The sequence below is a fragment of the Malaya genurostris genome, chromosome 1 (assembly GCF_030247185.1).
Source record: "Malaya genurostris strain Urasoe2022 chromosome 1, Malgen_1.1, whole genome shotgun sequence".
NCBI classification, from domain to species: Eukaryota; Metazoa; Arthropoda; class Insecta; order Diptera; family Culicidae; genus Malaya; species Malaya genurostris.
The window spans coordinates 146,626,123-146,914,480 of NC_080570.1; the positions used below are offsets into that span (position 1 = coordinate 146,626,123).

Below are 288,358 nucleotides of genomic sequence, written 5' to 3' on the forward strand. Positions count from 1 at the left end.
GTATTTTGTAAGCGAAGCAACCCTTGAAATAAGGAAGCAATTGTTACCATGAAAATTTGTATTCATTCCAATCAAGACGCTCAAAGCAAACGGTCACTAGAAATGTACTTCCTTGATCGAAAAAGTTCCCGGTATCACAGCGTGTGGGGCTCTCAGTCACCCGATTAGATTTCTTAATGCTCTGTCAAATTTTCAATTTTTGCCGCTAATCATCAACTTGCTCATGTTGCATTAGCAAGTATTTTACAATTTTCACATCGTCATATTTTTCTGCTGAGTCTGCATAGTTTTGGCAGCCTCATAAATTTTTGGGTCAGTGTATGCAATTTTCAATAAATTCAAAGCTTGCAGTTCAAAAAAAATTGTGCAGGACCTGTTTGAAATTTACAGACATGAGAAGTGTATCATCAATGTACCAGAAATACAACATTACATACGCAATTCAATAAGAAAACTTGTATATGGAAATTTGGCGTGACGCCATTTATGCATGACACCTAAGTTGCAAATGACATCTTCTTTTTATTTACTTTCTCTTTCAATTATTACGGAATATTCTATAATATTCTTTGATAAATTTTTCAGTGCAGATTACAAGATGGTAAAAAACACGAAAAATTAATATATAGGTGAGGAGGTAATTAAAGGATGATTTTTTTGCTGGTATCTTTTCGGCAACACTGTTTTTGACAGACCACGCGTGAATCGTGTCTTGTGTCATTGTAAAAATTAACAACGTCAACAAGCACAATTGACGCATCTGGAGTGATGACCAGCCAAAAGCATTGCAAGAGCTACCAATGTATAAAAAGTCACTTATTGGTGTGGATTATTTTTGAAATACCGGCCGATATGTTTGAGACTGTGTGCCAAAATTGGACTTTGCGTGTGGGCCCCCTAACGCAGACTTGCGGCCAACATTTGCATGAAATCTTCTCCTAACATTAAATTATATTGATCGTTCTTACGATGCCAATAAAGATGTCATCAATTTTGCACCCTTTATATGGAGTTATATAAATTTTGGAATTTAACAGTTTCGTGTTGACATCGTATTCACCCCTATTCTGTATTTCGTTTGATTCGGATTTTTTAGAACGAATGTAAAAATTTGTATTCTGTTATACGATCGAGTTATGCTTTTATATGGAAAACTCAAACTCGATCGAGTTACAGAACGCAAAATTTCGTATTCGATCGAAACAATCTGATTCGAACGAAATACAGAATCGGGGTGATTGTTTACCAAAAGATATCCGGATCTTCTCCCATCCTTGTAACTAGAAACAAGGTATATCGGAAAAACACTTCATACTCTCCTCAGAAGCACAGTTTTGAATGAGTTTTCATAAAAAAATGCGACCGTTCAGAAATATGCAGAACATTGGTATATTTCCTGGTGTATAAATTTATTCACTTCGGTTATTAAAATTATTTTTTGAATTCTGTAAAACATAACTTCTGTTCATTCATTTTTTCAAAAGAACTAGTTCTGAGCTCAAAAAGCATTAAAGTGAAAATCTTATGGCACCTGCTTGCTTTCGTTATACTCGAACACCAGTAAAAATCAATTCCGCTGTTCAGTTTGGCCAGTATAAAACTTCACATTCGAAGAAAAAGCATTTGATTTTGTTCACCACAGAAGCGATTCAATCAATCGGTCTCTCTAATGATCAAAACCGGATCCAAAAATTTATATGATATTACAACAGCGTAATCGATAAAGAAACTGTTTGTCATATTTTGAGCTCGTTAGCCCCGCCTTATTGAATGCTGAATATAATGACACGAATATTTAATGAGAGATCTTTCATTCAGCTAACGTCAGTATTAGCTTAATTTTTACTGTGTGCAGTTCCACGGCTGGACAATATAATTACCGGGCGTTAGTCAGACACCAGCAAGCGGTTTTTTTTTGGGAAAATTTGATATTTTTTTGCACCAATCAATTTGAGATAAGCTCAACATCAGCTGAAAACAACGATTCGGTCGAGTTCTAAGACATATTAATAACTTTTACTTTTATATCTTTGTTTCAGCTTCGCCTCAGTTCAACACGAACCTCTTAGCAGACGTAAAAGTTCACTCTATTCAAGTGTCTCAATTTTTACTATAGCGCAGAAATGCAATGTCTGCTCTGACGTCTCAGACGGGACAAAGTTTGCAACGTACTGGTTTGCAGGTAGTTAATATACATTTTTGAGTTTTTGTACTTAGGTGAAAATGATTAAATTATTTTTACGTTTGTGATATTTTTATGTTTGCTTAGCGATTTATGTTGGACCAGTAGTTCCAACAGTTGAGTCTAAGAAAAAACGTAACAATAAATTTACATGGTTTATGTGCAGCCATGCATAAAGTATGAAACGTGAGTATAAATGATGGTAACCAAAACTTCTAAATGTATAACTTCAACATTGTAATTGTTAGAATACTGTTGAAAAATTCAGCATATCAAAAAAAATCAGAACAACATGAAAAAAAACACAATAGACTTTCTACCAAAGATAAACTCAAGATCGAGTAGTCTGTGATTTCTTATGTATCATTTGAATAGGACCCCTCAATGAGCTCGGTTTACTGTCAGTTTCAACAAGCTTTCGCAAACAAGTTTCGCCAAAGATAAACTCAAGATGGAATAGTCTATGATTTTTCATATACCATTCAAATAGGACCCTTCGATGAAATCGGTTCACCGTTAGTTGCAGTACAATTGTTGTTTAAAACAAAACAATTAGCGTCGAATCGCTACATGCGTCGTAACTATGACAATGTTTGTTTATATAGAATTAATCTTAAGTTGCAATATGGAAGAAATCGCGGTATTTTGCTGCATATCGAGTGGATCTTGAGACAGAAAAGCAAGAATCTATTAAAAATATTACTAAGAATCTATTTAATTTGGTAAATTCTTATCTTACGAGGCATCAAAGTGAATGGAAGTAACAAAATATTGTGTGCGGTATGTTTACATATGTTTACTTCCTTCTAAACTTGTATTGTTGCTATGGAATTTTATCGTCGTTTTCCAATGTTTATCGACGCTTATAACCGAAGGGTCAACAAAATTGCATTATTACTAGGTTCACTGGTTCACGATTACTGATCCAATATTTTTTGATGGTCTGTATGGGACATTGTAATCTTGAGTTTATCTTTGGTTTCACTATATGCGTCGTAACTATGACTATGATTGTTTATGTTTGAAACAATATCAACTTACAGTTTGAATGTTATTGAGCAATTTTGCTTCATATCCAGTGATTATTAAAATAAGAAAGTAGAAACTACCTAGAACTATTGCTAAGGGCATATTCAGTAATGTTCTAGTTCTAGATGCATAATTTTTGTCAGTTACAAAATTTAAATCTAAATTTTATAACAAGAAAAACTGGCAGCCCCAGCAGTGTTTTATTCGTGTTTCAAATATACAAAAAATAGAACGGCATCGTAAACCAGTTTTAAATTTGACAGAAGAACTGGTCAAATAGAAACTACTAGAACGGCTCGCTGGGGATACGTTTATTCCAGTTTCTGCTCTATTTTAAATCTTCCATATAGAACTTCTAGCTGCGGAATTTGATCTTAGAATTTATTTAGTTTGTTAATGCCTTATCCCACGTAGCATTATAGTCAATAGAAGCAAGAAACTATTATGTGCTGAATGTAAACATATGTTTGCTTTCTTCTTAATTCGTGTTGTTTCCATGGCATTTTGCCGGAACTAGTCGACGCTTATTACCGAAGGGTCAACAAGGTAACATTATTACTGAGCCAACTGGTTCACGATTACTGACCCTATATTTTTCAACGTATCGTATTGGACAGCACCCAAAGATTTTCTCAAGGTGGAAGAAATAAATTATTGACCTGAAAAACCAAAAACTTCGTCTTTTGTTGTATATTTCATTCGCAAGAAGTTTCGTTTTACTACCACAAATAGAAACACCAATCGATTGCAAACTTTAATCCGTTTGAATCACGGTCTGTTAAATATTTCCTGGAATTTCCGTCTAGAATACTACACTTGCTTCCAATAGATTTACGATGTCATCGAAACTGTCGGCCTGCGTACGAACGCAGATGTCAACTCGCCGATAGCCTCCACCGGTTAAGTCTTCGTGGGTATCCCGGACCTGTAGCTTTATGTTGCGTCGGAAATGAATGTTCAGCTCTGGGATGCAGATTGATCTCCCGTACGGAATGTTCAACTTCGGATCCATTCCGACCGTGACGTACGGGGCTCGGTTGTCGAGAAAATCCTGCAACGTGTACAATTTTTTGTGCAAGATATCGCTGTAGTCCCGCTTGTTGTCACTGCTGAACATGGGTCGGTAACCCGAGAGCACCACTTTCTCGTATGTCTTGTTCCCCGTGCATTGCAATTCATTCAAATCGAAATCATCTATGGGAAAAATCGAAATAGTACATTTGAACATAACTCATAAAAATTTCAATACTCACAGTTGTATTTCTTGCATTCGATTTCAGTTTCCAGTAAAATTAATGAACACAAAAGTATAACGATCAACTTGGTATGCTCCATTCTGTTTTATTCATGGAGATCGGAATCAAACTAAATCGAAAAGTGTAGCTCGATTGCATTATTGTAAAACAAAAAACAACGCGTTTTTTTTTTTGTGTCGTCGAATTTACTTTGATCAGCGGAATGAGTTTCAAAGAAACACTTGTACAGTGGGTCAAGTTTTGAACGTTTATTTCAATGCAAAATGGTCAGACAGGCGCGTATACAGGGGGCGGTTTAGGAGTAAATCCATACCACTCCTCCACCCACAACTCAAAAAATTATTAGGGCAGACCGGAGCTAGACCAAACACGGGATTAAACCGGACAGCTTACGTATCTTATAAACCAGCAATTATTTTTCGATCCATGGATTAATTTTGTAAACGCGCTTTCATACGTCATCATCATATCATACGGACACATAATTTTTGATTTGTACATCTTAATGGATTCATGAAACACACCTTAAGATTGATATCTACATTTCTTTTTTACTTTGTCTTGCTTATTATAACTATATCTACTAAAGTTTTAAGCAAAATGTTCATTATATGTAGCGAAACAATCAAAATGGACCTCAATAAAGACTTCAATCAATGTGTGAGCTCCTGAAATATTGGATTTCGGGTTGATCACTTCAGTGTTACTTGGTATGAAAACTAATGTATAGTTTTTAGCAAATCGCAGATTGGAAATTGTAGCTGTAGGTTGAAGCTACACATCGGTATAGGTGACTTCGGAAAAAACTAGTTGTAATTTTCAATATCCAAAATGTGCCCGGTTTATCCCGGTATCCCCTACATTATGAAAACTTTCCTTTGAATATTAAGTTCAAATATGAGATGGATGCTTTTCCAGAAACTCTACTCCCAACAAAATTTTCAAATTATATACACATTTCCATACCCCCTGTAAACGCCTGCTGTCCAGAGCAAAAAAAAAGCGGATGGGTAATGTCACAGACATATTCGGATTGACGTGAATACTGATAACAATGGCTCACTGAAACTGTTTTTTCTGCCTTTCTCATATAGAAAGGTTAACTTTTACACAAATGATTCAAATGAAAGGTCTTGTGTCCCCATAAAAAATTCCTGACTATTCTTCGGATCCGACTTCCCCGGAATTGTGGGGTAAGGAGTGTATCGAAAATAAGCTATCCACATACATTTGTGTTGTACGCATGTATTTGTGATGGTTTTTTTTATGCTCAGATCACAGCATGCTATGCGTTTGGCTGTCAGCTTTCGTTACTTCGTTACTTGTTTGTGCGGTTGAAATTCTGCGTTTTCAAAATATCGCGACACTTCCGGTGAAACCCTCAACTAGTGAACATGTCGTATCGTGTTAGTGCGGTGAAAATTCGAGTAGTTCGCGAGAAAGAAAGGATTTTCATCCGTACTTCGGTGACTCCACGTTGTCACATAGCGAGGGTTTCACTTGTAGTCCAGTGAAAAGAAAGTCCATTGGACTATAAACGAAAACTAACTGGCAATATAGCTAAATCGCTGTGCCATCAATCGGCGTCATCTCAAGTGAGGTGACGCCACCAGAAGTGAAGAAGAAGAAGAAGATATCGCGTATTGAAAAGGAAATGAAAATTAGGGTTCTGGACACATGACAAAGTGAGAAGGGTATTATTATGGGAAAATTGACGAGGCGGTTTGGAATTCATCATGCCAGTGTTAAAACCATCATTAATAAGTTTTGGGAACACTATTCTTTGGATGAGCTACCAGGAAGAGCTAGAAAACCCGGTTCTTCCAACCGGGGAGGATGTGAGCGATACGTACAAGTCGATTCAAGTGGAGAAATTCGGTCGAAAGGTACTGGTATGGCAAGCAATATGTATTTGTGGTTTGAAGTCAACCATGTTTTACACTACCGGAACTATAAATGCAGAAATCTATCGATTTGAGTGTCTCCAGAAGAGATTGCTGCCTTTATATAAGAGGCATAGTACACCTCCACTGTTTTGGCCGGCTTTAGCGTCGGCTCATTATGCCAAAACCACTCTCAATTGGCTTGCACAAAAGGGTATAATGTTCGTTGAGAAAAATATTAATCCACCAAATTGCCCTTTAGCTTCGACCTATCGAATGTTCCTGGGCAATCGTGAAGAAGGTCTTCAAGAAGACTGGTAAGGCAGCTGTGAACATGCAGGAGTTCAAAAAAATTTGGGCTCAAGCGTCCAAAAAATGCGATGCAACCCTCTCAGCATGCCGTTCAACTTTGTTGATTTTTGAGCGCTTGTTGAACGATATATTGCACGAAATATTCGTTCAATTTGCTGGGACGGTTTGTTGTTGTTTTTTCTCTTGCAAAAATAGTGTGAAAATTAAGTGTTACCTTTCCATAGAAAGAAAATTTGTTGTTATTCTACGTGAAGTAGAAGTATTGTGCAGGTATGTATTGTGAGTTTGAACAAATAAGTGGAAAAAACTTCAGAAATTCTGTAGTAAAACTAGTCCAACGGGGCTCCAATTCCTCATGTTAAAAATGGCTCAACAATGGACCTCTGTCTGCCGGGTTTGTTGAACGAAAAAAATGGCATTCGGTTCAACGGTCTGTTTCAAAATCGGCAAACGAAGGTCCCGTGTTGGCCTCCCGTTGAACGATTGATTGGACTTTCATTGGACCAGTGATCCAACGTATTGGACCAATGAAGGACCACCGTTGAACGTTTTTTTCTAAGTGGGAACTCTTGTTCGGAACTTGATGAAGAGCTTTCGATCAAAAGTTCGAGAATTCGTGAAGGAACAACTTAAATTTCATCCGGTTTTCAATGTGTTGAATGAGTTTAACCTCGTACCATACAGGATCAATTTTTAATTTGAATATCGTTTTATGGATAGCTTATTTTCGATACACTCTTTAATGTGCAAAAAATCGTTAAAATAAGTGCACCAACTTTTCTCGGAGACGGCCGAACCGATTTTCGCAAACTCAAATTCAAATGAAAGGTCTTGTAGCCACAAATAAACTTCTTGAATTTTGTATATACTTGGTTCCGGAATTATGGGGTAAAATCTGCGAAAAAATGAAACATAAATAAGTACTAACTTTTCTCAGAAATGGCCTGACCGATTTTTACAAATATAGATTCATGGCCTTATGGTTCCATACAAAACTTCTGAATTTCATCCGGATCCGGCTTCTTATTCCGGAATTATAGAGTAAAGTGTGTTAAAAATGTTATACCATCATTTGAAGGGGCGAAACAAAATACGAAAAAAAAGTTTCTAAACTGGCTTCAAAACTACACCATTGGATAGTTATTATCAGTATTTCTGATTCCAGATGCACCGGAAATAGTGGTGATATTTTCCCGAATGGATCTCACTCACTTTGCTTAGCGATGGTTTGACCGATTTTCAAAACCTGAAAATGAATGGTCCTGCTGTCTCTTGCGAAATACCTGCATTTTATCCGGATCCGACTTCCGGTTCCGGTATCATAGGGTGAAGTGTGTTAAAATTTGTATACCATAACTTGAAGGGCTCTCCAAATCGGCCTCAAAACTACACAGATAAAATCGACACGTTAGACTGGTATTCGACATTCGAGCTTAAAGTGGTCGACGAGTTAATCGAACCTGGACGCTTTGGACTTCGCTTAATTTGCACAAAAATGATTCGTTTCAATGTAGATACTTACTACTTACTTTAGTACTGGATCCGGTGTTTGACATTGTAGTGCTTAACAGTTTTCTTACATTGCTAAATAATCTGCACTAGTTCTGCAAACGATTCGATAAAGTCAATAAGTAGCAAGCTGGTGATGTCGAATTGATTTGACTAGAGACAACGGTGAAGCACTAATTCTTTGGTATCAGAATGCGTTTAGAAAAATGTATCAGCATTCACATTCAGACGGGAACAGTAAAAAAAAATCAACTAAGAGCATCAATCGAAACGTCTTAAACAGGAAGAACCTTCATGTTTATTTATTAAAAGTATTTTTTCATCCTATACAGTAGAAAAATTATCCTAACAGGTTTGTTTATTCATTGCCATTCGGTCTTAATTTAACTTAGGATGATCAACTGTTGCTTTCGTGGTTCGGTTTAACTTTTTTTTCTGACTGTGCTATGGTAATTCTATTGATTAAAATCTTAGAAACACATTTGCAGACCTATATTTAGACTGACTGATAACTCAAAAAATTGTAATTAAAACTAAAGTGCAACTAATAAATAATAGATAGTCAATTTGCATTTCGTTTCAGAGGTGATTTGGCATTCAATCACTGCGAAAGAAGGCACACACAGTCCCACGTATGAATGTCATTATTGCATATATTAGTCGAAACAGTAGTTGCTTGCTAAAAACAATAAGTTAATCGATAACGGTGCGAATTTGAAAGCAAAACAAAAAAAAAATAAAAGTTGTTCTATGATTTCGTAAGACTTGTAATTTCATTGTTCAAATACTGCGATTCAAGGATGCGTTCCCTTTTTCGTTTTTTTTTATTAAGTAGTTTTGGCAAGTTTGCTTATACAATTTCGAATTTTAACTTCTATGGGAAGTTCAGTCAACAAGAAGTATTTTCTAAAAAAAAATTCTCAACACTTTCATGTATAATAAGTATGTACAAGTCCATCGTGTGAAGGAAAAAAAAAACAACAGTCAATTACGTACGGGCCTATTTGTCGGTATATACAGGCGTTTTGTTCTCGTGTCCTTAAATTAGGCGACTTTCGCCGCGGTTGGATGTTTACGAAAAAAAGGTTTGATTGATATATTTGATTGGCTGGATTTTGATCAATGCCTACCAAATGGTTTTGAGGGGAATGCGTCAGTTACGGGTTTTTTTTTCTCTTCTTTTATTCAGAACGACCTACCATCGTGGAGTGATACTGTGGAATTTCCAAGATTGGTATGCATTTTGGACATCACATGGCATCAGTGCGAGAGCTCTCGTCTGCGGATGATAGCCCATGCACATTTTGTAGGTCCGGTGAAGTAAGGTCGACGTAGCTTCATCGTACTGCCAAGGTCCATCCACCGTTCCAAGTCGACAGAAAGCTATCTTGATGCCCTGTTTGTCCGCTTCGATGCATCTTTCGCCTACACCCAGTTGACCAGCGGCATTCAGTCGAATCAGCTGGTTGTGCCCTTGGCCATGGCAGTGCTGAAGCCCGATGATGGCCGGCGGTTGACGACCCAACGCATCGACACATTTCTCAGTGCCAGAATTTTTCAGCTCACCCCAGTAGAGATTTTCCGGCAGAGCTGGATATTTATCCAACACATCGTACGCCACGTTATCCATGTACCACTGGAAGCTCTTACACTGGAGCCGTTCCTTCAATGCCAGCTGATCACTGATGTCACCCATATCCAAGAATCGTGCCAAAGGTTCTCTCGTATAGAAATATTCCTTGTACTGTTCGTCGAACCACGTTTCGATCACTCGTTTATAGTTGATCGTAATCAGTGGACCTTTCTTCTTGTTCGCCAACTTGCCGAAATTGTACGGCATAAAGCCGCGATAAACGTGACCGACCCGAGAGCATGGAACCCACTCGATGCTACCACCGCACTGCCAGATTTTGAAACTAAGCTCAAAATTTTCTCCACCCCACACCAACAGGCCCGGATCGTAGGCTCCGATTTCCAGGAAAAACTTTCGATTGATAGCAAACAGACCGCCGGCATGCGTCGGGCTTTTGTAAGGTTCGCTGTCATGTTTTCGCCTTTTCTGTTCGCGCCGTGGCACCTCGTTCTCCTTGTACAGCATGCCCCATTCGAAGATACCCCTGCGTACAAAAATGAATCATTCAGTCGATTGAAGCAAAAATATTGATTGTTTTATCAGCCCACAGATATTCTAGGGCGATAAAAACAACAACTTACCGATAATGATGCCCGTCGGCATACACCGGTCGATATTCGAAACTTTTGTGGTCTATTCCATCGATAACAGGAACGGTCATAACGGTTCTGTCACGGTAGATCGGTGCCAACAGTGGAGGTAACCAGTTTGTGTTGACCTCGCAATGTGCATCGAGATAAACAATCACTTCACCGGTCGCTTCCTTGGCTCCACGCGACCGTGTCCTAATCAGCCCTTCCCGTTCAACGTTTCGAATTAGCCGAACTTTACCGTCGAACCGTTCGATGTAGGTTTCCAGTTTTTCTTTCAAGTCTTCCTTATCGGAGAAATCGTCCACCAGAATAATCTCGTGCAACACATGCTTGGGCGAACGATTCAGTACCGAGTGAACCGTTCGCATTAGAACCGAGAAGCCCTCATTGTGAAACACAATAATTACACTGGTGCTAGGTAGATCGTATGGATAATCCCAGTGTCTGCATTCCTCAAGTCGTGTGTCCCGAATAGTACGATCTAGCGAAATCGTGTCCGACACCACAATGTTCATGCCGTACTCCATTTCTGCATCGGAAGCTCGATTCTGTTGATTTTCGGGCACAATGTATGCCTTGCCACCTTCACCGGGGCCATCGCGTTGATCCACTTCCTTCGGTTCGAAATTACCCAGACCTGAGATGTGATGAGAGGAAGTAATAGATAATTTGTTGTGCTAGCGGAAATTTCGTCACACTCGTTCGAAATGTGAAAACAACCATCATGACATAGATAGGCTGCACACACAAAGATAAAATCACTTAGCATACAAAACAGTAATTGGCTCACCTTCAATCAATACCGGATAGATGTTCCTGTGGTCTAGTTGTTCCGCTTGTTGATCGCCCGATCTGTGTCCCACGAAACGGGCATTATAAACGTCTTTCATTGCCTGCTGATCAACTCCGGACCAGGTTGCAATAATATACAGTATAAACAACAGTACCACAGCGATGACGGCGATTTTGGCAATCCGCCCCCGGCGAATGTTGGTCACTCGCATTCTGCGGAAGCTAGACTGTATCACCAGTTAGTAAACATATTCCACAAAACGCTGTACACAATCGATCTTACCTATAAAACGACTTTCACGACGAAACGTTATACCGATATGCGTACGGACAGAAGATACCTGTCTACGTGTACGTCTTTTTCTGCTGGCTGGCTGGCTGAACCGGATAAGTGGAGTTTGCACGATTGTTTTTGGATGCGTTTCTCTCGCTTGCTTGTATATCTTGTGCTAGATCATTGCGCTCTCACTCTCGCAAACGCATCCGTGAAGTGACAGTTCGTTCCGCAAGTAACATGAGAAAAGCAAGGGACACTATATTAGGTTATCCCATTTGCCAAGCTTGAGTGTGTTTGTAATAATTGAGGAACAACTTAAAGGGGCTTTGCTTTATGTCGTTTTCGCTTTATATTTTATCGCACTCGAATTTGACATTTCTCTCCCCTACTTGTACAGAGATGGCATTTTACTAGACAAGTACAGAGATGGCATACACCAGGGCGTAGGTATCAATCGACGACACGACCAGGCACTCCGAAGAAAAATCACAATAAAACATGTCCGTGAGCGATTTACCGACAGTTATTACAAATACACCGACCCCCTTGTTAATTATTGAAAAATATAATTCCAGCAACACTTTCCTGGTTGCTACGAACTCGTTGTCAAAGAGCTATTCGCAATAAAAATAAACCAATACAAACTATTCTATCATTAGATTAGAAAAGTTTCTAGTTGTGTGATTCATACTCAATATCTCCTAAGCTTTTCTAAAGCAGCGAAATATTGTTTTAATCCAAACGAAGTTTAGAATAATTCTAAAAGGAGATGAATGTACATATTCAACAACCTTCTCTCTGGAAAAAAATATATATAGAGACACGTAAATTCTGATTTTGTGGCAATATTTTTGTCAACTCGCGAAATTACCGCTATTCGATCATAAGTACTACTAATAGGTGTTGAACTGGCATTTATATTGTCTCGTGTAAGGGTCGCTATTGTGCAGCGATTATGAAAATTTGCATTTATTTATCCGTTCAAACCAAAATTTCGAAGTTTTTTGTTAAAAATTAACCTGTTACGTTGGCAGTTACAGCCTTCTGAAAAGTTCAACTTGACTTGTTCTTCACTGAAAATAATTCATGTGCAAAGCATTTGAACTATTACCACTTGTAGAACACATGAAATTAATGAAAATATACACTTAACTCATAAAATGAGTTTAAAAACTGTTGATATTTAGTGGAAATCATGCTACATTTATCTGCCCATCAAAACGATAAGATATATTGTTTCCTCTAAATTATATATGAATTTCATACGAATATCACATTGTTTTTCACATAACTTTCAATTGAAACACAGTTGATCGAATCAAGTGTTCTGCCCATACATTTGTGCTGTCCTCATTTTTATTATAAAATGAAGTGTTTAACACACGTAGTTCGATTCAAGAGCAAAACACATCACATCCGAAGGATTTCTCGATATTTATACAGATTTTTAACCTTTATAACGCAATACAGGTATTACAGATACAAAATAATACAGATTATTGACGGATCGTACAGAAACGATTTTCGTTTTTAGCTTGGATAGACATGAGAAAAGGTTGTTGCGGGACCATTTTTTTTGCTCACCAAAATGAGCTTTGGTGACATTTTCCTAGTACTTAGGTTGACGAGATTCAGATTCCGATATGATACAGATAGATTATTGCACCGAATACAGGTTGTTGAAAAATGACCTGGCAATGCTGGTTTACATATTAATCGATCGTGCAAAATTTTATCAGTGTTCAGAGGGCATCGCTAAAAATTGGAAAATATTTCTACCTCTACATGTACATCGTGGAATTTGTCAGCAACATTACTAAAATAAAACAAAACGACGCGATCTCGAGTAACTAATATATTCGATTTTAAATGTAATATTTATAATAAAGAGTGAATTTGTCTGTCTGAATATGTGGTAATAGATTAGCTAAATCATGGATTTCTACGCGAGCATATGCCGGTTGTGTGAGGCCACTGATAAACTGAGTGACAAATGGTACAACCTGTTTGACACAGGGAACGAGCAATTGCTGGTGAAGATAGAAGCAATTTGTCGTCTTCAAGTAAATTTCGTCACATATTCAAACGTTCCAGCATATATTTTTTTTGTTATATTATACTGTTATTTCGTAGATTTCCCAAGAGGACACGCTGCCCAAACGTATATGCGGCCGGTGTAACACGAACCTTGAGCAGGCATACAACTTTAAGCTGCAGTGTGAGATAACACAAGCTAAACTGCAGCATGAAATTGAGTTCCTAGAGCAGAATAACTGGAATACCGGCTTGACTATGCCACCTTTTGATTACGCTCGATTTGTAAGAATAAAACAAGAAGTAGCCTCCAAACAAATCCACAACTCAGAGAACCTTTCTGAAATAACCGTTGATCGACCTGCGGAATCTGTGTATATTAAAGCGGAACTTGAAGACCTTCGGGAAACCGAAGATTTGCCGATGATACCTTCAAATGACGACGAGATTGAACTTTGCCCGTCAAAAGTTGAGCTGATAGTCGAAAATGATAATCAGGATTGTGAACGTAAGGATGCTAGCAGCTCCCTGGGTGATTCGGAGGAATCAGATTCGTCGGAAATTATTATCAACCGTAAACTGGAAACTGAGGAGGAAAACGTAGAGAATTCTCGCACGAACGTATGCGATGTGTGTGGAGAGCAGTTTGCGAAGCCTTCGCAACTGTTTGCTCATTCCAGAGAGGTTCATGGGAAAAAGCGCTTCCAGTGCAAAACATGCATGAGATGCTTTAACCGAAAAGGCCGGCTACAGGATCACGAGCTGCGTCACACAGGTATTCGTCAGTTTCAATGTGATCATTGCGATAAAACCTACATCACTCGACATGGGTTGAAAACACATATGGTAGACACTCACACTGAGAATTTGCCGTATGTCTGTGATAAATGCGGTATAGGATTCTCAAAGCCAACTAGGCTGCGGCATCACTACAGTGCGCATATAGAGTCAAGGAATTTTGTCTGCAACGTATGCTCTAAAGGTTACAAAACGCAGGGTCATCTGAATATGCATATGAATATTCATTTACCGAAGGACCAGAAAAAAGTACGAAAGCGACGTAATCGGGAGAAGGTTTGCGTTTGTCCCTTCTGTGGAAAAGTTTCTACCTCACTAGGAACTCATACCATGCATATTAGAACACATACGGGTATGGTTTGAATATGTGTGGTACAATCTTTTGTTAATCAATCTTACATTACGTTACAGGTGACCAGCGATACGAGTGCCACATCTGTTCTAAGCGATTCACTTCGTCCGGATCACACAAAAAGCATCTACGCGTTCATTCAGGCGAAAAGCCGTTCGTGTGCGAGTTTTGTCAAAAATCTTTCCGACAGAAGCATCATATGACCACTCATATTCGAGGGGTGCACACTAACGAGAAACCGTACCAGTGCAAGTACTGCCCGAAATCTTTTGCAACTAAAGGCAATATGACGTTACATGAGCGCAGTCACGTCGCATCGGAAGCTGATGTGCGGGTCGTTGTGCCCACCTCGACCACCAGTAATTCGGGAGTAGTGCGCACACAGTCAATGGATGACTTTCAAAAAAGTCCCACTCATTCTTCCTCGATGATGACAACGTCTCCATCGCCGATGTTGAATCCTGGAGTTTTGATAATCCCTAGTGGTGTTCAGACAGATCTATATTTTCAAGACCAGTAAAAACACAGGTGTATCTGCTACAGTCGGTTATCACGTGTGGTGATAACAGAACTATTTGATATTGACCGGTAGTTTAAATAAATGAATCATTCGAATAAAACACATCCCCATAACTTAATGTATGTTTATTCACACTTTAGCATAATCTGCCAGATCTGTTTTCTTCTGGGATTTCGGTATGAATCCATACCGTCGTGCAGGATCCGACCGAACTTCCGCGTGAAGTGGAAATTGTTTTTTGGCTCGCATTTTTGCTATTTTTTTCCTCAACCTGCGGCGTTTAGGATTAGAAGGAACGGTGTGCGGAAATTGTTGATTTTTTTCGTTCAATTTTTTTAAACGCTTGGTCCAGTTTCGTTCATGAGGATCTATGGCCATACGCATCATCGCTATGAAAGCTTGCTTTTGTGCTTCCGTAAGATCTTCTGGTTTCGTATCAGCAGTGATAGTTTTGACAGTATCGATATGGTGCATGTTCGAATTTTGCTGAAAAGCTTTTGCTGTCGAAATATGTTTATTTAGTACTTAAAATGGAATCCTGTACTGACGCTTACCTAGTTTTTGTTCGTGAATAGGTGTATTAGCCATTATTATGGTTTATTTTTCACTATACTACTAGTTAATGATTTAATTAGAGGTTTTACAAGTAGATCGTTTGTTTGTTTTCTTTTGTGTTATTTGATCCATTACATCAATTGCTCGCAGTTCCACTGGTGTCGAACATTAGAACTAACGTATGTATTTCTATATCAGACGTTTAGTTTCTCGTTAACGTCTGATGAGCTATTTCACATTTTCATTTCTTGGTTAATTGTTTAAAAGGGCCTAATAGCATAATGTAAACGAAGGGAACGGGTATAGCGTGATGGGTAAGTCGATGGCTTTCACGCAGCCCACCTGGATTCGATTCCCAACCCCGCACATACGGTAAGAATTTTTTTTCTGGCCCGAAGAGACCAATGATCTTAAAGTTAAAACCTCTATAATGTAACACTTTTCAAGCCATTGCTTTGCTTGAACGGTATTTTTCCATCAATAAGAAGTGTTAAATTGAAACTCGAAATTGGTTTTGATCCATTATTCTGAAAATAACAAAACTAGCGTCACTTTAATCACAATAACTCACAAACTAATGAATAGAATATCATGAAATTTTAACAGCTGTCTTTCAAAGGTTAGTATTGACTGAAAAAGGTGACTTCATTAAAACTAGCACCATCTATGTGTTAGGGATTTTTCAGCCCATGTGTTAAGGAAACACGCCTAGATTAAAGCAAAGTTATTTTGTTATGGACTTGATATTAGGTAAGTATATAAATGAAAATGTAAACTAAAGACTGTTCCAGAAAGTATGGACGCACCCAAAAACCACTGCCATTTCGCAATAGTTCAGAATCTGTCAATTTTTATGGCTGCGTCCGTGCACAGAACGCGGACTGTCAATAGCTGCCCTTACACGAGACAATATTATTGTCAATACAAGGAGTATTGACAATACTTTTGATCGTGTAGTGGAAATCTCATTGGATTAACGAAAATATTGTCAAAAAATCAAAACTGCTTATCAATCCTACAATACTTTTTCTCCAGAGAGAAAACAGTTAAATATGTACAATGACCTTTTCTCTCAATGTTACAATATTCAGTTGCAATATTTAAAGATCCAAACGCTTGATTTTTTCGAAAAACGCGGACTCAAGTTACCAAGCCAATTGGATTGACGGTATTGACAATACTTTGGATTGACAATAATATTGTCACGTGTAAGGGCCGCTAATGAGAAAGATTACAAAAATGGAAGGAGTAAGTGAAAAAGCCGTGCGAAATGCAATCAGGAAATTCGGTGAGGATAACACCTTTGAGGATAAACCGAAAACGGGTCGAAAAAAAATCCTGCTAACCCTCAGTTGGATGAACGTATACTGAAGGCATTCGAGCAAAAGAAGGAGGTTTCAGTTCGGGATGTGGCCAAAAAAGTGGGCACTTCGAAGTCAAATGTTCTTCGTGCTAAAGAACGTTTAAATCTTCGAACCTATAAGAAGCAGAAACAACCGAAACAAGAAGCATCGATCAGACCACCATAAATCTAGCTTGACCTATGGAAAATGCAGCTCGGATGCCGCCAGATCATTCTTGCGGTAATTCGGAACCTCGCTAACCTAATGCACATTTCGTTCTGGATCATAACTTTTGCATGGCAACATGAAAATGAATACTGACATGAGAGAATCTGCTGACGAAAACGGAGATTGTAGATTAGAAGGAAATTGCGAGTCTGAGAATGACAACAATGATGACAACAGCTATGGGTTTTCCTTGGGTTTCGCTGACCCGTGCTTCGAAAAGTTCGATGTAACTGAGGAAAATTGATGTGAAGAAACGTATGCTTATTAGCAGAAACAATAAAGACCGCGAACATGAATATGTATGACCAGATGGAACAAAGGTACCAGCCCGTGCAAAACGATCACCTTGCTGTTGCTCTAAACTCAAATACCAAAAGATAAGTTCAATGACGGGTTATTGAGAAATCATATTGATATGACGTTCGCATCAGTATATTTGTTTTGGAGTATATTGAGTAATACAAATTTAATCAGCCAAGGAATTTCCCAGAACAACAGCCAGCGTTATTTATTATTGAAAACTGAACTATAGTTTTGATCCTAATTGCTGTTGATTCATTGTGTTCGGTAGTTGGTCGAAACTGGAAACTGCATTCAGCTTCAAACAACCAATACTAACAACCGAAAACCGCGAAAAGAACATATATTCGTCATTCGCATAGTCATTCAATCAATTGAAAAAAATTAACTTATATTTGAATGTAGTAAAAACAAATGAACGTAAAAAATGATTAAATTAATATTTCCTATTTGTCCATATTCTCTTTGATCCAGAAATGCTTCATCACATCAACCAGCGTGATACGAGAACTGCTCGGCTTCCGGAGTAACTTCGAAATTAAATCTTTCGCACCAGCGCTCATAAACCGTGGATAGTCCACTTCCAGTCGTCGAATTCTGTCGTATGTCGCTTCTGTTGTCTCTGATTCAAACGGCGGGAAGCCGACTAAAAATTCATAGCACAGAATTCCTAGACACCACTGATCCACCGAATCGTCGTAAATTTTGCCATCCACCATTTCCGGCGGCAAGTAGTCGAGTGTTCCGCACATAGTCTTACGTCGGTTTGAATTGGTGTGAGCAGACCAACCGAAATCGGCCAGTTTAACGTTGTCGCCTTCGGTCAGAAGAATATTTTCCGGCTTCAAATCACGATGAATAACGTTGTTTGCGTGGCAGTAGTTCAGTGCATCCGCTACTTGGAATGTATATCGTGCCGATCTTCGTTCGTTGAATCTTCCGTTCGGAGATGCCTTCAAATGTTTGTACAACTCACCCTGCGATGCTAGCTCTAGTGCTAGGTAAATTCTGCGGTCGTCGTGAAACCAGGTGTACAAACGAAGTATATGAGGATGCCTTTGAAGAGGAAAAAAAACTAAAAAAATATTTTCCTGCAATTCTGCATCAACTTACTTCAATCTGGACTGAATTTCTACTTCTCGCAGAAGCTGCTTCTCTACTCTGCCCTTGACCAGTTCCGATTTGAACATCACTTTCATTGCAACCATAAACTTTGTGTGTTTCTCCCGGGCCAGATAAACTCGGCCAAACTTACCCCGTCCGAGGGCGCATCCCAGTTCGAAATCGTCTTTACTCCAAAGGTATTTTTTTCCGTACGCTGGATGCGACATCATATTCACTATTGATTGAGTCACTCCAACAACATGTTCCGAGCTTACCCCTTCGATAAGCTTGGGTAAATCATCCATAGTAAAAATTCTATCAATTGAATTCATTGTGAATTTTAGTAAAAACGTTCAACCGACAGTAAAACAAACACTACATGCACAAACCGCTTCTTTTTCGTGAACCGATTTTGACAGTTTATTTGAATTGTGGTAACTTTGCTTAGGCTAACTAGAATTAGGTCAACTCATCGTGAGTTTGGAACAAAGATAAACATGCACTGAAATAAAATCATTTCAATTTTTTTTTCGAATCGCTGGCCGAACTGAAGTTTACAATAAATTTTATCCTACATGCTGTTTAATTAGAAGTTCATTGTAGAGATGGACAATTCACTCCAGAGCTGTTCCAGTGAATCGAATCATTAAAGGAAGCTGACAGCTCACCGCTCTTTTTTAAAGAACCGCAGCTTACCAGCTCACTTCGTTGCTACCTAGTGCACTGTATTATGAAGGAAGGAACATGCTATACGAGCTGAACGGATCGTCGGCTAGGGATGTCCGATACCGAGTCGATACTTTGAGGTATCGATACTTTCTTTCAAGAATCGGGTATTTTTGGTATCGATATCGCATCAGAGCGATACCGTTAGTATCGATACTTTTGGTCTCGATACTTATAGTATCGGAACAGATTAAAGTCAATTCCCGTTACAACGGATTTTTTTTTTGTTTCAATTATAGAGGCTTCAACCTTAAGGTCATTTGCCTCTTCGGACCAGAAAAACTTTCTAAGGCTATGTGCGGGGCTAGGAATCAAACCCAGATGAGCTGCATGAAAGACATCGATTAACCCATCCTGCTATACCCGTCCCCAAAGGAACATTTTTTTCTAGGGGTTCGACGAAGCGCCAGGCTCGTGCATAGATTGGTATGACGTAGACTAACCGTCGTTTAAATTCGTTCTCGACAATCTCGCTTCGTAACCCAAGTGCACTGAAAGAGAGTGATATGAGCGAAAACCATCAACAAAATACGCACATAAAAACCATACTCTCAGAGGATTCAATCATTTAAATTTTTCATACACATTGCTCTCCCTTTCAGTGCGCCTTTTGGACGACGCGAGATTGACGAGAACGAATTTCAACAACGGCTAGTCCACGCCATACCAATACATGCGCGAGTCTGGCGCTTCCGTTCCGTCATTCCCTGGTTCCTTCGTAATAGCAATATCAATTGTTTCTATTTCTTTGCGTTTTGCCTTCGGCTCATCAGTGCTTAAAGCAGTTCAAATTGAACTGTCATCTTGCGCCTAGTAATTCAATTTAAACCGCAAGCTTAGCACTGATGAGCCGAAGAAATAGAAACAAAATATGTGCTTTTTACACAAACCAACAAAACTCCTAAATGTTCAATAGGAATTGGCTTTTATTGTAGTATCCGTGTAATGACATAAGGGTTATGACATGAAAATTTTTAAGAAAATAAGTGAAATGTGAAATCATGATGGCTCCAACACTCCAACAGTGGCTTGCGCAAATTCTGTGGAGTGGACCAAAAGTCACGAAAGGTGAAGTGCAAGAAATATGCGTATACTAGTGGAAAAACCTTTCTGTACATCATTAAATAATGCCACAGTCGACAATTTTATTTTATTTCGAAATGATTGCTGCTTAAGTATCAATTGATACTTACAGGTATCGATACTTTATTGCCTTTTGATACTTTGTATCGATACCCAAAATTTTGGTATCCCGATACCCTAGGTATCGATACTTGACCTTCCGAGTACCATCCCTATCGTCGGCTCTTGAAAAGCGAACAAGAAGAAAAGTGTACACGAGTTTTCGTTCGTTCTTAGAATCGTGCATTTATTTTTCTTTAACGGATTGAATGAGCCATTATCATATGAAATTTTACCTCTCACTCAGTAGTAGAGTTGTCACATTAAAAACTGTGTATCAACTTGAAAAATATGTGTTGCGTATTTTCGATCATAATCTGAGAAAAATCATTTTTATAATCTGCCATTTCTATGAAATATTTATAAAAATCTGTAGAAACCTATGAATTTTGATAAAATCTGTGTTCTGTGACACAGTATCTGTGCAGCAAAATAGAAAGAAAATCTGTGGTTTTACAGAAAAATCTGTGAATATGGCAACTTTGCCCAGTATGCTAAGGTACAGGGATACCACTTTTGCAGATATTCAACCATAGTGATTCATATATTTTTTCCTGTATGAAAATTTTAATAAATTTTTAACACAATTTAATCGACTATTGTCACTCCAAGTAAAGAAAATTAATTCACATTGCATTATTCTCTGGGAAAATCAATGATTCAATCTGTGGTTTTACAGAAAAATCTGTGAATATGGCAACTTTGCCCAGTAGCAAAGACATCATATTAACAAGATATCTAGCTCTCACATTTCCCGAACAAATAATTGGCAACATCCTTTTTTGCGAGCATGTCGCCCTCAGGTGAGTCCGCATCGAGTCTCATACATAGAAGTAGGGGAGAGAAATGTCAAATGCGTACGCGCCAAAATAGCAGGGCTGCGCACCCATACAATTGACATGACATGTTGAATGAGACGCCGTGCGATGGCGTTGCTGAACTGAAGATTGAGATCAGCCCGGTGGCAAGGATAGGGCGCTCCAGCAAGTGCTATCGTAGCCAACATCTGGGGCATTTGGTGGGCAATCAGAGCGCTCAGAGTCTGGTAAACAAACATTCGAGCATTTTAAATCGAGTAAAATCTTAATTTCATTATCGTAGTGATGATAATCTGATCGATAATTTGCAGGAAAGTGCGGTAAAGGGTACTGAATAAACAAGTAGTTTGTAATATCCAATTTATGTTAGCCATTCTTCTTCATTTTTTTTTGTTTTTTGCAAAATGATGCTGGCCACAGTTTCATGACGTCATAGCAGGGGGCTGATTGAGATCGCTCCAAGCTGACAGGGTCTGCCAGTAGGCTAAGGTACAGGGATACCACTTTTGCAGATATTCAACCATAGTGATTCATATATTTTTTCCTGTATGAAAATTTTAATAAATTTTTAATACAATTTAATCGACTATTGTCACTCCAAGTAAAGAAAATTAATTCACATTGCATTATTCTCTAGACAAATCAATGATTCAATCATGTATATGAAAGAAAAACGGCACACAACATGGATCTTTAGTTAAACCAGACCATGTCAGCTTATAGCGAAATCAATCTTCAGTTCCGCAACGCCATCGCACGGCATCATATTCAACATATCATGTCAATTGTATGGGTGTGCAGTGCTACTATTTCTACGTACGAGATTCGATGCGTACTCGATTGAGGGCGCCATGTTCGCAAAAAGGGTTCGTGAGATTAATCTTCAGTTCGAATTTGACATTTCTGTCCCCTACTTCTATGTACGAGATTCGATGCGGACTCGCCTGAGGGCGCAATACTCGCAACTCTCACATTTCCCGAACAGTTCTTTGGCAACATCCTTTTTGCAAGTATTGCGCCCTCAGGCGAGTCCGCATCGAATCTCGTACATAGAAGTAGGGGACAGAAATGTCAAATTCGTGCGCGCCAAAATAGCAGCACTGCGCATCCATACAATTGACATGATAGGTTGAATGTGATGCCGCGCGATGGCGTTGCTGAACTGAAGATTGATTTCGCTCCAAGCTGACAGGGTCTGGTTAAACCTAAATGAATTATTCAAAACCTGTCCTAATTCACCTAAAGGTGTAATAATGTCTTTCTCTTGCCACATTTATAGTTGTAGCATGTCCGACAACATTCTGTAAACCAAAAGCATCTGAAATAATACATTTGAACTTGATTATTAGTCACTGTTTGAACAAATGTGTGAATATGAAGAATGCGATATGTCAGTTACGTTTCTTATACGGATATATTTTCGACACCAGAAATATCTGCAATGTGATTTTCGAACTTGTTCAATGATGCAATAGTAGCTTTCAAACGAGCCTAGGATTGTTGCAGTCAGTTCAGTCATCTCTCAGAAAATTGAGTGAAGGAAAACTTTGCGTTTTGTCTTTTAGCCATTGAGCTGAGATAAAAAATGACGTTTTGTCGATTTCGGTGATTTGATTTGCACGACCGAGATCTCGGTAATCATCTCGGCATAATATATAATTGCTGATTCTTCTTTCTTTTGAATGCGCAAAATAGCGATTCAAAACCGTTTCCTTTTGAACGGTTTGGAATCAAAATTGAATTATTTTGATATCCTTATGTTGGGCTTTTCACTAAGCATAATTGAAACTACAAAACATCGATGATTAACGTTGATTCATGTTTTCAAAACCGGATCTAGAAACGGCAATGGAAAACGACGTATTCTCGGATTCTTTATTTAGATAAGAATATTCCGAGAATGAAAACGCTGTGAACTGCAAGAAGTATTTTTTTCACTCAAATGTTTAAACGCTCAACGCTTACTCTAATGTATGAATAAATGCGAGAGAACTCATGGCAATGAGTTTATTTTACTCAAATTTTGACATATTGTTCCAGTTTATTAATTTGAGTAATCGCAACTCAAACCATGAGTTATGTTCAAAGAGCGTGTGGAATCAATTTTTCAAAAGCTCAGGCTCGGGAAGACGTATCGTAGTAGGCGTGTGCGTCGAGAGTGAAAAAAATAGTTTTTGTCGGTTATTGAGAACTCGAAAAAATGTTAATTCCCAAAGGTCAAATTTCCACGTACATCGCTTTTCGTGTTTTTAGAGGTGTTCAGTGGCCTACCAAGAAAAAAATGCACCCCGGGGCAAAACCTAATTTGCTATCATACTGTTGAAATGTTCAATTTGAGTTGAAATGGTATAAAATCCCAGTGCGATTTCCTAAGCAACTCTTATTGGTCAATCAACAGAAAATATTATATCAGTATGCAATCCGCCAAGATTATCGTCACAACGTAACACAACTCAAGTTCAGCATAATATTATGGAAAAGGAAAAGAATGCACTTTACCAAATTTTCAGCATATTATTTTAATGAATTTCGAGCATGTGGATTTTTGAATAATCAGTAAGATGTTTGGACCTATCAAGCAGGAATTTACGATCACCAGATTGACGATTGACGGGGAAGGATGTCATCATAATGAATCATAATCATCATAATTATCTTCAATAACCATTGTAAAATATGAGTTTATTTGCATCGCACAAAAATTGTATTCAAAAAGTGTGTACAATATCGATTACGAGCTTCTGTCTAGCACACTGTATTATAACGTTTTTTCTTCGATTAAGGCAACTTGGTTCATAGTTTTTCTTAGTTTTCTGGATAAACGTGATTTAGTAAAAAATAACATTGTTTTTATTTAAAATACGTAATAAATCTTAGAGTACTCTTGCGTTACATTTGCCATTGTAGCATGAGAAACGTTCAAATTACGGATGATTGTTCTAGACAAGTACGGAGGGTAAAACAACAATAAATGGATGTAAACCGATGGTAGAACAAATTTGATCATACAATGAAAAAACAAAATTTAAAAAAAAATGCTAACTTTTTTGTGGATTTCCTCTGAGGATCAAATTTAAATTGAAGTCAATTCCCCGTGGTTAATTCGGTACAGTATTGTCTTTTGAACCACGCGTGTTCGGCGGATGGACTTACCCTAGCGTTGGACGACAGTAGCTGCATACTGGATCAGTTCGGTGATTAGTGGTTTAGTGTGTCTCTGGAGGGAGGGGTAGGGTTAGATTACTAGTTATATGTACTAGAGATAGACGCAATCCATCAGCTGTTTACCCACGCCACTGTAAGGAAGAAGGGCAAATCATCCACTGTAAGTAGAGAGAATAGGTGAAGCACACGGTTTTTAATCACGCAGCAACCAGTGATAGGACAGATTGGGGAAAAAAACTACGATATATACAGGCTAAGAATAAAACTAATCCCGTACCACGATCCGTAATTCTGAAAAACCAACTAGAACTAGTGATAGAAGGGTGAACAAACCAAACTCACATAAGCAGCATTAAAAACTTCACTCACCTCTTGGTGGGATGAGCCTTTTGATACGGATTTTGCAATATCTTCGGGTGGCACTCCATCACTTTGAGCAGTAAACTGTCCAGATAGTCTTCCAATTCCTTCACCTTTTGTTTTTGATAGTGAACTTCGTTTTCCAAATTGTGCGCCAATTTCATCATGTCTTCGCGAGTTTTGCCTTCGTATTTAGCCAAAATCTCCGGTGATACTTCCGTCACTAGTTTGCTCTGTCGGGCTGCCATCGGAAGAATATCACCTGTTCCGATGCTTCCATTCTCACCGCCGATAATGATTCTTTCATTATTTATATGGTGCTGCTTGAGATGATGTTGTTTGGTTCCGTTCAGCTGCTTCTTCGCACCAGCACTGGAAAGATTTTCCATTGACTCTGCCCGGTGGTCTTTAATAAAATGCTTCAACTTTCTGGTAAATGAATTACTATCCTTCTCGGGTTTCGGCGATGGTTGATTAACCGATTTGCGACTGTTGCTTATGGTGCTGCTGGTGATTGGTTGATTGTCTAGGACCAGTTTCTCATTGGCTTTGCCGATATCCTGCGAACCAGCGCGAGGAAGCGGTTTCGGTTTATCGTTAGTTGTGTCCTCCTTCTGGCTTTTGTTGCTCAGCAAAGGTGACGTAGGGGCAGTAACTGAGGTGGGTGCAGGACCGGTTGGTTCTCTAGGGACATTTTTCTGTTGCGCCTTTTCTTCTTCCTCTTCCTGTTGGACGGCAAGCATCACTCGAGAATTCTCCCAGGATCTTCGCTTCAGTGAATCAGTGCTTCCAATGTCGAGATGTTTTCCGTACAACTTCTGTTCCCACTCATCAACTTTACCCACCGTCGATTCCGGCTCGTTTTCTATTAGCAACCGTGATGGTTTCGATGGCGGAAGTGTTATCGATTTCTGCTTCCTGGTCTCGTCCGGTGTTGATGCACTGGACTGCGTAGCCGACCTTGGCAGAATGTGTCCCGCTCCTCCACTTTGCGCCCGGATATTCAAGGAACTACCCGAACTTTTGTGAGATAGATTATCGAATACAAATTCGTCCTCATCTTCACTGATTACCCCTGGATCGGCATCGCCGAATGTCTGCCTAGATTGTCTTGAGGTTAGTCCGCTCGGTGTTCCAATGCTTGAATAGCTTCCGGTAAACGAGGCATCGTCCCCGGGAACACCGTCCCCTTCCTTGTGTTTCTTCTTCCCAATTCCGCTTATGTGAACTTTAGACCCGAGCGATTTGGCAAACTTCTTCAGGCCTTTACGCTTCTCGATCGCCCCGATACTAAGCAGCGACCCGCCGACATTGGAAGCAAGGTTACTAATCGAACTTTTGCTCTTCTCCTTTTTGCTGAGATCCGTCAAAGATCCGGCTTTTACGGTGAACGCGATGCGCACCTCCAGCTCGCCACGTTCTTTCTTTTTCTCCTTTCCCGGTTTACTTTGCAGCTTAAACCACCGGGATCGTGGTCGTTCGTACACATCCATTTCGTTCAGTGGTAGGACAACCTGACCCAGAAACTCATCGATGCCGAGGGTATTATGGTGGAGAGCCGTCAGTACCAGCTCGGCCCGATTGCCCTGCGTTGGAATTTGTCTGCAAGCAGATAGAAATTCGAATATTAGTGAAAGTTGTAGGGGATTTGTGTCGCTTTGCGCGTAATTGGAATTAAAAATGGCTTTTTGGTCAATTGTTTTATCTACAAAAAGTATTCGCTACAAAGCAAAGATTCGAAGTAACTCTGCGTCAAATCTTCTTTATCACGAGAGCTTATTCTTATTTTCCAGATCGGTTTTAGAAATCGAATTCAAAGAAATCATTACTTCTACTGAGAATATTGCATCATCACACCGAAGATCATGTTTTCAATGGGACTGAGTATAACTTGGTTAAAAGTTCAAAACTTGTAATTTATCAGCCCACAACCTGGCAGACCGTGTCCGCCCATCTGCTTGAGTGAGGTTCACTTCAAGCTGGCTGTGAGCCTACTAAAGCCTGACCGTTGATATGCACTAGACCGTATAGCACACCGGCTTCCTCCACCAGCAGGCGCTGCTCTGAGTCCCACTGGTTTCAGATACATTAGGTTAGGGATAGTGGAGATAAATAGGGAAATATAGCATTTAGAAGTTTACTAACTACTACTAACTACTGTCTTTGTGGCTGAAAATAAAACGTACGGAACAATAATAATAATTACAATAATAACAATAATAATAATAATGGTAATAATAATAAAGTGACATTAAAAACAATAGTGCACTTACCCCTCTCTCCCCACCTTACCTCAGCTTAACAAAGGTCAAGTTATCACTCAGTTACCATCTTTTCGTCGTTCTCTGGAGACGCCCCAGGGTTCTTCTTCCTAAAATTTCCTTGCTCTTAGGCCTTCGATGACAGTTCCTTATTTCAACATTCTCGTTTCATTGCGCCCCCACCATGAAATGAAATAAGATAAAATAAAGTCAGGTGTTAGTAAGTCTGTTGGATCATATGATGCAAGGTAAGGATGCGCATTCAACACCAGATTGTCCAGGGAAGCCACAGTATGTACACAATGGCACGATTGCTTAAAATGTCTTCACACCTGCCCTGATCAGTTTCGCCGTCAATGCAACCTGTATAACATCAGTACCGATATCGAACCGGATCGGAAGGTTTGAAACTTCCCCAACGGTTCATAAGATGTCAATCCGCTCCTATTCCTGATCAGAGATGCCAGAACCGCAGATATGTCTGTAAATCTGCAAATTTTACAGACTTTTGAAATTGTCGCGACCTTTTTTCTAAGTTCGTTTAGTAATACATCATAGAGAAATTTCTGCAATATTTGCTAACAGCAGATTTGTTTTCAGATATACAGACTTTTGCAACGCTGTCTGAAGATATTTGAAATTTTTTTCTGGCATCTCTGATAATAATAAGTCCACTTTTTGAATTTAATTCACCTGTTCTGGACGAATGTGATATATTAATCACCCCCATTCTGCATCCCGATCGAGTCGGACCCCGTCAAACGAATGTAAAAACCTGAACTCGATCGAGCTACAGAACGCAAAACTTCACACCCGATCGAAACAATCCGACTCGAACAGAACACAGAGCCGGGGTGAATAAGCATCCCAATTGCATCAGTAATGCCTGAAACAACCCAATGGCCCATTGTCAATTTCAAGCAGTATCAGTCATGTCAACTCTGTGATAAATACAGATGATATAATAAATTCGTTTTACCGTTTTAAGCGAACGATCGATCTCGGTATGATCCGACTTGGTCAACACGAAGTGTAAATTGACTCCCACCCTCATCCGCCAAGCAGGGTACGCGCCCTGTAGTTTATCATCCTAAGCTCAGGGCAATAGGATAGTTACTATTAATAATATAAAATTTATAATTTTGTTAATAAAAGTTTACATGTTGCACACTTCCCACGTTAAGAATATTAGCAACAGTCACAAAGTGGGTTGATAATCGAGACATCTATAGTAAGATGTTAGTTCCTTATCAACAGTTGCACTCTGTCCCACCGCTTGCTAATACTCCGCACCTCCTCATTCTGCTAAAAACAGGAGTCACCAGTCATCATTTGACACCGTGTAGGCATGAGGTCGGGGCTTGTGACGACCAGAGCTAAGTCAATCAAACTGCCGATACAAACAGTAAGATATGATATTTGTCGCTCCTTCCAGGATGTCGTGCACCTTTGACCCCCAACTTGGTTAAAAGTTCAAAACTTATGAAAATCTAAGCGCATTCTCCTCAGTGTAAGCTTTTGATAATTTTAAATGATTTTTTCAGTGTGTAAAACTGAGCCCACTGTAAACTTGACCGCGATTGAATATATGAAGACAAACACGAGAAAATGTCCTAAGTGCAAATGAAAGTTTCTCTTTCGAGTATTACGGCTCAATCAGCAATCCTTCCTTCTAACACTTTACATAGGACAATAGCAAAAACCATCAACTTTCGATAGAAACTGTAGAATTTGTTGGAAATTACAGGAATTTACCGTAATAATTCAGAGAGAAAGTAAACCAAGAGAAATTGTCATTTGCACTTCGTACCTTTTTTAATGTTCATCGAGAAATGTATGTCGAACAGAGACGTCAAATTGCTCAATGGCATGCTTGCTGCGCGATTCCATCTTTACTACATTACAAAAAATTCACGTTAAAATTACATTAAAAATCACTCACGCTCTTTAAACATAACTCATGGTTTCAGTTGCGATTACTCAAATTCATAAACTGGAACAATATGTCAAAATTTGAGTATGGATTTGAGTAAACTAAACTCGTTGCCATGAGTTCTCTCGCATTTATTCTTACATTAGAGTAAGCGTTGAGTTTTTAAACATTTGAGTGAAAAAAATACTTCTTGCAGTTCAGTGCGTTTTCATTCTCGGAATATTATTATCGAAACAAAGAATGCAAGAATACGTCGTTTTCCATTGCCGTTTCTAGATCTGGTTTTGAAAACATGAATCAACGTCAATCATCGATGTTTTGTGGTTTCAATTATGCTTAGTGAAAAGTGAAAAGTGAAAAAAAAAAGCTTAGGATATCAAAATAATTCAATTTTTACTCCAAACCGTTCAAAAGGAAACGGTTTCGAATCACTATTTTGCGCATTCAAAAGAAAGAAGAATAACTTTGTATATGAAAATTTACGAAGAAAAAATTCTTTATTTTGAGAGCAAGGAACTCAAATTTTGAGTTGAACTTACTCAAACTTTGAACAAATTTTTTTTTTCTTATTTTGAGTAAAAATTACTCATATTTTGACAATTTCATTCCTTAACGCAAAAATGAGTAGATAGGTGGTAACTCAAGTTTAGAGTACGTGCACTTTTTATGAATTTGAGTGATGTGTCACTCGATTTTGAGTTATGTTCAATGAGAGTGCTGGTAAATGGTTTCAAACGGTGAATGGTTTGTTTTACACACTTGACGAAAATGAATGTTAAGCGAACATCGTCTATAACTAGTAGAGTCCTCACATACAATTTACATGAATTGACCAATCGTCAAACAATCCACGTGAATTTCCAGTAAAATGGAGAGCAGTGCATTCTTAAAGTGTAACTAGTTTGGTAATTGTGATTTTCCTTTTAATAAATCTCTCGATTTTGCAGATGTTGTCAGTTAATAGCCTTTTCAACCCACTCCCACAATCTTATCGGCGCTGCAATCGAATTTTATCAGGTTTCGGCATTTGGTGCAAAGTAACACGTGTTGCAGTTTAAAGTTGACTTGATCATAAACACGCATTGTCTTTTATCTATAAAACATGTTACTCTTACTGGATTAACATTGAATAGTTCAAAAGGGTTGTCCATTCAAAACTACGTGAAAAGTAGGCTGGAAAATATTTACATAACTACACTCAAATAAACATTCACGTTCGATTCACTTGAAAAATCACGTAAACTGGTATCAAATGTCAAATTGAATGTTTTACGTGACGAAATTGAATGTTACACGAACATCCCCTAAAATGATAATCAAACAATCTACGTGAATTTCCAGTGTGAAAAACTCGATTTTGAAAATGGCGAACAGTGGCCCTCAAAGTGTGAGTAGTGTAATATTTGCGAGAAATGTAATTTAATTACAATTTTTTACTACATCGACCGGACCATTCCAATATGAAAGTTTCCATGTGTTCGACTGGACCGAGTGCATGCGTGAGTCCGGAAGTGTGCCCGCTCCTTTCGAATGCTTCAAACAGGCCGGTGGTCCACCGAAAAACGAGTTCAGAATCGGTATGAAGCTATAGACAATGGACTCATGTAATGCGAACTCAACCTGCATCGGTAGTGTTGTGCAAGTTCTCGGATCTCGACTTCAGCTTCGGTTGGATGGCAGTGACAACAAAACGATTTCTGGAGGCTTGTCGATTCGAGATCCCACGACGTTATTAGTTGCTTTTAATTTTCAACCGTTAAAATTCTATGCTAATTTTCTGAAATAAATGTTTTATTTTTCATGGCATTTTTCATTTCCTAGATTTATATAAAAATCTGAAATCTCCCTTTCGACTTCAACCAGTATATAAAATAGTAATTCTCTGGTATCGAAATTTTATATGAACTGATAGGTAAATGTGATATGAGCAGTACATTATATTTTACCTATGAAACACGTAGCTTTTACTGGATTATGCATTAAACAGTTTTTAAATGCCAGTCCATTAAAACCTACGTGAAAAGTAGGGTGGAAAATATTCACATAACTTTTCAGGTAACTATAACATGATTATTTTTTTTTTGAGTGTATAAGTTGATTATTTTTTTGAATGTGGTAAAGATGAACCCGCTTGCACGTGCCTGACAGATTTCCCTCCAGACGCCTAGCAACACCTGCCAGTCGGTTTTGCCTGAATGCTGGCAGAATTCCGACAAAAGTCAGGTAAAAACCGCTTCCGGCAGAGCATTTCGCAGAGCGGTTATTAACGGGTCTGTTTCCGCCGAATTCTTGCTATATTCTGCATTTTTAGCACTTTTGGATTAATATTTTCCATTAGAAGCATAAATGAAGGGTAAAAACACTGCTTTTGCACTACCAGACATGGTATGCAAAGCTTCTCCTCTGGTCTCATGACTGGTTTCTACATACATGCAGGATTGACGAACATCAAATGAAGTCGAACAGAAGAAAAGAAGGAAGAGCGATCTTGTCAGACGTGATGTGGCGAGAGAATGACGCAATTTCGCCTGCAAACTTTTTGAAGCTTCTGCCAGCTGTCAGAATTTCTCACAAGCATGAAATCGCAGTATGCACACTGCTAAAAATCGACACCTGTTTAAAAAATGTTTTTTTCTGAATACATTTCAAGTTCTAGACTCAATAACATATAAAATACGCTTCATTTGTTTTCCAAAATTCTAGCGCTTGAAAGGTTTCCATTACGTATCTTAAAAATTTTACACAGTAAGTATATCCATTACATTGTCGTCAATCATCTCTCAACTTCATCCATGGAAATAAACAATAAATCAGGAGCTGACAGTGAACAACTAACACTCGTTCAAACATATCAGCAGGTATTTCATGAATAATACCACCGGATCGTAATCCACACTAAACAGTGACTTTTTTGAGATGCATTGGTAACTTTTCCAATGCGAGTCTTCGCTCCAGATGCGGCCAGATTCAACCAGAAAAGAGCTTCGTCGCCGAAAACAAACTTTTCGATAAAAAAGTAGGGAGTTCCTTCAACTTTGCCAGCGCTCATTCATGAATAATTACCAAACAACGATTCGTGATTAAATTATAGTCTAATCTGAACAAGTTTGACAATGAAATCACCCTTCAGTTTCACACAAAAATGCTGCTCTTTGTTTTACACAAACATCTTTAAATCATCCTAGGTATAAGATAAATTGGAACCGAACAAACTGTCACTAGAAAACGGACTAATATATTACTGCTTAGCATAAAATACGTACAGTTCACACTCCTCATGCCACTCGACCGCGTCTGGCGCCTTCTCCTTGACCGATGTCTGATATTTCTCTTTGCCGAGGGCGATAATAACGAAACAGTTGTTGGTGCCATGCTTGCCCTTGATCAGCAGACCTTTCGCGCGTTGCACTGCATCGATGGGACATCATTCCGCCATTTACCATCATTCAGATCGATCCAAAAAAAACCGAGAAGAGAAAGAGAAAAAAATAAGAACAAAACAGAAAAAAGTGGTTATGCAATGGTTAAACAATCAAATCTGAATGCATTTTTTTAGGTGCATTGAAATATCTTGCTGCTGCTGGCTGACGTTAAGTGCTTGTTGCAAGTCACTTAGCGTAATTAAATCCACACGAATGGAGCCGCCCCTCGGAGCGAATTTCTTCCGCTTCTATATTCCATACTTTCATCTACGGTTATTTTTTCGCACTCGAGGAAAATGAAAGTGTTTATTTTTATGATCTGTCGGAGAAATATTTTCCTGGTGCCCCTGTCTTCAAGTAGCACTTTCCAGTTCAAACAAATTTAAGATGCTTTCATTTGGCACCTTCTCCATCCGTTCGACTCTGGCTAATGTGTGAGATAAGTAAGTTTTTTTCTTTACAAACTCACATTAGTGTTCCACTTATCGCACAATTAGTGGTGGCTCTAAAATTCTTGACTTAATTAGTGTAAGGTGTGTATGTTTCAGAGCCGATAACAGACAATCAAAATTCATACGATAAAACACCGAAGGTTGTCAGTTCATCGCTCATCCTGATTCATGGCCGTAGACTGGTTGGGTCATACCTGACGGGTGACTCAAACGGAACACTCGCAACACATTACTCCCCTCCCTTCTTAGCACCATCACTATCGCCACGACGGGCTTGGGAATCGAATTATGTCACTATGCATTATCTAAGGAATTTGCGAAATGTGTTTGTCTGTCTGTATGTGCGTGTTCTAAATAGTTGTATTCGACCCAGTGCAGTGAGAAAAACACTTTTTCACGTTGACTTCAACGAGAAACACGTGAGCATAAAAAATATGCATTTGGTGAATCGTGCTTGTGAGCCGTTGTCTTTGAGCATAGCTTGCATGGATGGTGGGTATGTGTGTGTGTAGGTGGGCGTTGGATGCGCTGATGCATCATGATATAATTTTTCCAGATACTGAGTTTATGCCCATAATGCCTTTCAGTCATGTTGGGAGCGATGAACCACTAGACTTGGTAATATCAGGTCGAGTAAACTGGAATCGACTGTAGGGTTTAACACTTTTGAAAAAAAAAAAACATTTTGATTTTATTCTTATTTTCTTATAAAAAAAACATCTCAAGAATTGAACAATATAAATTTTCTCGCCTATCGGAACAAAACACTGGAAGTTGTGCACTCATACTGCGAAGAGGCAAGAGGCTCAGGCCTGCTTCGATTGACTTGAAAATTTTATTGAACATTCTTGAAATGTTTTACTGTCACAGAATACTAAGAGCGAATTCAGCAGCTTGAAGTTTTATGTGGGAGATCTATAATAGGACTGAAACTAAAACAAACGTATCCCCAGCAATCCGTTCTAGTTTTATTTACTCGAACAGTTCTACTGTCAAATTTAAAACTGGTACACGCTGCCGTTCAATGTTTTGTAGTTTTGAAACACGAGTAAATCGGTGCTGGGGCTGCCAGTTTCTCTTGTTATAATTTCCAGATTTAAATTTTAAAACTGACATAAATTATGCATCTAGAACTGGAACACTCTTGAACATGCCCTAAGCAAAAATATCATTTTTTAGATTTTTTTTTTTCAGAACTATCGTTCAACAATTTTTTTGTATAATAAAAAGCATCATTCGAACAACATTTTGTAATTTTTTCGTGGAAAAATATTGTCAGTGAAGAGGTATTTTTGAGGACGCTTCTTAAAAATCATGATTTGCGATGTCCACTGTATCTCAGCACAGACTAATCAGAAGTGAACAAATCAAAGCAGCATAGTTTCTGTTTGATTTTTTTAATTTTTGGTGGTTGGTTAAATTTAAAAATACGATTTTTCACGAAAAAATCGTCCATTTTGTATCTGTAAAACCTCCCCATAGTAACAAACAACGAAAAGGAAAACGTTGGGGTCTGTTTTTTATATGTAGAAAGTGTGTGCAAAATTTGATAAAAATTGGTGCAGTAGTTTTTGAATGACGGTGGACACGTACTTTCAAAACCTGCTTTCGAGAAAAACGCGTTTAAAGTTTAGTGTCTATAAAATCGAAGGAAACAATTTATTACTCAAGGAGCACGTAGGCTTCAGCATTCTCAAAAAGCCATATTTTTTCTATTGTATTTTGTTATAACGAAACATTTCGAGAATGCTTTGTCAAGTGTTTAAGTCAATCGAAGCAGAAATCTTGGTCCTGTACGCGCAGCTCTTATTTCTTCGTAGCATGAGATCGGCAAATATAAAGGCCCATAACTTGTTGAGTTTTATTCCGATAGACTTCAAAATTTCACAGAATATTTTTGAAATGTTTTAAATAATAAAAGATTTTTCAAAAGAGTTAGACCCTACCCGCCCCTTAAACGAAGTCTAACAAACGAAGCGAACCTGTGTTTCTGTTACTTCTGCATATGTAAGTCAAGCTAAACAGCATAAATCAGCAGCATAAAACATGTGGTAGGATTATTATTTTTATTATTATTATTACTATTATCATTATTATTAATCACTACACCACCGGCACCGTATTACTGCACTACCGGATGTGAAAATTTGAATTCATTGACATTCGTTTATTCTTTCGGTCGCACTGATCATAGAATAGCTATAATTTTTATAAACCGCATCATCGTCTTTTACCAATATTACACACCAGTAGCAGACATCCGTAACCGTTTCGTTTTCTTTCTAGCTTGTACTAAATAGAACAAAGCACGCATCGTTTGTTTTGTGTTTTCTTTTTCTTCCGGTGTGGTACATATTGTCATTCTATATGGCGATTTGAAAACTCGGACACTCATTGCCCTGTAACTGCGGAACCGGGAGTCGGATCCGGATGAAATTTCACAGTAGCTTTAAAGATTATATGAGCTTTAATTCAAATCAAGATATGTGAAAATCGGTTCAAGCATCGCAGAGAAATCGAAGCGAGTTCTATTTTCAATGTTTTTCTGCACCACTTTCAGTGCTTCCGGAACAGGAAAAGGGGGGACCAGTAGTGCCGAATTAATTTGTTATGCCCACAAACTAACAAGCTCTGCAAACTAGAAGAATTTGTCAGACAGTTTTATGGGATTTGTACCCATTTTTGACCATCGTTTGTGAAAAAATACTAAAGAAATTGGAAATTTTTCACTTATCACGCTTTAGTTCCGGAACCGGAAGTCGGATCCGGATAAAATGTTCCAGAAATTTTTAGTAAACTATAAAACCTTTAATTTGAATCTTAGTTTGTAAAAATAGATTGAGCTGTTCCAGAGAAAATTGAATGTACGCTTTTTCTCTAATTTTCACATATTACTCTGTAACTCCGGAACCGGAAGTCAGATCGAAATGAAATTCAAGAGCAGGCTTTGGGACCATAAGACCTTTTATTTGAATCTTAGTTTTTGAAAATCCGCTCAGCCATCTCCGAGAAAAGTGAGTGCATATTTTTGTCACACACACACACACACTTGCTCAGTTCGTCGAGCTGATTCTAATGGTATATAACATTCGCCCATCCGGGCCTCGGTTAGAAAAGTCGGTTTTCATAGTGATTGAGAAAGGCAAAAAATCCCCATACAAAATTTGAGCAAAATCAGGCATGGGTAAGGGGTGCTGTCCGGCGGTTAAGGTTTGAAAATTTTCGATCTTGAAAAAGCACCAATAGGGGAGTAAAACATGAAATTTCCGAAATCGAAAATTATGTTTAACGTCAAAAGTCTTAAAATTGCATGAAACTTTTGCACTTTTGGAATCATTATTTTTTTCGATTTCGAAAATTTCATACTGGTTTTGCATCATTTTGTATGACAGTTTGAAAGTTTTGACACTCATCGCCCTATAAATTTTGGAACCGGAAGTCGAATCTGGATGAAATTGCATCTTTCAAAACAATGAGAACTTTAATTTACCGTTGTTTTCGAAAGCGGAAACCAGGGGCTAATAGTCACAAGGTAGATTTATATATTCACTAACTAACAAGGTCTGCTCACTAGATGAATTAACCAGTAAGTTTTATAAAAATTTGCACCTCGTTTCGCCATCACTTGCGAAAAAATATTCATGGAAATGAAAATTGCACAACCCGTAAATTTGGTCACGAGACACTACTGACCGAATTGAGGTCATAAGAAACAACCATATTGTCTGACCCTGGTACCTAGAGATTGTCACCTTTTTCTTGCATTCCAAAACTTTCTTAGTGATGAGGAAGTTGCATCAAGAGTTGAGTCAACTGCTAGAGTTTTTCTCCAATTGGGACCCTAACATCCATGGGAGAGACACTACGAGCTACCCTTAAAATGTCAACAATGTAGTCGTCTTCGATCATGGAAAAAGATGGCTGAATCCTTTAGTCATCATAATAACTTTGCTCTACCGAAGTCAGCTGTTATTTCCATCAAGTCTTGCACCACTTTCCTAGGAACTTTTCTCGACACACAACGTCAGCCAGTTTTGAGGTCTATTTCGCTGGCAACTGTCTTCCGTGGTGAAAACATAGCGCGACTGTTGTATAGCTTAAAGAAAGGCATCAGTGATTTTTCAGATAACAAAATTTGCCGGTAGTGATGTAAATGACATTCTTCAAACCTTCAACATCAGATGTTCTACCACACGAACTATTTTTCGTGAGCGTCATTCAAAATTAATTTCCAGGAAGCTGTTTTAAGGCCTGTCTTGGCGTAGGTTTCATTATCCTGTGCTACGCAATCAAACTTCGTCGATCGTAGTACTTTGGTCGATGTGATTTGCTTATCGTTGTAAATCCGACAGGTTTGTTAGCTTGATGCACGGTCAAAGACGACAATGCCAGCTAGCTTGCGACATCTCGGACGGAGACGGAGTTAATGTTCTGCTTGGAAAACATTTAGTTACACTTTTTCGGGTTTTTCGACCTCCGACATTTGATTTTCTACCGAATCAGAATTCCTGGTTGTCAACAATCGTTCTCCGAAAACTTTTATTATATTGGTGACACTTGATTTGGCCCCATTCAATAATTTCGCCAAGTTAGCGTACGGGTAACTCGAATTTTCGCGATACACGAGCAACAATTGAAGAGCGATTTATTTCAATGTTTGATGACAAAACAAGCGTCAAGCTGAAGTTGGCCAATTTTCGAACGTAACATCCGTCAAATTTAGCTTCACACCCGTACGTCATAAATTACTAAAAGGACCAAGAAAGTCATCGATTCCGAAGGATAAATTCGATTTGAATTCATATTACAACAGAGGAAAAAAAACAATAACTCAGCTTCAATTTACATAGCATTGATTGTGCAAATGGGGCGTTTTGAACCTAATGTTATCATTTTTTTTTCATTTACCGGATCGCTACCCATGTGAGCAATTGAGATTTCTGCTGGTTGAGCTCGAATGAGCAGAATGAAAAAAAAAATATACTCAAGCGTTCCTCTGTTATTGACTGCCGTTGATAACCGTTGTTGGTTAGTGCACACTGTGTCCATCAGTAAGTCGGTATAGGGAGTTAATTGAACCGTGCACCGTCGCCAGCCAAGTCGGAGGTACGATTCGGGAAATGAAACGGAAAGACTGGGTTTGATTGGCACTGAAAATTGCACTAAATACTAGCACGTATCTTCGCTAGATGAACTCGGAACTGGAGCAGTTAATGAATTTCCGAACAATAGCTAGTAGCTAGGAAGCCACCGTTTGGTCGAACAATCGATTTAACGGGGTATTGCAGTCCGCACTGTGAAGTGTCATATCGAACCCAGAACAAAACGTACGATGACACGATGTAGGTTACATATATCTGAATCTTAGACTGAAGTAAATTCAAAAAAATAATGCTCAATACATGTCTGAATAAGTAATTTATCTTTTGTATTATCAGTACCACCTGCTTTGCAAAAATATATACGGTTATCATCAAGTTATAATAAAACGCATGGCTACCGATAATGACTCCACAAAACCGCTATGTGAAATGTTTGAATGTGAATTAAGAAACCGTCTGCCATAGCTCAGCGCAATGAAAAGAATCTCGCCGTTCACTTTTCATTGGGTCGCCAAGCACTGTCCGCACTGTTTCGGTAAATTGGTGCATTCATTTGTCAAACATTCACGAGAGCAAGGGTACTGATGTTGAAAAACAAAAATTGTTTGCAAATTCCAACTATCAGCTCCTATCAGTCCGAAATTGCTGCGTTTCAATTCTGTTTCACACCGAAAGCATTAATTCACTGTATTGATAAATCGCAATTTGTTGACTAACGATGACAGCCGCAGCAGATAGTACTTCATACGATCTCAGTCGGCTGTGAGTGTGAATTGTTTTTTTTTCCATCTCTATCCACAGACAGTTTACTGAATACAAATACGCGTTGCTTAGTGCCAGAGATCAACCTGCGGAACAATTTGCGGAATGCGTTTTGGCAAGCGGGCGGTACTCAAGGGCAACTTTGCTCAAGCACGGCGCCGGCCGTTTCTATAAAATTCCACAACGAAACACCACGCCGGAGGCAGAATAGGCTCTTTGGAAATCTAATTCTTGATTTCAAACCGATCAAACTTTTTTCTATGGTAGGTACCGTTAGTGAAAGCAGTTTCAAGTCGCCCCGTGTTTATTTCCTTTCTAACAGTGGAAATAGAACAGCACGATCATTAAAACACCAATCCTGGTCAAGATGGTTTATTACTTTTTTGCCGTTCCGTTCTCATAGTTTCATTGTAAAAAGAAATGATGCAAATTTGTTTTGTTTTTTTGAGAACCCGTTGTCGTATTATCTTCGTTTCGATTTTGCATCAAATGTTAATCACAATAGTAATATATCATATCTTGTCATTCATTTCTCGGGGATAGGAAGCAACGGAACGTAAAACATATTTAAACAACTCACAGAGAAGAAGATTTCATGGAAAAGGGTGAGGGGGTAATGTCACAGACATAACTGGAGGACGTGAATACGAATAAAACTGACATGTTTCTTTCTCACTTCCGAATATAGAAAAACGTTCGTATTAGTAAATTGTGTGGATTTTGAACCGATTCGCAAAATTTATCCAATGTTTACAGCAGTTGAGTTTTTGTTGGCATCATTTATTTGTCTACACCAGAACTAAAGATTAGGTTCAGGACTGAATTTTGGAACTGGATTTAAGAACAATTCAGAATTCAGTTGCAAAATCCCTCCCGTGGTAAATGGGCCTGACGGTATTGCAAACATCATCACATGCAATCAATTTGCGTTACAATGATATGTGTTACATTTTTAGTTTCATTATTGAATTAAATGAATAAGATATGGAACGACTTGAATAAGATGTTGATTGCATTACGCTCCAACATCCGTGGTTGGAGAGGCCGGTATGGGCTTAATTGAGCTCTGTTTTATGTTACATTTTCATACTACCGGCCCTTATTACCAGTGTGAATTGGTTTATTGGTGGTTTGTGTGCCATAGAATACAGTGGAATGAGATGTAATATTGTAAAATAGAATAAAATAATATAGACTGAACATGTGAGCAAACCACTGATAGCTGTTAAACGATGTTCATCCAGTTCATTTTGTGAGGATGTCTGATGGGTGAAATGATGAGTGAAATGTAAGAGGAAGTGCATGCAAGAAGGGTAATAAAGGCCACCGTTTCAGCTCAGGACTAACGATCGACCAATAGTAGAGATAAAAATAGGGTAACGGTACCCTCTTTATCTCACCTCCATTAGTTATCTCGTATACAAAAACCATTAGTTAGAGTGAGATTTGTTGTTTCTGTTTGATAGATTGACTTCTAGAGTGAGATAAAATTAGGAGCATTCGCTTCGAGATTTCGCGTGGCCATATCAGTATTGAAAAATTACTTTTTCTGTGGTATAACTTCACAAAACCGAAGCGAAGATTCACCGGGGCTTATTTAAGTGAGCGAAAAAAGGTCCCAAACCTTTTATCATGCCAAGCCAAGCCAAAACCAGAGATCGGTATTTATCTGTGTGAACAGTAAATTAAAGAGAGAATTCGAATTCATTAAACTTACCCATCATTGAGATTTTTCGTTATGTACAAAATCAAAAATCGATTCAAAATAAGCATTTTATTTAGAAAAAAAAAAACAGATTTTTAAGGTATGATTCGGATAAGAAGAGAAGTGTGTTCCTGACAAAATAAAAAATAACGGCGATAGATCTCCGGTTAGACTTTATTGCGATATTCAGCAAACAAACACTAGCAAATCATCAATCGAACAGAAACAGCAAACGTCACCAAAAAGCAGCCGCTGACCAAGGCAAGCAGAGAGATTTCTCTTCGGTCGTTAAAAGTGAACAATGGATAGTGAAAAACAAAAAAAAAAACGCACAGGGGTTGCGGTCGGTACCCTCAGGAAGCCAGTTGTTTCGATCCCGGTCAAACTGGATGCATAATGTCACGAGGCCATTGAATCTAGCTCATAATTGCATACACATTTTCAAACTGTTTTGCATGTTGCAAATTGTTTCCTCGGCAGACCGACAGGTACTTAATCGTGTCTACTTTCTGGAATAATGAAAGTAGGGAAGGAGTGCAAAACTTTACACGTGAGTTATTCATCACGCGCTTTCGCTTCATCAGCCAAGCATGTATCGGGCGCCGTTGCCTTTCAGGGACGATTGGCGAATTGAAATAACAAATTTCATATTGTTGGTGCCTGTTTCGTTGTTCAATTAAACTATTTTCAGGACAGAACAGCGAACATTGCATATACCTACCAGTGACTTGTATATGAGTTGGACTCCACATTCTGCTGCCAGCAGATATTTTCCTTTACAATGTAAAGCTTGTTAAATTTTGTTTGTTTAACACGTTTTTACTACGTTCGTTTCCTATTACTTCACTGACACAGCTTAGCTACTTTGTCGAAAGATTCACATCCTAGACTCTTCAGACTTTTTTTTGTCGATTTTCTATCTATGCATCGGTCAGCAGCAGACAACAGATGGGCGCAGCTATTGTCCGAAGCAAGAAAAATTTCACTGCTAGTGCTACTTGCCACGAAGGCCAACAAACCATCAATTCCACTTTTCCCGATTGGTTTTCCTATACTCCTCTTTTTCACCCGTTGTATCTGGCGATGAACAGATTCTGAGCAGAAAACTTCAATAACAATTTTTCCATTAACAAGTGCTGTGTCTGATAGAGAAACTTTTACCAGACCATCTCACGCAGTAATTCACTAAAATTATTGAGTCACACCCGACGACCGAACAGGAAGAAGCATTATCTGCATAAATAAATACCAATCACAAACTAGCAGAAAACAGAGCACTGAAACTTTTCGATACGAACGGAATCGAGTGACTAATTCGACTTTGAATAATGGACAAAAGCAAAAATGAAAGAATTTATTTACTGGGTCTTTTCTCTCGCATACAAGACGACAAGATGCACATCAGAGTTACCATATTCACAGATTTTGTTTTTTGAAAAACCAAATATTTTTTTTACCTGTTTCGCTACATAGATTCTGTGTTACAGATCACAGATTTTAATAAAATTCACAGATTCCTACAGATTTTTGTGAATATTCTATCAAAATGGCAATTAATGTTCGAAAACATGCAACACAGATTTTTGAACTTAAAATACAGATTTTAATATGGCAACTCTGGCACATACGTATAGTTTGTCACAACCACAACCACAGGAAAAGCTGTCAACTTTCTTGTTGTGAAGCACACAGCTAACACTGAGAAACAAATGCTATGTGAGAAACTATAACTTGATAGGTGTAATGTTTGCTTGCAACAAAAAGTTAACTCATGTAATCCGAAATAATTACACCTAATCGCGTACAGTTTCTCCTTATCGCTTTTTAATCTCTGCTAAACGCCTCTAAACTCGTCAATAACACGAATACTTACAGATGTCACCGCGATTGACACTATTTTGGGAGCCGCATTCACATCACAACACCTAGGACAGGACCAGACAACTGGCTTCTTTTTCCAGAAAAATATTTCTCTTCTTATTCCGGTTGCTCCCTGCTGTAAATAATAAATGCCTCGCGATCACTGTTGCCAGTAGAGATAATTGTTCATTCTGAAAACTTTCTCCCCTTATAACATGTAATTATTTATCATTTGAAAACACTTAGACAAATGTTATATCGGTCAAAAATATAGCTCTGGATTCATTTTGATCAGATGTTTGTTTTGAAGAAAACGTTTAGTTGAAACAGCTTAATAAAATTTTTCTAAAACACTCAATTTTGAGTAATTAATTTTTGCAGCTTTATTAACTAAAGTATTCAACATATTCTATTTGAGAAAAATAATAACATACAGAAGTATCCAAAGATTGGGTGCTATTCTCAACCAACATAATCAATATTCTCGTCCATATCACACTTCGTGATTTCAGGCTTTCTCTTTGTATCATCCAGTGATTGTTAAATGTACTCGTATACTTTCCGCATTGACAGAATTTAAAAACAAATTGAACTTAAATCCTATTGAAATCAATAATTTTGAAAAGATGACCCGAAAAATAAAATATCCAATATCAAGCTACATTGTTACCGACGATACTGACTTTTTCTACCACCCTGCAGTAATCTTGATTTCAACAACTTGTACCTGCTTATGTCAGTTTCAACCAATCACGAGCTGGTCCGAAATTGGTCCTAAAAGTGGATTAACAATTGTCAGGTCCTGTCCTAGCCCAACACTATTTGTGTTGCAGCATTTACTTCATGATAAATTTATGTTTTGCTTTGGGTTGAAATAATAAGTTCATTTTTGTTTTATTCTGGAAATAAAGTTTTCTTTTACACTTATGGAGATCGCGAAAGAAGTGTTCAAATGGTTAAACTTGGAATATTTCTATATTAGACAGGAGAAATTTGCTATCGTTCCGGAACATAGGGGAACGTTTCGGAAAGTCGGGGTGACTATTTGAGTAAGTGGAAGTAGAGAGCTTCTTGTTTTCAACGTATTGGCTTTCAAACGCAAAACTCAAATCAACTCCGCACCTTCTATGTTTCACTTTATGGACCAAGAAAACGATGATGTTAACAAATTATCACATAGAGCAATATAGGAATCGAGTATTAAAAGCGGAAATAATTACTAGCATAGAATTTTTTCCTTAAACAAACCTACGGAATGGGTAAAACTTTTGCATTCATTCAACTTGTGCATAAAAAGTAAACCTATAATTTCTTCAATACTTAACTATATATAGATATTGATGCTAAATGAGTTTATGTCATCAATTTTTGTAATCGAATTTAAAGGTTTTAAACAAATGGAATGGTGGAATAAACGGCCAGACCAATTATTTCAGAGCGGTGTCAACAAGTAAAGTCAATATTATCAATCTGTAGGTCATTTTGAAAGCAAAAAACTTAGACTTATTCTCAAGCGGAATATTGAAAATATTTGTTGAAATTCTAATTGATTGAAATCAATGTTTTTCCCTAATTACAACAGAATATTCTTTGATTATTCGAATAACGAACAAATAAATAAATATTCACTGGAGAATAAACATTCCTACGTATTTTGACAGCTTCATTCGAAAACATCATCGTTTGAGTTTTGAAAAATTTTTGTATACAACAATGCGAAAGGAGAAACAAGATACTGGTCAGATCGTTCCATGAAGATATTTCATACTTTTCTGATTCACAATGCCTTACTAATAACCGGACTAGACTGAACTCCGTCGATTATTCGAGGAACGTTCAGGAATCAGGAATCAGAACAAATTGGCTCAAATGGCACGTTCCCCTTGATATTTGGAGATTTGTGCCTTGCCATCAATTTGTTTTTAGCATCATTTTCCCGATATATAAGAGGGAAGGATTGAAAGGAAATGGTAAGGGTTGGACTAGGAGGATGGGAAAAATTGACGACACAAAAACACATAAAAGCAGAAGTAAATTCTGCACCCTAAGGGATGCCGAACAATCTGCTGAGGATCACATTTAGTGGAAGCAGAAGTAAATTCTGAACCTCTACGAGGTCCCGAACAGTCCGCTGTTTATAAAACCTCCAACTCCCGAGAGGATTTGAAGATCTTACAAAAGCGACACCATTCTGCACTCCCGGAAGAATGCAGAACGATTCGCAGTATGTACGAGCAGAAGTAAATTCGGCACCCCCTAAAAGATGCCAAACAATCTGCTAAACCCAATTTAAGGTAAATACAGAAGGGATTCATTCACTCCAGGAAGAACGATGAACCCTTCTGACTATAGCTCCTTACCACATTGGGTAAGAAACGAGAGAATATCCTTCAATTTTAGCTCCGCATACACAGACTCAACCATGTATGGAGAACCAAAAACCCGGATACGTAGCTGCGTCAATGCGGGACAGTTACATATCAGATGATATGAAGTACCATAATCGCATTCACACAAATCACACGAATAATACTCAGCACGTTGAATAGTAGCCATGTGATAATTGAGTTTGCAATGTCCAGTCAGAGCTCTGACCAGAATACTGCAATGATGCTTGGAGAAATGCAGTAGACACTTTGACATTTTCAGATTTAAATCTGGTAGAAATGCTTTTGTCTGAGCGCAAGTTTGCAAGCTGCGCCAGTAGCTGGCATGTTTGGATACAGCCCAAGAACGAATCTTGTGCTTTATCCAACTAGTTGAAAGTGGTAAAGCTGGTTCAGGACCAACGAAATCATTCGTTGCACCAGCTCTAGCCAACTCATCAGCCCATTCATTTCCAGTAATACCAGAATGGCCGGGTACCCATAAGAAGTAAACAGCATTTGAAATGCTGAGGTCTTCAATTTGAGTTCGACATGCGATCACTAGATTCGACCGTGAGTCATTCGAACTGAGTGCTTTTAAGGCTGCCTGACTGTCGGAACAAAAATAAATTCGCTTACCACAGATCCTCTGCTGAAGTGCCGATTGTACTCCACACAGAATCGCGTAGATTTCTGCTTGAAACACAGTACAGTATCTACCAAGTGAATGAGACTGCTCCAGCCTCATTTCACGACAGTAGACACCAGCACCAGCACGACCATTCAACAGAGAACCGTCCGTATAACAAACTATGTGTTCATCAAGTTGTCGTTCCAGACAACCAGACAACCATTCCTCACGAAGAGGATAGCTCACATGGAATGTTTTGAAAGGAAAACTGCATGTGAGAGTTAGGTCACTAGGAGCGAGTAAATACTCATCCCATGTAACCATTTGAGACCACAAGCGAGTGTGGCTGGTAGCATAATCTAATGGGTTACTGTTCCAAAGCCCTGTAACCTTAAGACGGTATGCACAAGATAATGCTTCTTGTTTTAGGAACACATGTAGTGGTTTAATGCACAGTAGCGCCTCTAGAGCAGCAGTAGGAGTTGTCGTGAATGCTCCTGTCATCGCCATTAGGACCATCCTTTGGAGATGATTTAGCTTTGACTGAACTGTCGCGACTTCTCCTTTCTGCCACCATACAAGACATCCATATGCTAAAATTGGTCTAACAATAGTTGTGTAGATCCAATTAATATATCTGGGTTTGAGTCCCCATGATTTTCCAAAAGCTCGTCTACATTGGCCGAAAGCCATGCAAGCTCTTTTAATTCTGAAGTCAATGTGAGCAGACCAATTCAGTTTTGAGTCAAGAATAACCCCGACGTATTTAACTTGTTCGACCACAGTGACCTCTGAACCAAAGAACTGCAACGGACGAGCTCCTCTGATTATCCTACGATTAGTGAAAAGCACCATTGATGTTTTGCCCGGATTTACAGATAATCCAACCTGACAACACCATTGTTCAACAGATCGCAGGGCTTGCTGCATTAAATCAAAGAGAGTGTTAATGCTTATACCGGTCATCAATATATGATAATCGTCGGCAAAACCATAAGTCGGAAATCCAAGGTTATTAAGTTTCCTTAACAAACCATCAGCGACAAGGTTCCATAAAAGTGGGGATAGTACACCACCTTGAGGACACCCACAGACACTTAGCTTTCTAATCTCTGCTTGCCGAAGCGATGAACAAAGAAGTCGATTGCTAAGCATTGCGTGTATCCAATTTGTGATACTTGAAGGTATGCCATGACCACGGGCTGCTTCCAGAATTGAATTGAAAGACACGTTATCAAAGGCACCTTCAATATCTAGGAAAACTCCCAAGCAAGATTGCTTTTGTGAGAAAGCTTTTTCAATGTTGTACACAACATCATGTAACAGGGTTGTAGTGGACTTTCCACGCTGGTAAGCATGTTGCATTCCATGTAGCGGATGCAGGCCCAAACTAACATCTCTGATATAGTGATCGACTATGCGTTCCACTGTTTTAAGAAGAAATGAGCTTAGACTGATAGGCCTGAAACTCTTCGCTTCCTCATAAGTGCCGCGGCCGCCTTTGGGAATAAATTTGACAATTATTTCCTGCCAGGCTCTTGGAATATATCCTGTCGCAAGACTAAAAGTAAGTATTTTCTTCAAAACATGTTTGAAATGTTCATACCCTTTCTGCAGTAACACTGGGAAAACTCCATCCTTTCCAGGAGACTTGTACGGAGCAAAACTCTCAACTGCCCATTTGACCGATTCAATCGTCACAACGCTTCGAGCAAGGGCCCAAGAATCGTAACTACCTGAAAAAGTCTCGGGAAGAGCTGTCGGTGATGGATCCATACATCCTGGAAAGTGAGTGTTAAAAAGATAGTGAAGTACATCACCTTCATCAGACAAGTGTTCACCATCTGAAGTTCTTAAGAAACTGACATTAAAGTCCTTAGACTTCGAAAGTAACTTATTTAATCTGCTAGCCTCGTTGAGACTAGAGACATTTGTGCAGAGGCTTTTCCAACCACTTCGCTCAGACGATCGAAGAGCATTTTTGTAAGCCCTTCGAGCCAACACGAATGCCTCCGACCCATTTCTGCGACGGTGGTTCCAAGCTCTTCTGCATAGTTTCCTTAGTCTAGCAAGTTCAGCATTCCACCAAGGAGTTCCTCTAGTAGCTCGCACAATACGAAGTGGACAAGCCTCTTCGTATGCTGCAACTATGAGTGAGTTTGTCTCGTCGACAACATTTTCCAAATCAATTGGGGTTTCAATTGTTGGTTGGTACCCGTAAAATCTAGTCGCCAAGCCCTCTTCATAGAGGTCCCAGTTTGTAGATTTGGGATTACGATATGTGATAATATCAAATTTAACGTTTGAATGATCAAAGAATATGTACTTATGATCAGACAACGAAGGTTCGAGCTCATCGGAGACGAGCCAATTCACCAACTCATGCGCAATTCTATCAGAGCAGAGAGTTACGTCCAAAACCTCCTCTCTGCCAGATCTCGCAAAAGTTGGACGGTTTCCTGCATTGACTATGTGCAGGTTTGTACTGCTCACAAATTCCATCATATCAGAGCCCCTCGAATTTATATCTGTGCTGCCCCAAATGATATGGTGAGCATTTATGTCACTGCCGATTACAAGCGGTAAATCACTTTTGCAGCAGTATGATACAACCTTTTTGAAGTCATCGCTTGGCGAAGGTTGGTTATGCGGCAAATATGCCGAACAATAGACATATTTCCTGTCTATGCCATCAGTAGTCATACCAACTGTGACAGCACAAATATCCCGAGTTGTGAGCTCCGATATGAGAGAGACATCGAGAGCACTATTTGCAAGTATGCATGCTCGAGGCATTTCACGTGGATTAGTCATTCCGGTCTTGTTAAAGGCAACAAAGACTGGGTTTAACAATTTTCCAACGTAGAAGTTTCCCTTTTGGAAATATGGTTCTTGAACCAAAGCTAAAGAAGCTTTACCTTCTTGCAGAAGTCTGGATAGATTCATAGTTGCTGTACGTTTATGCTGGAGATTGATTTGTGCTACTCTAACCATTATCAATTAAAGTAACAAACACTCCACCTCCAGCACTTACCGTACAACAACTACAAGAAACCAAATATATTGGCTTATAATCGCCTATAGCGAACCATGTAAGGATTTTTTTAAATGTTTTAATCATTAAAATCCCACGAGTTGCGAAGAAAGAAGTCGTCCACTGTGCCAGAGCTTCGCTTAACACAGTAAGGGAAAATCCCAAGATATTCCGTTCACGACTGCATTGTTTAACCTCCTGCAGCCATTCAGCCATCGGCACGGAAATACACCTTGACTTAGGAGTTCCTATTTTTGTGGCCTTTTACGACATGGAACAGGAAACCAGTGGATCAATTCTTGGTAAAAAATAATTCCGCCGGATGCCACACGGCTTACCTGTTTGGTGGACTTATACCACCGGTACAGGTGGACCGTAGCGTTATTCTTAGCCAGTTGGGAAACCGCTACCGACACTACACGGCTATCTAGGCTGCTCAGAGAGGGAAATTGACATTGATGGTCAACTTCCATGGATGGCCGAGCAGCCAGTAAAATATATAGGTTCAATAAATGGTTCCAATATAGGTTCAATAAATGGTTCCAATTTTCTTCGAGTTAAACGCTAAGTTTAAGGTGCGCGCGTAAAGTTTTTAACCATGTAGATATTTCTTGCGACCATGTACAATACAGCTTAGACTGCGAGGAGCTATCTGGGTTTTTGTTATTTTGGTTAGGGAGTAGATTAAGATATGGATGGTGATCGAGTAATATCCTGCCAGCTGTCTATTGAAAAAAAAAACACAGGGAAATAAAGACTGTCTCAGAAAGTATGGACGCACTTTGATTTCGCTGTAAATAATTCACAAGTGTTAGATATTCAGATTTTATTCGATATACTGATAATATTAGACTACAACAACAGAATATCATTCTCAACATTTGCTACTTAGCCCTTGTAGACTAGCTGGCGCACCTTCTTGCGAACGTTCCTCATTAAATTCCGTACAGACTTCTTGGCGACAAGTTTTGACACTTTTTTCCAATCTTTTTCGAACTTCCGGAGCCTTCGTTAATGCACAAAATTCCTCCATTGGTCGAAGTTGTGGGCAATTTGGTGGATTCATGTCTTTTGGGACGAAAGTGACATTTTTGGTAGTATACCATTCTACCGTTGATTTCGAGTAGTGGTAAGAAGCAAGATCTGGCCAGAAGACAACAGGATCCTTATGACTTCGAATCATGGGTAGAAGTCGTTTTTGTAAACATTCCTTGATGTATATTTCGCTGTTCATTGAAGCAGTGGTGACGAAGGGTTTCGAAATCCTACCGCAGCTACAAATTGCTTGCCAGACCATAGCTTTCTTAGCAAATTTTTCGACTTCAATCGATGTCTCGGACTGGTTTAACACTTGCCCTTCTCGCACCGTATAATATTGTGGTCCCGGCAAGGATTTGTAATCGAGTTTCACGTAGGTTTCGTCGTCCATGATTATGCAGTTCAAATTTCCAACAAGAATCATATTGTACAGCTTTCGAACTCTCGGCCTGATCGATGCTTCTTGTTTCGGACTACGTTTTGGTTGTTTCTGCTTCTTATAGGTTCGAAGATTCAAACGTTCTTTAGCACGAAGAACATTTGACTTCGAAGTGCCCACTGTTTTGGCCACATCCCGAACTGAAACCTCCTTCTTTTGCTCGAACGCCTTCAGTATACGTTTATCCAACTGAGGGTTAGCAGGACCTTTTTTTCGACCCGTTTTCGGTTTATCCTTAAAGGTGTTATCCTCACCGAACTTCCTGATTGCATTTCGCACGGCTTTTTCACTTACTCCTTCCATTTTTGCTATCTTTCTCAATGACAGTCCGCGTTCTGTGCACCATTTGTACACAATTTTCGACGTTGTTCTGCTGAAAGTCCACGCATTTCGAAACAACTAATGAAACTAATGAAAATAAACAACTGCACAAGTGGTTAGCGAAGAGTGTAAACAACAGAACGAAGCCATAAAAATTGACAGATTCTGAGCCATTGCGAAATGGTAGCGGTTTTAGGTTGCGTCCATACTTTCTGGGACAGTCTTTAATTGTATGAATTGATAGCGAACCTCTCGACAACCGGCTGTCTGGAGTTTTACGAGTTTCGGAAGAAGTTTCGTATTTTAGTAGACAGCATACACTAATACAAAACGCGATAAAATCGCAACATATGCTCGGTAGCCGGCTACCCAGAACAATAAACATATAATATCATTCGAACATTTACTAACAAACAACACCTTCCTGTGATGCATGTGGAAATGCAGAGGATTGCTCGGATTCTAGCAGCAACATGCAACGTAGCGAAAAAACAAAAAAAAGGCTCAGCGGTTTATGTTGAACCGTTAGGTGGCGTTAGCAGTTCAACATAAACTGCTGACGCACTGATGAGCTGAATGCGAAACGTAAAAATAAAAACTAGTCATGTGCACTTTAGCACAAAACGGTACACATGAAGTACCAAACCCCTAAATGACTACAATCTGTTGACGGCCAGTAGCCGTCAATTTGTTTTGCTCTTTCGGCACGTCAGGATAGACATGGCACTTCGGTGTCAATAAGTAATTTGTAAGTAGCAAATACTTTACGTCTGCTCAGCGGTTTATGTTGAACCGTTAGGTGGCGTTAGCAGTTCAACATAAACTGCTGACGCACTGATGAGCTGAATGCGAAACGTAAAAATAAAAAAAAGGCATAAAAAATGGGATTGGATTTTTCTATTTTATTCTTGCCATTTCACGAACAAGATTACATTGTATGAATGGTTGTGTGTAAGAAAACACTCAGCTGCTCTGTACTAGGTATACGTAGATGAAACAAAGATGGCACCAAAGTGTGCTTGCCTTTCCTTTAATAGTCTAACAACAGGAAGATATACTCGCTACATAGGTTCGGTTCCTGAAGCCTAACAAGCTCACAAGTTTTGCATCACCTATTTATACATCATTGATCCTAACACACATAGTTTAACAAACTAATAAATGCAATCGACTCTATCGTACTTGGAATCTACAAGCTTCCTATATCGTTGAATCGTTTCAACTTCTCCGGGAAATTATCCTTAAATAGGACCGGATCGGCCCGAAACTCCACGGTCTTCAGCGGCATGGTTCCGTAGATGTCGGCGAACCGATTAATGCAAGCCGATCGTTCCATCATATGGTTCAAGTCGGCCGACAGCATCTCATTGTTGGTGCACTCGGGGCACTTGAATTTTTTTCTTGGAGCCACCTTAATCGGAGGCTTGTTCGTAACATTCGCAACAAGAAAGTTCATCGCGATATCTTCGCAGTTCATGTGCTCATCGACCCACTCCTTGATGTTTCCGGGCATCGCATTGGTGTACATGTAACTCCAATATTTGTGATGGAAGGCCGCACCAGTCAGAACCATTGATATCTGGTTGGTCCACTCGGATTCGTAACGCCACCGGTTTGTCGTATTGTCCCAAACGTGTGTGCGCGATGGGAAGCCGACAATACGATCCGGAAACTCGCGCCACACTTCGTAGCCAAAGTCGAGTTCATCGGCTGTCAGCATTACGATATCGTCATCTATCGTGAGGATTGCTTCCGTTTCGATTTCTTCGTATGGATAAAATCGATTGGACAGTTTGTTAGCAGCCGTCTGTATTACTTTCAACGGTTTACCAATTTTTGGAAATAGAGAGGGATGAGGCGGGGATTTTTTCTGGTTGTTCCAAATTACCAATATTTTCTGCAGTGATGGAACTGTGGCTAGTTTCTGTATTAGAATGAACAAGCTTTCTATTCGATCGTACGTAAGAATTACTGCTGTGAAACCTTGAGATTTTGGTGCTAGAAGTGGCAAGAAAAGTGGGTTTTGTGTTAAATACTCAGTTTTGGCGACATTCCAGTGATTGTACGTTCGACTGAGATGTGGAAATATCCGATCGTTTAGCTGATCAAGCGTCACAAGAACTAGTTTTTCTAAGCTAGAAAAGTATCGATCGTAGAAGTATGCACCACGAGCTCGAAGCTCATGAACTCGTTCCGTTGATACCGACTTCAATGTTGGAATAATGGAATGTAGACTATTCTCATATATTCTTATTGAAACCAGATCCCAATCCAAAATTTCACTAAAAGGAAGAACGAGATTGTCAGCCATAATTACGGGAACGCAGCCGTGTGCCAAAGCGTCTAGCAGCGTTGGTTGAGACAAACGAACGCCTCTGGTGACGAGACAAAATTGGCCGCTTCCCAATACATTTGGGTATTCATATTCCATCCCTTGGGGGAAATTGCAGCGTATGTCCTTCAGATGTTTCAGCTGTTCTTCCTGACCGTTGTCCCTTTGAGAATAGTCTACATTATCATCCACTTTGGCCGTCGATGTCGGACATCGTTGAAGTAAGAGTATCTCATCGGGGTAGTCATAAGTTATTTCTTGCATGATGCGATATTGTCTTTGAAAAATATTTAATTGCGATGAGACTAGAAGAAATTTCCTTTCGGTATCTACCACAGGCTTTGGCTGGCTGTAATCTAAAATAGAGCTGTACATAGGCATGGCTATGTCAAATCCGGAACGGTAGGTCCAGGTGTCAAATCCAGAACCTAAAATCATCGCCCGATCGGTGTTCACATCTAGAACAGTATTGTAATCAGGTGGAGATCCAGCGATAAAATTGAACAAGATGTGATTTTCCCCATTTTCCCAGCTAGAAAGTGAACACATTTTAAAAAGATAACATATATTTTCTCTGCCGTTTACTTACTACGGCAAAGCGGCCAATGCTTTTCCCACTAGGTTCACATCGATTCTGTTTTGGTTTAGTGTGTCCAGTGCGGGAACAAACAGACAAGCTTCATTGGGGTTAGCGGTATAATACGGACTATCGACTATCGTTTTCAGAATTCCGTAGAATTCCTTCGTTAATTGAAAAGCTTGCTGACCCGTACCCCCATCGATGTACTCCTTAAGCGGATACACATAAATTGAAATTTTTTCCTGTGCCTCATCTGCTAGTAGCGCAGACCTTGAACCTGCAGCAGAATTTCCACTCGTTCGTTGGCCACACCTGTACACATTAAAACAATCCCAAAATGAACAGTTTGGATTCCTTGCTCGCGCTAGCTCGGCATCATGGTCCAGGACTATCTGTGGAATTTCTACCAGATCCAGAGATATTCGTTCTGTGCCCGTTTCCGACAATGAATTTCCATTAAGCCAGAAACCAAGCAGAATCAGCAGCGATACAAAAGCGATGAGATAGCGGTTGGAATCAATTTTGGCCGATATTATCTGCTTTATGGCACCATATTTCACCGGGATCGTCATTGTGCGACTGCTCTTTAATTTACATTTTTACACAATAGTTAGATATTCTTCTTGAAACTGATGCATTTCATTTTTTCAAGCTAAGCAAATTGTAAGCAAATAAAACAAATTTTTGACAATATTGGATGCTACCTACACTCTCATACCCGACACACAAGAACTGAGTAAACAAATATTGAAGAATTCAACCAACTCTTCTGCGATTGCTGCGCTGCTCGAGTGGCGAGCTTTGAACTAAGCGATGGTGATAATTTTCAGATTTTGCTTGAAGATTCGAACAAAATGCAGGGTTTTTATTTTTTTTCTTATGAATTTAATCACGCAGAGAATAATATTGTAAAAGTAACTAAATTTTGGTTTCTCGCAACGATTTATTTTATTGTAATAGTGACAAAAGAAAATCTGGCTTAATATAGTAAATATTGTTGCATGAAAAGATGTTTGATTTGAAACTACAAAACTAGATGTTTGATTTATCACTCATTTCTTTGCATGGAATGATACCCGAAACTTTCGACTTTCAAACAAAATAGTGATATCAAAGAAAATCTTTTCAATCACATCACACTAATCGAAAGAGAGAGTGATTAAAGAGAAACTGTCACTTGCTTATACACCCTTTTGAAAAATTAACCGAGAATTGAGTAGATATAACCACAGATAACAGATATACAGGCTCGAACTAAATTTTTCAATTCCTGTGTAAATTTCAAATTTGCTATACGTTGTGAACGCTACTGCCACCTACTCGACTATTCGCCGCGATCTTTCAAAACGTTCCACTACGTTCCGGAACGATAGCAAAATCCTCCCGCTTGGTTTAGAAATACAACCATTCTAACACGATTTTTCAAGGGGCAAATCACTCTAAACTCTAGACAATCTCATACTAATAAACTCATGTAATTCCAAAAAAAAAACTTCTCTAATCTCATTTAATCCCAACTAGTCTAGATAAGTTTGGGTAATTTAAAACTAATCCAACCTAGTTTTGCCTAATCTTGTTTGAAGTGTATCTGGCATTCGAGCTCCCACGCAGAGATCCCATTTATACAGATTTATCTGTATTATACAGATTTTTACATGCGCATACAGATTTAATACAGAGTACAGATTTCATACAGATTTCTCAAATCAAATACAGATTATACAGACACCACAAAAAGTAAGAAAGAAATAATGAAACTTTTCCGTCTGAGCGTGTTTGATTGCCCATATTAAAATGAAAATTTTATGGTGCAGCTGTTTAATGATGAACGCTGAAGTACATTTATATCATAATTTGAAACCAATTTGAACTGATGTTCAAGGAAGTCATGGCGTCATAAAACTTTATTGTCAGACTGAAAAGTTGTATGACCTGACTTGACGTTGCGTATTGGGCTTTTGAATTCCAAGTCATCATTTTCAAACGAAAAAAGTATATGGATTTACAATTCAATTGTGGTTGATAACAAAAACAATTAAATTTCGTCGTTGAATGTTCTTGTCAGTGCGGCAAGGACTTACGATATAAAGGAATGCTCCTTGCATCTGCCATTCTATAACAATAATCTATTGGAATAACATCTTTAAACATCATTTTATTTCCGAAATTTCCTTTCATTAGTGAATACAGATAAATACAATTTTTTTATACAAAGCAATACAGATTTCCTATGAAAATATCTGGCATCTCTGCTCCCACGTTTACAGCTTCTTATGTCAAAATAATGCTTTTCCAGATCTCGGCTGAACTTCTCTAATCCCATTATAATCCAGCGAGATCCCTGTTAAACTTTTTTACTCCCGGTAAAACTTGTTTGAGTTCAGACAAAGCTTAGAGTGATTTGCCCCTTGCGATTTTTCTAAGTGTTGAAGCAGACCCTGTCAGCTTGGAGCGAAATCAATCTTCAGTTCAGCAACGCCATCGCACGGTGTCACATCCCAGTAAATCCGAACATCGGACGCATCGTGCAAGAAAGCTTTTGATTGCGTTTCGAGCTTGCATAGTGTATCGGTAGAACAACAGAGTGAAGATATACCAAAGCAGAGAGCGGATGTCTGATTACTCAGGTGATGAGATATATCGGGGTTGGATTTCCAACCTCGAACATAGGGTCAGAGTTTTTCTGGCCCTAAGAGGCGAATGACCGAAAAGTTAAAGCCTCTATGATCGATACAAATGTTTAACAATCTTTCTCACCCTATCGGGAAGACGTCGGCTCGAAAATGTCTTGTTTGATATTCCTTCGCTCTGTTTCTCTAGCGATACATAATGTAAACATAAAGCTTTTTTAGGTCAGCGCGGTTGATGCAAATGGTGCAGAATTGTCCGATGACGGGCCGATCGAAGCGCTACAATCGGCCCTATATCGTGCTCAATCGGTCCGATAATCGGCACGATGATAGGACCGATGCGGGTCGACAACATCCACCGGGATTCAACATATCATGTCAATTGTATGGGTGCGCAGTGCTGCTATTTTGGCGCGCACGAATTTGATATTTCTCTTCCCTACTTCTGTGTACGAGATTCGCTGCGAACTCGCCTGAGGGCGCCATGCTCGCAAAAAATGTTGTTGCCAATGAATTGTTTGCGAAATGTGAGAGCTGGATATCTTGTTAATATGATGTCTTTGGTTGAAGGCAGCTTTTTCCATGTCGCATGAATCACACGATAAATCGATCGGAATAAAATAAAAACAAACCTGTCATTTTAACCAACAGCAAAACAAAAATCTAGTGTGAAGTGAATGTTGCACCCAAAATTGTGTCTGATGTGAAAGCGGCACCCAAATCGTGCTGGCACCTCGTGTCGATCGTGGTGTTCGCCATGCAGATTGAGCAAATTTAAAACACAATTCATATGTGAGCCTGTATATCTGTTTTCTGTGATATAACTCATCGTTAAGTACGTGCCTTACGTAATTATTCATACAAAAATGGAATGTAATTACTTAGTAATCATTAAAACTGATATTAATAATTCTCGTGTAAGAGCCGCTTAAAGGAAATTCAAACTCGAAATAAACTAAATTCAACAAATATTATTATTGTTTTTTTTTCAACACATCAATAAAGCTTCATAGTATTAGGACGTCATACTTCGGAAAACTCGGATGATAGCCAGAGTTACCATATTCACAGATTTTTTTGGCTATTTTGCCACACAGATTCTGTGTCACAGAACACAGATTTTATCAAAATTCACAGATTTCTACAGATTTTTTGTGAATATTTCATAAAAATGGCAGATTTTCAGAATGTTTTTCACAGATTTTAATCGAAAATATACAACACAGATGGTACTCAGATTTTTCATGTTAAAACACAGATTTAAAAATGGCACCTCTGATGATAGCGTGACTGATAATGATTGATCGAATGGAATGCGACTAAGTGTAATATTGTAACGATTTATTAGGTAACATTGATTGATTAGGTGGTGGGTAGTATTGGGAGAAGTTACTGATTTGAATGCTATCTAAAACTTTGTAGTAGATACTCAGGTAATAAAGATAAATTCTACGTAGATACCTTATGATCAAAAAAGAACCGGAATTTTCATTTCAAAATTCCCGCGCTTGTCGAATCGGTAAATTTTTATTCTCTCAACGTTGGCAACACTTTTATACACATTCTGTCAAATTTTGTCGCATATCGAACGATTAGTTTTTGTTTGGCGTCTATACAAAGAAGTTGAAAAGTTTTCGTTTGGCGATTTTTATAATGGATGAAAATTCAGAACAACGGCTCGCCTTCGAAGCGCCATTCGGTCGATTGTTGTGCGGTTTCGACGTCATATTTCTAGATCCACACCTCATCACCAGTTATGATGCATTCGATGAATGTGGGGTCACTATCTGCGTTGGAAATCATCTCTTTGGCCACATCAACACGACGCTGTTTTTGAATGAAATTCAGCTGTTTTGGCACCAGCCGAGAAGCGACGCGTTTCAAACCCAAAACATCAGTTATAATGTGTTCGGCTGATCCGTAAGAGATGCCAAACAACACAACAACACAGCAATCTCTCTAATCGGTACAGAACGATTTTGCAACACGATTTGCTTCGCCGATTCAATGTTTTCTTCAGTAACAGATGTTGTTGGGCGGCCAGGGATCTCATCATGATCCAAGCTTGTACGACCACCTTTGAAGCGTTTATACCACTCGTATGCCTGTGTTTTCTTAGACACGATTCACCAAAGGCCTTTTCTAACATTTTCAACGTTTCGGAACACTTAAATCCATTTGCAACACAAAATTTGATGCACGCACGTTGTTCTAAATTTTCATCCATTATAAAAATCGTCACACGAAAATTTTTCAACTTCTTTGTATAGACGCCAAACAAAAACTAATCGTACGATATGCTTCAAAATTGTACAGAATGTGTATAAAAGTGTTGCCAACGTTGAGAGAATAAAAGTTTACCGATTGGACAAGCGCGGGAATTTTAAAATGAAAATTCCGATTCGTTTTTGATTATAAGGTAAATCCAAAAATTATTTTTGAAATAAAACGAATATATCTCAAAAAAAAATTGAAGAAATGAAACAGAGAAAAAAACTTTTCCTTGAAAAACAGGTTATTACATAAAAGGATGCATAATTTCATATCATAATCATATACAGTGTTCAATTAAAATGATGTAATTTACTCATTATGTTTTTTCGATGTAATAATGTGTGATTTATCTGCAATATTTCTTGAAAGCATGAAAATGATCGCATTTGTAGTTCAGTATGTCTAAATTTTTTTACATCTATCAATTGTTACAGATTGTTACAATTCTTGTTTTGCTGTGTACTAATGAGATGACTATTGGAACAATAGCCCTATGTAAATGAGCATAAGTAATTGTAGGAGCATTTTTCAAAACTAACCAGACAACGTATCGTAGGACACTTTAACTATAAACGATAGACTAGTAAGTTTCACATTGTATAACTTGTTCAACACTTTATGTTTTTTGTTAATAAAACGCAACGCAGTTTTCCTTGAAGGCAGCCTTCATCCAAAGCCGAAACGTTGGGAAGTAAACAAAATTTGTTTGTATTATAAAACTGAGATGGCAATTTTTTCTGAAAAATTTCCGAAACCGGGTTTAAATAAAATGAACTTCAAACGAAACAATTCCGATTTGTTGAGCGCGGTTAGCTAGATTACTGCCATTCAAGGCATAATGCAAAAGGAGACCATTTGAAACTATCGGTAACGACTAACCAAAGTGCCATTGGTCGATTTCCTATACCCATCAACAATGAAGGAGCTGATGACTTTAGATTACCGCGATATTTTCAAAATGTGTTCAAATATTCAAAAGTCTTTTAGTAGATACCAAACAGTTGAACAGGGGTCATTGAATATGTGAATTATTATTGATATGATGGTTATGTGTATGCCAGTGATGCAACAAGACGTACATAATCAAATGAAAGGATGAATGAAATCAAACACGAGCAAAGGCAGGACGATAGAGTCCGGGACCATCAAAGGAAAAAAAGAGTGAGTATATGTTTGCCACACACACACAAATACACTTTTAACACTACAGTATCGATAAAAATTTACTTTATTGTTACCGCTTATTCTAAGAAATTGAACTTGGATTTAATTAGTACGATAAGAGTGGATTAAAGTGGATCTTATTATCTTATCCTATCGGTTTGTGCGTGATTATATTTCCAAATAAAATTTGTGATTTAGTCATTTCCATAGAAAACGTGGTGTGATTAACAACTTAGTGAGATTTCTTTTGTTTGCATAATCGTTATATTTCAATGCAATAAAAGTCTGGTGACGACCGTTTTATTGTACATTTACACAAAAAACGCTAAGTGAACGATGATCGCTGCACCAGTGAATGTGAAGTTGATATCAAGTTAAAGTTTGCAAATATGCGTCGCAAGGAAGCAGATACCATTAGGACTCAGACTAATCAGATTATAGATCAAAATACGAAACCCCAACCGAAGGATGTAGTTATCGGTGACAAGTTATTAGACAATCGGGAATTGGCTCTAGAAGATATTCTTCAGCTGGGTGAACGTCTCGCTCAAAAATATGAGTACAGTGAAAAATTAATTATTGTTTGTCCTATCGAAGAGTTACGTGAACGTTTGAAGGAGCATGAAGAAGACAACAGAGAAGAAAAGCCGTTATTTGTGATATGCAAAGAGCCTGTGGAAACACGACTATCGTTATTCTGTGTTGTTTGTTCGGAAGGAAAAATCTACTGCTTGTATAACGATTTTTCCAGCACACAAATTCCCGAAAACATCCAATCTGCTTTAAATTCAGCGTTCGGAAAAGAAATTATTTACAAGATATGTCCCAGCGAACAACAAAAACAGCCCATAAAAGATGTAGAAATTTTACTGCTGAAAGCGTTAGAAATTATGATGACCAATTTGAAACCGGATCCAAGGAAAGAATTCGTTGGAAGCTATGGAAGTCCTAGGAGATTCTATTCTAGATGGCTTCAAGCTTTATCAATTAGTCGGATTAAGGACATCAAGAATGAACTTTTCAATTTGGTAAAGGACGGTTATTATAAAACATTTGCGAGCGATATCGATGAGCTGGGCAGAGACGATCAGTTCCTTAAATCGCTCAAAAAAGCAATTGATAGTCTTCCCCAGAAGGAAGATTTCGATAATTTCAAGAAATATCAAGATGCATTAAAACATTTAGCGGAGAAGGACTCGAAGGACATCGTTGATGAAGATTACAAAAAGGTGGATGAAGCCATGAATACTGCCTTTAAAGGAATATCAAACATGACGAACAATATTGACACTAATGAACAAAGTGATCCATCGATAAATATTGAGGAATATCCACAGCAAATGAAGAAACTGGAAAAAATATTCAAACCTTTAGCAAGATCCTGTGTAGACGAAGAACTGGAGAAGAGTCTTAAGAGAATATGTAACAGATTAGAGCTAGACTACGAGAAGTTGAAGATGTTTTTTGAAAAGAATAATGATGACAAAAACGAAAGCCAAAATGAAAATGTGTCAAATTTTGATAGTGTAATCGAGAAGATTGGAGCAATCAAGAAAAACTGTATCAATACAATGGACGAAGAAAAAAAATTGCTACAGCAACTGATCTTAGAAATGGATCAAACAGTAAATACAAAAACTTTGCAGGAAGGTTATCAGAAAGTAAAAGAAAAATCTAAATTGTGGGAAGATAAAGAGGTCACACATGTCCGAGAATGGGTAGATTCCAAGAGCGGAAAATTGACCGATGGTGATTTGTACGAAGCACTAGCAGTAATGGATAGAGCAAACGAGTTGGTAACCGGCGGACATAAACTGCGTGACACGCAAATTCTATCGCTACTGATATTTTTGCAACAGGAGAAGAATAAGGGTCAACTTTGCCAGATACAAACAGGAGAAGGAAAAACTACTATCGTTTCGGTTTTGGCAGCAGTGAAAGCTTTACAAGGAGAAGTGGTAGATGTTGTCACCAGTAATCCCGTCCTGGCGTCCGATGGGGTCGAGAGCAGGAAGCTGTTTTTTGAACTGCTAAATATACGGGCTGAAACAAACAACGTGGACGAAAACTACAAAACGGGCAAAAGAACGTGTTATAACGCGAACATCGTGTATGGTAGTATAGGAAATTTCCAGTTCGATTATTTAAGAGACTCGTTTCTCGGTCACGGCACTCGAGACAACAGACTATTCCAAAACATAATCCTGGACGAAGTCGATTCGATGATTATAGATAATGCTGACCATATTGCAAAACTTTCTGGGCCATTTCCTGGAATGGATTTTTTAAAATACGTCTATACAAAAATATGGATTGGACTGAATAAGGCCATAGATGTTGTCGGCAAAGAATTCGAAAAGAATTTAAAAGTAAAAGCTAGCGAGGTGAAGCCGCTACCAAAGAAGCAGCAAAAATATATTTTAATTATAAGAAGGACCAGGTAGATTTAATCATTCCTAGAATCAGAGACCTTATTCGGGATTCGAAGCCTACAGAAATTGACATCATTCCTTCTCATATTCGCGACTATGCGAAAGGATCTTTGGACAAGTGGATTGATAGTGCTCTGTCAGCAAAATTCGACTACTGTGAGGACGAACATTATGTCATTGGAAAAAATAAAGCAGGAGAACCTGTCATTCAACCGGTCGACTACGCAAACACAGGGATAACAATGAAAAACACCATCTGGCAACACGGTTTGCATCAATTCCTCCAGCTGAAGCACAATTTCCATCTTACAGCGGAAAGTCTAACCAGTTGCTTCATTTCTAATCTCGGATACATTTACAAGTACGGCACGGATATATACGGACTCACCGGAACTCTTGGTTCGAAATCAGAACAAGATTTGTTAGCATCGATCTACAATGTGGGGTTTGCCCGAATTCCTACGTATAAGGAGAAAAAGTTTACTGAAATCGATGGGGAAATAGTGGATGATGATGATTTTAGTTATAAAATCGCAGATGAAGTACGAAAACAAAGAGCCGAGCGTAGATCTTCGTTGGTTATTTGTGAAACGATAAAGGATGCCAAAGCAGTGCTTCAAGTTTTAGAGAAAGTTCAACCACCTACTGATATAGAGAAGTTTTTTGACGAAGAAAGTGCGGACGTGACCAAGAAAGAGATCAATATTGGTAAGGTAGTAATAGCCACGAATATAGCCGGCCGGGGGACAGACTTTCGTACTACACCGGACTTGGAAGCTAGCGGTGGCCTTCACGTTTGTGTTGCCTTTTTACCGTGTAACAAACGAGTTGAGGAACAAGCATTTGGCCGAACTGCTCGTCAGGGTAATAGCGGAACAGCGAAGCTGCTGATAAAACGAAGCGAGATCGAGAAATTGGGCATTCTAAGCGATGATCTGAAAGACATAAAAAAAATTAGAGACGAAAATGAATCGGCTAGAATAAAGCATATCAAAGACGTCAAAGTAATGGAGCTGAAGTTTCAAGATAAAATCTTTCAACTCTTCTCGACCCTGTACCGTCAGCTGAAGGGCAAACATCAAGATGAACCTGAATATCAATATGTACTGGATGACAAGAATGAGTTTTGGGCTTTCTGGTTGGAAAAGCAAAATTATAATGGGTCCGACTTGATTGCAAAATCCCCGGAATTTGAGCAATTCAAATCGAAAGTGCAGGAAACAATCGAGGGAAGCATAAAGTTCAATCCCTATTACAGTATCCAACAGGCAGAACATTTCATCCTAAACGAACAACTCGAAAAAGCAGAACAGGCTTTGAAGCATGCGAAGGACATTTGTGCTAATCCAGAGATCTTAAGTGGTGTCCATATGAAATTCTTTGAAGTAACAATTGAAAAAGGTCAAGCGCTACAAAAAAAGTTTAAAGACACTATCGGTGGTGAGATCGATTTAGGTGAAGTGAGTCCTGACAAGGACTATACGCAAAATGCCAAGAAGCATTTAAAAAAGGCTATAGATGCTTTCAAGAAGGAACTTGATTGTATTGAGCAGATTTACAAGACCGAAAATTTTATGGGTATAATAGATGGCCATACAAAGGACAATTTTTTTTTAAACATCTAACATCCAAACAAGCGATCGTGGAAGACAAAAAGAAACATCTTGAATCATTAGATGGACAAATTGATGTGAATTCGGATGGCATATACTTGGCAAGTCGTGTTTCGGACTATAAACCTAACATAAAATTGAATAATACACCCAAAGAAGTAGCGGAAAATGACAACGAAGAAGAAGTGAAGAATGAAAACGGAGAAGAACCGAAAAATAATACGAAGAAGAACTACGAGAATCTAATTAAAAGCGATGAACTTAGTGAGATAACAGCAGTGTCGGCGAATTCAACGTACGTCTTAGGGCAAATGAGCAACATGGCGATTGACATAGGTTTTGGACTAAAACTAATCCAAGAGGGAGTGAAATGGTTTACCAGGTTAAGTTTTCTTCCCATGTTGAAAATGTTTGTTGTATATGCATTGGTTGGTGGGATTTGTGCAATTGTTGTTTGCATTATCTGCTCGTATACGTTAAATAAGAACGAAGTTGACACAAAAAAGAGAAAAGTTTCTATTATCACCAAGATTATCACTTACGCTATATCGCTGTTTTCTCAAGGAATCGACGCAGTAAAGAAGTTATCAGCTAAGATTCTGAATGCCGCAATAAATGCTTGTCGTTGGATTTCAGATACTCTTCGCAAGTGCCCGAAATTACTCGAAGTATGTAAAATATTGACCGAAACATTCGGTAATCTTGAAACACTATTTGAAAAAATGGCTGAAGCTGCAAGGTTTGCCCGAATGTCAATAATTGACCAAGTAAATTATTGGAATCGAATAAACAATAGTTCTCGAGATATGATCAAAACTGTATATGATGGTGCTAGCAAACTCATTCCAATACTACAAAATATCGGAAACCAGCCTGAACTAATCAGACAGTATAAAACCTACTCATCTTTGATTGCTATCAAAGATGTGAAACGAGGAATTATGAATGTGAAAAATGCAATTGTTTCTTCACATGCCAACTCGTTACTGGAAGCGTTGATATTGAATTTAAAACCTACACTCCAGAAAAAATTGCAAGAATGTGTGAAGGAGTGTATAAATGCTGAACATTTGAAGTACTGTTCGAACATTGAAACATTTATCGAGGAGCTCCAGACTAGCCAGGACTTTGGTGCAATTGTGGATATTTTAAAGGACACCATATTGTCGCTAACAAAAGGTGACAATCGGAAACTCGAATTATCGGTGTTGGGTGATCGTGAAATAGCTGACTGGACAATTGTGCGCGACCATATCAAGCAACTATGCCTTACACTCGATAAGAAGCTTCCATTGGAAACAGAACAAATGGAAGCTCAGGACGTGGAAGAATTATCGATGAAAATTATCATTAAATTGACAGATTGCTTATACGACAAAATTATCAGTGCCATCTTTAAAGCAGGGAAACGTTTAGATGAGGCAGCTAGATTATTGTTGAATAATCCGAATTCCCAAGACAATAATAATAAGTTCAATAATTCGAATCCCCAGGATAATGAGCCCGATCAGAAGAAAACAGATAGTGCATAGCATGTGAAGCAATAGTTTAAAATAAACTATTACTACAAATAATTTATTTTGGCAAAAAAAACATTATTTAAAGGGAACGGAGAGGTTAGAGCAAATAAAAATTAACCAAGCAAGTTTAGTTTCTCTTTCGGATGTTGTGGCCCGATCACAAACATTTTCCTTAATATTCCCGTAATAACCAATATTCGAAAGTGGTAGTATAGCGCTTTTCATATTGTAGTAAATGAGCTTCAAAATTATAGTAAATTAGTTAATAAATATGAACGAATCATGGGACAGCACAGAAAAAGTTTTATATCATAAAATAATAATAAACACTCCAATAATTTTTTTGAGGGCCAAATTTATACAGGTTCATGTAAAATATATGGCATTTTGTATAACATTTAATGGAGGCCATTCTAGTTTCATATACCAGTAATAAATAGATTGAATGATTACGTTGGTGGGATGTAATTCGTAAATAAATATTACTCGATGCACATTAGAAAAGGTCCGATCTGTAAGAGACGGGGTCTCTGTTCACTTTCTTTTTCAATTATGTCGGCAAAGTAAAGTCTTGGCAAAATCCTTTTGAGAAATTTTACTATTGTGTTTCAACAGACTTTGCAGCCGAATTCTGTGTCGATTTCGCTCCTGAACTAACTCAGTAGCAAATGTTGAGAACAATATTCTGTTGTTGTAGTCTAATATTATCAGTATATCGGAAAAAATGAATATCTAACACTTGTGAATTATTTACAGCGAAATTAAAATGCGTCCATACGTTCTGGGACAGTCTTTATTAACGTCGAGTGCGTGAGCAACATTCGGCTTGAAAATTAATAAATTAATCTTGATGTCGACCGAAGTTTAATGATCGACTGAATCGTGTTTAATGAATGCTTTTCCTGATGAAAAACCAATATCGTTTGCATTTGTGATTGTAAGTGAGCTGTCAGAGAGCCTGTAGGTGTTCTAGTGTTCTAGTTCTAGATGCATAATTTATATCAGTTTTTAAATTTAAATCTAGATATTATAACAAAATAAACTGGCAGCCCCAGCAGCGTTTTATCTGTGTTTCAAATATAGAAAAAATAGTACGGCAATGTATACCAGTTTTAAATTTGACAGTAGAACTGGTCGAACAAATAAAACTAAAACGGATTGCTGGGGATACGTTTGTTTCAGTTTCATTTACATTATAGACCACCCATATGAATCTTGCAGCTGCTGAATTTGCTCTAAAGATATAGCAGGATTGAATCAACATAGACATTGCCGATAACATCAACTCAACTTTGGTTGACATGTAATAAATAGTTAGTATATTGCAACAATAGAATCAGCCGAATTTTGTTTCTCATTTGACTGGACCAAATAAATATATTCTAGCTAGAAATTATCATAAATAAAATTTAGAAATCTACTATCAGTTTTGTTAATTTAGACATTCTCCATTTCTCTGCGTGTTCATGAAACTGTTTGAAGGTACACGGAAAATAAAAACTACCTATTATTTGACTTCTTTTTACTTAATATTGAGATCTTTTGATTTTTTCCTTTCATTCGCTCCTTCAATTATTGTCAGAATACAAAGAGCAAAACCACCCAACAGCGTAAGTTTCATTTAATAAGCTAAAATTAAGTAAACCGTACCAACTTGAAATTAAATGAATACGACTAAACTTTAAAGTAAATATAACTCATATTAAATATGAGTATTTTTATGCATGTGCCTTACGGAACTACCTAGATCCACTTTACCTAAAATTATAGTTTATTGAACGGAACCCCTAAATTGAGTGGAATGTACTTAAAATTATATTGTTTTGCGATTCCGTGTAGGTGTTTCATGATGAAATTTCATTTTCATTAAAATCTGAAAATATATGACTTCATAATTCGCATACGGTATTGTATTGGTATTGTTGTGTTCTTGTGATTCGCATACGGTATTGTTGTGGTTGAAAATCAACGATATCAATACGAAATTCTTATTTTGTCGGAGTGTGGAAATTTTTAAGTGCTGACATTTGAAGACAAACACGACAAGAGTTCCTAATGTCGTTTTCGTTTTTAAACTGCACTACACCGGTGCAGTGCTACACCATGGCATGAATAAACGAACAGAAATGATGAAAACATAAACAGTAACCCTTGACTACAATAAAAGATTCCATTGCACAGAGCTACACCGAACTTTTGATGAGTGCTACACCAGTGGTATCGGTGCAGAAAAAGTGTAGCACTGGAGTAGTGCAATTGATAAAAACGAACGGTTCCAGTGCAGCTTTCGCTGCACCAGTGTAGTGCAATTTAAAAACGAAAACGACATAAGTGAAAATGAGGGTTTCCCCTTGTTTACTTTCTCTTTCGATTATTATTGATCTATCGATAAACCCTAATGCCTAGAATAACGACTAAACCCATCGACTTTAGAACTGTAGTTAAGAAATTGTTAAAAACACAGGGATATGCCGTAATAATTGAAAGAGTGAGTAAACAACGAGAATCTGTCATTTGCACTTGGAACCTTTTCCAATGTTTATCGAGATTTATTCGATAAATTTCTTCAAAAAATAGAAAATCTGGCCTCCCTGCATATACTTCGTCAACGTGTTTAACAGTGTTTATTATCGGATTATCTGTAGCCAATTTGCGAAATAATTGTAAACTTTTAGGGTATAGGATGAATCAGTTGGAAAAGAAAGAACCCTTGCAAGCCATATTAATCGATGACAATTTTAACGATTGCTTTGTACCGATCACCGATCGTAAGCCGCTGGTAATATTGTTTTTCCCATATTTTACTTGCATTATTTTGAAATATTTTTTTCAGCCACTACTTCCGCTAGTGAACGTGCCTCTGTTGGATTATGCGTTGGAAGCGCTCAACCGGTCCGGTGTTGAGGAAGTGTTTCTGTTCTGTAGCAATCAGGTAGAACAAGTTCGTGTCTATGTGCAGTGGCAGCAACAGATAAACCGGTGCAGCTGGTCTATTGGTATGTCTGTTACAATCGTTAGTTCAGAAGGATGTCGCTGTTTGGGAGATGCACTGCGCGATTTCGATGCTAAGGGGCTCGTTCGAGGAAATTTTATTCTAATGGGAGTTGACACCGTTACCAATTCTAATCTAGCAGCGATACTTGAGGAACACAAACGAGTAACGAAAACTGACAAAGGTGCAGCAATGACGGTCATTTTCAAAGAAGGATTCCAACAACAGCGAACGGGCAGTGAGGTGTTGATCGCCATGGACAAAAACACAAAACGATTGCTCTTTCACCAACGTTTGAAACCACAGTACAAAGAGAGAAGCTTCAGCATTCCGTTGGACATTTTTTTACAGAACAAGGATGTTACAGTGCAGCATGGATTGCTTGATCCTCAAATCGCAATATGCAGCAGCTCTGTACTTCCTTTGTTCTCGGACAATTTCGATTTTCTAACTCGTGACGACTTCGTCCGAGGGCTGCTCATCAACGAAGAGATTCTAGCCAGCACTATATATGTGTCCCAATTGCCGCGTGAGGAGTATGCCACCAAGGTCAACAATTGGCAAAGTTACCAGATTGTCAGCCGGGATATCGCTAATCGATACGTCTATCCTCTGGTGCCGGACATGGGCGTTTGTGGAACCGAGCAACTCATTTCATTTTGTCGCAATAATATCTACCGAAACCGAGATCTTCGGTTAGCCAGAAGTAGTGTGCTGAAGAGTGACGTGGTTGTTGGTGAAGAATGTTGCATCAACGAGAAAACAGTTGTGGAATATTCTGTTCTGGGCAAAGGTTGCAAAATTGGCAAGAACTGTCGTATTTCGAACAGTTTTATACTGGAACATGTTGAAATTGGAGATAACTGCGAATTAGATCATTGCATTGTGGGAGAAATGGCAAAAATTGAATCGCATTGCAAGTTAACCAACGGTTGTATTTTGGGACCGAATGTTGTTCTGCCAAAAACAACGGTAATTTCCAAAGTCAGTGTCCAATCAACTCAGCCGGATGAAAATTGGACGGAAGGTTCGAAGCAAATCGGAGTGCAGGCATATACTCTACCAGAGTCAAGTGAAAACAAGGACGATGATCCGCTTGCAGATTCCGAAGATGATGTTGAACAGGCCAATATTATTTATCACGCCATGCGTCTTAGCAAGTTGGAACGAACCTTCAGTCCGTCTATTTACAGCAGTTCTTCAGAAGAGGGTGAGTCTCGATGTATGTCGCCAATCCAAGAGGACGCAAACATCTTCCTGTCGGAGGTGCTGGAATCATTGAAGCGTGGCTATTCGGAACAATCAAATCCGGATTATCTGATTCTGGAAATCAATTCATCTCGCTACGCTTACAACATGTCTCTGTCCGAGGTGAATTTTTATGTGGTCAAAGCAATGCTGCAGTTGCTGATGATGCAGGAAAATATTACCGCTGGTTCCATGATTACCATGCTGAAAAAATTGTTGATCTATTTCGGGCCAGTATTCAAGAACTACATCCGCGGAAAAGATGCAATGATGGATGGTCTTAAGGCACTAGAGGAATCGGCCCAACAGGAGGAACTCATAAGAGCAAAAATTGCCCAACTGGTTCACTTTCTATACGAGCAGGATTTTATTTCGGAGGAAGTGATCTTCGAATGGCATGAAGAACTGGAAGATGAAGGTGAGGGATCCGTGAAACGGAATCTCACCAAATTAATAGATTGGCTAATGCAATCCAGTGAAGAGGACGATAATGATGATGACAGTGAATAATGTAGTTATACGAAAATATATGAATGAAAGTGTGAACTGTTTTTTTTTGTGTATTCGCCATATGAAAAGTCTATAGCCAATGTATACGAGCGTGTGCTACCTAATAGCGTTTTCGTTTTCAACGGTGGCACTATACCGGGTTTTCTTCTTTGTACTGAACCCCCAATCGCCAGCAATTTTTCGTCGCTTAGTTGTCTGGAGATTGTGTTTGTATCTTGATTATTGTCCACGTTGATTTATGAAGCGTAGCCTGTAACAACTTTTTGTATTACCGAAGAGTTATCGTGGGAGCAGTCTCTGTAAGTCGTTTAATTCATTATCAAATAACTGAAACCCATGCAAAATCAGCGCCCGTGCCAAATCACTTCCAAATAATTCGATAACCACCGCCGTTGCTATAGAATGAATAGCGTTGCCTTGGTTTTATATCGAACAAGCTTTGAAATATCTAAACCTGTTCTTGTCGATGGTGTAGACATACCACGGTCAGATAATGACAGCTTTTTATCAGTGATGTCCGAGATCAGCACACGAGCTGCTCTATACCTACAGTGTGTGCCTATTAAACTCGTGTGCTGTGCTTTTCAAACCAGACCCATGAGCGTGTGCTATTTGTGTAGTCCACCTACTGACAAGAGACAATACAAGAGCGGACACTGTGTGCTTAAAAATTATATTATATTATTAAATTAAAAACAAAAACGGACACTCAACTCAGCACGTGAGCTAGCACATGAGCCAGCTCACGAGCTAGCTCCCCATTACAGCTCATGAGCCAGCATCACGAGCTGGTTCTTCGAAGCATACGACTCTCGATCTAGTAGCAACACAGCACACGAGCGTGTGCTTCTGGAACCACATAGCGACAGGCCTAGAACAACCGAAGTGAGCTCGTCTACAACATGTCCTGTAAACTATAAGCATCTACTAACTGAGAATCTATCTACGTTTTACATTTTGACTCATACAAACACACTCCTGAAATTGAAGTAGTTTTCTTGTTCACCACACTATAACTCCGGAACCGTAACTCGAATCCAAATGAAATTTAAACATATCCAGCCCACCGTAATGCTCCATAGAAATAGTAGATGCAAGCAGTCACGGTACATGACTAAAGGAAGCTGTTAACAAAATACCGGTGCTGCGGTGAAATTTGAAACCAGAGTGTCTTCAAACACATGTTCAAACCCGTTATAGTGGCACGATTTGGCTTCATGTCACTATTCTGAAACAGTACATAAGTGGTATGCGGCTTATTCTGTGCTGCAAGACATGAAACCATCAAACTGTTCTGAACTTTGTTCAATCAAAAACTTTTGGGCCACGATGAAGTTCAACTCTGGCAGACCATAAAAGACTGTACGTAGGTTGTTACTTATGTATTTAGCCTTGGCAACACTAAGTGTTGCCCGGTAGATTCCATCATTTGAGCGCTATTTGTTTTGTTTACAGTGAGCTGAAAATTTTACGTCATCAAAAAAAAATGGTATTGAATCATGAACATATTCGTGCAATGATTTATCAGGGTTTCTGTCGTAGATAATCAATACAGGAGTGCTTCAATCAACTTAGTTCGACAGTGTAGCACTATCATAACATGACACCAAAAACAAAAAAATAATGTTTCTTTATTATTCACCCCGATTCTGAATTTCGTTCGAATCGAATGCGAAATTTTGCATTCTGTATCTCGATCGAGTTCGAGTTTTTCATACAAAATCATCAGTCGATCGAATTACAGAATGCAAATTTTGACATAATTATCACTGAATCCAAGGTTTGGGAAAAAGGGTGCTCATTTATATTCAAAATTTAAAAAAGAAAAGCTCACGCCAAAAGCAGTTACTAGTGCTTCTTAAATCCTCCAAGCGGAAACAAGCAAATAGCTGACGCACAGACTAACAGACATGACACTATCAGTAAATTCTACTAAAAATAAACGCGAACTATTTACAATCGGTACAGTTTTATTTCTAATAGGAATGAGCAATGAACTCTTACTCGGCTGAATGATTTTTCAGTGCTAGATCGGATCAGTGCTAGAATTTTCGCCTGAGTTGGCTGCTCGATCAACCCAATTGACAGTAACATTATAAATGTCATTGAATATTCGCTCATTTTATGAATGTGTTAGTGGAAAAGTTAGGCGACTTAAGCCATTTCTCTACACTCCACTCCAGCTAGAGGAATGGATGATGCTGACGAAGGTAGGCCGTTTGTTAATTTCCAGCGAATTTCAACAGTTTATGCTGGAATTCTACGAGAAACTGGTTATTCACTAGTTCTGTATATCCGAAAAAATTGATTTAGATTAGTATATTCAGTTATATAATGTTTTCATTCAAAAATAAACTGGAAATCAGCACTAAAACGTGCAAAATTGGGAAAGAAGAAGATGAATTCACAATTCAGTCCGCATCTTCTCACTCAATTCCGACATATTTCCGAATCAACCGGTTGTAGGCGAAATTCATTCGGAACCGGTTGTTGCACTGGAGTTGGAATTGATTCGGAATTCATTATGATTTCCACATGAATTTCCGAATGAAAATTTCTCGCCGATTCGGAATCCATTCGGATCTGATAATGTGAGTGTCATCTCTGCCAGGATTGGACAGTTGTTTTTAACCCCTTCACCGTCGATTGTACTGAAATTTACAGCATTTTTAAAACAAGCATTAGATCGAATAGAGAAATAAATCGTCTGGTGGATTAAAGGCAACTACAGATTTAAAAGGTAATATTCTCTAGCGACAAGAATTCGACGTGAACATTTCATGAGAGCACATAAACCAATGAGAGATTCTCTTTGTTTACTTTCTCTTCTGTAAATAACACCTAAATTTTCACGTTCGCATACCAATTTTGCTTTTAGAATAAAAGAAAATATCTCCAGCTTTCTAATAGAACCATACATGTAACGAAAAATTGCGTAATAACGCAGATATTATCGAAAGAGAAAGTAAACAAAGGGAATCTGTCAATTGATTTAAAGCCCTTTTGAGATGTTCACGTCGAATTATTTGTTTGTACACTAAAAGCATCAACAAGTACACTCAAAAAAAGAAATCACATTAGTTTTATATGGTTATTCACGTAAATGCAGTCCTTTATATATTTTTGATATTCTATACGTGATGCCTATAAACAACATCTGGAAATCCAATATAAGCTATGTGGTTTTCACATAATCTTCACTTCAAACTTCAAACAACAAAATGGCTGACATGTTAGTGACAGATTCGATCATTCTTTTGTTGGAAGTTTTTAAAGTTAAGTATAGTTTCGAATTTCAAATAAACAAATTTGCGTTTATTTTTAATAGATATCGATATTGGCTGATTCGAGCTCTTGACAATTTCAATCGAAGATCTCCGAAAGTGTCCGAAAGTACCTACAGGGGTCAATTGGGCATTCGAAAATATTTTCGATCATATTACTCCCTAGAGAAAATGAAATGTATTTATAGAATTAAAATTTGAAGTAAGAATTTTTGATTAATTGATTTATAGTTTCAGGAATCACGAATAGAAAGGCTTCTGTCGGTACCGCCGGAATCAACGGTCCTGGAAGTCACTGCTGATACCAGTCAGGAATCAGTATAGTAAATAAAGCAGTTTCCGAAAACCAAAATCTTGGCTCAGGCAGTTCGGATTTCGGCCAGTCTAGCCAATATCATCAACGTGATATTCGGTCCAACTGTATTGGAAGAGCTGTTGAACAACACAGAAACCGGCAAAGAAATAGGGTTCAAGGCTAAAAACGGAAAGCTGTCAGAAGGAAAACAGTGAGCTGGCTGGAATAATTGCGAGACATCATGTAAAATTCAAGACCAAACTACATCTGATATTATTAGTACAGATGATTTTGATCAACCACCAATAATAGTTCATAATGTAGATAATAAGTTAATATTTAGAGTTGAGAATATGTTTACTGTTTAGTTTCATTGTTTCATTATTCTTTAAGGCTAATGATGTTACAATTATAATGTAAATATATGTAATATAACAAGCGATCCAATAACAATGCATTCTGTGAATAAATGTCTATGTAAATTAATGTTGGTTTTAACGGAGTTCCATATACCATATAATCATGTACCATTTCATGTAATTGTTATGTGATTTTCCTATGCTCAACAAGAATTTTAAGTCATGTAACTATTACGTGAACTTCAGTTGAAAAATGTAGAAAACAAGGATGGCTTTTATCGTATCAAAGAACGCTCACTGGCAACTCTTCACACGATTGAATCAGTGCCATCAAAGAGAGACGGATATCATCGCAACAACAAAACCCGGCATGGCTCATTTAACATAGAATCGACACTAGAGCGAAAGCGAATTTCTCTCGATGACATTTCTGAGAATCAAATGTTATCACACTGCTATGGGGATCCTCTCTGAAGCAATAAACAGTCGCTTATTCTCGTTTCGCGATCCGATTCTGTATGGGCAGTTGATAATTGCGATAGAATCATTTTACTATTGCCGCTTATTCTAACTATGTGCATATAACCTTTGTATAAGTTGTGTCTATGAAAATGTCTGTGAAGGCTCCACACAAGGGTTTTGAACTAGTATGAGAATCATCATGTTGAATCATCGATTCGATTCCCTGCGATAATTGTCAACTTGCGATTCTCTCTTGGGAAATTCCACACAGAAACGATCCTAATCAGACTGTAAATTTTTTTTAAGGGCCGTGAAATACTCAGAGTATGAAGTGGAGCGAAGAAATGTAGAAAAATTCTCTCACGGTTCATGCATTGAGAGACTCGAGTTATTGTAGCATCTTCTACCGGATTGAATATGTTGTATACAATATAGATAGCAATATAGCAGCTTCTGTCAAATATTCGGCAATCACTAACACTGATAGGAAAATCACGTGGCTTCTAACGGACAAGTAATATATTATTTATTTATCGACTAAGATGTATGATATCAAATACAGAATACAAATGTATTTGATGATATATTAACAATTCGGTACAATTAATCTATCTACCTAATAGAATTTATGTGAAAAGTTGGGTAGATGAGATTCATGTTTTTTCAAGTAGAAGTAACGTGATTTCTTTTTTGAGTGTATATGTATCTGTCAAAGACGACTGAATTTTTAAAGTAGACGATTTACAGTATTTTTAATAGTTAGTATTGATAATGTTTGTGAAGCACGAGGTTTTGAAGACAGAGATGCTGATTAATAGCGGCCCTTACACGATCATTAAAAGTGTCATTACTAAAAAGGAATGGCACTTTTAATGATCGTGTAAGGTCTACGAGTTCAGTAATGATGGAATTGTGGATTTTCCATCATTACCAACATTATTTCTTCTTCTTATTTTTTTTGTGGAAGTGATGAATATCTTTAGAACTATACGCGAAAAAATGACAAAGTGTAGATTTAAATTGTTAATATTTCATTAACCTTAACGTTTCAATGGCAAATCAAATTTATTTTCAGCTAAACGAAAATAAAAATATTGCTATTGCTGGAGTAGTTACAAATACTCATCATTAATAATGAACGTGTAATGCTAAAAAGTAATGATGTGCAGTAATGCAGTAATGACGAGCGTTTGAGCAGAAGTGTCATTACTTAGTAATGACACTTTTAATGATCGTGTAAGGGCCACTTATAACACGTATCATTGTGTAATTATTCTGGTTATCAAACATTGTCATTTATGAAGCGTTTACACTATTGCTGGTTGTCAACATGCTTGTGCCAGTGTACTGCCCTCTTAGGAAAAAAACGTTCAACGGTGGTCCTTCGTTGGTCTAATACGTTGGATCATTGGACCACAGTTGAACGTTTTTTCCTAAGAGAGCAGTACACTGGCACCAGCATGCTGGCAGCCAGCAGAAGTGTAAACGGGGCATTAACGATCAATTTAAAATAATATTTGTCTGGTTTCCCCAATAAAAAATATTGTAGAAAAACAATATGATTTGCTGTTAAAAAACCTGCCACAATTTTGCTTTGACTATTGAAAAAAATTTTAATGTATTGTTATACACAATTCAATTAATTAGGAAAATGCTTTCTACAACAGAATGTATAGGTTGTTAATTGTCGTAACAATTCAAATCATAAAGTTTTCTCATACATGTTTTCTTGGAAAACAATAAAATGTACAGTTTACATATTGTTTGAAACACCACGTGTACAACAAATTCAATTGTAGAATCGTAGAAATAATATATTGAATCGTTGGAAATGAAAAAACAATTTGTCAAGATACAATAAAATGTGTTGTAATCCATATATCTAATTGTGAATCAATTGTTTATGCTGTAAAATCAATGGTTTATTTTTTTACGGCTTGTGGTCTCGAAGAGATTGAACCGATGCGAATGATAGTTTCGCTATCTTTGCGGCATTTGTCGCATCGCAATCTTTGTTGACCACCAGTGAAAACTACAATATTTAGGTTCGAATACCCGAAACCCGACCAAATCTTTGAACCCGGACCCAACCCTTTGAAAAGAAAAAAATAGTCACCTATACCAGACAAACATATTTTTTCTGAGCCCGACCAGTACACATCGGGCTCAGGATTGGTCAGGCGATTAAAGTTGGAAAATTTGTAATATTGAAAAACCTCCATGAGAATACAGGAAAATGTCTTAGGTTCGTCTGAAACAAGAACGACTAACATGACGTAAATTCGAAGAACTTGATTTTTAAAAGTTACCGAACCACAGAAGACAAGGAGAGCCAAAATATGCCACCTTACAAAACTATAACAGTTATGAACCACTAAGAGTATAAAATCTATAATGGCAGAAAAATAAAAACAACGTCCATTTCATGTGAAAACGAAAATCTGCGTTCAGGTTCTCAAGTTTTATTAATACAATAGGAGAAAAAAATGCACACATCCCGCCAAACGTCCCTAACTACTTATCTATCTGGTTGAGCGATTCCTTCTGAGCCTTTTCTTCAGCTTTGTGTCGATGAGCTGCCGCGAAACCAGCCTGAATATGGCGTATGTGCTGATGAACCCCTCTCTGGAATGAAGCCATGTTGTCGAAGTCCAGCCGACCTTTCGTTTCCTCCAAGCAACCCTTCAGTACTTCCAGACAGTGTTCGGTTTGGCCCTCGTTGGTACCGAGATTGGACGCCACGTACATGATTGTGGTGAGATCCTTGATCAGCTTGATCATTCCATCGTTGGTCAATTGACCATTGTTGTTCTTGTCGAAGGTTTCTTCTGCCTGTTCTCGACATTGCTCCCTCAAGTGACTGGGAGAGATCATCGCAATAACACCCGGATCCTGCGTTAAACTTTTACAACTCACATGTAGCTGACTTAACTGCTCGTGTATATCCCGGTTGAGCTTTTCCATGGCCACCACCAGCGAAGCGTAGCGCTTTTGAAATTCTTCCGGAAATGGATCGGCGTAAGATTTGTAAATCTCCGCTTCGGAATTCATATTCTGCAGGCGCAACAACTTCATCTGTTTGGCGGATAGAGTCTTTTTTGTTCTGACGATCAACTCCAGCAGCTTCACCGAAAAACCGCCAATGTTATCTTTCGGAAAAAGCATTTTACTATCCGACATACCGGGAATCTTGGGATAACTGTCTCCCCCCAACAACGGATCACCTTTGATGCCGGTAATAGGATTTTTAACTGCCGGTGAAGCCACATAGAATGAAGCATTTTGATATTTTGGCCGAAAATCTTTAGTGATCGTATTGAGGGCAATCTTCTCCGGGTTTTCATTAGCAACCACTTCATAGTCGGGAATCGTGTGCGAACCTAGGCCAGGACGATCGAAACTGATGCGATAGGCACTGGACATCACATCGATTGCCTCTACCGTGCCGGTGAATAGTCCGTCTTGCGGTGATCGAAGCCGGGCCGTGACTTTGGTTCCCACGGATAACGGTTGCGGAATTTCTTTCGGCAGGTCTCGCACAAATGAAACATCTCCCGATCGCTTAGTTTGCAACAGTCGAATTTTCTGACGCTTTCTTTCCAACTCTCTGCGTTCCTCTTCGAAAAATGCCGCAGAGCATCTTCGCGGTTTCCCCATAGTTTTACGAATTTTATTCCATTCGGCTCTGAAAAAAGGCCAAATTAAAGTGAGCCTATATAAACTATACATACACAATAGTGTCTTTACCTCGACAAAAATCGTGTCTTCAAATCCGGATACATCTCCCGAAGGCACATCTGGAAGTCATTTTCTCCCTCGAAAAGTGATCTATCAATGTTACTGTAGAACCACTCGTAACTTACGAATTTGTGCGCTTTGGGGAGTTTAAGTAGATTTCGCAACCGTAGCCCAATTCTTTGACTAGCTTTCTTATCCAGCAACGCGATTGGATTGATAACTCGCATCGCACTGTCTTCGTCTGGATCTTCCTTGCGTTTTTTCATACTGTCCTTCATCTTGTCATACCGCGACAGAAGCTTTTTCTTCTGTGCTGATCGGGTCAAACTTTTACTCGGAGTTATCAAACCTTTTTGCGGTGTGGATGAAGCCGATCCAGTTCCACTTTTCTTGGGACTTGCCTTTGGAGGAATCCTATCATTGATCAGTAGATCCTCATCGAAAAACAATTTGTTTTTCTTACGGATTCGAGCTGGCATTCCTCGGGCGTTCAATGTCTGCATTGGCTGCGTGGGGGTGGTTTTCGATGGTAGTTTCATTCCCACCGGATGCAGACCAAGCATAGCCGGACCCAGCGACGGGGGGGACTCCATGTCCATTGACATCGAGTCGTCGGTTGGTTCTTCCTTAATTTTCATGTCCGAATCTCCGTCAACTTCTCCATCATCATGGTCCTCTGATGAGGACATTTCGTTTTCTACGCCCAACGGTTATCTGCACGATGGTGATATGAAAAAGCGTCAAATTTAACGTTCGGTTTGTGATTGATCAAAAGACACTTCGTTTACCAATAAGTATTATCAGCAAATTATCTTTTTCTTTGAAAAATGATTATCTGAAACACTAATGAAAAAATCACAACTATTAAGTTTCGGTCGTTTTCTAAAGACTGCACAAATTAGCGAAAATTGCCTAATGCAAAATTTTACATATCTCAATCGAAAAAAAGTAGACATTTCTAGACCTTGCTTTCAAAACGTCATATCTCTAAATGAGAGCCTTTTCATTCACGTTTACATTTATTAATTTGTCGGGTTCCATAAACATTTGGTAAGATATGGTGGTTACTTTATTATACATTTTTGAAATTTCAATGGCAACCTGTGTATTGGAACCATAGGCAATTAGAGAATGAGCTGAAAAATAGAGCAATATTTTTTTGATACGAATGTTTGAATAATAAGTATAGAATTTTATGCTAAAAGACGACGCTCAAATTGTCAATATGGAGTACGTTCATGATGAAAAATTTGGTTGAACACAGGGATGTCAGCGATACTTATCATTTATCTTCGTGAAACTGAATTACCGAGAGTGACACCTGCCAATGAAAGATGGAACCAGCGCTGCCAACTATACCGATTTCTCGGTATTTATACCGATTTTTGGACTCGATACAGGAATACAGATATGCTCTCTCAAAATACCGATATTTCAATTTTCATACAGATAAATACCGATTTTCAGTTTTTGTATTGGATTCCATAGGGGTAAACCAGGTCGAGTGACCTTTTTTTTTTTTTTTGGTCGCAAAATCAGTTCCCGAACTAAATCGATGTATGATTTTTCGAGAAAGATATTATACAGATAAATTTTTCAGCCAAATACAGATTTTTGGAGAAAACAGTTGACAGCACTGGATGGAACCAAGAAAAGGAACATATTTTCGAAAATTTTCAAATCGGCAGTAGTGATTTGCAACATTTTTATCTTTTTTCAATAATACAAATAGATATCAGCAATAAAAGTACACGCGGAGTAGGAGAAAATCGAATTAAAGAGATTACAAGTTCTTTTTTTAGTGTAAACTACGATTAAACATGGAAAATCTTCAGAAATGTGTGAAATTGGGTATGGTTAGGTTTTTTCGGATCAACATGTTTTTAAACAGAAACCAGTGTAATATTGATTTCTCGAGTACTAGGATGTACAGCGTTCGAGTACTATTTATTTTGGATAATTTATTTGTTATTTCCAGGCATTTGAAAATGGTATCAAACCAAGTTCAATGCTCCATTCTGAATAAACGGTTGATTTCGCTACAATGAGTTAAGATCAACATTACCACCTCAGAGTTAATCTTTTTCTTCAACTTCTACTATGATTTTTCAAACGAATTTGCCCGTTTTTATAAAAAATCGTTGAAAAGGTGGAGTAATTAAAAATGTTCCTGCCGATTTGACAGCTCTTGCTAAGAGTATCATCTCTAAACAAGCAGTGCCTCTACTTTTCAGTTATACGACAATGTGCCAATAGCATTCTATGGTCCAATCCACGTGTGTATGTTGGTGTGGCTATTTTCGGCGGTTGTGTGGCGAATGCTAATATGTATGAGTATGTCGAAATAACCCAGTGAATTTTGTCGAGCCGCATCGTGTCAATTATTGAAGACATATATGCAATAAAAAACACTGCAATGCCAAGGAACAGTTTAAAAAGACATAAAATCATTTATGAAACTCTATAACACGTAATGGAACTGTCTTCTACTTGGATCATAAGTTCATAGCTTACGAAACTTTATATGCATTTTCCGCAGTGTATGATTTTGAGTCAAAAATGTTTTTAGCTCTGTGTAAGATTGAACCCACAACAAACTTTGACTTCGGTTCGCGCACATTCTAATTTCGTATATGAATAGCTCAATTGGCACATTGTCGTAAAGCTGATTTACCGGTAGCGACACCTGCCAATGAAAAATTGAACCAAGAAAAGGAGGATTATTTCGGAAATTTTCATATCGGCAGTAGTGATTTGCCACCTTTTAATCGTTTATTCAATAGTATAAATGGATATCAGCAATAAAAGTACACTCGGAGTAGAATAAAAACGATTTCAAAGTGATTACTACTACTTTTTTTTAGTGTAATCTACGATTAAACATAGAAAATCTTCAGAGATGTGTGAAATGGGGTAAGGTTAGGTTTTTTCGGATCAAAATTTTTTAATCAAAAACCAGTGTAAAGTTGATTTCTCAGGTACTAGAATGTATAGCGATTGGCAGATTGTCGCAAAGCTGATTTACCGGTAACGACACCTGCCAATGAAATATGGAACCAAGAAAAGGAGGATTCTTTCGGAAATTTTCATATCGGCAGTAGTGATTTGGAACATTTTTATCGTTTATTCAATAGTACAAATAGATATCAGCAATAAAAGTACACTCGGAGAAGAAGAAAATCGATTTCAAAGTGATTACTACTACTTGTTTTAGTGTAAACTGCGATTAAATATGGAAAATCTTCAGAAATGTGTGAAATTCGGTAAGGTTAGGTTATTTCGGATCAACATTTTTTAAACAGAAACCAATGTAATGTGGATTTCTCAAGTACTAGCGATCGAAAACTATTTATTTTGGATACTATATTGGTTATTTCTAGGCATTTGAAAAATGGTATCAAACCAAGTTTAATGCTCTATTCTGAATAAGCGGTAGATTTCCCACAATGAACTAAGATCAACATTACCATCTCAGAGTAAAAACAGTCTCTTCAACTCCTACTATGAAATGAATTTGCCCGTTTTCATAAGAAATCGTTGAAAAGATTAAAAAATTTTCTAATTTGACAGCTCTTGCTGAAACTATCATCCCTAAATTATCAGCGCCTCTACAGTTCAGTTTTGCGACAATATGCCAATTGAGTACTATTTGTTTTGGATACTTTATATGTTATTTTCAGGCATTTGGAAAATGGTATCAAACCAAGTTTAATGCTCCATTCTGAATAAACGGTATATTTCGCACAATGAATTAAGATCAACATTACCACCCCAGAGTAAAAACATTTCCTTCAACTCCTACTATGATTTTTCAGATGAATTTGCCCGTTTTCATAAGAAATCGTTGAAAAGATGGAGTAATTAGAAATTGTCCTACCGATTTGACAGCTCTTGCTGAAAGTATCATCTCTAAACAAGCAGAGCCTCTACATTTCAGTTTTGCGACAATATGCCAACAGTCCCACGACAAAAGAGCCTAACTGTAAATGACAGTTTCTCTTTGTTTGCTTTTTCTTTAGCGATTTACCGAATTGATTTTAAATTTGACGCCTTACTCTTCGCAAAACTTTCAAGTTAAAACAACAAGCTTTCGATTTATATTGGATACTTTTAAGAAAATGCAGTAATGACAGGATCTGTACACTAACTGTTTATTTTAAAATGTTGGTGTAAATATTATTGATTTTATAAGATGATTTGCTTATCAATATCGAGAAATAAATCAAACGTCAGTCAAAAGTTGTTTCTCATCGTAATATCACATATTAAGATAAGTTTGCGCATTTATATACGTACCTTTCGTTCACGATCTAGCTATATGTAGCGTTTACACTATTGCTGGTTGCCAGTGTACTGCCCTCTTAGGGAAAAAACCTTCAACGGTGGTCCTTCGTTGGTCTAATATGTTGGCAATAGGAATAAACACTACAAATTGACTGCAGAAGCGGGGGGTGAAATAGACTTGTGATGTGACCTATGAAACCTCTGCTTGTGGAAGGGTTGCCATTTCTTCTGTTCAATTGTTCTGCTTCTTCATGTGATTTTCACATGCATGGTCGTTTAATTGGCAAAACGATTTCCTCGGATAGGAGAAAGCTACGGGGTCGCATCCCGTTTTAGCGGTAACTTAACGCAGTTTTTCTGCTTTATAATTGCATTCGTCATTTTATAAGATAAGCAGACTATGTTTAGCTTTAAGGGTCTTGAGCCGTGTCAAATAAATGAATAAACATGAGGGGACGAATTGATATATTCCACCGCTCTGACTTGTTTTTATTTTTGATTGAAAATCGTATCATTCGAAATCCGTAATTTATCAGTTTTTTTACTGCGGTGTGGAAAGTGTTCACAAATTCCAGATCTCGTTCACAGTGTATCATTCGAAAGCCTTTCAATCCGCGGTCAAATACTGAGAGAAGTTTCAGTTCTTAATCCAAAAGGCCAGACTAGTTTTCAACGTAAAATTAAAGGCATAGAAAAGTTCACGTCTGTTTCGCTTGCTTATTATTTACGCTGGGTAAAATGGCAAAACGTGGTGCTCAATCTGATCTGAACCATGACAATTGGCACGAAGAGGACGAAGCGGAGGAAGCCGGTAAATTCACTCAGGCCTCAGAGGAGGAATTGAAGAAGCGCGTTATAAAAACTGCACGTCGACGCGTTGCCGGCGAATCAGCTGGTGCTTCCGAAAGCAGCTCCGTGTTCAGTGGCTTTAAGGGGTTCTCGGCGGTGACTTCTACCCCGGCACCAACAGCTAAGGTGGGTGCAGCGGCTGCTGCCAGTCCGTTTTCGTTCCTATCTAGTCTTACTGCAAGCAGTAAACCAACCAATGGAACGGCGGCTCCCTTGGCAGCTACTGGTGGATCGATCGGAAGTGCTACAACTTCTGCGCTTGGAGCAAGCATTTCTGCAACGACGGATCCTAGCAAAAAGATTTTCGCCGGATTTGGCAGTCCTCCGAAAGGCGAAGTTGTTCCGGAAACAAAACCAGAAATTGTTACTAGTTCTGCCGAGTATGCGGCGAGTATCAGAGCACTGAACCAATCGGTTGCTTCCTGGATATCGGAAAAGGTAAAGGAGAATCCTATCTGCAAACTATCTCCGATATTCAAGGATTACGAGAAATATCTAAGTGAAATTGAAATCAAAAAGGGAAAATCGGAAGTGAAAGATTCAGGTTGGAATGTAATTTTAGATTGTTTTCAATTAACTGAATTTGTAATTTAGGTACATCTTCAACGGGCGCAACAACTAGTGGATTTTTATTTGGAAGTACTTCCCCTGTTGCTCCCGCAACAAACCAGCAGCAAGCAGCTACAAAACCGTTCAGTTTTGGTTTTGGTAGCACATCGGGGGTTACTCCGTCGGCTACTGGTTTTACATTCGCAAATGTTGCTAAGCCGATAGACAGCACTACGGAAGCAGACAAAACGGAAGACGCTGAAGATGAGGAAAATCCCCCGAAAGTGGAGTTCACTCCGGTTGAAGAAAAGGATAGCTTGTATTCAAAACGTTGCAAACTGTTTGTGAAAGCGGACGGCAAGTACTCGGATCGGGGTATTGGAACATTGCACATAAAAAAGGTCGATTCAAAGGTTCAAGTAATTGTTCGGGCCGACACTAATTTGGGTAACATTTTACTTAATATTGTACTGAATGAAGCTATTCCGCTGCAAAGAATGGGCAAGAATAATGTGATGATGATTTGTTTGCCAACATTGGATTCGAAACCACCGCCGACATCGGTGCTGCTGAGGGTTAAGACGGAAGAGGATGCGGACGAACTGTACGACACCTTAAATAAATACAAACCCAAATAAATCCAGTTCGAAATTTTGATTGATCACTTTCGATTGCAATATAAATTTGTTCTCAAAAGAATAAGCTTTTCACATTGAATTCGAAATTCCACATTTCAGGAAGGATTTTTATTAAACTGAAGAAAACATTTCATCTGTAAGTTAGGCTTTTACAGCATACGTTCGCTTGGGGAACTTCGCACGCCGACGTTGTTCCTTTAGTGTCAATCGGGCTGCATCTCGTGGAGACAGTGCTTTACGCATTGCGCGAGTCTTCTTTGGGCGCAAATCCAGTGGGACGTACTTTTTACCCTTGTACAATTTGCGTAAATTCTCCTTGGTCTTAGTGTTCATCACTATGTAAACCCGAGCGATGGCTTTTCGTACAACGCGGCTGAAATAGGAAAACTATTAACATTTTTGCTAGGCCCTATATTGCTTTAAACTAACATTTTGGAAAGCTTAGAAGGTGCTCCACCGGTAACCTTTGCCACTCGTAAATTTAACAGCTCAGTCTTCAGCTCTTCTAGCTGTTTAGTCAGCTCCTTCTTATCCTTCGTTCGAAGTTCTGAGCACTTTACTTTAACCTGAAAAGAAATGCAACCAATCAATAACAAACCAAACTAACCTCACTTTTTACGGAAACAAAAATAATTTATAGGACTTGAAATAAGTCAACACAACTTTTTACACAAACAGATTAAAGGCACCATGATCAAACAAGATTACAGAGCGATTTGTAATTAGTCCTGAAAAATATCACCAAACATTTACTCGAAGAGGTTGATTGAACATTTGAATTTGATATTTTACGGATTCATTTCAACCCCTTTTAATTTTTTTTTTGCTATAACATTTGTTCGTATGGAAAGCCGTTTGTTTCATCCTAGTAAACTGAGAAATTTCAAGTGTTTCATAAGGAATATTAACCATTTTGTTTGCGGTTGAATATCGTTCGCCACCACTATTTGCGACAGTCCGATCGGAAAAGAGCTGCTTGACAATTGGTAGCTTATGACGTCACGTCCCGCTGTCACGCGTTAGGTCGTCCTGACACTGAACTGAAATTTTATAGCAAACGATGATACAGGTCACGATGAAGTAATATAGGTGAGAACAACTCTCTGTTGGCTTCTTTCATTAGCGGCCCTTACACGATCAATAAAAGTGTCATTACTAAAAAGCACCAGCACCACCATTCTGTACTTCGATCGAATCGGATATTTCGATCGAATCGGATATTTCGATCGAATGTAAAAATTTGCATTTTGTATTTGAATCGAGTGATGCTTTTGTAGGAAAAATTCGAACTCGGTCGAGATACAGAATGCGAAATTTCGTATTCGATCTAAATAGTACTATTTGGAGCATTTAGGTACCCATTTCACCAGGTTGGTGTCACTGATTACTCTATTACATTACTAATAATCTCGGGTCTCAAGATTTTTTACAATATGGTTATATCTAAATCAATATGATTTTTATTTACCCGGATAAATCAAGCAAAATAATCAAAATGAATGAAACTCGATTGTCAAGAATTCTGATGCTCGAGATATTGGAAAACATACTTTGTTATCTAAAAATGTAAGCCGATTAGAAGATAACTTAAACTGGTTATATATATTCGGACAATTTTTCATTTTCAATCCCAGTTCATACTAGCAAATTTACTGTAAATAACTTTAAAGTTGATGAGCCACCTTTAAACATCCGCATTTGATAGAAATTGCAAACAAGCTTGAAAAATAAAATATTAATTTCAACTGTCATCATCAAAGATTGTGCAGAAGCCAACAGAAACCACACGAGCAAAGTAAATAAACATCGTTTGTTACTGTAAATTTCAAGAGTAGTATTGTTATCAGCGCCAAGGAATTCAATTATTGAATTGTTAAAAAAATGATTTTGTTTATTGAAGGTCGAATTCATTTGAATTCATTGTTTTGATAATCAAGTAATATGGATCAAGGTACGTGTATACTGAACCAAAAATGTGTTTAAAATTTTTTCTGAAGTGGAAATCTTCAACTAGGATTAATTTTGAATACTAAACAGAACTGGAGAATTTTTCAATCGTTTGCTTTGAAACCTTCGATATCGATATGAAATCAGCTTGACATACACGATTAAAATTTTATCCGAAGGTTAATACCTATTAGAACATTCCGCCATTTCTTGTGTGACAAAAACAACTGCATTCAAGTAAACAAAATGTGATCTTCACAGTAAATGGAATTTAAAATTTTATCAAGTAAAAGCAAACCTCTCGTGATTGTAGGAAAGAAAAACAAACTGGACGAATAATTCGTTCCGTATGTCGTTCAACAAATGCTCATCGCTCAACAAGATTTTATTGCTTTCTCAGTGGAAAGACTGAAGACTGGACTGATAGTTGAAGGTGCAACTTTAGTTGAGTTGGAAGGAGCTTTCTGACCTAATAGCGGCCCTTACACGATCATTAAAAATCTCATTACTAAAAAGTAATGACACTTTTAATGATCGTGTAAGGGCCGCTAGTTCCTTTTTTCACTATCCAGAATATTTTCTCGGAAACGAAATACATTCTATTATATTTTCAAATCAAATTTGCGGCTATTGAACAAACATCGCAGCCCTGATGGTTTATTTCCGGTTTTTGTGCTATAATAATCCAATAGTTATAGCATACACGCTCGTTCAATGTTACTCTAAAGTGAGTACAATTTCACTCACTTTCGTTAAAAGTGGAACTACTCTATAGTGAGCAAAGCTTGTTTACTCACTTTTGAGTAAATATGGTATTTGTCAAATTCTGAGTAACATTTACTCAGTGCTACAAATGGTAAAATTAGCTCGAGTGAGTAAATATTACTCAATATCAAGCGAATTGAATAAGGGATTCGAATAAGGAATGCTTTGCTGACTTACTTCCAACGAATGAAGGAAGCCGTTACCTGTTCATCGCTCATTGGAAAGGATCCGTCTGCCTTCCTCCGTTCCACCTCCGACAGAGGGAAAAGTTCCGCCTTCCGACAAAGGGAAAAGTTCAGTGCACGTAAATTTTCACACAACGTTTTCAAAGCTCTGTGAGTAAAACTTGTTGTCAATTTAGAAACTGAGTCGAAGTTACTCATTCTTATAAATCAATATTACTCACTTTTTGACATTTGAACCAAATAAGCAAAAGTGAGTACAAATGACTCACTTGAGAGTAACATTGAATGAGCGTGTAAGTAGTTTGACATTTTATTCATTTGCAAATGTCAAAACATTGGCCTGTTTTGCTTTTCTTGAGCAATTTCACGTGTCGTTTTCATTCCGAATTTTGTCTAGTTATGGTTTAGAACCGTCTTAAAATGCCGAAATTTTCGCATTTGGTAGTGGATACTTCCGCTTTCATAAAAAATGTGCAACTGCAGGTAAGTTTTCTGTACCTTTTCTCGGTTCCGCCTAATAGCATTTAATTGTACAGGATTGTGCTGACAATTGCTATACGGTGCAGGGAGTTTTGGACGAAATAAAAAACGATCGTCAGTTCAAACGACTAGTGGTGCTTCCGTACCAATTATTGGTGCGGGAACCCGATTCAGACGTATTGACACTGGTGACAAATATAGCTAAAAAAACGGGAGATTTCTCCACGCTTTCACTAGTTGATTTAAAAGTGATTGCACTGACCTATCAGCTGGAAAAAGAATTCGTAGGGGTCGACCACCTTCGGGAGGATCCTACAGCAGCGGTTACGGTTTACTCAAGCGTGAAGCCAGCAGAACTGGCGGGATTCGGCAAAGTTCAAGGCTTTTATAACGGAGAGAAGAACCACTCGCAAGAACAAATAGATTCAGATAAGAAACAAGGCGATATCGGGAAATTGAACCGCAGCATAGATGATTTGGTGCTGGAGCAAAAATTTGCAGAATTGAACACGGATGAGGTGAAAGTTCTTGAAGATAATATTATCGAGCATATTCAAGAGAGTCAAGACAAATTCGAAGAGGATTCCGATCATGTGGTAGAAGAAAGTGATGAAGATAATGATGATAATGACGACGAAGACGAGGACGATGATGATGATGATGATGATGGTGGCTGGATTACGCCTGCCAACATTAAAGAAGTTAAACGAAGTTTTGGAATGGATTTGTTGGAAGAAAATCCCGCCGTAGTTGCTTGCATGACGACAGATTTTTCGATGCAAAATGTTCTCAAACAGATAGGACTGCATGTGGCCGCTCTAGATGGGCGCGTTATCAAACATGCCAGGACCTACATACAGCGATGTTATGCCTGTTTCAAAACTACGCCCGATTCCACGAAGGTCTTTTGCCCCAAGTGTGGAAACAAAACTCTGAAAAAAGTCGCCGTTAGTTTGGATGAGAACGGTCATCAGGTGATTCATATAAATTCGCGTCGACCATTGACCGCCCGAAATAAGAATCGACCGGTCGCACAGTTCCGTGGTGGAAAACACTCCACAAATCCGTTGCTTTTCGAAGATCAACCTTTGCCACAGCAAAGAATATCAGCGAAAGCTCGGGCTAAGACAAATGCGCTTGGCGATGATTACACGGCCGGATACTCGCCGTTTGTGATGCGAGATGTCGATTCAAGGTCTGCAGTACTCAGAGGAAAATCGAACCTGAAACAGTGGATGCAAAACTATGAGTACGATAACCATCGAAGAGGATACAAAAAGTAGACATTTTGTAATAAAGTATAGATCCGTATTAATTTGTCGTTTTCATATTTAATATCCGAAGAATTAATTTTCCGGAATGATGACAAGCACAATATTTCTCTCTTTCAACGTCCGAAATCTTCCAATTTCCGAAAGGATTTAGAGATCTTTGAAAAGCGCAACCATTCTGAATTTCCGAAAAAATGCAAAACGATTTGCATTATTTATGAGCAAAAGATAATTTTACACCCCAAGAGGGTTGTCAAACGATATCTACTAAAACCTTTCAGGGTCAATACAGCAAGGATTCATTTACTCCTGGAATAACGTTGAACCCCTCTTAAAGTAAAGGTTTCTATTTTGCGCGATTACTAATAGAATGTACGGAAATCTTTATTTCGTAATAATTTCTGCAAGAGAAAATCCATACAGGAATGTGTTCATTGCTAATCAAATGTGTTAGTGGAAGTAAGCTGAAACTGGAAAAAAATTTCTCGAGCAGTTTTTAGAAGAACGGAAGAGTTTTAGACAAAGATTTTCACTTTTCTTGAATTGCAATTCTAAGTAGAATGAACTGATTTGTTGGAACACACTTAGAAAATTTCGCAGAATTCGGTAATTTTTTACCGAATTTTCCACAGCTGAACGTTCGGTAATCAGTTCGATAATTAAATTGATTACCAATCGTTCGGTAATTTCTGAACTGTCAAACAACTATCGTGAACTGTAAAACAAAAGGATCTTACTGATTGTTCGGTAATTTTTTGTTTGTTTGTTTTCCTTTGGTTAAAATTCTGGATTTTTGGATTTCAAAAAAAACAACACAAAAACGAATGAAGAAAATTCCAAATTGGTTTTATTCCACGAAAAAGGGTCAAACGTTCCGGCTGACCGGAATTACGAGCGCCTTCCAAAACACTGCACAATCTGTCGAGTCCACCAGAAATTACCCTCGAATGATTTGTGTAGGCAGCAAGTGGACAAGTGATACACATTTATTTTCTGCCAATAAGTTAGTTTCACGACAATCAGTTTTCACATAAGTTCGGTTATTAGAAGATAATTTTATCATACGGACAATATGGTTTTTACCCTACTCGGCGAATATTCAGATTTACCGAACAAATTGTATATCTATTTACAAAATTCTGTAATGAAAATTTACGTAAAACTGATTGTCCGGTAAAAATTAGCATAATTATTGTAAAATAAAACTCATGTACTGAAATATCGGTAATTTCTATAGATTGCCGAAATTTCTCGTCAAAAATATTACCGAACAATGAAATTATACCTTAGTGTGAAGATTTCTTGATGAGAATCAGGAATTTGTTTTTACGCACACATTATTGACAGTATCTTGCTCTTTAACATTTTGTTTTGATTTTAAGAGGTTATCAAATTCGGCACAACATTCTTTTTAAATTCTAAAAGTATTTAACGGTATGCGTCTAAATAATTCAATTTTCGTAATATGTTCCGCATGATTCGTTTATTACCCGCCGGCTCTGTCATCAAGTGAACCTTTGTTTACCGTGCGCGAAGTAGCTCTGGTGAGCGAATGAACCCGATGAATCATTTCATCCTCTTTCTGCTAAACAACGAACGAAGCTTTCGTGCATCGCTCATTCGAAATGAACCGGTCGGTTTGGCAGACGAAGATGGTCAACCAACGTTCGTTCAGCGCAGTTCGTTTCTGCTAGTTGTGCTTGCCGGATGTGAGTGAAAACTTTTGGCAAACGTCGTGGTGGAAAGCATGTTTTGCTACCCTCTGCCACGCACGCACCCGCGTTTACCCCAGGAGTAACGTTATCCTTCGTTGGAAGCATTCGGTAAAAAGTGAGACGTTTTAAAATGAGGGGGTGGTAGTCGTTTGCTGTAGAACTGTTTTGACGCATGCACACATACCATCGATATCGGAATTTGCGGCGATATTTTTTTTGGATATGTAGCATCAAAACAAACTGCAAAACAACAAAGCTGCGGGAGTGTGGAACACGCGAGGGAAATCCTTTGGTGACGTCGGGAGCTCGTACTTGTGTTTGTATAGGTTGCGTTTGGCATCCAGTGCGAAGTAAAAGAGGAAAATCGTTCCTTTTTCTTCTTGTGCCATTTTCCTCCGTTGATCGTTTTTCATTGTGTGTCAGTTCCAGAGTGCCAGCGAACGAATTGTTGTATAATCAGTTCGACGGTCGCAATCGAATGTGTTTGGAGTTGGTTTTTGATTCGGTGCAATCGAATGGAAATTCTGCGCTAACCAGAAATTGACGGCAATACCGTCGCAGAAAGAATCAAGTTTGTGCTTCAACGTGAAAATCCTCAGGTGGCGTAAAATGTGAAGGTGTGGTTTTATTTTCGCAAATTAAATATTCGTTCGAAGCGAGCAGACAAGCATACCAGCAACAGCCAAAGGCAAACCGACCCGACCTGATCGGTGAAAGGTTTTTTTTTGGCGAGAGCGAGGAGGAAGCTCTCAATTCATCCCCCATACGCTGTTTGGCTGGCTTCGTGCGTGGAAATCCCAGCAAACTCTGGAAACAATATTATGGAATTATGTTTGCCGAACGGAGTCTCCTGAGCTGTTTATATAATAGCCTGATTTTCATGCAGCGTAAGTAGATTTGCCTGAGTCTAGACTAGAAAATGTCTGAGTTTGTCTTGATTTAATTTTAGATAACTTTTTTGAAAACCATTTTTTTTGTTGTACTTGAAATAGCATCAACTCTGTTTTATATACCACATTATTTTTCGTTCTGTTTTGTTTTGATATCCGTATGGCTACCTCTAGAACGAGTACCATTTCGGCAGTCCTCCGCATAACCGAAACCAAAAAAATTCCCCAAACTACACCGTATTTAGGCTGTGATCCATTTCGCGGTTCATTTTAACTTTTGGTTGAAATCTAACACTTGAAAAAAATTAAAATTAACCGCGAAATGGTTCACAGCCTTTGTGAAAGAGTAAATTATCCAATTTTTTTATTGTTACTGATATTTTTTTATAGAAAGCTATAGCCGCGAGATTGACGTAGGAGATTGACGTGCATCATTCGTGATATGTATAGATATTAACTGATTTGACACCGTTTGACCGTTTAGGATTTTGTAGTCCTGAAAAGGCCCATTTGGTTTCGGAAGATTGCGTTTGTATTCTAGGAAGTAGGGTAGCTCAGGACAGTTTTAAGAATAAGTTCTTTACGTAAAATATGATCAGTATCTAACGGGGAAAACAGATTGAAAAATTAACATGTGAATGTGAAACTGCGAAAATGTTACTGCAAAGACGGGACTCGAACCCGTAGCTAACTCCTAACCGGGGAAATTGTTTTACCAATTAAACTACCCTGCATATGAAAACACAAGAGATGAGATACTGAGATATTAACTTTTGAATGGAGTAGTTTTAAGGCCAGTTTAGAAATCTTTTTACGTTTTTTGTTTCGCCCCTTTAAGTGATAGTATAAAATTTTAGAACACACTACCCTATCACTCCGGAACCGGAAGTCGGATCCAGATGAAATTCAGAAGTTTTGTAAGTGATCATAAGACCTTTTATTTGAATCAAAGTTTGTCAAAATCGATTACGCCATCTCGTTTCTCAACTACAAGTCAGCTCGAAACAAAATTCAAGAATTTTGTATGGGACTATAAGACCAATCATTTGAATGTAAGTTTGTAAAAATCGATTAAGCCATCTGCGAGAAAAGTTAGTCCAAAAAAATCGTTACATACACACACATACATTTTTCGTATTCGACGAATTGAGTCGAGTGGTATACAGTGGCGTCTTGTCCTCATGTGTACCTCGTGCACTGCACAACCGGTCAAAATGAAGAAAATGACTGTATCTCCAGCCGCATTCTATTATTTTCGAGATTGTTTATTTATTCGATAAAAGCAGGTTGGATGGTACCAATATAAAATAATGAGCGAGTTTGTCCATAGCACAATGTGCTCAAACGACCTTTTGATGTCGCATTGCCATGACCATTACGAGGCACTCTAAACTCGAGCACTTCGTGTTTTGCACCAAATTGCGTGTGTTTACACACATCTCAAATACATCCAACCAGTGTCGGTGATTGCCGATAATTTGACACAAGCTGCTCGATATTTATCTATATTGTATACAATCCGGTAGAAGATTTTTCTTCGTTCCACTTCATACTCTGAGTATTTCACGCCTTTAAAAAAATTACAGTCTGATAATGATCGTTGATGTGTGGAATTTCCCAAGAAAGAATCGACAATTGTCGCAGAAAATCGACAATTATCGCAGAAAATCGAATCGATGACTCAACTTGATGATTCTCATACTAGGTTGCAATATTTCAAAACCCTTGTATGGAGCATTCACATACATTTTCATAGACACAACTTATGCAAAGGCTATATGCACATAGTTAGAATAAGCAGCAATAGTAAAATGATTCTGTCGCACTTATCCACTTACCGTATAGAATCGGATCGTGAAACGAGAATAAGCAACCCTTTTTTTTGCTTCAAAGAGATTCCCACAGCAGCGAGCTAACCTTTGATTCTTAGACAGGTCATCGAGAGAAATGCGTTCTCGCACTGGTGTCTATTCTATGTTAAATAAACCATGCCGCTTTTTTGATGCTGCGATGATATCCGTCTCTCTTTGATGGCACTGATTGAAACGTGTGAAGAGTTGCTAGTGAGCGTTCTATGATACGATAAACGTCACCCTTGCATCCAACTCAATATTTCAAGTATCTCTTGTCGCTGTGTTAGTGTCTTTTCCATGCACATGAGTTACTGTACAGATTCAACAAAAGAACGAATTACTCAGCTCAGCTCTGAAATTTGTTGTTGTCTCTGTCATGAGAGCTTGTATGCACACCAGAGGCCAGTGCGGTAAAATTTCATTTTCAATCGAATAATATCAGTTGGAAATGAAATTTATGACCACTGACCGTCAGCATATCGATACAAATTCATTTGACATTTGCTGCCATTTTCAAGTGAAGCTCCCAGAATTCATCGTCAGTTGAATAATCGTACCTAGTCATTTGAAGTTTTGTTTGCTCAGTTTCAAGTGCCAAGTAGTCTAGCTGCTTCATTGTCTTCACTGTGGGTAGTGAACAAGTTCGTATTAATAGAATTATAAACAAAGTTAAGTATTAAAAATGAAAACTGAAGGGGGAAACTATTAATTTATGTGTATTCTGTTATTGATATTTCAGCTATCTGGTTTGTCTTTCATCTATTACCTCGAACCAATTCGAATGTTTACATGAACCTCATTTGAAGGTCGCTCTCACAGCGAACGTTGTGTGTGTGTCAGAGTGTGAAGCTTACTGCAGTAGAGAGATCGTCAGTTCACATTCAGTTTCAATGGAATTTAATGAAGTTTTACTGCATTGGGAGAGGTTTATGTTCATGGTAGTTGAAAACAAATTGCTGTCTGAGTTACAACGTCGAATCGGTTTTATTGATGAAGTTATTGACAGATTTGCTCGACGTACAAAAAAACAAAAAAAAAATTCCATTCAAAAGTATATCGTTATTTCGTTATATTGAAAAACACGAGCGGATATTCATTCCTCAATCTTCAGTTTTCACTTACAGCGAGCTGTTACATCTTATATCATACCACATAAGCAGGGCACAGCCCGTAAATTATGTCACGAAACGCCACTGTCGTGCCGATCGTAAACTGTTTCTAAAAAAGCCGAACGTAGCTGTTTCTGAAAAAGTTAAGAGATGAAAGATGAAAGTTATCAGCACACTATGGGACCATAGGGCCTTTAATTTGATTCTTATTTGAAGCAAATAGGTCTCTGATCAAATCGAGTGCACTGTTTCTTCTATGGTTCATCCTAATTTAAATCGGTTGAGCCATTTTGGCGATAAATAGTGCGCTTCTGAAGCTAATTCAAGAGCAACTTTTAGGCCTTTAATCAATGGGGTCATTATTCAAGATCATAAGGTTGATACTTTCGGTTGCGGAGATACAATCGTATAGATTTATCCGCTTCTTTTCGATAATGAATTAACTTCACTTATGTCATTGTATCTCCGGAACTAAGCCATTTGATCTTCTAATTTGATCAATGGCCCAATAGTAGCTTCCAAACAAGCATAAGTTAATTGAAATCGATTCAGCCATCTTCGAGAAAATTGAGCGTGAAGAAAACAACGTGTTTCTTTGGTAACGTCACTTTTACCATCAGCTAGTTTTCTTGCCGTCACTTTTTTTCAGTTAATACTAACCTTTAAAAGACATCTGCTAAAATTTCATGATATTCTATTCATTAGTTTGTAAGTTATTGTGCTAAGAGTGACGCTACTTTTGTTATTTCCAGAACAATGGATAAAAAACAATTTCGTGTTTTTTTTTATTTTACACTGCTTCTTGATGGGAAAAAATACTGTTGAAGCGAAGTAATGGCTTGAAAAATGTTATGAAGACTCTGCTCCATCACAAAAAACAGTTGATTGGATTGTTGGCTTCAAACGTGGTCGTAGAAACACCGATGATGCAGAACGCAGTGGACGTCCAAATGAGACTGTAACACCAGAAAACATAAAAAAATCCACAAAATGGTAAACATATCAAAAGAACGTGTTGGCTTTATATTGCATGAGAATTTGACTATGAGAAAGCTCTGTTCAAAGTGGGTGCCGCGTTTGTTCACTTTTGATCAAAAACGAGAACGTATTGATGATTCTGAGCGATGTTTGCTCATGTTTAAACCTAACAAACCGGAATTTATGAGTCGATATGTGACAATGGATGAAACATGGATTCATCACTTCACTCCGGAATCAAAACGATCGTAATCTGAGTGGACAGCAACTGATGAACTTCTTCCTCGTCGGTATTTTGGGGTGTGATCTTGAGAAAGGAAATACCATTAACAGAAAATATTAAGGAGTGTATCGAAAAGTAGTTAGCAACATTGATTATTGAATAAAAAAGCGTAAAAATCATATTTTGACATCAGTCTTCGATATATTGTAGAAAAATTACATTTTTTATGCATTTCACTGATTATATTGAAGAAAATCCTAGTTGGACTTGACATTCTTCATTAAATTCCGAAAGTGCCGCTTGACAATTGCCCAATACCTTTCAATTGGCCGAAGATCCGGGCAGTTCGGTGGGTTGATGTCCTTTTCCATGAATTGTACATTATTTTTTGACAACCACTGTAGAACGAAGTTGGCGTAGTGGGCTGAAGCCAAAGTCGGCCAGAAGAGAGGAGGAGCGTTATGCTTTCTGTACAGTGGCAGCATTCTCTTCTTCAAACATTCTTCCTCGTACACCTTGGCCTTAATTGTGCCCTTTGTGAAGAGAAATCGACGACCGCAAACCACAGGTACAAATTGCTTGTCAGACCAACACCTTCTGCCCAAACTTTTCCATCGCCACCGTGGTGTCAGCGTCGTCCAGGTTCTGGTACACCGATTTCGTATAATATTGCGGTCCGAACAGGCGCTCGAGAGTCTTCCTTGGCGTAGGCTTCGTCGTCGATCAGGATGCATCCGTCTTTATTCTGTAGAATCCGTTTATACAGTTTTCGCCCTCTTCTTTTGACCTGAACTTGCTGTACCAGGGACTTTTTCAGCACCTTCTGTTTCTTGTACGTTTTCAGGGAGTTCTGAACTTTGATCCGTTGAATCATCCCTATGCTGGTGTTTAACTGTTTGGCCAAATCCCGCGTCGACGCTGATGGGTTTTTCCTGATGTACTCAACCACTTTTAAGTCCCGGCCGGGCTGGCTGGGACCCGATTTCCTACCGGATCGGGGCAAATCCTTAATGGAAAGGGTCTTACCGAACTTCTCGATAATATTTTTGACACTGGTGTGATGCACTTTCACCCGTTTTGCAATTTCGTTGTACGTGACACCACTTTCTGAGCACCAAGTGTGCAGAATTTTTTTCGCGTTTCCGGATCAATTCGGTTCATCATTGAAACGATGAACCGTACCGAAATTAATCGATTGCGCAGCTGTTATTGGCATGTAAACAAACATGTCACCGCAAAACACGCTGCAAAAAATTAAGCCATTTCAGAAAAATAACTGTTTGAATGTTGCTAACTACTTATCGATACTGAGTTACATGAACTGAACTTCCAACTGCTCCCACATCCACCGTATTCGCCAGAGTTGGCTCCCAGCGACTACTGGCTGTTCGCAGATCGAAAAAAAATGCTCACCGGTAAGAAATTTCGCACGAATGAATATGTTATCGCTGAAATTGGGCCTGTTTTGAGGTAAAAGATAAATCGTTCTACAAAAGTGGTTTCATAAGGTTAGAGCGGTGCTGGAATGATTGCGTTGCTCTTGATGGGGATTACTTAATGATGAATAATGTTAATTTTGAACCAAAAAAATCGCGTTCTCTTTGTTAGGCCCGGGACCTTTCAGCCCATGTGTTACTTTTCTATAGATAGACAAAAAAACGCCTAAAAAGAGCCATACGTGTACTCAAATCTGGTCAGTCGTCACCCGTTTATGATTGAACCATCAGGAGGGATTGTGTGAATCGGTTAAATATTCTCAAGGTTGCCGTAAATTTGAGTTGAACCGCTTAAGTGACAGTGGTAGTTCAATTCGAACTGCTAATGCACCAATGAATTGTAGACAAAACGTGATTAAAATGAATATACGAGAGAAGAGAAAGAGAGAGGAACCTGTCAATTTAGCGCATCAGCATAATCTATTCGGTGAATTTACAAAATGACTCTGGTGAACTCTGGTGAATCGACAGAATGACTCACTCAGCTAACTTCCAAGTGCCAAGTGTCATTGTCATTTGGATACATCTTGAAATGAGTAATTTAATTTGTGACATATTAAGACTTCGCTAAATCTCATCATATGTTTATTTGCGGCGGAGAAAATATAATTTAATTTGGAATTTTTTTTTCAATTCATACACTTGTTACTCCTTCAGGCTCGACAGAAAACTTTTGGGATGTGACCTACCATTCTGGTGAAAAAAGTTCCTATACAATCCCTCATAATCCGATTTGTAGTGGCCGCAATTTCGTCTAGCCTTGTTGGCACTGCTACAATTCACTGTGGTTCAAAACGTCGTTCCTGATTTTTTTTTGTTTATTACCAGATATTTCATTTTTTTCTGTTGAGTTTACAGTATTATGAAAAGATCCTGGAAATTCCTGTGTATGTCGAAGCTACAATATAAAATTTTCTCTATTTTCCCCATTGTGCCTCGTAATACTCAGTTGAAAAATTTAAGCCGATCCTGAACCTGAACCATGAATAATGGGCCCAATCTAGAGCACACACAAACTTTTCCTCTCGTCATTTGCCAATGAAAAAGTTGATTTGAAAATTCAACCCAACACTAAGCCACTAACTGGTAGTGACAGGCTGAGAAAATGTTTTTTTCTTCGCGGAAAACTGTTGTGCCGTTTTGAATGAATTGAAAACCATGGCACGTTTGCGGGGAAATCGAAAATCATTTCCTATCTGTACTTGAGCCCGGATGTAGTTTTCAAAATAGAATTCAAATCCGTGGAAACATTCTGGCGAAAACCCGGCAATCAACATGATCCTTGGCAAGATTTCAATGCGATTGAACTGAAAAAAAATCTGGACTCAAACGACAAAGCAGGCCAAATAAAATGAAGAAACGCTGTTTGAGCCAAAAGCAAGCAATAAAATCACCACCCACAACTACGACTAATCGCATTACATCGGATGTCGGGCATCCCCATCGACCTTTTTCCATTCCAATCGAAATCCTAAACATTCTCTGGTGATATGGGCCATATGTATTTATATTTGTCCCCAACCGACACAATCAACGGGGATAAACCCGAAGAGCAGTATCCGATCATAATTGTTTTCAAATTGAATTATGCTGGGGGTTGACAAGTGCTTGAAGGTTTTGTGTCAAGATATCGTGGGTGCACTAAAGGGGATCAGACTGAAGTGGATTTCCTTGTTTTATAATATTAAACGATTTATCGTAGTAAGCCTTGTTTTATAATATTAAACGATTTATCGTAGTAAGCCTTGGGTTATAATTCAACGTAAACATTTCATAAGGTTACAAGAGCAAATGACAAGTTCTCTTTGTTTTATTTCTCTTCTGTTAATAACTTTTACTATTACTTTCCGACCCGTTGTGTAGAATGACACCTAAAATATCCATCCTTTCAAATACCAGTAGATACAGGGTGACCCATGTTAACATTGTCAAATCGTCAAACGTCTAACAACAGCTGACCACGACATTTGGAGAAGTTGCTTAGGTTATTCGCTATCGTTGTGGTGAATATCTGTCCTAAAATGACAGACTGTCGAATAATTAAAAACTGTCAAAAATAAAACTCGTGCTTGACGAGGACGCGACGCGAGGATTTAAAATTTTCAACGCGAGGATTTAAGATTCTTCTGTCAATGTGTTGTGGCGTTGTGTCGACTTATTTCGAAACGAACAAACAAACGAAATGAAAGGTTCCGTAGATGATATGAACTTTTGTCACGAACTGCAAGAAGAATTTCCGGATTATTGAACAGAGTCAGTTAAGCTTGCAAAATGTTTTCCTGAAACAGTTTAATTTAACATTGTGTTAACTGCATTGATCCCTGCATGCTGCATCAATACCGACACCGGCCACATCCGAATACAGAATCCTCTACATTTCCACATACATCACAGGAAGAGGTTGTTTGTTAGTAAATTTTCGAATAATATTATCATGTGTTTTTGCTCTGGGCAGCCGGCTACCGAGAATACGTTGCAATTTTATCGCGTTTTGTATTAATATGTGCTTCCTACTAGAAAACGGAATTTCTTCCGAAACTCGTAAGACTCCGGACAGCCGACTGTCGGGAGGTTCGCTATCAATTCATGCATTTAATTAATCGTGTTCTGTTTTTTTTTTCAACAGACAGCCGTAATACTGACAAGATATCACTCGATCATCATCAATGGAACAACAACGCCTTACGTGAAATGAAGTAAGGAGTGTATCGAAAAACAAGCTATCCACATACATTTGTGTTGTACGCATGTATTTGTGATGGTTTTTCATGTTCAAATCACAGCATGCTGTGCGTTTGGCTGTCAGCTTTCGTTTGTTTACTTATTTGTGTGGTTGAAAATCAGCGTTTTCAAAATTTCGCGTTTTGAAAAGGAAGTGAAAATTGAGGTTCTGGACACACGGCTAAGTGAGAAGGGTATTTCTATGCGAAAGTTGGCGAAGCGGTTTGGAATTCATCATTACAGTGTTGAAACCATCATTAATAAGTTTGGGGAATACTATTCTTTGGATGAGCTACCAGGAAGAGGCAGAAAACCCGGTTCTTCCAACCCGAAACTGGACCAGAAAGTGGTATCTCTAATCATGACGAACAATTTGTCCAAAAAAGCAGGAACGAGTGTCGGAATGAGCCAGCGTATCAAGAGGCGAAATCACCTGAAGACCTACAAGAAGCAGACTCGAAACAAAATGTAGAACAGAAGAAGCGAGCAGCTACAAGTGCCCGGAAATTGTATTTGCGTCTTTTGCAGTGTCCGGATGCATGCGTTTTGATGGACGATGATACTTATGTAAAGGAGGACTCAAAAACCCTTCCAGGTTCACAATACTTCACTGTCGTCGTTGGGGAGGATGTGAGCGATGCGGACAGGTCGATTCAAATGGAGAAATTCGGTCAAAAGGTACTGATATGGCAAGCAATATGTTCCTGTGGTTTAGAGTCAACCATTTTTTACACTACCGGAAAAATAAATGCAGAAATCTATCGATCTGAGTGTCCATGTCTCCAGAAGAGATTGCTGCCTTTACATAAGAAGCATAGTACACCACCACTGTTTTGGCTGGATTTAGGATCGGCTCACTATGCCAAAATCACTATCAATTGGCTTGCGGAAAAGGGTATACATTTCGTTGAGAAAAATATCAATCCACCAAATTGTCAACAGCTTCGACCCATCGAACGTTGTTAGGCAATCGTGAAGAGGGTCTTCAAGAAGACTGGTAAGGCAGCTGGGAACATGCAGGAGTTCAAAGAAATTTGGGCTCAAGCGTCCAAAAAAATACGATGCAACACTTGTCCGGAACTTGATGAAGAGCGTTCAATCAAAAGTTCGAAAATTCGTGAAGGAATAACTTAAATTTCATCCGGTTTTCATTATGCACAAGGTTACCTCGTATAATAAAGTACCCGCACGATTATAAACTTCACGCTCGATTTAGAAACTGAGCGTTTAAACCGAAGAAGAAAATAGTTCCATTGATCAAACGTTCCCCGAATAATTGACGGAGTTTTGTCTAGCCCGATTTTTAGTAAGGAGTAATATAATAAGACATCGTAAATTAAAAAAAAGTTAAATATCTCTAAGGAACGATCTCGCCAGTATCCTGCTTCTTCTATTCGCATTGCTAAAAACTACACAAAACAACACACCACTACTGAAAAAAATAAAAGAAAATAAACACTCGCGGAACAATTTCAAATTTTTAACACATGCCATATAAATCTGATAACACTGGCAATGTTATGTAGATGGCGCTTCAATCGGTTGACATCGCTTAATTTTGAGCGGTAAATTCGCAGTATCCGTCGCTTGAACATTTTTTAGTTTCGCGAATCGGCATTATTCAATAAATATGTTCATTCCTTCAAAAGTTTCCACTAATCAACACACACTTGCCACAGCTTTACTATCACTCAAAATAACTGTTTCGATCAATTACTTTACTATAAATTGTTTGATACTCATTGAAATGATACTTTTAGGCATCGCATCGTACTCCCAGTGATGCCAACTTTCCTCTTCACAGGTGAGGCATCTTTTCACTCCACATCTAAGTGAAATCTGCTCCACCGCCCTTGGTTTAGCATTCGGGAAGACCTGTTCTATTGAAGAATTTTACTACTACTATTTGAAAGTCGTATCCGGATGAAATTTGTTAGGGTTATATCACAGACTAAGAGACAGGGCACTCAAACTTTATTCTTTTACCATTTTAACGGTCATTTCGAATATTCATTTAGTTGGGACAGTACTCGCATATGTCATGATGGCGCCACGTTATCCTATCGAAAATATCCTTTCTGTCATATAGACTGTGTCTATTTTTTTCATTTACCAACAGAGTTGCCATTCATACAGAATTAGTTGTACTGAATTGTATTGTATACGTCCAAGCGAATTTCATGCAGGATACAGTTTTAATACATATTTCCAAAACTGTATACAGAATTGTGCCTACTTCTCATGCTCCAACGCAATACAAAATCGAACCCGTTTTGTTACAATATTTACTTGCTGCTGGTTTGCCGCCACTTAATTTCGGGTGAAAATTACCAACACAATCAAAAGTAGTCTAGATGAACAAAGTTGAGAAGAATAAATGGCTACCTTCCAACATCGCTAAAAAAGTTAAATATATTATCAAAGTAATCCAATAATTTATTGTGACGATTCATTTTCAAATATTATGATGAAATCAGGCATCCCTGCAAGCAGCTGATCGGTATTGACAAACGAGGGGGGACCAACTTGTAAAAAAACTTTTGCATAACACCAGGGGTGTACCGATAGTAAATAGTTTGCGCAGTACAATATAGGTGGAACTAAAAGGAACAAACATTACAGCTATGTATATACCACAAACCAATAATCAGTTTTACCTACCTGAAAAGTCATTTTCTGAACAACGTTGAGAAAAATAAATCGTTCCTTTCAAACATCGCTAAAAAAGTTAAATATATAAACGTAATTCCATAATTTATTGTGACGATTCTTTTTTAATATTTGTAATGGTTTATTTATCTTCACTGGTGCGAATGGTGTAACTCCAACAATTCATAAAGACTCACCAAAACCTATCTAATCATGCAATGCGCTTACTCAACTAATGCGTGACATGCTGCTTAAAACTATTAAAATCCATTCCTGTTAACTATCATTCTATTGATTCATGTACACCGGCCTCAGGTTCCTACACTTATTAATCACCGCTGTTTGTAGCACGTCGGTGTCGATCCTTTCCTACTGATGACTCTACATTCCCGTTTGTCACTTCAGATGCATTTGTTCCGAGCCGTCTCGCGCCTCCGATGCATGCGATCCTGGAGACTGTCGCGTTAATTCAGCTACGCCGTGTTTGGATCTTCGTACCGCATTGTGTGTTGAACAATTTGCTTGTTGAGCAGAGCGATCACAGCTTGGTCTCTCGGTGCACGGTTCACGCACACTGGCCTCTATAGAACGGACTAGCGCAGGTTTAACAGAAGCGGGCTAACATAAAAGGCTCTGAATTGAAGAGAAACTGAATTGAGTCTCCGTTTTCTAGAGCGAGTAGTGAATAGATTACCTGATTTGAGCCTTGTGTTTGCTTCACGTCACTATCTTGATCTGATGCACATGAAAGAAACTGTTCACTGGAAGTGTAGTGACGGACTATGATAATTGTTGCATGTAATGACGGTATGTCTCACCTGTCTTGCCACGAGGTATCACTTCGTTTTATGCCCAATGAACATCGAAATGGTTAGCATCGTGTGAGTGTTGACGCACACGTGATTTTCATTGCACCTTTGAGAATGATTCACTTATTATCTGTGAAAGGCGAGTATTCCAGTGGCTTTATCTGTTTTCATGCACCGTCTAAGTTCATGTAGCGTGTTCTTGGATTTGTTTCTCGCTTGGAATTTGTCTAACCGCACTCGACACGTTTAGTGCCTCTGTTCACCGGCACTTGATCGCGAACCGTTCGAAGGCTTTGTTTGAACCACAATGAAGTGGATATGAATACATCTCAGTTTTAATCGTGTGTAAGGTCGGGGAGTGTGCATGAGAGAGATCACTCTATTATCATCAATATGTGTCTATCGGACGATTGGATGACGATGATAAAAGGAAGTTGGAAATTTGCGTCAAGCGTTAGATGACTTTGAATCGGCACTCCGAGAATAATTTTCTATTTTTGTCGGCATAATTTCAAATGTGTAACATATTATACAAAGCTTGATGAAATCTGGCATCGCTGCAAGCAGCTGATCTTTGTTGACAAACGGGGGGAAGCCAACTAGTAAAAAAACGTGTACATAACACAAGGGGTGTACCGATAGTAAATAGTTCGCGCAGTTCAATGTAGGTGTAACTAGTGTACCACGAAAAATTTTTTTCAGGAGAATTTACTCATAGTGTCATGTCTGTTAGTCTGTGGTTTTATCAAATTGTAAGGCCTTCCATTTGAACATACGCTTGTGAAAATTGGTCGAGCAGTCTGTGAGAAAATCGAGTGTACTTTTTCATTTATTTTTTGCACAGTTTTCTCCGTAACTCTGAAACCGGAAGTCGGATCTGGATGAAATTCATTGACTGGCCATGGGACAGTAGGGGCTTTCATTTGAATCTAAGTAGAAGAGAATCGGTTAAACGGTCTCTGAGAAATTCGAGTTTTTTTTCTTATTTTTGCATATTACTCCTTGACCGGAAGTTCAATTTGGATAAAATTCAATATCAGGCTATGGGACCAGGAGACCTTTCATTTGAAAGTTTGTGAAAATGGGTTCTGTCATCTTCGAGAAAATCGAGTTCACGGCTCGGCCACCAATGGAAATTGATCTTCAATGTAAATTTCTCTTTCTGAGTAGCCTAGATAGCCGTGTAGTGTCGGTGATGGTGGTGGTGGTTCTCAACTGGCTAAAAACAACGCGCCTGTGCCGATGGTATAAGTCCACCAAACACGTAAGCCGTGTGGCATCCGGTGGTATCATTTCAATCAAGAATTGATATACCTTATGATAAAAAAAGAACCGGAATTTTCATTTTAAAATTCCAATCGGTAAACTTTTATTCTCTCAACGTTGGCAAAACTTTTATACACATTCTGTCAAATTTTGACGCATATCGTACGATTAGTTTTTGTTTGGCGTCTATACGAAGAAGTTGAAAAATTTTCGTGTGACGATTTTTCGAATGGATGAAAATTTACAAAAACATGCCAGCTACTGGTACAGCTTGCAAACTTGCGCTCAGATAACAGCATTTTTCACCAGATTTAAATCTGAAAATGTTAAAATGTCCAATTATCATTGTAGGATTCTGGTCAGAGCTCTGACTGGGCATTGCAAACTCAGCCATCACATGGCGACTTTTCAGCGTGTTGAGATTATTTTTGTGATTTGTTTAAATGCAATTGCGTACTTCATGGCATCTGATATGTAACTGTCCTGCATTGACACACTACGGGTTTTTGGTTCTCCATAGATGGTTGAATCTGTGTATGGGGAGCTAAAATTGAAGGATATTCTATCGTTTCTCACCCAGTAGGGTAAGAAGCAATAGTCAGAGCAGTTCATCGTGTGAATGGAAAGTGAATAAATCCCTGCTGTTTCTATCCTAAAACGTTTTAGCAGATTGTTTTTTATGGGGTGCCGAATTTACGTCTGTTCATAACAAATCGGCTGAAAAGTTCGTATCGTTTCTATGAGAGGGCGCCACTAGAATTAAATCCATACCATTTTCAGTTAGTACCAACCTTCAAAAGATACGTGTATAAATTTGACAGCTGTCTGATTATTAGTTTGTGAGATATTGCATTTTGAGTGAAGCTACTTTTGTTATTGTGAAAAAATGGAAAAAAAAGAAATTTCGTGTGTTGATGAAACACTACTTTTTGATGAAAAAAAGTACCGCCGATACCAAAAAAATGGCTTCATGAGTGTTATCCAGGCTCTGCGCCGGGCGAAGCAACAATTCGTAGGTGGTTTGCAAAATTTCGTACTGGTCATATGAGCACCGAAGACGATGAACGCAGTGGACGTCCAAAAGAGGCTATTACCGATGAAAACGTGAAAAAAATCCACAAAATGATTTTCAATGACCGTAAAGTGAAGTTGATCGAGATAGCTGACACCCTAAAGATATCAAAGGAACGTGTTGGACATATTATTCACGAATATTTGAATATGAGAAAGCTTTGTGCAAAATGGGTGCCGTGTGAGCTCACAATCGATCAAAAACAACAACGAATTGATGATTCTGAGCAGTGTTTGGAGCTGTTATATCGAAATAAAACCGATTTTTTTCGTCGATATATAACAATGGACGAAACATGGCTCCATCACTTCACCCCGGAGTCCAATCGACAGTCAGCTGAGTGGACTGCACGCGATGAACCGAACCCAAAGCGTGGAAAGACTCAACAATCGGCCGGTAAGGTTATGTCGTCTGTATTTTGGGATTCGCATGGTATAATTTTCATCGACTACCTTGAAAAGGGAAAAACCATCAACAGTGACTATTATATAGCGTTATTAGAGCGTTTGAAGGACGAAATTTCAAAAAAACGGCCTCATTTGAAGAAGAAAAAAGTTTTGTTTCATCAAGACAATGCACCGTGTCACAAGTCGATGAAAACCATGCTGAAATTGAACGAATTGGGTTTCGAATTGCTCCCTCATCCACCGTATTCTCCAGATTCGGCCCCCAGTGACTTTTTCCTGTTCTCAGACCTCAAGAGAATGCTCGCTGGTAAAAAATTTAGAAGCAATGAAGAGGTAATCGCTGAAACTGAGGCCTATTTTGAGGCAAAAGACAAATCGTACTACAAAAATGGTATCGAAAAGTTGGAAGATCGCTATAATCGCTGTATCGCCTCTGATGGCAATTATTTTGAATAATAAAAACGAATTTCGGCAAAAAAATGTGTGTTTCTATTAAACGATACGAACTTTTCAGCCGAACTGTTACATATTCCGAATCGTTGTGCATTCTTCCTGGAAAGCAGAATGGTGTCACTTTTGTAAAAACTTCAAATCCTCTCGGGGGGATTGGAGGCTTTATAGAAGCGCTTTGCTATTATTATTACAGGTATTACATTCCTGTAGTGGAATTTGACCTTCTGTTTCAACAGACTTCGCAGCCGATTCAGAGTGTACAGAACCAGTGCATGGCTGGTGCTACGATTCTACTGACACTAGAAATTCTTCCAGGTCGGGGCTCGAACATAAGACAACTGGTTTGTAAGACCTGCGCTCTATGCATTGAACCGCCTACCTAGGAGGCTTTATAGAATGTGCATTTTTACACCTGCAGATCGTTCAGCAACCTTTCGTGGATGCAGAACGATTTATTTCGTTTTGTTTTGTGCTGGTTTTCCACCTCACCTACTTCACATTACTCTTCAATGAATTCCCTACATAAATCCAAAACTACGTTTTAGCGACTGCCAAAAATGAAAATTTTGGAACTATATGTATAAACTCCACCGACTGCACACAGTGTACATGTAAGTTGCGCTGTATTATCTGATTTTGCCTTTAAATTGACTCGATGTTTTTACTTTATTATCGAAGAAAAGGTTTATTGGAACATTGTTTTTTCATAATTTTATCACATTCTCATTCAAAAAGTGTACTGAAAGAGTTTCATAACTACAATAAAGACAAAAGTTCTTTCACATCTTTGTAATCCAATTTCCGACACGCTGGCAATAATTCCTGCGAGACGACGGGTAAAAAATCAATGTTCTTCTGATATCACCATTCAGACATGCAATTCTTATTAGCCTGGCAAACACACAACCGTCGGTTTCAGTAGGTCACATTCATCAATGCAATACTCCCACAGGAGGTGGGGTCCGGTCTTCTGTGAACACTCGAAATACAGCCGTTCGACTGGTAGCAGAATAAGGAGGAAGGAAAATACGTGCACTTTTTTTTTATTTTGTTTCAATAGCAAAGGTCGCACTTGTTCCAGTCTGTGCCTTTTTCCGAGTAAAAATGGTTTCAATCACTTTTTCCATACCCATCGAAGAACGGATCAGTTCGTGGTGATGATGAAGCACAGTAAAAAAAAACGCTGATAAACGCGGCTTGTTTTTAAAGCCGTTGTAATTTATCTTTCAAAGGATTTTATGAAAAAAAATGATGGAAATTTCAGTCAATTTTTTTTCTGTCGTGTTCCTACTGAAAAGAGAGTTTACAGGCAAAAAACAAAAAACAGCAGGAGATCCAATTCCTGTTGGTGACTCGTGACGATGCATTCATTGCTGGGCTTCTGGTGCCGAGTATAATAGCGCGGTGATCGAGCAGAATCGATTTTCTACCACCACATACCGTTTTGGTGTGCATGAGGAGCAAAGCAGGGCTTCAACCACCAGCAGGAGTGGGATTATAGCATCACATATCGCTGCAGAAGTACGGAACTCAAGGCCGGCCTCACATTAGGAAGTTCATTTATTATCCACCTAACTTGTACACGGAAGGCAGCGACGGTTTTCGGCAACTTCTACCTAGAGATGGTCGGGTTTCGTTTTTTTTTCCAATTTTAAAAGTCCCAGAAAGTCAATTTTTCAAAAAAAAATTTCAAACTTTGACCGCCCGACTTTTCGGTTCTGAATGATGGAACTAAATTCTGAATGAATTTCGAAGATAAATTCTAAAACTAAAATGACCGAAATTTGTTTTTGTCTTTCTCATATAGAAAGGCTAGCAATCGCTGTGTAAACCGACAAGCGAGGCCCGGAGGGCCAAGTTTCATTACCATTCGAGTCTGCTCGTCGAGATTACAAAATGTATGTGACAAATAATATCACTCAATTTTCTCGGAAATTTCTTAACCGATTTTCAAAAACTAAGAAGCAAACAAAAGGTTTTAAAATTCTTCAAAAAGTCCCCGAAAAGTTGATCCAGATCCGACTTCCGGTTGTGGTATTACAGTGCGATTAGCAAAAATTTCAATTTTTTGAATATTTTTCACAAGCGATGGCGAAATAAGGTGCACATTTTTACTTTTACATTTTTAAAATTCACTGCTAAATTCTTCTAGTTGACAGATCTTGTTAGTTAGTGAATATATAAAACTACTTTAAGATTACTAGTCTCCGGTTTCCGCTTCCGAAAGCACTGATAATAGTGAATAAAATCTACAAAAACGGATTTCTCAGCAACGGTTAGGCTGATTTTCATGAATTCAAATGAAAGCTCTCATTGTCTTTTAATATACACTGAGGTCTTTTTTATGCGGTTTTTTATGCGACTTTTTTATGCGAACTTTCAGAGTTATGCGGTGCTTTTTTATGCGAAGTTTCAGAGTTATGCAGTTTTTTAATGCGAATTTTCAGAGTTATGCGGTTTTTTTATGCGAAGTTTCAGAGTTATGCAGTTTTTTTATGCGGTACGTAAATTCGCATGAAAAAAGACTTCAGTGTACTGTGCAATTTCATCCTGATCCGACTTCCGTTTCCGAAGTTATAGAGCGATGAGTGTCAACACATTTAAATCGTCATTCAAAATAACGATGCAAAACTAGTACGCGACGGCACGTGTGGCTTTGCTCCGTTCGGTTGTCACATTAAAATTTATATTTTGCAGGTCAAAAAAATAATGTAAATTTCTAATTTTTTTATTCAATTTGTATCTTGTTAGTGTTATAACAAAATCGTGATAACGATGCTTTTTTATAAAAAAGTACACTTATTGCTTTTCTCATATAGAAAGCTTATGCAATCTCTTAAAAAATTGACTAGTGAAAATTGGCCCACAGGGCTAAGTGTTCTTTATAATTTGTGTCTGTGCGTGTATGTGTGTGAGTATGTGTCAAATAATGTCACTCATAAAATAAAAAATCTCGTAGTCACATAGGTTGCTATTGAATTGCATACCGTCATTTAGAGCGACGATGCAAAAATAATGGGTAAAATTCTTCTAGATTTGGCTTAAAACTGATTCAATTTGTAGGCTATATAGTTACTTACTTAACGAACCGACTTCGGCTATACTGGTTTCAAGTTCCCGGTTCCAGAAGTACCGGAAATAGTAGTCAAAAACTCTAAAACGAGACTCACTCAATTTTCTCAGAGATGATTTGATCGATTTCCACAAACAGGCTCAAATAAAAGTTTCTTTAGTTTCATAGGTTGCTGTTTAATTTCATCCGAATCCGACTTCCGGTTCCAGAACTATAGGGTAAAGTTTAATCATTTAGTGCAATGATGCAAAATGAAGAAAAATTCTTATCAACTTGACATTACTGTTAGCAAGTTGAAAAGGTTATGTTAGTTTATACCCAAAGAAAATTTCTTATTTTGTTAAAGATTGAAAAAAAATTTCTTGGCAGATATTTTTGAAAATATAAGTAATATGAGAAAGGGATCATTATACCACTAGGTGGATTGAAAAAAAGATTTTTTTCACCGTCTCACTCGTAAATGATCGCATCCAAAACAAACGAAACATTTCCGTTTCTCATTGTAACAAAGGAGAATATCAATGCAAACGTCACTCGTTCCCCTACGACAAGACGAAACCAAAATAACGTCTCTCCCTGCAGAAACAGTCGAATTTCAATTCTTATTCTTTTATCGATATAATGAAAATCTGCGACGTTTGGCCATGTTATGATCAATCAAAGTAATTACAGCCCAGAAGTTATTTGGAAACCAAAACTACTACAGATACGGTCACCAACAGGGATTTTTCGCTTCAATATCGACACTGCACAGTATTTCATTTTCACTGATGACTGGAAGAATAAATATCTTTTGATACTACTTATGTCGTTGACTGGACATGGATTTCGTTCTTATAATTCGCAGGCAGAGCTGAGAGTGACATTTATTTCTCGTCATTTTCATCTATTTTGAGTCAATGAAAATGACTTTTATTAGCTTTGCTACATTGGATTTTTTTAGAAACTTTGGACTTTTTTCCTTCAACTCTATTATGCATCTCCAATTTTAAGTTGCTGAATGAGTTCTTAGAGCAACTCATTGGAAATTCACATAAACTGAAAACAGAACAAAGGAAAAAACGAGACGAGATGAAGCACAACTTCGGAAAATAACCTGATTGAACAAAACTGCATGTTCAGACTGTGCATTAGAGATGGTCGGGCTTCGGATATTTGTATCTGAAATCCAACCCGAATCCGAACCCGACGGCTATTGGTCGGGATCGGGTACAGAAAAAGATATGTTTGTCGGGCTCGGGTCGGGTACGGGTACCGATTTTTTCCTTTTGAACGGGTACGGGTCGGGTTCGGGTTAAAAGGTTCGGTCGGGTTTCAGGTCGGGTACGGGTGCAAGTTTTTTATCTTCGATAAAAACAGTTCGGTACAGGTCGGGTTCGGGTTTTGAAAAAAAATGCTTACCCGACTATCTTCACTGTCAGTAAAGCTAAATTTTCGGTTTCGTTGTTGCATATCACAATAACGATATTTCAATATTTGACAACTTTGGTAGTCATTTAGTGTTAATATCGACATGATTACGTCTTACTATTCAGAATTAAATAATAACATAATTCTTGATATTTGAAAATATTCCAAGCGGTTTCTGATTAAATTTTAAGTGACATGAGATTAGGTTCTTCATACTCGACGGAAATGTTAACCTTTTTCAAACATTGAAAAAAATTCCTAATGCCGTTTTTGTTTTTAACACTACTCTAGTGTAATCAAGGAATCACTTTCTGTCCTACATCGGTGTAGTGTCACCGTTGAAAACGAGAACGCTATAGGTAGGGAAAAAAGTTATAATATGAGGGGCATAGGAAAAATCCCTAAATCTCTATTCTTCTCGATCTCTGCAAGAAATAAGATAATTCGTCAGAATAATGTAAATAATCCTGTTTCTTTATGTTGTTTGTAGATACAATGAAAATAAAATAAAAAGCCCCACAACAAACAGGAATTATGCCCCAAAACAATTATACCAAATGTCCCATTGAAACCACATAAAATGTCAAGGTGAAATATTTGCTGAATTTATTGATCCTTTTAGTTAAAAATGGTTGGTTATGAGCTCTGCAACAATAAAAATATCAATTCTAACCAGCTATCGTTGCCAGACACTACAAAATGCGAGTATTTATGGTGAACGGTACTTTCATCTATCTCAGTTTCAGTAGTCATCTCATATTCTAAAACCATTATTTAGAGTGAGATCTGCTGTCTCTGTTCGATAAGAGTAAGATGAAATTACGAGCGTACGCTTCGAATTTTCGTGTCGCTATAGCAGTAGTATTGAACCTTTTTCGAACAGAAGCAGAGTCGAGTAATCAGTGAAATAACATGGCGACTCTACTAATGAGATGACTGTTGGTACAACAGCTTAATATATTGTGTTATTACTGACAGATTCTAAGCGCTAAAAACAATATTATTTTTTACGATTAGCAACTCCTATTCAGAGCGTGTTAAGAAAGCCTGTGATCCTTCCATTAGTATATACCTACCACAACCCAATTCACACTTTTCTGAATTTCGCACAGAATTTACAGTTATAAAAATTAAATTCATCTAATTTAAATTTGGTATTTGTTTCATTCAAACATTACATTGAACTTCAGACCATAATGCAATTATTTTCTTTCCAAGTTTTATTAGGATTTATATTATCATAAAACAAGTAACGAATTTATTAGATCGATTCACATAGAAAACTTTTCACTGAGTCTACTTTTTCATCTTGACACTCAACATGGGACCATTTCACACCATAAATGCATGTCTTCCATCCCGATCCATTCAATGAAAATGTGAATTGTGAACCACAAGTATGGCAAACTGTGCGATACTTTTTCGGTTGAATTCTCTTGCAAGGGATGTGTTTTCCGAAGCCCGAAGAGAAAGAGTAGGATGACGACGAAGAAAACTTCTTAACCATTCAGAACCGGCAAGCTCCAGGTGCTTATGGAATGGGTGCTGAATTTCATTTTGTCGTGAATACGACTTACTTTACTATGGGGCGCCTTTTCAAAATTAGCCATATGGAAGAATGGGCAGAACTTAATCGTGAATATCTCGACTTGTATTAATGGTAGCAACATAATTCTTTCACCATTTCATCAAAAATATGATCAGGAATTCAGGATAATATTTTGAACAGTGTGCGATAACCACAAACAACTCAAAAATTAAGTTTTCTTAAAATTTGAAAACAACGCGGAAAACACCTTACTTTCGCTTGGGTTTTTCGCGCAAGGACGACGATTTTGAGGTAGTCAGGCACATATCTTCAACTGAATGCGTATAAAAGGGGAACCGTGGTCGAAAATCGATCATTTCTTTTCGTGCGTTCGATGGAAGCAGACGTCGTGGGAGTGGAATCATCAACCAGCAGCGACGGACCAAATTGAGTTCCCCAATTTGGTCCTTGTGAATGCTAGAACCGAATCCCTACAGCATATTAATAATTTCTTTCAATAAATTAAGCAAATCCGAAATGAAATAATCGACAATAAAATTCTGTATGCGGCTATTTTTATAGCCGTTAGGACCACCCATTAGTGAAAAAGCTACAAACGAAATCACATAAAAGGAAATCTCTTAACAAAAATTCAATCAGTTTGGATTCAATCGCCACTGCGAGCAGATGTGTTTTGTGTCGTCTGCACGCTTTCGACAAGAGCGATTACGTCACAGCTGCCAGTCACTACCAGTGGGAAAAAAACAACGGTGGAGAGCATTGCACAATATCGGCCGTTCTAATGGCTATAAAAGTTTTCTAAAGAACTATTAGGATTTGTTGTTCGCAAATCGTAGGGAAATATCCTCAGTTTACTGCAAATCAAGAACAGTTTGCTTAGATTTGTGCACTTTTCGCTGTGTGAAATTCACAGTAATCGAGATCAAGTGAAGCCTTTTTTTGCGAAAAATGTTCCAGAGTTTAATGTCGTAGAGAATTACGCAATTTGACTCTTCTGAATGCTAGAAACGAATCCCTACAGCATATTGATAGTTTCTTTCAATAAAATATGCAAATCCGAAATGAAATAATCGACATTAAAATTCTGTATGCGGCTTTTTTTATAGTCGTTAGGACCGCCCATTAGTGAAAAAGCTACAAACGAAATCAGGTAGAAACAAGCCTCTCAACAAAACTTGAATCAGTTTGGATTGTATCTAGAGGCGTGCAAAACAGCTCATTTTGGTGAACAGCTCCGAACCGATCAGCTCACCAAAGTGAATCGATTCGATGTATCAGCTCATCAGCTCCTTTATTTTGAACTTAAGGTTCATTTTGTGCGCCGTTTTTCTTATGCACCGGTTTTTTTTCAAATGCATGATCGAAATTGAGTCATGGTCGTCAAATGGTGAGATAACTAAGTCCTCACAAGTCCCTATCTCATGCCTCCCCGAGCGTCTATGATGACATTTGATCAATAGAACGGCGTCGACTGGGTGCTATCGCCTTCTGCGTTAGTAGCAGAATGAGAGGGTGCGAAATGGCTTGTAGGTTGAAGCCCATCCTAAAGTGCAGTGTTTATCATAGTATATTACAACATATAATTCTGTTGTTTATTACATCATGTATTATTATTATTATTATTATTATTATTGTTATTATTATTATTATTATTATTATTATTATTATTATTATTAGAAGAGCGTAACTTACACTGCGACATTAACTGTTATATTGTATCATAGCATATAATTTCACATATTATCGGCTTACACTATTTTATGTTATTATATACTATGTTGTATGGTATTATACTGCATTGCATTATATCATATTATATGGTATTATATTATAATATATTATATTATATTGTATTCTATTATATTATGTTATATTGTATTGCATTATGTTGTATTATATTATATTATATTATATTATATTATATTATATTATATTATATTATAGGGTTTATTATGAGTAGTACTACGTACCTCTGCGCAAAATATAAATTTGTTTTCCTTATAAGTTATCATTTTTAAAGTAAATTTTAACTAAAGATCAAGGTCATCACAAGGTGAGCTTGGTCCTCACTGGTTCCTGTTGTGTTTTATTCATTCTATTATTTATTATATAATTCATTGTACTATATTATGTTGTTTTTTTATTATTTTCATTATTATATTTATTGTTAGTATTATTAATTTGTCATCAATAATAATAACATATATTATTTTTATAGATGTGGATATTATTATTCTTATTAGAAGAGAAATATTCTACTTCCTGCAGTACTGCGAAGATAGAAGAGCATAACTGACACTCTACAGTAACTGTTATTTTATATATTGATTTATAATATATTATATTGTATGACATTGTATTATATTATATTAAATTAAAATATATTTTACTATATTATGTTATATTATATTATTTTGTAGTATATAAGTATTATTATTATTATTATTATTATTATTATTATTAGTATTATTATTATTATTATTATTATTATTATTATTAGTATTATTATTATTATTATTATTATTATTATTATTATTATTATTATTATTATTATTATTATTATTATTATTATTATTATTATTATTATTATTACTATTATTATTATTATTATTATTTTTATTACTATTATTATTATTATTACTATTGTTACCATTATTATAATCTTTATCATTATCAGCTACATTTTCATTTCCATACTAAACATTTCACTTTACACATATAATATTAAATTGTATCATATTATATTACGTCATATTTTGTGGTATTATATTATATTACATTGTACTATATTATACTATATTATGGTACAATGTTTGGTATTGTTTTATATAGTATTGTAATGCATTTTTTAATACACAATTATAAGTGTATTATATTGCATTGTGATGTATTACATTTTTATATTTTATGCATAATAATATTTTATTATATTCAGTGTCGTATAGTGACCAAACTATATTATAATATATTATGGTATATTTTACTATATTATGTCACATAACATTATGATACTATTATATTCATCATAAAATATTATAGTAGACTATAATACACTGTACCATACGATTTTGCACCGTTTTATACTATATTGTGTTTTATTGTATTATACTGCCGGAAATTATATTAAAGTGTATTATGTTACATTATATAATACTATGCTCAAGTACATTGTAAGGGAAGAGGGATGGGAGTGCATCAGGGTATCTTACAAGTGAATGACTGGATGAAGGAGTGAAATGTCAACCCGATTCACAGGGGAAAGCTGTGTGTTTTCCCCAGAAGGTCTGAAATGAGTAAGACGCACCCTTCTAACAAACAAACCATCAGGCAGGTTTAAGCTGGTACAGCGAATTCTTTTATTATATGGCCGGATGTTATTGCTGGAAGGCGCCGGGTCCTCAAAGTCCATTTTGGCCTTCTTAACAGCAGTAATATGAAAGTTATCTGATAATCAAATTCGGATCTACTGTAAGTCTACCTGCATCCACTGGTAATGCCTTGAACTGATGGTGGCTTCACACATACATACATACATACATACAAATGCATGATCGAAATTGAGTCATTGATTTGCAATGATGCAATGAATGCCATGCGAAATAATTTATCTTTAATTGATGTCGACTAAATTGAATCTCTTAAAGAGCCGAAGATCCGATCAGCTCGTAGCGTGTTCCCTGCGTCATAATGCAGTGATCTGGGTAGCAAATGAGTGAGCTGGTGAGCTGCGGTTCCTTTGAAAAGAGCTGTGAGCTGTCAGCTCACTTCAATGATTCGATTCACTGGAACAGCTCAGGAGCGAATTGCCCATCTCTATGTATCGCCACTGCGAGCAGATGTGTTTTGTGTCGTCTGCACGCTTTCGACAAGAGCGATTACGTCACAGCTGCCAGTCATTAGCATTGAAAAAAAAACAACGGTGGAGAGCATTGCACAATATCAGCCGTTCTAATGGCTCTAAAAGTTTTCTAAAGAACTATTAGGATTTGTTGTTTGCAAATCGTAGGGAAATATCCTCAGTTTACTGCAAATCAAGAATAGTTTGCTTAGATTTGTGCACTTTTCGCTGTGTGAAATTCACAGTAATCGAGATCAAGTGAAGCTTTCTTTGTTTTTGCGAAAAATGTGAAAAAGGGGAATGCGTGCATAATTCATACAATTGATATTCGCAAGTGTTAAGGAACATGTCAGTTGTTTTCGTATTCACGACATCCAGTTATGTCTCTGACATTACCCACCCGCCTTTTTCTCTGCCATCTGAAACGCTAGACTACGCATTTCTCTACCATTAAATCCGAAAAAGCACTCTCAAATTTGAGTGGTGTATGGGGCTAACGGCTGCTCCTGCTGTAAGGTGAATACTGTTTTGAAACTTCCCAATGATTTTAACTTCACTTGCTTTAAATCCCCTGTGCTTTCTGAGTTTGTTTCCAAGAATCTCCTAAGAGTACGTTTCGGAATACCGTGAATTTTTACTGCTTGAGTTCTCGAGATTCCACAATGCACCGAATTGAAACGGGTTGTGTTTCGTGGCATCTGAATGACGAAAATCAACAAAAATTTAAAAAAATAGCGAAATAGAAACGTCAAAATACATATACACTGAAATAAAAATCTTTTTTATATTCATTAGATTCGTCATATGAATCGTATGCATCGTATAACTCATTGAAGCCATATGGAAATTTATATTTTTTATTAGGAATGTATTTGAAGTCTAAATTAGTGTAACAATAATGAATTGATAAGAATATCAGATACAATTTATATGAAAACTCGATAGAACTTATCCCGTTTCATAATGTATGTGGTGAGTCCTCGATATTCATCAGCTGTTTCAGGCAGCTAATAGCTTTGGGGTCACACTTCTTTACCGTTAATACCAGAAAGTGCTTCCAGGGATTCACCAGTAGTAAAGCTCGAATCCCGAAAGAACAGTGCGATAACAGAAAATCACCGATAGACGTAAGTGTAAAAACGAAATTATTATGAAATGATAGAAATAAATAACAAAGTTTTCATAATAATGCAACTATCTTTTATTGCAGCTTTTGATTCCTCTTAATATAATAAGCCCATTGTTTTTAACAATATTGCATATTCGCATCACTTGTTTAATTCAATAATTCAATATTAATCATTTGATCTATATATTACTTGTATATGGAACTATAATGGCCTGCATTAAAGGATATTTATAAATGTTATACAACAAGCCATATGTTTAACTTGAATCTATCTATATAAATTCTGATTGAATAGAATATGCACTTTATAAATTGTCCCAATATATGTTGTGTGATTATCTAATATTTGTTATAGGGGGTGCTAATAAATTTTATTGAGTCTGGAAATTCCATTCGCTATATGAAATTCTTATGAAAATAACTTTAAGAAAACTTTTATGTTTTATATGATTATCTTATATGTTTGACATGATATTGATACACCATGTAATTTTCAATTTTAGTGCAAATATATTAGAATATCATATAATGTGAAAATGAGAATTTAGCTCAGTGTAGGGCATACAGCCGCCCACTTGTACGCTGCCGGCAGATTTCCCCCCAGACTGCTGGCTATGTCTGCCAGACATTTTTGCCGGAATTCTGCCAGAATTCCGGCAAAAGTCTGGCAACAATGCAACAACCGTTTCTGGCAGAGAATTTCGCCTAGCGGTTATTAACGGTTCTTTTCTGTCGGATTCTTGTCATACAAGATTGGCAGAACCGTTTTGAATCGGTTCTACATTTTAAGCGTCTTGGTTTTATTTTTTCAATAAGAGATACATATGAAAGGCAATAAGTTATTGCCTTCATATATACTAATTATGGAAAATGTTTTGCCAATAACATTGCTTCTCACTACCAAACATACCCATATTTCAATCAAATTCATAAGATACGTGTTTTGTATGTACATGCGGGATTGACGAATATCAAATGAAGTCGAATAAAAAAAAAAGAAAAAAGAGGAGGGAAATAAACAAGACACGTACGGCGAGATAATGACGCAATTTCGCCTGGACAATTTTGACAGCAGCCGGAATGCAGCCAGCCTTCTGACGGTTGCCAGAATTCCTCACACGCGGGCGAATTGAAAATGGGGTTTTTTCTGTTAATGTTATGTTAATAAAAAGTAAATCTTCTGAAGATACGGTATTGTTTTCTTACCTTTTTAGTCAATGAACAGAAACTTTAAAAGTGTTACACGAAATGTTCAACACACCAACCGGATGAATGTTATTTAACAATTTAACAATAGCAATTTTTACAGCGGTAAACAGCTTGAAAAACTTTTTCGTTTATTTATATTACACGACAAATGATAACTGTCAAACGTGTATAGTAGAAAGATTCTACCTAAGGCAAGACCTGACAACTGGCCTCTTATTCTTCCTTTCGAATCATCCATCTCGTCATTTTCGCCCTGTGGAATAAATACCAACGTATCGGCTACAGTGTAGCCATATTTACGGATTTTTAATAATTTTATGCTAAGAAAAAATTATTTATTTAATTTAAATTTTTATACTCGGTTTTTGATTTGCAATAAACATGAAAAATATTTTAGAGAAAGTATTTTTTTTATTATATATTAATGCTCAAAAACAAATAGTTGAGCTTTCATGACAAAACACGAAATATCTCATGTTGAACACAAAATCGATTCCATGGTTGACTTATTACCGGATCTTTTGGAAACCGGAAAAGGCAAGTTTGGATAGAGATGCTTGCGACCACAGTGAGGAACACAACAATTCATTCTAAACACACTTTCGAGTTTTCACTAATTTAACAAATTTTTTTTGCTTACACTTTAATTCACTAGAAAGAAAAACGGCTTGATGCTGATTTTAAATACACAGTGCTGCCACTATAAACATTTATTACAAATGAGATTGAAAAAAGTGAAACATCCTCTGTAAATTTTCATTTTCATTGGTGAGCTAAAATTATACATTTTAATAAACTTGTTTTCTGATTTTCTTTATGCTTGGCATCATTGCTCGAGTACCCTGCAAAAGATTTTTCTTTTGACAATGTGCGGGTAGCAACATCAAAATCAGCCAATCAGAAACTGGTCCATTTTGGAACAAAAGCAGCCCCTCAGTTGTCAGGTCTTGTCTTAGGATTCTACTAAGAGGCAGAGTTGCGAATTGAATTCATGCTTTGAAGACTGCTCAATTTCTGAAAATGAAGGGCGTGTTATAAGACTTTACCCTACGTCCTTTTTAAGACCAACAAATCAATTCTAACGAACTGATGCCGAAAATTTCGTCGATTGTAATTAGTTGAAAGGAACGTGTCAATTTTATTCAATTAAACCGTTGAGTAGCTTGAAATGAAACCGTTTAATGAAAATTTGCACATTCGCTACGAATCGCACATTTCACACGTCAATTTTGCTTTTTATGTAGCGTTTACACTTTTGCTGGTTGCCAGCATGCTGGTGCCAGTATACTAACACGCCAGCAGCTGGCAATCTTTACAATATTGCTGGCAAAAATTTAAAAAATGATTAAAAATAATGAAATATGTCTTTTAAATATTTAAATAATCATTCCTAGGTTTGATATTGATCCTCATCACACGAACGAATGCTTTGAACTGAGAAAAACATGAAATACGTACGAGATGTTCAACATTTTTATTCTGTCGCCATCTTGAATTTCTTCACCGATTTTCATGCTGACAACAACCAGCAGCTGGCAAGCATTTACATTACGCTGGTAGCGTGGTGGAGCCAGTATAGGGACCGTGCACGATAACAAGTAGCGCCATTAGTGGCGAATAGGCGAAAAAACTCTACCATAGCTTTACACTGTTACCATATGTTCACGCTGAATAAAATAGTCAAAAACCTGTTTTAATACAACATAGTGGTGTAATGATCCTTTTCTCACATCAATCATATTCTCATATATAATACTGTGGTATACTATTAAAAATATTTCTCTCCGATTCTTAAAATAAACCAAAGAGATTGTTTGTGCATTAACTAGTATAACCTACAGAATGAAACAGTTCTCTGACATCGATGAGATAAAACGAAGTGAGTTCCACTATTGTAGGTATTTCGGGCACTAGAACTCGAGAACGTATAGTCGAAGTTGGTTCGTATGGCCATCAACTAACATGATTTTAATTGCAACCGAAAATATGCTGATTTTCGGTAGGAGCATAGGATCATTCATTTGAACCTAAGATTAGGAATACCGGACTAAGTGTAAAAGTAAGTGAGATCCTTTTTTGAGTGTATGACTATTATCTGCCGTCGTTTTTCGAAAACCGGGAATACTTTCGAGACCAATTTAGAAAACTTTTTACTTTTACGTACACAATTTTTAACACACTTTTCCCTATCATTCCGGAACCGAAAGTCGGATCCGGATGAAATTTAGGAATTCCGTGTAGAACCATTCATAGACCTTTCATTTGAATCTAAGTTGGTCAACATCGATTAAGTCATTTTTACACACACACACAAAGATAGATTGCTCAGCTCGACGAACTGAGTGAAATGGCATATGACACTTGGCCAATTTTTACTAGTCGATTTTCAAGTGATTGTATAAACTTTCTATATGAGAAAGGCAAAACAGTTCAGCGTTTCAATAAAATGATTATTTGTTGTTAGCTTCGTGACTCGTATTTTCAATATACGTCAAACTGGCTACTCGTGAGATTGCTAGCATTTTTACGATTACAATTTATTTTCTTGCTATGGACCATCCTGTGAATTATTTGAACTTTTAGTTAAAATTTGACGGTCGGGCAGTTATTTTTTATCGAGTAGCTAAATTTATCTAAAACTGTGGCCCATTTCAAAGTTTGACGGATGGAAAATTATTTGGGTCTATTTTGCTCTGAAAATAAAGTAATAGCAAGTGGTGTAATGATTGCAATTCAGCGAAAGTAAGAACAACTTCGAGATAAACGTACTTCATTTAAAAAATATTTAAGCTTTTTATTGGGGTATTTATTTTGAGTGAAAGTATAAAAAGAAATTACACAGAAGCAATTTTGATTAATCGTCTGAAATTAGAATGTTTTAGCAAGATATTTTTCAGTGTTTCCAGTCAAGTCGATTGAAAAATCATTTAATGTGCTGAGAATATCGTTCGAGTGTTTGAATTTGAGTGAATATGACAAATATTAGACACAAATCCAACTGCAATGACAGAAAATGACGTGGCCGTATTTAGATACAGAATGAATAACTCGATTCAAAATTTAATAGTCAGTCGATGTTGCACAATCGTTCGCACCACACGCGAATAATTCCATAGGGTTCGGAAAAAAATCCGCAGAGAAAATACGCTAGAAAGTATTTTCAAACTCAGTTTACAAGTTTCGCTATGGTCGCATTATTTTATCCACTCACCGCCTCGTGCGCTGTCGTCGCCGGCCACTAAACCACGCCCTCGTGCACGGTCCCTATACTGGCACCAGCATGCTGGCAGCCAGCAGAAGTGTACATTTTTGACATTATCACTAAAAATAAATTTAATAGTAACACATTGATAATATAGCCGGGTGAGACAGTCGATCTGGGCAAGCATCCGTTTAGAAAGCATTTTAGACCAAACAGGACCTGCCTGCTACGATCACCACTTTTGCCTGCGGTGCAGTGAATAATTATGTTTTTGTTTGTCAGTAATACAAAAGATAGAATGGTGCTCCGCCTACCGGCAACCACTCGCAACCGACGAACGGTGGACGAAAGTGTGCTCCCCCAGGAAATACGGGAAAATAAAGATTCATAGAGCGTGCAGATTCAATTTATTCCACATCCCTGGCTTCGGCAAGCCGAATGCAGCTATGAGCTGTGTAAAACTGTGCATGCGGTTTCAACGAAGTGGCGGAAATTGCATGTAGCCAAAGCCAGCAGTATACGGCTTGGAAACGATGGCATTTTCATGTCATTCATTCAGAAAATCGAATCTTGGCAGTTTAAAACTACGATGAATCATAGAGAAAGCAGTAACGATTTTTTTTCTAGGTGCAGTACCAGTCGCATCTATTGTTGAATAAATTTGCTTATGACCGTTGTAAATCTTACCTTACCAACACTTCCCGAATGTTCCTATGAGTATTTTTATTGGAGTATTAATAAACCAATATTTTGAAAAGGAAGGGTACCAGTGGAAAACTAGTGCCGTAACATTGCAACCTAAAATCCGTCATGATTTGTTGACTGAAATCACACGAAAAAGTGCTCGGTTTTAGCAATTTATGTGGCGTTGCGGGTAGAAATATAACCCAAACCCAAACTATTAAAACTGGGTATCGCATGGCCACAATTCACTGGGTAAACAAAAGTGCGTGACTGTCGCGTCTCCGTCGTTCGAGCAGACAGTGCGTCATTACTCAGTATTTGGGCCTCACCAAACACCTATTATTTATGATCCATCCCGTCTGCCAATAACTTAATATGTCAGTTAGTTCGTGAACTTTGCGTCGATTGCTTACTTTCTATTAAGGATTTTTTTTATGAAGGTACCGTGCGTCTTCATTAATGAAATTCCAGAGGGGTGCTCGGCACTGTAACCAAGTGCATCATCATGTGCTTCTCGGGTTGGCTCATCTCGCGTTCATATCTTGATGAAACCGTAATCAACCGTACTGTGTTGCTTCCGGTGAGTGAATAGCTTTTCAGAGTTAGGTAGCTGAAACCCTTGTGAAGCAGAGAGAAAAAAAATGAATGGCAGAACTTGTACGAGCGTCCGGAATGAGAAGGATTTAATGAAAAACAACGCCATTAATTACGTGCATCAGGCTAAAACACCGGATGATTCATTCACTGCTCTGTACAGAACTGCAACTCAGAAATAGAGTACTGTTACTGTGCCTGTGCCAATCAGTTTTTCCGCAAATCTTGTACTAGGAATAGTTGGGCCTCAGAATTTCATCCAATCAAAAATAGAATGGAATGTAAAATCCGTTGAGGTGAGCAGTCCGCTGGTAATTGATGGCAAACTGGATTCCTGAAGAAAAACTCCATTCGGTTTTCTGAAGACTTGATAAAATAACTGTTTTTTACAGGTTTTGGCTTTTTGTGAGTATTTGTTGTTATGTTCCATCGAAGTACCAAATAAGTTTCCAGTGTACTACAAAAGATGGCGTCACCAGTAGATCTAACGTTGTGTTTCACTACTAGAGGCGTTCGGGTGCTAGGTGGATTATTGCAAGTTTAAGAGGGTGGGGATGATAAAGTTAGTTCGTACGAAAAACGGCGAATGTTTTTGCGATCCAACATCTTTTTATTAACATCAATGGCACATTAAAGTATAACATACGAGGAATATTATGTGAAGTTTCCACGAACAAGTTTAAAAAAATACAGCAATAGCAGCAATTATTCGGACGTATCTCGGAAAGATGGAGGAATTGCGTTGCACCGCCTAGTTTGGTGTTGGAATATCCGAAATAAAAAAAAAGCGAGTGGATAATGTCACAGACATAGGTGGATTGGACGTGATTACGAATAACAATGGCTCGCTGAAACTCCAACAGTGTCGTTATAAAGCACGATATCAACAGGTAAAAAGTGGGCTTTATCAAACATTTATAATAATAATAATAATAAGTTCAATATCAAATATGATAACACAAAACGAAAGTATAGGAAATATTAAAAACAGTTTCTTACAAAAACGCATGCGCTATATAATATAATAATCATGTATACTAGAGTTGTTTTACAAATCAGTGGAAATGTCCTGTGAAGAATATTATTCCTTGTACTTAGAACTTAAAATCGTTACCTCAATTATATCTCGGTAATGTTCTAATTACTGCCTTTTTTATTGTCAGCGCGGTCGGTCGTGTCTTGAACACAACCCTATAATTTATTTAATAGTCTAATATGAATAAGATGATCACTTGGTGGACGTGTTAGGACGTCCATCAGCATCCATCGTACAATAAAATTCGAAGAACGCAGGGTAGTTTCCAATTTTCGTCTAATACGTTAATGAAATGCGTCAGGGTGCAATTGCAGTGTTGCTTAACTGAAATTGAATTTCACCCCTTTCTTCGAAATATACAGAGAAAATATCTTAATTTTCGAACTATACAGATTTTTTTTCAATACTTGGCATCCCTGTTCCGGCTCCATACACGGAACCGCAAAACAACCTAATTTTAAGTACATTCCACCTAATTTGGGGGTTCCGTTCAGTAACCTAATTTTAGGTGAAGTGGCTCTAGGTAGTTTCCGTAAGGTACAGGCAAAAAATGCTTAAATAAATGCTTTACTCTACAGTTAAGTCGTATAAACTCAATTTCAAGTTGGTACGGTTTACCTAATTTTAGTTTATTAAATGAAACTTTCGCTGTTGGGTGGTTTTGCTCTTTGTATTTTGACAACAATTGAAGGAGCGAATGAAAGGAAAGATTTAAAAGATCTCAAAATTAAGTAGAAAGAAGTCAAATAATAGGTAGTTTTTTTCGTGTAAAGAGGTTTCTATGCCCTTGTGGCAAATCATTGACACTAAGGCTGTGCACCATCTCGTTAGTATAACTTTTAACACTCGAGCGGTTATTTAAATGTTGTTAAAAATAACCCTGCTCGAAAGCATGGAAAAGCGATGGTTATTTTCTGACACTGAAAAAAATCTTGAAGAAAAATTCTAATTTCAGACCTTTAGTAAGAATTTCTTGTGTGTAATTTTTTTATACTTTCAGTCAAAGAAAATATCTTGATATCAATTTATTTCCAGTGCAAAATAAACCCAAACAACTTTTCATCCATCAAACTTTGAAATAGGCCGCAATTTTAGTTAAATTTATCTACTCGATTGGAAATAACTGCTCGACTGTTAAATTTTAACTAAAAGCTTAAAATATTAGCGAGCTGGTTCACGGCCTAAGAGAGAACAGCCTGGAAATTAAACACCACTGGGATGTCAACCTTATATAAGGTTTTACGCCCGGAACGTGTATTCGTTTCGATAATGGAGGCCTTAAACTAATCTAAAACTACAGGCGAAATCCCGTTAACGTTGACGGAAGTTGACTTACAGTGTGAATCGTACTTAAAACTGTTTGATGTTAGGTGCTTCTTGATGAAAACAAACTAATTTTAAAATGACGAATTGAAATTTGTGGTTGTAAGTGAACCGTCAGAACGGCCAATAAAGACATGTTCAAAGACTTTATTTTCGAAGCGGCACCCATACTGGTATAAAGATGTGTTCCACATCAATACTTTCATTTTCGCGTTGCGTGTGAGCATTGTCCGGCGTAATTGAATGTGTTAGTGACGGCGCCACCTTTTTCAATTTCTATTTTGAAGAATCTGATGCTTTTGGTAAGAAATGGAGAAAATTCAAATAATTATTAACGATGATTACCTGTGGGACTAAAAAGTGCCTTGAATTTTCAGAACTGAGATTGGTTCTTGGCGTATAGGCTTAGTAAACTCGTCCGAAATTTGACTCGGAATTCATTGTGATTTTCAGTTGAATTTCAAATAAGACGAAACAATCGATTACAGGCGGAATCAGTAGGTGAATTTGGAACACTCAATGAATTCCGGACAACTTATCTGAGCAGCGGTGTTTTCAAACACAGCGCTTCCATGACGATTGACGACTTCTACTGCTGCACATTGGAATCGCAGATCGCTGTTAAGTCTTCTCCCAGTGAAGTTTCTTTATACCATTCTGCTGTTCGCTTCGTTTCAACTGGGTTAGTAGACCTTTGGGTTGGTTTTGCTTTGTGTCCTGCATTTCACTGATTATATTGAAGAAAATCCTAGTTTCTGTGAAACGCTCGCACTTTGTACTTGACATTCTGCAAGTCCTGCATGTTTTGGGACACTGTACCTTCCTTCCGAAAGTGCCGCTTGACAATTGCTCAATACCTTTCAATTGGCCGAAGATCCGGGCAGTTCGGTGGGTTGATGTCCTTTTTCACGAATTGTACATTATTTTTTGACAACCACTGTAGAACGGAGTTGGCGTAGTGGGCTGAAGCCAAATCCGGCCAGAATAGAGGAGGAGCCTTATGCTTTCTGTACAGTGGCAGCATTCTCTTCTTCAAACATTCTTCCTCGTACACCTTGGCGTTAATTGTGCCCTTCGTGAAGAAAATCAACGACCGCAAACCACAGGTACAAATTGCTTGCCAGACCAACACCTTCTGCCCAAACTTTTCCATCGCCACCGTGGTGTCAGTGTCGTTCAGGTCCTGCTACACTGATTTCGTATAATATTGCAATCCGGGCAGGGCTCGAGAGTCTTCCTTGGCGTAGGTTTCGTCGTCGATCAGGATGCATCCGTCTTTATTCTGTAGAATCCAGTTATACAGTTTTCGCGCTCTTGTTTTGGCCTGAACTTGCTGTACCAGGGACTTTTTCGGCACCTTCTGTTTCTTGCACGTTTTCAGGGAGTTTCGAACTTTGATCCGTTGAATCATCCCGATGCTGGTGTTGAACTCATGGCCAAATCCCGCGTCGACGCCGATGGGTTTTTCCTGATGTACTCAACCACTTTTAAGTCCCGGCTGGGACCCGTTTTCCTACCGGATCGGGGAAAATCCTTCATGGAAAGGGTCTTACCGAACTTCTCGATAATATTTTTGACACTGGTGTGGTGCACTTTCACCCGTTTTGCAATTTCGTTGTACGTGACATCACTTTCTGAGCACCAAGTGTGCAGAATTTTCTTTCGCGTTTCCGGATTCATTCGACTCATCACTGAAATGATAAACCGTACCGAAATCAATCGATTGCGCAGCTGTTATTGACATGTAAACAAACATGTCACCACAAAACACGCTGCAAAAAATTAAGCCATTTCTGAGTAATAACTGTTTGAATGTTGCTAACTACTTATCGATACACTCCTTAGTGTACTATTGAAACACTTTAATGTTGTTGAAATACATGCTTATGTAGGAAAATTTCGAATTTTTTGCAAGTTAGATTATATGAATCCTTCTACAGATCACTGAGCTATGAGCTTTCAAAACACGAGAAAGACAAATAGACGTCATGAGTTTTCCTCTTTGATACTCATTGTTATCAAACATTTCAGAGAACTTCAATATTGAATTATTTGTGATTATGTCATAAAACTGAAAATGTTATCATAAATTGATGATTATATATCCGATGGCATGCAGTAAAAATTATGTTGATACGTTAGATACAACAAGAGATATTCACGATCAAAAACTTATCACTCTCTCAGAGGGTAAATTTTGAAAAGGCGCCCCATAGAAAAGTAAGTCGTATTCACGACAAAAACAAAGTTTATTAGTTAAATAATAGTTTTTCTTAGGAAACGTTGCGAGGGTTATTCGAAATTTCCGTTTTTCTCTTTTTGAAAAAGTCAAAAACTGTACAAAGTAGTCCATTCTATTGTCTCGATACCCTTGTAGCACTTCTCTGCTTTGGTGACAGCTTGTCAAATCAGACTAAAATTTTCCAGGTCTATTGTACAAGAAGAATACGTCGTTTCTGGTACTTCTGTTTGTTCATTTGGGCAACCATAGTTTTGTTTGTTACGAAAACCTGTTTGTTTGTTTTGTCAGCAGCTGCTAATATCTTGCCAGATCAAAAGCTTTCTTGCAAATTTATCGACAAATTGAACTTGAACTTGCTAGGGACAGCACTTTGGATAATGGTATGGATGCATTTTTCGTTTTTCGTAAGAGTCTCATTTTACAATTTTCGGGCTTGACTCTTGGCCACTAGCTTCAAATGCAGCTTCCGACTCTTAGTTTCACTACAATGGAAGAACAAATTGCTATCAAAACATTCCAGACCCAACAACTCTAGGAGCGCTACACGCTCTTTGAACATAACTCATGGTTTGAGTTGCGATTACTCAAATTCATAAACTGGAACAATAGGCCAAAATTTGAGCATAGATTGGAGTAAAGTTTTCTCAGGTCATGAGCTCTCTCGCATTTATTCATACACTAGAGTAAGCGTTGAGTTTTCAAACAGTGAAAAACAATACTTCTTGCAGTTCAGTGCGTTTTCATTCTTGGAGTATTATTATCGAATTTAAGAATGGAAGATTACATCGTTTTTCATTACCGTTTCTAAATCCGAATCATAGATGTTTTCAATAAAAATGTTGTGGTTTCAATTATGCTAACAGGGTATCAGACCCGTTCAATTTTGACTCCGAATCGGTCAAAATGAAGCAAAGGGTTTTGAATAACTTTTTTTCGCTTCCCATTTAATTTTAAAAGACAAAAAAAAAGAAAAATTTACTTTGTATATAAACAATAACGACGAAGAATTTCTTAATTTTGAGTGAAAGGAACTTAAACTCAAGTTGAGAGTACGTGCACTTATTGTGAACTTGAGCGGTGTGTTACTCAATTTTGAGTTATGTTCAATGAGGGTGTACAGTAAAATAAACAGTGTGGCCAGATATTAAATGACTAAAATTCTGTTTTTCTTAAATTTAGATTTAAACCCATAAAAATAATCAATCAATCAGTTTGATTTGTGCTAAACCGGTGAGTAACATCACTTTGCATAGGAATTGGATAATGGAAAGGTGAACGAATCAAGATAACTAGGTAAGAATTCGCACAGATAATAAATTGAAACTGAGATATTTACGGATAGATATAGGAACCAACAGTTCGATTCCGAGTGAAATAACTCAGTTGCACGGTGCTTCGGTGATGTCAATTGTTATTTATGAACGTAATTTATTATAGTACACTGAAGTCTTTTTTTATGCGAATTTACGTACCGCATAAAAAAAAAACCGCATAAAAAAAAACCGCATAACTCTGAAAATTCGCAAAAAAAAAACCGCATAACTCTGAAAATTCGCATAAAAAAAACCGCATAACTCTGAAACTTCGCATAAAAAAAGACCGCAGAAGGGCAAACCGCATAACTCTGAAAATTCGCATAAAAAACCGCGTAACTCTGAAACTTCGCATAAAAAAAAACCGCATAACTCTGAAAATTCGCATAAAAAAAGTCGCGTAAAAAAAACCGCATAAAAAAGACCGCATAAAAAAAGACCTCAGTGTATTTGATGTTCAATGTCGACTGAAAATTGTCGACCATACCCTGGAATCTGAAGAGAATTCGTTATACGAAATACGAATACCCGTCCATTTTTACCATTCAGGTCGAGAAAACCCCGAAAGCGAATGACCAGCAAACGGAACTGACACAATGACAAGCTTAAGCGATTGCGAGACACCGGGAAAAGTAGACGGTGGGCACTTCAGTTTCGCTCTTTCGGGCACCAGAATGAATAAAACGCGAAAAAAGGCATAAATTCATTATTCAAATGAAATCGATTCGGACCTACGTGTCGGGTGCTTGGCAGTGGTTGCTATGATTATTTATTGGTCGAATATTTTATCGTGTTCGTTTAGTTTTTTTGCGACAGGTGGGTGTACACGACAGCAGAGGCTAACGAGAAAGTATGTTGCTACTGCTAAATATAGACGTTTTATAATAAAATGATTACACGTCAAGGAAACGTCGAAAATGACGCGAGGAAAGCTGATGGTGTGATTTTGATTGATTTCACCGGCACTGTAAGATGTAAACAATCAATTCTGTGGTAGTTTCCAATTTTGTTCTGCATTGGAATTTGCTATAGTTCAATTTGCATAGAACATGAGAAATTAAATCACAAACGAAAATGGTATGAAAGTTGAATGCATTCTTCTTCGTCACAAGAAACAAATTTAATTCCCTACTTTGAACGTGACAAACGGCATAAGGTCGCACTGAGATGACGTAGCGTTTGCATTGCGTGACCACAACGCATCAGTCAAGTCATGGTCCTTGCGGAACCAGTTTTAATTCCGGCAGTCATTAGCTCAGCTGATGAAAACCGGACTGTGACCATGACTCTAGACTTGGCGTGATGAACGCAAATGAACTCGAATACATTTGCTTGAACTGAAGTCGAAAAGTCGATTTTTATTTGGTGCTTATGATATGTATTATTCTGCCAGTTGACAAAAGAATTGAAAGACACTTTGAAAATACTCATCATCAATTAATCGAGAGCTGCATCGTGCTTTGCTATTCATACTATTCAATTCAATTTACAAACCTCTACGAGGCTTGCTTAGACCTAGACCGGTCCGTTTCTATGGTGATTTGTTGCGGGTTATCCGTGCGGTGTTGCAAGCTGGCGAATCGGTTTAAATGATTAATTATTTCATATGATAAAAGTTGATGCACGTGGCAGATGTTGACCAAAGCCGGACCGGTGCCGGTGGGCGAGAAACTTGTTTTGATGAGCTATATATCTGTTTCTAGTATTTTTTTTCGAAGCGAATCAGTATTGAATGTTAGCTGTCATCGAACATTCATTATGTGATGATCATATAACAATATTTCTCGGTTGATTTTCCAGAAGGCCGTAACAGCAAGTGACAGTTTCTCTTTGTTCACTCTCTCTTTTGATTATTGTGATGTGATCCAAAAAGATTTTCTTGGATTAGAACTGTGAAATCCAAGAAAATCTTTTTGGATCTTTTTGGAAGTCGAACGTTTCGAGCATCATTCTATGCAAAGAGTTAAGTGATAAACGTGTAAACCGCTTGGTAATTAATAGAAGAGAAAGTAAACAAAGAGAAACTGTCACTTGCTGTTACGGCCTTCTGGAAAATCAACCGAGATTTCAATTATTTATGGTATAAATGATGGCCCGGACATTTTTCATTTTATTTAGGAGAGTGGAAGAACCAGTCCAGGTGACCGGTTCTTCCTTCCATGTACGGTAGATGTGCCCCGATATTTTTCGCTCTAAGAAACACATAATCACTTGGATCGGGTGTTTGACAGTGCATTGAACAAAATCGGTACTGTTTCCCAAATAGACACGCTTAACTGGTACTGACATCTAGAAAGTTGGTTCGCCTCGTTCAGACATTTTTTCCATAGGGCTTGCGCTAAGCAACGGTTTCTAGAGTTTGTAGAATGATTTTGCAGCTTTGTCTCCTATGAATGTCGCATTGTTTATATTAAGATGCTTTTTTTCGGTGAAACTTCAATTTCGTTGATACTTGAGGTAGATCAACCTTGCTCATGCATTCGCCATGAACAATGAAATATTTTTTTCTCTACTCAAGACCGATCATCTTATTGTTCACTGTACCATAGTTCTTTTCAATCTGTTGTTCCGAACGTAAGCCTATCGACTGTATAGAAACAAAACACGAAAACGAACTGTTTGTTGAATCTAGTAGATATATATTTTTGTGGCATGAATGAATTATGTAACGCTAAACTGCTGAAAATTCTACTCCATGTTTACCACTTTTGTACTATTGGAAACACTGAGGATATTTAAATTCAACAAAAAAATTTCATATGTATTGTTTTTGTAATTTTTGTGATTTTGTCGTTTATCGGATTTATCTGATAAAAGTTTGTACCTTGTCGTAATATTCAGCACCTTGTTGCAATTTTTTCGTAATTTGTGGACTTTTCGTGATTCATAAATTCTGCAAAATATTTGATTATCTCACCCATTTGTGTCATTAATATCGTTTGTGTATTTTCTGTTATTTTATTATTCTTGTCACTTTATATCATTTTTGTTTTGGTATCTTTTGTAATTTTTTTCGTTTGAGTCAATTTGTCACTTGTTTAAATTTTGTAATTTTCGTAATTTTTGTAATTTTTCCTATCACTTTCTTAATATTTCATTGTTTTCAACTTTCTAACATTTGAATAATATTTTTTTAAAATTTCTGTCATTCGGTTTCAATTTTTCACTTTTTCGTTATTGTGGTTATAATTGCATTTATTTTTATTGTTTTTGTAATTTGTGACATTTTTGTAATATTTAAAATTTTTGTGTTTTATAATTTTTTTTTAATTCTTGTCATTGCCACATTAGTCATTTATGTCGTTTTTGTCATTTTTGTCACTTCATTCATTTTTGATATTCGTCTCATGTTGTCACTTCTGTACTTATGGTAAGTTTTTTTTGTTTCTTGTAATTTTTGTAATATATGTAACTTTTGTAATTTTTATATTTTACATAAATTTTGCTAGTTTCGCAAGTATGTTATTTTTTGTAGTTTTTCCAGACAAGTTCTAGTTATTTATTAAAAATTTCTAACTCAAAAATAATCTGCAATCTTTTGCATTTTTTTGTAATATTGAACGTTTTTGTAACGTTCGTGATTTTTGTAAGTTTTAGTTTAGTATTTTTTGTTGGTTTCGTCATTTTTTACAGTTTTGTCATTTTTGGCAATTCTGTAATTATTGTTCCTTCGGTCGTTTTTCACATATTTATCACTTTATTTGTATTAATTATTCATAATTTGAGGCTATTTTTTTTTGGACTTTCCGTGATTCATCAATTCTGTAATCTGTAATTATTTTTACCTGTAACCATAAACAATACTAATGACACATAGTATTGTTTATATAATTTCTGTTATTTTGTTAATCTCGTCATTTTATGTTATTTTTATGTTGGTATATCTTATTATTTTTTTCGTTTTAATCAGTTTGTCACTTGTGTAATTTTTGTTGTTTTTTTTAAATTTAGATTTTTTTTGCAGTTTTTGTAATTGTCGTAATTTTTCAAATCATTTCCTTAAGATTTAATTGTTTTCAATTTTCTAATATTTAAAGCGTTATTTTTTGCTATTTATGTTAATTTTTTCAATTTTGTATCGTTTTTAAAATTTGTGACTTTTTAGTAACATATGAAATTTTTGTAAGTTTAATATTTTTAGTTTTTTTGCCATTTCTATAATATTAGTCAATCATGTCGGTTTTGTCACCTCATTAATTTTTATTATTTTTGTCATGTTGTCATTACTGTATTTGTAATGTTTGTTTTTATTATACTTTTTGTAAGTTTTGTTATTTTTTGTTTCTTGTAATTTTTGCAATGTTTGTAATTATTATATTTTACATAAATCTTTCGAGTTTCACCATTTTTTTGGTATTTGATTTTTGCAAATTTGTGCAACTTTTACAGTCATATTCTAGTTTTTTTAATTAAAATTTCTGACATTTTGCGATTTTTCGTAATTCACGGTTTACAATTTGTTGAGATTGTACTTTTTTTTTGCTCTGGTGATTTCTAGAAAATTTGACATTGTGCAATTTGTGTTTGAGTCATTTCTGTTATTTTTGTAATTCTAAACATTTATGTAATGTTCGAAATTGTTATAATTTTTGTATTTTTTAGTTTAGCATTTTTGTCAGTTTCGTCATTTTTTACCATTTTGTCATTTTTGAAAATTCTGTAAATAATGTTCCTTCGGTCGTTTTTCACATATTCATCACTTTATTTGTTGCAATTTTTCATAGTTTTTTTTGGCTATTTACTTTTAGACTTTCCGTGATTCGTCAATTCTGTAAAATATGTAATCATTTTTACCATTTGTGTCAATAGTATCGCTTGTATAATTTCTGTTATTTTGTTATTCTCGTCATTTTACGGCATTTTTATTTTGGTATATCTTGTCATTTTTTCGTTTTAGTCAATTTGTCATTTGCGTAATTTTTTTTAATTTTGTAATTGTTATTTTTCAAATCATTTCCTTAATATTTATTTCTATTACTTTTGTCATGTTGTCATGTGTGTACTTTTTGTAATGTTTGTTATTTTTGAAGTTTTGTTTTTATTTGTTTCTTGTAATTTTTGTAATGTTTATATTTTACATACATTTGGCAAGTTTCGCCATTTTGTAGTATGTTATTTCTGCAAATTTGTGTAATTTTTCCAGTCTAGTTTTTTTTAATAATAATTTCCGACTTGTTTCTGTATCCGCAATCTTTTTCAATTTTCGTAATTTGCGGCTAAAAATTTGTTGAGATTGTAATTTTTGTCGCTCGGGTGATTACTGATTAAAATGCAATGTTTGCTGTCATTTCTGCAATTTTCAACCCTTTTTCATGTTCGTAATGTTGACGAAGTCATATCATCAAATGAGTCATTTCGCCGAATCCAACACTGAAATCGACTTAAATTTTCTTCCATATTAAGATAAATGAAATAAAGTTTTATTTTTCAACCCAAAACGGGTTGATCTACAAACTTATTTGTGAAATTTTGGCAGCGCGTAGAAAAATTAATTCTGCAATTTTATTTAGAAACAGCCTTTTTTTCATTTTCCGAAACTGATCATGATCATCAGAAAGGAATTTTTAGAAAAAGCTTCGACAAAACATTTACATTGCTGTATCGATCGGTCAGAAGTTTGCGATACGTTTTCGTTAATTTCGATAATTTTGAGCGCAGGTGAAAAATTATCGAAATTCCACATTTCTGCAGATTTTTTCAGGTGAAATGATCCATTCGGTAAAACAGTTTTAGGCGAAATGACCCGCTCTCGTAACAAAGTGGTGATTTTGACATTGAACTCTAAGAGCGTTGCGGAAGAAAATTTATTGGAAAACGAGGAATTGGATGCTCGACTGCACGAAGATCAGTGTGTCGAACGCCAGCAAAGCTGGTTGCATTTTTCAACATGGCACATAAAGCTGTGCACCTTAACGCATTGGTAATTCACCAATACACTGGAAATTGCGAGTTGAAATCGGAAAATATCGATCGGTGAGTCATTTGATGTCGTTTTCACTTAATGCCGAACCTGGCTCAGTTTCCACCAGTTTGCTGTCATTCCAGATCGTTTATTCGTAGCCAGTTTCGAAACTAGGAGAAATTCTTGTTCACCCACTATGTAGTCCAGATTTGGCGCATTCCGACTACCGTTTTAAATTTGATCAGTATCGAACGAGGAAAAAAGATTGGCAAAATGACATGTGAATACAACAATGAAATGAAAATCGCAGAAAAGTTATCGCTTCTATCAGGGAAAATTGTCTTGCCAATTGAATTATCTTGCATTAGAAACACACGAAGAAACGTCTTTATTTTATATCCTTAGGAAATTTGTCTTTATTTTGGAAACATTTTGATTTTTACTGTCAAACTATTTGGGCAAGTCGTGAATCAAGTTGCTTCGGTAGGCAGCCAGCGTGTTTATTAGAGATTAAACAATAATCCAAGCTCACGGTTGGGTTTTTATTTCATCGTAAATATTTTCAGATGTTGTATAATCACGGAGCTGGCGGATCGGCTCGTATTATTAGCACTTTGTATGCTGAAAACAAAACTTTTGCTCTGTGGCGCCTGGTCCTTTCTCTACCCGGTGGACGGCAGCCAACATAAGCAATTATAATACTAAGGCGGTTGACGATGTTATAACGCGGATTTATTGTATTCTTAATCAAGAGACGACGGATTTTAAGGGCCCGTTCCAAGTTTATTTGTATAATTGGCTCATAACGCTAGTTATGTAAATTCAGAGGCCGGAACATCACGCACGTTTCATTTTGAAGCAAGTTTTGCCTAATTTATCCCGGCGATCGATGAAAGTAAATGTAGCACACAGAGTTTCTACGTTGCTTTGCTTTTGTTGTTTCGTCACAAAGAAAAAGCAGGGTGGATGTAGGGAAAATGACGACATCTCATCCGTTGGCAACAATTTAAAAAAAATCCTGATTTATATCGTTTGGATCTTCGAACATCCAAACACAGAGACAAAGATCATTTCATTCATTTGAATGACAGACACACCTCACGTCTCAGGGTAACTGCGCTCGTTATCCCAGGAGCTCTTCGATCGAAACTATTCCGGCGAATCCAAAAGTGAGTTTTTGAAGAGATGAACTTCAATATTGCAGCGTTCGATTTGAATTGTTTCGGAATATGAGCGCTCTTACTCACTCGAGGAAACCATACCCTCTTCCTTTGCTTGTATACATGATTCATAGCCTTGCAGAAACAGGCGATTATCTTGTCCCGACCAGAATGAATAGTTAACTGTACTGATGTTATTGTATCTGGTAATAAATCAAATTATTTCCGCCACATACTCCATCAACAAAGAGTCTGTTCTTATTTCTTATAGCATACAGTCTTGTTGTTCACTGTTGAGTGGGCAGCGCGGCTTGAGAGCTTATGTAGTGGCAGCATGTCCTGAGAGTTGTGGCGCCAAAAAACATGTAGTCTCTTGCTTATGAACACAGTATATGTTATTCTGACATTTACGAGGCAGTCACCGGCGGTAACATGTAATCACTTACTCCCATTCTTGGTAGCGTACGTGGTGTGGACAGTATAGTGTCAGCGAAGAAAAAGAAAGCAATGTATTCGAAATGTAGGAGAATGTCGAAAATGGGAATCGAAAACAAACCTATACAATTCGACCAAAAAATCGTCGTTGAAGAAGCCTTTTTTCGTGATTCTGTAACTTTCTTTAAGTTTGGGTGATTGGGTAAAGTGTTATAATATACCTCCCTTAAGAAAACATTGAGATATTTCTAAATGTACTGGTATATTTTCTTCGAGAATGTATGTATTTCTTTGCAATACGTCTGAGGAACATAATTTTCAATGATTTTGGAAGAAGTGATAAGAATTGATTGATACAAACACATTTTCCAAAACGACCACATTCTCAGGTTTTCGCTTGCCGTTGACATAATGCCCCAGCAACCGTATAATATGCCTCACAACAAATCAGTGGTATGCCCCACAACAATGATGCAATATGCCCCTTGAAATGTCGGTATAGAAGAAAAGCTGATAAAGAAGATATTCTTTGCATCAGAAATCAATTGCATCATCAATTAATTACAATTGGAAACCAACATTTTTTATCCTCCCAACGCTACTTTTTGTTTTAATAACCGTTATAAATTTTTAAAACAATATTTTAACTCGAAGCATACTGTTGAATCGAAGGTTGGGTATAATGTCCATAGAGTGATAGTTATGAGAAAATTCGTATATCAAAGAAATGGCTTCGTTTCTCTAGATATTTATTAGAGGCGTGCAAAACAGCTCATTTTGGTGAACAGCTCCGAACCGATCAGCTCACCAAAGTGAATCGATTCGATGTATCAGCTCTTTTAGTTTGAACTTAAGATTCATTTTGTGCGCCGTTTTTCTTATGCACCGGTTTTCTTTCATATGCATGATCGAAATTGAATCACTGATTTGCAATGATGCAATGAATGCAATGCGAATTAGTTTATCTTTAATTGATGTCGACTAAATTGAATCTCTTAAAGAGCCGAAGATCCGATCAGCTCGTAGCGTGTTCCCTTCGTCATAATGCAGTGAACTGGGTAGCAAATGAGTGAGCTGATGAGCTGCGGTTCTTTTGAAAAGAGCTGTGAGCTGTCAGCTCACTTCAATGATTCGATTCACTGGAACAGCTCAGGAGCGAATTGCCCATCTCTAATATTTATGCTGTAAATAGAGACATTAGCACTGCCACAAGATAATCACTAAGTTGCAACCGACCATTAGACGTTTTATACGATTGAAATGCTTGTTTAGTCGAAGCAAAACCTTACATCGAAAAGCTATCTAATAGCTGCCCTTACACGAGACAATATTATCGTCAATACAAGGAGTATTGACAATACTTTTGATCGTGTAATGGAAACTTCATTGGATTGACGAAAATATTGTCAAAAAATCAAAACTGCTCATCAATCCGACAATACTTTCTCTACAGAGAAGAAACTATCAAATATGTGCAATGAACTCTCCTCTCAATGTTTCAATGTTCAGTTGCAATATTTGAAGCTTCAAACGCTTGATTTGTTCGAAAAATGCGGACTCAAGTTACCAAGTCAATTGGATTGACGGTATTGACAATACTTTGGATTGACAATAATATTGTCACGTGTAAGGGCTGCTAATGATATTTTCAGTTTTTTCACATTTTCCAGCAAACCACAACTGCCAAACTTGCATACCAGAAAGATCTTACGAAAAGATAACATAAGAGATAAAACTTTTGTTTAGAAAAGTCTTGAATACTTAAAAAAGAAAGGGGGCGTTTTGGCCAGCAGGGGCGTTTTATAACACTTTCCCCTACAATTAATAATTGAATATAAAACAGCTTCCGTTCTTCTCTTCTGTTAGCCTTTCATTGTAGATGATTCAGGTCGATACACGTAGAACCCCTCGCACATCAGCAGAAATCTCAACCGTCTAGGTTAACTCGTTGTTACCGGTTCAATGCAATACTTCAACACTTTTTGTTGGAAGAAAAAAATAATTAATTGGCTAATTTTGTGCAAAATTAGTTTCTGCAGCACCTTGTAATTCGACTAGCAGCACTGTAGTCAGTGGAAGATGAAGAACAACAAAAACAAAACAATCTACTGTCAAAAAATCATTGCGCAATGAACGTACACTGAAATGAAAATCTTATTTATATTCATTAGATTTGTCATATGAATCATATGCAGAATATAATTCATAGAAATTATATGGAAACTTATAATCTTTATTTAATGTGTACGTCAAATCTAAATGGACGTTATCATAATGAAAGTTAAAAAAATATCCCATATAATTTATATGGAAATCCGATGAAAGTCGTGAATAGTTGTGTCCTCGATAGTCATCAACTGCTCCAGACCATTTTTTTCAGGAAGTTTCGCATCTCAATGTTCGTTCAAGGATATGCGTTAACGGACCATGAAATATATATCCGGTACATTTCATTACTCTATCTGTCTAGTAAGATTCATTGTTTTATTTTCAGTCTCGGGATCTCACTTCTCTTTCGCAAATATCATGAGGTGCTCCCTTACCGAATGGAATAGCTTGAATCCTCAAAGAAAAGTAGTAGTTGGCAATTATCTGCTATTCGTATGACCTATATTGAAAGTTATATATTTATATATATATATATATATATATATATATATATATATATATATATATATATATATATATATATATATATATATATATATATATATATATATATATATATTATATATATATATATATATATATATATATATATATAAAAAATTTTATAAAACTAGTCATATGGTATATATGAACCTATATAAATAAATTCGAAGTGAATATAATATGCGCTTCATAAATTGTTCCAATGTATGTTGTGCGGATATCTAGTAATGGTTATAAGACGCGCCAAAAAATTTGACTCAGACTGGAAATTTCATTCGTTATATGGAAATCCTGTAAAAATAACGTTAAGAAGAGTTTTATGTTTCATGAGATTATCTCATATATTTGACATGATGTTGAACACATCTTGTAACTATGATTGGAAATGCTAATAGTGCGAAATCATTAGAATATCATATAATGTGAAAAAGAAAATTTAGCTCAGTGTAGCTAAAGTGCATTTGGTGAGCGTTTAAAATAGTGAAAATTAGATGAATTAGAATTGAGATAAAGATGAATTTGAACTTATTGAAAAGCGGCAAAAAAAGTGATAGCGTGAGAAAGAAAACTATTCATGGTATAAAATAGGAGGGAAAATCGTGTAATGCGTTTAATAATATTTAATCATTTCAGTTTTAAGCTGTAATAACTAAAGCTGCTACAAAAAGTTGGTTTTTTTAGATCCGAATAGTAGCCTAGAGTGTCGTATGTTGTCAAACGGCTCTCGAGATCGAGCATCGAAGAAAGAGGTGCACAGACAAAAAATATTGGCGCTGTCGTGGAAAATTCAGGTCAGTGCTACAAGTGGATCAGAAAACAGTTGGGTATCAACAACTCGACCGTATTCTGTGTGGTGAAATTGTTTGTAGGGACCCATACGACCTTACGCAGCACCCGAAAAATCCGTGACCGAAATTAGGGCATTACGCAATCACATAAGGAAGGTGACTTATTGCACTGCTAAACAGAATTCGGTGGTCAAATCCCGTATCAGTGCAGTCGAAATGCATGGCCTCGAGTTTTTCGTCGGCATGTCTCCTCAGGATGTTACGAAGGCAGCACAAGGTCATCGAATTTGCCAAAAAGTACTAAGTGAAAGAATGTCTCCAGCAGAGACTCCCTCCTCCGGCCCCACAAATGTGAACTATGGGTTGGTAAACGACTGAATAATGCCTCTTGTCCAGTAATTCCTATACCTATCTCCCCGTGGAGCCGGCTGGGGTACGAGTAACCATTAGAAGGCTCGGGTAACCAACCCCGGTGGGACCTTGGTCATATGCTGACAGGGAAGATCAGAGAGCGAGCCTATTCGAGCGTCTGTTCCCTATGTTAGGGGCCTTGAAACATCATCTGCTCTCCATGTTAAGAGCGGCTGATTATCGTACTTGTGTAAAAGTGGAACTCTAAACAGGGCTGACAAGATGGCCCTCTGGTGAGACAGAAGGTTGGTACAGACCTAACAAAACGCCCGTGAAACAGTAGTTACGGATAATCAAGTAGAAAAAACGACTTGTAACCTAGGCGACGAACAAAGGTCTACGATTGGAAGATACGACTGAATGCTGCATAATGAGCCTTAAATTCGCGGCTTCGATGTTGTAGCACTACAGGAATTTTGTTGGACGGGACAGAAGGTGTAGAAAAGTGGTCATCGAGCGGCTACCTTCTATCAGAGCTGTGGCATAATCAGTGTTCTAGCAACGGGATTCGTAGTGTAGTGAATGAGTAGCAGCCAATCAGTGATAGGAGGTGCGTATTGAAGATCAACGGCCGCTTCTTCAATTATAGCATCATCAACTTGCACTGCCCACATGAGACGAGAAGGAAGCATTCTACGCACAGCTGGAGCGAACCTACGGTAGCTGTTGAAATTAAAAAAAAACTGCTCTCTGTTTTTTTTCAAAAATTTTCAAAATTCCAATAAACTGGTTATTAAAGCGAACACTTGACGTTAATGCATTTAGTACCAGGAAGTTTGTTAAACCCGAAAGACAAATGAGTGAAACCTCGGCAACGAAATAAAAAAGACGGATGAGTAATGTCAGAGACATAACCGGAGTACGAATAAAATAATCTTCCGCTGCTAAACACTGTCGAGTGCAATGCAAAAAATCAGTTGGAACTTACAATATTAGTGGCCCAAGTCCAAGCAGAGATTCAGATCCTGTAACTGGATCAAATCTTACCGTATTACTAGAGCTGGATTCATAATATGGAAAGTTCAGGTCCGGTTCTAGTTCCAGGTTCAGGATTTGAATTCCGAAATCCTAGGGCTAGTAATATGAAAGGTACAAGTTCACGACCAGAATTGGGACCTAGATCAGTAAGATGGTAAGTCTAGGTTCAGTTCTAGATCCAAATACAAACCCATAAACGGTATTCGCGCCAGACTGAATTCAGAATTGGCAACGAATTCTGGAACAAAAATCTGAACTGAAGCTTAGTACTGGATTCTGGAATTAAAATCCGAATCTGAATTCTTGAACCGGCTCCTGGATATGAATTTAACACCTGGGTTCTGAAGCTGAATTCTGGAATTCTAAACCTGCATTTTCAACTAAATTTATTTCCAGATCTAAGTTCATAATCAGAACATAAATTTTAGAGTTGAATTTCGGAAACACATCCTGGTCATGTATTCTGGAATTTAATTTTCGAACTGAATTCTGAAACAGGATGTTGAAACTGAATTTTGAAACTAAATTCTCTAGCCGAGTACTGTACCTAAATCTAAATCCTGGATTCTAAAACGCGGTAATGGTCAAAGCCAGTTTTCGAATTAGAAAAAGACAACATTTGAAGCTGAATTTTGAACCTGAATTCTTACACAGATTTCTGAAACAGGAGCTCAATTTTGAAATTGAATTCAGAATCAAGGTTTTAGATCAGATTTTATAATTTACGCACTGAAGGTGGTAACTGTAACTGAATATTGCGAGAATAATCGAAACAGCCCACGGATAAGAGAAAAATAAAGAAATGTTGGAGATGAATTCTGGACCTGGGTTTTCAAATGGTAATTTGGAGCAGTACCTAATTCTGTAACTGAATACTGGATCAGAAGTCGGGAACTGAACCCTGCTTTCTGGGACGCGGGAATGTTCAGAATCGTTGTCCGAGCAGAACGAAGCCTATCTCGCCACGCGCTTTTCGATTTGATGCTCATTTAGTCCTTAAATCTTATAAAACTTTAATTTTAACGAATTTTTAATTTTTAGTTGGTTTGACATAAAGTCGCCATAACTAAGTTCAGTTTAGCAATGACTGAGCGAAAACATGTATTGGAGAAGCCAAATGAATGAAAAACTAACAGAAAAGATGATTTATTGGAAAAAGATACGCTAAGAGACAGGACTCGAAGCTGCGTTCTTATGCATTCCGTGCATACGCGCTACCATTTCGCCACTCTGAATCTTGTTTTAGTCACTCTAAAACGCCAGTCAGACACAGTAGACCATGTTCGATGAACGTTCTACTGTGTCTGACTGGCGTTTTAGAGTGACTAAAACAAGATTCAGAGTGGCGAAATGGTAGCGTGTATGCACGGAACGCATAAGAACGCAGGTTCGAGTCCTGTCTCTGAGCGTATCTTTTTCCAATGAATCATCTTTTCTGTTAGTTTTTCATTCATTTGGCTTCTCTAATATATGTTTCCGCTCAGTCATTGCAAAACTGAATTTAATTTTAAGTTATTTATGGTTATCTGATACTACTAGTAGTTTTATCATAATTTGCTGATCGTATTTCCGATGGCATTCGCGATTAAAAACTTATCACTCTTCAAAAACGCTAATCTCGGAGAAGCACCTTATAGTAAGGTGAGACGTGAAGTCCTGGCATTACATTCCTTTGTGGAATTTGGCCTTTCTGTTTCAACAGACTTAGCAGCCGATTCTTACCGTACAGAATCATTGCACGGCTAGTACTATGGATCCTACTGACACTAAGAATCTTTTCCGGTCGGGGCTCGAACATACAACAACTGCCTTGTACGACCAGCGTCCTATGCATTGATCCGCCAACCCGGGAGACGTATTCACGTCAAAATCGCACTTTATTGACCGTACTCGGAACCTGCAAAACTGTTTGAGCAAAATGATGTGCAGTAACTAATTTAGTGAAAAATCGTTTGCTGTAAATGCAAATGCGATAAGCAATGAATGTCAAAGCTTTCATAATTTACATCGCAATTGCTGAAATTTTAGTAAAGTGCTGTCAATAATTTCCGCATTGGATCACTGTAAATTTCAGCAAATAAGATAATTATTTGCTAATTTTTCCGTAAAATTTAGACAGTTGTGAGTTGCTTAAACATCAGCTAACAGTTTTTGCTGGATGCATTTGCTGTCATTCCAGCTCGGCAATCTTGCAGAAACTCGTCAATAATAATTTAGTGTGTAGTTGTCATAGGACCCAAGCCAAATAAGTTGCGGTTCATTCAATTTTAGTGAACGAGACTCTCGGTGTTGGGTGATTTTACCCTTTGTGTTTTGATTGCAATGGAAAGAGCGGAGGAAAGGATTCAAAACAACTTAAAACTGAGTAGAGAGTAGTAAAATAATAGGGACTTTTTATTTTCTGTATATACCGTGTACATGTTCGAATGCGGTTACCCATCTTTCAGGGTAGTTCCATACCAAATCGTCTTCACATATGGCTGATGGTAGCATCGACTCATCACCGCTTCTAAGGGTTTCGCAAATTATTATTGCTTCTCATTTGTACCTCGCTATGTACACGGAACCGCAAAAATAGTTAATTTTGAGTTCTTTCCACCCAATTTCGGGGTTCCGCTCAATAACCCAGTTTTGCCACCCTCAAAAAATATACTGAAAGGTAAGTTATATTAACTCAATAGTAAGTTATATTTACACGGTTGAGTTATATTGACTCAAGGTTGAATAAGGTTGACTTAATTTTTGCTAATCAAACAAAACTCTCGCTGTTGAGCGGTTTCTCGCTTTGTGCTTTGACAACAATGGGGTGAGCAAACCAACTTAAAATTAAGCAAATAGAAGTAAAAAAATAGGTAGATTTTATTTTCTGTGTAAATATATACAGCTTAAATTTATCTGACACCCTTTTTCTTTCTTTCAGTGTTCCACATGACGCGATCGTTCGGAGTGATTTACGACGAATACGTCGTGGATCAGGGTAAAAATCTTACCCTTCAGTGTAAGTCACCGTACCCGGTGAGGTGGGTGCACGGTGGACGCCGCGACGATTTTCAGCAATTCCAGGTATGTCGACTTGCAATAGAATTACACTTTCCTTGCTTTGAACCGTGAATTTCAACTGCCGTGTGCACACCAAATCCGTCTTTTGGTGTTCGGTAATTATTTTTACTGAATGATCTTTAAAATCTATCCAGTTCACTGTCATCTGTCAGACAACTAGTGGAATGCGGTGGAACAAGAGTAATATTACGGAGCATTTGCTTTCATTTTACTGACAATGTTTGTACACACTTAAACCTAATTCTTGAGTTCGGTAAAGTAAAATGCCGAGACAGATCGACAACGACACAATTTTACTGAATTGTGTTCATAAATATTTGAATTTGAACGTGTTCGTAAATATTTAAATTTGAATTATTTTGTCTTTGGAGAAGTAAAAACTTACCACTGCTCCAAGGTAGCTCAATGGTAACACAATTCCACGTAATGGAAGATCTTCCATTTCATTTACTTTTTCCAAATTGTTTCTCGAATCACCCAGTCAAGTGAATGAACTCAACCGGAATCAACCAGTCGACAATTAGAAAATAATGTCGCCAATTCTCGCAAATCCGTTTAACAACGGCACTACAAACACGACTTGCAAAAGGCTTGACTAGCGTCACATTTCCTCACAGTTGGCGACCTCCAGTCTACTTATTGCTAGTGCTAGTTGACAGTAGAAAAAAAAGTCATATGAACCCGTGAGAACACATGGCAAAGGAAGAGTGTGTCTGTATACACTCATTACGTGACACAGATTAACCACTTCCGTCCGATGTAAGTATATATGTACATGAACGTTCACTCGTTTTCTCAAGTTGCCCCTTGAAGAACAAAGTTCTCTGGTGCGGTTCGCTGCCCTTCATGATCTTCAAAAGGTAAAAGAGTGAAAATAATGCGGGTAAGTGATTACGAAAGGGGATACTGGACTGGTACACTGAGGAAATAGTGCAATCGGAATTCAAGCGAGTGTCTTTCACTAGTAAATAATCAATACCAGTAGTAATCGGATGCTAGGAGATTATAGCGTTTCCATAATAAAACCTTCTGCTCATTTCCTGAAGTGTTTTCTACACGACCCGAATACAGAATGACGCATTGTTTGGTTGCAGATCATGAAAACCAGAAAAACAAAGCACTTCATTCTTGTAGATTTTCCGACATAGGTAGGTGCAGCACATTAACCACCCTCGAGGGGTTGTTTTGTTTCCTTTACAGCATCGTTCCATACATTCGCTATTCGCTTTTTGCTGTCACCGTGACTGACGTGATGTGCAGTCTGATTTCAAGCTTTTTGCACACGCCTCCTACGGTTAGGGATGGAACAAAGTAGCCAAGCGTAGCCACAATGATTGCCATCTCAACGCGCCCCAACAGAGAGAATGACAAAAGGATGCGGAAAATGGATCCCAACAGATGTTGGCACCGAGATAAAGATGAAGCGGACGAGTGTTCTTAAGCAAACGGGAAACAAAAGCAGTAATGATTGAAAATAATAACGATGAAAGATAAAAGATACGGGTTGTTGGTTTTGATGGAGGATGGCCTTTTGTTTGTTGTTTCAACTGGGACCGCGGCCAATGTCATTGTCCAAGGTTACAAGTGGATTGTTGTTTTGAGAGAACAAGGCACACAGTCAAGTGTGTGTGTGTGTCAATGTCATTCACCATTTCGGGAAGGTTTGAATTTTCCGCAATCGGTTATCGAATTGCCAAGTAGGCTTTGGCCGACGACATGACCAGGCACTCCGAAGAAAAATCGAAATAAAACGTGTCTGTTAGCGATTTACCACCAGTTACCACAAATATAGCGACCTTTTGATAATGATAAAAATATTATTCTCGAGCAACACTGTTCAAGTTGCTACGAGCTAGTTACCTAGGAACCCCGAATAAATAAACAAAACTAAATTGAGGAACAGTTAAAATTATTTAACTTTTGGTCCCTCATTACCACTTTATAAGAGTAACCTAAGAAAGTAGAACGTGCAAATGTTACAGCCATCATGAGTGCAAGCTGTAATAAAAGTGAGTGCATGAAATTTTATTTGTGAGCTTTCAATATAGGTATGTTGTGGTATATAAATATACCATGATTACGTTCCAAATAGTATTGTGATATTACATCATTTTCATTCGGCTAACACAGATTTTACTCTTTGCAGTTCACCGTATTCGGAAATGATCTTAGAGTTGGACATGTACAGCCTGCAAGGGCGATATACTGTTCCCTATAAAAACATTTGCCAAAGTTCATTTGTCTGATAAAATTTTGCCAATACAATGAATAAATGAGAATTGAAGGAAACGCTTAAAAATCATTCACTAATTTTATTTCATACTATTACGTACATTAAACTATCTGAGGAGAATGACAAAAAAAATGACGAATAAAAACAAAAGGATTTTCCCTAGTGAGTCCAAGCTTCTGCAGTACATTCGATCATTTCAAGATCAGTTTAGTTTTTTGTATGTCAGTTTCCTTCAAGTAGAATTTATTTTAGGTATCATTATTTATCGTTAGTAGCATGGCCTAATTATTTTGAATGCCAAATCCATGTATCCTTTTCAAATACAGTAGTACTTTGTAGTCCTACCCATAGGCTAATTTCAAGCCACAAATGTGGCTAAAATTACTACACCAAGACCCCGACTAATTAATCCACTGCTCTAACAGAAACTGCATAAAATGGATCTTCCACTTGAACCGATGAATCCATTTTAATTTTTTCGTAATAATATACCCGTTTTGCAGTTTCATTTGTTTACATTTCATAAGTCTTCAATATACAGTTACCAAGGTTATGGTAACTGTTATTCAAAATCAATAAAATATCAACTTGCGTTGCCAGTTTGAATATTTTTCCAAGCGATTTCGTTTTGACATTACGAGTTACTGAGGGGTAGTTAAATTTCCGATACAGTTTTAATAGACGAGTGGCAGGTCGTGTCGTCGCTTTGGCTCTCATTGAAAATAACAATGAGTGACACACCACTCAATTTCATGAAAAGTGCACGTTGTTAAAATTTGAGATTCCGCCTATTTACTATTTTTTCGGCAAAGGCACAAAGCAGTCGAAAATAGAGTTTGTTTACTCAGAAGGGGGAAAATTTTTCTTCAAAATTCGAGTGAATTTAAGTGAGCTAGGACTTTTCAACAAAGGTGTTTATTTATGGTTTCTAATAGATGACTCGGAATAAGACGGTCGGAATACTTCTAGTTTCACTGCTCCAAAAACATCATATTAACCAAGATATCCAGCTCTCGCATTTCCCGAACAAATCCTTTGCAACATCCTTTTTTGCGAGCATGTCGCCCTCAGGGGAGTCCGCTTCGAACCTCTTATATAGAAGTAGGGGAACGAAATGTCAAATTCGTGCGTGCCAAAATAGCAGCACTGCGTACCCATACAATTGACATGATATGTTGAATGTGATGCCATGCGATGGCGTTACTGAGCTGAAGATTGATTTCGCTCCAAGCTGACAGGATCTGACTGTTCGGAAACGTGCGGAGATAGACCTCCCGCAGAAGTCCCACTTGCGCCAAGGATTGCTCACTTTCTTCGGCTTACCCAAAGTGAGCTTTAGTCCGATTGCAGGTGCGTATACAAGGGGGGCTTTTAGGGGTTCCAACCCCTTCCAGAGATTAAAATAATAATAATTACGTTATCACAACTCCAGAAATATGACGAATTTCGCACCAATTCAAACAAAAGTTGGCAGCACTCTCTCTGATTTGAATGAAGCTTTACAGACTTTGTGTCAAAAACTAGCTGCATACTTTTTTTTTCGAAATTGATCTAGACTGTGTCTTTTGTAAGGGGCTAAACAATTTTATTCAATTTTTTTCATAGAGCTATTGTCGGAAATGATAAACCTTACAAAAAAGTGTTATACAAGTGATTTTCAAAAAATGACTTAAAACTAAAAAAACCTTATCGAATCCTACACTGAAAAAAAAATGAATTTTCGAATTTTAAATCGATTTTAAAAACAAAACTATTATTGATTTTGATAAAAAAAAATCCACCAGCATATGGGGCATATTTAAGGAAAAGCAGCTTTTCAAACAAAAACCATTTCTTGTCCAAACTTTTCAAGTATTTTATCCAGTGTCTTTTTATTAAAAACTAAACTAAACTGAAAGTCATAATTATCCCAAGATTATGATAAATCTCGATGTGCAGAAAATATCAGTGCTGGATAAGAAAAAGTTTTTGTTAGACATTTTTTTTCCGTTCAAAACGCCCATCTTACAATATATGGAAGGTTGGCAGGGAACATAATTATCTATGTTGGAACAAAATTTCATTCAAATAAAGAATGGCGTGTTTTGTAATTCGACTTCAAACTTTTAAGATCAATTTTTTTCAGTGTGAAATTCGATTAAAGACTGTCCCAGAGTTTGGACGCACTTTGATTTCGCTGTAAATAATTCACAAGTGTTAGATATCCAAATTTTATTCGATATATTGATAATATTAGACTACAACAACAGATAATTACTCTCAACATTTGCTACTTAGCCATTCTAGACTAGCTGGTGCACCTTCTTGCGAACGTTCATTATTAAATTCCGTACAGACTTCTTGGCGACAAGTTTTGCACTTTTTTCCAATCTTTTTCGAGCTGTTGAATGATTTCAGCTGCCGAGACATGTTTCCTAAGATGTGCCTTCGTTAATGACCAAAATTCCTCAATTGGTCGAAGTTGTGGGAAATTTGGTGGATTCATGTCTTTTGGGACGCAAATGTCATTTTTGGTAGTATACCATTCTACCGTTGATTTCGAGTAGTGGTAAGAAGCAAGATCCGGCCAGAAGACAACAGTATCCTTGTGGCTTCGAATCATGTGTAGAAGTCGTTTTTGTAAACATACCTTTATGTATATTTCGCTGTTCATTGAAAGAGTGGTGATGAAGGGTTTCGAAATCTTACCGCAGCTACAAATTGTTTGCCAGACCATAGCTTTCTTACCAAATTTTTCGACTTCAATCGATGTCTCGGACTGGTTTAACACTTGCCCTTCTAATACCGTATAATATTGTGGTCTCGACAAGGATTTGTAAACGAGTTTCACGTAGGTTTCGTCGTCCATGATTATGCAGTTCAAATTTCCAGTAAGAATCGTATTGTACAGCTTTCGAACCCTCGGCCTGATCGATGCTTCTTATTTCGGACTACGTTTTGGTTGTTTCTGCTTCTTATAGGTTCGAAGATTCAAACGTTCTTTAGCACGAAGAACATTTGACTTCGAAGTGCCCACTTTTTTGGCAACATCCCGAACTGAAACCTCCTTCTTTTGCTCGAACGCCTTCAGTATACTGAGGTTTAGCAGGACCTTTTTTTCGACCCGTTTTCGGTTTATCCTCAAAGGTGTTAACCTCACCGAACTTCCTGATTGCATTTCGCACGGCTTTTTCACTTACTCCTTCCATTTTTGCTATCTTTCTCAGTGACAGTCCGCGTTCTGTGCACCTTTTGTACACAATTTTTCGACGTTGTTCTGCTGAAAGTCCACGCATTTCGAAACAAACTAGTGAAAACGAATAAACAACTGCACAAGTGGTTAGAGAAGAGTGTAAACAACAGGACGCAGCCATAAAAATTGACAGATTCTGAACCATTGCGAAATGGCAGCGGTTTTTAGTTGCGTCCATACTTTCTGGGACAGTCTTTAAACGTGGTATTAACAACAATCTTACACCTTTGTCAATTCGAGAAAATATTCAAACTGGGAAAAAGTTATAAGGAATTTAATTTGGAGTAATTTCGTTACACTTACGTGTTGTGAAATTTTGAAAATGCACCCAGGTGAGCATAGTAAAGAAAGACGTAGTGCTACGATAAAACGTTCCAACGCGTCCCGGTCTCCCCTACTATGTTTTTGCTTGATAGATTATGAAAAACACAATAGTTAATTCCGGTAACAATCTTGCTAGGACATACCAAGCACTGATCAGAAAGAAATGAATCGATTCCGTCCAAAATCTTGCTGAGATTTTTAAAAGGTGCTATATGTAAGAGGTAGATTCTGTTTATTTACCTTCTCTTCAATTAATTACTAAGCCTTCCGGCGTTTTCCCCCTCAGATCTTTCTATAAATCGATACCCAAAGCCTTTAACTTTTGGTCAGCACTGGAAAATTATTGAAACGCCTTCCTTATAACCGGACAAGAAGTAAACAAAGAGAAACTGACACTTGTTTGTTCGCTTTTCTGTAAGAAAAAAAATGACATGACGTACAGTTTTGATTAAGTTCTGTTAGGGCATATTCAGGAGTGTTTTAGTTCTAGATGCATAATTTATGTCAGTTACAAAATTTAAATCTGGATTTTATAACAAGAAAAACTGGCAGCCCCAGCAGTGTTTTACTCGTGTTTCAAATATACAAAAAAATAGAACGGCATCGTAGACCAGTTTTAAATTTGACAGAAGAACTGGTCGAATAAATAAAACTAGAACGGCTTGCTGGGGATACGTTTGTTTCAGTTTCATTTAAATTATAGACCACCCATATGAATGTCGCAGCTGCTGAATTTGCTCTTATGATCTTGCGATTGGACATCAAGATTTAATTTGAAAACAAAAGCTAATGACTTTAAGTCGTATACAATGGATAGGAAAACATTAGTCAATTAGTGTTACAAACAATTTACCCTACCAAATGCAAATTAATGACTGTGCTAATCCCTCCGGAGCTGGTTCATGCGAGACGAATAACGCGAGCGAAGTACAAATGTCATCATTTAGCCTATAATTATTGCATACGACTAACTAATAACTAAATGACAGCTGAGCTAAGTGTGTATGATTTCAGCAAATAGCTTAGCAAAGCTGCACGGTAATTTTGATATGCATGATTTGTAGTATAATTTTCCTTCTATTGTACCGCTAAATGGCAAATGATGCATTAGAAATATTGTGAATTGTTTGTAAAAAACAACAATAGGGCCTAATGTTTGTACCTTAGATTAAATGTATTCGAGAATGGATGCGAACTTTTGTTTTGACCGTATTTCCTGTCAAGTTTAAATCTGAAGCAGCAGCGACGCTATTCAAAAAATCCAGCCTACTCTTCTGCGATTGTTGCACTGCCCAAGCACCGATCTTCGAACTATGAAACGGAGTCAATTCTCAGATTTTGCTCGATGATTTGAAAAATAGGCTAGATTTTCATAAGTTAGGTATTGGATATATCAAAGTTGATATGAGTCGAAGAAAACGTTACGTCATAATGAAATCATAATTCAATATAAGCTGAAATAACAACAAACGAAGACAGTAGAAAAATATCTATTTTTCAACAAACAATTCTTTCAGCAGAATCTATTTATATTCAACCCCAGATTTCTACACATAACAAAAAACTTTACTGTATATCTCCACAAACCATAAACATAGCTGAAAATCATCCACACTTAAGTAGGGCAGGATGAAGCAAATAACAAATCGGTGGAAATTCCTTCTTTTATCTGTGTCTTTGTCGTCATCGCCGTGCGGTGCCGGGCAACCACGGAACAGATTGAACAGACTTAAAATTCACCATTCGGGTCTGACTTCCGCAATCCAGTGGCCAGAGGTCTGGTGTGTCTGTGCGCTAGCATGTCCAGTGGACATCGGAACCGCGTAGCAAACGAAACGAAACGAAAGAAGCCGGTTGAAGGGAGTTCCTCCTTAAACGAGGATTTTTTTTCGGAACGGAAGGTGACTTCCCGTTGATTAGGTTTATGACATAACGGCAAAGCAAACAAATCGAGCTCTGGGTTGGGCCGAATGGATCGTCCGCTATGGTTCCTGGCCCCATGGAAGTCAACCATCGATAAGAATTTTCTTTGTTGAAATGGAGAGGGGAAAGCCAAAGTAGAAAAGAAATCAATCAATTTTCAATAAGTCGTTTTCCCGATTTTTACGCTTCCTACCATGCCAAAAAAATGTTGTCGCCAACATTAGACATCTATTGACACGCCGCCAACCGACCGGATGGTTACGAATTTATGTCATCGCGATGCTACTTGGTAGTAAAAAGTTTTTTTTGTTTCGTCACGCGAAACACGCATCATCCGCTTCGGTGGCGAAAAGCTTCACGTGATCGGGATTGGATTGGATTGGATACTTCGTTCAAATTTGAGTGTTCTATCAATAAGAATGCAGTTTAGACGATTATTCCCATAATAAATCCGGATCTTTGCATTGCATCTGCGAGCACAATGTGGAGGAGTTATCAACAGAGTGCATCATTATGCTTCATCCTAACTGACGTTGAAAGTTATTCATGTTGATATTTCATTATTCTAACGGTGTCGAATCTGTGCAATCAGTCCCATCGGAAAGATTTGTCCTTACAATATATAAAATAGTAAGTCTCGTTCCACTAAATCATACCCTGCTTAATATCATCGTGCTTTTAACTGCACGCGGAATGCCTCGTGCATGCATGCTGTTGCCACCTCTTTTTCAGCTCAGCACACAATTCTTCATACTATTGATTTTCAAAAAATCGTTACTATTGATTTTTACAAAATTGTTCGAATTTTTCAATGAAAATACTGACAAACCTTCCATATCGAGTCCTACACTGAAAAAATGATTTTAATAATTTAAAATTAATTAACAAAAAGAAACATTTCACATTGTCTTTTTATTGAAAGATAAACCTTGGGACAAAGTTAAATTATATTCGAAAGGGGTGTTCTTTTTTCGAAAATAAACTTTAAATTTTGAAAACCGATTTTTTTAATTGTAGAATTCGAATACACTAAGGTCTTTTTTAATGCGGTCTTGTTTTATGCTTTTTTTTTGCTCCTTTTTATGCAAATTTTCAGAGTTATGTGGTGTTTTATGCGATGTTTCAGAGTTATGCGGTTTTCTTCTATGCGGTTTTTTTATGCGAATTTTCAGAGTTATGCGGTTTTTTTATGCGAATTTTCAGAGTTATGCGGTTTTTTATGCGAATTATCAGAGTTATTCGTTTTTTTGTGCGGTACGTAAACTCGCATAAAAAAGACTTCAGTGTACCGTTTCTGCATTGGCAACATATAGACTTTATCGCAAAGAGTGAGCAATTATTTTTTCCTAAATTTATCTAGACTATCTTCTGAAAAGGACTCGACATTTTTACCATTTTTTTGCAATTAGTTAAGATAGAAAAATGACAAAGCCTACAAAAATTGTTATGCTAGTTATGTTTTCAAAATATGTTGAATCTTCGAATGAAAATACTGAAAAAATTACTAAAGACTGTTCCAGAAAGTATGGACGCAACCAAAAACCACTGCCATTTCGCAATGGTTCACAATCTGTCAATTTTTATGGCTGCTTCCTGTTGTTTACACTCGTCTCTAACCACTTGTGCAGTTGTTTATTCATTTTCATTAGTTTGTTTCGAAATGCGTGGACTTTCAGCAGAACAACGACGAAAAATTGTGTACAAATGGTGCACAGAACGCGGACTGTCACTGAGAAAGATAGCAAAAATGGAATAAATAAGTGAAAAAGCCGTGCGAAATGCAATCAGGAAGTTCGATGAGGATAACACCTTTGAGGATAAACCGAAAACGGGTCGAAAAAAAGGTCCTGCTAAACCTCAGTATACTGAAGGCGTTCGAGCAAAAGAAGGAGGTTTCAGTTCGGGATGTTGCCAAAAAAGTGGGCACTTCGAAGTCAAATGTTCTTCGTGCTAAAGAACGTTTGAATCTTCGAACCTATAAGAAGCAGAAACAACCAAAACGTAGTCCGAAATAAGAAGCATCGATCAGGCCGAGGGTTCGAAAGCTGTACAATACGATTCTTACTGGAAATTTGAACTGCATAATCATGGACGACGAAACCTACGTGAAACTCGTTTACAAATCCTTGTCGAGACCACAATATTATACGGTATTAGAAGGGCAAGTGTTAAACCAGTCCGAGACATCGATTGAAGTCGAAAAATTTGGTAAGAAAGCTATGGTCTGGCAAACAATTTGTAGCTGCGGTAAGATTTCGAAACCCTTCATCACCACTCTTTCAATGAACAGCGAAATATACATAAAGGTATGTTTACAAAAACGACTTCTACACATGATTCGAAGCCACAAGGATCCTGTTGTCTTCTGGCCAGATCTTGCTTCTTACCACTACTCGAAATCAACGGTAGAATGGTATACTACCAAAAATGACATTTGCGTCCCAAAAGACATGAATCCACCAAATTTCCCACAACTTCGACCAATTGAGGAATTTTGGGCATTAACGAAGGCACATCTTAGGAAACATGTCTCGGTGGCCGAAACCATTTAACATTGGAAAAAAGTGTCAAAACTTGTCGCCAAGAAGTCTGTATGGAATGGCTAAGTAGCAAATGTTGAAAATAATATTCTGTTGTTGTAGTCTAAAATTATCAGTATATCGAATAAAATTTGAATATCCATACTTTTTGGGACAGTCTTTATTACGAAAACATTGTTTAAATAGTGAAAAAATAGTTCCAAACACCAAACATAAATATTAACCGAATCTATAATAGACCCTGTTGGACGCTTGCTAGATTTAGTTTATAATAACCTAGGAACGAAGACACATGCAGTGCGCAGGCTGCCATCTACACCAAGATAGTAAAACTACGTCCGGCGTTGTTCAACTGATGCTTCAGTCAATGGCAAACATAAGGTTGCTCAAGCCAAAACGCAGAAAAAAAACAACTAGTTCTTCTGTGAGCATATCTGCTATTGGGGACATTCGCAGTCCAAGGACAAGGATCATTGCATCATCCAGCTGCTGGTCGTTTGCATTGGAGAAAAAGAAAACGAAAAGTGAACAACGATGGCTAATGGCTTTAAATGTTATCTAAAGAACTTTTTTTTGCAACTCGAAGGTGAAAATTATCAGTTTAGTGCAAATTTAGAATAATTTGATTAGCTTTGTGCACATTTCGCTGTGCGAAATTCGCACTTAAGCAATGTTAACTACCATTTTGTTGCATCACTTTCGAGAAAAATGTTTCGAACAGTGTTTAATAGCGCAGAGAATTTAATAATTTGGTCTTTCTGAAAGCCAGAATCAACATTTTGATAGTTTCTTTCACTAAAATATGCAAATCAGAAATGAAATAATCGACATAAAAATTTTATGTGTTACTGTTTTTGCCCATTTGTGAAAGAGCTACAAACGAAATCACGTAGAAAGAAAGCTCTTAACAAAAATACTTTCTGTGTGGAATCAATCGGCACTTCGAGCAGATGTATTGCGGGTCGTTCGCAAAGTCAGTTTCTCTTCAAACAAGAGCGATTGTGTCATACAGCTGCTGGTCGTTTGCATTGGAGGAAAAGAAAACAAAAGTGGACAACGATGGGGGTTATCACACAAAATCAACCGTTCTAGCGATTTTAAATGTTATATAAAGAACTATTAAGATTAATTTCTTTGCTAATCGAAGGTATAAATCATCATCAGCTTTGTGCACTTTTAGCTGTGCGAAATTCGAACCAAATGAGTGCAAATAAAGCCAGCATTTGAATGCTTTGCATTCAAGAACAATGCTTCGACCATACAGCTGCTGGTCGTTTGCATTGGAGGAAAAGAAAACAAAAGTGGACAACGATGGGGGTTATCACACAAAATCAACCGTTCTAGCGATTTTAAATGTTATATAAAGAACTATTAAGATTAATTTCTTTGCTAATCGAAGGTATAAATCATCATCAGCTTTGTGCACTTTTAGCTGTGCGAAATTCGAACCAAATGAGTGCAAATAAAGCCAGCATTTGAATGCTTTGCATTCAAGAACAATGCTTCGACCAGCGTTCAATATCTTAGAAAATACCACCTTCTGTGAGCTTGAAATGAATCCCGCTGCTGGTCGTTTGAGTGCGAGTAACAGAAAAAATACATTTAATTGGTCCGAAAAATGGAAAATGATAATCCGAAATGAAGTAATCAACCTCAAAATTCTATATGATGTTTTTTTTGTAGTCGTTACCGCTCTTTTGATCTACTTTTTTCTTCCTTCGTTTCGTTCGCAGTGCAGCTTTCGCTTCAAACAAGTTTGGAAAATTCAACAATATATGATTGGAGAGAATACATATATTTGATTTTATAAACTCGATTTTCAATCAGAATAAGAGTCGTCACTAATACATACAACGTCCAACTTCATGGGTTGGACGTTAGCGCTGTAAGGAAGGGCACACAAGCAAGTGGCAGATTTATTTTGTGCGCCGTTCGCCAAACGAGAGGCAGCCGATTTTTTTCGGAATTTTGCTCGTGGAAATAATTGTCAACTGTGTGGAAAGTTGGAGAAATGGTAACCTTCGGTTCTTTTCTGAATCCAAAGCATTTTACAAAGAACTAATCAGATTTTACTTGAAGTGTACCAAAATAAATGTCATGACTCAATTTTAGTTGGAATACGGTTTACCCAATTCAAGCTTAAATTTCCCCATAAATAATCCCATATCGACACAGATTGATGAAAACCTGTCCGTTAAACTGATCGTGAATGATGGGGGCTCTTGTTGTCGGATGTTTTTGCTCTTTGTATTCTGACAACAATAGAAAGAACAAATGAAAGAATAGTATCAAAACAACGCAAAACATTCAATTAATATTAGGAACCTTTTAGTTTTCTGTGAACGTCAGTTGTCTCTTTTGCCTATTCTTCAAGCTTACTGCCGTGAAAAGCGTATCATCATTGGTAAGCAGATTTAAGGATTCCGGTCACGTGCGTTAAATCATTCAGCGCCTAATAGTTCCAAGGGATTGATGTGCGAAGCAATGACCGCTCCCGTTTGAATCGGTTTCCTCCGAGTCGCTGTAGAAATAAAGCCTCATGTCGAAAAAACAGCCAAACTTTTCCACCTTGGCTGTCTTGGATCGTTACGTAATATCTAGTTTTGATCTGAATGCCATGCATGATTCGTAAGAAAAAAAAAACACAACTATGTCAATATGGGCTTTGGCGGCCTTCGATTTCGGATATTTGCTCTGCACTCATCCACAAATATGAGTGCAAGTGCAAACATATTCTGTCCGGTCCGGTGACGTACCGTCATATCTGTGGGGGATTCGTCCGGGAGGGACCAGCGAGGATTATCTTCGTTTAAGCTATTTTAAGCTGGCATATTGCTGTGAAGGATTGGCCATATCCGGCAAATTGATTTCCATTCTCGATGACAGATTACCTGTATGCCAAACTCTCTGCGGTGGCTGAAATCTATGCAAATTGAGTTCCGTCAGGCTTGCTAGGTTATTGTCACACGGTTGAAGAAATAATCGTACACAGTAGGCCTGAAACTTTATGCGTCACAATTGAGAGTATCAGAAAATGGCAGAGCCTTCTGGTGCGGAAATTGACCTTGTATTTTTATAGCCGGTTATTTCTTACCGTATGCGACATTTTCGGGGCCAGTGTCATAACACTATACATATATTGATAGCACTTCCTGGCAGGATTGCTTACACACCGCTGATGAAATTGGCGCCCCATATCCTGAATCCTCGTTCTATATATTTATCCGCACATTTACTATAGTTTATTGTTAACTTTTCCGCTATTAGTACATATTTTGCAGTGATGTTAGATAATATAATAACCATTCCACAAATGGAGCATCGATAAAGGATACTCATTCCTCGCAACGGGTTGATCGATCGTTATGCTTGAAACTAAGCCCATAAATTTTATCATCTGCCACCGGCCAACAGTATTTTTAGCTCAGCATCAATAGCCATTATTTCTGTGCTGTGTTGGGAGGGAAACGCTACCGTTAATCTTTGGGTGAAAATGAACAGGCCTTTGATCGGTGCCGATAAATCCAACTAACTTGAACCGGAAAATTGATTGGAAACCTGGGATCGAAGTAGGCGTGAACGCTGATGTTTTCGTTAATCGAAATGTCGGACGGTTTTGAATAGTTAAGGCTGAAATGTGAATTAATGAAATATGACATATTATTCCAGAACTAGAATACACATTTAAAATAGATCTACGGATTTCAGAAAAAAAAACTTTACAGAAAGGAATCGGTAATACGGATCGGTGTAATGGAATTGTGAGGCTAAATACTACTTATAGAAATCCGAATCAAAGACTACAAGGATCAGCCCCATGGGGTTGTTCGAGCCATTGATGTGGAACAAGCCCACCAAAATTTCTAATGATGGACATTTTCAATTAATCGTCACACTTTTGAATCCGCAAATGCACGAGAGTCTGCTTAGATTGATCTTTATTAGAAATCAACACCGAAAAACGAACCCAGAATATAGACTCTATTTGTCGTGATTTGTATTTGTTTTATAGCCGACGAAATTACACCAATAGCCCAAATGTATGCAATTATATGTTTGTACATGCTTGCGATACGAATATCGATATTTAAGCTTCTCTTCGCCAAGCTTGTGTTCAAGTTTTGTATGCAAGCAGTTATTTTTATAGCGTTTCTCTACCATTACTACCATTCTGCGATTTCGGTTGCAGCGAACTTGTTCTCATTATCAATCGAGTTCATCTTATATAAATTAGAAATTAATCTTATGCACTCAAAATTTACCCTGGGGTAGTTGTCAATTTCTCAGGCGAATCTTGTATGACACATGATCCGATCTTGCATGACACAAGATCAGATCTTGCATGACACAAGATCAGAGCATACCAATCAAAGATTCAAATCGTTTTATGGCACTTTTGGCCTTGCTGTCTAGCAACAACCTATCTCTAGCATGCTACGCGTAGGACTGAAACGTTAGCTATAATTTTGCTTATATTTATAGATTCGCGTGCTTCCAACAGCTTCGCTTTTGCATCGATTGACCAATCAGAGCGATGCTTTCCCTTTGATATATCGCTTACTCCTTCAAAACCGTCGACTATGGCAGGGAAATCCTGCATGCCGGAGATTTTTTGCAGGCAAAATAGGACACTGCTAGCTATAAATCAACATTTCAATGATACATAATTAAAAATACATGGCTATGAACATTCAAATCGATACGTAGAAATATTTCCAATCAAATGGTGACATAATATTGATAATTGATACAAAATTGACTAAGCTGTAATTGTTCAAAACCTGACCACATTTCTACGTGTAGTTTTCTTGAGTTTCTAATTTGCATTCCTATATAGAAAACGAAAATGTGTTCCACATTAAAAAGTATCGATGTTCGAGAGTAAAATAGTAGCTCCGATTGAAGAACATTCCGGTGAGAGCGTTCTGTATCCATCGAAACTTGGGGTAGTCTGGAGTACATAGCGGGAAAGGCGAAATCTTCTATAAACAGATTTTTATCGGTGCCACAAGAAATGACCGAGCGTTGTCGTGATCAAATTTACTGACTGATGTATGCTCTTTTTCTCTAATGCCCGCTTTTTGGGTTGAAAGTTCAATGCAATGCAATGGTCCTAGTCTAGACAAGCCTTAGTATAAAAATGATCGTAGCAGTAGTCATGCAATTGTCTGTACGCTAAGAATCGATTGCGAAGCCACTCGAAACGAAATTTTCAAACTCCGCAAAAGGAATACAATGTTACGATTTTGGTTGAGTTCGAACAACGACTACTCGGAAGTATTTCTTAGTTTGCGACACTCTTGTGATTACATACGATCTACCATACGTAGATCAAGATTAATATTTCCCGAAGCAAACGCGACTTGTTTTTATGTTGTTTTGGCAACGTCCGCTATCTCTTAGCTTCAAACCTTTTAGGCACAGGAAAATGTCTTTTTGTGTCACACTCATTGCAAAGATGCACTACACGATTAAAATAAAGTACCCATTTATATGGATTATTCAATCCATTTCCGACAAAACTCAATAATGGGTCAATCAAATGAAGGGTGATTTTTTTAAGAGGTGTAGGATTTGATTTTCAAAAATAAAACACACTCACACAAAATTGGAGAAAATTGATGAAATCTTCATTGGAATCGTTAGAACGATCCACATAATTTAATGTTTGAAAATGATTTCATGTAAATGTTGGCCGCGGCTCCGCTTTAGACGGTCCATGCGCAAGGTTCAACTTTGGCACACACTCTCTCTCTTCAAAATATCGGTCGGTATTTCACGAATAATGTCACCGGCCCATAATCCACACCAAACAGTGACTTTTTTGGGATGCATAGGGTAGCTCTTGCAATGTTCTGGCTGGTCTTCACTCCAGATGCGACAATTTTGCTTGTTGACGTATCCATTGAACCAGAAATGAGCTTCGTCGTTGAACACCAGTTTTTATTCGATAAAAAGGCGATATTCTTCCTCCAACTTTGCCAGCGCCAATTCATGATTAAATTCTAGACCAAACTGAACAAGTTTAACATTGACATAAGACACGATTTACGCGCGATCTGCCAAAAAAAGTGTTTCCAAAAAGATACCAGCAAAAAATCACCCTTTATGTGCCAAAAATTGGGTGGTTTATTGTTCTTTTTTTGGTTATAACTTTAACCGTGTACAAATTTTCATGTTGCTATAAATTTCCATGTGGCCAAGCCTCCGTCTTCCAAAAATTTGGGCCTCTAAGAGCATTTCTTGTTCTCTACGTCGCCAATTTACCAATATATTCTGCCCCATGGGTGGCCAGATTGAAACGATGGGTCTCAGATGTGCTTTTCTTTTAACTGTAGTACAAGGGCAATGCTTTTCGCAGTAAACAAATAGTCTGTGCTATACGGCGGATGTGGTAGGACTTCCCATTTGAGTGTTTCTAATGTCGTTTTCGCTTGAGAACACTGACACTGACCCAGGGTAGTTTCATCAAACAAACACTTTTCACGAAACTGTGTTGATTTAGCACTTAGCAACGGGGGTTTGAGCAAACCTGATATAACAACCAGGTTCGAAACTGACTCGATTTTCAGTTCAACAACGTTAAAACTAGGTTCGAAACTAGCTTCAAACAAACGGTTTGACAGCAGTTAGAGTGGAAACTGGGTTAGGTTTGGCATCAAGCGAAAACGACATAAGTATATTTTACCGGCTGTGCGACATGTGGGAGAGCATTGTCATGTTGCAAAATTACTTTGTCGTGTCTATCGGTGTATTGTGGCTGTTATTCTTGCAATACTCGGCTCAAACGCATCAATTGTCGTTGGTGGACATCTCCGGTGATCTTTTCACTCGTAATACACCACCATCAGCTTGTTCCACCATATAAAGAGCATAACTTTCAGGCCATGAATATTCTGAGCGGCCGTCAATGGTGATGCCCGGCCGGGATATCCATACGTTGCCCGACGTTTTGGGTTATCGTAATGAACCCAACTTTCATCGCCAGTAAAATGACAATTCTATGAAAAACATAATCTTTTCTTTTGTACCTTTGAAACAGTTGTACGCACGTGAAGAAACGGCGCTCGACGTCCCTTGGCTTCAATTCATACGGTATCCAATTGCCTACCTTTCAGACCATAAAATTAATTTTTGCATCATTTTCGATGTCAATTTCAAAAAACTAATATGATTTATTTTCACATGCTTTGGGTTGTAAATTTAAGTTGATTGTGACGCTCCTTTTATGTGCATCTATCGGGACGTGTAAATTTACATGACTATTTCTAAGTATACATGGTTTGGTTATTACCATTAGAACATCATTAGTTTCCGCAACTCTGCGATTTTTTGTAGGGAACATTGTTATTCTACACAGAAAAAAAAATTCAGGTGACATGATTCTGCAAACGAAACAATTCATAACTACTTAACTTGTCAAATGGCGCAATATTCCTTCCGTACAGTGCATATTATAAGATCACAGTTCGAAAAATTCTTGTGATTTTATATCTTATAAGATGCACATAAATGGAGCGTCATCTTTCACACAAATTTATATTAAAGAACATGTAAAATTGTGTGATTTGAAAATTACATGGCTTTAAAAGGAATGAAATAAAAATCAAAAGATCGACAGCAACAACGCGACTAGAACCGAAAAACATTAGATCACAGAGCACACCAATTAGTCGACTGAGCTACAGAAGCACATATCTGCTAGGCTGGTAAATCGTGCATATAAATTCATGCAGTCTCACTTGCTAGCCGAGTGCAAATTACACTCGTAGCCAGTAAATTTCTGTACGAATGGAAAATTGCGTCATTTGAGAATTTAAGTAGTTATGAATTGTATCGTTTGAAGAATTATGTCAATTGTAAAATTCATAATTTCTTTCTGTGATGTAAAATCACTAGATTTTTTCGAACTGTGCAGTGTATGAAAACCAGTGATGCCATATTTGCAGATTTATCTCTAACGTCATAGATATCTAACGAACGCTTCAGATATTTAATGACCTAACTTATTCTAAATATGTTAGAACGACTTTTTTTTAATCTCGTGTACTTGACATTCATTTTTGCTAGCTAAAAAGGAGCAGTTTCATTGCACAAACTTGGTCTTTATTTTGCGCAGTGACCATAATGTTTTTTTTTAATTATAGAGATTTTAACCTTAAGGTCATTCGCCTCTCCGGGCCAGAAAAATTTTCTGACCCTATGTGCGGGGTTGGGAATCGAACCCAGGTGGGCTGCGTGAAAGACATCGACTAGCCCATCGCGCTATACCCGTCCCCACTACCATAATCTAACTTTTCTTGTCTACCACACTTTACAACTCGTATCTCCGGAACCGGGAGACGGTTATCTTTCATATGAATTTTATTTGAAAATATGCAAATAAACCAAGTGACCAACGAGATTACCGTTAGTCGCAACCAGTTGAAACATGTAAATTTTACATTCGTTCACTTTTTGGGTGTTACTATCAAAACGAATGAATGTAAATCGATTAAAAACTTAATCAAATGTTGCTTTTTTCAGTTCAATTCAAACAGAAAAAAGCTCAATTAGGTTTCTTTTCTAGTAAATACCAATTCCCGGCCCTTCCGTCGGACTATTTTCATAAAATTTTGTACAGCTTACTGCACTTTTCTCACCGTAAAATGTCAGTTTGCATGAATTACATACCACTCCAGAATGGTAAGATACAAAATTCAACCAAAACAGATCAAAATAGTTGTTCTGCTTAAGGAAAGGCAACGTGCGGTTTTGGCAGGCACTTCGACACCAAATTTTCCTGATTGATGATTTCAATCGTTGTGTAGCTGTCGTTCTTCAGGTTACATCCCAAGTAACAATTTTAATATTATTAAATACTTGTAGCTATCTTCAATGCTACATAATAAATCTTGCAATAAAACTTTAAACTCCACGAAAGCCTACTGAAAACCTCTATAAGAGCATGTTCCTGCAAAGTGGACCATTCTTCATAAGGTTTATAAATCAAAATGAAGAATCAGCATAAACCTGCTTTAAAACTCCAAATTCAAGAAAATTTTGAAACCAGCTTTACGATCAACATTAAATTTCTTTGGATGGAATGAATTCCACTATGAATAAACTGTCGTTTTGATGATAGTTTTCTTGACTATGTGTGTCATGTCTACTTTGAATGCAATCAGTAAGAATATATTATATTTTAATTACGAGTTTGAGACCTTTTCCGAACGTAAAAACTTTATGCGCCTTTATTTTTATCGTGAATGTAAGGATAAAAATAAGAATTATAACTAATCGCTTTGAAATAAATGCGGTTTTTGCGAAAGTCTCCATGATTTATGAAAATTATTTTTTGTGATTCATCGTCATTTTTGTATAAAACTATTCTGTGGCGATAAAACTGGTGCATACGATCTGAAAATGAATCATGAAAGTCAAACATATTTACTCGTTTTTGCATTTCGAAGTTTATTTGATGTCAATAAATGCTACGGTATAGAACATCATAATGGCGGCCATGAAATTTCTTTTAATGCAAATTACACTTAACCTAAGAAGCAATAAATCAAATAGCCTACAACTAATTTGTCATAAATGTACTTTGGAACCCTCAAATTTACTCTGAATGAAATTGTCATAGAATGAACACGCACACACACAAAACTAGATCTATGAAAGAATTTAACTGACAATAATGTTTTAAAGAAAATGTTTGAAAGCAATATTAAGAGTGTTTGCATGGTTTTATTCTGGTGCAAATTGTTTTATTTTTATTTTATTTTTAGTGTAGGTAAAGGGTTCTATAGAAGCTTTGAAAACTATGATATTACTGGTTAAAAGAGACACTTATTATAGTTGTCATAAAACAGGTAGTGATTGAAAAATCAATTACAAAACTTCTATAAATTATAATCAAAACCATAAGGCATTCGAATTGTTACTTGGGATGGGCGGAGCGGGTATAGCGTGATGGGTAAGTCGATGCCTTCAACGCAGCCCATCTGGGTTCGATTCTCAACCCCGCACATAGGGTCAGAAAACTTTTCTGGCCCGAAGAGGCGAATGACCTAAAAGATAAAACCTCTATAATCGAAACAAAAAAAGGTTACAAGGACAGATGGTCTGCCACATAAGATATTTCTTTGCGAATTTTGTCGTATAAAATTCCGGCCAAGGAAGCTGATTAAAATCTGTTTTGACATAGGGTACCTGTACCACGCAGGACCCTAGGTACGTTTCCCTGTAATTTCAAATCACAAATTAATTTTTTTCTTGTAATTTCAAATACCGCAATCATTAATGCCTCGATAATTATCTATCGTTTCAGAGCGATGGTTCCCTGCAACTGACCAACCTGACCACCAGCGATGGTGGACTGTACACATGTTCGCAGATGGTACCGCATCTTACGGCTGATCAGCAAGGTGGCAGCGGAGAACTCGAAAACGACACCAGTGTCAGGGGTGTACTCGATGCGAACTCTCGGAATGACAGCTACAACACAAGTGTCGAAAATGACGACCCTGAGAAGGATGACGGATCGTCAGCGTCGGAGCAACTGGACAGCGCACCCGACCAGTACGTGGAGATCCGACGGGTGAATGTCAAGGTTCGGACACCTCCGCTGGCAGTGTCTAATTTTTTTGTACGTGCCTCCACAATCATAGCCGTACTGGTATGGGAAGTGATGCCAAACCGAACCGGTGGTTACGCGATCCGTGATTTTACTTCAGAAATGCGCAGACTTCGCATGACCGACGAAGATCCGGAGGAACCGTGGGAAACTATTGATCCGCGGCACATTAGTCCGAATGCGGTGAGTGTGAAGTGTGTTTTAGCGTCTTTGTTAGTTATCATTTTTAATTTTTCGTTCCGTTCGTTGGTGTTGAAATCATAACAACCGTAGCGACAGTTGGAGATTTACCATCTCATCCCGAACACGACGTACGAGTTCAGGATTTGGGCTAACAATGCACTCGGATCTGGTGATATCATGACGATTACCGCCACCACGACCCCCGATATGGGAGAAAAAGGTAAGGTTTGATTTCGCTTTAACATTTCCGAATGGGAACTGTCATCCCGCCCCGTCTAGATCTGATACGGCGGATAATGATCGATGCGCAGAACTTCGACACTCGTGTCTGGATCGCAGCAGTCGGCGTTGTCATGGGGACACTTGTCATCCTGTCGCTCGGCACTTGCATCGTGCTCTACAAGGAATGTCGGGAGCCAATCGGTACTGGTAATCGGAATTTTTGTGTCTGTTGATAGTTTTACCTTAGGTTTGCTTGTTCGTTTCTTGCCATGAGTTGTGTATTTATTTTTTTATAGCTTTTATAGCAACGTTTACAAGGGACCAATTTTTGGAATGTTTTAATAAAAGACAAGCTCGAGTAGTCAATTTTTAGATGCAGCTCACGTGCTTTTTTCATACACATTAGCGTTTTTCTTTTTAATGGAGAAATCCTTTTCACTAGATGTAGTCTTAAAGTGCTTGAATTCGAAATTGTAAAGATCGGTCAGGTATTATTGCTCATGAGCGTTTGATTTCATCAAATATCTTCATTAGATTATAGAAAATGATGACTTCAAAACAGTGTAGTGTAGTTAATTGTTAGTGATTTGCGTGCGATGGAAAATGGCTTACGAACAGAGTTGTTGAAGTGCCTCATTGAAAGTAAGGCATTTTCCATACGTAGTAGTTTTGAAAAGCTTACCGTTTGTCCAACATACATGCTATATTTCATTCTAATAGATTTTTTCCTAAATTCTTTTGACACTTCTGCCTGTTGCTCACGGAACAACTAAAAAAAAATCGTAAAATAAAAATACAATGCCTGCCTGCCTGCTCATATTCTTCCAAAACAAAAAAAATTGCATAATCGTACACTGAAAAAAATCCAACCACACTTTCTGAACCAAAAAATAAAACAATGCAAAACATGTGCGTGCACACAGAAAAAGAGGAAGAACTCGACAGTCTGGAGTTGGTGCCGAACATAATACTGAATCCGGGTTTCTGTGACTCGGACGATCAGGGACAAAATCCGCTGTCACCTCCGATACCACGGACGCTTGCCTTCCAGCCGGTCGGTAACCATGTAAATTCGCACAACCAGCCTGGTAACAGTTACCACCACAACCGTCACTACTCATCGCCTTACGGTGGCGGTAGTCGGTATCACTACAACGATTACGACGACGACGATTCCGAGGACGAACCGATGACCTTCAGCCGTCGGATGTCGATCTTTTTCACCGGAAATACGATCAAGCGAATTTGAGTGAAGGTATTCCCGGAGGACTCCGCTAGATACTTCTAGATCGATCGATCGATCGTCGCTTTGTGTGCAAGCCACAATATGGCCGCTATTTTATCATCACTATATTAAACACACACACACAGACACATGCTGCTTTATCCAAAGTGGGCACACATATACATATTAACAAGGAAGCGGTTGCTTTGGCTACGCTTCTCTCAATTGGCAACATTCACAACCCAGGTGCACTTGGCTAGTTGCAACGGCATGCGACACCACACGGCACTACTTCCAAACAACTATTCCAAGCTTATGTGAAGAACTCTAATATCGTAATTCGATCGCTAATAAAATATGTGAAATGAAATGTGATAAATCGGACTAGGGTTTATAGGGATGATAAATCGATTGGTACAGTAAAATTAAAAAAAAAAAGAAAACAAATTTCGCGAACATTAGAGCTGACTAAAGCCTACACGCAAATGTTGAGAACCGTAGCTTTTGTAAGAAACACGAAACGAATAATGAAATGTAAATTCGGTAAAAACAATCGCAGTTGTTATATAGAGCATGAATGAACTTAATTGTCACGGAAAAGAAAAAAAAAACTGCTTGTTCATCATTCCAAAGCGAATGTTCATCATGAAGACTGTAGTGTTTAGCTGGCGAAAAGGAACCGGACATTCCTCGTGAGTGAGATTACAGAATTGGTCAAGCGTAGAATAGGATCCAGAAGTTAAACTAGTTTGTAATAAGTCCATTAAACTTTAATTTAATTTTGCTTTGTGTGGAAATATTTTAATTTTGCTTTGTGTGGAAATATCGATAACAAAATTTTTGTGTAATCAGACTAATCCTGAAATTCGAGATACTGCCATTGGCACAAGCAATTCTCGGTCATAATTATTATGGCTTTCAGCGAAAACCATGTGTTTTCGATTTTTTGTCATTCTATTGCTTCCATGTCAGTTCTAAACATCTAATTTACCAAGCAGTTAATCAAGCGAAGTTCAACTGTAAAGAGAAGTGGAAAGGAGCAAATCGCATTAAGTGATTAGGAAAGGATGCGAACCCAGTCAACAGTTCTAATTTTAATTACGGTCGTGTTGAATGAGGAGATTTTTCTTTTTTTTTTTTGCCGCCTGAGAGGCATGATCGGTACACGCACTTTGAACCAAGCGAATTTGAATTTGAGATAGGATAATTGTTTTCAATCTGGCTGTTCATTAATGGGATTCGACCATCGGTGGCGAGGGATTGTGAGGGTTGCAAAACAAAAATTAAATGAAAAACAGATTTAAATTCATTTAATTCTGTTAACAGCCCAAAGCAAGCCTTGCTTTGACGTTCAGTTGCGTAGTGCACAACACATCGTAGTAGGTCGTGGTAAAAAAAATTAGAGGGTTGTATTCAAGACACGACCGAGCACAATAACATTAAAAATGGAACGTTTCTAGGGTCTTCATAATAAATACAAAAATAAAGATGATAATGATGACGATACACTAAACTAAAAACTTTTTCAATTGACTAATTACAAACTTGCTCTAGTTTAAGCGCTTAGATTGTTGGCGAATGATAAAATTTACAATTAGATTCTTTCTTGATAATAAATTCTATTCAATTTTGATCCCTTTCCACAATTTTTTACATTGTTAAGATTTTGAATAACGTCCTTTAACTAGAATTCTACTAGAACTAGAAAGCTCAATTTTAGATACAAACAACCTAAAGATTTAAACCTGAACAAATGAAACTGATTTATTTTATGATAATAATCTTCGAGAAACGTACAAACTCATTAATTTTATTTATTTTAGCGAAAAATGTTGTACCAGTAAACTCAGTAATAGTGTATTTTATTAATCATTTTTCAAAATCGTCGATAATCTTCGGAAAGTGTCGGTAAATAATATGGCAACAATACGAGGAAGAAAACTTGTGAAACAGTCCGCATAAAATATTTAGTTACTTACATTAATTTTCGCTTTGGCATATTAGGAATATACGGAATGGATACGCAACAAAATTCAGAAATTTTGTTCATATTGTAACTTGATGTTATTAACACATGAATGAACATTGTCATAGTTACAACGCGTGTAGCCATCAGACGCTTATTGTTTTGAAGCTAATAATGATTAAACTGAAACTGGCGGTTAACCAAATTCTACGAGGGTTGCTATTCAAACGATACATGTAAAATCGCAGGTAAACTTACCTTTAGTTTATCTTTGATACTATATGATATTGCATCTAATTATACTGTATATGTGAGCCTGTGGAACTCATTTATACTACCAAACCGAGGAGGCCGCTTTTAGATGTTTCAGAATTTAATTTTGAATCTTTTGAAGCGTTTAATTCCTGGCGGGACAACAACTTGTTCAGTCACATATAATGAAGAAGAAGTATCTATGATTATCATCATAACACAACTTTATACTGAATCCATTTTCGCGCCACCGTTTTGTTCGTATGGGAATGGAGATTTAAGTATGCAAACCGATCCGTTGACAAATTAAAACATTTATAAGCTTACAATATTGAAGCTTTGGAATCATTTAAATGAGGAAAATCCATTAACAAATCATCGAGGAACAAGCGCTGCAAATTATATCCGAAAAATCTATCACCGATAATTCTAAACTGGTCTGATAGTTACCAGAAAACCAAAATAAAATACTCAATTCAAACCAATTTTTCAATGGTATGCAATTGAAATATTCAAATGACGTTATCTCATAAGTTTAAGTTAAATGTTTCCGAATCGATTGGTTGTTGAATTATATAAATCCATCAACAAATTACTGAGGTATGAGCATTCAAAATTATGACAGAAAAATGTTACGCGATTAGTTTTGCAAGTTTTAAATTGACACCCAGCCTCGGGAAGCGAAGTGTAAGGCATTTTTAATGGCAAAATCTACCAACAATTTGCTAAATACATGGGATATTTTAAAAGAACCGATAACCACGCTGATTCGGTTCTTCAATAGCTAGATGATATATAAGATATTCAAGCGAACACGAAGCGGTGTTGTGCAGACAACAGAAAATTACACCAGCACATAATGCAAAAGCGACAATCCAGCAAGTGAACGTATATACAATCCAGTCATCAGCTCACTGGACGAGCTACTTGTTTCATTCACAGTCAAACATCAACTAGGCAAAGAAATATTGTGCAGCCTATATTTATAGATTTCCCTTCATACTACGCATAACGATACGGTGTTTTTTATGCATGACGCAAAGCCTCCTATGCCGAACAAAAAGTTGACGTCATTTTGTAAAACAGGGATTGGTGGATGAAAACATAGGTCACTTCTAATCAATTTTTCAATAGTATGCTATTGAAATACTGAAACTACGTCGTCATACATGTTTAAGTCAAAAGTTTCCGAATCGATTGGTTGTTAAATTATAACAATCCATTAACAAATGACCGAGTTATTAACGTTCAAAATTATGACACAAAAAGGTTACGCGACTATTTTTGAAACTTTTAATTGACACCCGGCCCCATATAGTGAAGAGTAAGGCATTTTTAATGCCAAAAACATGTTTTCCAAATGACATTTTTTTTGCGATTGAAAATGTCAGTGTTGCACGATCTATTGTGTAAGAAACTGAGACGATTAAGCTTCCGAATAAAGATAATCGCTCGTATTAGTTGTGTGAATTTTTCAACTTTTACTTCTGCATCTGTTCAAAAGTATGCATTATACAACAATAACACGGAACAAATGAGAGAAAAAGCAAGCAACAAACAATGCAATGGTAGTTTTTATGTGGAGTCGAATGCTCAGTAGAGGAAAACTTCGTATAATCCGTTTGGAATATTTTGAAGGTTCTGAAAAGAACCGATTTGCGGAGTTTATCCGAAGTTTATCCGAAGTTTACAACTTCTGAGTATTTATTTATCTGCATCAGAATCAATATTCTAGACCAGGATTCAGGAATTGAAACTGAGTTCAATTTGGAACAGGCTCAAAATTCTCTTACAAATTTCTGGTTCGGAATTCAGTTGAACTGAGCTAAACTCATTTTAAGAATCCTGAAGTTCTGGAATTGAGTTCTGAACTTTGAAAACCTGATTGAAAGAACTAAATTCAGTTCCAAAATCTATTTCCAGAATCCGAATCCAACTCCAGCATGCAGGTTCTGAATTATGGATTTAAATTACGAAACTGAATTCAGCAATCAATTGTAAAATCAGGGAAAATTTGCAAAATCTGGCAATAGATCTGGTTCGTTAGAGTGTCTGGCGAAGTGAGAAAAATCTAGCATTTTCCAGATAAATCTGGCAACCTGGCAACGCTGGTTGTGCGCCTGACTCCCTCGAAACCGTCGTCATGGGTACGAGAAAGGTAAGCAAGCAAGATGGGTTTTCCTCATTGTTTTCAAAAGTTTGAGAAAACTAGTTTTGAGTTATTTATGGTTATCTACCACTGTTGAAAATTTAATTATAAATTGATGACCATATTTCCGATTATATGGATAAAAAATTACGTTGCAGTGTTCAATGGAACTCGAGATATTCTACCCATAATAATAATTGTAGTTTTACTAAAACCAGAGAAAAAATCGTAGGTCTGGTAGGTCGAGTTAAACATAACAAAAATGTTTATGAATGGGTCTCATTAACAGAGTTGCCATGTTATTTTTTCAAAAATGTGTCGCTGACCTAAAAATTTATCTGGATTTGTCTGGGTCCACAATATACAAGGTAATTTTGACTGGCGAGCTAAAAAATCTCACCACCTCTCGTATCGAGGCCAAAACCGTAAAGATCTGGTAAACTGACAAAATCCAGGACAATCTGGGAAAATTTCTACAATCTGGCAAAAGATCTGGTTAGTTTGAGTGTCTGGTGAAGCGAGATAAATCTGGCAACCTGGCAACGCTGAGTGTATCCATCAGTTTTGCTTAAAATCAATGAGAAAAAAGCATAAAGCATGTGTAAATTATTTCACGATTCTTTAAAATATCACTATTTGGTATCAACACTCTCCACTGATGGTGAACGAAGATGAATAAGACGATTGCAAGCAAGCAGAGTGGAATCTCTTTTGACAGCTAAATTGGAATCAGATCTTCGCAGGTCTCTGATTATAGGATCACTATTTTGAATCATAGACAAACACTGCGTTTACTGGGATTTGTCGCCTACGTCAAAATTTATATCTCTATGACCACTTTCGCCCCGGTCTTCCATATGTATGAATTTAGGGAAGAACGGGTCTTCAATTAGTTCTATACAGCCGTTAAGTTTTATGGTCCAGATTTACATAATCCCTTTTTATTTTGGGATCAGACAAAATGTGGAGCGATTTATCTTTTTGAGTTTGTTTTTGTTTGAATTCGGAAAATGTATACTTCTAGTTTAAGGCGATGAACTGTTGACGAATTAGGTTCTAGATGTTCCATGTGCCGTAAAATTTGCTATTCGAATAGTTGACCATCGGCGTAGGACGGAAGCAGTCGACCGCAAAGAATGACAAGCATAACAATGCCTTCTGCGAAAATCTATGAAAAAAACTAAATAATCGAGTGAGCAAATAGCCAATACAAAATATTATTCGCAACTTTTTATATTAAAAAGGGGCATCGCAGATTTAGATGATAAATAGTGTTTAAGGGCTGAATTAATAAATAAATATTAAAACTTGAATTGTTACCGAATATTGATAAGATTCAAAAATAACTATATAACAACAAACGTTGATCTTTGTATGTGTAAACCTGCCTGTTTCGCTGACAAGACTAATTCCGAAATCAAAATAAAAAAAGAAAAACTAGGTGAAATGCGTTTTATCAGTTTAATTCAGCAATTGCTAAAAATCCGAGCCTCTCAAACGTTTTCAATTATGATTATCATAAATTAAAACACTCTGGCTAAACTCTAAGTTCCGACCATGGTATTAGTAATTCCCATAAAGTGACAACCAACTGAAATAAAAGCCTACCGATTTATAAAGAAATCAAGTCAAAAGAAAATAGAGCAGTTCTATAAACATTGGATGATTACGTAAACTAACTATCATTCTAAGCAGAAACATAACATTTCATATCAAACACTACAGTAAATCGAGGAATATGGAACAACTCACAGAACAGAACAGAACAGTACAGTGTACAGATGATTAGGTGCGAGGAAGAAAATAACGAAGAAAGATGCGATATTTATATTTACGCTTTGTCAGTTTGTCCCTCACGAATCATTCGATTTCTGATGGAACTATTGCCTGCAGAAATCGCTAGGTAGGCAACGTAACTACACAGTCTTGAAATCTATCCAGCAAATAATACAACCATAAATCGCCTATGATTGTAAGTAGCTAACTATACCTATTGACATAAGAAAAAGAAAAAAAACTATGCTAATGCGAGGTTTAGATATATGTCGTGGTCGTACTTCTACAAACAAGTGCATATTAGAAGAAGAAAAAGCTCTGCTTTGTTCTGAAAAAGTCAGATCGATTCATAGAAACAAGAGATCTAGAGATATTCAAGATTTCAACTAAGCAACCATGTTTATGACTTGTCAGAAATGTCAGACAAACATTCTTCAGTTTTCATTTTTAATCCGTCCAAATTAAAAATCGTTGCTTTTTATTTAACACATTTTTCGCTATTTTTTTAAACTTAGATCGTGCCCATTTAATTTTATACGTCACTATTTTCCGTACTTTTCAGTAGAGTGATACAAAATAGTCTGTCGGATCCGATTGAAACCGCAGCTTTGATTCTGTATCTGATCATAGTTGAAAGATCACAGTAATTTCCAACCCAACAATTGCGTTACGACTAAGTTAAACCGAAGATAAACTCAAGATGGAATGGTTTATGATTTTTCATGTACCGTTTAGTTGAACCGAAACGCTATGATATGTTCAATAAAATACCGTGCGATGGCGTTGCTGAGCTGAAGACTGATTTCTCTCTGAGCTGACACACGATTTAGAATGAACACTGGCCCTATCTCGCCGGTGTTGGCTGTGTTTGCAATTTTCTCACGAAATTGAGTATGGCGCTGGGATCCACGCAAGTAAACATCGGACAAATCATTGCTCAAAACTCTATTTCAGGTGGTGGTGGTGTTATCGGGTATGTAGATCAATTTCTTCAAGTTATCAAGTATTCCCGGCTTGGTAAATGTGAAATAAATCTTTGTTTTCGGTGATAGCAACTGGACATGATTTGACGAATGAAAATAATTGAATTGAAATACGCGATGCATATTTAAACACTTTTCATTCCCATATCTTCATATTTTTGAAAAAAAATGACAACCGCTTTCATACATAGAATAATCTTGCCACCTGTCGATTTATCATCGTGAAACTGACAGGCGGCTATGATGTGTCCCTGTAAGAAAAAAATGTCAAACGTTGGCTAATCGTCCAAATTCAAAATCAAATAAATCAGCAATCTGACGGACAGAACAAAGCAGAGTGAATCAAACAATAATTTATATCATCTATACAGCTCATTTCACATCTTATTGTTTACAAATTGAAACACTTGAATTTGCCATGTTTATTACGCTTTCATTGCGAATATCTTTAAATATGCTTACCGACATTAAGACACTCGTTGGATCATATTGATTTGAAGCAGCCTTTTTTACTGCATGATTTCCAAATCCATTTTGTAACTTTGTAATCTCGACACAAGGCTCGATTAATCATATGAATACATTTGACATCCGTAATGACGCATTTATCGGTTTCCATCGACTAACAATTAAACCTCACTCATTTCACAAATATATAAGGCAGCAAAATAGCGCTAGAATGACTTTACTTCCTCTACATACCACCATTTTCTTCAGGTAATATAGAAAATCACAGCCCAAAAAAAAGGAATGCATTGCATGATTGCGGTGACTATGTCCAATGTACAATTTCTCGAAATATTTCCATTCTCACGTATATATTCTTCCTGATCTTAACACTAAAATTTTAAATTTTTAAGCAAAATTTTCAAAGCAAGTATGAGCAATAGACCGGTAAAAATATTGACTTTATTCGAAGTCAATTCGAATGAAAATTAGTTTCAGGAACTTCATCTCGCAAACGATCCGCTTGCAGGACTACTAGTTTATTCACTCGGATATTAAAGTTGTCAAAATTCAACCTACCATTTCAAGAATCAAAAATATGCCAATTTCATTTCATGCAATAAAGTAATATCAGAATTGATGTTTAGTCAACAAGAAACAAAATGGTAGAAGACTGCCAATGGATCGAATGTTACTACGCGAAGAATTGCTTAAATCCGAAAGGTTCTCTTTAAAAAAACTTTGCAAGAGCAAAATTCGATTATGTTGTCATGAATAAAGAAATCTGAACTACATTCAAAATTAGTAATGCTTTTTTTATTTTGTTTTTGAACACAAACAAACATCGTCAGTGACAGATCTTGAAATGACGAAATGAACTTGCATTTGGCAAGATAATTGTAGAGCAAGCTTACATTCGATTGAGTGATGTTCGAACAAAAGTCAGTATTTTCCGGTCTGAAGTACAATCAACTTTTCGATTACGCTTGTTTCTTATTATCAATAATAACCTGTTTGATTGATTCATTGTTTGTTAATAACTTTGATCTGTTTCCCCTTCTATAGGTCTTTCAGAGACTAGTGATTTCTTTTGAAAACGATACAGCCCAACTTAACCGGGTTTGCCCACATTGCCCGTACGCGTAAGTCGGTATAGAAATTTTGATAACTGAAGTGGATAAATTGCAAAAACTCAATTTCGCTTGATACGGGAATTTTCACATTCGATTTCTAATAACCTTTTATAATAGACGAAAATTGGTCTACGAACAAACTAACGGGAACATTAAAATTATTATAGTTAAAACATATATTAAAAAATAGCAGGTATTCTAAACTAACAAATTAAGACACCACTTTCTAAACCTTTCACCATGTTGTATTTTTTAATAACTCTCACGACAAAAGTTAAACTTTTTGATCACTTTCACTCGTATTTTAATAAACAAATCATTTTTCCATTAGTTCTGTGATAAAACAGATTCCACTCTATTCAAGGTTTTGACTAATATTGAAGTAGGAAAAATGAAGATATATTTACACCAATTAGTATAATTATAATCGCGCACCAAGACAGAGAGAAACAATGGCATGTATATTGTGTCCTGCAATTGTGAGAATGCATTTCCGATAACCCAGGGGCGGATTTACGGGAGGTCGAGGTCCTAAGCTACTAAATTTTCTGTATCCCAAAATGATTCCCAATCGAAATGATGGGGGGTATTATGATTAGTCACTAGATATTTATTCAATGATGCATTTAGCTGCCAATAGGGTCTTCATAAGCTCACGTATGTCCTGCTTATCCCGAACTGTAAATCCGGCCCAGCAATCACCTTTCATCGCTAGTTATAAACATTTCACTATTTTCAAGCTAATCATATATGTGTCTATTGCTACATTTCCTAGGAAAAAGAATTTTTCGCATATTTCTCGGATGATATTGGAAGTAAGCTGCTTTTAAAAAGCATTCCACCACAAAGACATATTTATATAAAAAATCACAATATAACCAATTACATCCTATCATACCTTGTAACCGGAAGGTAAAGTTACCCACAGAGCTCAGCTGAAATTTGCCAGTTCAATTCACTGAAATAGTTTCAAACACTTGTGAACTCATCACAAACCAGCTGTCGGTCATCTCTCCCATGATCAAACTAGTCTTGAGCATACTGTAGAACTTGCATAATCCGAAATTACATTGCAGAGAAAAGAACATCATGTAAACGCCAGTGTCTTACATATTTTATTACATTTTCAAATAAAGGCTGTTAAGAAATGCGCGATTGTATCTAGTCTAATGATCCGAAAGAGTCCCACTACATTTCATTACCGCTGCCTGATTGAGTAGTTCCTTGACATTATGTATCTTGGCGTCGTGTAGAAACGATAAAAAATTCTGACATTTATCAACTGACATCAGTACAGCTTAGAACGATTGACATTAATGGAGTTGTAGCATCCCACCATTACAAATGCCAACATTCAGGTATCAAATTTGTTACCGTTCCAAAAGTGTTTATTGCTTTCGAGGTACTGATAAGATGGCAAGTTCATTGTACTCTATTTCTATGTTTCTAAATTATCCCAGTTTTGAGTTTACCAAAAGTTTGAATTCAATTTTTGAGGAAGATTTTTGCATTAAAACCGAAGTAATTATTCGTTAAAGACGGTATTGGATTAGGAGGAGGCATACCGAAAATCGATGAGCAAAATCGAGAATTTTATTTAAAAAAAAAATGTCCGTAGCGTATCAAAAGCGTTATTCGAATATCTTTTCTTCTTTTGATAGTTTTAAATCATACGACAGCCTGTCATTTTTGAACAGTTATGCATCGCAGCGGTACGATTAGCCTAACACCGACGACACCACCTGCCGTCGTCGTCTATCAAAACTGTATCGTAAATTTAACTACCCCTCAGTAGCTGGTAATGTTAAAACGTAAACCCTTGAAAAAATGTTGGAACTGGCAACACAGATTGATAAATTATCGATTTTGATTAACAGTTACCATAACCTTGGTTACTGCATTTTGATAAATGTAAGCAAAACAAACTGCAGATCGGGTATTTTAATGCGAATAATTAAAATGAATTTTCCGAGTGGGAATTTCTTTTACCGTGGAAAGTTGCAACTGCTTCTGCATCAGAGCAGTGGATCGACTAGTCATTCGGAATGGCTAAAAGAATTTTTCTGTCGTGAAATCTAAGAAGGATCCACTTGCGATTGAAGGAAAACAGTTTTCTACGAATTTAAAATTCTATATTCAAGTCTGAATTATGGAAATATTTTTAATGATTTGAATTGATATATTAACATTTACAGTCAGCCCATCGAAAAATTAATTGAAATAAAAATAATGTGAGCTATGAGTGTACTTTCTATTTGCAAGCGATAATCAGTGATCGTAAGACGACACAAAGAACAGAAAATCGAACAATTGCTGATGGAGAAGCGAAAAGAATTTCTAAATTATACTTCTAATATTTAAAATAATAATTCTTTATCATTATAAAATCCGCGTATTGCACTTATTGTCAGAAGAAACCAAGGGAAGGAGAAACATTTTCTTCAAGCAAAAATGTGCATAAAACAAAAAAATATCTGTTACTTAAGAAAAACTTTCTTTTTCGTTTGTGCACTCGCATCAATATAATACTTCTCGAATTTTATTTAATATTTTTTTTTTGCGTAACTCTCATCTTGTGATTGAAAGTGTTATCAAAAATATTGGTGTTGTATTTTTAAGAAAATTGTGAAATTTAAAAGTTACTTTTGTTTCCTTTTAATTCATTTTGCTTTCTTTTTCATAAAAATATTCATTGTATATGTCCGTCTCCTGAGCTTTGCCTCTGTAATGACTGTTAATGTACCACTTAAGGAGCACTGCAAAGAATAGAAATGAATCTGAATGAAGAAATATACAATAAACAGGTTGTTCAGGATAATGTTTTTGCAGTGTTATGATAGTATGTTTACATACAACAGAATTAATGCTCTCAAAACAAAGAAACAATATTTAAACACTCATTTTAGTCGTACTGATGATGAATGTAGCATTTCGTTGATCTACACCCTCGAGTTGTTCTTAGAAATTCACTGAACTGGCGCAGAGGGAACCAAATTAAAAACTTATGGAACGATTCCTCATCTTTCTCAAAATGTTTGTTCATTTATTCTTAAAAATGCAAATTTTATTCGGAGTGCCTGGTCGTGTCGTCGCTAACACTGGCAGAAAGGCAGGCTAATTAAGAAGTTAAATGAATGAAAAATCAAGGAAAAGATGATTTTTTGGCAGAATATCCTGTTTCGTAGTTTTAAGGAACAATATTTACAATTTCAAGCTAGATTTTGTTGTCACTATTTTAAAGAAATTATTCGTCGTTGACGCTAACTTTGCGTTTAGAACTTGATCTGGCATCCCTGTGTTTAACGAATCGTTGAGTAAAAAGATCGGCGTGTTTTGTTTCAGTGTCACCATTCTGAAATCTTATTTTTCAGTATATTTCGACTGTCGTGTAGAAACGTCAAAACAAGTATTCAAAACGTGTTCGGCAGTAAACGTTGATCTGCTAAAATTCGCTATTTTCTAATTTTGTACCGACCGAAAGTCTCCGGTAGCATCGACAATGGAGAAATATGCCGTACCGAACAAACTACCGGCCGAAGAAATCAGCATTTTAGCACAGCGTAAGTCTCGCATCAAGCGTGATGCCAATCAGTGGGTCCGGAAGCCGCAACCACCGAATCGCAAAACCAAATTTTGCAAGCCGGAATTTTTCATTGCCGATTGCCGTAAGGCGGAACGTGATGCCAAACGGATCAAACGAAACTTTCTGAAAACCGGAGTACAGCTGAAGGATTCCAATATTGAACATGGCCGGCTTATTTTGGTTTTCCGCCACAGGGGCAAGTACATCGCCAATAAGGAAGTGATGCACATCTTAAATAAACTAGGTCTACCGTATAAACGGCGAGCTGTGCTGCTGAAACTGACCGAGGGCGTTCATGCGATGCTGAAAATAGTGGAACCGTGGATCATTTGGGGGTACCCTAATATCAGCACAGTTCGAGAACTGCTGTACAAGTACGGTTTGTTCAAGCAGCAAAATGGCGAGAAGGGACCGAAAAAGGTTCCGATTGCTTCTAATAAACTGGTGGAGGACAAGTTTGGCCATCTAGGAATTATCTGTGTGGAAGATCTGCTGCACGAACTGTTGACAGTTGGTCCGAACTTCACTAAAGTCACAACTATTTTGCACACATTCGAACTCCGTTCGCCGGTGGATGGCTGGAAGACGGCTCGAAAAGGAAAACTACGTTCTCTGGGTGGTGAGGCCGGCTTCAGAGGAGAGGAGATTAATGAGTTCTTTAAACGGCTGCTGTGATGAGGATGTTAAGTAAGTTTTTCATGATAACTGTAATAATAAGTGCTAAACAATTTTATATAGTTTTTCCTGAAGAGAAATCCTTTTTGCGAGCCATTCATTTTCTTCGGATTGATTAAGCTTAAATAAATAAATGTATTTAAACAACACTTCGTTGATTACATTGAAACGATTTTATTGTTTTTACTTATTAGGCGTTCTATCTCTGAAGGCTAGCGCAGTGAGTGCCTTCAGGTGGGCGTGATATTCCCTTTCAATCGATTTGGTTTCAATTTTCCATAACCTTGCACGCCCATCCGAGGAGGCTACAAATAAAAGAACTTTCAATTGCATTCCAAAGGTGACAGGGACCGGCAATACTTACCTGTGAAAAGATATTTAGAATCGTTACTAAACACCGCATCCCACATCCAGCATTTCTCGACTTTCAGTTCTGCGTGTAATTGGAACGTGTCTGTCCTGTAAATTTTAGCTGTTCCGTCACCGGAACAGGTAACCAGTAGACTCGAATCCGGACTGAACCGACATCGTAGAGCGTATTTCTTATGTGCCTCAATTCGCAGTTTCGGGTCCGTCTGGGTCAGTTGTGTTTCACTGTTAGCGCTATTGGACAAACTCCAAATGTAGCAGTTGCCCTTGTTGTTCACCGCAGCCATATAGGCACCGTTCGGACTGATTGCAATGTCCTGAATGGAACATTCCACCTCCGGAATCAATTGTTCGTGGACATCGGATTTGACATCCCACAGATAAACACTGCCACCTTGACTGCCGATAGCCAGTTCAACCTGATTCGGATGAAGGCAGACGGCATTGACCGGCGTCAGGCAATCGAACATTCGCTTGCAAGCCGGAACTTGAGAGCTCATATCCCAAATACGAACACGGCAATCCTCGCCGCCGGTGAACATCCACTTGCCGTCTTCCTGGAAACCAACTCGGGTAACATTTTTTTGCACGCATTCAAAATTTACCACCGGATAGCTAAAATTCATATCGTACAGCCGTATGTGCTGATAACCACCGGCAGCGAGGATTGTTCCTGCAGGGTTAATGTCTAGTGCGTTTACTTGCTGCAAGTGTGATTTGTGTTATTGCAAGTGAATTAACGCAGGGGACAGTTACTCACGGAATCTGTGTGCTGAAGGGTGCGGTAGCATAATCCGGAATATGGTTGCCATAGCTTGATTGTGTGGTCGTATCCCCCCGTCGCCAACATGGGCTCGGAGCACGGATCGACGGACATTTCCAACTATGAACTAACGATATCAGTTACGGTATTAGAAGAACAAAAAGAACTACCAATCAATAAGCACGGCAAGTGCTCGGTATTTTACTTCAATGTTTGTTTTTTTGACAGCTTCGCTATATTCACGATGCAATATGTATATGGTGATCACCATCGCGTTTTTATTGAGGTGAATGTAGCTTATTTTGTTATGGGGCGTCTTTTCATAATTTATCATGAAGGAAAGTGATGTTTCTAGATAGTCTACATATTTATTGCATTTGTAGAATCATGCATTCGATATAAAATATTGCATGTTCACCCATGGCGTATTTTCCATAAAGTACCTAATAGAAATTTATCATTTAATTTCAAATCACCTTTACATTCGAAAAAAAAATTTGTTGGAGATCGGTTAAACTGCTTTCAAAGTATTCGAATGATTCGCAACAACTGACGAATCCAAATCACGGCATTTCGTCTATTCGTCTATAAACGAGAATTGGACTTTTCGTTCATACGAATGATCGTTCGAAACTAAACTGCCATACATCATAAAGCAAAGCAAAGTCTTGGCATTACATTCCTTTTGTGGAATTTGATCTTTCTGTTTCAACAGGAATCAGGAATTTAGGAACAATTATCTTATGATGCATCAAAAATCACCAAATGATGCATCAAAAATCACCAAAATCATAATTTCATAAGATTAATACGAAAAATGGGGACGGGTACAGCGTGATGGGTAAGTCGATGCCCTTTCACGCAGCCCACCTGGGTTCGATTCCCAACCCCGCACATAGGGTCAGAAAAATGTTCTGGCCCGAAGAGGCGAATGACCTTAAGGTTAAGACCTCTATAATCGAAACAAAAAAAAAAAAATTCGAAAAATATACCTCTCCAATATACATCTCATCTATCACTATTATAGATTTCGTACGAACAACTTATGAATTCCACAGTATATGAGACAAGTTATGTTTGTCATAGAAATTGTTCCTAAAAATTTCGTATGAATTTCATAAGGCGTTTTATTGGAATTCCAATTTTCCAATTTTTCATAAGGCGATCTTATGATTCGCATACGATATTCTTGTGGCTGAAAACCATACGAAATCATTATGAAATTCCATATATTTTTTGCCTGAGTGAGAGAATCCTTCCAGGTCGGAGCTCGAACATACGACAACTGGCTTGTGAGACCAGCGACCTATGCATTGAACCGCCAACCCGGGGCACCACATCCTAGTAATTCGCAAATAGTTAATCCCAAGAATTACAGTAATTACATCATGGTTTAGAATTTATTTGAAGAAGTTCACTGATATTTAAATATTATTTAATATGATGTCTTTGATATTATGTGACAAACGGATCACGTGAAAACAAGAATGGTTTATTTGTATTCATCCGAAAGTATCCATTCGTCGTATGGTCGATACGGACGTAAACAAGAATGAGGGTGATAATGTTTGATTCTTGTTTCTGCGTTTCACTAGTTTTCTATGACAGGACGGCGCACAAATTGTCACGTACACTTGCAGGCTGGATGAAGGATATTACAATAATGGTATGGCATGTATAAGTATTGTAATAAATTTTTTTCAAATTTTCAAAAGGTTTTCATAGATTTTCTATTTTGAAACAATCCGAAAATGCATCATGTTTGATTTCCAAATCTCCATTTCTCTGCGTGTACGAAGCCAACAGTTTGAAGCTAGATAAGTATATGGAATGGTCGGTTATATGTCTTGCTGGTTCCGATTGTTGGTGAAAAGTTACAAATATTGTATTCAATACTGATGTGTATCTCACCAATTATTGAATTTATCATTCTAAAAATATAGTCTGTAGGATTAACGCAAAATGAGACGAAATAGTTACAAGTACAGATATTGGTATTTCAGTATGCTATTTGCAGTCTTCAGCAGAGTATCAGTTCGGAGTATCTACTAGTATCTGTTACTATTGCGTGACATTAGTTACGAAATAGTAAAGAAAATTAGGGTAGCGAAATTCAAGCGAATTTATTCTCTATAAAAATGATGAGGATACAGATATTAGGCTTTATGCCAGTTTATTTACAACCACAACTGCGAATGAGATTGGTTTGTTTTTATCAGGAAATGCCAGTATTAAACACGATATGGACGATTAGTCAGACAATATGCATTTTCCGTTACCGTTCCAAGCTGGTGATAGTTGGCTGATGCCAGGTGTGAATCGCTCTTACATATTGGCCCTAATTCTGCGAGTCGAGTGAGGTGACTCGACAAATCTCACCTCGCTGTCACGTGACTGTAGTCACTCTATTCTAGGAGCCGACTCGGGTGACGTGACAGGTTCATTCCATGGTGAGTGAGATGGTGAACCTCAAGTGACGAACGATTCATTTTCCCAAACGTCAAAACGAGTGGGAAATGTTGCCAGTTGTGAGGTTAATTTTGGAAAAGTTGCGGTTGTGAGGTTTAAATTTTCTCGATATAAATCTTCAGTATTAAATTTGTTTTCCGATTTTGGTTTGTCTTTTTTTTCGAATCACTAGTTCCGTTGCCGTTAGTCAGTATGAATTGCCGTTAGTTGGTATGAATAATTAATTTCGATAATCCTAGAAATCACTACAAGTTACTGGCCTTAATAAATTTCGGAATCGTTTGCAACGATCGGTCTTATTTGCAAAGTACGCTTCTGAGGAGCAGAAATTCATTTTACGCCAACAGACTGATGATTGACTTTTAACGGGCAAATTAAAGTTGTAAGTTTCGACTGCTAACTGCTGTTAATGATGACTTTGGGCCACATAAACTATTGCATATCACTTATTTAATTCGTGTCAAGTTAATAGAGGGTAAGAATTCTTAGTATACCTTGAATATTATAAACATAATTTGCAAGAGCGCAGAATTAGCGATGGTGATTTTAATTGGGTTTAATCGAAATAGTGAATGAGAGTAAATCAACCAGCTGGATGAAAAATAAGTCTATAATGAATAATATTCAGCATGGAATATTTTTTCATTAAATATTCGTTGCATATTGCTATGGCTTGTTGAGAGCTGTAAGAACACATCTCCCCGTTACAGCAAAACCTTCATTCAAATAACATTTGACAGTTTAAGGACCGTGCGTAAACCACGTAGACAAAAATTTGGTAATTTTTAACCCCCCCTTTTCCCTCTTAGACTTTCGTGGCTTTTTCCAAATACCCCCTCCCCCCTTCTCTAAAAGTCTCCGTAGACTTTTCCTTTTCACAAAACGTAATGGGAATTTTGTTAATTTTATTTTCGGTAACATTATTATCTGAATTTTATAGTTTGCTAGAAACAATTCATGAACACGACAGACAAAAAATATCCAGTAACATTTTAACTAAGTGTTTCGAGAACGCTTCGAAATAGTGTTACCAGAAAACATAATCCGTCAGTAATGTTAACCATTCGTGAATATCGTCAAAAATATCGTGACACTACTGAGCCTAACAACGAGGCAACTTGTTATTTAGCCTTTATTAAGCACTAGTCAGTAGCAGATCGAAAACAGTAGCTAGTATCATGAATCAAATAAACATAGATTTCCCACTGTACGGTGACACTAACAACACCTCTAGTGAGAAACGGGTGTATTTTTTTCCATTAGCTACTGTGGTTTTGTTAAATGCGCAGGCAACTTTATGCATGCATTTTAGGAGCATTTACGCACCCATTCTCCACCAGACGGTGCTTTTGCTGTCACGGGTTGCTCAACTACATTACTATTACACTGGGAAATCTATGTTTGTTTGATTTATGCTAGTATCCTGTACAACGTTATTCAAATGAAATGTTTTGATTGCTGTTGGGCCGTTCATCTTCATACCTGGGAATGGCAATCCAAGGTGATCGATAAAATTGGTGTTTAATGTTACTAGAAATATTCAAAAGTGGTCTAGACCCCAAGTAACCATATGCATTATATCACTTCACATTTACAACTCTATTTTTACATTGTTAATGTATAATTACACTAATCCTACATACTTTAAAGCAATGTGCATTAAATTTGCATTCAAAATGTAACTGAGCATTATTTCACAACAACCTTCTGCCGTGCTATATATCGACATTCAATGCTATATTTTGGAACATCGAAATTTTAATAATAACTAAAAGAGTCTGATAATCGCCCTTTATAATAGCATTGTAAAAACATGTGTAACTCCGCTGCATTTAATCAAATTTTACGCGAATTTTTAAAACTGAAATAATGTAAAGTTATAATGCTTCGTGATTCCACAATAGTGTCACTGTAAAAAAAATCTAAGAACGAAGTATGAATTGTCCAGTTATTTGCACTTTTGTATAATATAATATAATATACCTGCATTAATTTCACCTTATATAACTTCAGTGCGACTCTCTATAAATGCCATAAAACATTAAGAACTTATATAATTTCGATTTCGTCTAACATTCAAATAAATGGTCTTAAGTCCCATAAAAACTGCTTGTTTTTTAATCACCCAAACATGGAACGCACTCTTAATCCCGGAATTAAATGTAATAGTTAACAATCCATCAGGCGAATTTAACTGACTTCGGTTACACCGATTTCCGTTTCCGAAAGTATCGGGAATAGATAAGCTAAAAGAAGACCAAAATTAATTTAATAAACAAAAATTCAAATTAAAATAAACAAACTTGATGTATTTTATCCGATTCCGACTACCAATTTCAAAATTTATTTTAACTCTTTTTTCTTTGCTTGTATCTGGCATATCTATGTTACAAAAATAAATTCTATTTGCTTCTTAACATCTCGTTCTCGAATCGTTAATAAATTGAGACCTCGTGCATAGCAACTGGAAGCTTCACACAGACGTAACGTTTGATTCCACTTAAGCGAAACTTTGTAATTATGCTCTAGCGCAATGTCTATACTGGAATTTATTTTCGTTATTTTCTACTTGTTTGACGATTTTAAAACCATTTGTTCCTAGTCTCTTCAAATAAAATTGAGAAATCTGGCATTTCATATGCAGAAAATCTGAAAATCTGGTGAAATCAACAAAATCTAGCAAAAGTTCTGGTTTGTTAGAGTATCGGTCGAAATGAGAAAAATCTGTCAAATGTCAGATACATCTGGAACATTGGCAACTCTGGTCAAGTTTTAAAGTTTCAGGTTGACTACGGCCGATCGTTCCTCCTACTCACCACTGCAATTCAATGGCGCTGTGTATCATCAAAATGACTCAAAATAAGTGCCTATTCGGTGTTTTATATTTAATGGCGTTTTTCATTGAGAAACACTGGTGGCGTGGATTGCTCTGGTTTTGCACTTTGGAGCAGAAATGGCAATGAAACACCGTCAAAATATTGCATTTCTGCTCGAAAGTGCAAAATCAGAGCAATCCACGCCACCAGTGTTTTTCAATGAAAAACGGCATAAACCTTCAAATGACTGTCAGTGTCTGTCTCTGTTTGACAGTAGCTAACAGTAACTCGACGTTAAAATTTGTGATTTGGGTGTTGGTCGGTATTTGAAATCATTGTTTGTCTTCTCTAACTTTACAGAATTCCAGGAGAGAGCTTTTGTGTATTGAACAGCACTTCCGGTGAAACTCTCAACGGGTGAGCACGTTGCATCGTGTTAGTCCGGGGAAAATTCGAGTATTTCGCAAGAAAGAAAGGATTTTCAGCCGTACTTTGACGATTCGACGCAGCCACACAGCGAGATTTTCGCTTGTAGTCAAGTGAAAAGAAAGTCCACTGGACTATAAACGAAAATTAACTGGCAATATAGCCTTAGTTGCTGTGCCATCAATTCGGCGTCATCTCAAGGTGACGCCAACCAGAAAGGAAGAAGAAAGTATTGAACAGCTTTGAAACGCTTCTGTTGCACCTCACTGAGAAAGCGATTAGATCTTGTTGGTCGTATGTTGAGTCCCGTAACGTTGGACAATTTATATGACATTCATCGGACCTACGGAGGGCATCCGTTGGAAGTTATTTTCCTAGAGGGCGGACACGGAAAGAATTTGCGTACGAAAACTGCGATCAAAACTTGTCGAACTATCATTTTTGGAGAACACATTAGACCGGACTTTTCTTTCATTGAATAGTTAAATTACTTCCCACAACTTCGTATCGTTTTTTCTTCTTTCTTTATTTCACGCCACTTTTGACTCTTATCTTCGTTTCATGGACATCGTACATGTTGTTTTTATGTTTCTTTTCTTCCTTAATCTGGGGTGCTTTCTTCATTGCCTTGTCGTATTGTCCTAGCTAATGTTTCGTTCGCATCGGACAATCCTGCCAGCTACACTGTTGACTGTTTTCGAGCTATTTTCCGACTCTAGCGGATTCTAGGACTAGGGCCATACAAAAAACAGCTTTCGCTTCCTGTGCCTTCCTCCTATACCACAATGCAACTCTTCTGTCGTTAGGCTACTACGATTGGTTACAACTAGAACTATATAGTTTTATAATAATTTATCAACATAAAACAAACTTATGGCATGCTTGGATTTCCTCTCTCTGATCATTCCGGTTTGCTGATGTTTGTTTTTTTTTCTTTTACTTTCTCTTCCGGTAATGCCTGGCATTGTCCGTCTTTGTAATATACAACGAAAAAAAAAACAAACTCAAAATGTAATTCAAGTGCGGTTAGGACTTTTAGCTTCTGGCGAAAAACAAACTGAGTTGTGTGACAAAAAAAAAAAAGAAAAAAGAAAGGAATAACAATGCTAATTGTTAAAAAATACTGTATTACATAATGTGTATACCGCCGAGAAATGAATCGATGAGTAGGGGACTCTGCTCCCGTTCGAAGCGTCCGCTTCGCATGTGTTAAGTATCAAAGGTAGTATACTAGTTTGGAAAAATAGTCACAAATATTACTAGCATGTATGTATGTATGTTTGTATGTGTTGCTTGCTTTCGACAGATTGTTCTTTCTAAGCGCCAAAAAAAATGGTTTCAATTTTTTTTTGTTTTTATATCAGCAAATTTGTTACAACTTTGTTTTTATGTTTTCTTTCAAGATTTAATATATCAGTCTTCTTTGGTACGTGGTAACAGGAAAAAAACATTTTCAAGAGTTGTTGCTTTTTCTTGTCGACCTAAGTTTGTCTGTATTGCTTTAGCAGAAAAAAAGCAATCGCAAAATGTGTGTTGTGAATTGATTAAGTTTCTACGGTTTTTTTTCTTCTCTTCTTTCTCTCTAGTTTGCAAATGTTTCTCTTCTTGATACTCCGACGCAAATGCCGGCTGTTATCATCCGTTTTAGTTGTATGTTTGTTTGGGTGTGTGCCATTCGCAGAGTTTTTCTCCGCAGAGCTTGGTTTGAGTTCTACAAAATTGATTTCATTTGTGGGTAGCGCTAACGCACGTGACTAGATTGTCTTTCTAGAAACAATATTACTCCCAAAACACAGTTTCCCTGATGACTGTAGTGTTGTTAGGCGCTTCACTCCGTTTTGGTGTCGGAAAAGATCATTCCTCGTTCCTTTACACGTTCCAGGAGAGGGAGGGAGAGAGAGAGAAAGTTGGTATGATCGCTCGAATAATAACGGGTTTCGCTTGTTCTGTTTTGTATCAAAATCAATACACCAACTTCAAAGCCCTGGTTTTTTCATCTTTGTTCTGTTTTTTTTTCTTTTCGAGGGACAAATTTTAAAAAAACATCTCTTTGTGCATTGGTTACGTTTTATGGTTTACTTTTCAATGCTTTGAAGTAAAAATTACTGGATAATAAATGTCTATACAAAAAACAAAGTTGGCTTCTACACTCTAATCCAGATTAGACTCTGCAATCTGATGTTTATTGCTATCAATCCTTTAAATAATCTCAAATTTAGCATTTATGTGTGGTTTTAGATTAAAAAGCATTTACAACTTTCCTATTGTTTATGTTTTAGTTCTGCTCTTAGTTTGTAGTAGTTTAAATGCGAATGATCTATTCTTTTTTTTTACTGCTTCTCTGATCAGTAGTAGAACTATCTTTAGAATAAATATGTTTACTTAAAGATTATCTAGTGTGTAGTAAACCTATAGGACTATTTGTAAAAATATAAATATTGTTCTCTGATACAAAAATTATTTCAACTGGAATTGTTTCTTTAAAATAAGAAATTTCCAATTATTTCTGTTCTCCCGGTCTCTCTCTAAATACCCTGCATTGAATTTTCATAAAGATTTGGTTTGTGAACAGTAAAACAAATACGTTGCCAAAATCGTTTGATTTTCCCTAATTTTTCCTCCAAAAAAATCCAGCTTATAACCTACACTGAAGTTTAGATATGCGTTCGTAACCTTAATGCTAATGATTTTCGCGTTCCAAAAAAAAAAACAGCTAATCTACGCGGCCCCAGAAAAAAAACCCAGTATGCTTCCGAGCGTAGATTCCCCCCGATTCTGATACTGCTATGAAGTTACACATTGTAATAAATACAAACACTCGCACTGTCCCGGACATGAGAATCCATGTGTTCTCTCACACTTACAAAACAATAAAAAAAATTAAAAAAAAAAACAATACGTTGGCACACTAAACTTTATCACTGATCAATCTTTCGGTCCCATCTACTCTTGTAGGCACTATCCAATAGTATGATAGTACATTCAAAAATATTTGAAAAAGAAAAACGCCGAAACCTAATCAATTCAACTTCTTACAGATATGGCCGTCTGCTGTCGCTGGCTCTGGCTCTGGCTCTGGTGCTGCTGCTGCTGCTGTCGTCGTCTGTGTGGATGGCGGCCAGTTTTCTGACACTGACAGCACTCGTCCACCACGGTATTCCGTCGGGTGTGCTGTCGACTGCACGCCGACCGGATGCACCGTTTCCGTTCGCATTTGATGTTACCATCCTATGTAAGATAAGAAGAAGAAAAGGTCGGTAAGTAATTTGAAAATCACAACGGAAATTGTAGTAGAATTGGTAAAGAAAATTCCTGCAGGGTAGAAGAGAACCCGAAAGAGCTGTCAAAATTCGAAAGCGCACAACCCTGCAGATCAGATCAAGTAAGCTGTATCTTTTTTTTCAGTTGCTCACCTTGCAGGAACACTTGACGCACTTCTGTTCGCCGTGCGTCGCGAGAATCGGATGGAACTCCTGGCCGTTCTCGTAGATGTTGGCATTGTAGGTGCAGCCACCGTTTGCGAGGATTGTCTGCGTCGATTTCAGTGTACCGCTGCTGCTTCCCTGGTCGCCCATTTCGTCGGAACTGCCCGGACGGGATGTGCGTACTTTAATCTATGGTTCGAAAAGAAAAAACAAAATCAAAATTAGATTAAAATTACAACCGAGCAGTGACAGGAAGTAGCTTTCAAGTTGGCCGGTAACCTACCTGGGGGCATATTTTGCAGCAGGCCTTTTTGTCCGGCCGGTAGGCGACTTTTTCGCTGCAGTTCAACGGTGGACATTGCGTTCGGGGGCAGCTGATGTCCAACGAGAGAGCATCGCAAGTGCACACGGTACAAGTGTCGTAACCGTTCGGCGGCAGATACGGATGCCACGTGGAACCGGCTTCGTAGAATTGATCTCCCAGCTTACAGCCGTGCGGTACGGCCGGTCTGGTGTCGTCCGGGTATTTCGAGACTGTTGGGAAATAAAAAAAAGATTAGCATTTGGATTAAAGGAAGCTTGGTTCGAATAGTTTTACCTGCACAGGTCGGACAGCAGTCGCCTTTCTTCTGGATAATATCCTCTTTCCGACACTTCAGCGGAGGGCAGCGAACCGGTTCGCACTTGACGCGCTTGTGTACGCACGAACACATGGTACAGGATTCCAGTGCGCTGTGCCATTGATCTCCTTCGTCGTAGAAGCGGGAAGAGTGATAGCATTTCGTTTCTCCCATCGGGATACGGTTGTCGTTGGGTAACGTCGAAATGACGGAATTGTTCTGCACGTCATTGTCGTGGTGCTGATTGCCCGTGCAGTGGTTCGGTATTTTGGTTGATTTCAGTTTCGCTTTCAGGATGGGTTCGTCTTTGGATTTCGATCGTATTTCCAAGTAAATAACACTGGTTTCCAGCTTGGCTAGCTCGGTTGAGGACATGGCCAGGACGAATCCCTCCAGATAGTTACCGTTGAAGTCTTCCAGTAGAGTACGGCTAATCGGAGCGTTCGGTGCTTCGATCGGTAGTTCTTCCAGATACAGTTGAACCGGATGATAGGCACTTGGAACTCCCGCTAGCGTCACTTCGTAGTGTAGGTTACACTCGTTATCGACAGCCACCCAGGCCATACCGACGGAATGCGGAGGAGCAATCGAGTTTCCGATGCGCTTCAGTAATACCGGGGCATTGGAATCGCGAGCGTCGGCCACGGGACGAGCGACGAACTTGCCATGGATGAGATTGAGATTCAAATCGTTCGCCACGTTGATAGCCAAATCGCCGGAATAAAGTGGCTCAAGAACACGGGGTCCCATTCTGTCGACGGTCCCGGAAACGTGATCGGAGTTGAAGCTGAGGTTCTCGATGTCCGCTTTACGTTTAGCGCTGTCGTCTATCAGCGTTATGACCGGATTGTAGTTCATGTGCAGATTGTGCGTTTGGATGTTGTACATCAACGATCCTTCCTTATTCAGATACATCCACGCCAAACCGCTACTGTCGGTGCGAGACTCCGGATTGTGGGAAGCTAGCAGAGTTTGGAATACCTCACATGCCACACGCGTCTGGATGGTACCTTGAATACGTAGAGCATCGGGTTTCCGTTTCGATTCGACAACCACGGTTAGCTTTCCTCTGGTCAACAGCCGTAGATCATTCACGGACAGAGGGGACGAAACTTCAATAATGTTGATGTCGTGGGCCGGTTTCTTAACACGTTGCGTGTCCTCTAGGATGATCTTCTCCTTGTTTTGCATTTCCAAACGGATATTCAGTGGAACATCTGCGATATCGTCTGGTGAAAACACACCGTTCAGCACCAGAGTCAGATAGATGGAGGACGTGACGCCACTTTTGGTAGATACTATCGCAGTACCACCAGCGCCGTTCATTTGTTCCGGATTAGTTCCTGGTGCCGGTTCGAGCAGGGAACTGAACAGTTCTTGCGGTAAGGCTGGATACTTTCCAATCGGTCCGGCAATTGCCAGTTCGGCTTGATATTTGCCACCCCAAAGCAGCACGACGTTCATCATGTCGTCACGCAACAGCCGCCGATAGTCACGAGCTACGCGACGCCAAACACCGCAAATCTTTCCGGTCGCATTTTGGTAAACACTGAAGGGACCTTCGGCCGGAATGACCAGTGGATGTTCCTCCAGAATGTTACCCTGACTGTCAACGAACTGTATCGATCGGGGGCGTGGGGCTTTTTCCGAAATGTAGAAACTGTAGTACAGGTTCTTTTTGTGGAACGTGAACCGTCCGGTAGCGACGATATTCAGCGGGTTGATGGTCGAGTACATGGATTTCATGTCGTCCCGTTTCAGTATCGACGAGGTACGTCCGGTAAGAAGGGCGGCAAAATCTACAAACGAAAGGAAAGCAATTTGGACGTTAAAAATTTGAACCCTTTTTGATTGGGATTTTCGCTCAAAGACACTTACGTTTGCTTCGCTCTTCTTCTTCGGGCATCACTGCCTGTGGAAGATCATGTACGATGCCAGGACCTGAAATAGAAAGGAAAAGAAAAGAAAAAAAATGAATTATGTTACTTAATATAATCTCGGCTGGCACGATTGCCTATAGTAAATATCACACGGGAGAATGATTACGTGAACTAGCCGGCGTCATAACTATTATCATCTCCCCCCAGTCCGAAGGATGGACGAGATGTGCCACGTTTTTCGCGATTGTATGTGTGCGTGTGTGTGTGCCCGCGCGAGAATTTGCACAGGCAAACATCGGTGGCGACGACTGGTTGATGTTTTTTTTTCTTTCTGAATCAGTTTATTCTCGCTGTTTCAGACAACAGTTGGCGCTAAAAATACCACCGATCCTAGCGCACTGATAACCGTGATGTTTACCGCATCCCGTTCGCATAAAAGACGCAAGCGCCGCAACGAAGGGGTAAATTGGAAATTGATTCCGTCAAAACCTTGATGGATGCTTGTTTGCCAATCATGATCTAGTAGGCCTAGTCAGAGTTCTACTTCTAGAAACGATTAGAGTGACTGTTCGAAAGATAAACAGTTTTTGTCAGTATCTTTCTGAACGAACAGACGACCTGTCAAATTAAACATAAAGTAATATTCCATATAAAACGGTACTTAACGGCATGTTGGTTTTTCACAAACCGTTGAGAGTTTTTGTTTCAACTTCCCGTACTCCCGCCATTGGGTGATTTTGCTCTTTGCTTTCTGACAATGACAACAATCGAAAGAATGAATTCAAGGCGACATCTGAAAACGAAAATGCGGGTGGGTAATGTCAGCATATCAATTTCGTCGTTTCGTACGAACTGCTTGATTGTGTTAATTTTTCAACTTTTACTGTTTCACTTCCAGAATTGAGTACGGTGCATTTATACTAAAGTATGACTGGAGCTGAATTGAAGAAACAGAACCTGCGACTGGTTCCGAATCCAGTTGCAAAATTCAGGTTCGGAATCCAGATCAAGAACTCAGTTCATGAATTTAGTTCTAGAATTATGAAACTCACTTCACGGAATCCGGATTCCGAAGCATGAATTTCGATTCTGAATTAAGGCATTGAATTCAGTTTCAGAGCCCAAGATCCGAGTTCAGTTCTAGCATGCTTAATCTGAATTATTTTCTGAATTTAGAAACCCGCTTAGAAACTAAATTCGGAAACTGAATTCAGAAAGTAAATTTAGCAACTGATTTCAGGAAATACATTCTAATTCAGAAGTCAGTTAGAAAAATTCTTGTTTGAAGTTCAGATCTTACATTTTGTTTCAGAATTCAGAAGTTTATATCTTGATTTTTTTTCAGACTCTTAGTACAGATTGCAAAAATTAAGGAACTAAATTCAGTTACAAAATCTATTCAAGAAACCAGTTCCAAAAATCTAGTTCCAAAGTCTAGAATCAGTATTCAGTTCCAGAGTCTTCGTTTCAACTTTGGAACCAAGAAAAAAAGGGTTCTTCAGAAAATGTTCATACCGGCAGTTATGACTTGCAACGATTTTTTCGTTTATTCAATAGCACAAATAGATATCAGCAATAAAAGTAAACTCGGAGTAGAAGAAAATCGATTTCAAAGTGATTACTACTGCATTTTTTAGTGTAAATTACGATTAAACTTGAATAATCTTTAGAAATGTGTGAAATTTGGTAATTTTTCGAATGAATTTGTCCTTTTTCAAAATCCTTAAAAAGGTGAAATAAATAAAAAATGTCCTACCGATTTGACAGCTCTTGCTGAAAGTATCATCTCTATACAAGCAGCGCCTCTACATTTCATTTTAGCGTCATTGTGCCAATTGGCACATTGCCGCGGAACTGAATTACCGGTAGAGACACCTGCCAATGAAAAATGGAACCAAAAAAAGGAGGGTTTTTTTCGAAAAATATCGGCAGTAGTGATTTGCAACATTTTTATCGTTTATTCAATAGTACAAATAGATATCAGCAATAAAAGTACACTCGGAGTAGAAGAAAATCGATTTCAAAGTGATTACTACTACTTTTTTTTAGTGTAAACTACGATTAAACATTGAAAATCTTCAGAAATGTGTGAAATTGCGTAAGGTTAGGTTTTTTCGGATCAACATTTTTTTAAACAGAAACCAGTGTAATGTTGATTTCTCGAGTACTAGAATGTATTGCGATCGAGTACCATTTATTTTGGATACTTTATTTGTTATTTCCAAGCATTTGAAAAATGGTATCAAACCAAGTTTAATGCTCTATTCTGAATAAACGGTAGATTTCGCACAATGAACTAAGAACAACATTACCACCTCAGAGTAAAAACTTTTTCTTCTACTTCTACTATGATTTTTCAAATGAATTTGCTCGTTTTTGTTAGAAATCGTGAAAACGGTGAAGTAATTCAAAATTTTCCTGCCGATTTGACAGCTCTGGCTGAAAATATCATCTCTGAACAAGCAGCGCCTCGACATTTCATTTTAGCGTCATTGTGCCAGTCATAACAGGCGGCGTCTGGACAAACGTTGTGCAATGTGTCCCAGTAAATTTTGACGAGCTGTATCGAGCTGCATTTGATTCGAAATAAACTCCGAATCATATCCGAGTGGAAAAAAAATTTCGTCGCCAGCCGATTGTTGCGGAAATCTGTTGAAATCGAGTTAGATAAGGCGGATTCCGAGTAGAGATTATGTTTTCTTCTTCGGTTTCTGCATGATTGATAATAATTTGCATTACATTTCGAAATAAAAATTCTGCCTAAGCACATACTTCAATCTAGCTAGTTCTACTTTGAATGGGATAAAATGAACAAGTGAAGTACAGGAAAATGCTCACTAATTCAGTATTATTGAATTATTTCTTACAATGAATGTTTTATTCGAAACTAGAGTGACGACAGCTGTTTGTTTGGCATGACAGCTTTGTTGCAAATGGGCAAACGACCTGTCAACTACATTGTGAAGCTAACGAAACTGCCAACATTTCGGATTAAATATTTCGAACTGTTGCCAACATTACGGATGAGATGTCGTCACTTTGGTTCTAGGCACTGTAATCAAAACTATACACTTATACTTCCGAAAATGAAACTGGGGCTTAGGTAAATTACGTTCAACCTGAGTTTGACTGTATACAAGCCTCGGTTGATTTTTCAGAAGGCCGTAAGAGCATGTGACAGTTTTTCTATGTCTACTTTCTCTTCTATTAATTACCAAGCGGTTTCCACGTTTATCACTCAACTCTTTGCATAAAATGATGTGCGAAACATTCGATTTTCAAACAGAATTGTGAAACACAAGAACATCTTTATAATCACAAAGAGAAACTGTGAATCAACCGAGAAGTAAACAATTAAGTAAATAGAACCTAAATTTGAGTAGATAAAACCAACATTTCATATTTCTTCTTGGGCTATCAACTTCTTTTAGTAGAATTAGTTTACTGAACTGATTCTCAAATTTGGATTGAAATAGATGATATTGAATGTGACAATCGAATCGATTTCCCATTATTATATGCACAAAATTTGTAAGCAGGGTTTTATCAAAAGAATACATTTTAACGTTCTGCACCGTGAATAGCTTACGAGTACCATTTATAATGCAGTTTATTCTGCACGTGCAGTTGTTTTAATTTGAGTATAAGAAGTACAATTGAAAAACAAATACATGACGTTTTGCCCCGCTTGCATCTGTTGTTCAGTTCAAAAGCTAACCATTTGTAAACTTTGGTTTTTTCTAATCTCGACAAAAGGTCCTGCATTTATTTTCTGAGTCTGCCTGCACAGCAAAAAAAAATCTACGGTCGCGTCCCAAAGATCGAGGGAGCGATAAAATTCCGTCCGGCCTAGGCTAGGATTTGAGTTTGACAGCTGAATTAATGCTATTCTCATCGCGGCGGTCCCTTTCTCGGGGTGTCGGGGAGCGAATTTCGGAATAGTCAGATCACAGATAAATCAAGGCCCACCGAATGGGTGCGGTTTCATCACATTTCGAACGAAGAAGGTATAGGTTTCTATAGACGAATCTTTCCCTGAGTCTGCTTATTTTTGTGGCTCTTTCGATCGAAGTCCAGAACCACAAATCGTCTAGAGCTCTGATTGTGAGGGTGCATGCCTGAATCGCGATATTGATAAACAATTTTCAAGACATTTTTTTGTTCGTGGAAACAAGATGTACTATCGCTGAGCTACAGGGGCTTCATGCAATGCGTTATCTGCATCACCGTGTGACGTCTACGTTGACGACCGAGGCTGAGTATCAGCCCTGATGGCAGACCATGATGGTAAACAAAGCGAGACTGTTTTCACTGCAAATTATTGCAAATTTCCGGGAAAATAATGTGTTTCGACACAAACCGACTTCGGAAGCGTTGGAGCCGCCGTATCCCCAACAGCGTGCAGTCAGTTGCGTCACACCGCGTCAGGATTCCAACAGTCAAGACATACTGCGATGCGCATGTTGACAGTGTAAATTTTGGCATTCGACAAACACGCATAATTGAAATGAACCGGGAGTCGTCGCGTCAGGCGGCTCGGAAATCGGTATATGACATCAACCATCGAAAGGGCAGTTTCGCAAAGGCAAACAGTACGCGGACCGAGTAGATTAAAATAAAATATTTATCTTACGAACGAAATCGCCTTTTGGTTGGGTTTTGAAAATTTTAATTGTTGACCAAATTGAGCGCCCGCACCAACGCCAGTTGAAAGAAGAATTGTCGTCGCCGCAGCCGCAGCCGCAGTCGCCGCCGACAGCCGGTGGCGATGGCTGTTGCATAAATTACCATCGGACCCACAGCCTGTTTCTGTGAAGATGGTGACTGGCCAGTCACCGTTTTTAGTCACATCAGAGAGAGAGAGAGAGCCTTCGAACTGCTGATATTTTGGATAACTCTTGACCAATGCGTCAAGGGTTGAGTTTCTCTCAGCTCATGTTCCTATCCGCCTTCCTACCGTAATAACTTTTTTTTTGGCGCACATACTGTTGGACTTTGTCAGAAAAGAATTTAAATTGATGAAAATAAATTAAAGCGTCTGACAGCGCCAAGAAGGCAGCATGCGAGCCGATAGTGTAGATGTACATACATAAATATGCTAGAATCTTCTTCCTGGTGGCGTTCGTTTTCTGGCACAAGTTTTTTTGTTGTGATTTTGATGTATTATTTTCACTCGTCAACCGCGAAGATGATTGTGGGGATTGCCGGGCGCTGCGTGTCGTGTCGAGTTTGGAAGTTAACGCGAAAAAAAAAAGATGACAGCCGGACACAGTCCAAAAACTAAGAAGAAGGTGTGACAACATGGTAAGCGCAAGTGACGAAACGACATTGCATAATAGGTGCCGGTTTCGGTTCGGCGGACGGAACAGGACGATTCCGGCTGTGCAGAGTGAGAGAGCAGCAGTGTTCGGACTTCAATCAACTTTGTGTTGTGCCTGAAGTTCAAGTTGAATGCCTTAGGGAGGGTTTTTTTTTTTTGTTTTGGTGAATGTTGTCTGTTGTGCATTCGCTGTCCGCAACAGTTTATTCGTTTGGACCGAAGAGTTCGATGGATTCAATCCGCAGTAACGTTGTTTATGATGCATTACTGCACATTATTCACATTGTGAATGGAAATTTGAGTGATTTTGCCGGGAATTGATGGGGCTCTGGACCTATCTTGTACGTATTCAGAATTGGTTGAATAAATAACTGTTTTAATCTTGGTGGACTCAAAATATAAAAGGTGATAATTTGGCTGGTATCTTTTTGGCAACACTGTTTGTGACAGATCACGCGTGATTCGTGTCTTGTGTCATTGTCATTGTATGATTTTCAAATGGATTCCGAATCAGATGCAATAACAGGGCGATATAGGGCCGATGCGGCGCATCGAAATTCACTGGGATAACGGAAAGAAGTGAACAAATCGAAAAGGGCGAAACATTAAATTTGTGACAATCGATGAAAAGTGTAAACATTCGCAAATTTTATAATGTTCAAAATACGATCCATCGACTCACGCAATATTGATTGGAAAATATACGGCAATTGAAAAAAATTCGTAACAGTCATCGATGTTTGGTCTCTATTTACTGTCATCGTGACTTAAAATGTCAATTTCTTCTGTTTTCTCGGGGCGCAAGTCATTCGACGGAACCAAAGTTCTATTCTTCTAGCGGAGACCTGTTTTCACCTGCACCGTACCGAATACCGTCACCGGTTGTCAGACACGATTGAATCACGCCCACGCCCACGGAACCGCAAGCAATCACTCTCATCACCGTTGCCCAGGGAGGAGAGGGAGGCGGAGACAAAGTACTGCACGAGTAGAACTATTAAAATATCTGAAATTCCTTTCCACTGCCGTACGAGAGTAGTTGCGGTTCTACGGCGAGCGCATTTTCACACGCCGTTTCATGGCCCAGCGCACCGTGCAATAACCTAGAGCGAAAATCGCGGTTCTAATCTCGGAAGATTTATTGGGAATGTGTTTTGGCCGGTGGGACTTCGGTGCTCGTCATCGAATGTCACACGGGCGATGTTGACTGAATATTATCGTCGCGAATCGATTTTCCGTTACTGTATTTTGTTTTCGATGTTTCGGAATTCGCTGTCAGTATCGCCATTTGGGCGACTGGCCTGTGATTGAATTAGGAGTGACAAGTCCGAACAGTTGAATTCGGCAACTGACCGAGTGTATCGAACTGCGTGTGCTGTTGAATTTCACACACCAACGTTCGTAATTGCGGCAGCCATGTCGCGACCAATTTGAGAAAACTTTTGGTGACACGGCAGACCAGGCGGGCCGTGTCATTTCGTTGCCAACTGGTTGCTAGTGATTGTTTTGGACAGCTTTGCCTGCTTCGATGATGATGATGATGCAAGGATTGCCTGTTTATTGGACACTTCGTTACAATTTATATTGGCTAGTTAGCACTTGGTGACATTGGGAAGAAGTAGCAGAATACGATTTCGACTACAAAAGATTTGAATATTCGTAAAGAAGCCATGTCTATACTCTGAACCTGTTAAGAGGCAATTTTCAAACTTAGAAAAACAGTTATTCGTTGTCATTGAGCGGAAATTCAAAGGGGGAAATATTTGTTTATTTGGCACATTTTTCGTTATAAACTGATGTTTTTTTTCTTCTTGAAGATTCATCTAGCGGATAGCGGAGAAAACTGCTTTTGCAATTTTCTACAATGGCTGTTTGTCCTTTGATTGTAAAACGAGTGAATCTATGGTTATTGTTATCTAGAAAATTGACAGATTCAAACGAAATTTTGCCAAATATCAGACTTCAATCTTTTGAGATCTTAGTACGAAATCTTACGGATCTACCGACGACACGACCTGCCACTCGTATATTAAAACTGTATCACAAATTTAACTACCCCTCAGTAATTCGTAATGTCAAAATGAAATCGTTCGAAAAATATATGTAACTGGCCACCAAGACTAAACAACTGTTATTTTCGAATAACAGTTACCTTCACCGTGGCTACCGGTTTCGGTAATAAAAACAAACAAATTTCGTCTAAATTTGGTGAATACAATTTGTGAGGAAAAACCACCGATATGTCAACCGATAAAATGAGAAGATTTTGTAAATATCGATCTGAACATAATTTTTATTGTAATTTGGAATTCTTTTAATGCATACATTCACAGCGAGCCTGTATTTCGATCGAATCAGAAATTTTCATTTAGTCTTTCGATCGATTTCGAGTTTTTCATATAAAAATAACACTCGATCGAAATATATGAATTGAACCTCACATCGATCGAAATGCGGAATCGAAGTAAATGTATGTATTTAAAAATTCCATATTGCGTGAGAAATAATTGACAGGTCGTTATTGTATGTCTGGTAATCATCTCCCGTTTATCAAAGAACCCTCCCAGAAAATTTATTGTTAAGGAGTTTTGTCCATATCTCAATTACTGCACATATTTGTTGGTTTTATCATGAACAATTTTGTAAGAAACATTTATAATATTACCAGTAATAATAGTATTTAATTCAATTTCTTAATTTTTATCATTAATCTCTTTCATCCAATATTATTTAAATGTTATATCATGTTATCAAGAGAAAAGTTCTCGTATTTCAGTCTCATATGAAAAATCGGTATTATGCGGATATCCATTTCGAACTGATATGCTTTAAAGCTTATTTTCCTAAAAGAAATTACGCAAAGCACACAATTTGGATTACTTTAAAATCCGAGATTTTATCAGAAGTTGACTAGAGAATTAAAAAAAAATTATCCGTTTGAATAATGTTGATGTTTGATGCTATTACCTACGGGTAAATTAAGTACCGGATTCTGTTTTCATCTTTTAGAATAGTGGCTTGGAAGTCTGAGAGATAGTGTTAAATTGTCGGTCACTGCTAAAAAAAAATTATTTACATAGCATATGTTATCAATCCAATGGATGTAAGACTTGTCCCCAAAAGATCCGGTAATGAAATATTACTGACGCAATAGTCTTCGATAGGATCGAAACTGCTAATTGAGGTATCCGGCTGGATGACGATCCCTACCGAATTTGAGCCATCTTCTGCAATCGAGGAAACAGTCAGTTGAATTTGAATGATTTATGTTAGAGAAGAAAACGATACGTGTTTATGATGTTTATGTTCATTTGAACTTTTGAAGCGTCTTGGTAACAAGCTCATAGCAACCAGGGCAGTGTTGCTCCAGAAGATGATTTTTATCATTACCAAGGGGTGGCTCAATTTATGGTAACTGAAGGTGAACTGTTAACGGACACTTTTAATACTGATTTTTCTTCGGAGTGCCTGGTCGTGTCGTCGGATCTACTGTCCAATAAGAATTTTACCTCAACACGCCACCAATTTCGTTACCATGGACTTTTGAAATGAAAAAATCGATTATAGGAGCGTGCTGTGATTGAAAAATTGATTGAATCGATTATACTTTCAGTGCCCGATTTGACAGATTTCTCCATATTAGCTGTGTGTTGATTCATCAGAGATGCAGTTTTCCGTTTAGGACTTTGTTGGTGATGTTGATCTTACTTCGAGATTCAAGTTACCGAGGCTGCTCGTAACTGGTAACACAATACCATCGCGGTTTTGTGTTTATGATCGTAACGGTGCACGGTAAACAGTCAGTCAGTGGGCCCTAAAGCTGTCTTCCTCGTGTTGTTAGCTGTCTACTATTTGATTCTATGATCTAAAATTATCCTTACGACTGTCGCCCGCAAAAAAAAAGCAAACGGAAACGTGCGTACTCCCCCGAAAAAAAGAAATGAAAAAGCGTAAGACCTGTCGCACCGAAGAACTTTGATATAGGACGTGTTGAGAGATGTTTCGATCGCACCACACTGATCGTCTAGCTGGTTCGGTTTGTTTTCAAAACATACATATAACTTGAAGGCAAAAAAAAAATCGACCCAACTTAGCTGTTAAGCGAAAAATTAGCTAACCAGACACGCCTCCGGTCAGTTCGATAAATTTTCCAATCGAACGGTTCAAACGATCATGAAAAATATTCTCCCCGGAGGTAAATATTTTGATTACAGAAATTAATGCGGATCGAGTGTGAAAAAACATTCTCAGTGTGGACGTTTGATTTTTTTCTGTTTTCGGCGCGGTACTTTTCTCCGCGTCGGTTTGACGTTTAGGCATGCGAGCGAGGTGCGTTGTCGGTCGCCGCCTGCTTTGTTTTTGGCATGCGGCACATAACACGAAAAGACCTTCCGGTCCGGGCAGGTTGTCACAGGAGTCCGCCAACGTCAACCACGTGCACCTGATGGGACCGATTGTTGCTGGCAAGGCGACAGAAATAATGACAAAAAAAGGGTTCATTCGGAGAAAAAAACAATGATTTATTGTCGGGAATGACGAATTAGCGCAACACCACCAACCGGGCAAGGTCACTCGGTGTTCGGAGTGTGTGCAAGGGAAGATATTTATGTTATACATGTACATATTTGTTTCTCGCCTTATTGCCAGCGTACAAATACTTGATTCTCTTGGTAAACAACTAGGTAGCAGCAACTACCAGTCTGAAAAAGGCAAAAAAAATATAAATATAGACGCGAGAGAGACAGTCTAATAGCGTCCTTCTTGGTTCCGCCTGTCGTGTTCCGTCGTCGCGATGGCCTGTTGCCATTCATCAGCCGTTCGTTGCCGCTGTGTTGGTGCCATTTCTACACCGAGCTACTATCTCGGCTACCGAGCGGTAATTAGCGAGTTCACAACTGTAGATAAGATCATTTTGATACGCACACATCGACACGTACGGTTGGCGGAACAGTTTTGCCTTGTACGGAGTCCGTCAGGGGAAAGGCGTCGTTCGTTGGCGCCACCCTTGTAAAGTGCGACTTCTTCCCGTTGACGTTGACACATTGGAGATCGATTGGCAAATTGATGAATTATGGTACTTCTACTTACTGTATGCATCCCCTGGGCAGCTCTTGCAGCATCTTCCCGGAAGCAGGACGGGCTCATCGCACGTCGGTTTCGGACACTCGTTCTTGATGTTACGACACTGGACACGTGCTACTATCCGACGCTTCTTCTGCACCTGTAAAAAAGAAAAAAAAGAGAAAGAAAAGAAGACCATCGTCAGTAATAATGTTGTTGTTTTGCGTCCGGGGTGTTGGTTGCTTTGTTTTTCTCTGCCGTACTCTTTTTCTTATTACTTTTCTTATACAAGCCTGTCACGATAACGCTCTGGCGATAACAGAGACTTGTTGTCAGAATTGTCAGTTTCAAAGGGAGATAATAGCGTAGACCTACATTACAGCCTGGCGCCTGGTCTTTATGGTCTACAAAGTGGTACGGGCGGACGTGGCTCGAGAAACGAAGCGAAAGTCGTAGGATAACAAGAAGAAAAAGGTAAGGTGTAGGTGTAAACCGGTTTCGCACCGGTTGTGGGTGACTTCGGTTTCTGGAGTTTTCCGAATTTCTATAAGTCTTGGTCAAATGATACACGAGTTTTCCTACTATTCGTAAAAAAACCCTCACTGAACCACCTGTGAGACAAGTGGTCACGGGATGCGAAAAAAAAAACTGACAAACGGTAGAGTACCATTTTGCTATCAACACTAGATAAATAACGAGCGTTTGTCTAAAAACGAAGAAATACTAGAAAGCGAAAGTAAAAAGGAAACAAACTGACATTGGCTTTTAGGCCCATTTGAACTGTTCACGTCGAGTTCGGTCAATGCTAGTTTGACAGCTATCAGAATTTAGCCAGGATTCGGTTGGCTACCGATGTTTCTTTCAAGGGAAAGGCTATTTAAATTATTTCGGAATCCAAATTATTCTGCCAACATTATCCGACAAGATTCCGAGATATAGCCAGGAACATAGAAGAAAAAGAATTGACAATTCAGTTCACTTTTTTTCATTCATTTTCGAACCAATCGGTAGCAGGCGAAACACATTCGGAATCAGCTGTTGCTCTGGAGTTCACATTGATACAGATGTTGTCATACTGAGTTCCACATGGAATTCGGAATAAAAAATTTTTCGCCCATTGGGACTGGATTCGGAATGTGAGCAGTTGAAAGTCCGTCGGATGAAATTCTGCCAGAATGTCGGCTTAAATTGCAGGCAAAACAGTCATTCATCAGATGGATAACCTCGTACCAGAAGAAAGCAGTGATTTATTAGTCGATAAAGTGACAGCATTGTGAAAAATCAATAAACCAATCTCTTTCGATATCGCCGCGTAGTCAGCTAGGCCAAACTGCACAATTTAAAGAATCGTTCTATATTGCAGAATTCAGTAAACTTTTCAGCCATTCTCAAATTTAACTTGAAGATTTGAACAATATTCGGGTTTATTATATTTTTTCTCATGAATGAAATTATTATGAATGGAGAAATCGTAAGATGAAACATCAAATATGAAGAAGTGTGCTTGGGTGCTGTTTTTAAATATGAAAAATTCTTTGTTTCCATGGTTAATTATTGTTTTAACTTATATTTGTCAGATTCTTCCATCTGGTTTAGTCCAATCTCAAGTAAATTGGAAAATCGTCAAAAAACTGACTAAATATATAGGCTAAGTTAAAAGAATCATCATCACGCTATCTCGTGGTGACCACGCTGTTTGAATTCTTCAATGGAAAGAACCGGCTCTCCTCGGACCGATGCAGCTCGAAAAATATTGACTGGGTAAATGTCAAACTTCGAACCAGGGATGCCAAGTATTGAAAAGTATAATCGGTTGAATTCAGCTCGGTGGCAAGGATAGGGCGCTTCAGCAAGTGCTATCGTAGCCAACATCTGGGGCATTTGGTGGGCAATCAGAGCGCTCAGAGTCTGGTAAACAAACATTCGAGCATTTCAAATCGAGTAAAATCTTAATTTCCTTATCGTAGTGATGATATTCTGATCGATAATTTGCGGGGAAGTGTGGAAAAGGGTACTGAATAAACAAGTAGTTTGAAATATCCAATCTTTTGTTAGCTATTCTTCTTCATTATTTTGGTTTTTGCAGAATGATGCTGGCCACAGTTTCATGACGTCATAGCGGAGGGCTGGTTGAATTCGAAAGACAAAGACAAATATGTTACCAAAAAAGTTCCGTTTTTAGATAAGCATTAGAAAAGGCTTCTCGTTGGAGCTGTTAGCAGCATATTGTCATTCATAGTATAGTACAACAAGAGTACTATTAGTGATTAGAAAAGGTCCCAAGTGCAAATGATAAATTCACTTTGTTTTCTATCAATTATTTCGGCATTTTCCTGCATTTCCCAACAAATTCATAAGTGCAGATCGAATGCTGATGATTCCAGTAAATATTGCCGAGGGATTGCCGATAAGATCTCATGCATGGCAACTTGAAGCCATACACGGAACTGCAAAACAAACCTAACTTTTAGTACATTCCACCCAATTTGGGGATTCCCTTCAATAATCTAATTTTAGGTAAAGTGGCTCTAGGTAGTTTCCATAAGACACGTGCAAAGAAATACTTAAAGATGAGTTATATTTACTCTACATTTGAGTCAAATTGACTCAATTTCAGGTTGATACGGTTTACCTTATATTAGCTTATTGAACGAAACTTTCGCTGTTGGGTGGCTTTGCTCTTTGTATTTTCACAACAATGGAAGGAGCGAATGAAGGAAATGATTAAAAAGAAGTAGTTTTTATTTTCCGTGTATTCACATACGTGAACCCGCATAAACGAATACCGAAACCTTACTATACTAGATATCTTCAAACGTTTGATTTGGATTATAAAATGAATAGTTTATTACGTATATTAAATGGAGTGAAGCTTCCTAATTACACAATAGTGCAATGTTTTTATAGGCATAAAATTTCGTTTCCTTCGAGTTCTTATAAGACTGTAAACCATTTGTTTATAGTGAAGCTCGGAAAATGGGTATTTCATAAACGTAAATTTCGAAAATCTTGTGAAATCTGTAAAATCGTCTATTCAGAGTGATCTGACAAATGCTAGATAAATTTGAAACATTTGCAACTCAGTTTCAAACTATTTTTTCCGTGTAGGCGAATGAAATAAAATGATTTATGTCAAAAATTCTAACTATTTATGTCTACAATTGTTACCAATCAATCTATTTCTCCGTAGTTCTCTTGCTTAGCCGTAAATTTATAGCATTTAATTTCCAAATGTTATGAAAACCGTGCAATCGAATGCCTCCTACAATGAATGAAGGTGCATTTTTTGAAAAAAAAAACTTCTGTTCGCTCATTTTTCCAGAGGAGCTAATTCTTTTGACCCATCTCTGGTTCGCTGTTAGGTTCAGGTGAGTTATATTCTTCGTTATTTCTTTGTATTCTCGAATAATTTTTTTTATGAACTAATGCAATTGACTTTCAATCAATGAATTGTGATGAAATCGAATACAATGTCTTTGCTCCGACTTCAAGAAGAGATACCGCAAAAAATAAGCGATACCGCAAAGTTATAAGCGACGTGAAAACTCGAAGCGAATGCAACTTTTTTCTATCGAACAGAGATAGCAGATCTCACTATAACTAATGGTTTTCGTATATGAGATGACTACTAGACCCGTTATTCTAAAATATCCTTTCTATAAATTTTGTTGAAATTCGTGGTTTCTAGCTTATATTGTTTAATCGTGACATTTTGGGAAGCGTAAGTTCGTTCGCATCTTTAGGGTGACTCAATTAACAAAGCACTCCAACGCATTAGTCAAGGTTTTCTGGTCTGAAGTCTGATTCTCGAGTTAGTTTTCCGTTAGATTCATTTTCCGCTATTTCAATATTTTTACATTGTTTCTCGTTGGATATCAATAGGATAATTCTCGGCTGATTTTACAGAAGGCCGTAAGAGCAAGTGACAGTTTCTCTCTGTTTACTTTCTCTTTTATTATTTACCAAGCGGTTTACACGTTTATCATTCAACTCTTTGCATAGAATGATTCCCGAAACATTCGATTTTCAAACAGAACTTTGAAATCCAATACAATCTTTTTAATCACATCACAATAATCGAAAGAGAGAGTGCACAAAGAGAAACTGTCATTTGCTCTTACGATCTTCTGAAAAATCAATCGAGAATTAGGCTAAGTAAGCGCTGTTATGTCGAATTAAATGTCAGAATTTGTAAAAGAAAACTTCACAGTGTGACTAAAGGATTATTCACACCTTTACGATACGGTTCGGTGCAATGCATTAAAAAGTGTGTGAATCTGAAAGTTTTGGATTGACCTTAATTCGTTTAACGTTTTTATTTTTTAAATTGAAGCCTTTCAATTATTATTATTAAAGACTACAGTTAAAAATAGTATTAAAATGGTTGGTGCAAATTAAAACCTTCATTTCGTTTTCTAGACATACAAAGATGCAGAATTCACAAAACGGTCGTTCCAAGCAACAACAACAACGAAAAAAATCTACGTAAACACTCAGATCGATCAAACAGTCCTCGAATCCACAAATGTTTGCTTGTCAGATTAGCAAGTTTGCCGTGTCCACCTTACCCGTACGCCATTCAGTCGCAATGATAAGCATCGCTTGTGTTACATCGGTTGATTTCGATAATCAGCCTGCTTCCAATTTGACCTCGATCAGGTAAGATGCAAGGAAAACAAAATGAACGATTGCTGCTGGTATCCATAAATGTACGGCGGACGGTCGGTCGGTCGGATAGAATCGCGTCAATTGACAATCGGTTTGCGTTATTTTGCGAAACGCGAGACAGTACTAAAAGCCTTCCCGGAATTTTTAATCATATTTTCCGCAGTTAGGTACCACTTGACAAGTTCCCAACACAAGCAGCAAATCATGGCAATCTACGATGGTTGAAACGGTTGACTTACCGGTACACATTCACATTTGATGCAGTACATGACGCCAAATGGGGGTCCCAAATCGGCGAACCAGGTGGATCCGAGCTCTCGAAGCGTTTTGCCGAATAGACATTCTGGAAAGAGAGAAAAAAAAAGAAACGAATGAAAAAATCAACGTCCAGAAAAGGAGAAACAAGATTAGCATTTTTTTATCTCGGTTTCGTGAATGGCACCGAATTAAGCCAGATCAAATAATTAAGTCGATTATTGATTTATGCAGAGGATAAAAATACGAGTTCTCGCACGGCAGCCAAACTCAGCCATGACGGTCTGTTTTGGATCGTTTGCCGCAATAGTCGCGGCCGCCGCCGCCGCCATCATACAAGTTCGCCATGTGGCGCCTCAAGTCTCTCGATTAATATCAATTTAGAGCCATTTCCAAACCCGACGATATCGAAAGCACCGAAAGACGGACTGACCACCACCTGTCAACCGTATAGTTTTGCAGTTATCGCGGGCTTAGGGGCCATTTCAGATACATTAGATGACAGCTCTGAAGAAGCGATAGCGAAATTTATGAATGAAACTAACCGCCGTCGCCAAGGGGACGGCAAGGTCTACTTGGTGAGGCTCATGATATACGTGTTGACGCCAGCTTAATTCCGTTAAAGTTGAGATCTTTCTGTTGAATTTATGAGTCGCACATTTCTTAGTTGGACGATCGGTCGTCGGCGGCACTGCAATGTAGTAGTGCGGGCCGCCCGACAGTCGGCAATAATCAATCGAACTTTAATTTATGCATGTTTATGGGAATGATCGCGAGCGAACTGCGAACTGCATGCGGAACGACGACGACGACGACGACTGATTTTCTGCTTCTCCGCTATTGGTGAACCATCGTTTACGATATTTATTTACTCGTACGTTAATTTATTGCGTCATTCGTTGACAATCACCCGAGTGCGCAAGAGCATCGTACAATTTACGAGCTCGAATCGCTAAACTATTGTAATTTATGAGTACGTGAGCCATTTGCCGGTGGTAGTCTTGGTTCCGCACGGTCACCGAACAATGGCGGCTAAACCGTCGAACTTATTGTGCATGCCCGATAGCCTACCGGTGTGGAGTGGAGTAAAGCAATTTCGATGCGTTATTGTTCCACGCGAAGCGAACTTGGATGTTGGATGTTCTGCTTGAATGGAGCCGACCTTGAAACTAACCGACCGGGTTTAGCCGGCCTGGTCGAGTCGAGGTGGATAGGTGAGGCATTTTCGCCTAATTTGCCAATTATGGTGAGGACATTAATTTTCCATACTGCGCGCAGCATGCGCTAATTGGAGTCTATTAGATCGCCCGCGATCGCGCTCATTTGCATGCGACGGCCCTAGTCGCCACCATCGAACTGAGAAAGCGCCCCGGCGAAAGCGGCCGCCGTAAACGGCTGCATGAGTTCACCGGCATTTTACGGTTTTTTCTTTCAGATGGTGAATTTTTTTGCATTTGACTTGCAGTTTCTGTTTTTTTTCTCTGCTGATGAAGTAAAATATTTTTTTCTTCCACTACCTCACCTAACTGTTAGCTCTTGGGGTACCTCGTGTTTCTTTTTTCGAATCTTACTTCGCCAGAAAACAAAGGCAAAAACACCTTGTTTGTTGATTCTCGCAATATGTTATGTATTCCACGTTTGTTGTTTAGAAATAACAAATCTAGAGTGCGTAAGACAACCGTCAAAAAATGTAAATAATTACATTTGTCGAACAGTCAACACCATTAGAGATACGCGACGCGACAGTGACCGGATTTCGGTAACCAATGGTATTGTGGCGGCGGCTGGTGGTGGTGGTGGTAATGATGACGGCGGCGGCTGCTGCTGCTGCTGCGGTTGAGGCGGCTTGAAGATCTATAAATGGATAATTGGTGGCGCCATCAGCGTCCTTCACGCTTGCCGCTAAACTCAACCGCCGTCCGCTGTGGTAGGTTCGGTATGGTGTCACACATATAGCCGTCGTCGTTGCGGGCGGTTGCAGTTTCTATATAGTTCAGCGCCGAACGGACGCCGATATTTTGGCTGTTGCTGAACATGATCACCGCCGGGTGGATGAATACAGTGGAAAAAAAACCAAAGAAAAAAAAAAGTGCGAACTCGGAGATCCAGTTTCGAGAGTCGTGCTGTGTCTGTTGCTTCTGGTCCTTCTCCCTCCACCATTGGCCAGCCCCTGCCGGTGGTCGGCTGGCTTGGTCTGCTATATTGGCCGCGTAGTGCAGATGAACAGACGGTCTAATTTACATACAATTTAAAACGAGAAAAACATTCCGATTACTTGCTTCATCGATCGACAAGTTTTCGCGCATTGCTCGCTGGCTGATGGGTTCAAAGCCAAGAGGAGGAAACAACAAAACCACAGAAACATACACACACACACACACACACACACACACACACACACGCACGCATATGGATCCCAAACAGATCGAACCAGAACGTGTAAACGGGAGGAAGTGATCAATCGGAGCTAGCTCAGCTTTATCGCGATTTGAATTCGTTTTAATGTACTTTTTATGGTTAGTTGCGAAATGAGGGCCCCGGCGATTCGGGAAGAATCTACAGCGCGGTAGTCCCAATCGTCGTTTCGGATTTGACGGGTGACCGAATTGATCGCCCGGAGCCGTCCAGCCGTTCCAGTGTTGCGCTGCCACCGGTAGTAGTTTGACGTTGATTTATCTCTCCTTTTCAAGGCTAACTAGCTGGAGCCTTACTCATTTTAGGACATGTTTTCGGTAGGCAGAACGCGATCCACGCTGGGGCCATTAATATGTGTGTGATATCGGACCGAGATATAACAAGAAACCTCGATAGTTTAGTATTCATTAAACGGCCCATTGGCTGTTCTATTTTGTACCCTTACCCCGAATGCCGTCACTACTGCTGGCACCGCACACAATCGGTTTTGGCTCATCATCGCGTACATGCCGCCGCAGCCGCCCACACATACACAGATGCAGACACATGCACGATTCGATGAGAATCGATCGAAAGGGGCGAGAGTGGAAGTTGTGGCGGCGGCTGCTGCTGCTGCGGCGAACGGTCTCTAAGGAATGGAGAAAAAATCTCCTATTCTATGAATTAAAGATTTATTAACCGATAAACGGGTCGTACATAGATTCCGGCCATACCATCGGTACCGGGAACGTAGCTGGCCTTTCTATGTATGAGAAATGATCGAGAAATGATTCATTCAATTGCTTCGGAGCGAGTTGCGCGGGTGGCAACCTTTGGGGGTACTTGCCGCTTTGGTCAATCCGGTCAAACCGAGGTTACTACCGACGCAAACGATGTGGATGTGAGTTGAATTATGATTTAGAGATCGAAGGATTCATTCGAGCGTGGACGGCGGAACGAACGTACGAGGAGCGGACGCGGCGACGTGGAGCTCGACAAGAGGACAAGAGACTATTGCGTATTTGCATTCTTTTTGCGGTAGCTAGAGAGCCAGCCAGCTGGACTGGAGAGGCACTACTCGGTTGGGTGATGTGATCATCGAGCAAAAATAGTGATGACTTCAATCGGGACCAAGAAATAGAAGGGAGAGAAAAGAACGGCTCCACTTTCGCACAATCGTTGAATTTTGCATCAATTAGAATCAATAATATGCATTATCAGTCAATTAAGGGGGTAATAAAAACGGCATCTGTTTCGAAGCGAAGATGCGCTGTCCACGCTTATGGTTTTTTTCCTTGTTGTATCGAATCTTTACCGCCTACTAGGTTCGCAGTCGTATTTCAGCGAAAACTTTCTGATGGAAAGTGGTCTCATTTGACAGTTTTGCATAAATTTGAATTCGCCAACATTAGCCTGGCCGACACGGCGGGCATTCGCGAATCCTAGCAGCGGCTTTTCTCCGAAATTTGCCACTGTACCGGCCCATTATCGGAATACTAATTAGAATTAACCTTGTTTACGGTGGGAACCCTAGCCGTTATCAGCGTCGATCATCCAAGACACGTCTCGCTCGAGGTCCGGGCCATGGGTTGACGTACGAAAATCAAATTAACGATAATTGCGCAGCTTTCCTCCTCCCACTAAAACTGATACGAGCGGTGTCGGATGGAGGGATGGAGGGCTTTGACAGAAGCGGCTGTTAAGCGGTTGCAAAAAAAAAATGAATGGCGTTTTTCATCGAACAGTGTAGTAAAGCGGTGAAGCTGTGTTATGTCAGACCCTGTCAGCTTGGAGCGAAATCAATCTTCAGTTCAACAACGCCATCGCACGGCATCACATTCAACATATCATGTCAATTGTATGGGTGCGCAGCCCTGCTATTTTGGCGCGCACGAATTTGACATTTCTCTCCCCTACTTCTATGTATGAGATTCGATGCGGACTCGCCTGAGGGCGACATGCTCGCAAAAAAGGATGTTGCCAATGATTTGTTCGGGAAATGTGAGAGCTGGATATCTTGTTAATATGATGTCTTTGGTTATGTGTTAATATTGCTTCAGATAAATCTTTAGAGTTAAAAGTTCCGAAAAATTGATAGCAGTGTTGATAGAGACTGGAAGCTACAAATTCGACAGTCCCTTGACAAAAATGCCTAGCTGCAAATGACAGTCTCTCTTTGTTTACTTTTTATTTCACGGTTTACCGGATTGATTTTTTATTTGACGTTGTACTGTTCGCAAAATTTTCAAGTTAAAGTCAGTTTCATAGTTTTTCGTTTTAGTATTGAAGTCAGAGATGTCATTTATACAGATTTTTCTGTACTGTACAGATTTTAACATACGCGTACAGATTTAATACAGATGATAGAATTTATAGTTTTCACGAAAAGTAAGAATGAAAAAATTAAACTTTTCGTATGCGATATTTCATAGAAGTGACGAGATAAAGTTTAATAATCTACGGACAAATCACAAATACAAATGGAAATCTTTTGTGTATTTGTGTATTTTATGATCAACTCTGAAATAGATTTATATTACAATAGGAAACAATTTTGAACTGCTATTCAAGGAAATCATTGCATCATGAAATTTTACTGTCAGATTGAGAGGTTGCATACTGGGCATTGGGAATTTCATCTCAACTCAAGAAGTCAACCTTTTCAAACTAGATAAGTATATGGAATTGAAAATTCGATCGTTGTTGATGAAAAAAATATATTGCATTTCGTTGTTGTCTATTCTTGTGAGCGCTTTTCGACATCATCTCATTGTAGAAATTTCATATTTCTCGGTTGATTTTTTATTAGGGCGTATAAGCAAGTGACAGTTTCTCTTTAATCACTCTCTCTTTCGATTATTGTGATGTGATTGAAAAGATTTTCTTTGATATCACTATTCTGTTTGAAAGTCGAAAGTTTCGGGTATAATTTCACGCAAAGAGTTGAGTGATAAACGTGGAAACCGCTTGGTAATTAATAGAAGAGAAAGTAAACAAAGAGAAACTGTCACTTGTTTATAAGCCCTTTTGAAAAATTAACCGAGATTTTAGTGAATACAAATAAATAACGACTTTTTATTCAGAGTATTACAGATTTTCTATGAAAATATCTGGCATCTCTGCTGTCATTAAAACCCGCTTGGCAGGAATTCCGGCAATCAGTAAAGTTGACTAGATTCCCAGTGAGGTTTGTCGGGCTGCATCGGTCTGCGGATATTGGACAATTTTGCATAATTTGTTTCATCCGCGTCAACGTAGAAACCTATCGACTTTATAGAACTAACGTTTTTTTCTCACGCAAAAATTATCACTTCACATGAACAAATGATGTTGTTAATAATTTGTAAATTATTTTACAAGCGGAGATTTGTTTTCCCCTACATTTTGACAGATAAACCTGCAGTCATCATCCTCCCACACGTATACTTCTAGTTGTGAAACATAACATTAGATCGCCCATGAATATTTGTCAGTGCTTCAATTTGAAACAATAAAAGTTCTATAATATTTTGATTTGTCCGTGCGAAAATTGGAAAAGTAGTGCTTCTGCAAAACCTATGCCATCTATATCTAAGACTTTTTCGAATATGTAGAACTAGTAAAATTTCAGTTCTCTCTTGAATTTCAACCTAAACTGTTGGAATTTGGTTGAAACCTACAAAAACTTAGTTCGCATCGTCCCTGCCTCAAGCTGGAGTATAATAAAATGGCGTAAGTCACCTAACTGTGCAAATTCAATGACATTTATAACGTTGCTGCCTCCTTGGTTGATCGAGCAATCGAGTAAAAGTTTGTTACTCAGGCTGTGGACCATCTTGCGAATTAGTTTGATTTTAGTTAAAATTTGATATTCGAGCGGTTATTTGGATGTTGTCTAATATAACCCGGCTCGAAAGCGTGGTTATTTTCGACAGTGAAAAAATCTTGAAGAAAAATTATAATTTCAGACCTTTAGTAAACATTTATTAAGTGCAATTTTAATCTTTTTATACTTTCAGTCAAAGAAAATTCCCTTATAAAAAGTTCCAATGCATTCTTAAACGAAGTTAGTTTCTCTCAATTTTTTTTATTGCTTTCGCTGTAATGCAATTGATACACCCCTTGATATCATTTTATTTTCAGTGCAAAATAGACCCAAACAACTTTCCATCCATCAAGCTTTGAAATGAGCCGCAGTTTTAGTTAAATTGAACTACTCGATAGGAAGTAACTGCTCGACTGTCAAATTTTAGCTAAAAGTTAAAATAATTCGCTAGATGAACCTCGGCCTCAGTCTGAGAGAGGATGTGGGATCTCTGTCGAACTGCCCTGTTGGAATAATTTGTCTACAGCATGAATCTCTCCATCAACTAATTTAGGTTCGCTATACTATTGAATATTCAAGCCTTGCACTTAGCAATTAAAGATTTGTACGATTGAATTTGTGATAGGAATAAATTGTTGTTTTAAGAACATTTACTTGAACACTAGGCCACAGAACGATTGGTATAACCCAAACACGGTCGAATCTGTCAGAAGTATTGAGATATTGGAAATGGCCGGCTAACCACGGTTGGATAAAGCTACGGCCCCCGATGGTGACAGTGACAAATGCTGGAACCCTGATGAACTTCCGCCGGCTGCCGGTAATTTATTATTTTCCACTCTGGGGAACTCCAGTGTGACATTCATCTCGACATTCAGTGTGGTTCGGCAGGTGGTAAACGGCACTACGCAGTTACCTTGCGATTTCGAGAGAGTAGAAGACCACACGCCATTTAATCCGCGCGTGTCGTTACTGTTGTTGATCCCCCCCTTCCCCATACTCCTCTTTTTTTCCAACCGCTTGGTGATCGGCGCGTTGTGCCGAAGAATCTGTCCGCGATCGTAAAACCACCGCACCGGCACGGGAGGATCGAGTAAAACCAGGAACGGATTCGGGCAGTGAGTGATAATTAATTTTATTTTTATGCTCTCGATTTTTTCCGTGTTTCCGCTTCGGCGGATTCGCCGAAATCATAATTTTTTATTTTGCGCAGCAGTCACCAAACACTGAATCCATTCGTCTTCGGTGGTAGCAGAAAAAGAAGTTGTAAAAAAATTAAGCGAGGCAGGCGAATCGGCAAAATCCTAATTCGATTATGAATTGTCGTTTGTCGTTGGTTGGTTCCACCTCATCGGATTCCGAATGTGAAAACGTGCGACTATCAATTTTACGACCTGAACATGTCCTCCGATGTTTTTTTTTTTGGGTCTTTGACAGTTGCCGACGGTAGAATGAGGCTGCAGCGACCGAACCGACCAATCGTGTGACAAGATCACCCCGAAGGAGTCGGCAACGATCAGAGCAAGATTTATGGCCTGTCTATAAATAACACTTCCAAACCTTGTTGGGCCTCATCGTTCCCGTGGGGGGCAGGACCGTAAATTACGATGCTTGCGGGTAGATAAAACCCGTGGAGAAGCTAGACCACGACGGAAATGCAGGCTATCAATCTTAATCGGTTTTGGGGTCGTTGACAGTTGGGCAAACAATGCATGGTTTATTGTTGATCGTAGTAGGTGCCGCCACTCCGAAGGAGGAGGCTTATCAAAGCCAGCCGTGCGTTCGGACGGGGACGGGATTCTAATCACACCGATCAGCAAACAGAGCACCGGCCGGTCGACACAGAAATGCAGTCGGTCAACAATCGGTGATTGGCACTCGGCACTGACTCCGTGCCCAAATGGTCGATAAATTCATTCACAAACTTCCTTTCGGTCCGGTTCTCGGGCGGAATTTCGCTTATTTACGCTGAAACAAGAGCTGCTTTGTTTTGAATAGGAACATTGTTTACACTGGCGGGAGGGAATTTTCCCGCATATCTAGCGTAGTGCAACAATCCCAGCGGGATGTAAACGTGAGAGTTGTTTAGAGAAGCAGCCCGGGCATGTTTCGGCTGACCTTAGCCGTTTTCTTCACGCTCCTGGTGCCCGATGTTCGGCGCAGAAAATTTCATTCATACTTCTCGGAAGGTTTGCTCTCTCGGTCAGTCCTCCATTCATAGTTGGAAGATGTGAGAAACAACAATAACAGCAGCAACAACAACTAAACTAAAAAAAACAATCGCTAAGCAGTTCAACACCGGTCTTCGTTTAATGATGGTTCCGATGAGGGATGATAGTAGGCTTCGGCAGACTTTGTGTCGGGCCAGATGGAGCCGTTGAAGAAGAAAGGTGAGTCAAAGCAGGCGCGCATGGAGACAAAACACGCACCAAGAACACGAACAGATTAACCAGCGTTCGGCGATCTCTTGGTACAAGACAAGAGACAACCCCACAACACGTTTGTTAACATCCACAGAGAGAGAGAGATAGAGTAGACTTTTCCTTCGGTTCATTGTTCAATCTTTGAGTCTTCTTCTTTCGTAGATTGGGCGCTCACTCTCTCTCTCTTTCTCTTCCAGTCTCGATCTTCAGGCTTTTTTTTGTTTTGGGATTTTCATGGTTCACGTTTTAAGAGGACGAGCGGACGGACGGACGGACGTCGAGGAATGAAGGGAAAGAATTTAAGAATGAGCTGAGCCAGACCATTAGCCGCCGTAGTTTACCTAGTCGTTTTTCCTTCTTCTCCTTCATCTTTCTCAATCTTCGTCTTATTTTTTTTCGCACATAGTTTGGGTCTCGCTCGACCCTGTCCGGGTCGTCCCTCGCACCTTTCCTACCGATCTATATGACACTTTTATGATCCCGAAAAATGAGACACCGAAAACATAAAGATAATCGCCATAAAAAGATTTCTAAGATCGCCCACGCAGTTCGGACTGGAACGCCGTAAGATCCGTCAATGCGGCCCGTTGTTGTTCACCGTAGACAGGTCAGTTATGATTAATTACGAGAAAATAAATTGAATTTACACCTCCGTCCCGACTTCGGCCGATCTGGCCGCCGTGATGGATGATGATCTGTCCCTACCCCGCTGGGAAGATAAAGTGGCTATCGCACGGCATCGCCGAAATGCGGTGAGTCATTCCCGTGCTGGATTCGTTATTCGTTGGTTGGCCGCCTACGACAAGACCAGCGGCGTCCGAAATCAAAACTGATGTAATAGCCGTCGTAGCGGAGGCGGCATGCGGTGCTGTTGGAGCGCCAGTGGTCAGTTTTTTTTGTCTGTAACCTCCTAACGCAGCTTTGATTTGATTCACCACGACCACATCCCGCGGCCAGTTCCGTCACTATCGGGATGTATTTTCACGTAGTGATCCAGTGCATCAGTTGCAGCAGGAATTCGCGTGAGAAAAATAGCAGTATAATTAGAGCTCATTGTGAGCCGGTAATGGTTCTCACCGGAATAAAACGAGTTCTCCGCTTCGGGTTCCGATAGTTATGGCAACCGGCTAAAGGAGGACGTGCAGAAATGCTTGGCGTTTCGTGGCAGTGCCGCGGCTAATGACAAATTCATGTTTGCTACTCCACACCAAACCCGGCAATCAGATCGCAAGACGAGCGAGAAGAATCACAGCAACATCAACAATAAATAAAAAGAAAAAAAGAGTAAAGAAATCGAGATCATTTTCTACAAGAAAGATCGATTAAGGCGATCAAACCGCACGATAGTGAGTTTGCTTGGCGAAGGTGGCCGCGGCTGTGGCGGTTTCCCATGGCAACGGCGGCGATATCGGTCTGACAGAACGAAAAATTCTTGAATCTCTTCTTCCCATAAATCGAAATCACTCTCGCCTCCGGAACCCGCCGAGCCAATCCTCCTGGTTATTTTTTTTGTTGTTTTGTATCGGATGCATATTTTCGATTCGTTCCGCTCCGCTGCCGAAGTGTGAACCGGGGCGGCCTGTGTTTATTGCTTTCCGATGTTCGCTACGGTTTGCGTCGAGATTTTCGGAGAATATTTTCGTTCTTGGTGGTAGCAAATTTCGTGACCGTGAGCTTCACACCGTGAATAGATTGCATACGTAGAACGCTACAATGCCAGACGGGCCAGGGGCGAGGGTTTACAACTTAAATATTGCCCCCCCCCCACCCCGTGGAATGAATGCGCATTACGGCCGCCGTCAGCCAGGGCTTACCGCATTCTTCCGGAGGAATGTCGTGTGTTCAGTTGGGTGGTGGTATGAACCTGAATTCACTAGCAATACGTAAGCTCCTGAAACTATGATTTTAAAGGTGCAGTAAACGGCAGGAATTTATCTGTTTTTAATCCTATGTCAAGAAACTGTAAAAATATTGCAAGTAAATGAACCTTTACTCGACCTTGGGATAGTCTTAAAATTAAATCTAGTAAACAGAACGCCACTAACCGTATAGCAATGTACTGTTGCAATAATGCAGGGTGTGGTAAATGTGATCGAAATACCAAATATTAGTTCCCAGCGGGGGACCAGAAAGTAAGTGTTCTCTTGTGGAATGTCGATTGCTCAGTTTTAATATGTCATTATTTCTACTGCTTACCAAGTGAAAAACTTCGATATTTGGGCTTTTGGATATTTGTGCGCGGATTCAGAAATTTCTCACTCCTTGTAATCTTAAGACCTTCAAAACCCTTCCAAAATATTCGAAGTATCACTCTCCCGCCGTGAATTGACAAATTGAAGAATATATAACTTGTTACACTAGCGGTTCTCTGGTCGAACCGGCGCTAGTGTTTACTGTCATGAAATGAGAACAGCGTAATCTCATTCACTGGGACATTTCTGCAGAGTATTTCAAGAAGAATTTTTTGCCGTTCTGTGCGAAGCACAGACATCCCTCTGACAAGGTTTTTGTGGTAAACGAATTTAGTTCTACTCGAACAGTCAGACAGGCTTCACAAAGCACTTATCCAATGATTACTTGCGATAGTAATCACTTTTTGAAGAGAAATCGATGAATTCAGCATATGAAGCTCGTTATACCAATGTGCCAGAGAGTTCTTAATTGAGACGAAGGGGTTCGACAGTTGTTCAGGAAACCTAAAACCAACTCAGAGATCTAATTGAGTTGTGATTTTATCGCTTTTATTCCAATATATAATTCTTTATTTTTTTTGTCAAATTAAAAAATTATAAGGAGACGCAGTGGGACGCAAATGTCCTAGAATAAAAAAGAAAGCCTTACTAAAATAACCGAAGGGATTAAGGTATCAAAATTACTGCCGTTTCATTCACTTTAAACAACAAAACTATCTGGTACAAGTAAATCAAAGTCACGGTACAACATTCCGATGGGTAACTTGATCTTCTGTTTCAATACTTCGACTTGGAAGCCGACTCGTAAGTGTACAGGACTCCGCTACAATTCTTCGGAACACGAACATCTTCTCAAGTGACTTTTAATACCACGTAATCATAATTAGATTGAAAAGGATAAATGTAATCAATGATAAGATAGGAATTTTTCCCGATACACACCTTAGAAACGAATAAAATACGAGTTACAATTGGTTGGTCGTTTCCTGTGCGTTCTTCGCATGCAACAATAATGCTCCGAAACCAGTGAGAATTATGACAATCAAATTACAGCAGCAAATATAACTGATTGAGTCTGTTTCATTGTAGTACGTTCATTGAAATTTACATTTTAATTCTACTAGTTCTCACTATTGATTTAAAATTTATTAATCTTTTTCTATGCGCTCCTCGCATGCAACAATAATATTCCGAAAACAGAACCTAGAGAATCAAATTACAGCAGTAAATGTAACAGGTTTAATCTGTTTTATCATCGGAAATTCGTTGAAATTTTCATTTTACTCCTACTGTTTCGCAATTGATTGATCTTTGATCCTATGCGCTCTTCGCATGCAACAATAATGCTCCGAAACCAGTGAGAATCTAGAGAATCAAATTACAGCAGTAAATGTAACTGATTGAGTTTGTTCCATCGTCGGATGTTCGTTGAAATTTACATTTTAATTCTACTAATTTTCACTCTTATTCTGAACAGATACAAGCCTTATTCAGATATTGAAGAATTACCTGTTTGGACGGAAATTTGAGAGATAAATCTAGAGATTAAAATTACAGTAGTAAATTGAATCTGTTTCATCGTCGCATATTTGGTGAAACTTTCATTATAATTCTGCTGTTTCGCACTATTGATGATTGATTAATCTTTTCCACGCATGCAGCAATAATGCTTCGAAACCAGTGAGGATCTAGAGAATCAGATAACAGCAGTAAATGTAACTGATTGAGTCTGTTTCATTGTAGTACGTTCATTGAAATTTACATTTTAATTCCACTATTTTTCACTCTTATTCTGAACAGAAACAAGCCCGATTTAGGTAGAGGAGAGGTTCTTGTTTTATCAAAACTTGAGGGATAAATCAAGAAAATTAAACTACAGCAGTAAGTGTAACTGATTTAATCTGTTTCATCGTCGGATATTTGGTGAAATTTTCATTTCGATTCTACTATTTCTTTGCCCTCCGCATGCAACAATAATGCTCCGAAATCAGCGAACATCTAGAAAATCAAATTACAGCAGTAAATGTAACTGATTGAATTTGTTTCATCGTCGGTTGTTCATTGAAATTTACTTGAAAAAGTCGGGTCAGTAATGTCACAGTCTTTCCAGTCTTTTCAGTCTTTTTCAGTCTTTTCAGTCTATTTAGTCTTTTCGGTCTTTTCAGTCTTTTCGATCTTTCCAGCCTTTTCAGTCTTTTCGGTCTTCTCATTTTTTTTCAGTCTTTTCCGTCTTTTCCGTCTTTTCAGTCTTTTCAGTCTTTTCAGTCTTTTCAGTCTTTTCAGTCTTTTCAGTCTTTTTAGTCTTTTCGGTCTTTTCAGTCTTTTCGATCTTTTCAGTCTTTTTCAGTCTTTTCAGTCTTTTCAGTCTTTTCAGTCTTTTCAGTCTTTTCAGTCTTTTCAGTCATTTCAGTCTTTTCAGTCTTTTCAGTCTTTTTAGTCTTTTCGGTCTTTTCAGTCTTTTCGATCTTTTCAGTCTTTTTCAGTCTTTTCCGTCTTTTCAGTCTTTTCAGTATTTTCAGTCTTTTCAGTCTTTTCGGTCTTTTCATGATCCTTTGGGAATATTTTGATGATTCTAAAAAGAACCGATTGGCGAAACTTCTGGGCTAGTACTGAATTCTGGAACTGGATTTACGATCTAGATTCGAAATCTGAGAAATAACTCAATGACAAATTTTCTTACAGGGCTCTCAACCACAAACATCCCGCTGGTGAGAAATTCTGCCAGCCGGCAGATGCCTGGCAAGATTTCGGTAGCCTTCAAAATTTGGCAGGCGAGCTCTGCCACCATTCTGGCAAAACCTTCTGGCGTCTGGGGGGAAATTTGCTAGGCATGGGCAAGCGGTACTATTCCCGGAAGGCTTGAGGTAGCCTCGAAAAAAAAACAAACCTTCATCCAGAACGACCGAGTTGTGCCTGTTTAAATTGTGATCGACACAAAATCAAGGTGGAATAGAAAAAGAAAAAAAAACAGCAACTACCGGCGTCATCGCCGCCGTAGTTAAATAGTTAAATTATGCCGTAGCCGGGTGGAATGCAGCTCGTTGAACTTTACAACGACATGGACCGGAGTCGCACGGATTGTCGGATGCCCGGTGATAGTCAGACAGAGTGAGATGTATCTGTTATCACTGGTCTTCACAACCGCCAACAAGAGGCAAGAGAGGAATTCCAGCCGTGGTGGTGCGGCTAAATGTCATAAAATCTAGAAAATATGTGCGAAATTTACTAGCCACAGCATTTATCGCAGTAGTCGTTGTCTGCGCCGTCACCGTCGTTTCTGTTAGTTACTTAGCAATGGGTCGGACGTTGTAATGCTGTTCGCCGGTTTACGATCATGTGGCGCCTCCTGGCATATTAAATATGGTGCTTTACGCGGCTAATATCACGTTGTTTTTCTGGGAAGGATAATTTGCGTTGAACAATAATACGCTTTTTCAGCGTTCAGTATATGAGTGGCTGGCTTACGCAGCAATCGCAAGACGACGGCAGTTTCTAGTCTTGCGGCCGCCTTGATTTGATTGGCATACGGGGAATTGACGGCTACATTCGGCCGCTGTTATTGTTTTTGTTTTTTTTTGTTGACGTCTACTTGCTGCCGAAGGTTGTGAATTTTTCCCTAATGGCCAATCCAAAACAAATTAACTGTAGTTTTTATGGTGATGATTTAAATATAGAAACTGCTAACAGGAGCATCCGTCGGGAAGCCACCTGTGCCTGTCATGTAGCGGCATGTTACGACCGGTGCGGGCCCTCCCGGTTGTAGTCGCCTGTAGTCTGCAACTAGCGCGCAGACGTTCGCAGAAAATATCACATGTAGAAAGAAAGAAAGGAAAAAAAAAACAACAGAACAAACGAATCCAACTCGATGACCACGGTGTTAATTATCAAGTCAGCCAATGACGCCGTTATGAAATTGAATATATGGTCCCCGTTCGGCGGAATTCAATTGGTTCGGGGAGGCACGGCCAGGAGCGCCATGAAATCTAATATCGATTTACCGTTTTTCATCGGGTTAACAGTCGTTCGTACAATTAGAACGAATTCAGGTCGATTTACCGGGGGATACAGTTTCAAAACGTTGCCATTCCATTTGGGGATCGGTTGCGAAACGTTCTGTCGGGCGGATGTCGGACCAGTGTCCGAAGCTTTGGTTGATTGTGAATAATTCTGTCCCGAGCCAAGCATTTTCTCGGTGCAGCTACGAGCCGTGTGTGTGTGGGTTTGGTCACCTCCTGCGTTGGATACTTAACCTAGAAAGGGTAGCCAGAGCCGTCAGGAGAGCGCGGAGGAAAGCACCAGGCGCCGCCTGTCACTCTATGCTTCGCCGTCGGCGGCGGGTGGCTCGTATATTGCGAAAGATGAAACAAATCGTGGTAGGCGCTGACGGTATTCTAACCCACATGAATGGAGAAAATCAACAAATAAGCCAATCTACTACAACTTCTACTACCACTCTCGGCTGCTTTCTGCCATCGTGCAACGCGCAACTAGAGGCTATAATTAATATAGGAAACATCTTTAGACCGGCGGCCGTTCGTTCGGTTTGGCGTTGCACATTTTCGAATAAACCCCGCCGACACTGCGAACCGGGTCGACGCTGAAGAAAGTTATTTGATTAGCAAAACAGCCACATTAGTCAACACCTCCACACTGCGCGTGCGCTCGTTTCCCTAAGTAGACAAACCACAACGCCTACTTGGAAATTGAGTGGAAGAGGTTCGACATCTAATTGAGTCAAATGACGGTGTCACCCCAGTCCGCGGGAAACAGATGGTAGTTCGATGAACTCCGAAGCTTCAAACAAGTATTGGTTCTCGGTCGCCTGTTTTTTTCTGAGCTTTCCCATTGACCACAGTTGTACTTGTAAATTACCTGTGCCACTCAGTGACGTTTGCCGTTCCTAGATTTGAGGCTTTTTTTTGCTGTTCAGTTGGGTAAAACCACGAATCCATCGATTTACTTTTATCAACTTTGTTTACCACCTCTGCACTGGTCAGCCCATTTACCGCTGAACGCTTTGTACGTAGAATCGCGATAAATAGACAATCAAATAAGCGCGAACATAGGCAAAGCTTTGGCACATTTATCTCCTGTACTTCTTTCGGGAAGATGAACGACGGCGGCGTCAGCGGCGGCACCTGAGCAGGGTTGGCGTTCGGTTGCTGACTGCTACATGGAAACACGTTATCTCGGCGCCTATAGGCCCAACACATTGGGCGGCGAGAGATATTGACGGCAATTATGTGGCGCTTATCCATATCCGTTCCGTTCCGTGAGGACGGAGGCGGTCACGACGACGGCTCTGGTGTTAACAAGTAAATTTTTCGCCACACTCGCGAACCGTGGCAATGAGGTTTTGGAGTTGATTGGTTGGTTGGCTGCCAACCTTAGCCGCCCTTTTTTTCCCTGTCATTGCCCTCGACTATAATCGTTGGAGGTTGATTAGCGACTTGATTAATGAAGTGACGGACGATAATTTTTTTTTTACTCCCAACAGGTTCCGTATGGAATTGATAAATATTCTAATTGATTTGGTGACACAAAGTTAGCTGAGAAATAGATTAAACTAGATCGTCAAAATTTTCCGATTTCCGGAAAATGGCGCGATGATTTCAGTGCCCCGGACAACAGTCCACATCCGTCGCAGAACACCGTCTGCGTCTAGGCCTTGGCCAAGTTTGTCTCAAGGTGCACCGAAGAGAGTGGAAAATTTTCCTTCCATAAATTTCGCCTCCATAAACAAATTGAAGCACTAATTTCTCCCGTCCGTCAAAAGATGAGCAAGCGCGAACAACAGTATCAAAAAAAAAAAAGAAAATAAAATAATGTGACAGCAAATAGTTAATTTGCACACATCGAACGCATGGGACCAGTCAGCCAGCCGCTGTTAGTCTGCCAGCCACTGTCAGCCGCCGCCATCGCAGCAGCCGTCGCAGGAACCGGCAAACTTTCATTTTTGATTTATTTTATCGTCGGCCGAGAGCTGCGAAAAGCGAAAATCGGGGCGAAAATTATTCCAGGCAATTACGGGCCATAATAAATAGCTTCTTGCCGCGTGTTCTCGAATTTATTTCCGAACGCGAGCGAGCAACCGTCACCATCGTACTCCGGGTGCACCGGGTGAGGAGGGAGTTCCGTGAGCGCGCGCGTTCAGACTGCGTGCAGGAAGAGGAGGCTTTAAATAATGACAGACAACTGTCTGTCTGTCACAGATATACGGTGATCTCAGCCACCGCCGCTGCTGCCGCCGTCGTCGTCGTTGTTGCCTCGGTAACCGCTTTCGCCACAGCAACCACGACTGCTGTCCAGGCAGAGATGGGTACCGCCACTGCAACGCATTCTCGAATTTGCGAATTGTGCGGGAGCTGAAAAATAGTTGCAATTTTAGCGCCTCGGACGGTGGCGCGGCTGCCGTTACGATTGAGACGGCGGCTACCCATACTGACAGAGGTGTTTGAATCGTGCGGTGGAATGCAAGCATGCATTCTAATAAAAGAAAATTAGAAACGCACCGTACCACCGCTGCACCGGGGATAGTGTGCAAATTTGCAAAATAGATTGGTGGGAACTTTTCGTGTGTTCTGTCATAGCGATGGTTGACGTAGTTTGCTCGTGCAGTCAGTGGATTCGGGAGGTGGCCTACTACGATTTCGTGTTCCAACGCATTTTGCATTCGGGTTCGACCGTTTTTTCAAAGATTTCCTACAAATTATGGCCGTAAATGTAGAGTCATAAACCGGTGCCTGGAAAGGGAAATTGGGTTCTTTGACAAGTGATAGTTTGTACCTTTGCCGAAGATGGCTTTTGTTTATCCTTGCGGCGGACGAGAGGGTGCAGGGGGCCCGGATAACTGATCGTTCGATTTTGAACAATGAAAGCAAGCTGTCATGACAGGCGGCCTCTGGATGCTACCATCGCCTAATTATACGCATCACCTATAAAACTAGCAAAACGATGGTCGGAAAAGACAAACATAAGTCCCAAAAATTATCCCTGCACGCATCGACTAACAGGAGGGAAGAGGATCAATTATGAGGATTCCGACTGCATCTGTTACCGGTCGTTTCGCTTTCGAATCGTCCTTCGCCGGATCCGGTCCTAAAACAGGGGATAATATTTTCGTTCCTAATTTTGCTTTTTCACCGCACCAACAGAGAGGAGCCGAAGCGCAAAGAAACTCTGTAGATCCTTTTTCGATATGTGTCAAATCCTTTGCAAAAATATTATTTCAACAAACATGAATAGAGAGGATCTACACTAATAGCGACGGACGAGTGCCGTAATGAGGGAGTGCATATTTTCAACCCAAGTTCAGATGAGATGAGGTTGTCCGATTGACCGGATTCCATCCGAAAACTATCGCTCCAGCGGAGAGCGTTGCGTGTGTTCTGGACAATGATCTGGGAATGTGTTCCAACCTTAGTCAACAGGTAACAAACAGACCGTGTTCATCATTTATGTCGGGCTACCTTTCGAAAACAATGACAGGATTTTACCGATTCTGAGATGGATAATGCAAACAAAAGTAAGATTAGATTTACATAGTACCTATTGTACCTGACTTGTCGATCCGTCAAGTTGGCTTTTCTCACATTGCGGTGTGTCGATTTTCCATGGAAAAGTTTCCGCTAGTCCGGGATTTACAGACAAAAAGCAACCAATATGTTTTCGAAAAGGTCCAGTGAAATGTTGTCAAACTTCAGATGGTGCTTCCAAAACATCTCGTCGTTAATCATTACAGTGCAAAGTACTCAGTAATCGCGTACTCGAAATTCGGGATGGCGTTCTGTCAAATATTTTCTGTTTGAATCGGACCGATTCGGGACGACAATTTTCACTGGGATGATTTGCTACAAATTATTGTCACTATGTCAACAAAAAAATCATTCAAATTGCCCGGTATTGATTTAATTTTACAATATGTTTTTCTGCGTGTACAGATATATCTTTGCGCTTAATATAGATTTTAAAAAAATTACCTGGCAACTCTGACTTTAGTACCGGAGACCAGCGTTGCCAGTTTGCAAGATTTGTCTGATTAAAAAGTCCAGAGTCCAGAGTCCAGAGTCCAGAGTCCAGAGTTCAGAGTCCAGAGTCCAGAGTCCAGAGTCCAGAGTCCAGAGTCCAGAGTCCAGAGTCCAGAGTCCAGAGTCCAGAGTCCAGAGTCCAGAGTCCAGAGTCCAGAGTCCAGAGTCCAGAGTCCAGAGTCCAGAGTCCAGAGTCCAGAGTCCGGAGTCCGGAGTCCGGAGTCCAGAGTCCAGAGTCCAGAGTCCAGAGTCCAGAGTCCAGAGTCCAGAGTCCAGAGTCCAGAGTCCAGAGTCCAGAGTCCAGAGTCCAGAGTCCAGAGTCCAGAATCCAGAGTCCAGGGTCCAGAGTCCAGAATGCAGAGTCCAGAGTCCAGTGTCCAGAGTCCAGAGTCCAGATTCCAGAGAGTCCCGAGTCTAGAGAGTCCCGAGTCTAGAGTCCAGAGTCCAGAGTTCAGAGTTCAGAGTCCAGACTCCAGCGTCCAGAGTCCAGAATTTTACTGTTTCAGAAAACAAGTACTACCAGGCTCTTGAGTATGGATGCCAAGTGAGTAAATTATGACAGCTGGAAACTTTTATTGAGCCGATAACTAAATGTCTGGTTTTTCAAATGTCAGTAGACTTTTACTGACAACCGTAAAAGTAGTTGGATGTGTTCTCAACGTTAAATGTAAGTATTGCTGCTGTAGATTTGTAATTTATATTATTCGTAGTGTTTTGTTTTTCTATCCTCCCGTTAGTCGATAATATTTACTAGAGGGACTATAATCAGAGTGGCGACAGCTGTTCGTTTGGAATGACAGCTCCCAGTTCCAAACGAGCAAACAACCTGTCAATTCAATGTAAAGCTAATGGAATGTTTTGAATTGTTGCCAAAATTACGGATGAGATGTCGTCACTCTGGTTATAGGCACTCTAATATTTATAATGGGATTGCTATCTGATTGTGCACAGTTCGAAAAAATCTTGTGATTTTTTTAGATGCACATAAATGGAGCGTCACACAAATTTTTATTGAATATGTAAAATTATGTGATTTAAAATTTTAAAAGTCTCATAAGATCTTCACGGGTTTGGACCCTATACGATAGGTGGTCAGTCCTTTTTTGTTTACTGATAATGAAGCCTTGTCAAAATTTTCTTGTACATAGTTAAACTCAGACAAATCCAGATAAAATTTTGAAAAAATAACATGGCAACTCTGTCGGAGACTGCAAAAGGCTTAGTGCAAAACTTGTTCATATCTCGAATGATTTTTCGTAAGGCCGTAAAAGCAAGTGACAGTTTCTCTTTGTTTACTTTCTCCTATCAATTACCAAGCGGTTTTTACGTTTATTATTCAACTCTTCATATAAATCGACACTTGAAACCTTAAACTTTCAAACAGAATTGTAAAATCCAAGAAAAACTTCACGTAATAATAATCGCGTAGAAAGATGAACAAAGAGAAGCTGTCACTTGCTCATAAGGCCATTTGAAAAATCAACCGAGAAATGCCAAGTGTATTCGAACAAAAATGCGGCTTAATAAAACAAATATCAGTGGAAAATGGCAGAAGAGAGTGCAGTTAGAAGATTTCATTGCTTAATTTCAAAAGACCATTGCTTTATCTATAGATTCGGATGTGAACAGAACCTTTGTATGGCAATCGCGAGATACAATTGTTTAGTGGGAAGATAAAGCTGTTGTTTGCTGGATTACAACCAGTACCTTTTATTTTGTGGATATCATGTGAGCTCATGTTTGTAATTTGCTGAAGTTCAACTGTCAAATGCGAGAAGCTGACTAGCAGAGATGCCAGGTAAAAATTGCAAATATTTTTAAGCAGGGTTGAAAAAGTCTATACACGAAAAAAATCGGCGTGTTCACCACGAGATAGCGTGGTGATGATTCTTTTGATAATAAAATATACTATGTTCACACCTGCAGAAAATAACACGTTTTAATGATAGTAATATAAAGTTAAAACCGAACTGTTCACACTTGTATTATATTATACTTATGACATATTGTTTATTATTGAGTTTGTTTAGAAACAAACTGCAAAAATGTTTACGTCGCAAACATTAAGCACGTGTTAAGAAGATAAATTACTGTAGAACTTTACTGGGTTCCGGAGTTCTCATAGAATAGTTTGTAGTACTTCGGAATATGAAAATCTACAGAGAAAAAAAATTAAGATTGCATTCCCGGTTTCAAGAAGCATAGTTTTTCACAATGCCCCGGAAAAGTTGGTGAAAATATTATGTCAATCGCTCCAATTTTTCCACTTCTCCACTCAGAAAGTTTTCTTCTACGTATTAAAAAGTCGTTTTTGGTCATGTGTTGGTTCAAAATGTTTTTATCACGTTAATTGTCAACGTTTCGAAGTGTATTTATTTCGAAACTTTGGCCATTTACGTGACATAAATATTTTTAGCAATAAATTTCCAAAAAAGTCATGTCTTTAAACAAAAAAACAAGCATGGTTGTACCAGTTTCCTGTTCTGTTTTATCATGATTACATGGCTACTATGATGGAAAACTGTTTCGATATAAGCTTGTCAATTGACGTAGTCGAAAAATGACGGAAAATGCTAGCAGGGTTGTGCTTGACTGATCATTGTTATTTTGGGAAAACATGTTTTTATGTGACGTTTCTGAATATGGAATAACACGGAAGAAAAACATGTTATTTCGCTTAAAACATGAAATCAGAGTTAAAACTAGTTTTAACTCGCAGTGTGAACGTAGTATTAATTTCAATCATAATTTTCAATTAAACTCTAAATCCAACCAAAAAAACCAAGATTTTCCTAGATTTGAAAACAGCACCCAACCTCACTTCTTCGAATTTGGTATTTCAATTTATGATTTTTCCAAAAATATTAATCGTCACTGAATCTGTGTTTTTGGAAAAAACTACCACCGTGATTTGTAATTTGATCGTAAGCACCATAGTCTGACTGAATGAAGTAGATATTTAATCTGTTTCAGTCAAGAAGCTTACTTAAAATTCCCAATATCGGAAAAATTTCCCCATCGGTATCGATCAGCGATCGGCGCATAGCGTTTTGCATGTTCCACCACCTGAAGGCCACAACAGGAATGCTACGTCAATGACGTCGGATTGTCGCATCACGTTCTGTTTGGGTCTGAAGCGAATGTCGCAGAGCGAATTAATTTGCACGGCGTCGCCAGGCTATGCGAATGAGTCCGAGGTGTTATTTATTCGAGTTCGTGTGTTTTCTTTACCTTTTAAAGGTGAGCTTTGACAAATTGAATGATCCCTAATTGACTTGATAAAATTCAGACGCTCCTGGATCTTCCTAGAACACTGGGAATAGTCAGACATACCCTCAAACACATGTCCGCTCCGATAGTTCGCGAAGGTTTCCGTCGGCTGTCACCGGTGGTGACGTGCATACTATCGCCCTCCTACTCATCGAAGTTGTTTTTTTTTTACTTCACGATCACTGATCGCTATCTGCACGGTTGACGACGAAGGGATGAGAGGGGCGATGGCCATTCGTCACGGCCAATCGCGTGATTTCCCAGCTGCGAGCAACACCTACGACAGGTAGCTGTTATTCTTACTTCGACTATACTTTGTCACCTGGTCGTGCCTCTGCTGGCGGCTTATTTCTCGCTTACTCCACCGGTCCGGACGTGAGACGGACGATTGCGGGTAACTGCACCGATCGGGCAACGGTTCAGTGAGTTCGAGGTGAAGGGTAGTCGTGTCCGAAATAACCGCGACGGAATTCTTGCCGTGATCTTGCCGTGCGCAAATCGGGGGTGTGTTCGCTAGCTGGCACGTGACTTCCGATGATAGCCCGGGGAGGGGAGGGGATTTCCGAAATTAGACGGGACTTTTCGATTTGCGGTCCGTCGCCGAAATAATTCCTCCAGAATCGAACTGTGGTTAGAGTGTTCAAATCTTCAGATATCCGCTTAGAATAATTTTTTTCCGAATTTCACGTTTCTCTAGAAGGTTTCAATCTATCTCTGATAGTTAGAGACTTGTAGAAACATTGATTGAACAATTGAATGATGCTCAATTAGCACAGCAATTCCACGAGCAAAGTCAAATCTTGAAAAGAGCCTGGCTGGAATCAAGATTCCGAAAACGGTCAAAATTGCGCCGGCAGAATTACGTCATTTTCTAACTGGACATGCTCTGCAAATTCGATCTTAATCCATTTCTTTTGTTCGAATTCATTTGAATTTCGTCATGATCGGTTCTGCCAATCTTGTATGACAGGAATCCGGCTGGATAATAACCGCTTGCTGAAATTCCCTGCCGGAAACGGCTGTTTTATTTCTGTCCGACTTTTGCCAGAATTTTTACAAAATACCAGCAAAAATTCTGTCAGATATCAAGTCGACACGCCGCGTACGACCAAACCAAAAAAAAATGTTTCAAGTGATTTCATCCTGCAATTTTTTAGCCGAGATTTCGTCAATTCAAATCAAAAAGCGAATGGTTTAAACTGCAGCCTGATTGTTCCAAACAAATCTACACGGAAAATGAAAACTACCTATAGTTTGACTTCTTTTTGCTTAAATTTGAGGAGGAGCAAAACTACCCAATAGCAAGAGTTTCGTTCACAGAGATAAAATTAGGTTAAGGAACGAAGCTGTCAATATTTGAGTAATTTCTACACAAAACAGGAAAACTTATTTATTCACAACTTGTGTGACTTGACTTGAAAAACTCAAGCTGTCAAATTGGTGGATGTAAATTGTTTGTCGTTGCCGATTCTAGATCCTGTTTTTAAACTACCGATCACCAAGCATGGTTGATTCCGATGGGAGTTTTTGGCTTCAAGTATCCCAAGTTAGAAAGGTAATATAGGCGTTTGAAAATTGTTTATTTTTTAAAAAACAGACAGTATTGGACTAAAAATCGACGATTGTGAATCACTTCTCGTTAGAAAGTAAAATAACTCAAACTAAACATGATATTTGTACGACTGAAAGCAAAAATCGAATAAGTTAAACTTAGTTTGGAAAGTCCGTTTAATTATTTTTGAATGCAAAAACCGGATAGAAATATTCAGAGCAAAACCCGGACAGGGAATCGTTTAAAAACATCTCTTTTTTAAAAGAACCATTCAAAACAACTGTGCATGCTAAAACCGGTTCTTCCAAAACAAATAGTTCCATCCGGTTTTTGCATTCAAAGTTTTAACCGACTGCCGCGGTAGGAAAAGCAGCATAGATCATAGTTGTCCGTAACGAACGAGCAAACCATGCCTCGGCCACGGTGACAGTCGGTAAAAATCTGGATTGTAAAAAAACGGACAAAACCATTTGTTTTGAAGAACCGGTTAAGTTTCTGTCCGTTTGGAGCATTCTATGTTTTTTTGTTTGGTTTTTACAAAAAAAGATGTTTTTAAATAGTTCTTGTCTTACGAAACCCGTGTTCAGGTTTTGCTCTCAATGTTTTTATCCAGTTTTTGCTCTGAATATTTTTTATCCAGTTTTTTGCATCCAAAAACACTTAAACGGGCTCTCAACTCTAAGTTGCACTTATCTTACTTTTGCATTCAGCCGTTAATACATTTGAAGTATGAGTGAAATAGTGATGTTTTATCTTGAATGAACAGATCACAAATTATGAGGCTCTACTTACAATTTTGGGAAAACAGTCATTGTTGAAAAACGCAAAAGCAATATCATTTTAGTCAGAAAAATGAGCTTAATGAACTAAGATTTATTTTTTTGGATTCCCGTTCAACGACAGCGGAGAAAACTACTTTTTGTGTTTTTCAACAATGGCTGTTTTATGAGGATTGTAAATTGCCACTTAAGTTGCACTCATTCAAGTTTTGAAAAAAAGATCGTTTTCCTAATTTGATTTGCTTTGAACTATTCAAATTTTGACAGCTTCATTCCTCAACTCAAGAATGAATACCTGTGGAGAAAAAAATTGTCCAAATCAAGTGATATTTCACTTTTGCGAAAAAAAACTGCTTTTGCATTTAGCAACAATGGCTGTTTTCCTAAGATTGTGAATTGCCCCTTAATGAGGACCCTTAAACACGCTGATTATTATTACTTCGGAAAATAGCTACACATATAGTAAAAAGTACCTGTTACTCCACTAGAATTTACCTTGTTTTGAGTTAGATTGATTGGCAATCTAACGCAAAACTCAAATCCACTCTGCGCCTTCTATGTTTCACTTTATGCACCAAAAAAACGATGATGTTTGCAAATTTTCACATAGAGTAATATAGGAATCGAGTATTAAATGCGGAAAAAGCTACTAACATAATAATTTTTCCTTAAACAAACCTACGGAATGGGTAATACTTTTGCATTTATTCAAGTTTTGCATAAAAAGTAAACCTTCAATTTCGTAAATACTAAACTATATTTAGATATTGATGCTAAATGAGGTTATGTCATCAATTTTCGTAATCGAAACTAAAGGCTTAAACAAATGGAATGGTAGAATAAACGGCCGGACCAATTATTTTAAAGTGATGTCAACAAGTAAAGTCAATATTATCCATCTGTAGGTCATTCTGAAAGCAAAAAAACTTAGATTTATTCTCAAGCAGAATATTAAAAATATTGGTTGAAATTCTTATTGATAGAAATCTCCGTTTTTTTCCTTATTACAACAGAATATTCATTGATTGTTCGAATTTCAACTACAAATAAATAAAAATTCACTGGAGAATACACATTCCTATGTATTTTGACAGCTTCATTCGAAAACATTATCGTTTGTACAACAGTACCATCTACATGTCGAACTGTCGTTAGAAGGCCAATTGTTTTCCTTCTTTTACTTTTTCCAGTGTTGCCAAAACACAAAGAGCAAAACCATCCAACAATGAGAGTTTCGTTGAATAAACAGAAGTAAAGTGAATCGTATTCTACATTAATCTGTTTCAATACATTGCAATAGTTGAGTGAAAACAGCAGATAATATTAACTTTTCAGTATCTTTAACTAAATAGAGCAGTTTTACTCAAAATTAGATTATTGAACGGAACTCCAGATTTGGATGGAAAATAACTCATAATTAGGTAGTTTTTCGGTTCTGTGTGGGTATGAAGCAAAGTTTTGGCTTTGTATTGGCCTTCTTACAAAATACATGGGAATGTTCATTTTGTAGTAAAGTTTTATTTATTTGTAGGATTGTGTTTCAACCAATGTTCTGAGTTTTTTGCTTTCGGAATGGGTTCCAGATTGATAATATTGACTTTACTTGTTGACAACGCTCAGAAATAATTGGTCTGGCCGTATATTCCACCCAGTAGTTGTTTAAACATCTAATTTCGATTACGAAAATTGATGACATAACCTCACTTAGCATCAATGGGCCGTATGAATAAAACGTAGCATGCTTGAATTTCGGTAGTAAATGCTACATGTGGATCACGTTCCTGTCAAAAGCAGAGACTTTACTACACAACAACGTTCGAACATGTAGTATTTACTACAATTTATCGGTAGGTAGCTCCAGAGGTTGCTACTCGTGTGTTTGCTGATAAAGTGAAGTAAAATAATTAAAACCAAACCAAACGTGTTTTACTCTGTGGACTATGTTTTTGAGAAGATACTACAAACAACAGACTTCACTACATTTTATTCATACGGCCCAATATCTAAATACAGTTCAGTTTTGAAGGTTATTTACGGATTTGATACTCGATTCCTTCGATTCCGATTGCTCTATGCAATAATTTGCTAACATCGTCGTTTTCTGGGTTCATAAAGTAAAACATAGAATGCGTGGAGTTGATTTGAGTTTTGCGTTTGAAAGTCAATTACTTTTGTGGAATTTGACCATTATGTTTCAACCAGGGATTAAAAAATGAAATCGGTTCATTGCGGAAGAAAAAGTCGGACAAAATCTGTGGCGTAGTGCCTCCACAGACATACAATTTCGTTTTTTCGATTTCTAAGACGGTTTTGAAAGACTTATTTGAAGTAAAACTCAGCACACTGGTATTTCGAATGCAGAGATGTTGAAAATCAGTTGAGATCTGAAAAATCTGACTGAAGATCTGGTTTGTTAGAGTTTATGTTGAGATAAGAAAACTCTGACATATGTCAGATAAATCTGGAACATTGGTAACTCTAGTTTCAACTGATTTTGTGAGTATCGAACTTTGATTGGTTATGTAATTTAATTCGAAAGGACTCTGCACTCCGCAGAACCGGAAAATTGAAAACAGCTCTTAATTGAAACTCTTGGAAACAAAGTTCGTCTAGCTTACAGTCTAGGAGTGCTATTTTTACCCGAATTTTAATAATAATTTAATAATAAATTCGAGTCATAATTTAAGCTCGGATCCGGTGCTCGGAGTAGTAATGTTTTCAGTGTGCTATTTTCAGTGCAGCTAAAGCACTAAAATTGAGTTGCGTGTTAAGTTCAAACCAGTCACGTACCCAGAGGGGGGGCCCGAGGGGCCCTGGCCCGTCACGATATCAAAAACATATAATTGTTTAGAAGGTCTCAGACATGTGTTACAGAAATAACAAGAGAGAAAACGTAAAGAAATGTAATAGAATATTATTTAAAGTGGAAAAGTGTATGTTAAAAACACTCGTAAAAGGCACACCGAGAATTAGGTACATAAGCAATCTTCACTAACATTAATTTTTAATCTTTGGGCCCCTCCCGAAATGAAATCCTGGGTACGGGCCTGGTTCAAACTGAACCGCTAGGTTGCACTAGTTTAGTCGTTGCACTGATAAATCGAAAGCGAAACTTGAAACGACACGAATTGTAGTTTTAGTCACGTTACGGATAGCTATTTTTAATCAACGACCTGTCTCCTCCTAAACCAATACCGTCTTTAATAAATAATTGCTTCGGTTTTAATGCAAAAATCTTTCACCGAAAAATGTATTTAAACTTTTGGCTATGACTCAAAACTGGGAGAACCGTTCCGCTTCCGAGTCTTGGCATCTTTCAAGCTTATAATCAAGAAAACAAATTTAATTGAAAACAACTTTAACTTACCGGCAGGTCGATTCCGGCGGGCTCCTTCGTCCTCCACCAGCAGTGGTGAGAGGCGACGGGCGTTGACTAGGTTGGCGGTTAGCGCCAGAAACAGCAGTACCGCCGATACTGCCATCCCGGTTGATAGGGTCATTTTTGCGATTTTCATTTTGGTGGCCTAACTGGGGTTTGTTTTTTCTTCTCTAACACGATAATACACCGAATAGAAAAATAATAAAACTGGGTGGATAATTTGGCTGTACGTTTTTTTTTTGTTTTCTTCTTCGCTCCTGTAAGCGCAATCGTATATCTTTTTCCTCTTCTCAATAACACTTTTATCACACTGCACACACAGAACACGCGTTTAAGGCGGGCGAGCGGCGGGGAAAAAAAAGCAACTGCCTCTTACCTCTGGCCGACACAAATTAGACACTTGGCAGACACTTTGGTTCTTCCATTTTCATCGCTTGTTTTGGGCACTATTTATAACACAGATCTTGCTTTTTATGCTGGCAATCAAGTTGCCGTGGGAAAAAAAATTTATACGCGTTTCGCCGGATAGCTTACTACGATTTATGGTTTGCGCGCCCGCGGATGGCAAAACGATACGATTCGAATAGAGAAACACAAAACGGCCGTTTGTTTGCGCGCACGTGTGCGGGGCGCAGCTGGGCTGATCGACGACGGCGACGCGGGTTACTATGATGTGTTTAATAAATATAGATGAGTAATCATGACCTGCTCTAATACTCCTCTCGATCGGGGGACCTCGTCGTTCGGTGCCGGTATCGTCTTCGTCGGAGGGTTCTGCTTCGTCGCACGATCGAAACTGAAATGCACCGCACGGCTAGGATACCGCTTCCTTTTGGTCTACACTTTCGGTGTGTTCTCCCACTTTCTCGTAGTGTAGAGTGCTGCTGCTGCAGTGAGCCGAATCTGTTTGTGTGTGCAGCAGGTACTGTTAGTTTTCACACCTTTTTTTTTTCTTTGTACCTTGTTTCGTCACCACCCACCTTACTACGGGTGTGTGTCAATTCTTCCAGAACCCACGGTTTCGTCCTTTTCCGTTTTCGTCCGTCAACCACCGTCGTACGTTGTTTGCTTAAGCTCTGTTGTTTTTTTTTGCTTTTGTTGTTTGGTCTCTCGGTTCAACTAATCACACTATGTCGATCACCTTTTCGTTTTTGCTCCCGCTGGCGTGGGTCCTGATGAGACTAGAGATGGAATAACACGTGGTTGCACGTGGCACCTACCGAACTATGTCAGTGGGATCAGCAGAAGATCACCGACCGATCGATGATTCTGTTTTTCCTGTGTGTGATTGCTTCTCCTCAGAGTACAGTCTACTCTTTTTGCGATAACATGTTACATAAAGTTACCCCTCAAAGTCGCACAAAGTCTTACGACGACGACGACGACGAACGACGAATGTGTCGCGTTTTATCTCCGACGGCTGTCGACACCCCAACGAGGTGTTTGTGACAACGGCGACAGTGACACTTTTTTCTTCTTTTCACTCGTCCCCAAGTCTGCAGCGAACTGGCACTTATTTGATTCTTTTTCGCTTTTCTTCTCTTTTCTTCTTCTGGTTCACACCGAAAGTTTTGCCGAGCTAAAAATTGTTATGATCTTATCCACTTTGTGAAAATCTTCTCCGCAAAAGTAGCAAAAGTTTCGTTTGATTTGAGGCGGAAGGGGGCCACATCGGCGTGTGAACGCGCACTCTCGGTGACTGCGGCTAGAACGCACTTTTTCGCGCAATATAGTTCGGTTCCGCAGCCGTTCGTGCGGGACCACTTTCCTAAACTAGTGTTTTTTCTCGTCTGCTGATGCTGCCGCCGCCGCGGTTACGTTTTTTTTTTCTTCTAAGCAGCGAATTTATTTGCGGGCTTTTCGCCTTCACTTCCCCTTTTTGTCTGTGTCTGTATTTTACTCTGCTGCGATGATGACGGCAGGAGATGCAGGAGAACGCATGCGCGACTCGCTAAATGTCTGGTGCTAGACTGAACCGAAAGAATCGATCGATCCGTAACTAGACCGACTCTTCTCTGGTCTGGTCTGGTCCGCTCTGCTCCGACCGCAGGTAACACTCTCTTCTGCAGTTCTGTGTCTGTGAATCCGTCGTGCCTGATATTCTGTGTAATTCTTTTTTTTTATTCGTTTTTATCCGCCCGTTTATCTCTTACTGGCTGTCGTTTGCGCGTAATTTGTGTATGTCGCTCGCGGTTAGCTAAAGGTGACTACCGTGCTGTGCTGAAGTCACCCTTGGGTCTTGCCGCGCCGCGACATCGTCGAGCCGAGCAAGTGGTGGGTGGGTTGGTGGGTGGTTGACTGGCTGGCTGACTGGCTGGTTGGTTGGTCAGTGGGCTTGCCGTTCTCTCACTCACCGAGTTCGTATCGTTCTCTCCATGAAACTCTCGCTCTCCAAACTAACACTCGCGAGTCGTCCGCGATCGCATCCGCTGACCGCAAGCTAATATCCATCCATCCATCACAGCTCCGCGCAGAATAGCAGCCAATCGACGGCTCGGCGGCTGTTGCACACACATGGAAAAAGAATCCGAGAAGCTGTGGCAGCAGCGTTGCACTCCGAGACAAGGTTCGGATTCGTTTCGCGAGTTACGGTTTTGGTTCGAGTGGAATAGTCTTGAATTCTGTAATAGTTGCTTATATTTAGTTGGGTATTTTTCTAGATTATCGTGAAGCTATGATATGCCTTAATTTAGGAGCCGTCGTCGCAAAATTGCTCTGCGAAAAGGTAAAATAATTTAAGCATCAATGTCTCCGATTGAGTTCCTATTTGTGCGGTAGAGTCCTACGAGTACCGTTGGGAACCTCAGTTTCATCCCCGTTTACGAACAAATCAGGAGTTCCTCAAGGCAGTAATATGAATCTCCTTCTGCTCGCGCTGTTTTTCAACGATAGTGCCGTGCTACTTGGTTACGGATGCAAGCTGATCTACGCTGACGATTTGAAACTGTATTTAGTAATTCGTAATCGTGAGAACTGAAACCATCTTGTGATCAGCATTGCCAAATATCAAGTAATTAAATTTCTCGGAATACTTCATCCATTAATCTTCGACTACAAAATTGATGAACAAACACTCACTAGAGTTGATCGTGTTAACGATCTTGGTGTTGTATTGGGTGTAAAACTTACCTCTAATCAACATTGTTCTGCTTCAATATCTAAGGCAACGAAACAACTCGGATTTATAAAGACTGTCCCAGAAAGTATGGACGCAAACAAAAACCGCTGTCACTTCGCAATGGTTCAAAATCTGTCAATTTTTATGGCTGCGTCCTGTTGTTCACACTCTCCTCTAATCACTTTTGCAGTTGTTTATTCGTTTTCATTAGTTTGTTTCGAAATGCGTGGACTTTCAGCAGAACAACGTCGAAAAATTGTGTACAAATGGTGCACAGAACGCGAACTGTCACTGAGAAAGAGAGCAAAAATGGAAGGCGTAAGTGAAAAAGCCGTGCGAAATGCAATCAGGAAGTTCGGTGAGGATAACACCTTTGAGGACAAACCGAAAACGAGTAGAAAAAAAGGTCCTGCTAACCCTCATTTGGATAAACGTATACAGAAGGCGTTCGAGCAAAAGAAGGAGGTTTCAGTTCGGGATGTGGCCAAAAAGTGGGCACTTCGAAGTCAAATGTTCTTCGTGCTAAAGAACGTTTGATACTTCGAACCTATAAGAAGCAGAAATAACCAAAACGTAGTCCGAAACAAGAAGCATCGATCAGGCCGAGGGTTCGAAAGCTGTACAATACGATTCTTACTGGAAATTCGAACTGCATAATCATGTACGACGAAACCTACGTGAACCTCGATTACAAATTACGGTGCGAAAAGGGCAAGTGTTAAACCAGTCCGAGACATCGATTGAAGTCGAACAATTTGGTAAGAAAGGTATGGGCTGGCAAACAATTTGTAGCTGCGGTAAGATTTCGAAACCCTTCATCACCACTCTTTCAATGAACAGCGAAATATACATAAAGGTATGTTTACAAAAACGACTTCTACACATGATTCGAAGCCACAAGGATCCTGTTGTCTTCTGGCCAGATCTTGCTTCTTACCACTACTCGAAATCAACGGTAGAATGGTATACTACCAAAAATGTCACTTTCGTCCCAAAAGACATGAATCTACCAAATTGCCCACAACTTCGACCAATTGAGGAATCTCGGGCATTAACGAAGGCACATCTTAGGAAACATGACTCGGCAGCCGAAACCATTCAACAGTTCGAAAAAGTTTGGAAAAAAGTGTCAAAACTTGTCGTCAAGAGGTCTGTACGGAATTTAATGAGGAACGTTCGCAAGAAGGTGCGTCAGCTAGTCTACAATGGCTAAGTAGCAAATGTTGAGAACAATATTCTGTTGTTGTAGTCTAATATTATCAGTATATCGAACAAAATTTGAATATCTAACACTTGTGAATTATTTACAGCGAAATCAAAGTGCGTTCATACTTTCTGGGACAGTCTTTAATTATTAACAACTTAATTTAGGAAATTGTAGCAGTAAAAAGAAGAAGAAGAAGTCACAATAGAAAATTGTCTGTATGGTTCAACCCGCAATTGAAAAACCTGAAAAATAGCAAGCAGAAAGCACATAAGACTTATAGAAAAGATAAAAGTCAATCTACAAAACTACCTCGACATTTGCAATGACCTGAAAATAGCAATCAACTCGGCACACGAAGAATATAATTTTAAAGTCGAAAGCGAAATCAAAGAGCATCCTAAAAATTTCTTTAGCTATGTTTGAAACAAAACTGAAGAATCACAACCTTCCTTCCCAGATGAACCTAGACGGAACTAGTGGAAATAATAGCACCGAAATTTGTAATTTATTTGCAAATTTTTTCCAAGAACCTTCAAAAGATACGTGTATAAATTTGACAGCTGTCTGATTATTAGTTTGTGAGATATTGCATTTTGAGTGAAGCTACTTTTGTTATTGTGAAAAAAATGAAAAAAAAAAGGAATTTCGTGTGTTGATGAAACACTACTTTTTGATGAAAAAAAGTGCCGCCGATACCAAAAAATGGCTTGGTGAGTGTTATCCAGGCTCTGCACCGGGCGAAGCAACAATTCGTAAGTGGTTTGCAAAATTTCGTACTGGTCATATGAGCACCGAAGACGATGAACGCAGTGGACGTCCAAAAGAGGCTGTTACCGATGAAAACGTGAAAAAAATCCACAAAATGATTTTCAATGACCGTAAAGTGAAGTTGATCGAGATAGCTGATACCCTAAAGATATCAAAGGAACGTGTTGGACATATTATTCACGAATATTTGGATATGAGAAAGCTTTGTGCAAAATGGGTGCCGCGTGAGCTCACAATCGATCAAAAACAACAACGAATTGATGATTCTGAGCAGTGTTTGGAGCTGTTATATCGAAATAAAACCGATTTTTTTCGTCGATATATAACAATGGATGAAACATGGCTCCATCACTTCACTCCAGAGTCCAATCGACAGTCAGCTGAGTGGACTGCACGCGATGAACCGAACCCAAAGCGTGGAAAGACTCAACAATCGGCCGGTAAGGTTATGGCGTCTGTATTTTGGGATTCGCATGGTATAATTTTCATCGACTACCTTGAAAAGGGAAAAACCATCAACAGTGACTATTATATAGCGTTATTAGAGCGTTTGAAGGACGAAATTTAAAAAAAAAACGGCCTCATTTGAAGAAGAAAAAAGTTTTGTTTCATCAAGACAATGCACCGTGTCACAAGTCGATGAAAACCAAACTGAAATTGAACGAATTGGGCTTCGAATTGCTCCCTCATCCACCGTATTCTCCAGATTTGGCCCTCAGTGACTTTTTTCTTTTCTCAGACCTCAAGAGAATGCTCGCTGGTAAAAAAATTAGAAGCAATGAAGAGGTAATCGCTGAAACTGAGGCCTATTTTGAGGCAAAGGATAAATCGTACTACAAAAATGGTATCGAAAAGTTGGAAGATCGCTATAATCGCTGTATCGCCTCTGATGGCAATTATGTTGAATAATAAAAACGAATTTTGGCAAAAAAATGTGTGTTTCTATTAAACGATACGAACTTTTCAGCCGAACTGTTACAAAATTATCGAGGAATTGCCATTATCTCGTGCATTCCAAAATTATTTGAAAAAATTATCAATGGGAAAATATTTCAACAAGTAAAAAATTACATAACTCCAAAACAACATGGCTTTTTCAAAGGTCGTTCTACGTCAACAAATCTGGAGTTCGTTACATTCACTTTGGAAGCTATGGACAATGGAAATTATGTCGAAACTCTCTATACTGACTTCAGCAAAGCTTTCGACAGAATTGACATACCATTATTACTATTCAAAATTAAAAAAAAAATTTTGGGATGGCTTGAATCATTTCTCACAAAACGTAAACAAATTGTACGCTATCAAAACACATACTCCAAATCAATAAATGTCACTTCGGGTGTTCCCCAAGGTTCACATTTAGGCCCTCTTCTTTTTATCTTGTATGTAAACGACATTTCCTTCTTACTCAAACATCTAAAAGTACGTGTATATGCAGACGACATAAAGCTGTTTATGGAAATAAAAAATGCTGTAGATGCTGGAGTATTCCAATATGAAATTAACGTATTCAACATTTGGTGCAATAAAAGCATACTCCAACTAAACGTTAGTAGAAAAATCATGTCTCCTACTATTAACATATATTTAGGAAACCAACCTGTAGAAAAATGTAAAATTATTAGAGACCTAGGCGTATTTTCAGACTCAAAACTTACTATAATACAATTGTCAATAAAGCAAATAGTATGTTAGGCTTCATTGAACGTTTTAGTCATAATTTTCAGAACCCTTACACAATTAAATTATTATATACAACATAGGCTAATTTTGGAATACTGCAGCATAGTATGGAACCAAAGACATCATATTAACAAGATATCCAGCTCTCACATTTCCCGAACAAATCATTGGTAACATTCTTTTTTGCGAGCATGGCGCCCTCAGGCGAGTCTGCATCGAGTCTCATACATAGAAGTAGGGGAGAGAAATGTCAAATTCGTGCGCGCCAAAATAGCAGCACTGCGCACCCATACAATTGACATGATATGTTGAATGTGATGCCGTGTGATGGCGTTGCTGAACTGAAAATTGATTTCCCGTCAAGCTGACAGGGTCTGATGGAACCCATGTACCTCCGTACACGTAGCACGCATCGAATCTGTTCAAAAACAATTTCTACTGTATGCGCTACGTAGACTGAACTGGACTACATTTCCTCTTCCATCATATAAAGCGCTTCATTTTATCAACGATATTCACCCCTATTCTGTACGTCGATCGATTCGAAATATTCCGATCGAATGTGCAATTTCCATTCTGCATTCCGTTCGAGTTGGGTATGAACTCGAATATCATTCGTTCGAGTTGTTAAAATTTCGAACATTACTCGATCAACTTGCGTTCGTATTACTTCTGTTCGGTTTATAATCGTTCTAATTTGTTTATACAAGTGTGACCGTTTTCTTTTACCAAGAAATGAATAATATAAAAAGAAATAGAACGTGTAAGTAGTGTTGACAGCTTTGATAGTTAGTGTTCGAAATTTCAAGTGTCCCGAACGAATCATACAAGTCGAACGGAATAAAGAATGCAAAATTCGAACTCGAACGAAAATGTAGATTCGTTCGTATCACAAATCCGTCGGATTTCAGAATCGGGGTGATTATTTCTCAACGAATACAATCTGAATCTACAACTAAAATTTTATGCTCCTAGTCACTATCTCAGAAGTCGTCAAATATTCTCGGAAAAAAATATAAAACAAATTATGCCATAAATAATCCTATTAATCAAATGATGCGCTTTTATAACGAAAACTGCCAAAAAATCTCCAGGAAACAAATAAAAGAAAAATTGAAACCAAATCGTAGAAATAATGTATAGCATATAAGAAATCATTGTAACTTTTTTTTTGTCTGTAGTCTACATTCGTTTGACGAATAAATAAATAAATAAAATCTTTATCTGGGACCTAACGACGTTTCAGTTGAGCCTAATTTTTTTTTCAATGGTCGGGAAAGCATTTTTTAAAACCCGAATCCGACCCGTACCCGATCGAAAATTAAAAAATTACCCGACTCGAACTCGATATTAATTTTTCTTCCAAACCCAAACCTGAACCTTACACGTACCACCCGTTTTGAATAAAATCCGACCCGAAACCGACAAACATTTCTTTTTCTGTATGCGTACTCGATCAAATACCCTAAAACCGACCATCTCTAGTGCAGAGATGTATGAAATAGAGATGGGCAATTCGTTCGCGAACGGTTCAAAAGAACTAGTTCTTTTGAAAGAATGAACGAGCTATAGTTCTTTTTTCGAGAACGGTAGTTCCTCGGTTTAAAGTCGAGGGATCTTTTTTTTGTTTTTTGAGCTCGCTCAACCTATTTTTTCAAGAACGGTGCTAATAAGGGGGACCTTTTTTTGCTCGCTTAAGCTTACACAAGTAAGTTTCGGTTTAGTCTTTGAACAAAGAAACCAACGATGAATAGAACGAACGAACGGCCCTGGAGAACTAGTTCTTTCAACAGAACTCTGCATCACTGAACGGTTCTTTGAAATGAACTGTTTTGCCCATCTCTAGTATGAAATGTAGTTGCAGTTTTTCCTTGGCGTCATTACGATGGACTCGAAGTGGTATAAGCAAAAGTTCCCGAAAATGAAATTTCACGGCTGAAATATTGCAGTCTACCGCTCCTGTATGGAGTAATATTATAGCGTTATCAATTTTCTTATACAGTCCAGCCTCCAATGCATTTTCTCTTGTCCTGATCCTATGACGATACTGCAAATGACGATCGAGAACACCCTGCTAGGTGAACCGGTTTTATCAGAGAACAACGATGCGTATAAAACACCGGTCGGGATTTCTGCCGTACGCTCTCGCGATCAAATCGTCGTGAAGCAATAGGTGATTCGAGACAAAGTCGGAGAGCCGAAATAATATGAAGAGAGAACGATCGATTCGTTCTCTGCTCGCTCGATCTCTCTCTCTTTCTCACTTCGCCAGCGTGCAATCGTTCGTGATTTTCTTTTCATCCACTCGGTTTCGTGAATGTGCGGGAGTAGTAGGAACCGATGCTTATTAGTTCGAACTACAGGCGAAACCGGCGTTCGTGTGCGAACGGTGGGATGTCTGTGTGTGTGCGCAATTTGAATCTACTCGAGATTGAGACTTGCTAATTTTTGCGCATTAGGAGCAGTACGCTGATCTGTGACTTACTGGCTTACTACTAGCAGGAATTTGGGTGATCGGATCGAACCGCAGCATAGGAAGCCATTGGAATAACGGACTTGATGCGCGAATGCTTCACGTCACGAATCGCCAACCCGGTGAGTGTGATTCGTGTGGTGGTGTTTGTGGGACTCATTTGGCACTAACGAAGATGCACTCGCGCTAGTCGCTGGCGAGCCGAGAATGATGATAATCGATTCCCCGGTTGAATGAGTTGAGTTGAGCGGTGGGTTTGTAAAAATGAATGACGGAAGCGCAGCGGAGCGGGAGCCTGGCCTATGCTGCTCGGTATCATCAACGACGCACGAATACAAATAATTGCATGTGGTGATTGAAATATTTGGGATTTTTCCTCCGTACTCTGCATGGCTTACTTTCTTCGCTGGCTAGCTAACTGGCTTGTTGTGCAAGGCTGCGATTGGAGGTGTGTCCGCTGGTCACCCCAAGCGACATGCGGAGTGTGCCATGAGCAGAGCACTTCGACCGACCGCAGATTGTTTAGTATTGTCAGTTTTTTTTTGCCTCTTCTAGAGTGAATTCGCTTCGTTTTGCGGGTGTGGAGTGAGTGCAGTGTGGCGCGGCTTATCTAGAGGTTTTACACGTTGTTGTCCGTACTTACTACACCCATTATTCCCCCCACTCGAAACCGCTGACGCCACCCGATGCATACACATACAGTCAACCTCATACCTTCTCGGTTTGGTTTTGGGAGCTGGCGCGAGGGAGTGGGGTGCGTACGTATGTCAGATCTCAGGTTGGATTGATCCGCGAACCAGGCTAATTAGCTTTTCACTCGGCTTTTGCATCTTCCTGACCGAGTCTTGCTGCATGCGGGCGGGTCGTTACCGAGATACTGAGCAAACTGACTGCTGCTGACTGACTGACATTCGGGGCGAAGGCGAATTCTTGAGTGATGATTAATTGTTAATTACTCGAGACGCTGCCCGTCGTCATCGCGCTGTCGTTCGTCAATTGTTTTTAATTAGCTGTTTGCGCATATATAGGATGATGGAAAAAAAACCGGCAAAGGCGCTGTCCGGTCTGTGGCGGATGGCTGACTACCGGCGACCTCCGTCGGCTTGCCGTTTCTGACTTCCTTTTCAGGTTACGCATGACGAATAGTGTCTAAGTGCGACGTCGGATATTTCCTGAACCGTGAATTATGTAGGGAAGTTGAGGGATAACGAGCCGACTTACCTAATGAAAACCAATCCGATACAAGGAAGCCACACGGAAATTGTTTCCGTGCAGAGTTGTGTTCTTCAAACGTGACCTTTAAGGGTTTTGTATTTATCCATCGGAGTAGTGCTTCTATCGAGTTGACTTGAAAATTCTTCACTCGAAGTAGGCTGTCGATTTAAAATATAGCTCTTTCATCATTTTCGTAAACAAACAGGAGAACTTTCTACATAAATACAAAAAACGTGAACAGTTTCGAATCGTGTATATTTTGGATTAGAACAAGACTCTCGATGGCACAATACCAAATTTCATGACAATCAATCAACTATTGTTTGAACGACAGACGAGTTCTAGTTCTTATTAAGCTATGGAAAAAGAAGCACAAGCGCATTCATGCATTAAAGCACGGACTGGTCCACCATCCCCCGTATTCTCCCGACCTGGTCCTCAACGACTATTATCTATTTCCAAACCTGAAAAGGTTTTCCACGGAAAGAAATTTTCGTCGAATGCTGAGGTCATTAACGAAACGGAAGCCTATTTTGAAGGCCTGGGCAAATCTTTTTTTTAAATAGCATCAAAATGTTGGAGCACCGATGGGTCAAGTGTATCACTTTAGATTGAGATTATATCGAAGAAAAACAAAGTTTTCACGCTAAAATATCGACTTTTTCTTTGTTAGGCCCGGTAATTTTCATTCCATGTAGTACAAACCTTCTTCAGTCACTGGAACTATTCTACCATTTGGACTATCCTGGGATGACAACGCACTAAGAATAGTGCGTTGCATAGTTACACTTTACACAGCCAAGATGTATTTTAAATCTTACTCGTGTGTTCTTGTATTTGTTTCAACGAGATTTCCCATTCGTATGTTACAAACAAGGGCAATATTTGTCGCAGCTGCTAGGACAATATTTGATTAATCCAACAGCAGTCAACAGCAACAGGTTCGCTTTTGAGCTGTTTGAGTGAATCGAATGAGAACAGTGAGCTGATGAATCTTAGCTCTTTTTCGAATGATCCGTAGCTCACCAGCTCACTAGTTTACTACCCAGCTCATCGCGTAATGAAGAAGAGAACACGCCACAAGCGAGTTCTAAAGTGGATGCAAGTTGTGCACGAACTTTCATACGTTCTGCCAAATGTGCATCTATCCTTCTTTTACAGATTAAGGCTTGTTTGCGACAAAATCTGGACTTCCATAAACAGTATTTGTGATTGCCGATAATTTGGCAGAAAGCGGCTCGATATTTCTCTACATTGTATACAACACAATAATGCAAAATTCAACCAATATCTTTCCGTAACCACCGTATTCGCCTGATTCGACTCCGTATGACTTCTGGCTAATCAGCAAACTCAAACGTCTGCTCCGGGGAAACCATGTTGAGTCAAATAAAGACACAAGGGGGGGTTGGTGGGGGGGGGGGCTTTGAGGGGGACGAAATAAATTTGGAAGAATAAAGAAATTATGAACAAAGTCTTATTATTTTTTGCCAACTATAGTATGCCCTGGAAGCTAACAGAAGTCGAGCTTAGACGAAAGTTTCATCAGCCATCACGATGCAATATGATTTGGTGAGCACCTTCGCGTGGAAAGGGTTTTCGCTGTCATTTGGTTTGCGGTTTTTTTGCACCTTGTAAGCATGGAACCCAGCACGCTTCGTGGTTTTCTGCACCAAACCAACCGAAACTATCGGCTTTTTACCAACAACTCCAATTGACATACGTCGTAGTTCTAAGGAGAGTAAATAAAAAATAACTCATTTTTTCGTTTTTAATATATTCACTCAAAAGTTCACAACCGTCAACTTGACACTATGAGGCAGTTATTTTATCGGTACCTTTTGAAAGAACAAAATCAGAAACACAGTAGGTCTAGCTTTTTTAAATAGAAAATTTTCATTAAGATTTTTGACTTGTACAATTTGAGACAAATAAAATTGAACCTCTCGAAATCAAGAAACTTTTTTCAATCGTGAAAGAACATTGGTCCTTCTCATTCCGGCTGGTGAGTCCCGGCCACGGAAGAGACCGGAAACTGAACTGAATTAACATTGGTCCTTCTCATTCCGGCAGGTGAGTCCCGGCCACGGAAGAGACCTGAAACTGAGCTGAATTAACAGTACCGTTTGTCTTGTTGAAATACCGACGAAATTTAATCAACCGGTCATTCCAGGACCGTGAAGGTGAACCGCACATTTTAATTTCTGGAGAAAAATTCAACTTTACAAGAATTATTTCCAACGGAGAATCAAATTTCCCTTCAAGTCGTTTTAAATCCTGTAATTTGCAGATGGTGAGCATATGTTCCAGTATTTGTATTTTTAATGCGACATAAAGTTTATATTTCAGCTCGCAAGCAAAAGCCTGGTTAACAGACTAAATTTACAGAATCCGGACCACAAACTGTGATTAATTTCATTAATTGTATATGGTATACTAGTTTTATTCAAGGTCGAGCAGTAAGTAACTAATCATGAATAAATGAACTTGTTAGACGGAAATATTTAATGAAATGTTCTCTTTTAATTGATGTGCTCCCGGAATTTAACGGGTTATCAGTCAAATTTACCAAAAAATGGTAGAACTCTACAGTTTACGACGTTCATACATTTATGGATTATTTGTAAAGTTTACCGAACGTCGGTAATGAATTATGCACACGTTAGTATAATTAGGACATAATGACGGTCAGAGTAACTCTTCCGATCAGTCAGCAAACGAAACTTCTATTGAACTGATTATTGAATGTACAGCTGGTTGAAAGTCGGTAAAATTTTACTGACATTCGTAAAATGATTTGTAGTCACCGTGAAGTACTGTAAAAATTAAACAATTGCAATCCGGTTTAAAGGGATGGGGAATAAATATGCAAGAATTCGTGAGAAACACTGTCCTAAAACAATCGAAAGTTTTAATACGAAAAACTAACGAATCACTTTTATTTACTTTTTCGCGTACCAAATAATATGTTTAGCGTTACTATGCGCTCTTCTGTTTGGATAATATGACCGATTATTAACTTCTTATTATTATCGTGGTAAGAAAACTGAAGGATTTTGGCTGCACGGAACCTGAAATCTAACTAATAGCCGCCGACATCGAAGCCGATAGCGTCCGTGTGTCGATAAAGTAGCGCGCGCGGTTGATGCAAATGGTACAAAATTGTTCGATGACAGTCCGATCGCAGCAATCGGTTCGTTAATCGGACCGATGCAGGTTAAAAAAAATCACTGGGAAAACAATGGAGAAAACGAATGAAAGAAAATATCTTTCATCAAAGTAATGGTGAAAAATAGTCCATTAGTACTTTTCTATGGATCTGTACACAAAGCGTTGGCGCGTGACTTTGAAATCTTTGCTCCAGCAAACACTGAACAAAAGAACGGGTAAGCAACAGCAGAGTTTGACATTTGCCAGAACGAGAGAACGGAATCGGTAACAGTTTTTACCGAATAGTCGTCGATTATAATCCATCAACATTCGACAGGTAGATCCAATAATTACAGGCCCCCTAGCACCGAACCAGCAGTTTGGAATTCCCCACAGTTCGATGATGCTCTAAAATTCAATTTACCCGTGTGGGCTCATCGGTCTACCTACCGCAGCTGGTACCTTGCAACCTTGCAATATGGGAATTTCCAAGCGAAATTCCCAGTAATCCTTAGCAGCCTGAGTATATTGTCCTAAGAAATTCAAAAAACAAATAGCACCGACAGCCTCGCCTGGATGTTTATGCCTATAATTAGGCAGTTTATTCAGGCTCGATCATGACCGCCTTTTGAGCAGGCCGTAGCTGAAGTAGCAGGAGATTAGTAGGCTTGCAAAAGTGGAAAATTGGCATAAGTCTGACAGCCTACTTTTGGCCAAATAGAAGTTAAGCAAACATTTGTTCTTGCCTTGGCTTGGGTAGCACTCTGATCGACTTATTTCCGGGTTTTCCCATTGGACCGGGGCACCGATTTGTGGTGCTTTATCCTTCGCTATTGGATTCACACCTGTGCGGATAACAAATCCCAGCTTACAGCACCCGCAATAAGTTGGTTCGTTTGGTGAAAAAAGATTCGACCCACGACACGCCCCTTTCGTCGAATTTCGTTTGTCGTCCATGAATTTGGTTAAACGGAAACATCGCCTACTTGCACAAAATATACTATCTTCTACGAATCGCACTGGCTGGCAAGGCTACCATGATTGATATCGGCGCCGGCTGGTCAATAACACTTCGACCGTTCGATCACGAAAAGCACCAACTCCAACAACATCGAAATGAGGTCGTGTAGTTGTTTTGCAAAAAAAAAAACACTTACTTTCGCATATCTCACCGACCAACCGATAAGTCGAACTCTGATTCCGATTCCGACACCGGTCTGCTACCATAACTATTATAGATTTGATAATATGTTCACACGATTCGTAACACGATAGGGCTTATCTTGTCCCTGGTCAAGAATAGCATTAGTGGCGATGACGAGTGTCCGATTGCCGGGGATGGATTGCGATAAGTAATTGACCGGGAAAAGCCCATGCGCAACCGTAGTAAACTGCGGGAACCACTTACTCTCTAGTGGCAGTCATTCTTAACCTGAAGTCCGCGGGCCCCGGAGTATTTAAATCAAGAACTTTAAGTTATTACTATGAATTGATTTAGATTTAGTTCGATGTCGACTGTCAAAGAGCAATAATTTTTTATCGAGTTTGACTAAAACTGCGGTCCATTTCAAGGTTCGACGAATGAAAAGTTATTCGAGTTTATAGCGGCCCTTACACGATCATTAAAAGTGTCATTACTAAGTAATGACACTTCTGCTCAAACGCTCGTCATTTCTGAATTACTGTACATCATTACTTTTTAGCATCACACGTTCATTATTAATGATGAGTATTTGTAACTACTCCAGCAATAGCAATAGCAATATTTTTATTTTCGTTTAGCTGAAAATAAATTTGATTTGCCATTGAAACGTTATGGTTAATGAAATATTAACAATTTAAATCTACTCTTTGTCAATTTTTCGAGTATAGTTCTAAAAATATTCAGCACTTCCACAAAAAAATTAGAAGAAGAAATAATGTTGGTAATGATGGAAAATCCGGAATTCCATCATTACTCGTGTCATTACTGAACTCGTAGACCTTACACGATCATTAAAAGTGTCATTACTTTTCAGTAATGACAGTTTTAATGATCGTGTAAGGGCCGCTTATGAGAATGCAAGAAGAACTTAGAAAAAAAATTACGTCGTTTGGCAATGTATTGAATCTTCTTATTGGGGTATTTCCATCGACTGAAAGTATAAGAATGAAATCTCACACTAAAAGTCTGAAATTGGAAATTATTTACAAGACTTATTTCAGTGTAGAAAATTAACTATCGAACTGTCAAAAATAAGCGTTTCTGTCAACGTCAAATTTTAACCAAAAGTTAAAATAATTTCTAATTGGGGGAACGGGTATAGCGTGATGGGTGAGTCGATGCCTTTCAAGCTGCCCACCTGGGTTCGATTCCCAACACCGTACATAGGGTCAGAAAACTTTTCTGGCCCGAAGAGGTGAATGACAACAATATTAAAACCTCTATAATCGAAAAAAAAGTTTCTAATTCTAGAAAAAGTCCTCAACTTTTATATTCGTACATAGATTTTTCAGTACCCAATCGATTTCCCTATGAATTCGTGGAGCCATGATTTGAAGAAAATTCCTAAATTCAGTTTTGATTCGATGTATGTTTTATGTCAAATAAATGGAATGTCACACTGAAAATGTGCGGAAATCTCAATTCCAATCGGTTGACTTATTTCTGGAATGCTATCAATTTTGGGGATTTCTCAATAGTAATTTTCAAACGAAACTGTGATTGTTTGAATTAGATCAGAATTAGAATTCACATTCATTTTCTGAGTTTCGCCGAGCAAAGTAGAGTGGTATATCACGCCAGGGGTCTCCGGTGCTCCGATTGAAAGTCGTTTTTTCCTCAGCAATTCTATAATCCATTAACAGAGAAAAACAGAACTCAACTTTTGATGGCTTTGAAAGCCATAATAAATCCTGAAAAAATCAGGGTAAACTTATTAATTGTGCTTCAGATTGCTTTGAAGGAGCTGATTTTCGGCCAAACGGCTTTCTATAAACTGGAAGACGAAATGACTCGCATCCGTGTTTTGGTTCCAACACCAATTATTCTTTTCTGAATCCTACACTGAAGAAAATCGACACGTTGCACAGTGGTCTAAAACTGGAAAAAGACGGTCAAAAGTCTGTACTGACTTTCATTGAGTTTTAAGAGCTAACGTGTCTTCGAAGAAGTTTTACAAGATGTTATAACGCTTTTTTTGAAAGTGGCACCTTAATTTTTGTTAAGGGGGTAGTACCAATTTCGAATAAAAATAGTTTTATTTTCAAAAAAAAAATTTTTTTCTATCTCGTTTTAAAGAAAAAAACATTTGAAGTATTTTTGCTGAAGATATAAATAATGTGAAAAAAATATTTTTTGAAATATATTCGCTTTATTTGAAAAAACAGTTCTTTTGAATTTATCTACTTAGAATCTACCTCTATTACCTAAGTATCTACTACAAAGTTTTAGATAACATTTAAATGAGTAACTTTGCCCAATACTTTTCACAATCTTATCAATCAATTAGGTAATCAATGTTACCCAATAAATCATTACAATATGTCACTTAGTCTGTGTCTCTAATTTTCTTGCTCTGTATTTTCTTGTTCTGTTGTAATTTCTAGCATATTAATTGCTTCCAGTGGCAATTCCTTTCCAGCTTTCAAATTAATATAGTATATAACAAGACAATAATGTATATAGATTATTACGATACATGCTATGCATGTATGCAAATATATGAAAGATTTTTCTATCCGATTTCCGAGGAGGAGTGAAACCAGCGATTACCAGTCAGGACGCGCGTAAACACACATAAACAAGCTCATGCTTGCACGCGCAACTTAAGCAAATTGTTGCGATTTTTATTTTGTTTTCTTATGGACAATAATCAATATTAGAATAAATCTAAGTGGAACACGATGCAATTTTTTTAGGCCTTTTCAAAGTTAATTTAGTTATTGAAAATCCGAAAAATTATCAACACATATTTGAAAAATGGAAAAATGTTTTCTAAACAAAATATGAAAAAGTATTGTAAGAGTACAAACCTTTACGAAGAGATTCTATGTTTAAATGTGTAAATAAAATGAGTTATCGTGAAGCAACACGACTTTTAAGACGAGATGTTGTTCGTGCGACGCTCACTGCGAAAGTGAGTTACAGAAATAGCAGACGCGTTCGTTTCTTAACCATTCATGGTTTCAGCATGGCAATAGTGAAAATGAGTCACATGAATAGTACTCAAGATATTGTCGTTGGAAAATAAATTGGGTTAGGAATATATTTTCCAATAATTATTGTAAAAGTTTGCTGCATTAAGTTGCCTATTTCGCTTCGGCACAAGATTTCCTAAATAAAAAAAGCTATAATGAGGTATAACTTTTCCAGAAAAGAATAAACTTATGCATTACCTTCTTCGAAATTATGGGTTTTTAGATTTTCTACAATTATTCCAAACAAAGCATGCATACCGAAATAACTCGAAACAAGTTATGAATAAAAAAACTGATTTTAAGGGGGTCGCCATAAAAACGCTTAGTATACCCGAAACGGTGCGACCTATTCTTTTGGTATATTTGACAGTTTTTTATCTCATTAGAAAAAAAAGTTATAGTTATATTTTTTGTCAAAGTAGGCCATGAACAATTAAGGATAGAATCAAATTACGCGGTACATATTTGTAAATAATTTCTTAAAAGTAATTATATGCATTAAAAGAACGGTTTGGCAGCTACTGATTTATGTCCACGATTTTACTGATTCCAACCACTGTGCGTTGGGCGAAAGTATTTTACACCTAGTTTTGACGCATTTGATTTGACGCTTAATGTACGATTCAGACGATCCGGCTTCTTCCGTCACCGTTACCGGAACGTCAGCCTCTGTCAAAATTAGTCAGATGAGTTTTCCCTTTGCGCATTCACACGATCCAGCAGAGATCCGGAACGTCAAAGTCCGTCAACGGCAAGCTCCGCCCGAAAGAATATTTGACGGACTGTGATTATCCATTCATATGATTACGGTATTGAGCTGACGTTTGTTATGTATGTATTCGTAAGTAATGTAAGTAATTAAACTTATCAGTAGATTTGCAAAGTACGTTACGTTGTTGAGTGGAACTGATTGTTTGGTTTATTCTTCTTCCTAGTTAATTTTGATTGTTATTTATTCGATTAAAAGGTAGGAAAACAACTTCAAAAGCTCCCAGATTTTGTAAAAGTGAAATAAAATTGTGCGAAACTAAGTTCTTCAAATCCTGCGTGTAAGAAATTGACATGACGGACACGGATAGGAAACCGGATCGTGTGAATCAGAATGACGGTGACGGACGTTGACGTTCCGGTGACGGTGACGGAAGAAGCCGGACGGTCTGAATCGCACTCAAATTGTTAATGTTAAACTTTAGATCATATTCAAATATAGATTTTTGTAGCCATTCTGCTCAAAACTTATTTATTATACGTTCGACACTTAATATTGCCGCAATTGTTGGGGAAAATAAAAATTATTGGTATGGCATATATAAATGCTTTGATAATGGCTTATTAAGTGTTACACACTTTAATCTTATGTTCGATTCATTCAATATCGACATGCTCATACATAAGATTGAAATATAACGACACTCGCACTTGTCATATGACGACACACTTTAAATTTATGCATTGAATTTTGATTTTGAATTGATTTCTTAGTGCGCCAAGAAACATGAAACGTATTAACAGAAATACATATTAAAAACCTTTTTTAATCCACCTAGTGGTGTAATGATGCCTTTCTCATATTACTCATTACATCATGAATATAACCGTGAAATTCGCAAAAACAACTGTTTATTGAATAGGAATAGGATAATTTGTTCGGATCTAATCTCACAAACTCTATAAATCCTGTTTAACCTGTAGTTCCGGAACCGAAAGTAGTATCCACAGCAAATTAAGGAATTCCGTATGAAACGGTAAGACTTTTCTTTTGAACCTATAAGTTTGTAAAAATCTATTCGGCCATCTCCAAGAAAAGTGAGTGAGATCCTTTTTGCAGTTTCTAATCACAATTTCCAATTCTCCCGAAACCGGATTCAGATGAACGTAATAGCCGAAGTTGGTTCGTTTGTTACCAACAAATATGACCTACAAATTGGAACAGTTTTGAACGTAGTTAAACTTATACTTACTATCTCATGCTCTATTTCGTTTAAACCAATTAAACTAAATCTAACGAAACGCCTTGTTCGTTTTGTGTTTTCTTCTTCTTTCGATGTTGTACATATTGTCACTCAATATGGCGATTTGAAAACTTTGACATTCATCGCCCTGTAACTGCGGAACCGGAAGTCGGATCCGGATGAAATTTCACAGTAGATTTAAAGACAGTATGAACTTCAATTCAAATCAAGATTTGTGAAAATCGGTTCAAGCATCGCAGAGAAATCGAAGTGAATTTAGTTTTAGGAGTTTTTCTTCTCCACTTTCAGTGCTCTCGGAACAGGAAAAGAGGGGACCAGTAGTGCCGAATTAAGTTTTTATGTATGTATGTATGTATGTATGTATGTGTGAAGCCACCATCAGTTCAAGGCATTACCAGTGGATGCAGGTAGACTTACAGTAGATCCGAATTTGATTATCAGATAACTTTCATATTACTGCTGTTAAGAAGGCCAAAATGGGCTTTGAGGACCCGGCGCCTTCCAGCAATAACATCCGGCCATATAATAAAAGAATTCGCTGTACCAGCTTAAACCTGCCTGATGGTTTGTTTGTTAGAAGGGTGCGTCTTACACATTTCAGACCTTCTGGGGAAAACACACAGCTTTCCCCTGTGAATCGGGTTGACATTTCACTCCTTCATCCAGTCATTCACTTGTAAGATACCCTGATGCACTCCCTGCCCCTTCCCGTTGTAGTGCCGAATTAAGTTTTTATGCCCACAAACTAACAAGCTCTGCAAACTAGAAGAATTTATCAGACAGTTTTATGGGATTTGTACATGTTTTTAACCATCGTTCGTGGAAAAATACTAATAAAATTGGTAATTTTCCACTTATCACGCTTTAGTTCCGGAACCGGAAGTCGGATCTAGATAAAATGTTCCACAAATTTTTAGGATATTATAAGATCTTTCATTTGAATCTAAGTTTGCGAAAATCGGTTGAGTTGTTCCAGAGATAATTGAGTGTAAACTTTTTCTCAAATTTTCACATATTACCATATAACTCCGGAACCGGAAGTGACATTCAAACGAAATTCAATAGCAAGCTATGGGACCATAATACCTTCTATTTGAATCTTAGTTTGTGAAAATCGGTTCAGCCATCTCTGAAAAAAGTGAGTGCATATTTTTGTTACATACACACACACACACACATACACACACACACACGGACGGACACACACACACACACACAGACATTTGCTCAGTTCGTCAAGCTGAGTCGAATGGTATATGACATTCGGCCCTCCGGGCCTCGGTTAAAAAGTCGATTTTCAGAGTGATTGCATAGCCTTTCTATATGAGAAAGACAAAAAGTGTAGATTTTTAGCAGTGTGTTACCAAATCTAGCAAATTCGGCAGCCCTGTTGCCAGCTAGTTAATAAGAGAAGAATTGATGATAGAGGTTTGAAAAAATTGTTGGATTTTCATATTTTTCTCTGCGGAATCGAATTCCTCGATTGAAAAAAACATGTATGTATGGTTGTATGAGATTTGATATTTTTTTCTGTGAATTCTTTCACACGCAATGTTATTCCACTCAAGTTTGTTTCGGTAAACCTTATTTTCAAATATAAATCACATTTTACCATTTTAATTTTGACGACAACACGTACTGCATTCATCATTTCGCTCACATTCAAAAGTTTTTATCTTTTGTGAATTGATTGAATTGACGTGAATACGGAAAACCTAATATGTTCCTTCGAAATTTATTTGAAGCTAAACAATATTCAATCCATCAAATTCTTTCGGTCAAAACCATTTTGTTAGATTTTTGTGAACGCAAGTCGTACTGCAATTGCTAACAAGAAGTTGAAATTTTTTGTCATTCACATACAAAAAGGCGGAACTAACGGTGGTGAATTTATTAAATTAAATTTTTTTTTAATTCAATTTTTGATTAGAGAAATTTCACTGTAGGATATATAGAAAACTGTTTGTCACGATCAATTTATTGGTTCTGAAAAGAATCAATCAAAAATATTCATCCGTTATTATGCAATTATTCTTTTTCCTCGAAACAGCAGAACATGTGATCTTCGACCAAATAAAAATCGGTTCTAGGAGCTCCCCTTGTCGATTTCGGAAATTTGCCGAGTAGATCGCAACGTGGCTCCGGTCAGGATCATCGGGGAGCCAGTGAATCGAAAGCCAAGCACCAATCGGAATCGAACTCGGTATTCCATAGGTCAATTCGTAAACGGAAGCGTCGGTTTCGGGAGAGCTTCCTCCGTCAAGGAACTCTCTGTCAATGTGGGCTAACTCCTTCGTCCGGGACTAGTCGAGTCACCGGTTTCCAATCGTCGGGGACCAGACCGCACACTTAAATTGGTTTAACGAACTCAGTAATATTTTTGACGAAATTAGAACAGCTGAGTGTTCGGTAATCAGTTCCGCAATTAAAATAGATGACGAATGTTCGGTTTTTTCCCACCTGTCAAATTTTACCGACTATTTTTTTTTTTTCATAAATACGTTTATTTCTTAAGGCAGTTTACATAAGTTTTTCTTCGCCGTAGCATCACTTTTACATAATATTCTTATCCTAATTTAATTCTAACATAGTCACAACGTTTTGAATTTATTAAAACATATTCTCTTATAGCTTAAATATCATCTTAGGTAACTCGTCATTAATTATGAAATCTACTCGGAAATATTATTTGAACCAAACGATTACCTTCTATAAATTATAAAATAAGCTGTTTTTTTTGACATTTTGTTGATAATTTCATAAACTGTTTCGAGTTTGTTTGTATCATTACATAATTTTTATTCTAATTTAGCTATTGGTTGAACTCATGGACGCAGCTGGGATCAGAGCTAAGTCTTAAAAGGGGCCTTTATTAAATTGAAACTCCAATTTTCTTTATGAAATGATAAATAAGTTTCATGTATGAAAGGTCACGACAAGCAAGAATGTCTCGAACTGGGATATTGGATAGTTTACCTTGGGTACGCAAAGAATTTATTAGTTGAGATCTGACATCACGATACTCCACGCATGTCCAAACGACATGATCAATATCCCGATAACCTTCTCCGCAAGCACAATGATTAGTCTCGGAGAGCCCAATTCGAAGGAGATGTGCATCTAACGTGTAGTGATTGGACATGAGTCTGGACATCACACGAATGAAATCCCTACTCACATCCAGTCCCCTGAACCATGCCTTTGTCGATATATTCGGAATAATTGAGTGCATCCACCGACCCAGATCATCTCTATCCCAAGAAGCTTGCCAGCTGGCAAGTGTTCTTTGGCGAGACGAGCTATAGAATTCGTTGAAAGCAATCGGTCGCTCATAAATTTCACCCTCAATAGCACCACGTTTGGCTAAAATATCGGCTCTTTCATTGCCAGGAATGGAGCAATGAGCCGGGACCCAGACTATAGTGATTAGATAATTATTGTTCAATATGTCGTTCAGGCACTGTTTTATTTTGCCCAGGAAAAACGGTTCAGTCTTGCCAGTCATGTTAGAGCGAATGGCTTCAATTGCACTCAGACTATCTGTGAAGAGGAAATAATGGTTTGGAGATAATGTGACGATTACACTCAAACTATAATGAACTGCTGCTAGCTCTGCTATATAAACAGATGCAGGTTCTTGAAGCCTAAATGAGGCCGAAACATTATTGTTGAACATACCAAACCCTGTCGCTTCTTCAATTCGCGATCCGTCCGTGTAAAACATTTTCTCAGAGTCAATATGCCTGAACTTACTTGAAAATATTTTTGGGATTTCCGTCGAGCGTAGGTGATCCGGGATTCCACGCACTTCGCGCTGCATGGATGTGTCGAAAAATAAAGTTGAGTCAGGGACATTTAGGAGGCTGACATGGATAGGAATATATCTTGAAGGGTTGATTTCCTGTGACATATGGTTAAAATATACTGTCATGAATTTTGTTTGAGATCGAAGCTCGACTAGTCGTTCGAAATTATTAATTACCATGGGATTCAGCACCTCACATCTTATTAGCAGGCGTGATGAAAGCTCCCAAAATCGATCTTTTAATGGAAGAACTCCCGCCAGAACTTCAAGACTCATTGTATGTGTTGAATGCATGCAGTCTAAGGCAATTCGCAAACAACGGTACTGAATTCGCTCAAGTTTGATAATATGAGAGTTTGCAGCGGAACGAAAACAAACGCATCCATATTCCATCACTGAAAGTATCGTTGTTTGATACAATTTTATTAGATCTTGCGGATGAGCACCCCACCAAGATCCTGTTATTGTTCGAAGAAAATTTACTCTTTGTTGGCATTTCGTTATCAGATACCTAATGTGTCCTCCCCACTTGCATTTGGAATCGAACCACACCCCGAGGTATTTAAAAGTTAAAACCTGTTGGATCATTCTTCCCATCATATGGAGCTGAAGCTGCGCGGGATCATGCTTTCTTAAAAAGACGACTAACTCTGTTTTCTCCGCAGAGAATTCGATACCAAGATGAACAGCCCAAACGGACAAGTTATCTAAGGTATCTTGCAATGGTTTATGCAGAACAATAGCTTTGGGTCCAGTAACTGAAACCACGCCATCATCTGCCAATTGTCTTAGTGTACATGGGGTTACAAGACAGCTGTCAATGTCATTCACGTAAAAATTATAAAGGAGCGGACTGAGGCATGAGCCTTGCGGTAGACCCATGTAGCTAATTCTGAATGTTGTCAAATCGCCATATGAAAAATGCATGCGTTTCTCTGACAAAAGGTTGTGCAAATAATTATTTATAACCGCTGGAAGTCCATGTTGGTGGAGCTTGTCTGAAAGAACATCAATGGAAACTGAATCAAATGCTCCTTTAATGTCTAAAAATACAGATGCCATTTGTTGCTTTTGAGCGAAGGCAATTTGGATGTCAGACGAAAGTAATGCAAGGCAATCATTCGTCCCTTTATTTCTACGGAAGCCAAACTGAGTATCTGACAACAAACCGTTCGTCTCGACCCAAGTGTCGAGACGTCGTAGAATAATTTTTTCGAACAATTTTCTGATGCAGGACAACATCGCAATGGGTCTATATGAGTTGTGATTGGAAGCTGGTTTCCCCGGCTTTTTAATGGCGATAACTTTCACTTGTCTCCAGTCAGGTGGAACAATATTTTGCTCAAGAAACTTGTTGAACAATTCCAACAAACGTCTTTTTGCGAGGTCGGGCAGATTCTTAACCAAATTGAATTTAATTCTGTCCAACCCAGGAGCGTTATTGTTACAAGACATGAGTGCTATGGAAAATTCCATCATTGAAAAGGGGCTATCAATGGAATCATCATTTGAAGAAGACTCCCTAATAATGCTATGCGTAGGAACAGAATCTGGACAAACTTTCCTCGCAAAATCAAATATCCATCGATTCGAGTACTCCTCACTCTCATTTCCTACGTTATGATTCCTCATTCGTCTGGCCGTATTCCAAAGAGTGCTCATTGAGGTTTCTCTTGACAAACCTTCGACAAAATGTCTCCAATAGCTACATTTTTTGGCTCGAAGTATGCTCTTGTACTTGGTTTCTAAAGCCATAAGTTTTTCAAAATTCTGAGGAGTTCCTCCTCCCCGTTTTAGAAACGTCTTGCAAGCATTTTGTTTTGCGAGTTTAGCCTCTGAGCACTCTTTGTCCCACCAGGGGTTGGGAGGCCTTCTGTTAGTCGTTGGCCCAGGAAAGCGTTTAGTTTGGGATTGTTCTGCTGCCTCCAGAATCGAACAAATGAGGAAGTCATATTCTTCAAGTGGAGGGAGCTCTTCCATTGAATTCAAAATACTAGAGATACTACTTTGGTATTTAATCCAGTCGATATTTTTTGTCAAATCATATGGAATACTAGCTGAAGTAGCAATGCAATTGCTATTGCTAATTGAGATGATGATTGGTAAATGATCGCTACCGTGTAAATCAGGCAATATTTTCCAGGTGCAATCTAGTCGAATTGATGTTGAGCAAAGAGATAGATCTAATGCACTTGGGCGTGCAGGAGGTCTTGGGTTACCGACTATTTTGTTTCGATGGCGACTGATCGGTAATTTTTAGCAATATTTTTCGGTAAATTCGGTCAGTAGCAGAATCCATGTTTTTTTTTACAAATAATAAAATGGCGATGTTATTCATGTTTAACCCAAGCATTTTATTTTTTCTTTAAGGTTTGAATCAATGTAATTTACAAAAGAAAAATCAATCACTGAATAGTTTGCATTAATCGCTCGCCAGTCGTTGTTAGATGTCCGAGTCCAAGCAAGTTGTATGATACAAAAACATAAAACTGCTTGTCTGTCGGCTGTATATCGGCAATTAATACGAAAAAAAAAATCAATTAACACTTGAAAACATTTCCTAAAATCTGGCTCCAACATAATTGAATACTGCTTCCATGATATTGCAGTCTGAAAAAACCCCTTCACATAGACCAGAGGAACATTACTTTTGGTGGGGTATGCATCTTCCGACTGTAAACATCAATTAACGTTACAAAATACTCATTAAAACAAAAAATATGATTACCTTTATCCATTTTATGAATCCTTTTAACAAATTTTCTTTCGCAGGATTCTCATCACGAGCTCTCCTAGCTCCTCGACTTGGGCTCTTCTGACGAATGATGAAAAGCGTTCGCAGAAAATCTATTAAAAAAATATTAATACGTGTATGGCGATCGGCAATATTTAAATATATTATATATACTTACCATTTTTAATGTGCTGGCCCAGGCTTTCGACATATCCCGGAATAAGGCGACGACAGAAAAAACAAGATATGGTGTCGTCTATAAAAAATTATCAGGTACAAAAAGAAGTTTTAAACAGCAAACATGCTTACCAAGCATTTGTATTGATTCTGCATCACAATCACCAATGGTGTTTAAGATTTTATCCATTTAGAAAATTTTGAAATTCAACTTGCAAAATGGCGGGTTTAACACAAGCACTTAACTTCACATTTGATACATATTTATACAAGTTTACAACAATTCGGCAAAATAAGAACAAACATTCCGCAAAATAAAAATACTAGCTGTAGGCTCTGCACTTATTTTACCGAACAATTTGACAGCAGCAAATACAATCTAGTTTGCTGATCAAATCAGTACAAAAATGACATTGTACAGTAATCTTTCGAACAAGTGCTGAATTCTTGTTTTTCTATTAGCTGAATACAGTTTAAATATTCCAAAAAGCATACTGTTCCATAAAATACTAGTTTTGATGGATGGACCAGCACTAAATTTTACCGAACTTCGAATAAGCAATTAAGTGTGCGGTATCGGGAGAACTTTCTTCGTCGAGACAATCTCCGACAGTGTGTACTCGTAGTATAGATCCACAAACGGGGACGAGTCAACTGTTTTTGGTGATGAGATTGAAAATTTCGGAACCCAAAGTCTGCAAAGGTTTTGACGCTAATGATCTTTTTTTTTGCCATTCTGGGATGGTCCTGTCAGCACGTTTTCATTCTTCCGTATCGTGACCATATTGGTCATAATTAAAATCAAATCATGGGTAAAACTTATTCATCACTTCCGTTTCATTCATTCAACTATATCTGAAATGCTCTATCAAATCACTCTCCGTTAATAATGGAAATAAAAAGCAAAAGTTTATTTCCCACATGTCATTTTTGCTGGGCACTATCAATATATTCTTGAGCAAAATGAAATCAGCTCAATATTGAAGACTATTCTTTTCCGCTCGTTCTATAAATTTATAGTTATCACTTTGTTACAAAGTATGCTCGGTTTTCAGTATTCACTTGAAACACATCGCAAATAGATTTACGGTCGTAAATCAACGATTGCACAAAGAACCTATGATTGAAGTTGATTGTGGAGAAATGCAATGGTGCTTCGCAATCCTTAGGTATATTTATGTCATCATGTCAGCCTTGATTTTGGCTCTTAACACTGTGAAGAAGTGACTCAAAATGACGGTAAGTGAAATCTGTCTGAAAATTTTGCAAAAAAAAAGTTATGCCCAAATCGTAGTAGGCCGTCAAGATCCAGAATCCGGAATCGTGCACGTGCAGAGCGTGTCGATCGCGAAACGTCTCAGCCAAGCGCGGACCGAGGACCAGCCAGGCAGTGTCATAAATCGTACAATTTACAATCTGGCCGATTTGGTAAAATAACAATTCCGCTAAATTGAACCGCGTAAATTAGATCGATATTAAATATGCGCAGAACAGATATTTTTTCGCTCTCGCAGTGAAGCCATCAGTGAATCATGTTTTTTTTCGCAATCGCGATCGTTAATAATCAGCGTAAATTCTGCAAAGCGTTGTTGGGTCTTCCTTCCAGACAACGGACCGGACAAAGTGCACATCTGTGCGCGGCAGCAGTTTTAAACTGGCAGCGTTTTGCATCCATTCGGCTACGAATGGAGAACGAATGGACGAGATTTATGTCACTTTGTGACCGCAAAACCCAGCCGGCCTACTCGGATCGCGAGTGTCGAGGATCCAGCTGCGTCAGCAGGGCGAAGATTGTTGTGATATCTCTATTATGAGGTTTTAATTCCAGCGAAAAATCCTTCATCCGCAGTAGCGCCGGGTGGTCAAGCCGGGCCATAGTCGGAGCAGTTTTTCTTAATTATATTTATTGCTTCTGATTGTTATTTCAGAACCGACCAGAATTAAGCCGAAAATTTGTTGCACTTCCAAACGATGGCCGTATATTTTGGGATAGCAAAAAAAAGCAACAAAATTTGGCGATCGCCGAGGAAAGCGCGAAAAAAAACAACACGCGATTATTAATGTTGATTGTTTTGCTTGGCGGGTTGCGCCCTGCGAGACAGGGAACAGACGGGGACAGACATAAACCGACAGCGACGAATTTTTTAAAACTAGTGCACTCACCCCCGCACACTCGAAGACGGCAGAACCGACCCCGTCAGACTACTAGTGTCGATAAATACGATTAAATTAAATGACAAGCTGTGGCGAAATTGGGCCAAATGTGGTGGTGATCTGGAAAATTTTCCTCTCGCGGTTCTTTGGCATTTATATTTATTGCGACAAGGTGGCGTTTCGGAGACGCTAGATTTGCCGACAAGCAGAATTGTCCGACGGTCAGTAGATCTCGCCGAGCCGTACGCCATTCTTTCGGAAATCCGGTGGTGATGGGAAAACAGACAGTGACAGACTTTCCGTCGATAAGATTTTGTTTAATTTTCACAAAAAAAAAAACATTTTGACAAAATTAAATAAACGGTTTATGGAACCCACCGTCCGCAGACACTAACAAAGCTGAAAAGCTCATTTGCCAGCACAGTCTAGATTGGATCTGACACTCAAAAAGTACTGCAAATGGAACATCTTGAAGTTAAAATTCGGCGTTGGATCCGAGGAACAACTTTAAAGTGTTTAAGTTTTAGCCTATCTCTATTGAAAAGATATAGAATTAGCATGAGCATTTGAGACAGCTCGTGTCTATTCTGTTGATCAGGACCAATTGAGCTTCCAAAACGTTTTTTTTTATGAAACAACATGCTTGGAAATAACATGTTATTTCAACTCGTACATCCACATACTGCTCAATATTGACGCCGGCCACGTTCGAATGCAGATCTATTTGGGAAAGAAAGGATTGTTAGTTCCGGTGCATGTTACTACTAGAAACCAAGGAATTATCTGAATTTTCACATGCACCACATGAAAGGGTAATTTATTAGTAAATATTCTAATAATATTATCACGTGTTTATTACTCTGGGTAGCCGGCTACCGCAATAATACTACTATCGTTTTACTGTTTGTTGTATCAATGTGACTGTTTGTTGTATCAATTGAAGAATCCAACCAACTCTTTTGCGATCGCTGCGCTGCCCGAGTGGCGAGCTTTGAACTAAGCGATGGTGATAATTTTCAGATTTTGCTTGCAGATTCTAACAAAATGAAGGGTTTTTATTTTTTTTTCTTATGAATCGAATACTAACATACAAAAACGTGTGAAAATTGGGTGAAAAAATCGATCATTTATGATTCAGTAACTTTCCGTGGTATGTTTGATTGATATTTATGGAGAAATTGTAACATGAAATACCAAATTCGAAGAAGTGAGGTTGGGTACTGTTTTCATATCTGGGATATTCTTTGTTTTTTAAATTGGATTTTGAGATTAATTGATAAATTATGATCAAAAGTTTTCTGACTAATCTATTTACTCATGTTTTATCATCTAAATCAAATCTGTATGTGAACTGAAAATTTCAAATTTCATCCGAGATTTTCAAGAGTATAGGACAATTTGAAATCATATGTTTGATGACAACACGTGAATAATCGTTTTTCTTACTCATATTTGTAAGGTTTTGCCAAATTTTTCTAAATACATGGGATATGTCAAAACAATCACCATAACGCTATCTCGTGGTGACCACGCTGATTGGATTGTTCAATATGTGCTCCTACTAAACACCGAAATATGAAACTGCTACCTTCCGAAACTCGTAAAACTCCGGAGAGTCGTCCGTCGAGATGATTGACATCATGTCATGAATTCAATCTTTTGCGGTCTGTTTTTTTCGGTATAAAAATGCCTTACTCTTCATAATACGAAGCCTCATGACTGGATTTCTATAATTCAACTACTGATCGATTCGGAAACATTTAGCTTAAACATACGACGCAACGTCGTTTAAGTTTTTTAGTACAATACCATTGAAAAATCGGTTTGAATTGACCTATGTTTTCAAGAGCCAATCAGAGTTTGCCTTAATGATGTCATTCTCTCGACCGTACGCATTGTCGCACAAAAGGGAATCACCCTACCATTTTTTTTTCACAGTCAGAGGGTTATCACATTTAAATCTGCATTCTTCAGAAGAAAATTTGTACATGGAAGTGATACGAAATCGAAGCACAACGGAATGAGAAAGTCTTTAGAACTCAAATTTTAAGGAGCCAAAACTTTTCCTGGTCGGAATTACATGATATTGTAGTTGAAAAAACGCTAAAAATTATTTTTGCGTTTGTGTCTCTCGAAAGGAAGTTTTGATGAAAAACTCTGTCTGTCTGTCTGTCTGAATATTTTCACTTTCGTAAAGAAAGAATAAAGAATTACGCTCCGCTAGTTCGAAGGAGTAAAATCTTTATAAGCTGATAGGATATCTGTGTTTATTGGCCTTGAGTAAGTTTTATCCTCTTGTTAAAATTAACACAGAAGCAAGATAATGGTTTCATTTAGAGAAAAAAACTGTACCATGATTTAATATATTTTAACTCGAACCTGTATTTCTTGCCAAACATCTGCAATCTGTATACACTGAAAACTTTTTTTGCGAGTTTACGTACCGCATAAAAAACCGCATAACTCTTAAAATTTGCATAAAAAAACTGCATAACTCTAAAACTTTGCATCAAAAAAATCGCATAACTCTGAAAATTCGCACAAAAAAGTCGCATAAAAACGCATAAAAAAGACCGCATAAAAAAGACCTTAGTTTATACAGAATCTTGGTCAAAAATTCATCTGAAAAATCTGTAAAATACAGATTAATCTGTATATGTGGCAACCCTGCAATCAGCTTCGGGCTGTGAGAAGGGTTGCCACATATACAGATTAATCTATATTTTACAGATTTTTCGGATAAATTTGATACCACGGTTCTGTATATACAGATTACAGCAGGGTTCCCAGGTATACGGATTTTCAGTATTCTACTGATTTTCAAGTACATTTCTCGGTTGATTTTTCATTAGGGCCTATAAGCAAGTGACAGTTTCTCTTTAATCACTCTCTCTTTCGATTATCGTGATGTGATTAAAAAGATTTTCTTTGATATCACTATTTTGTTTGAAAGTCGAAAGTTTCGGGTATCATTTCCTGCAAAGAGTTGAGTGGTAAACGTGGAAACCGCTTGGTAATTAATAGAAGAGAAAGTAAACAAAGAGAAACTGTCACTTGCTTATACGCCCTTTTGAAAAATTAACTGAGATTTATAAAATTTACTGAATTTTAAACAGATTTTGCAAAAAATACTGATTTTATACAGATCTTTTGGAAAGTCGAGTTTTTCGAACCTGTAAACTCTAAAAATCAGTACATCGATTTTTTTTCTTAGTAAATTTAACGAGGAAGAAAACTTTCGAGAACTGCAAAACTATCCGACATTTATAAAATTAGAGAGTGTATGTCTTCGGCAAAGTTATTGAATTTGAGTTTATCTAAAACTTTGTCGAAGACATCAAAAACCTATATCTTCAAATTGAAAAGTTAGACTATTTTATGTATTTACAGTAAATTTTGGAATGTGGCTGGCTTTTCACTTAAAAGAATCTTTATACTAAGCTGAGTAACTATCGTGAACACCTCAAACAACTCAGATCAACAGTTATAGCATAATAACAGAAAGTCAAATATTACGACCACTAGCAGCAGTGGTGCTAGATATATTAAAGAATGAGCCATTGTCCGAACAATGAACTTGTGTCGGTTTCCCGTTAATAACTTTTTCTACAAATGCCGGATTGTTGTGCGGTCTTCGAAAGTTTTCTTCCTCGTTTTATTTCCTATGAAAGTGACACATGCACTGGTTTTTTGAATCTGTAGGGTGCTCTGGCCGAATTTTTTTTGTAAAAAGTCAGTTTTCTCATACTAAATCCCATACAAACTTTAAACCACGGACGGGAAAATATAGTTTCACCGATCTAGCTAAAATTTTGCGTAGTTCTTATGGGACCCAAAATAAACACGAAGAGTTTGGTGGAGCTGAAAACAATATTTTGCCCCTCCCTTCCTAGTGGTCAATATGAACAACAATATTTTTTCCACTTTCCAAATAGTTGATTGTAACGACAAATGACTGTACTAATTTCAGCTGGTTGATCGCACTGCACTATTTAGATTAATCGCAAAAAATCAACAGACCATTAAATTGAAAGAGCTAAAAATTTAGCATGTTTCAGTTCATCGGGTCAGATAGGTCAGTTTTTGTTCGTCGGTGAGTTTATTCATAATGTATTCTGCAATGGGTTGAAATATAGCAGCTTTCACAACTGATTTTTTGGCATGTGAGAAGCGCGTTTGCAAAAAGTAAGTAGTCTTCATGGAGTTATCTGATCAACGATTTTGTTGTCTGAATTATGATTTTTTCCCAACACTGCTCAGTTGAACTTATTAACTGTTGAACTTTCAGAACGTACCCAATCTTTGCAGTACATGTATAAACTTTGGGCATTTTGCACATTGAATGAACTCATGTGCCTTGTTTGCCGTCAGTTTCTCTCTCCTCTCCTATATTAAGTATGTAATTAACACTGAAAACTGCCTCAGACCTTTTCTACGAACAACGACAGAAAAATTTACACTAAAATTTCATTCATGGTAATGTTTTAAAATTATGAACCTTCCTTTTTCGACCGGGATGTTTTCTCCTGGATGTATTTGAGCACTTCAATGAGTGTAATGAAGAAAGAGATAATTTACTCTGGATTAAACAACAAAATTTTTCGTAATGAATAATAAAAATTCGTTTAAAGACAAAAAAAATCGCCTTTACATAACTTACGCAATAATTAATAGAGAAACATGTAATCAATGTAAAATAAGTTATAAGGATTTATACTACCTTTTATTCTCTACCACCACCTCGATACTAGACGGAATACGGAAATTCAGTGCGCACGATCTGGCATCACTGGATGACAGATTTTTCACCAGCAATGCTGATTTTACCGATTTTTTATTATGTTAATTGAAAACTCAATAATGATCGAGTTAAAATAATAGAAGAAAAGTGCAGTTTTTAAACGTAGTAAAATCGTTACCCTGATTGTGTAGTGGTACTGAAAAGAGAATACTAGAACGGTAAACACTGAATTATGAAACTGAATTCAGGGATTAAGTTCGAGTTCAGAAGACAGTTCTAAAATTCAAGTACAGATCCAAAATTCATATTTTGAGTTTTGTAACAGAATTCTGAAGATGAATTCCTCAATCAGAATTCTACATTCGATTTCCAAACATAATTTAAGACACTAGATTTAGTTCTAAAATCTAGTCAAGAAATCAGTTTCAAAAATCGAGTTCCAGAGTTCAGAACTAGAATTCAACTCCAGAATCTTATTTTTACAATCTGTATTCTGGAATTAAACTCTAAACCTGAAACTATCTTTAGAATTCAGCAAAACCATAATCTAGGTTCCGAGTTCAATAGCAAGATTTAGTTTTAGAACTCAGTTCCTGAATTCAATCCAAATGAAGCTTTGCACAACGCAGCAGACAGAGCTGCTATATGTCACTATCAACTAGCAATTTTGCACGATGAAGATTGGAAAGCTTATGTCACTGGACTGCTGCCAACCAGGCTCTACCAATCATCATATATTGAGTGTCTAACAGCCGATCTGTCATAACTTAAATTCTCTTGATATTACACTCACCAGAGGACGCTCATTGATTGCCGATGCGACTGATGTTATCTTCATTTCTCCTGTCACTGCTTGATCACGATGTGACTAAATATTAATCAAACAACATAAACATTGAATTATATTCATTTAAACCTACACTCAAAAAAATATACACGTTGTTGATATGTGTCAACATACATGAATTGCTGCAATAGAAGAAAGTAATTAATATTCATAAGCTCCACACATATTATCGATTTGGTCTACATAATACTTGTTGTATGATTTCAAAATTTACTTTCTATGCAAAGGTATATTCAAAATAATGTCATAAACCTTTATCTTTCAATTGTACCGTTATATAAAATTTATTATAATTAATAAATACATGATATTTACTGTCTCAATATCGTATTTGAGGTAAAATAGATGAAATCGATAGCAATAAAAATACTGCGCATGTTGTTTTCATCATACATTTGAAATGGCGTTTTTTGAATTCTTTGGCTACATGCAATACTTTTAAAAGTTGAATCTGTTACAAGATAAGCACTGTTAAACATATAGGTTTTTACCTATGATTAATGGAAAATATGTATGATACCGCAATGGAGCGTAATGGAAGATGTAAGTTTAGTTTGAAGGGATGATTCAGTTGGATGACAATAAGTAAACAGTTGTTATGAATATCATCAAGAATATATTGAAATCAATACAAAAACTACATTTTCGTGTTCTGAAATATAAATAGTGATTTATAACAAGTGTCGATGTTTTACAGACAAGTTGAACTAAAATCTACATTTTTTCTAAAATAATAACTACCGTTCACAAAGCACAAATTTGTGGGAGGACCGTCAAATCGGTTAATATTAATAATTTTAAAATCTTCAGTTTTAGTCAGTGCCTCGTATGCTAGTAAATGTTCCGAAAACCTACCTACTTTCCATATTTGACACGCTATAAATATCTGGTGACTCACTTTCAGTACATTAATTATCTGATACAAATGTATGGTACGAATTTCAGTAATTGTAAGGAAAAAGTTGGTTTTGTATGACGTACCTCTATAATTTATCCAATCTGATACAAGAATATTGGCATTGACAAAAAATGGATATGGAATAGGTAAATTTTTGAAATACGGTTGTTGAATAAGATTGGAATGTTTGAAATTTCCATCAAGATCTGCGCGGAAAAATAGTTTGTTATGAAGATTGTACGCAAATTCTAAACAAGCTTTTAATCCAAGAGAGTAACAAATATTTTTCCTTGAAGTTATAACATGTGAATATTCCTTGAACTGCTTATGTTTCGCTTCGAATCTAAAACACATCATTTTACATGGTGGGCCACTCTGCTCTATGACAGTTCCATAGTGTAACGTGAAATGATGCTTTGGTTTAAGTTTCTGATTGAAGTTATATGTAAAGAGTTTATTATGTTCTGCAGCTAAATATTTAATCTCTTCTACATCGTTTGCATTGAACGAAGAACTAAGTATTTTGTCTGTTAATTTAATGAGTATTTTGCAATAATTCCATATGGAATCATTTTCAGGAAAATAAGGTCCACAAATTAAAGTGAAATAATGTGCAAAACTTTTCATTTCACCAGCTGTTGCCTTGATATGAACAGATTTACATTTATTTTTGGTTAAATAAATCTCTCTAATATCTGGCATTCTGTTCAAACTTGCATCGTGTATTGATTTTGAAAATTCATATTTTCGCGTATTCAATTGTTTTAGAGTAATCCATTTTTTTTTGTAAATACAATAGTTTAGAATATTTGTTAGTCCGTAATTAGCTATCCCCCCACTGAAAATGTCATGCATAGCGTCGACTGAAACGTTTTTCACAACGTGAAATGTTGGAAGTTTATTGAAAACAGAATCGTTTTTCAATCCAGTTTGAGATGAATCATTTAGCTCTATATCTGACATATAGTTACGAACATTCCGAGAGTAATTAATATATTCCTTGCAATCATATTGCATCGCATCTTTCGACCTTTTGCAGAAGCGGCAGTAATAGTTAGAGTTGAAGTATTGAAATTGTAACGTGGTGTGTATGCCTAAGTTGTCACCTTGGAACATGCAGAGCACGAATCGAACTTTTGTAATCTTCCCATTTACATGAAAAACCATAGGATTTTCTTCGATATTTTTAAATTTTTCTATCAAGTATTCGAAAAGAACATTCATACCAACATTTATCACTGTATTTTTCCTTACCAATGCTGCCACAAAAATATTACATAGCTTTGAAGCATACATGTCGGGTATGCAAAGAAATGTATAATACAGGGTGATTTTTTAAGAGCTTGAGAACTTTTTTAAACAATAAAACGCATAAAATTTGCAAAATCTCATCGGTTCTTTATTTTAAACGTTAGATTGGTACATGACATTTACTTTTTGAAGATAATTTCATTTAAATGTTGACCGCGGCTGCGTCTTAGGTGGTCCATTCGGAAAGTCCGCTTTTTTATCGACAAATTTTGTTCAGCGATGAGGCTCATTTCTGGTTGAATGGCTACGTAAATAAGCAAAATTGCCGCATTTGGAGTGAAGAGCAACCAGAAGCCGTTCAAGAACTGCCCATGCATCCCGAAAAATGCACTGTTTGGTGTGGTTTGTACGCTGGTGGAATCATTGGACCGTATTTTTTCAAAGATGCTGTTGGACGCAACGTTACAGTGAATGGCGATCGCTATCGTTCGATGCTAACAAACTTTTTGTTGCCAAAAATGGAAGAACTGAACTTGGTTGAAATGTGGTTTCAACAAGATGGCGCTACATGCCACACAGCTCGCGATTCTATGGCCATTTTGAGGGAAAACTTCGGAGAACAATTCATCTCAAGAAATGGACCGGTAAGTTGGCCACCAAGATCATGCGATTTGACGCCTTTAGATTTTTTTTTGTGGGGCTACGTCAAGTCTAAAGTCTACAGAAATAAGCCAGTAACTATTCCAGCTTTGGAAGACAACATTTCCGAAGAAATTCGGGCTATTCCGGCCGAAATGCTCGAAAAAGTTGCCCAAAATTGGACTTTCCGAATGGACCACCTAAGACGCAGCCGCGGTCAACATTTAAATGAAATTATCTTCAAAAAGTAAATGTCATGTACCAATCTAACGTTTAAAATAAAGAACCGATGAGATTTTGCAAATTTTATGCGTTTTATTGTTTAAAAAAGTTCTCAAGCTCTTAAAAAATCACCCTGTATATACCCAACACCGAATGTCTTTTGTTGTGAGAGCTTTGTGTGTCATTTATCTCATATTCATCACCATACATTGTTATTGGTATAACAGTTTCTTGGTTGTACTTTTGTTTCATCTCTTTATACAATTTACCGTTTATGAAACTTGTAATTGAATCTGATTTTTCCAAAATACTTATATAATCGATGACTTTAACCAAAACATCATTGTCAGTGAAGAAACTCCTAATTTGAAACTCGACTGGCATTATTACAAGATGGTTCACGCTATCATTTAAGTTTGGCTGATGCAAACAATTATTCTCTAAGGCTTGATTTTTGTCGATGGTTACAACGGTAGGCTGACGAAAAATATTCATATTGTCAATGTATTTAAAAAATGTATGGTCCGTGTTAACAAAATCAAACGTATTTTTAAGTTTGTTCATACAACGCTTGAAATCAAATGTGGCCTGTGGACCCAATGGTTCAATTGGAATTTGTTCAATCTGACTTGCTATGTAAGAAAATAGTGCGGTTGTAATTTGCTGTATTTGATTAACATCTGCTCGCGTTAGATTTGGTCGACTATGTAATTTTAACGTGAAATTAACAGCATCACGATCGACATCCGATAATGTGCTTAAGTTAACTCTTTCCGATTCTATAATGTTACGAACACTGTCTTTAAAATTCATCCGGGAGTTTATCGCATTTTGTTCATCTACACTTGTTTCATTTTCAAATATATCTTTTTTAAAATTATTTTCTACGATTTTTTTTTGAATAGAAATAAAGCCTGCTGAATGCTGTTTTAAATGTCTCTTGAAAATATAGAACTTGGACAGTACTTGATGACAAGACGGAAAGGTACATTTAAATCTGAAATGTTGAGGAGGTTTATGGATCTGTTCCAAGTGTTTTATATAATATAGAACGTCCGAAAACGATTCAGTGCAACTTTCAATAAAACAGGTAAACATGTTAAAACTATTTGGATCTCAATTCTCACTTTGTTCGTTGATAGATCTTTGCAATCTAACTATTGATGAATATTCCGCTTCATCTGGAATTTCATAATACGTTGAACGTAAAAACTGCCAAACCATGCGAGAAATTTTTGAATGTTTTAAACCAAGAATTGTTACAAATTTAATTAATGCATCCACTGCTCTCAGTGCGGAATCGAAAGTATATACAACTGATTTGTAGCGTAACTCAAACTGCCCAAACAAAGATTTGTGATCGTATCCACGGAAGATTAATTTTGGGATAATAGTGAATCCTAAACTCTCGTACATTTCACGAAAACTATTTAGTTTTGAAACAGCATCATCATCCGTTGTTGCGAAAATAATTATCTCTTCTTGTGCTACAAGTACCGAAGGTTTATAATGCAGCGTCACCTTGGTTGGTTTCAATAAACTGTTCAGCAGAATTAAAACAGACGTGATCTGAGAATCTGAAAAAGGAGATTTTTTACTGACATTAATTTTCATTCGACACGTCAGTTGACATTTCGGTACAAAATAAAGTGTTCTGCAAATAGCAGAACCTTTACGTCTGCTTAGCAGTTTATGATGAACTGCTAGGCGGTATAGCAGTTCAAAATAATCTGGTAAGCACTGACAAGTAGAAGATGAAATGTAAGAAAAATTAAAATCAATGATTCCTTCAGGCTTCTGTTTCGGAAACATTCTGATCCTATAGGCGGGGTGAAAATCGAGCTAAGACAATATTTTATATAACATTTCGAAACTTTTTTTGGTGCGATTTGATAATTCAAATTTTGCTATATTTCAACCTATCACTTGAGAATGAAACAGTGACCATTTCTACTTACCTGGTGATAAAAATACCACAACTATCTAGACCAGAAGACAAAAGCTCAAACTTTATAAATCATATACAAATCAAAATATTTGCATACCTATATTGATGTTCGGTGTTTGTATGTATTCAAGCAACTCTTTTGAGTATTCATCAGTGTATGTCCTGTTCAAAACTTTTGTGATCTTCGGAAGATCGTATTGCAATTTTTTAAGACCATCAATGTTCCCTGCATGCAACAGTTGGAAATCGATATCTACCTGTGAAATAATATCATCGATCTTATGTATAAACTTCAATTCAATAATGTTTTGTGAACTCACTAGTTGATATCCAAATGTTTCAGTATAATGTGGATATTTTTCAAATAAAAGAGCTTCTTGGTTAGGTTTCAATAACAATTTTTTCCGTGTGACATGTGTTCCTCGCCATTTCTCCAGAACAATATTCCACGGTTTTCTATTCAAACAAAGCCAGCTATTCGCATCATCTAGGTCTGAAGTTTCACAAAATGCATCAATCTGTATAACTTTGGGACGCTTATTGAGAAGTTCTCCTTCTGCTTTCTCTCGATTTCGTCTTTTTTGTTTGAGGTTAGTAATTTTATTATATAATTTTCCGCTGGGATTTTTCTTGTCTCCTTTACGTGGTATGAAATAATCTTCCTGAAAAATCAAAAATATTTGTGAAGTGGGCATCCATTGAATTTAAAAAAAAATCATCAATTTTGTCTCTAAATCACATCATAACGCGCAGAAAGGACAAACAAAATATTTTTTTTCTGTTTGCTGTATCTTTTTGACAGCTGAGACGGCTTATGGTCCATCTTGCTACAAACAAAACTTTAATTAAACTTCACATCACTAGTGTGCATACCTTAATTTCGTAATCCAATAGACAAATTATTGCTTCAGCATATACATTAAGAAAATGCTCAGTCGTAACACGTCCCAAGTTCAGATGGTACTCAGCTACTATATTACATAGCTCATTTTGGCTTGTGTTTGATAGTGGTGCTAGTTTTGCTCTTTGAAGAATTTTTTGCCCTGTTAGCGTACGGTTTAACAATGCTGTCAGAAAATCGGGAGAAAATTCAGACTTCGATATGTCTGAATGTTGATTGAATTTGTTGGAACTTTCCAAAACCCGCGGGTATTGCGGTTTTCTCGAATTGCACGCTACTGTTCTCCAGGACTCAATATCATCACCAACTTTTTGTGATTCTAGCAGAGATCGATTAAGGTTAAGATTATCGCTTGGTTTACACAAATAGGAATAATCCAGATTAGTGTCAATATGGCTTGAGACTTGCGAAATTGAAATACTTTTCCGCGATGCTGGAAGATTTTCCTGTTCTATATCTAGTAGCTGAGTTCTAACGTGGTAAGATGAAACGGAAGGTGATTCATGTTCCACATTTGCACTTGCGGTTCTGCTTCTGCCGATATGGTTACCTTCAGTTTCGCAGGAATCGGTTTCCTCGATAATTACGTCTTCGAAGTCAATAATATCCAAATCCTCGTTAGACATGTTTACTTTTTTATCTCACATTTGAAAATACTAGAGAAGCCAGATTATATTCTCTAAATACATGTTAGAAAATACCTGCGAATGCAACAATGAAAACCCAAATTTTAATCCATATGCATGATATAAAGTAAGTCAAATGAAAGTTAGGTTACCTTTACTAAATAAATATCCTATATCTGCTTAACATCTCCAGAAAACGGATATAAACACAGATTTTCCTAAAGGAATTTATCTGCAATGTTACAATCCTGTAAAACTGGCATACCTGATCCTCACTTGTGTTTGTCATTAACCCAATGTAAAATATATTACAATGCTTCATGGCTATATAAGTAAGGTGTGAAAAAACGATTTATAATTGCTTTACAACTATATTCAAAATGCTGTACACATAAGTTGCATTTTCAATAGGGCAATAGCAGTAAATTATGGCGCACGCACTTTATGACTATTTGTTTCAACTTGAATTATGCAGCGTATATTGTATAACAAAGATAAGTAAAATTTCTTGAAATATATTTATTCTGGGATACACGAGACAAGTTTTATAATATCAAATATCAATGGAATTTTCTTATATTCTCAATATATTTTCCAATTGCAAAGCATTTGACAACCAAACTTTTTAATGTTTGTTTGTGTTCACTATATTAAGCAGACTTTAATATATGGAAAATGTTCAAACACATATTAGATATACCTTGTAAGTATATACTTTGTTTTCGTGACATTCACTTTCATTTTATTTTTTTATATATGTCATGAGGTCTATTCATTCGAGTTATCCAATCGATAAAAACATAGCGTACATGAGGTGTTTCAGGGAATTGTATGTATGTTATAATTGTATTCGATTAGAAGAAGGATATAGAAGATATTGTATATATTTTCATGGAGTATACTCGAGAAGTCATTTATAAAAAACGTTTGATTTTTATTCAGTGTAGGACAGGACCAGACAACTGGCTTCTTTTTCCAGAAAAATATTTCTCTTCTTATTCCGGTTGCTCCCTGCTGTAAATAATAAATGCCTCGGGAACACTGTTGCCAGTAGAGATAATTATTCATTTTCAAAACTTTCTCCCCTTATCACATGCAATTATTTATCATTTGAAAACACTTAGACAAATGTTAAATCGGTGAAAAATATAGCTCTGGATTCATTTTGATCAGATGTTTGTTTTGAAGAAAACGTTTAGTTGAAACAGCTTAATAAAATTTTTCTAAAACACTCAATTTTGGGTAATTAATTTTTGCAGCTTTATTATTTAAAGTATTCAACATATTCCATTTGAGAAAAATAATAACATACAGAAGTATCCAAAGATTCGGTGCTATTCTAAACCAACATAATCAATATTCTCGTCCATATCACACTTCGTGATTTCAGGCTTTCTCTTTGTATCATCCAGTGATTGTTAAATGTACTCGTATACTTTCCGCATTGACAGGACATAAAAACAAATTAAACTTAAATCCTACTGAAATTAATAATTTTGAAAAGATGGCCCGAAAAATAAATTATCCAATATCAAGCTACATTGTTACCGACGATACTGACAACACTTTTTCTACCACCCTGCAGTAATATTGATTTCAACAACTTGTACTTGCTTATGTCAATTTCAACCAATCACGAGCTGGTCCGAAATTGGTCCTAAAAGTGGATTAACAATTGTCAGGTCCTGTCCTAGATTTAAACCAATAAACTCAGAAGTCGGATGACTTTTTGCAAAGAACGATGAACTTTATCAATTTCCGTTTTTGTTTGTACTCTCATTGAATTACTTCAACAAGGAATAGGTGAATAAGAGAGAAAACAAAAAAAGAAACAAAAAGAACTATCGAACAGGGATGCCAGATCTGCAGATGTTGGGTATAGTGCTGCAGACATTTTTTGTTGTGCAAACTTTTGAAAATCGAGTTTTTCCCATACTTTCGTCCAAATTTACAGAAATTGCCGCGACCTTTTTTTTGCTTGCCAAGTCAGTTTTGCGTCTCATACATTATAGAGAAATTGCAGCCAGCAAGACATGCTTGTTTACTGCCGATTTTTACAGACTTTTGAAACTCTGTCTGCAGATATTTGAAATTTTTACCTGACATCTCTGCTATCGAATATCCCATTTGACAGTCACTTTCACCGTATCGATTACAGTTTACAATGAGTTTAGTCAGTCTGTCAGGGTCATTTGACATGACTGACAAATTGCAACTCTGGCAGCAGGTCTGTTGTTGCTGCTGTTGCAAGGTCCTCACCACGAACCCCAGTTCCGTCTAACGCACAAGAAGAAATTCTGAGGCTTATTCCCGACGATTTTATGAGTTTTGCCTTTCTCATATAGAAAGGCTATGCAATCACTTGAAAAACCGACCAGTGAAAATTGACCTGGAGGGCCAAGTGTCATATACCATTCGACTCAGTTCATCGAGCTGAGCAATGTCGTGTATGTGTGTGTGTGTGTGTGTGTGTGTGTGTGTGTGTGTGTGTGTGTGTGTGTGTGTGTTTGTGTGTCAAATAATCTCACTAGGTTTTCTCGGAGATGGCTGAACCGATTTTGACAAACTAGGATTCAAATGAAAGGTCTCGTGGTCCCATAAGGATTTCCTGAATTTCATCCGGATCCGAGTTCCGGTTCCGGAATTATATGGTAAAGTGTGTTCAAAATTGTACACCGTCACTTAAACCGGCGAAACAAAAAACGTAAAAATTTTTCTAAACTGGTCTCAAAACTACACAAATTGATAGTCATTATCAGTAGGCAACTAAACAAACCGATTCCGGCTATCCTGGTTCCCGGTATCCGGTTCCGGAAGTACCGGAAATAGTGGTCATATATACTAAAATGGATCTCACTCACTTTTCTCAGCTATGGTTTGACCGATTTCCACAAACTTAGATTCAAATGAAAGGTCTTCCGGTCTCATACAGAATTCCTGAATTTCATCCGGATCCGACTTCCGAATCCTAAGTTATAGGGTGCGTACTAGAAGAGTTTGTGTGTCATGTTACTTGGTGGCAGTACGAACCGACTTCGATTATACCGGTTCTCTGGTTCCGGTGTCGGAAGTGTCGTTCTCTTAAGGATGGCTTACGCAATCAAAGCACTGTTTTATTCTGTATGTTATGCATAAACAATCACTTGGTTTCTTTCAAAAATCGAAGAGAATTTTTTTTAATATATAATACCACAATATTATCTGTACATGAGAAAGGCATCATTACACCACTAGGTGGATTAAAACAGGTTTTTAATACTCGTTCAGTTGAACATCGGGACCGACATGAATCTACACGGAAAATAAAAACTACCTATTATTTGACTTCTTTTTACTTAATTTTGAGTACTTCCTTTCATTCTCTCCTTCAATTGTTGTCAAAATACAAAGAGCAAAACCACCCAACAGCGAGAGTTTCGTTCAATAAGCTAAAATTAAGTAAACCGCATTAACTTGAAATTGAGTCAATACGACTCAACTGTAGAGTAAATATAACTCATCTTTAAGTATTTTTTTGCACGTGTCTTACGAAAACTACCTAGAGTCACTTTACCTAAAATTAGTTTATTGAACGAAACCCCCAAATTGGGTGGAATGTACTTAAAATTAGGTTGATTTGCGGTTCCGTGTAACTACCTGAAAGCTGTCGTTCGAAAACGGCTATAAAGCATGATAAATTTGTATTATTGTTTCCAGTTCTTAAGGTATTTATAGTTATCTTACACTGTTGGAATTTTAATAATTAAATTCTGATCATATTTCTGATGGTGTGGAAGATTCTGTTGTTGTGATAGGTACAACTACGCATTCACATCCACAGAGCGAATTTTGAAAAGGTGCCCTATATTACAGTACAGTATTCACATAAAATAAAATATTTTTCTTATCTAGTCTCACGGCTTGTTGAGTGATGTATTGAATGTAATGACTCGCTAAATCTTATTGATCAAAGTTGGCCTAGCAGTAGGTGTGCCAAACCTGACCATATTTTCCTTGTTTTTTCCGTATTTTGATTTTGTATCTCTGAATAGCAATCAAAAACAGTACTATAAAATTTAAATCATCGCTTAAACTATTTCTGAACGTAGTCAATCACCTTCGTTAGCGAGATCCGCTTGCAAAGACGACTCTGACAGTTGAATCAGAAAAAACTTGCGTTCGGATTCTGCTCCAGGGGCTAGTTAATGTTATCACCACTCTTGCCTGCCTTGTCCGGTTGAGTGTGCGTGTGCGTACTTTTGGAACACACGATCCGTTTTGCCGGTCATAACCGCGAATCGGAACCAAACTCCTGGCGAGGTATCGGCCTACGAACGGATCGGACACTGTTGCACCGGTAAAGACTCATTCCGCGGAGATGAGTTGTGTGATGTGTTTCTTGGTTATGCGCCACGGCCGTCGGCAGCAAGGAAAAGAAACTCCCATGAAAAACGCGTAAGATAAGTGCAGATGACGGCAGCGATTTTATTCTCTCGTCGTCGTCGTCCATTTCACGAGGCGAATTTTCGCTTTCCTTCTTTCGCTTCGCCGGCTTCTTCTGTGCTGTTTTTGGTCACTGCTGCTCTGACGCCTCCTGAGGTGGGTAAAATTATGCAAAACATATGCGTTAAAACATTAGAATTACGACCGGATAATGAAGACACCGACAGGAGTGATGGCCGGACGGAGAAAATTCACAGCCAAAAGACGGTGCCGGTGGATCGTACGGACCGCTAGGACCCGCCAACCTTCGAGTAGCATCTATTCTGTAAGCATACTTTATTTGCACCCGGTGTTTGTGATGTGCGATGTGTGTGTGCGTGCGTGTGTGTATGCAGTCTGAGTCTTCGTCTATATGGCAGGCAGAGCGGCAACTTTACCGGTTTTAATGAGCCGCTGAGCTGCGATCACGAATGGCATGATCGATGTGCTGATAACAGAAAATAAAAAGATCCGAACTTTCCATGATGGATATGATCGTCCGCCCTCCTGCCAATGGGAACGTGCACCGTGTGTGGGCACCTGCTGGGTATTGTCAGTAGGGTTGCTGAGTGATTAAGGATTCAAGCTTAAAAATTCAAAAATTTTGAAACTAATTCCAATCCTTAGTTTGCGGTATGTAAATGTAGAACTTCAAATACGTTAATTGCACCAAATCTTATCTCTGAACAACCACGAACTTGCGAACGAAATGTGATTCACTTTATGGAAAAATACAGCTTCTGCTGAACGTTTTATATGACCAATAGTTTCCTACTAGTCGATGGTGATTAGTAATACGTTTGGGAATACAATGACACCATTCATCACATCATGATGGCGGTAAATGTCGTCACTACAGTTTTGTCGGTGGAAAAAAAAAACAGTGAGACATTTCTAATTAGTCAACATTTCAAATCACTCAGCTTGATTCATGAACATTCGGGTGATTTTTTAACTCGGTCACGTTCTTTCCCATTTTACGGCAGTTTGAGCAGAAAATGGTAGATGCATAATAAAACTGAAATAGAGAAAGACGTTTCTATAGCAAAACATTCTAGTTTTGTCGTGAATACGACTTACTTTACTATGGGGCGCCTTTTCAAAATTTACCCTCTGAGAGAGTGATAAGTTTTTGATCGTGAATATCTCCTGTTGTATCTAAAGAATCAACATAATTCTTGCGACATGCCATCGGAAATATGATCACAATTTTAGGATCACAGATTTTTGAGCAAATGAACTGGCTGCCCTGAGTGGATTTTCGCTGCATTGGACTCTCCAGCGAATTGCCGATTCCCACATTATCAGATCCGAATCGATTCCGAATCAATTCCGAATCGGCGAGAAATTTTCATTCGGAATTCCATGTGGAAATCATGTGGCATTTCGAATCAATTTCAACTCCAGTGCAACAACCGATTCCGAATGAATTTCGCCTACAACCTGTTGATTCGGAATTGAGTGAGAAGATGCGAACTGAATTGTCAATTCGTCGTCTTCTTCTTCTTCTCCGATTTTGCACCATTTTGTGCTGATTTTCAGTATATTTTTACACGAAAACATTACATAACTGATAATACAAATTTAAATCTTCATGTTTTTCGGATATACAGAACTAGTAAATAACCAGTTCTTCTTAGAATTCCAACATAAACTGTTCAAATTCGCTGAAAATTAACAAAACGGCCTACCTTAGTCAGCATCATCCATTCCTCTAGCTGGAGAGTAATGAAATGGCTTAAGTCGCCTAAATTTTACACTAACACATTCATAAAATGAGCGAATATTCAATGACATTTATAATGTCACTGTCAATCAGGTTGATCGAGCAGCCAACTCAGGCGAAAATTCTAGCACTGAACCGATCGAGCACTGAAGAATCATGCAGTCGAGTAAGAATTCATTACGCATTCCGTTTTTTCGATAATGTGGGAAAGTGTCGATTATTAACAGTGTACTGCCTGGTTACCAGAGTTGCCAGGCCTGCAGATTTGTCTGTAAATCTGCAGATTTCCAAAGTAAGCTGCAGGCGTCTTTTTGTAGCAAACTTTTCTGCAGACTTTTGAAAACCATGTTTGCTGGAGACATTTTTCAGCACATACTAACTTTCAAAATCGCTGCGGTCTTTGTTTTGATCGTCAACCCAATTCCGTGCATCATTTGTTACATAGATCTCGAGACCTTTTCAACTTGCTTGAAGATATTTGAAATTTCTACCTGGAGTCTCTGCTGTGAACCATTTCGCGGTTAATTTCTAACTTTTGGTTGAAATCGGACACATGTGCGCTTATTTTGATGGTGCCAAAAATTACCCTGCTTGAGAGAACCGACACTAAAAAAAACTCTTGCAATCTCTGTTATTTTCCGACACTAAAAAAAAACTCTTGCAATGAAAATTGTAATATCAATTCTTTAGTTAAAATTATTTCCAGTGCCAAATAAACCCAAATAACTTTCCATCCGTCAAATTTTGAAACGGGCCGCAGTGTTAGTTAAATTTAACTACTCGACACAAAATAACCGCTCAAGTGTCAGATTTCAACCAAAAGTTAAAATTAACCGCGAAATGGTTCACAACCTTAGAAAGCGACTAGATTTTGTTCGGTCTTGAGCGTTTGTTGATCGACATACTGGACGGAATTCTAGCTTTTTGGAACGGTTTGTTGTATTGTTTCATACAAAAATAGTGTGAAAATTGGGTGTTTTCTTTTTTATAAAAAGAAATATATGTTTTCTTCAGGTATGTAGCGTTAATTTAAAGAATAGAAAGGAACTTCCAAACTTATCAAGTAAAACTAGTTCAACAAAGTGTCAACTCCTCACATTGAAAATGGCTCAACATTGGACCTCTGTCTGTGGAGCTTGTTGAACGAAAAACTACAAGGATCAGCCCCATAGGGTTGTTCGCGTCATTGATGTGGAACAAGACAACCAAAATTTCTAATGATCTACAATCAAACAGTTCAATCAATCGTCACACTTTTGAATCCGCAATTGCACGAGAGTCGGCTTAGATTGATCTTGATTAGGAACCAACACCGAACATTGTTTGTCTTGATTTGTATTTGTTTTATAGTCGACGAAATTACACCAATATCCCACATGTATGCAATTATTTCTTTGTACATACTTGCGATAAGGATTTTGATATTTAAGCTCCTCTTCGCCAAGCTTGTGTTCGAGTTTTGTATGCAAGCAGTTATTTTTATGGCGTTAAGTTTTTCTACCATTTTGCGATTTCGGTTAAAGCGATTAACTCTTTCTCATTATCAATCGAGTGTATCTTTTATAAATTAGAAGTTAATTTTAAGCACTCAAAATTTACCCTAAAGTAGTTGTCAATTTCTCAGGCGAAACGACATAACATGGAATTTCATCCGCGCTTGCATGACACAAGATCAGAGCATACCAATTAAAGCTTCAAATCGTGTTATGGCACTTTTTGTCTTGCTGTCTAGCAACAACCAACCTCTAGCATGCTACGCGTAGGACTGAAACGTTAGCTTTAATTTCGCTTCTATTCATAGATTCACGTGCTTCCAACAGCTTCGCTTTTGCATCGATTGACCAATCAGGGCGATGCTTTCCCCTTGATATGGCAGGTAAATCCGGCATGCCGGAGATTTTTAACAGCCAAAATAGGACACTGCTCGCTACTAATCAAAATTTCAATCATTTATAAATGAAAATACGTGGCTTGATACATTCAAATCGAATCGTAGAAATATTTCCAATCAAATAATGCAATAATATTGAAAATTGATACAAAATAGACTGAGCTGTAAGTGTTCAAAACCTGACCACATTTCTACGTGTATTTTTCCTTGAGTTTCTGATTTGCACCCCCATATAGAAAATGAAGATGCGTTCCACAACAAAAAATCGTAAACAAAAGTCCCGATTTGGCCTCCCGTTGGACGACTAATTAGATATTCATCGGACATTTTTCTTACAGGGTAATACGAATGATTGAGAAATCACCCACATTATCGAAATGACGGAATGCGTAATGAATTCTTACTCGACTGCTTGATTTTTCAGTGCTCGATCGGTTCAGTGCTAGAATTTTCGCCTGAGTTGGCTGCTCGATCAACCTGATTGACAGTGACATTATAAATGTCATTGAATATTCGCTCATTTTATGAATGTGTTAGTGTAAAATTTAGGCGACTTAAGCCATTTCATTACACTCCAGCTAGAGGAATGGATGATGCTGACTAAGGTAGGCTGTTTTGTAAATTTCCAGCGAATTTCAACAGTTTATGTTGGAATTCTAAGAAGAACTGGTTATTTACTAGTTCTGTATATCCGAAAAACATGAAGATTTCAATGTGTATCTTCAGTTATGTAATGTTTTCATTTAAAAATAAACTGAAAGTCAGCACGAAAACGTGTAAAATCGGGAAAGAAGAAGAAGAAGATAAATTGACAATTCAGTCCGCATCTTCTTACTCAATTCCGACTGATTTCCGAATCAACCGGTTGTAGGCGAAATTCATTCGGAATCGGTTGTTGCACTGGAGTTGGAATTGATTCGGAATTCATTATGATTTCCACATGAAATTCCGAATGAAAATTTCTCGCCGATTCGGAATCCATTCGGATCTGATAATGTGGGCAGTGGTATTCGACTTTGGTTAACATTTTCTGTTAATCAAATTTCAGTAATTACTTTTCCCGGTTCGAAGAAGAGGAACGGTTAGAGGTTCGTTCAAAACTGAGCTGATCAATAAAATTCGCAGAAGGTCGATGTTCTACCATAAACAAGAGAGAAATGTGTATGACATTTCGGTCAAAACATCCATCGTGGCAGGGAACCAGCTGCTGCTGCCCGGGTATTGATTGCGATCGCACATGCTGTAGTCGGGAATCGATTCGAATCGCGAACTTGCCAGTGGCCAATTTCTTTGCAAGCATGTACAACAACCGATCAACAAATTCCAATCCTTATAGCGGGTATGCGCACCGGACAAATGCTCATCGCTTTTTGGCCTGAAAGTGACTTGCCGTTTTATGGCGAACTGAGGGAGCGTGTGCGAGTTCTTGTTGTTCTTGTAGGTACATTACGGACAAGCACTTTTCATCGCATTCGCACCGCAGCCTACTTCGATCCGTTGTGTCAGAGTATGGCGTAGGCAAAGAAAGTGATGATGCGGATGCTGATGAGTCTGTGGTTGGGCACGACGAGGAGTTCACATAATGCGATTGAAATAGATTGCAACGGACAGGCCCAACATAAACAACATGTCAGAGAGCTACGAGCTTCGACAGCAACAGCACCCGAACAAACAAGGCACTTCCTGCTGCTGTGATTGCTTCCATATAAAAGCATGCCACTGCGTGTCATTGTCGCCCAGCAGCTCCAGCAGCAATCGTGCACAATCTTACGCGTGGCCATATTTGTACAACCTGCTCATGTCCAAATATTGCGCTGGGACAAAAACCCTTTTGGACTTGCTCCTCGTTTCCATCTGATCCGGTCACTAACAATAGATGCTGCTAAACCTTTTGCCTTTATGAGCAAAATCAATGCAAGGTTGGCGAACGTCGTTCCAATATGGACCGAACGCGCGGATCTTGATCTGGGTATGTGTTCAGACAGGATCTGGCTGGGCTGCCCTGAGGCGATGTAGCTCTACCAGGGGTTTTAAAAACCCGCAATTAGTGCCGTTTTATCAATTACCATGCTAATACGATAATTACGATCGGTACTTTGCAGAGGTTTTTCTGCTGCGATGAGGGCACTCACAGCATAGTGACAGCACGATTGGTCCGCTGAAAAAGATTCGAAAAAGTTCAAACGGCTGACAAATTACCGCTGAATCGTGTTCAGTCATCGTCGGTTGAGTAGCACCCGTACTCAATTCGGACATATTTGGCATATGTCAACCGTACGTGGCGTCGAGTTTGCTGTTGCTGCCGCGTTGGTCTATGGCGCGACGGCTTACTTGGATCTGACAGTCTACCGCACTGCTGTCACTATCGCCGACCGTGTTGCCGCAGTTTACGGTGTGTGTGGCGGTAGCTGAAATGGGAAGGACCTGAAAACAGCGAAATATTTTCAACATTAATCACTACAATTTGCAGCTTGGTGTGTCGGTGTACTCTACCTGCAAAGTACGCAATGAGGTAGCGACACAACAACGCGCCACTTTTTCGTTGTTGCTGTTGTTGACGTTGACGTTGAAACGCCAAGCCCGATTCAGTGGCGCCCGGTCCGGTCCGGTTTGGCGGTGCTGGTTTATGTCCTACTGAGCTCAAGCTACATATGAACTCGCACCGCATCCACATTGACGGAAAATGGCATTCTCGCGGTGAACAGACAAACATGCAATGCAATTATGCTCTGCCTCTTGCTTGTACAGTTGTCTACATTTGACGGAGTTTGCTGTCACTGCGAATACATCAGTCAGCTCGAATTAGCTGATTATATCTTCATTAGTCCGCTGCGGAGTGGTAAGTATTTCGCAAATTATTGGCTCCACCGAGTGCGCTTGCGGTTTCGAAGGTTACCTCGCATTCGGGAGTGCTTCTTTTCCGAGACAGGATGTGTCTATTTTTGGTTTATTACCTAGGATTGGATTCTAGAATGGTACTATTAGGAGACTGGTTCAACACGGTTTCCACGAAAACTGAGAACCGTATTCGTATCCGGATGGTGAAAAAGAAATTACACGCTAAAAGCGAATAAAATTCAATATTGGTTTCATCGATTCCGCTAAAGAATTTTTGATGTCCAATGACCAAACACTAAATTCGGATCTTTAGTGTCAACATCCGTTTGAAAACTGCCAGAAAAGTCCAAAATTTGTAAGCTCAAGACGTGTTCCATCAGGACAACGTCAGGCCACTACTACTGTTGTGAATCGTTCGACACTCTGGCGTCTTAATGGAATATTTTGATGCATCCACCATATAGTCCAGATATGGCACACAGCGATTACCATCTTTTTATAATAAAACCACTGTTGTACGTTTTTCCGTTCAATCCCAACACAAAATTCTAGTAATGCAATTAAATGGAAAAAATATTATCTTTCCAGTGATGTTACGGTTCAATAAAACGTGTAATTTATTTCTTCTGACCTGCATAATTTTATTAGTCATATGAAATAATACTGGGAAAATCATCTACTAGAGTTTTTTGATTTTTATGAGGAAGGCATTTGGTAGCTGCCTTTTAGATAGCAAAAAAAAATGTAGAACCAAACGAAAAATCTGAATTCAGATCCTATTTCCGATTCAGGTCCTGACGCAAAACTCGGAATTCAGTTTCAGAATTCAGTTCCAGAATCCAGATTTAGAAATCTAGTTTAGAATTCAGATTTTGAATCCAGTTGCAGAATTTCGGTTCATATCCGAAATCAAGTTTCAGGATTGGGTTAAGATCCAGGAAATTTTTTCAAGTACAATCCTGATCTTGACTACAAGTCCGAAACTCAGGTCCACATCCAAAACCAAGCTCTAAACTTTAGTTTCTGTATCCAGAACCAGAACACAAATCTAAAATCCAGGCCTAGT

At 38.1% G+C, this 288,358-nt stretch overlaps 16 protein-coding genes, 1 long non-coding RNA gene and 1 pseudogene across 19 annotated transcripts; 7 read left to right on the forward strand and 11 right to left on the reverse strand.

Moving 5' to 3' along the window:
- Window positions 1-3,925: 3,925 nt before the first annotated feature.
- LOC131425420 (uncharacterized) lies at window positions 3,926-4,561 on the reverse strand. Its single transcript, XM_058587328.1, has 2 exons — window positions 4,465-4,561; window positions 3,926-4,405 (listed from the first exon to the last, which is right to left on the reverse strand). Exons 1-2 carry the CDS (start codon window positions 4,544-4,546, stop codon window positions 4,014-4,016), a joined length of 474 nt encoding a protein of 157 aa, XP_058443311.1. The 5' UTR covers window positions 4,547-4,561; the 3' UTR covers window positions 3,926-4,013.
- A 3,871-nt stretch (window positions 4,562-8,432) lies between these two features.
- LOC131426112 (N-acetylgalactosaminyltransferase 7) lies at window positions 8,433-11,655 on the reverse strand. Its single transcript, XM_058588560.1, has 4 exons — window positions 11,473-11,655; window positions 11,188-11,416; window positions 10,386-11,034; window positions 8,433-10,288 (listed from the first exon to the last, which is right to left on the reverse strand). Exons 2-4 carry the CDS (start codon window positions 11,399-11,401, stop codon window positions 9,367-9,369), a joined length of 1,785 nt encoding a protein of 594 aa, XP_058444543.1. The 5' UTR covers window positions 11,402-11,416; window positions 11,473-11,655; the 3' UTR covers window positions 8,433-9,366.
- Window positions 11,656-13,244: 1,589 nt separating this feature from the next.
- Window positions 13,245-15,288, forward strand: LOC131426113 (zinc finger protein 585B-like). Its single transcript, XM_058588561.1, has 3 exons — window positions 13,245-13,529; window positions 13,600-14,650; window positions 14,710-15,288. The coding sequence occupies exons 1-3, from the start codon at window positions 13,401-13,403 to the stop codon at window positions 15,168-15,170; spliced, it is 1,641 nt and encodes a 546-aa protein (XP_058444544.1). The 5' UTR covers window positions 13,245-13,400; the 3' UTR covers window positions 15,171-15,288.
- On the reverse strand, window positions 15,281-15,878 carry LOC131426114 (uncharacterized). Its single transcript, XM_058588563.1, has 2 exons — window positions 15,725-15,878; window positions 15,281-15,670 (listed from the first exon to the last, which is right to left on the reverse strand). The coding sequence occupies exons 1-2, from the start codon at window positions 15,756-15,758 to the stop codon at window positions 15,300-15,302; spliced, it is 405 nt and encodes a 134-aa protein (XP_058444546.1). The 5' UTR covers window positions 15,759-15,878; the 3' UTR covers window positions 15,281-15,299.
- Window positions 15,879-17,761: 1,883 nt separating this feature from the next.
- Window positions 17,762-19,106, reverse strand: LOC131425427 (aurora kinase B). The gene is made up of 2 exons (XM_058587343.1): window positions 18,710-19,106; window positions 17,762-18,652 (listed from the first exon to the last, which is right to left on the reverse strand). Exons 1-2 carry the CDS (start codon window positions 19,030-19,032, stop codon window positions 18,043-18,045), a joined length of 933 nt encoding a protein of 310 aa, XP_058443326.1. The 5' UTR covers window positions 19,033-19,106; the 3' UTR covers window positions 17,762-18,042.
- A 4,971-nt stretch (window positions 19,107-24,077) lies between these two features.
- On the reverse strand, window positions 24,078-41,937 carry LOC131426115 (rab11 family-interacting protein 5). The gene is made up of 4 exons (XM_058588564.1): window positions 41,310-41,937; window positions 32,409-32,553; window positions 24,961-26,553; window positions 24,078-24,749 (listed from the first exon to the last, which is right to left on the reverse strand). The coding sequence occupies exons 1-4, from the start codon at window positions 41,338-41,340 to the stop codon at window positions 24,743-24,745; spliced, it is 1,776 nt and encodes a 591-aa protein (XP_058444547.1). The 5' UTR covers window positions 41,341-41,937; the 3' UTR covers window positions 24,078-24,742.
- Window positions 41,938-51,159: 9,222 nt separating this feature from the next.
- Window positions 51,160-53,897, reverse strand: LOC131426116 (exostosin-2). The gene is made up of 2 exons (XM_058588565.1): window positions 53,199-53,897; window positions 51,160-53,141 (listed from the first exon to the last, which is right to left on the reverse strand). Exons 1-2 carry the CDS (start codon window positions 53,759-53,761, stop codon window positions 51,467-51,469), a joined length of 2,238 nt encoding a protein of 745 aa, XP_058444548.1. The 5' UTR covers window positions 53,762-53,897; the 3' UTR covers window positions 51,160-51,466.
- Window positions 53,898-59,646: 5,749 nt separating this feature from the next.
- On the forward strand, window positions 59,647-65,057 carry LOC131428395 (uncharacterized; annotated as a pseudogene).
- A 2,265-nt stretch (window positions 65,058-67,322) lies between these two features.
- On the forward strand, window positions 67,323-69,608 carry LOC131426117 (translation initiation factor eIF-2B subunit epsilon). The gene is made up of 2 exons (XM_058588566.1): window positions 67,323-67,601; window positions 67,656-69,608. Exons 1-2 carry the CDS (start codon window positions 67,506-67,508, stop codon window positions 69,570-69,572), a joined length of 2,013 nt encoding a protein of 670 aa, XP_058444549.1. The 5' UTR covers window positions 67,323-67,505; the 3' UTR covers window positions 69,573-69,608.
- Window positions 69,609-76,405: 6,797 nt separating this feature from the next.
- On the reverse strand, window positions 76,406-78,669 carry LOC131426118 (protein lin-9 homolog). Its single transcript, XM_058588567.1, has 3 exons — window positions 78,499-78,669; window positions 77,720-78,424; window positions 76,406-77,657 (listed from the first exon to the last, which is right to left on the reverse strand). Exons 2-3 carry the CDS (start codon window positions 78,397-78,399, stop codon window positions 76,487-76,489), a joined length of 1,851 nt encoding a protein of 616 aa, XP_058444550.1. The 5' UTR covers window positions 78,400-78,424; window positions 78,499-78,669; the 3' UTR covers window positions 76,406-76,486.
- A 4,010-nt stretch (window positions 78,670-82,679) lies between these two features.
- Window positions 82,680-84,069, forward strand: LOC131426119 (nuclear pore complex protein Nup50). Its single transcript, XM_058588568.1, has 2 exons — window positions 82,680-83,387; window positions 83,438-84,069. Exons 1-2 carry the CDS (start codon window positions 82,733-82,735, stop codon window positions 84,028-84,030), a joined length of 1,248 nt encoding a protein of 415 aa, XP_058444551.1. The 5' UTR covers window positions 82,680-82,732; the 3' UTR covers window positions 84,031-84,069.
- Window positions 84,070-84,104: 35 nt separating this feature from the next.
- On the reverse strand, window positions 84,105-85,060 carry LOC131426120 (large ribosomal subunit protein uL29). The gene is made up of 3 exons (XM_058588569.1): window positions 84,940-85,060; window positions 84,460-84,596; window positions 84,105-84,403 (listed from the first exon to the last, which is right to left on the reverse strand). Exons 1-3 carry the CDS (start codon window positions 84,940-84,942, stop codon window positions 84,172-84,174), a joined length of 372 nt encoding a protein of 123 aa, XP_058444552.1. The 5' UTR covers window positions 84,943-85,060; the 3' UTR covers window positions 84,105-84,171.
- A 2,199-nt stretch (window positions 85,061-87,259) lies between these two features.
- LOC131426121 (RNA-binding protein NOB1) lies at window positions 87,260-88,722 on the forward strand. The gene is made up of 2 exons (XM_058588570.1): window positions 87,260-87,410; window positions 87,464-88,722. Exons 1-2 carry the CDS (start codon window positions 87,348-87,350, stop codon window positions 88,688-88,690), a joined length of 1,290 nt encoding a protein of 429 aa, XP_058444553.1. The 5' UTR covers window positions 87,260-87,347; the 3' UTR covers window positions 88,691-88,722.
- Window positions 88,723-90,347: 1,625 nt separating this feature from the next.
- On the forward strand, window positions 90,348-176,663 carry LOC131426122 (uncharacterized). 3 transcript variants are annotated; one of them, XM_058588571.1, is made up of 6 exons: window positions 90,348-91,280; window positions 144,168-144,310; window positions 164,872-165,360; window positions 165,451-165,580; window positions 165,640-165,789; window positions 166,506-176,663. In XM_058588571.1, the coding sequence occupies exons 1-6, from the start codon at window positions 91,223-91,225 to the stop codon at window positions 166,829-166,831; spliced, it is 1,296 nt and encodes a 431-aa protein (XP_058444554.1). In that variant the 5' UTR covers window positions 90,348-91,222; the 3' UTR covers window positions 166,832-176,663. The 3 variants fall into 3 exon arrangements, with proteins under 3 accessions (XP_058444554.1, XP_058444555.1, XP_058444556.1); XM_058588572.1 differs by having other exon boundaries at window positions 165,640-165,783; XM_058588573.1 differs by lacking the exon at window positions 90,348-91,280 and adding an exon at window positions 99,592-99,638.
- LOC131426123 (uncharacterized) lies at window positions 102,351-108,415 on the reverse strand. The gene is made up of 4 exons (XR_009229057.1): window positions 106,809-108,415; window positions 103,131-104,050; window positions 103,007-103,073; window positions 102,351-102,945 (listed from the first exon to the last, which is right to left on the reverse strand). It is a non-coding gene; the product is annotated as an uncharacterized LOC131426123 (long non-coding RNA).
- A 2,242-nt stretch (window positions 176,664-178,905) lies between the features above and the next one.
- LOC131426125 (uncharacterized) lies at window positions 178,906-179,824 on the forward strand. The gene has a single exon (XM_058588575.1). It carries the CDS (start codon window positions 179,013-179,015, stop codon window positions 179,769-179,771), a length of 759 nt encoding a protein of 252 aa, XP_058444558.1. The 5' UTR covers window positions 178,906-179,012; the 3' UTR covers window positions 179,772-179,824.
- Window positions 179,825-179,921: 97 nt separating this feature from the next.
- Window positions 179,922-181,120, reverse strand: LOC131426124 (protein LST8 homolog). Its single transcript, XM_058588574.1, has 3 exons — window positions 180,901-181,120; window positions 180,136-180,844; window positions 179,922-180,076 (listed from the first exon to the last, which is right to left on the reverse strand). The coding sequence occupies exons 1-3, from the start codon at window positions 181,015-181,017 to the stop codon at window positions 179,955-179,957; spliced, it is 948 nt and encodes a 315-aa protein (XP_058444557.1). The 5' UTR covers window positions 181,018-181,120; the 3' UTR covers window positions 179,922-179,954.
- A 6,414-nt stretch (window positions 181,121-187,534) lies between these two features.
- On the reverse strand, window positions 187,535-237,874 carry LOC131426126 (dorsal-ventral patterning protein Sog). The gene is made up of 8 exons (XM_058588577.1): window positions 235,653-237,874; window positions 207,828-207,931; window positions 202,948-203,080; window positions 192,538-192,600; window positions 190,638-192,458; window positions 190,323-190,573; window positions 190,028-190,228; window positions 187,535-189,842 (listed from the first exon to the last, which is right to left on the reverse strand). Exons 1-8 carry the CDS (start codon window positions 235,798-235,800, stop codon window positions 189,639-189,641), a joined length of 2,925 nt encoding a protein of 974 aa, XP_058444560.1. The 5' UTR covers window positions 235,801-237,874; the 3' UTR covers window positions 187,535-189,638.
- Between the last annotated feature and the right edge of the window lie 50,484 nt (window positions 237,875-288,358).

Coding starts and splice junctions, on each gene's coding strand:
- LOC131426121 (XM_058588570.1), top strand. CDS start 87,348: ATGCCGAAATTTTCGCATTTGGTAGTGGATACTTCCGCTTTCATAAAA. Junction 87,411..87,463: donor TAAAAAATGTGCAACTGCAG/GTAAGTTTTCTG, acceptor TTAATTGTACAG/GATTGTGCTGACAATTGCTA.
- LOC131426112 (XM_058588560.1), bottom strand. CDS start 11,401: ATGCGAGTGACCAACATTCGCCGGGGGCGGATTGCCAAAATCGCCGTC. Junction 11,035..11,187: donor CTATCCGGTATTGATTGAAG/GTGAGCCAATTA, acceptor ATCACATCTCAG/GTCTGGGTAATTTCGAACCG. Junction 10,289..10,385: donor GCCGACGGGCATCATTATCG/GTAAGTTGTTGT, acceptor TTTTGTACGCAG/GGGTATCTTCGAATGGGGCA.
- LOC131426118 (XM_058588567.1), bottom strand. CDS start 78,399: ATGTCCTCATCAGAGGACCATGATGATGGAGAAGTTGACGGAGATTCG. Junction 77,658..77,719: donor AAGACACGATTTTTGTCGAG/GTAAAGACACTA, acceptor GCCTTTTTTCAG/AGCCGAATGGAATAAAATTC.
- LOC131426122 (XM_058588571.1), top strand. CDS start 91,223: ATGTTTGCCGAACGGAGTCTCCTGAGCTGTTTATATAATAGCCTGATT. Junction 91,281..144,167: donor TAGCCTGATTTTCATGCAGC/GTAAGTAGATTT, acceptor TCTTTCTTTCAG/TGTTCCACATGACGCGATCG. Junction 165,361..165,450: donor GGCACATTAGTCCGAATGCG/GTGAGTGTGAAG, acceptor TAACAACCGTAG/CGACAGTTGGAGATTTACCA.
- LOC131426117 (XM_058588566.1), top strand. CDS start 67,506: ATGAATCAGTTGGAAAAGAAAGAACCCTTGCAAGCCATATTAATCGAT. Junction 67,602..67,655: donor TCACCGATCGTAAGCCGCTG/GTAATATTGTTT, acceptor TATTTTTTTCAG/CCACTACTTCCGCTAGTGAA.
- LOC131425420 (XM_058587328.1), bottom strand. CDS start 4,546: ATGGAGCATACCAAGTTGATCGTTATACTTTTGTGTTCATTAATTTTA. Junction 4,406..4,464: donor CGAATGCAAGAAATACAACT/GTGAGTATTGAA, acceptor TTTTTCCCATAG/ATGATTTCGATTTGAATGAA.
- LOC131426115 (XM_058588564.1), bottom strand. CDS start 41,340: ATGTGGAGTCCAACTCATATACAAGTCACTG. Junction 32,554..41,309: donor AACTCATATACAAGTCACTG/GTAGGTATATGC, acceptor CCATCGATGCAG/TGCAACGCGCGAAAGGTCTG. Junction 26,554..32,408: donor TGGCATGAGGAGTGTGAACT/GTACGTATTTTA, acceptor ATCTGCTTGCAG/ACAAATTCCAACGCAGGGCA.
- LOC131426126 (XM_058588577.1), bottom strand. CDS start 235,800: ATGAAAATCGCAAAAATGACCCTATCAACCGGGATGGCAGTATCGGCG. Junction 192,601..202,947: donor CTGCCCAGGGGATGCATACA/GTAAGTAGAAGT, acceptor TTTCTATTTCAG/GTCCTGGCATCGTACATGAT. Junction 190,229..190,322: donor GCTGCAAAATATGCCCCCAG/GTAGGTTACCGG, acceptor TTCGAACCATAG/ATTAAAGTACGCACATCCCG.
- LOC131426116 (XM_058588565.1), bottom strand. CDS start 53,761: ATGACGATCCCGGTGAAATATGGTGCCATAAAGCAGATAATATCGGCC. Junction 53,142..53,198: donor GCATTGGCCGCTTTGCCGTA/GTAAGTAAACGG, acceptor TTCACTTTCTAG/CTGGGAAAATGGGGAAAATC.
- LOC131426124 (XM_058588574.1), bottom strand. CDS start 181,017: ATGTCCGTCGATCCGTGCTCCGAGCCCATGTTGGCGACGGGGGGATAC. Junction 180,845..180,900: donor CCCTTCAGCACACAGATTCC/GTGAGTAACTGT, acceptor TCACACTTGCAG/CAAGTAAACGCACTAGACAT. Junction 180,077..180,135: donor TTCTAAATATCTTTTCACAG/GTAAGTATTGCC, acceptor TTTTATTTGTAG/CCTCCTCGGATGGGCGTGCA.
- LOC131426125 (XM_058588575.1), top strand. CDS start 179,013: ATGGAGAAATATGCCGTACCGAACAAACTACCGGCCGAAGAAATCAGC.
- LOC131425427 (XM_058587343.1), bottom strand. CDS start 19,032: ATGAATTCAATTGATAGAATTTTTACTATGGATGATTTACCCAAGCTT. Junction 18,653..18,709: donor GAAATTCAGTCCAGATTGAA/GTAAGTTGATGC, acceptor TCCTCTTCAAAG/GCATCCTCATATACTTCGTT.
- LOC131426119 (XM_058588568.1), top strand. CDS start 82,733: ATGGCAAAACGTGGTGCTCAATCTGATCTGAACCATGACAATTGGCAC. Junction 83,388..83,437: donor ATCGGAAGTGAAAGATTCAG/GTTGGAATGTAA, acceptor TTTGTAATTTAG/GTACATCTTCAACGGGCGCA.
- LOC131426113 (XM_058588561.1), top strand. CDS start 13,401: ATGGATTTCTACGCGAGCATATGCCGGTTGTGTGAGGCCACTGATAAA. Junction 13,530..13,599: donor AAGCAATTTGTCGTCTTCAA/GTAAATTTCGTC, acceptor GTTATTTCGTAG/ATTTCCCAAGAGGACACGCT. Junction 14,651..14,709: donor GCATATTAGAACACATACGG/GTATGGTTTGAA, acceptor ATTACGTTACAG/GTGACCAGCGATACGAGTGC.
- LOC131426120 (XM_058588569.1), bottom strand. Junction 84,404..84,459: donor CCTTCTAAGCTTTCCAAAAT/GTTAGTTTAAAG, acceptor TTCCTATTTCAG/CCGCGTTGTACGAAAAGCCA.
- LOC131426114 (XM_058588563.1), bottom strand. CDS start 15,758: ATGGCTAATACACCTATTCACGAACAAAAACTAG. Junction 15,671..15,724: donor TATTCACGAACAAAAACTAG/GTAAGCGTCAGT, acceptor ATATTTCGACAG/CAAAAGCTTTTCAGCAAAAT.